At 43.8% G+C, this 288,358-nt stretch overlaps 2 protein-coding genes across 2 annotated transcripts; one reads left to right on the forward strand and one right to left on the reverse strand.

Moving 5' to 3' along the window:
* Window positions 1–3,245: 3,245 nt before the first annotated feature.
* Window positions 3,246–155,254, reverse strand: LAMA1 (laminin subunit alpha 1). Its single transcript, XM_032595339.1, has 64 exons — window positions 155,054–155,254; window positions 154,225–154,360; window positions 139,993–140,163; window positions 139,691–139,803; window positions 112,662–112,904; window positions 111,574–111,753; window positions 108,987–109,076; window positions 105,451–105,568; window positions 103,463–103,641; window positions 102,677–102,782; window positions 100,307–100,467; window positions 98,464–98,604; window positions 97,087–97,260; window positions 94,818–94,919; window positions 93,409–93,620; window positions 92,512–92,623; window positions 88,941–89,051; window positions 85,237–85,364; window positions 83,194–83,280; window positions 82,275–82,486; window positions 75,514–75,620; window positions 75,015–75,195; window positions 74,295–74,431; window positions 73,160–73,396; window positions 71,350–71,493; window positions 70,654–70,833; window positions 68,963–69,148; window positions 68,289–68,416; window positions 67,528–67,648; window positions 65,432–65,569; window positions 59,619–59,740; window positions 55,676–55,762; window positions 55,187–55,380; window positions 54,570–54,712; window positions 52,640–52,729; window positions 51,046–51,157; window positions 48,930–49,092; window positions 41,983–42,193; window positions 41,481–41,597; window positions 41,192–41,355; window positions 39,297–39,432; window positions 38,665–38,758; window positions 36,938–37,054; window positions 35,208–35,390; window positions 34,410–34,564; window positions 32,790–32,933; window positions 31,672–31,805; window positions 30,407–30,557; window positions 29,522–29,646; window positions 23,877–24,027; window positions 23,068–23,212; window positions 22,457–22,598; window positions 19,717–19,831; window positions 19,351–19,521; window positions 16,727–16,890; window positions 15,828–16,013; window positions 14,316–14,451; window positions 12,444–12,556; window positions 10,188–10,377; window positions 9,493–9,651; window positions 8,813–8,966; window positions 7,435–7,568; window positions 4,212–4,434; window positions 3,246–3,606 (listed from the first exon to the last, which is right to left on the reverse strand). Exons 1-64 carry the CDS (start codon window positions 155,252–155,254, stop codon window positions 3,446–3,448), a joined length of 9,522 nt encoding a protein of 3,173 aa, XP_032451230.1. The 3' UTR covers window positions 3,246–3,445.
* Window positions 155,255–249,846: 94,592 nt separating this feature from the next.
* On the forward strand, window positions 249,847–251,471 carry LRRC30 (leucine rich repeat containing 30). Its single transcript, XM_030292425.1, has one exon. The coding sequence runs from the start codon at window positions 249,924–249,926 to the stop codon at window positions 250,827–250,829; it is 906 nt and encodes a 301-aa protein (XP_030148285.1). The 5' UTR covers window positions 249,847–249,923; the 3' UTR covers window positions 250,830–251,471.
* Window positions 251,472–288,358: the final 36,887 nt, after the last annotated feature.

The raw sequence follows: 288,358 nt of genomic DNA on the forward strand, positions 1-288,358 counted from the left end.
ATTCTTTCCTTTTATGTAAATGGAGTATTGAAGTCCCCTGCTATTATTGTATTACTGTCAATTTCTCCTTTTATATTTATGTATTTAGGTTTTTCAGTGTTGGGTACATAGATATTTATGTATCCTCTTGTTGGATTGACTCCTTTATCATAATGTATTGCCTTTATCTGTCTCTTATCATAGTTTTTGTTTTAAAGTCCATCTTGTCTGGTGTGAGTGTTGCTTCCCCCCTACCCCCCCTACCCCCATATTCACATGGTATATCTTTTTCCATCCCTTTACTTTCCGTCTGTATTGTCTTTAGGTTTGAAGTGAGTCTCTTTAGGCACCATATAGATGGGTCTTGCTTTTTTATCCATTCTGCTTCTGTATGTCTTTTGATTAGAGCATTTAGTCCATTTAATTTAAAGTAACTATTGTGAGGTATGTACTTACCGCTATTTTGTTAATTGTTTTCAGTGGTCTTTGTAATTCTCTGTCCATTCTACTCTTGCTCTCTCTTCTTGCAATTGAGGACTTTCTGTAGTGTCATATTTGGCTTTATTTCTCTTTATGTGTTACGTTTTGGGGTTTGGGTTGCCATGAGGCTCATGTATAGGGTCCTAAGAATACAGCAGTGTATGTTGAGTTGATGGTTATCTAAGTATGAACACATCCTAAATGAACTTTTTTACTCCCTCTACCTTTTATGTATATGCTGTCATATTTTTACATTTTTATTCATAATTTTCTTCTGTGACCTTTTGTTTTCCACTTAAAGAAGTCCCTTTAACGGTTCTTATAAGACATGTTTAGTGTCAATGAACTCCTTTAACTTTTGACTGGGAAACTATTTCTCTGTCTCTGAATTCTAAATGATAATCTTTCTGGGTAGAGTATTCTTGGTTATAGGCTTCTGTCTTTCAGCTGTTTGAATATGTCATCCCACTCCCTTCTAGCCTACAAAGTGGTTACTGAAAAATCAGCTGGCAGCCCTATAGGGTTTCCCTTGTATATAACAGTTTGCTTTTCTCTTGCTGCTTTGAAATTGTCTGTTTATCTTTAACCTTTGACATTTTAATTTTGTGTTTAGTTGTGTACCTTCTTGTGTTCATTTTGTTTGGAACTCTGTACTTTCAGAACCTGGATATCCGTTACTTCCCCAGGTTGGGGAAGTTTTCAGCTATTATTTATTCAAATAAGTTTTCTGCTCCTTTCTCTCTCTGTCATCTTCTTGGGCCCCTATAATGTAAACGTTTGCTTGATGTTGTCCAAGAGATCCCTTAACCTACCTTCCTTTTTTAAAATACTGTTTTCTTTTTTCCGTTCTGCCAGAGTGCTTTTCATTACCCTGTTTTCCAGACTGCTGATATCTTCTGCATCTACTAATCTATGGACTCCCTAGAGTGTATTTTTTATTTCAGTTATTAATTTCAATTCTGATTCTTTTTTATGTTTGCCGTCTCTTTGTTGAAGTTTTCACTGAGTTCTTCCACTCTTCTCCAGTCTGGTGAGCATCTTTATGAATATTACTTTACACTCTATCATGTGTATTGTTTATCTCCATTTCATTTAGTTCTTTCTCTGAATTTGTGTCTTGTTCTTTCATTGGGAGCATATGCCCCTGTCTTCTCATTTTACTTGACTTTCTGTGTGTGATCCTCTGAAATAGGCGGAGCAGCACTTCTAAACTTGAAGGCGTGGTCTTGTGTATGGTCATCTCCCGTGTAGAATGTGTGTGTCTTTATGGCTTTGGCCGGCTGGCTGGAGCTGTGTCTGGTGCAGGCTGGGGATCACGTGGCACTCTGTGCTAGGGGTGCCTGGTGTGATGGCTGGAGCTGGCATGGGTATGGGCTGGGCTGTCCCAGAGTACTCCATGCACCCTGGAAGGACAGCTGAAGCTGAAGTGGATGTGGGCTGGGGTGTCTCAGGGCTCTCCGTGCAGTGGGCACTCTGGTGGGGCAGCTGTAGCTGAGGCAGGCCAGAGGGACCTGGGGTGCTCCATGTATGGGGCATCTGGGCAGGAGGTCTGTAGCTGATGGTGGGTATTGACTCAGGCAGTTCCAGGGCTCTCTGGCCAGAAGGTATCCTTGAGGACAGGTGAAGTCACAGTGGGTACAAGCACAGGGAGTAACCTAGTGTGGCGATTAGAACTGGCACAGGTCAGGGAATCCTGGGACATTCTGCCCTGGGGCTGCCCTGGTGATGTGGCTGGAACCCCACGGCAGGCAGGGGCTTCGGGTTCCTGGTCACTCTGAATATTGGCCACCTTGGTGGGGTGGCTGGAGCCAAAGCAGCATGAGCGAGGAAGTCCCAGCATCCTCTTCACCAGGGTGCCCTGGCAAGCAGTCTGGAGCCGAAGTGGTATAGGCATGGAGTATTCTGGGGTGCTTTGTGCCTGTGTCACCTTGATGGGATGGCTGGAGCTATAGTGAGCATTGACAAGGGGTGTTCTAGTGTGTGCTGTTTCGGGGCCTCCTTGGTGGAATGGCTGGGATGGTGTGGGCTAGTGGCCCAGCACTCAGGCAGTAGGACAGCTCTGGTGCCTGGACCTTCTTCCCATCCACACTATCAAGGTAGATGGGGAACGTAAACCATGGCACTTGCCAGCCCCTCCAACCTAGAAAGAGTTCCAGCATCTCCCCCACTGTCTGGTGGTTTTAGGGCTGGCTCTTTTGTATTCTATTTGCTCTTTTATACCATGGCTTTTTTTTGTGCTCCAGGGAACCCAGTACTAACGTGGCAGGCCAGCTAAGGCACCAAACCCTGCTCCTGCCTGTGCTATCAAGGTGTTCGGGGGAGTGTAAACCATGGTACTTGCCAGCCCTTCCGACCCAGAGAGAGTTCCAGCAGCTCTCCTGTTTGGTGGACTTACAAGGTAGGATCTCTTAGATACTAGTTGCTCTTTTAAACGACGGCTTTTTTCTGTGCTGTAGAGCAGACGGATCAGCTCATGGTCCCTCAATGCTATCCTTCCCCACTGCAATTCACAGGGCTGGGGGTTCCTTTTGTTACCATGTCCCCATCTCTCTGGCCATTCTTTATATGCTCTGTGCCACAGAAGCCATCCAGCCAGCCCTCAGTTCTTTAGGAGGAACTGCTCTATAAATAGGTATAGATTGTGGAGGAGGTGAATTCACTCCTCACTACATCACTATCTTGGACCAGACTCCATATTTTTATAAAATTCAAAATGTAAAACATGAAAAACTGTCAGGTAATCAACAGAATATTCAGTGTTTACAAAGAAAAAGTGAGCCACTTAATTCAATTTAAACTTTAAACTATTTAATAGAGGTATTTGTTGTACACATGGTTTTAGTTTAATATAAGTACAAAATTTCTCTCTGGAAACACTTAACCTGAGTTGAAAATGAAATCAGAACTGAAGAGAGATTTTAATTCACAAAAACAATTCTCCTCCAAATATAAACAATGATTCCCAACTGGGGAGTTGCTCTGAAATTCAGGGTTCAGACCCAGGACAGGAATGAGGGAAAACTCCTTGTAGATCAAAAGCTCTGCTGAAGTCATAGGATTGCACTTGTGGGCCCTTAATCAGAGTGAGCTTTCTCAAGCACCCCCGGAAGGAGGTCTGGCTGCTCAGGCAGTTTTGCTTTACGTCAGCTGTTAAGAGAGAAGTCTTGCTTAATTTTGTTAAATGACATGACTAGCACAATAGGAGCAAAAGTAATTATCAAGTAGTTTCTTCATCACAATTAGAACACTGTTCTCCCACATATGTTCCTTCTGTGATAAGTCAATGAAAACTTTTAATATATGGTAATTTTAAGGTATAGTTATGACTTAAAAGTCATCAAAGAGATGTTTATTTCGTTATTTGTAAAAATCACTGGGAACATCTGAAATGCAGAATTCAAATCCAGAATCGATGTCAGAGGATAAGATCATGTTTCTTTGTCCTCTAAAATGGTTACCTGCCCTAAAATGACTTCCTACTCTGGGGGGTCATCTAAGATGACTTGCCTCGGTAAAGTCATCTCGCTTACTTTACATTGCATCCGGTGTTCTCAGAGTCTTACCTAACGATGAATTTACTTGTGTAGATTATTTTAACTTTTCCAAGAACTTCTAGGTATTTGAGATAGACTTTCTAAAATGTAAAGGATTTGTCACCCAAACCATGTATTTTTCTCAATCCCTATTCTGTAGCCAGCTAAACTGACAGAGCTGCTTAAAAGTGAATGGGCAAAGCAGACACCCATACGTACCAGGGTAGCCGCCCACATAAATGGGATTGTTGGTGTCTGCTGAGGTGGACTGGGTGTGTGGACTTTCAGCGTGAGCTGCATTCCCATCAACAATCAGAACCAAGCGGTGTTTGCTTTTCTGAGCTTGAAGTGTGTGCCATCTTCCATCGCACAGAGTACTGGTAGCTTTGGGTTTATATGTGGCTGTTATCCGACCAGCACCATTGTTAACATGAAACAAGATCTAAACAAACAAGACACAAATACCTTGGTGAATTTTTCTATGTTTAAGGAACACCATTCATTTATATAATGCTCTTGGAGTAGATAAATCCCCCCATTCTGCTAAAAAGGAGGGCAAGCTATGAAAAACAATGATTTTGAAAAATAACCTCATAAAGGATGCAGGTTTCATCACTCCCGAAACTACAGAAAGGATCAATGACCACCTCCATGGGAAGAAGCCCAAGCCATTGCCCTCAAATCAGTACCTTTTTCAGGCCTGCAGGAGCGGATGGGTTTAGAGGGTCAGTTTGTAGCAGATGGCTAGCACCTATGAAGGACCATTTACCGACTCTCTTGTGACAGACTATAGGTGCCCTACCACAGCAAGTTGTAACACACAAAAAAATCTAAGACTTGCAAAAGTTAGCAGGGAATACTTGTAAGAATACTGTTGTAGAGGTGACTCCATGTATTTCGAGGTCAAGTGTGATAAATTAAAGATGTACACTATAGACCCTCGGGCAACAGCTAAGAAAAGTTTTAAAGGAAAAATAAGCCAATAGTAGAGGTAAAATATACATCAGAAATTACATTTTTGGCAACTGTTACACTTCTAATAATGTTTCTCAGATGTCATATAAAAATACGCACATGATACAGAATTTTTCAAAATTCTTTTGAAGTCCAGATGAGGAAGCCTTTGGCTATAAGCCACAGTGTAGAGGGGCAAGCGGTATGATGTAGAGGCAGCTTTGTTTAGACATGAAGATGAAATAAGGGGGGAGAAGAGGTGAAGGACAAGAGGTGGATCTGATTTTCTTACATCCTCCTCACCCCCATTCTAGGATGTCCTCGTGGCCGGAAACCCAGTGGGGAAGAAGCAGAAGTACTAGAAATAGGCAAATGAGATTGCAAATAAAATTGGGAAAAATCTAGAGCACAGAGCCTTGTTCCTTCCTTGCAGGAGGCAGTAGCTTAAAAAGAGTCAAGCATCTTAGTTTCAGAGCAACACAAGTTGACCACAGTGCAAGAGAAATGGTGAAAAGTGTAGTTAGGTAGAGAGGATTTAAGAGACGCCTTTCATCCCCATGGCCTGGCAACAACTCCCCAGTTCTCCTGTGATCCTCTGGGGGACGCAGGAGGTGACTGAAGAGACAGCAGTGCCCCTGACCGGGATGGGAAGCTTGATCTGCAAGGGATGTTGGCCTAATAATCTCCAGGATAAGTTCCCACAACCTGGTGATGGCTGAAACTCCAGACCACTCGTTACAATTTGCCAGGGACAACTGGCCTAGTGCACAAAAGACAGAGGCTATGCCTAAGGACCAGGAATGCCAAGCCACACCTCAGCTATTGTCAAGAGAGAACTTACAGAAAAGAAAGGACAAGGAAGACTCTCTTCCCTCACATCTTGCTTGCACCTAGAGGCAGTTTTCAAGCAAAAGAGACTAAGGTATCCTAATTGTTAAGTTCATTTTGTTCTGAACATGGGAAAGACTGGCAACTGAAAAGCAAGAGCAGAATAGTTACAGAAAAAAAATATATATATATTTTGAATTAAAAAAATTAGACTGTGGTATATCCATCACATGGAATACTCTGCAATAAAAAAAAAAGAAAAATGAACCATTGATAAACACAACAGCCCAGATCAATGCCAGGAAATGAGGCTGAGTGTACAAAGCCAATCTCAAGAGGACATATACTGTATCATATCATTTATATAATACTCATGAAATAACAGAGAGCTGGAGAACAGATCAGTGGTTGCCCAGGGCTAGGGAGAGAGTTGGTGTGGATATGAAGGGGTGGGTTGAGAGAGCCTTGAGGTACAATTAAGTATCTTGACTATGAGGGTGGATACATAAAGCTAAACAAAATTGTGTAGAGCTACACACACACATGTACATGTATAACTAACTCAACTGAAAAAAACTCTGGATTATGCCAATGTCAATTTCATGGATTTGATGTTGTGTAAGAGTTATGCAGGGACACCTGGGTAGCTCAGTTGGGTAAGCATTCAACCTTGGTTCAGGTCACAATCTCGCAGTTCATGAGTTTGAGCCCTGCATTGGGCTCTCTGCTGACAGCTGAGAGCCTAGAGCCTGCTTCGGATTCTGTGTCTCCCTCTCTCTCTGCCCCTCTATTTCTCTCAAAAATAAGTAAACATTAAAAAAAAATTTTTTTTTAAGAGTTATGCAGAGCGTCTGGGTGACTTCAGTTGGGGAGCTGACTTCGGCTCAGGTCATGATCTCACAGTTCATGGGTTCGACCCCCATGTCGGATTCTGTGCTGACAGCTCAGAGCTTGGGGCCTGCTTCCAGATTGTGTGTCTCCCTCTCTCACTCTCTGCCCTTCCCTCACTTGCAGTCTGCCTCTCTCTCTCAAAAATAAATACGAAAAAAACCTTTTTTAAATTAAAAAAAAAAAGTTATGCAGATGCTAACACGGGGGAACCTCCTTATATATTTTACTATAACTTGCTATCAATCTGTAATTACTTCCAAATAAAATGTTAACAAATATTAGGGAAGGGAGAGCATCAGGTTGGCAATTTTCAGATGCCTCTGGAGAAAAGATTTCTGTTGTAGTAAGATTGCAATTTTGCTTTAAGTTTAATTTCATTTTTGTCATTTTTAATCTTTTTCAGATTAATTAAACCTTTTCTCTTTTCCACTGAAATGATCATTGGAAGTTTGGATCTAGGTATTTCTTGTTTTTTTGTTTTTTAATTTTTTTAATGTTTGTTTATATTTGAGAGAGAAAAGTAGTACACAAGCAGGGGAGGGGCAGAGAGAGATGGAGACAGAATCTGAAGCAGGCTCTGAGCTGTCAGCACAGAGCCCGATGCGGGGCTCGAAGCCAGGAGCCATGAGTTCATGACCTGAGCCAAAGTCAGATGCTTAACTGACTGAACCACCCAGGCACCCCTGGATCTAGGTATTTCTACTGTTTCTCAATTGCTCTGTCTCTGGCACTGGGATAAAGGAGAACCCCATCAAGATCAAGCACTTACCTTGCCATTCACAATCTCTAATCCGATGGCATCTACTTTGGCGCTGCTGATCCCCAGGAGGACACCATTCTCAGAGGTGGTACGAAATTCCAGTGTTATATTTACATCTGATCGGACTTTGTAGCCTTCCTTGACTGAAAAATACAAGGATAACCCCAAGTTAGGGGTGAGCCTGGCCCAGGAGGGTTCAGAGTCGGAGAGGCCGTGGGCTGGCTGGCTGGTTGGCTGGCTGTGCATTTTGGTTCCTAGCTCAGGAGGCCTGGTGCTAGCTCTTTCTCTGGATCCAGCACCATCCTCAGCTTCCTCATCTGTAAGATGAAGTGATGCTATTCAAGACCTACCAGGGCTGAGCCAGACCCGAGCCCAGGCAGGCACATCCTCTCTTCTAGAGAGACATAGGGAAAAAACCGAAAGGGATTTGATCCATATAATCCCTTCATCATCTATCCGGCAATAGTCTACTTTATTTTCCCAATATCTACATGCTGGGTATGGTGTCATTTACTGAGCATATTCATATCCACACTAGGTTTTTTTACTTGAGGATTTAATTAAATGTATATTTTAGTCAAGTGATAGAAAAGCTGAGAAACCAAACTGGGGCTACATAGCAGATGGTTGTTCAGCCCAGGGTTAGAGGAAAATTGGGAGAAGGCCGTGTTACCAGAGCTTCTTGGAAGCACAAGAGTGAAGGAGAGAAGTGTGCTAGCTTTTCCTTTCCTCCCACCCGCCCCTAATCTTCCACCAGGACCTCCCTGGAAGCCAGAGAAATGCGGTTCCCTGTGGTAGAAAGCGGAACAGAGGCCAAGAGGAGCAGGGTTGTGAGTGCAAACAGCAAATCAGATGGAGAGGGAAGGCCAGATACATCATTACAAAGGCTTAGTTCTAGGCCCTGAGGAATTTACATTTGAAGGCATTTTAGACATTTAAATTCCTCTACTTAGGATCAGTATTGTCAACAGTCTCAATGGAGTCAATTTCTTCATCAAATCTGACTTGCATTTGGCTGGCTGGTCTAGATATTTTATGTTGATTTTTGTCAAAGGCCTTTATTAACTTGGGCAGAGAGAATGTGGCTCACATAAATTTAGGGAAAGTACAGACAAAACCAGTACCACATGTCTGCCCTCTGCCTGAAGTTGCCGCTCTCCTGGTGGGAACAAGCCTGCAGCAGGCCATCTGGATAGCATGAGGGGGAGAAGGCTTTTACATTATTAGAAGTTGAGAAATTAGAATAAACTCGAACACTTAACTAAAATGGTCTTGCTGCAGCCTTGTTCAGGGGGTCCTGTCCTATCAGGACATATCACTGGATCCATTTCAGAGTGCAGGCTAAATAAACCCAAAGATTTCTTTTGAGATCATTGATAATACATACCAAGAGCTGCGTATCCACTGCCTTCAAAGAACGTTCCTTCCTGGGCCACTGCATAGCACCTGCTTACTGCAAATGCAGACGCTGGGCTGCTTTTGTCCAGCTGTTTGCCATTCAGTATCACCTCCCCAATGCAGGCGGGGACACTGTGGGTGATCTAAACCAAGTGACATGAGAATAGATGCTCTAAGTAGAACAAGAAGGGCAAGGGTAAAATGTTCCTATGCTCAACAAACACACTAAAATGTTAACTTTTGGTTTTTAAAATCGAATTTCCACAATAGTTTACATAAACATCTAACGGAATGCTACTAGCTAGGAGTATCTTGGCTAGTAATGCAGTAAAGGTGTTTTCCATCATTTTGATTAAGTAGTGTAGAAATCAAGATGCTGAGTTTTCTAATCTGCAAATACAAATCTACTGGACTTTCCTGCATTGTACCAGAGCTAAATGGCTGGGGAAGGGGAAACGTTCATTAACTAACAGGTAGGAAAGGCTGGCTGAGCTTCAAGGGGAAGCCCCAACACAATTTAGGGATGCAGTTTAAAAGGTGTGCATCATGCAGCCAAGCTCCAGTTTCAAACAAGATAATTCAACATAAACTTTTTCTCTTACAAATAAAACCACAAAAGCACAACCACAATAAAGGTAAGACGGGCTCCAAACAGAAAACACAGCTTACGTTTCCAATGTTCCTGGCTCTGTACTCAGAGGGAAGACCTCCTAGGTACAGCTTTCCTTCCACATCCAACATGGTACCATCTCCCACAGCTGTCACCGTGGGGGATTCCTGGCCATCAACTGTCATGAAGCCCTTTCTTTTAAAGTGCTCTGTCTTGACCTAGAGCAAAATGAGAATATCCACAGTTTTAAAGGAATCTGAGAAAACTGTAACAGATGTTTGTTTGCAGCATCTGTTCATTATAGCTGTAATAACCTGAATGAGATCCTAAAGGATGGCTCTGATTTTTACACAGTTGGTGTTGAGGAGACCAAGCCTGGCAGGAGGCTGGAGCAGGCACAGGCAAAGCGCACGTTAGAATGGGAAGAACCCCTGAGGCCTAGTTATAAGAAAGCAAATGCCATGACCTAAGGGTTGGCCCACTCATGCCACAGGTAGGCTTGATTTACTTCTCATCAAGGCGAGAACGCTTCTGGTACCTTTCATTCATTCCACCAATGTTAGCTGCTGAGTGCCTTTCAGGATGCAGAAAAGGTCCCTGCCTACAAGAAGCTTATATCTATAGAGGAGATAGTGGACACAAAGCAAGCTAGAAACCAAAGGGGATCACTTCATGACAGTGAACTGGAATGGATACAAGGGATGGATGGAATAAACCTTAGCGCGAGGGATTCACCAGCTTCCTGAGGGCATACCGTGTGCCACCTGCCATCACTGATCACTGCAGGGTGGGAGACCTTTGTTCTGCCTTTCCCAAGATCAAACATGAAGTGAAGGTGGCCCCCATGCAGCTGGAGCGTGGCATAATCAACTTGGTTCTGATGAGCCATGTAGTAAATCAGACCGCTGGAGGCAAATGTCCGGATACTTAGCTGAACTGAGAGCCTGGAGGAAAACAAGAGCTCAGGCCTCAGAAAGAAACTTTCACATGTAAAAATAACCTCAAAGAGAGAATCTAATAACTGTTTCAACCTGTGTATTTAACATCTCAGCAGAGTCATTCATTATTCTTTCATTCATTCATCCATCTGTTCACCCAACTAATAGTTACCACATACAGATGTCTGCCAGGGACTGTTCTAGATGCTGAGGCTGGAGCACTAAACAAAGAGGAATGTCCTTTCTCCCGCAAAACTAATACTAGAAATCTATCTGAGATAAAATTGGGTCATGAGAGGCCAACTGGTGGTTTTATTAAAGAGGGCAGGCAGCTCTGAAAAGGTGCTGTTTCAGCTGAGCTCTGAATGGCAGGAGCAAGCCCCACAAAGCTCAGCACTTTGTTTGCAGACAGTGCCGAGTATGCTAAAACAATGGGGTGGATTTGGGTGGACAGCCAGGAACCCCCTACCGGGGCTCCATGGGAGACAGCACCACACAGCAGTGGAGGGAAGGCTGCATCTGGGTATCCTCCCACAGAAGAAAGCCCAACACTAAAGCACTCTGGGACAGGGAGTGTTAAATATCAAGGCAATTTGTGGCACAAGTGTTTGCTCCTCTTGTTAACACTGATGAGGAAGAGGGTGATGGCTCTGAGAGAGGTGATGGGCTCCAGAGGCAAGCAAGATGGGGAGCAGGACCCTTCCTCTGTGGTGCAGGGGAAGAGGTACAAGGGTGGGGACAAAGGCAGCAGGGGTGCTCTTTTGGGTAATGGACAGATGAGAGTTCTCTGTTCACTGAGGCAGTCATCAACTGGGGCATGAAGAGAGGCTGTGGGAATGCACAGAGTTTTGAGATAAGAGAAGCTATAAAAATTTTTTTAAAAATGAACATAATAGAGAATAGTATTGGCTACTCATGTAGTCTGGAGGTTCCATCTCAAATCAGTGGCCATGGCTTTCAAGTCAAACCAGGTAAGAAAGAGATACGTACTTCTGCAGACTTGACCACCAATGTGGATTCTGGTACAGATTAGTAAGTATGAATTTTTCCTGGGGCCGTGGTGGAAGTTTACAAAGGAGCACCTGTAATAATGGCACTGTGCCCATCTGTGTTGGGGGTAAACTATTCTAGGGGAGCTGTAGAAGGAGGGTTTGTGAGAAAGCATGACAGGTTCAAGGTCTTGATGCAGTTGAGGAGCTGTTGGAATGGAAGGTAACAGTAGATATGAGGAGGACGGGGTTAATAGGATGCTTCAGGTAGAGATTCTGGTTGGAAGTGGGATGGATATTTACAAAGTAGGCAAGGGTGTGTGTGACTGTGGGGAGAATGTGGCTGAGGAAAAGCCCTCTGACAGGAGCCAGAAGACTTGGAAGGTCCAGTGTGGGGTGGCCGAATTCATGGAAAATGATGGCCCAAGTTATGGAACAAAGACACTGAGGCAAGGTCTGAAGACGGTGCCATAGGGGCAGTGATCACAGGTGGCCGTAACACCAGGTGCAGTCTGAAGGATTCAGAGGAGAGGAGGAATGTGGAATCCCCAGGCCTCATCTGTGGGATGTGAGCTAGCTTTGTCAAGGAAGAGCCCTTGGGGACAAGCAGGTGTGAGGGCAAGAAGGAATGCGCAGATTGGTGTGGGTGTGGCACCAGGGAGTTTGAAAGGCACAGTGAAAGAGTTTGGGTGGACAATTTGATCAGATTAGTAAATGCTTACAACAGAATGGGGTTGAAAGTCCAGAGGATGATAGATCTAGAGGACTTGAGATTCTAGAACAAGATGATTTAGAAAGATTCCCTACCTATGTGCTTTTCTATATTCATACAGAGGCAGCAGCTAGCCTTCATCAAGAAGGGGTAAGGACAAACCACAGAACCCCACTGGACCACATTTTAAGCATCTGGTTTGCACAAAGGCTGCATTCCTGTCTCTGCCTTTTCACCACTGCCATTTGGTTGCATGTTGAATACTCCATAATAACATACAAGAAGCTTCTGAAAAGACTCATTGCTGAAGAATACCTCCTGGATTCATTTATCGGTGAGACATCTAATAAAGACTTTAGAACAACACCCACCTCTTTCTGACAGCCAGCTGATTGAAGGGCAACACAAAATGGCTGCTTTGCATGAGGCCAAACTGGTGAGCGTTGGGGATGTACTCTGGGGCTCTGTCCACAGCACACTGCCCCTGTAAGACACGCAGATGGACTCTCAGCCACACAGAGCCAGGGCCCCCACTAACGTGTCCCAAGTTTTCCATGAAAAAAATATCTCAGAAGCAACTGGATCAGAACACCAATAGCCACAAATACATGTCTGCGCTGATTCTCTGCTTTAAGTAATTTACTTGCTATGTCTTTATCTGAGAAGGCAGTTAGAGCTTCTGTCTTTCACCTCAGTCCCACTCAAGTTTGCTTAAAAGTCCCATGACTATTCATCAGGCCAAAGGGGCAGAGGCCTTGCCGCTGCCCTCCCCTGCCTCCCACCCCAGGCAAGGGCTGGAGGGGATCAGTAGCAGCACATGTACCAGGAGACTGGAAGTGCCCACAAGTGACCAGCAGGGGCTCCGAGCCTGACTTCTCCAATTCCTCCCAGACAGAGCAAGTCCAGCTGAGAGGAGCGAGGCTGAAAGGGGGGCTGCTGGGGAACCTGCAGGTTGCCTGGCCGCACCCTCCACACAGTGGCTCTGAACCATGTGAGGCTTCAGACTCACTTTTCGGCTTGGGGTAGGTGGACGCTACCAGGGGAGCTGTCCTGAGCTCAAAGATTGGTCCTGCTTGGAAGGTACTGCTTTTTGTATGACTGAACCACCATCTAATCAGAGTGCATGCTTTCAACCAAGGAAACAGAGAAATCAGAAAAGGGAAAATGGAAACTAAGAACTGCCATTAAAAATATTTGGCCATGGGGCGCCTGGGTGGCTCAGTCGGTTGAGCGTCCGACCTCGGCTCAAGTCATGATCTCGTGGTTCATGAGTTTGAGCCCCGTGTCAGGCTCTGTGCTGACAGCTCAGAGCCTGAAGCCTGCTTCAGATTCTGTGTTTCCCTCTCTCTCTCTCTCTGCCCCTCCCCTCCTCACACTGTGTCTCTCTCAAAAATAAACATTGAAAACTTTTTTTTGAAAAGTACTTGGTCAAAATTGGCTTTTCCTAGATGAATCAAATCTTTTTTTTTTTTTTTTTAAGCAATAATGGAATGTTCAATGGCTTTTACATAACGACTTATTTTCTGTTTCTGACTCAACCCGAAGTCACGATGAGTCCTTATAGAAACTCTGCTACAAATCTTGCTGTACGGCAGTCAGATGAAGATGGCTGTCAGGGCCTGTGGTCTGTAAATGCTGTGCCGTGTCATCAGAGAACTATTCTCCACCGTGCCCCTGCTCTGCTTTTCATCACAGGGATGAACCTTGTGACCGTTCCTAGAGTTCTTTGAAAAATGGCTTCCTCGGGGCGCCTGGGTGGCTCATTTGGTTAAGCATCAGACTGGTAATTTTGGCTCAGGTGATGATAGCATGGTTCGTGGGATTGAGCCCCATGTCAGGCTCTGTGTTGAGCATGGAGCCTGCTTGGGATTCTCCCTCTCTCTCTTTGCCCCTCCCCCCCCCCAACAGACACATACACACTCTGTCTCCAAAATAAAGAAAAAGTAAAAATGGCTTCCATCTGGGGGTTTGGAGGGTGGGTCAATGGAAAAGGCTGGAGTGTTTCTCCCTCCCTTCCAGCTCCAGGTGGCCTCCCTGACAGCACCTTTCTTCTCTGTGCCCCAGTACTCACCAGGAGACCCTCTCTGCTCAGACTCACTCCCCCTGTTCCTGGTAGCACCACCTTCTCCCGTGGCACTGTTGTTCCATTGTGCTCCTTCAGCTTTCCCAACACCTTTGTAACAAGGTCCCCGCTTTTGTTCTGACTGTACTTGACTGATACAATTAAAGAAAGCCCCTCTTACTAGACTTGGTAAAGGCTGAGGCTCTGGCGGGAGCTCGCTGTCCTCTCCATGAAGAGCCAGCTTCGGCCTTTCTGAAAGCAAGCAGGTGTCCAAATCTACTTGTTCATAACCAACCGCACTCGTGAAATCCAAATGTCTAGATACAAAGTGTTTATAAAATTAATTAAGATACTATGTACAAGCCAACACAGGAGCCAAAGTCATTTATTGAACACTACAGTCTTATGAAAAACCATTAATATATAAGTCTTAGTGAAACCAAATTGACCATCTTCCAGTGACTAGAAGTCTGTAAGTCTTATATATTCCCTCATTTGATTCTTCGACCCACCCCACTCCAGCCCCTCCCCGTGTCGTCCTCCTGGCCATCGCTGAGCATCCCTCAAGATTTGGCTCAAATGCAGCCTTGGCCGGGGTAAGAGAATGAGTCTGTCTCTGGCTCTCACATGACTACACACTGGCCTCAGTTAAACACTGATTTCTTTCTTAGAGATTCACACTTGCCAGGAAGTCCTGACCTACACTTTTCATATTCCCTTCACTCTGCAGCCCTTGCAACATGTCCTGTCTGCGTCTACCCTCTTGGCACCTTCTGAGAACGTGGCTGTGAACAGCACAGAAGCATTTCTGCCCTATGGAATTCTCAGCCTCAGGGCTTTCAGTAGTAAGATGCTGAATCAGTTTATTTATAAACAGAGAACTGGGCAAATAAATCAACTGTACAAATAAGTTGTACAAACCAAGGCTCTGACATGATAATCGTGCTGAAACCCAGTGTAATGTTTTATTCTTCCAAAGTCCAAGGACTCCTCAGAGGTTCTTTTACAGGGGACACTGCGACCATCAGAGATCCAAGCCGTTGTTTAAGGTCTCAAGGCAAATGGGCAGTTCAGGCAGGAGGGAGCTTGCTTGTCCTGGGCAGATTCTGGCTCCGCACCCCCACCTGCAGGTTGTAGCCCCGCTTTTGTGCCACCAGCGTTCTTATGCAGGCAGGAGGCAAGTGAAGAAGAAATAAATACCCATGGGCATGTGGGCATGTGTCTGTTCTCTTACTCAGAATGAGCTCCACAGGGAAAACAGACTTCCCGTTCTTAATTAGGCACTAATTGTTTCAGGAGGAGCCATTAAACCGAAGCTGCAAGAAACCCCACCATAAAGGTTCCTTTAAAGCAGTGAGCTCAAGACAGCAAGAAACTTGCATCACAAAATCTCTATGTTCCCTGAAGTGCATGTCAAAAGTGTATTTGACCTCTGATGTTTGTTGATAGTCTGTGGAACTGATGTTCATTTTTTTTTTTTTTTTTAATATATGATTACCAGATATATCCACTATTCTAATCCAGTAGAAACCATTTGGGAGACCTTTGCAATAGAATAGGGCTCACTTGTTATTCAGAAACTTGTAGGATTTTAGGTAATCTCAAACAGCAAAATTAGATAGCAAGTCAGGGTCAGTACTCAGCTTTAAAAAATTAGGAAGTGCAAAAACATGTTAAGAGCAGTTACACTTACTCCATGTTAAAGATCAGGTTTTTGATACAGCCGTGAAATGATCTTCCCATCTTGAGCACTGATGTCCCCTCACCCTCTGGAACTCCCCCTATGTACAGGCTGGATACATTTATTGTCCTGCTTTCTGCTGATGGGCCCAACTTCATTTCTACAGGATTTGTCTCATCCATTTGGACAGTGATAACACTAAAAGGTCAAAGGAGAAAAGAAAAGCTTTTAAATGTAATGAAACATAACTATTTTAATACATAATTTCACAAGTTCTTACTGAATGACAGAAGTTCCCTGAAGACAAATTTTAACGACACTAAGTGAATAAAAAGGTGAGTCTTAAAAATTAACACTTACAATTGAACATCCTCCCAAAATGAATCACGTTATTAAATACTATTGAGTTCAATTCACTTGGGGAGAGTATTATTCTTTTACTTTACCTGTGATAAAATGTCCAGCATGCTTTTGAAACATTTGGTCTACCGCTTTGAAGGGATATATGTAGGAATGCTGATACAACACTATTTACTATTTTACTATTTGTTTTCTGTTTACTGTGTTCCTACTTACTGTTTGACATTATTATTTAGTATTGATATAATGCTGTCTACTCACACTATGGTACTATCTGCCACAGAATTAATCTGATGTAAAACATTTTATACTGGGCCCCAGAAAAGAGCAGGGTTAAGGTTTTTTAATTGCAAAAATTCCACAAATATCTTATTACCAAGCAGATGAAATTACTTTTGAGGGAGGTTTTCTAGAAGGGCTCCAGAGTTATTCTGGAGCTGTAAAATCTCCGAATTTTCCTGACTTCATCCTAGTCATCCCAATCATTTTACTGCAAAGAGTATCCTAACATGGTTCCTACTGTCGGTCACCAGGGCCTTGTATATGAATACCTCCCAGTCCTCATCAGAGAGATGGAATGCTCTTGCCCGTCACCATATGTGCCCTTGGGAGCACGCAGGACAGCTCTTCTCAGGTTTGCTCCATCCCCAGAGTTAACGTGCACTTCAATGTGGCCTTCAATCAGCATGATGGAAAAGAAGGGCTGGGAAGGTTGCTGAGAGATTTCCAACAGAAAAAATATTGCCACGTGATTTTTAAAATTATTATGAAGACAATATGAGAGTATTAACAAGCAACTTATTAAGAATATCACCATCTAACACAACTGTTTTAAATTTTGTGTATGAGTTTCTAATATCTGTTCATATGATTTACATTCTGCTTTATGCTCTTATCATTAACCCTATCAAAGATTTCCCTTTCTACTTCATACTTTTTATTGCCACCATATGTACTAACAGATACATATACTGTAAATCATTGACCGATTTATTGTTAAAAATTTAGTTTCCAATTTTTCTTACCATACATAGTACTTTTGTTTTTTGCCTGTGAACACTTTTTTTTTTTTTTTTTTTTTTTGGCCTAACATTTCTAAAAGTGGGTTTAAAAGGTGGAAGAGTTTGGAAATTATTAAAGCTTTGAGAATTATTTTGCACATTGAAAATTGGTCCACCAGCAGAACGGGAGTGTGAGTGTTTCACAATGCCCTTGTGAGCATTCTGTTTTGCTGAACAAGCAGCAAACTATGATTTGCAAATGGTCCTATTAAGATTGGTGGAGGCAGGGCACCTGGGTGGCTCAGTCGGTTAAGCATCCAACTTCCACTGAGGTCATGATCTTACAGTTTGTGGGTTCGAGCCCCACATTGGGCTTTATGACTACAGCTCAGAGCCTGGAGCCTGCTTCAGATTCTGTCTCTCTTTCTGCCCCTCCCCCACTCGTGCTCTCTCTCAAAAATAAAGTAACATTAAAAAAAAATTTTAAGACTGGTGGAGGCAAACAGTCTATTGGTTCCTCAAAAAGTTAAACATAGAATTATCATGTGACCTATCAATTCCACTCCTAGGTATATACCCAAAAGAACTGAAAGCAGGTAGTCAGACAAATACTTTGATGTGAATGTTCATAGCAGCATTATTAACAATAGCTAAAAGGTAGAAACAACCCTAAATGTCCATCAGTGAATAAGTTATGTACATATAATGGAATAGCAATTCAGCCATAAAAAGGAAGTACTGACACATCCCACGATGTGGACAAACCTCAAAAACATGCTAAATGGAAGACACAAAAGATCACATGCTCTTTGAGCCCATTGATATAAAATACAGATCATCAGGAAATTCAGAGATACAGAAGGAAGACCGCTGGCCACCAGGGACTGGGCTGCTGAGGGGACAGGAAGGGCCCGCTTGACCGCACAGGCTATTATTTGGGTGATAAAAATGTTTTGGAACTAGATAGAGGAGGTGGCCTCACCGCATTGTGAAAGCACTAAATGCTAACTGTTCACTGTAAAATGGTTACTTTTATGTTCTGTGAATTTCATCTCAACTAGGAAAAAAAGAAAAAGATTGGTGGGGCCCATAAACCACTCTGTCATGGTTAGACCTTCGCCAAGTGGCTCATGAGGCACTAGGAGTCTACACACTGGTGTTCCAGTCCTGGCTCAGACATATATCAGCTGTGTGACCTTCAGCAGGTTAACAAGGTTCTCTGAACCTTTTTCCTCCTCAGCAAAACACAGGATAAGCAGCATTCACCCTGCAGTGTGGCTGTGATCATCACACAGCAATGTCTACAAATAATCTTGCACAAAAGAGGACAGTATGCCGTGACCTCTACTTCATTAAGACCGTAAATTAGCATTCTGTAAAGCCTCTTCAAGTTACGTGATATATGCAAGTTTGAGCAAAAGAAAGGGTAAATCTATGCTCTTAAAATGGAACATAAATATGGAAACCCATCAACTTTTCTCTCTTCTACAGCTGCCCCACTGTGCTGATCACAGGCCACATTTCTCTTTCTGCTGACTTCAATCCTATTTGTAGATAAGGAAAATTGTGCTCCATGGAGCAGCACACTAAAAAACTCTACAGAACTGAAGGATTTACTTTCTTAGCCTTAGAATAAAGAGTAGCCACCATAACATGTGGAAAAAAAGCTCTGAATGAGCTTGAAAAGAATGAGGGGTAGACAGCAAGTATCTGCCTTCTCAGTAGTTAGACAAGAAAAATGACTGTGTACCACAAAGAGGTCACTGATTCATAGGGGAAGACATTCAGCGATAGTAACTGCTACTTATTAAAATGCACACTTATAGGGGCGCCTGGGTGGCGCAGTCGGTTAAGCGTCCGACTTCAGCCAGGTCACGATCTCGCGGTCCGTGAGTTCGAGCCCCGCGTCAGGCTCTGGGCTGATGGCTCAGAGCCTGGAGCCTGTTTCCGATTCTGTGTCTCCCTCTCTCTCTGCCTCTCCCCCGTTCATGCTCTGTCTCTCTCTGTCCCAAAAATAAATAAACGTTGAAAAAAAAAAATTTAAAAAAAAAAAAAAAATGCACACTTATAAACGACTGGCCACACTGCTACGATAATGTTCACGACCAAGTCATTTTCCAACTAGTGCTGCTTGAGCTTGTGGCTGAATAAACAATAGCATTTGAGCTACTCACCCCGTGGGCCTGCCGATGACCCTGCTTCTCCCCATGCCTGCCCAGGGCAGCCAGGATGATGCCACTGCTGTTCTTGGTGGCAAATGTTGCCAACAGTTCCGATTCTGGCAACAAAGACCTGGGTGACAATTCAACGTAGCCACCTTTCAAGAAGCTAACAGTTCGGATAGGCTGGTTAAAAAGGAGGCAAAAAGAACACCATCAGGACTCCTAAGCACTGAATCGCCCATGGTGGGGTTTACCGCTGGTCTCCCCATCATCTCTTTTCCATCCATCGCACTGTGTTAGATTTTACTACCTTATTATGTCGGTAAGTCAGTGGACATTTGCAAAAACTCATTCAAATATTAATAAAAGGCTTCCCACCTCCAGTATACAGCCTTTTCTCACTCCATAGGAATTTCTGAGTAAATCAAAGGTTGATCTGGATATTTCCAGGTTTTTGATACAGCCCACATAGCTTTTGCTGGTGACACCTTTCCTGTAAGGGAAGGGCACAAGAACAACAAGATTTGGATTTTATAACTCCATTTTTGAAAGAAGGAATAAAAATAGACCTACAGGTAAAGAAGATCTGCTTCTATGTGTCATTCTGCAGAAATGTCTAAGTCTCCCACTAAGAAGGATATTGATGGTGAAGACTTTAGGTCTAATGAAGGCTCTCCTTAGGACCAAGGGAAGGGGTTGAATTTAGGGAGTTTGACTAAATGGCTACCTAGACAAAAATGCATCATATTTTAAGGGAAAGTACTGTAGTCACTGCAATTTAAATATACTCATTAAAACAGGCCAATTATAAGAAAGTACACAGTCATAAGGAAACAATAGCACATAGATTGAAATCCAAATCAGTACTATATTTTTCTCTTTTTTTGTTATTTATTTTTAGAGAGTGTGTGTGCACATGCGAGCAGCAGAGAGGGAGCAGGAGAATCCCAAGTAGGCTCCTCACTGTCAGCAGAGAGCCTGATGTGAGGCTTGATCTCACAAACTGTGAGATCATGACCTGAGTCAAAATCAAGAGTTGGATGCTGAACCAACTAAGCCACCCAGGTGCCCCACTACCATATTTTTCTTAATAGAAGTTGCCATACTGCTGGTTGGGGTGAGGTTGTAATATGATCAGTCTCTCATTTCCAAAATATGGAGATGACTGAACATCTCTAAGTTATATTCTGAAGCATCAGCTAGTCACAGGAGAACTCTGAAGTCACATGGTTTCCAGCTAGAGTCACATCTCACTTTCCTTTCCCTCTGTGTTGAGTAGTGAGCTGCAGACCATTAGGCAACTACAAGATTTAGGGCAGATTTTAACTTTTCTGGATATGTTTCTTCCTTTGTAATTGAAGAGGCTGGTCTTGATGGATACCCAGGTCCCTTCTAGCATAAAAGTCTGTTATTTGGAATGTCTTCCTGGAAAGGGGGATCTTTTCTCCATTGTCTGCACAGTGTCCATCTCGGTAGAGTACAGATGAACTGTGGCACAGCTTGTTGCTACAGGAGCACCCACCCTGCTGCCACCATGTGAGGAAACGATATCTGGAATCGGGAATTAGGAGACTGGCTTCCAATCCTGGCTCCATCCTGGCAGAGGGGTAAGACCTGGGACAAGTGAACAACTCCCCCTGAAGTTTAAGTGTAATTCATTTCAAGATGGGGTATGGGGGGAGGGTGACTGTGACTGGTGACTGTGGTGGTAAGCTGTGTCCCTTGGAACTTTCAGAAATTTCTGGCAAAGAAGAGGGGTGAGGAGTGAATCTGGACTGCTCAGCTTAACAGCAACCAGTGTGGACACACTTCCGTGCCACTGATTAGGAGTGCATATAAGAACTCAGCTGTAGTTAGTGCGGTAGTAGTAGGGTAGTAGCTGTGCTACTAACTTCTTTGAAGACCACTGGGCTCGGTGAATCAGTTTGGACATTTGGTAATCCCACTCCCCAGAATCTATCTTGCCTCGACTGCTGGCCTTTGGTATAGGAGGTTTTTGTTTTTAATGGTGTGAAAGAAACTTCAGGCTTCATTTGTCCAGTCCAAAATGACACAACTAAGAACAAAGACCCACAGAGATCTTATGTAAATTATTAAAGTTACAAAGCTAAACATGAATCAGTGTTACAAAAGGATCTCATTGCCTTCTGTGCCACCTTTCTTCCAACTTCCCGATGCTAGTGTTTCAACTTTCACATACGTTATTCATTCTCATCACACAAAGGAGAAATGCAGACAGCATGATTTTTTTTTTTTTTTTTTTTTGCCCTGAAAAAGATTCTACTATTCTGAAATGTTTAGAAGGAACAACTTATGATGGAAAGTGGGGTCTAGGAATACTGTACCATATTAAGTAACAATTAGTAACAATCACTAGATGTTCTAAAGGCAACAAATAGAAAATCATTAATTTTACTGCAGGAGGATTTCTTTACATCCCAATTAGTAGACACACAGTGGTTTGAATCAAGGCAGACGTTAGGGATTAAAATTTGTCCCCCACAAAAGATGATGAAGTCCTAACCCCCAGTACCTGTGAATGTGACCTTATTTGGAAATAAGGTCTTTTTAGATGTAATCAAGTTAAGATGAGGTCATTAGGATAGGTCCTAATCCAATATGACCATTGTCATTATAAAAAGGGAAATTCAGGGGCACCTGGGTGGCTCAGTTGGTTACCTGTCTAGCTCTTGATTTTGGCTCAGGTCATGATCTTGTGATTCATGAGATCGAGCCCCACGCCAGGGTCTGTGCTGACAACATAGAGCCTGCTTCGGATTATCTCTCCCTGTCTCTCTGCTCACATCCAAAAATAAATTTAAAAAGGGAAATTTGGTCACAGAGACACACACAGAGGGAAGACAGTGTAATAAGAAACAAAGAGAAAGCCATCCACAAGCTGAGTAATGCCTGAAACTCCCAGAAGCTAGGAGAGAGGCATGGAACAGATTCTTTCTCACAACCCTCAGACGGAAGCAATTTTGCCGACACCTTGATTTTGGACTTGTAGCCTCCACAGTTGTTTAAGTCCCCTGGCTTGTGGCACCTTATTATGGCAGCCCTGGGAAACCGACACATTTGGCAATTACAGGCATGACAAATGGGCAATGTGATATACCTTACAATTCTTGACCTAGGTAATCCACCCACATAAATTGGATCTTTATCTAGACGATTGAGGTCAGAAGATGCTCCCGGAGTTTCACCTTGCTTCGTTTCTTTATAACTGGTGTTATATGCATCAATAACTGCTAGGAGTCCTAAAATGAGATCAAATAGAAGAGACAAGAAAATGAAAATCACTTTCTGCATTAAAGTAAAACGAAAGTTCATTTATAAAGACATACTCTTTCACATTCTGCACATTTGACCAGGAGTGTTCTTGACTATTAAATCCTCTGTACAAAAGTCAGTGAATACAGAATATACAAAACTAAAATGACAGCAGTATGTGTGTGGCAGAAAAGAGAATGGATTTGATCCTTGATTCCAATTCAGCATTTAATATTAAGTAATGCACCTGGAAACCATAGAAAAATGGAATTATAACGTTTCTCCAGCAAAATGTGAATCCTGGCGTTTAGCATTTCAAAGAAAACAATGGCTTTCTATTAGACTATCATTCAAGAATACCCAAGGAGCCACAAAGTACATAAAGACTGCTGATTTTGGAAGGATTTCTATTTCTATGAGGGTGACCAGTATCTCCTTGCCCTTCTGTGCACTTAACTTGCTTTCGGTTTCTCTGGAAGGCGATTTTATACCAGGTTCCGTTGTTATAGCGTCTGTCTGTAATAAGAGCAAGAGGCCCTGAACCCAGGTCAACTGTAACTCTAACTCTGCCACGCACCAGCTCGATGGATACAAAGTCTTTCTGTGAAGAAGAGAAAAGAGTTACCCAGGGCTATGTCATTCTTACGGATCCCCTTTCCCTCCCAAGGCAAGGATGGCAGAAGTCTTCCAAAGTCAAACTCAGAAAACTGGATCTGGCCTAACAGAGGTCTCTGTTAGGAAACTAAAGTGTCCGGGAAGACTTTCTAGAATACTACACTGATATAAAGGAGAGAAATGCATTGTTGCCCAAATCCAGAACTCAGTAAGAGAAATGGAATCTTTGTATCTTTTTCATTGAGATTACATGGACCAGTCCTAAAAATAAAACTAGAAGATCCAGAAAGATCACACGCATAATAGGAATAGGATAAAAATAACATGAAATTCCTGTCGATGGAATTCAAAGGCCACAGTGATCGCAGTGAATGTGGAGCAAGATATATGAAAGTCAAAATTTAATAACAAATGTTACTGCTCTCTACAATGATTGGAAGGCTGTTTTCTACTTGGTACTCTGTACTGTATTTTCCAAAGGTTCTTTGGTGAATTTATAATACATTTCTTAAAACGGGGAAATAGTATGGCATACATATGTATACATTATATTTGCATATACTCATGAAGCAGTCATTAAACATAAATATCCTCCTAGCAATCTGACTGTATATACACGGTGGAGTCTGCTGTCCCATAAAGCCTCTTACAGTGCCATTTGAAGCAAGGTAGAGAAGAAGCCCGTTGGGTGAAAAGGTACTAAAAAGCATAATTATCTGAGTCACGGTAGCCCGGAGCGTCTTCTCCACAACCGAATAACCACTCCCATCAAAATGGAAGGACGAGTCTTCGTTCTGGGGGCTGCAAAGCAGAGCAGATGAAATACAATCTATTCTCAGGAAGGCAGTTAAGGAGAAGAAATACCTTTACTGAGTTCTCTTCCTCACAAAAACTGGTAGAGCTATTATTTCCGTAATCTGATAAGAAGCATAAATCATATCTTAAAATATGCTTGCCATGAGATTATGCAAAACAAACGCCAGTTGCTTTATATGGAAAGGAAAATGTAGGCAGTGTTGACTGTAGTAAAAAGGAATGTCTTCAAAGGATGGATAACTGCTCTAAATATTTCTACTTATCAAGTAGACTCTTTGTTCCAATGTCCTTTAATGTAACTGTCCTTTCTTAATTCCAAAGCTTTCAGAGTAATTTTTATATTAGCATGTTATCACCCTCTGCTGGTTTTAACTAATACATCAGCTAAACTGGAGTAATGATGGAAAACAAATCTACATCAATGTAGCAGGACCACTGTGCAAAAAAAAAAATCACTGACAAATATATATATATAATAAAATATATAAATATAAATATAAATATAAATATATATATAAATCTGCAGGATGAACTTGAAACAAAGTTATTTAATACAGACCTCAGTACTTCTCACTTGAGTGTTTTCTGGTCTTCCCCACACCTCAAAAGGCTGACTTTATTCACGCTTTAATTACAAAGTAAGTTTATCTGGAACATGTCCTAATAGGTTTCAAAAATGTTTCTGGGCTTCAGAGTGAAACTCGGACTTTGGTGTGTTTGGGGTAGGAATTTGTACTCCTCCCAGTGGAATAAGCAAACTCAGTGCCGTATCTCCAAGCAGGACAAGTAACCAAACGGTGACACTGTTTCTATCCACAGAACAAACATAGCGGTGCTTTGTGAAACCTGAGGTTTCAAACTGATAGCTTCCCACAGTCCAGTTTTTTCTAAAGATTGCTGTCTTTCGACCTCTTTCAGGAAGTGTATATAACTTAAAGGAAATGCACTCTGCGTAAAGAAACTATAGACAGATACCATATGGTTTCACTCTTATGTGGATCCTGAGAAACTTAACAGAAACCCATGGGGGAGGGGAAGGAAAAAAAAAGAGGTTAGAGAGGGCGAGAGCCAAAGCATAAGAGACTCTTAAGAACTGAGAACAAACTGAGGGTTGATGGGGGGTGGGGGTGGGTGGGTGATGGGTATTGAGGAGGACACCTGTTGGGATGAGCACTGGGTGTTGTATGGAAACCAATTTAACAATAAACTCCATATATTGAAAAAAAAAAAAAAAACATCGACTTCGGCTCAGAAAAAAAAAAAAAAGAAACTATGGCTTAATTCTGTTATTTAATTCCTAAAGCTGTGACTTCCTACAAGCATGTTCCATTGCTCTAGCTCTTGGCTGATCAGTTTCATGGGGTTAAGGATGCGGACTCTAGAACCAGATTGCTGGGGTTCAAATCCCAGTCCTTCAATTTACTAGCTGTGCAAACTCGGAAAAGTTACCTAATGTCTCTGCGCTTCATTCTTTTCATCTATAAAATAAGGAAAACAATAGCTCTCAGGAAGGCTGTGCATGATTTAATACATGTCAAGTTCTTTAGACAGTGCTTGGCACTTATATGTTCAGTACATTTAGCTCTGATGATTCTGCTTTGTTCAGAGGTCCCTGAAGGGCTGCCATTATGCCTCTTAAAACCTGAACCTCAAAAATTAAGTACCTTTTCAAAGAGCACACCCAAGAAAATAGTGAAACCAGGTTTCAAACAGAACTCCAGAAATCTGTCTTGTTCCGCTGCACACACCCTCTCCTTCCCCAGAACTCCTGAGTTCTCTGTTCTCAAGAATGTGGACTCTCTACTTCTGGCTTCTCTCCATCAGCAGGGCCTGCCCCAATGAGGCAGCACAAAGAGGGGTGCATTTAAATGAACCAACTTGTGAATGCACGTCTTCGGAGGTTCTTGACCCGGGGTCAGTGACACACTTCTGGGGCTTGTCCCCTTGTGGGTCAGGCTTCCATTCTATAACCATGAGGCCCAGGCGCCTGATCGCAGGTGGGCCACAGGAAGGCAGCTCCAGGCCCCTGCCCAGACAAGAGGCCCGGGGACAAATGAAAGCAGGGTTGGCAAGAAAGAGCACTTTACGGAAAGCTCTGTTCCAGACCCAGCAATTCCAGGTGAGAGTCCTGTAGTCAGGCAGGCCTAGAGAGACACTCTCCCTCCCCAGCCCTCAGCCCTGTGAGCCTTAAAGAATGACTAGGCCTCTGGTCCGAGCTCTCACTCATGACAGGGGTAATACCTACTGTGGTACCATCAGCACTCTGGGCAGCTGTTACGAGAGTGAGTGGGGTAGCACCTGGGCCCAGGCCTAAGATGCTGCTTCACCTGTCACCTCCTCCTGCCACAGCACAGAGTACTTTCTCTGTGTTTTCATATGGCTCTATCTCCTATACACCAGGAGATGTTGGAGGAGATGATGAACTCACGTGACTGACGTTGACCTTGCCAGCACCTAGAAGAGTGCCCTGAACGCAGGCGACTGACCTGTCCCAAAAGTCAGCTACACAGCCTATCACAACATCCACTCATAACTAATACAAGAATAAAGTCCTGTTAATCAAATAAAAAGGGGTTTTTTTTCCATATTTAGGTGAAAACTGTTAGAATCCATGGTTTCTTTTGTAATATCCTTTAAGAATTTAAGAGATTGTTCATAATTATTAACATACATTGATAGCATATAAAGAAGTGTAAATATATTCAAGGAGGAATACAACAAAAAATTCAATTCATTTAGTTGGTAATATAAGTAAAAGGGGCGCCTGGGTGGCCCAGTCGGTTAAGCGGCCGACTTCGGCTCAGGTCATGATCTCGCCATCCGTGAGTTCGAGCCCCGCGTCGGGATCTGTGCTGACAGCTCAGAGCCTGGAGCCTGTTTCAGATTCTGTGTCTCCCTTTCTCTGACCCTCCCCTGTTCATGCTCTGTCTCTCCCTGTCTCAAAAATAAAAATAAAACGTTAAAAAAAATTTTTTAATAAAAAAATAAAAAATAAATTAAAAAAATATAAGTCAAAGTTACAGGTAAATGTTTCTATTGAGAAAATTATCTTTTTAAATCTAAAGGACATCAGTTGACCACACTAATGATTTAAAATGGCAGGTTACACGCAGAGGTGCAAAGCACACTGAATTCTAATCACTGGTCTGCTAAAATTGATTCATTTACTAGAATTAGTTTGTTAATTCTTTGAGCTCAAGTCTTTGTCTAATAGGGTAGGGATGGTTGCCTAAAATGAAGGCAATTCAGTTTACAAATACAGACAGCATCAGCTGTGTCTGTCTCAGCACTTTCCATGGTATGTGTTCTGTGGAACACCAGCAACTCTGGAATGCTGCTTTTTAGAGAGTTTGGGATCAAGTGAGTTTGGGAATGGTGCAACTCCAGCCCATCCCAAGGACAAGGTTACTGCACATTCGCACATTAGGGGCTCTGGATGCCTCACAATCAGGAAATGTACTTAATCATTTAACGCACTGTTTCCCAAACATTTATGGTCAGGACACATCTGACACCCCCACTTTAAAAAAGTATTTATTAATATCCTATCAAACTAATATTCTTTAAAAAAAAACACACACACTCAACATACTTTAGAAGTGGTAGTCAGTATAAGAATAGCCAGTTGATTTGTTCAGTGCCCAGAAAAACATTTAATCAAAACTTTGATTGAGCTAATGAGTCAGTCTGACCCTAAGGTTCAGCTGGGTGGTCAGCCTTCCAGCAAAAAAGCCAGTTCCAGAACATGCGTTGGGAGGGTGGTGGCACCTGCCAGTCCCTCCCGAGTTTGGAGCAACCTTCCTCTTTCCCCGGAGGTCCAGGTTGGGTAGACATGCAGTGGGAGGGCAGATCTCAGAAGAAAATGAGTGGCCACATAGAAAATTGACTTCCTCTCCAACAAAAGAAAAGAGCTAGCAATCATCAGATTCACTCATTGCTACAGTTTAAGGTCAGCGGTTTTAAGATAACCCTGAAAATGGCAGGTGAAATTGGGGATACTGTAACAGCTAAAGCACAGGGGGACATTTTCCATATTAGAAATTTTCCATCTCTGTTAAGACTTTCCTTTCTACAAGTAAGATTAATGATCTGGGGTCAATGTGGGGCCCAGAGGTCCAGGGGCCAGAACATTTTTCAAGTTCGAATCACTATTGCTGGGGAAATGTCCCTGCTAGAGAAAAAGCACGAGGAAAATGTGATGGGGAGTTCTCTGCTCCCAGAGTTCTAGAGCTGGTGCCATTACCTCAGTAGGTAATATCATTTTTTATTATATTTGCCAATTACAGAACCTCTGGTTTTCACATGCTTATTGTCAAGAAAATAACTGAGACATTTATCTAAAAAGCAGTGGATTATCACTGCAGAAAGATCAGAGGGAAACAGTCTCAAATTCATTGAGTATTTTCACATACATCATGCTAGGTGTTCATCACCCCACTTTTGGGAGGTAAGACAAACATGATTACCATTTTCCTTTTCTGAAAGAAGAAATCAAATCTCCACAAAGTAAGTGACTTACTACAAAGTCACCAAGAGGGATTTTGGTAGGAGAGGGAGCCTGAGTAAGTTAGATTCCAAAGCTAATTTTTTTTTTTTTTTTTTTCAGAAGTCTCCAATAACCAAGCTTCTGGTCATGACTTTGAAAGCAAGCTGAGTCAGGGGAAAGTAGCAAAGAAAAGGTTCAAACCACAAAATCCCAAGCTCTGAGCCCTAAGAGAAAACAGATCTGACAGTAACAAAATGAAAACTCGCCCACAAGTTTCCAAATGTAATGGGAGTTGCTTCCAACTGATCTTGTCACAGCTCACTGTTAATTACAGATATCTATCTAGACAGAGCAGCCCATTAGATGACAGAATCCTATCAGATGTTTCATTTCTCTAATGGCAAAGGCAATCTATTGTCTTAATTACTGAAGTGCTAGAAAACAGGTCTTGTACATTTACGAAACTGCAATTACCTTTTTAGAAAGTAATGCAGGGAGTGTTGAGCTCAGTGGGCTTGTTATTAAATGCCTGCTGTTACATTAATACCTGCAAGACGATTTTAGGTAGTTGTTCTCCATTGCCAAATGCATTTAATTTCTAGAATTTTAGAATTTAAGAATAGGAAAGTACTTATCCATAAAATCTGGCAGCACAAAGAAAATTCTTATCCTTGGAGGTATTTTCAAAGTAAAGACACACAGGGATTTACCGAAGACTTTGCTGTGGCTCTCTGAGACAGAAGGTTGTTGGAGAGGATGTCTGATGCTTCTCAATTTTATGATCCATGATGAAAAAGCATATGGCACAGTGAAAACAGTACTTTTTAGAGGTTAAAAATGATACCCAAGCTTCTATTAGGACCTACATCACATCCTTAGCGGTGAGATGTCCGATATCACAGACTCTGTACCACCCATGATGTGCTCGTGAATCCTCTAAGCAGCTGCCAGATGTTAATAACATACTGTGTGTTAGATTATAGGGCATGTTACCTTCCGAAGCAGCCGTGGCACTTGCCCTCCCGTTCAACATAGTTCCACAGGCCGATGGACTGTCCGTTCAAGAAGGCCTCTCCCATGCAGCCTTTAAAATGAGTAACCTTCACAGCAGGAGACTTCTAATATAAACAAGCAAAACAAGCACAGCCCACATGTATCAGAAGGAAAGGAATAAATTCTCTATGTGCACGAAACTCCTTCCTAGGAGCTCAAATCTAACAGATCCAAATTTTGAGAAAGCAACATCCAGAAAAAAGGCCAGGTTGGAATCAATGAATTTCCTTCTGATTATTAAGTAGGATCCTAGAATGAGTGACAACCTGACAGGATCTTAAAGATCACCTCGGTTACCAGGATCCCTGGAGAGAAGCCCCTTTCACAGACGAGGAAACAAAGGCTCAGAGCATGTCAGGTGTGAGGGTCTGGCTGGAAGGAGACCCTTACTCTCATTTCAGAGCACTGAGCCAAGTAAGTCCAGGTGACTGAACTTTATTCGGTAAAGGGATAACAGGTATAATAAAATACATACCATAGGCTCCTGTGCTAAACACTAATTAGCATTATTCTACCACTAGAGTTTAGAATAGCAATAAGGGAAACTACAGAAATTAAGGTGGAATATTGAATTTCCTGTTTGAGTATTGGAAAAGAAATTCAAATAGCAAAATGAACCACTGGCTTCTTTTCCATTTATGCTATTTATCCAGCAGGATCGTTTGCTTTCTAAAACCAGCCCACTCTGCAAATTTACTGTCATTAAGCAAAATGATAGAAACAAAAAATATTCATCTGCCTAAGAGATATTCAATAACTTGAACATTAATTTTATATACAGGTAAAAGCAATCAGTCCTGTACAGATGAACATTCTGAATGTTACCTTGATCTGTCCTCCAAGCCCTCCAACAAACATTAGTGTTGAATTGTTTATATCCAGAACTTTAGCTGTTCCAGGGGATTTACTTGTTTTTGTTGATGGCTTTTGAGTTGCACTCATTTCCTTTACACTCAATGAACCAATGTTTCCAAATCTATAAGGGTCACAAAGAATTGCAAAAAGAATACTTTCAGAATTCAAGCCCCTCCACGTACATACACATCTGTTTATAACATAGCCTCTAGGTGTTTCTCCCCACAGTCCCTCAGCGGCTCCCACTGGTCTCCCTCTCCCAGTCTTGCCCACTTTGCCCCCAGTTTACTCCCAAGCTCTTATGAAGTAGGTAGTAGGTCTTCTTAATCATATACATTTCCTCGTGCTTAAGACAGTTCTAGATAATAAGTTAAATTATATACAATAAAACCTTGGTTTGCAAGCATCATTGTTCCAGAAACATGCTTGTAATCCAAAAGCACTGGTATATCAAAGCAAATTCAAGAACCATCAGCCCAGTTGTGATCATGTCATGTTCAGTGTCACATACTACTCGTATTACAAGATGTCACTCATTTATCAAGTTCAAATTTATTAGAAATGTTTGTTCATCTTGTGGAACACTTGCAGAATAAGTTACTCGCAATGCAAGGTTTTAGTGTATCTGAAACAGTCCACTGCCTTCAGTATTACTCCGTATCTATAAATAACAAAGCAAAAGACAAAAATTTCCAGCCATAACACACCATCAACAATACACTATAATATTATAGAAAAGCAAAATGATACACCTAAAGCTGCTTAAAAGGAGTTACCTCTGGAGAGGGGCTTTACAAGGGAGAGTTTTGCTTTGGGTCTGAATTTTAAGAAACCACATTCTCCACCTGGATCCTTGTGTTCTGTCCTCTATGTGTGCACACCACACCCACCAACCACGTGGCATTTCTACCCTGCTGCCTCCCACCCCTCTCTACAAGGAAGAACACAATTTACTAGGTTGGCTGCCTCAGATTTAGACCAAACGTCCTAAAAGTAACAAAAACTTTTAACTTTTACTTCTTTTGATTGTTGACTTTGGTAACAGTTTACTTCTGTAATAATAATAATAATAATAATAAAAAGTCCTTATTTCTGTAATGTAAACCAACTATATTTGACTGCAGTCTGACTTCCCAGAAGTTTCAAAGACAATTACATAAGGTGACAAACACATTACAAACTTATAAGGTACAGTTTTAAGAAAAGAGATGCTTGGAGAGCACTTTCTCCACTACCTGGTTACATAGATACTGTGCCATTTGTTGTCGTCAGCTCGGAAGTCTGGAAATTCCAACCGTGTAGACCCGGAGCCCATATCCCAGAGAAAGGCCACCTTCCCTCGCCGCATCTCCACTGCCAGGAAATCAGACTGGGGTGCGGGCATGAGTTGGGATGAGTTTATGTGCCAGACTGTTTGCATGAGTCCCTACAGCATTTTCTCTACTCTTAAAAACAAACAAACAAAAAACCCTGTCTTTTGTCTTTAAATGTTCCTCTCCCTGGAGCTGGAGCATGACTCAGAGCAAGGGAGACAGTAGCCACTGTTGGACATGAGTGCCCCACCACCCTGGCCCACCAGCATGGCCTTCCACAATGCCTTCCGTAAAGTTCCCCCAAGAAATCTCCCGGGGGGTCACCAGCAGCCTACAAGGAGCATGAGGGAAGGCACTGTACTTATCTGCTCAATCTGAAAAGGCAATACATGAACATGAAACACACAGCAAGATAGAAGCCATGAAATCCCACATCACGGACCTGCATGTGTTCGGCACCTCAGCTCCAAAGAAGATGTTTTAGAATTTGTGCTTGTTAATATTTTCTGCTCTAACACCCCTCCAAAGGTTCTGACCCACACATTCCCACTGGTATAGCCAAAGGTATCCGTGGTCTTCCACAGGGGACTTGCCTTCTGGGAACTACCAGAATGGTGGGTTGAAGAGCTTGGGGGAGGCTGGATAATTCTGATATGCCCCTTAGGGTGCACTCCTCCACTCCTGGTAAACACCACCAAGATCGATTTTACAGACCCAATGCTAGACTCAGTGGCTGAACAGGCTGCAGAAGACATAGGAAATTCTACCCCATAGCTAGCAATTAAGATGGCCGAGGGGAGAGCCTCTCTCCTCAATACCACGGTCCTCCTCGTAGGCATTCAGTTTTGTACTGGGTGTTTTAATCTGATGCCACCAGTTCAGCAAATGCTTATTAGTTTCCTTAGAAGAATTAGTGATTTCACCAAGGCCCTATTTTTTTTTCCATAAAAGAAAAAAAAAAAAAACAACAACCCTGCCGATTCAGAAAATACACATGTTCATAAGAGATTCATTGTTGCTTTCGGCAGGTACACACTCACACTGGTGCTGCTCCCGAGGTAGAAGAGTAGGTTATCGGGTTCACTTGTCTTAACATTTAGTGTTAAGGTGTTATAGTTAGTAGAAGAAATCTGAGGCTGGTAGGCCCGGACACAATCTCTGTCTGCAGACACAGCGACTTTAATCTGTAAAAGGAAAGGGGAAGTGTTCTAATCACTTAGTGACTCACGCTGGCAGCATGCCAAGAGTTCAAAAGTGCTGCTTCCTAACAGACTTTCACTGTTTGGCAGGTTTCCTCTCTTGATGATACGTCACGTTTTGGGTTTCATAAAGTGAGAAATCCGGTGGTGATGAAAATTAGTTTATTTGGTGAACTATTTAACTACTAAAAAATCACTCTTGAAGTTTTAAGAGTATCTTATGTTGGAAAGAGTCTCACTCATGTGAGATTTAATTCCTTAACACAAGGAGCTTCTCCAGATCACCTTGGCATCTTTACACCACGTGGGGAGGATATTTGATAGTCGTCTGACAAATAAATGAAGGGATAATCTATTTATACATTCAGCAAATACTCATAGAGAGATTTTTGTCCTTACTACATATTTAAGTATTTGCATATATTTCTTATCTTAATTTTGAAGATTATGGGTTTGTATTAACCAGAGCATTTGGAAATATCTATCAGGCTTGCATTTATTTGGTAACTTTAATTGAAATAAATAGAAACCAGAGCCCAGGTCAACCTACAGCCCTTTTCCAATCACAAGGCCACCCGAAGGAAGGAGAATTCAAGATTCCAGAACTTTTTCTTAACTAGAAGGGTTCAGGCAGAAGAGCATGAGACCACAGGTCACATTTATCCTCTATAAATCCCCAGTAGTGTGACAACTGCATATTTTGTTGAAAGTATTATTATTTCCCTGAAATGCCTCTCCTTTAGAGCACAACCAGTGCCATGTGCTATGGATGCCTGTAAAACATTTTCTCACGTTCGTACTTTTCCAGCTATCAAGTGTTTTTTGCATTTAGTGACCTGGATTTGTGTGTGTTTAGAGTGTTTTGTTGGACTCCTGGAGGATGAGGCTCATAGTGTGCAAACGTTCTGAAAAGTACTCGGATTATTAACACCAGGTTGGTTAAATGATGGCAATAATACCATACTCAGCCACTGAAACTTAGATGTAAACACTTTGACCACGTTACCAGCTGGCTAATAGTTATAAATTGATACATCTAGGCTACAATTATAAATCTCCATACAGACATGAGATCTCTTTGCTAACAACATTTTGAAACATGTTGAATAAAGAAAAAAAAAACACAGAAAATGAGACTAATTAAGTAGTATATTTAAATATACTGTCTGGGGCAGGAAAGAAGGTATTTTTGAGACACAGCATAGGCACATACATGAAAGTCATAAGTTGACACTGAAAAAATATATGTATGTATTTAGGTAAATATACTTAACATAAAGTTTTAAATATACTGCAGACAAGGCTGTGAGAAATCTGAGATATAAGAGCTGAGTCAGTGGAAGTCCAGGGGACCAGTGTGACAGTCACCTCCTCCCCAGGAGTTCCCCGAGTCCTGGAGTTATCAAGAGCTCCAGCTATGGGATGGCCACATCCCCAAGAGCCACAGAAGCCCACACTCACAGAAGCTGCTTGTTTCCGGGCCTGGCTGATCAGCAGTTTGATTTCTGATAGGTTTCTGCTCAGGTTCTCTTCTAATATCTTCAAAGGCTTCAACCGATCAAATAAAAGGCTGGCTTGTGTTTCTGCATCTTTAACTCTTCTTCCAGCTAGCAGAGCTAACAAGTTCAAGGTGGCAAAGAGGTTGGTGGTAGGGCAGAAACCAGAGAAATTAGTTCTTCATTACCAGTGCACTGGATCAAATAGAATATTCTAGTAATCAAATCCTTGAAATTTTGCTAACTACAGTTGACCTTTGAACAACGCAGGGGTTGAGGCACTCAAACCCTATGCTGTTGCAAATCTGTAAAACTTTTGACTCCCCCAAAACTTAACTAGGAATAGCCTACAGTTGACTGGAAGCCTTACCGATAACACAGATAATCAAATAGCACGTTTTATATGTTACCTATATTTTATACTGTATTCTTACAGTAAAGTAAGAATAAATAAAGTAAGCTGAAGAAAATGTTATTATGAAAATCATAAGGAAAATATATTTTCAGTACCTATATTTATCAAGTCTGTATAGTGGACCCACACAGTTGAAATCTGTTGTTCAAAGGTCAACTGTATATGAAAAATGCACCAGCAACAGGCACTACCCAAGGCCCTTCTCTTTCTTTATAAATGCAAATCTAGATATCAGTGCATTTTTATTCTTTAAGAATTCTGTTTGTGAACAAGACACCATTGTGCACCTGGCCAGTTCGAAATCTCACGATGCTGACTCTCCTAATGGGAAGGGAGACTGTAACGTACTGGTCATTGAAGAGTCCTGCAGAAGTTTGTTTGTTTCTTGTAAGGCGGCATTAACCCTGGACAAGCCAGTTGATGTATTCAACAGCTCCTTGCTCAATCCCACAACCTTCTTTAGGGTGCTTGCAGCGCTCCGATTTGCAGATGAGGCCAGCTCTTTGATTTTGGCTCCTTTGTCTCTGACACCTGAAATAAATGTATATGCAAGCATGCACTTCAGTGATTAAACGTGGAGAAAACCATAAACCACAATAAATGTAACTTTACATGGAAACCTGTTACAGTGTTTCTTACTGGCTGCTGAACACAAAATGGGGCTTCCGGTTTTCAAAGGCAGTATTAAGGCTGCATATCACAATGCCTTACTGCTCCCTTTGAGGGACAAATGAAATAATCTTGGTAACAATCCTCTGTACTGAAATTTTAGTACATAGAGAGATCATGACAACACCTGCTAATTGCCATGTGCTCAGCATCGTCTATGTTTAATAAGCTACACTTCTTTCTTTGGTCTCCCTTCTATCCCTCCCTTCTCATATTCTTTAAACACTTTCTTCGGATCCTTCTGTGTGTGGATAAGAAGGTTAGGGAGTTTAAACTTGTAGGTGAGATGGGCGTGTGGCAGGCTAGAGGAAGTGATATCTGCCCACAGTGTCAACTGGCTAGGAGACATAACAGCACAGTAAAGACTAAATGGTCACAATCAGTAAGGCGGAATTTAGTTATTCTAGAAAATCTGGGTGATGCATTTTTTTTTAAAAAAGGCACTAGTATTCATTTTTAAAGTATTCAGTCACAAATGGGACAAATACTAACACTAGAAGAAGGCCAATAAAGAGTAGACAGGTTTCTTTTGACTCTTGTGGCAACTTTTCTGCAAGTCTGAAATTATTTCCAAATAAAAAGATATTTTTAAGTGTTTAATCGACATACATCATGCATCCTTGAAGGAAAGGAGGGAGGGAGGGAGGGAAGGGGAGGAAGGAAGGAAGAACTGTCCAGATCAGAAAATTCTCCAATGACTTAAGGTTATAAGTCAGTCCAAAGCGCCCCAAGCCCAGGTCCCCACAGTAATCCTCGTGTTTACAAGGTGAACCAGCAGAAAGAACTCTAGAGTTGTTAAGGCATCTTGTAAGACTTCTTAAGAAAAAAAGAGAAGGTTGAAGGAATGGAAGTAATGCATTGCAGCAGGATTCATTTGTAGTACACTTTTAAAAAGTTATCCTATTTCAAATTTTAATGAATAGTGCATTTCCAAACCATCAATATTAAAGTGATTTATGAGCTTATTTTAGAATGCTTTATTGCCTCATGAAGGAAGATTACCAAGCAAGAGTTCTTTAATTGCCCACATTTATAATGAATCTAGCATTTTCCCTTAAAGCAGGAACATTCCCCTTCTTGCTGACTTCTCTGAATGACCCTTTCACTTAAGGGATGTGTCAAGCTCATTTTAAAAGTCAGCAATTCGTATGCTAACATAAAGTCTCCCAAGGCTTTTGTTTTTCAGAGTGTAATTCTAGCATTTCAATGCAAGCGTTCTGGAATTATTTCAAAAATAGTCCTCTTCCTTTCCAAATCATACTCCTCTGCAAGTAAAAACTCTATCAATCTTGGTCTCCTCTTGAGCGAGGGCTCTTAATCAGACTCATGGCAGGACTTCCTCATGCTCAGGTGTAATGGTTTTGAAATGAGAAAACATTAATTAAATCAAGAACCCCCTTTCCACTTACCTTCAGGGAATGCTCTAAGGATGGAGAGTGATTCATTGGTCCGCCTAGTAATTGTATGAGCATTCTCTTGAAATCTGTTTGCTGTATTTTTCAATTTACTCAGTTCCAATGTGATACCTATTTAAAGGGAAAAAAGTGTCCTTTTTGGGGGGTTGGCTACTCAAAGGTGCCTAGGCAACAGTTTCATTTATCACTCTGATCTGTATACAGAATCAACAGCTTTCTACAGAGACCCCCAACATTGAAATTTTTCCCAAAAGACTTAGCATCACTCATTAGAGAAATTAAGGGTGTTTTTTGCTTGCTTGATCATTTTTTCTATTTTGCTTGTTGCCCTTCTTCCTAATATTTCTTCTTAAATTGCATGTCCAATTAAATTAGAGCTCAAGGTGAAGACTTGTGTTTAAATCACTCAATCTTGATCACTCACTGACTTCCCGTCCACACCTAAATCTTGTCCACGTCTCTCCTCTGGGTTATAAAACCTCAGACATAGTCCTGCCCTGGAATCTTCCCCAGTTGCTCCCCACCATTCTTCCCTGGGGGAATGACCCTCCCCTTCCTGCACTCTGTCGCCATCCAACACGTAGGAGACTCAGCCTCCTTCAAGTCTGATCAAAGCTGTGGGATCAAAGCTTTTACTTCTAATATTTCTGTTCATAATACACAATCACATCTTGATTCTGGACACAGCGTTAAAAAATGAATTACGGATAAAATCCTTGATGAACACGATGGTTCTGCTTAAGATTTTAATTGCCAGAAAATTCATTATTTGGTGGCGTGTGAAATACCTTTGGCTGTGTAAATGGAAACCACAGCCCATCAACATTGATGCTAGAGTTTGTGTTTAATGTGCTTTATGATCCAGCATTAGGAACTTTCTCTACCGTGAGATGACAACATAAATTTTAAATAGCGTCACTCACAGAGGAACAAAAATATGTGCACGTCCATGCCCCTGGCTGATACAGCTATGGGAGCCAGTACTGGGCATGGCAGTGGTCTGAGTACATGAGCTTTGTTTACAGCCCACCATTTACTCCTACAGGAAAAGACTTGGTGTTTTTGATATCTTAGAAGATACTCAGGTGAAAAGTGTATGTCATAAAACTCCTCTGTTTCTCTTACGCAGCAGATTCCTGCTGCCATTTTGTGTTGTGCTTACTGGATAGCTCTTGATACATGCCAAATAACTGTTTACTGAGACCCTCAGGAAAAACTAACGACATGGGTATTTTTTATAAAATTATGATTTAATTCAGTAATGACTTGAGAAGCGTCTAACGTTACATTAGCTCTGCCTGGAAAAAGTGCCAAAAGAAGCATATACCACACAGGGTACGACTCTTCATGAACCTGCAAAACAGTGTGAGGTGAAGAGAGGAGGCCCCGAAGCCAAAGAGAACTTGACAGACGCTGTGAAACGGTGACAGCTCATGAGCTAAAGCCACGAGTGGAGGATTTAGTTACCAAAGAAGGCTTAACAAGCCTACGGAAGGTCAGAGGTGCCCGCACGTTAAGAGACAGCACTAAAATAAAAGTTTAAAAATAAATCAAACTTAAATTATAATATGACGTTCCTACATCAGAAAATGGGCATGTCACGGTGACAAAGAAGCGTTCACTTTCAAATTCTTCCAGGAGTGGAGAATGTTCCAGCAGTATGCTCAGAAAAGTGTTTGTATTCACTCTGCTTAGCAATACAGTCCAAGCTAGAAACTGACCTTGATGCTTTCTGCTCAGGCTGTTGCCTTCTTTTAGAAATCTGGAACTGCGCTGGAGAGCCACTTTCCCATTGGGAGCAAGGGATTCTGAGAACTGGAAAACAGGACAGAGTAAACACGGCGGGGGGTGGGAGGGTGCGTGTAGGTGCACTCCCACTGGAGACGGGAGAGCAACTCTATCCGAATAGCCTCCCGTCTAGTTCCAGACATGGGAGTCCACTAGGCAACATGTAGGGACAATTTAAATTGTCCTAATTTATGGCTGAGGAGAAAGAACACAAATCATTTTTAAATATATAAACACAAAAACCACCATTAGATGAATATTCCTCCACAGGTAAGAAACGTTGTCTCAAGTATGTATCAAGAAGCATTATCCTCTTGTTATAAGAAACTGTGAGATTTTCCTCATCTCCACATCACTAGTCCCTGGTCTTTGTAAAGAAGTATTTACGATCTTAAGAAATTAAAACTTACATCACATGATGACAGAGCCAAACAGATCCCTCCAGACAAGAATGCTGACAAGCACGAATTTAAGCTACTAGGTCTTTGCTCAGCACCTTCTGGAACAATCTCCCATAGTGCCTAGAAAAGGAAGGCATCTAGTGCAGCCCCGGGGCAGCTCTCACCAGACTCGCCGTTGTCACGATCTTGAGAGCATCTTTTGCCACTTTCTCTGATTCTTCAATCATGCTCCGAATGTTGGAATGGACGTGGGTTGCACTGGTGGCATTCAGGGACACATGTCTAACACTGCCAAGGCCACTACGTAATCGACAAATGTACAGATGTTAGTATAAACTAAGTGGAACTTGCCCACTATTCCTAAAGGTTTCCTAGTTTCTTACGCTTAGAAAAGTATCAACAAGGAATTAACAACGTAAGGATTCTCCTCCAACTCCACATGCGATCTTTGAAAGAAGTAGCTACATTGTCATGAGTACACTCAGAAGCACTGTTTAATGAACACCCAAAGAAGAGACCATTACTGTTGCCCAGCTTTTTCAGCATCAGTTTCCACCAGCTGCCCTCAACATTGTTTCTGTTCAAGCCCCCTGCATGTGTCTGGGGCACCATGCCCTGTTTGCCTTGGTTGTAATCTCTCCAGCTCTGCACTTGTTAATTTTCAAAAAGCTTCCCTAAGCATATATAAGGATGCTGAATCTTGTTCCTCAAAAGGTACACACTGATTTAATGAAATTCACTAGAGGTTGGAGGAGGATCAGATAATATTTCAATCATCTGAACTCCACTCTTACAAGTGGGCAAACCACTTATGAACTTGCCAACTGGTAATGGTGCAATCTCATCCAGGTCACTCTATCTTGAGAATGAAATCTGACAATTGACGTATCTTTGCCTGCTGAGTAACTCACTTCATTTTCTTCCCAAGGTTATCAAGTTGAGGGATGCCCAGACCAGACGCTAGCAGTTACTACTTGATTGGCAAAATTTGGTGATTGATAAACAGAAGGTAATAATGTTATTGAACTTTATTTACCATAACAAATTGCTTTTATAATTCGTGCTAGGGAATAAAGGTTTTGTTCTAGTTATGTATGTAGTCAGAGAGTATTTTTTTTTCTTTTGGGAAATAATGAAAGCTGATGAAAAGAGAAGCTGAGTATCGAATTCCGCTTTCTATTACAGATTCTTATGGCATGTGTAGGTGGTAATGCTCCATGCGGCACGTAATTCACACAACATTCTAGCTTCTATCATTTTTAATTGCTTTTGTTGTGTGAGCTAATCTTTGATGGCAGCATTCCTCAAATTGGAAAGATATTTATTTTTCTCCTTCCACAAAACACACCCAGCACACAGAAGCACAGATATTCCCAGTGCGGCCAGACATTTCCTACCTACAATTTGTAACAAATTTTAAAGAAATAAATTTACCAATTAACCACAATACTGTGTAAATCATCAATAAGGCTGAACACTAGTTCCTTCATTTGCTGTACTTAGCTAAGCTGGGATACTTAAAAATATGACAGGGGGTTGGTGCCTGAGTGGCTCAGTCAGTTAAGTGTCCAACTTTGGCTCAGGTCATGATCTTGCAGTTTATGAGTTTGAGCCCCATGTCGGACTCTCTGCTGACAGCTCAGAGCCTAGAGCCTGCTTCAGATTCTGTGTCTCCCTCTGTCTCTCTGCTCCTCCCCTGCTCATGCTTTCTCTCTCTCAAAATTAAATAAACATTAAAAAAAATTAGTATCGCCATTCCATCCAACCTGACAAAGCCCCGAGTATTTAGTAGGTACTTAACAAAGCCTTCATGGCTTGATATCATAGCATAACATTTGTATTAATTCCCCTCCAGTTCAGTTTGTATTTTTCCATCTATGCAGAAGGACAACAATGTTACCAGATGTGGGAGGAAATCCTTCTCCCCCTGTGAATAAAACAGCAGTCTTCACTTGTAGACCAAAGAAGAGTGACCCAACACTGTCATCAAAAGAGCCGTTCTTATTGTCTCCTATCAATGGATCACCACCCCTGGGACTCCTGCAAGGTCTGGTCTCACCTGTCCAGAGCACCTGCTAGTCTCTGGAGTTCAGCTGCGTGGTCCTCTGCTCTGTAGACAAGGTCAAGAGCTCTCCTTTGGGACATCTGCATGACCAGATCATCTACATGGCGCCTGATTTTGGCAGTCCATAAAAGTAGCTCATCTCGGTGACGCTCTAACTGCTACGGAGAGAAATTCATATTGTGGCTACTTGTGCATCTATGTGACAGCACACGCTTGAGCATGTGGAGGAGTCGTGTGAAGATGCTTTGGAACCCGTATGTGGCTGTGCTGAGCGGTAACTTACTGCTAGAGCATCTCCTACAGCATCTGCAGGTGCAGTGACAGCGTCTAACAATCTTCTCCCTCTGGCAATCAGCGTGGAGGTCAAGTTTTGCTCTTGCTGAACACGCGCAGTCTTATCCTGTGGCAAAAATCGCCTTTGAGGATGCTTCAAAAGAGCAAGTCAGCTGCCAAATGCCGGTGCCTGACACTGTGTGCTGAAGTTAGTACTTGGGGCTCATTTTTAAAGCTAAAAATGCTATTATTTACATAGGAGAATTTGGATCCCAGCCCTGAGAAGGAAAGAGACTGTCCTTATTACGACTCACATTTAGGGGCGCCTGGGTGGCTCGGTCAGTGCCTACTCCTGATTCAGACTCCGGAAACGATTTCAAGGTTTGTGAGTTCCAGCCCTACAGAACCTGCTTGGGATTCTTTCTCCCCATCCCCCCGCCCCTCCCCTGCTTGCGCGCTTTCTCTCTCAAAATAAATAAACTTAAAAAATTATATATATAAAAAAGACTCACGTTAAATTCTCGCAGGTTGGCGCTGACAATGTGCAGCAGGCGGTCGCTCTCCTGGTTCTTCACCTCTGCTTCCCTCACAAGGTCCCTCGCTGCCTGCAGTTCACTGCTGCGTTTTGAAAGAAGGCTGCTTGCTGCTTCCTTTAATACCTCCAACTCTTTCTGTGGCTTCTGGTAATTGTTCTGAATCTGTGACAATAAATCTTCAGCAGCCCTGATAAATACAGACGATGCGCATAGTGAGTAAATGAACAACGCTCACATCATGAAACGGAGCGGAAGGATCTGCATATCCACACGCCGCGTCTTGGTGAAACCGCAAATGCAATCACATCATAACCTCTTCAAAAAGGAGTAATTTTTCTAAGACCGCTACAGGCAGGGTATGTGTATACTTTATCCTTAACGAACTATCTTCATTTACAAACTTCCTAACATGTGTTAGTGAAAGAACTGAAAGAAATCATCTCTGTGAATCTGGGGGCAGAAAATTGGGCCCACGGTCTGGGGGCGATGGGAGCTTGTAGTCTTGTGTTATTGTATGGCAAGAAACTGAAAAGAGGCTATTCAGCGATTTGCTATGAAGTTACCAACGCACTCAGAGGACATAAAGGTTTTTCTGCAGCGACTTAAAAAATAGACCTTATAAAAACTTCAAATCCAAAGTGCCAGAAAGATCTAATTTGTACCATGGATACTAGAGCACGCTTTAGGAAATCAAAAGATATTCTTTCCTATTCTTTTGTAAATATGCTATCAAATTGCTTGTGTAAGTCAATTTTGAATCCACAGTTACATAGAATAATGAAATTTTGACAGTATAAACTTTGACAGGGATTAAATATATCCCATGAGCTTCCTGCTTCAGTTTGTTAGGAGAACTTCAAAAGAGTTCATGGAAAAATGCCGTGTGAATCACCCTCAGCTTTCACAGATACAAGATTGCTGGCCGAAGACACAGTAGAAAACATTTGCAAAGGCGCACGCTTGAACTCTGACATAAGAGCACCACCAGGAATTACTTGAACATTCTTATGATTTCTCATGATTGTAAGAAGTCACATTATGATACAGGCAACAAGAACTCAAAGTACATGGGAGACACACAAGTAAATCCAATATATCTCTAATTTCTGACCATGGACCAGTCACTTTTTTTTAATATAATTTATTGTCAAGTTAGCTAACATACAGTGTATACAGTGTGCTCTTGGCTTTGGGAGTAGATTCCCATGATTCACTGCTTACATACAACACCCAGTGCTCATCCCAACAAGTACCATCCTCAATGCCCATCACCCACTTCCCCTTCTCCCCTATCTTCACCCCCCCCATCAACCCTCAGTTTGTTCTCTGTATTTAAGAGTCTCTTATAGTTTGCCTCCCTCTCTGAAACTATTTCTTCCCCTTCCCCTCCCCCACGGTCTTAAGTTTCTCAAGTTCCACATATGAGTGAAAACATGATACCTGTCTTTCTCTGCCTGACATATTTCACTTAGCATAATACCATCTACTTCCATCCACATTTTGCAAATGGCAAAATTTTATTCTTTCTCATTTTCAAGTAGTATTCCATTATATATAAACCATATCTTCTTTATCCATTCATTAGTTGATGGACACTTAGGCTCTTTCCATAATTTGGCTGTTGTTGAAAGCGCTGCTATAAACATTGGGGCACAAGTCCTTGATAGATTTTAGATACTAACCCTTTATCCGATATGTCATTTGCAGATATCTTCTCCCATTATGTCAGTTGCCTTTTAGTTTTGCTGACTGTTTCCTTTGCAGTGCAGAAGCTTTTTATCTTGATGAGGTCCCAATGGTATATTTTTGCTTTTAATTCCCTTGCCTTCAGAGATGTGTCAAGTAAGAAGTTGGTGCAGGCGAGGTCAAAGAGGCTGTTGCCTGTTTTCTCCTCTATGGTTTTAATGGTTTCCTGTCTCACATTCAGGTCTTTCATCCATTTTGAGTTTATTTTTGTGAATGGTGTAAGAAAGTGGTCCAGTTTCATTCTTCTGTATGTTGCTGTCCAGCTCTTCCAGCACCATCTGCTAAAGAGACTGTCTTTTCTTCCATTGGATATTCTTTCCTGCTTTGTCAAAGATTAGTTGGCCACACATTTGTGGGTCCAATTCTGGGTTCTCTTTTCTATCCCGTTGGTCTGCATGTCTGTTTTTGTGCCAATACCATGCTGTCTTGATGATTACAGCTTTGTAGTAGAGGCTAAAGTCTGGGATTGTGATGCCTCCTGCTTTGGTCTTCTTCTTCAAAATTACTTTGGCTATTCAGGGTCTTTTGTGGTTCCATACAAATTTTAGGATTGTTTGTTCTAGCTCTGAGAAGAATATCAGTGCAATCTTGATTGGGATTGCATTGAATGTGTAGATTGCTTTGGGTAGTATTGACATTTTAACAATATTTGTTCTTCTAATCCATGAGCATGGAATGTTTTTCCATTTCTTTGTGTCTTCTTCAACTTCTTTCATAAGCTTTCTATAGTTTTCAGCATGTAGATCTTTTACATCTTTGGTTAGGTTTATTCCTGGGTATTTTATGGTTCTTGGTGCAATTGTAAATGGGATCAATTTCTTGATTTCTCTTTCTGTTGCTTCATTTTTGGTGTATAGAAATGCAACAGGTTGCTGTACATTGATGTTGTATCCTGCAACTTTGCTGAATTCATGTATCAGTTCTAGCAGCTTTTTTGTGAATTCTTTTGGGTTTTCCATGTAGAGTATCATGTCATCTGCGAAAAGTGAAAGTCTGACTTCTTCTTTGCTAATTTGGATGCCTTTCATTTCCTTTTGTTGTCTGATTGCTGAGGCTAACTTCCAACACTATGTTAAACAACAGCGGTGAGAGTAGACTGGATCAGTCACTTCTCACCATTAAAGTCTCTACGAAATTTTAAAACAGGTCAACTTTTCATCCGTGAAGCGACTTTACCACCAAAAACTGATCACATGCAGGGATATAGTCATCAGTGACTTGGCAAAGATTGAAAAGAAAACAACAACAAAAAAACTCAACACTCTTCATTTCTTCCTTCAAAATTTCTTCAACTGATACGGTTAAGCCAGTGTTCCTCAAACTATATTCCTCCACAGCACCAACGCCCCATGAGTTGGAAGCAGGTTCCACGAGAAAGAGTGCCATGGTGAAGTAAGTTGGGCTGTATTCTCTCAGCTCCTCCTGGACAGTCTCGATGCACAGAAGCAAGCATACTAAAAGCTTTGAGAAGAGAAGTCCTTGTCTCTCCTTAGTAGACATTGCCTTTCCCAAACTTACGTAGTCACAGGACGCATTTCTTTAATGAAGTATCGTTGGATAGCTCTGGGAACACGAGCATGGAAAACAGCTAGCATATACAGCTACAAAGGATAATTGATAGCATGCAGTAAAGGAGTCAGCTATCCTTAGAAAGGCCTGCTGGCAAATCTGGCCCTTGGCTGGCATCTGCAAACATTCCCACCAATCCCTAACTGATAAGAGTGGCTCACTGCCTCGACCATTTGTGCAAACAATGTGGTTTATGTTGAACACCTACTTTCCTTCTGAGAGTCTGGAATTTGGAATGTGCTTGGTAGAGGGTGCATATGGGACCAGCCCCCCGTTTGAACCTTGGATGCTGAACTTCTCATGGGTAGAAACATCCCATACATGGTGCCACATTTGCATTGCTGGGACAGTATATGCTGTGACCCCCATGGAGGAGAGAGAGCTTAGGAAAAGTTGCGCGGTTTCCTCCAGGCTCTGCTGTATCTTCTCCCCTATGTATCCAGCTGGGCATACTAAATACATCACCTAAGAAATCTTGGCCATGAGTCTGGAGAGTCCTAGAGTCCTAGTGAAACTCTGAATGGTCTTAGGGACCCCAACACAAGCATGATAAGCAACTGGATGGTGTGATAAATATTCTCACCTATGAGAATGCCATACTTCAGCAGTGGGGCACCTGGGTGGCTCAGCTGGTAAAGCATCTGACTCTTGATTTCAGCTCAGTTCATGATCTCATGGTTTGTGAGATTGAGTCCCGCATAGGCTCCATGCTGGCAGTGTGAAGCCTGCTTGGAATTTTCTCTCTCCCTCTCCCTCTGCCCCTCCCTCTCAAAATAAGTAAATAAACATTAAAAAAAAAAAGAATGCCATACTTCAGCATAAATGACCACTTTTCTAAGAGTCATAATGAAAAGTTTATACATAATTCATAAAATAATCTGTGAAATTTGAAATGGCATAAACATTCAGGGATTATCTATGGAAAATAAGAAAGAGAAGGCCAGAGAACACATTTTAAACTCTTAAATGTTTTTGGGTCGCCTGGGTGGCTCAGTCGGTTGAACGTCCGACTTCGGCTCAGGTCATGATCTCACAGTCAGTGAGTTCGGGTCCCGCATCAGGCTCTGTGCTGACAGCTCGGAGCCTGGAGCCTGCTTCGGATTCTGTGTCTCCCTCTCTCTCTGCTCCTCCCCCACTCATGCTCTCTCTCTCTCTCTCTCTCTCTCTCTCTCTCTCTGTCTCTCAGAGATGAATAAATGTTAAAAAAAATAAATAAACTCTTAAATGTTTTTAAATAAAAGGTATCTTTAGTAGCAATGATTTTACTTACGAGTTGAAGAGAGAGATGAGCAATCTTATGAGTAACTTTACTGCAAATAGAAAAAGCGCCACAACAGCAGAAAAAGTGTAGTGAGGGCCCAGCAGGTGAGAGGGCCGGGTGCCCTAAGGGAATAGGGGAGAGGGGCCACCCTGCCTTCTCCCCTTCTTCCCAAATGCTACTTAGAAAATGAACTTCTCCCATTTGGACTACAAGCTCCTAGTGGGGAGGAGGGCTCTGTTCTCCTTTGTGTCCCCAACTCCCAGCACAATGCCTATCCCCTGGGGACTCAATCCATTTGATGAAGGAACAAATGAACGACTGAACTGACTGTGGTAATAGTGGGAGAGACATCCCCACTAATGATTCCCAAGAATCTCCAGGGGATCTTCATCTTTAATAAGCTCCCCCACTGACTCTGATAGGCAGCTGAGGGAAGATGCAATGAGAGGATACATCATGTGTGGATGACAGGAACAGTGGGGCCAATAAGGGAGCCCCAGGAGAGCTGGAATTGAATACATGAAGTTTATGTGTAATCCTAGAGGCAGTGGAGCTAAGGATGGTTGGGAAGCAGCGTTGAGCCTAGAATGGCTGCCTCAAGAATGACAGGTGCTGGTGAGATCTTTTCCCTCCCATGCCATACATTTCAGGCGAAGGGAGAATGCACATGAGAGGTCAGGGTCAGGGAAACATGATTATAACCTAGCACGTCTCTGATCCGAACATTGAAATTCCACCCACCCATCTTTTATGGACTGGGTCTCAAGCGGTTCTTCCGTCCATTGGGTTGGAAGATCATAGGGTTTAGGTGTGTGGTCAGGTTTCATATGATCCTGGAGGTTTAATATTGGGCAAAGTACTTGTAGTCTCTGGACCCATCTCCCCAGCTGGACCCTCCCCAACCTCACAAAGCAGTGGAGATGACTATGTGACAGGATGAGAGAAGTGAAGCCTGCGCCCTCCCCAGCCCAGAGCAGGTGCTCCAAGATGGCAGCCCTCTTCGCCATTTCCTGGGACCTCACCCTCCTCTGATCTCTCCTCACAGCCATTTCGTTACGAGTTCTTGGCCCTAACCAATGTTCCAGTGATTATTTTACTAGTTGTCTCTCCAAATGCCATCTGACAGTAAGTTCCTCCTTTTGTTTTCTACCTAACAAATCAACAATGTCAAGTATCATATTCAATGATTTTTTTTTTCAACGTTTTTTTTTTTTTTTTTTTTTTTTATTTTTGGGACAGAGAGAGACAGAGCATGAACGGGGGAGGGGCAGAGAGAGAGGGAGACACAGAATCGGAAACAGGCTCCAGGCTCTGAGCCATCAGCCCAGAGCCCGACACGGGGCTCGAACTCACGGACCGCGAGATCGTGACCTGGCTGAAGTCGGACGCTTAACCGACTGCGCCACCCAGGCGCCCCTCATATTCAATGATTTTGACATAAGCTCAAAAAAAGACGTATGTGAAGAAAGACGTAAGCTCAACTCTGCAGTGTGTTGCCAGTGGAAGTGTAATGGAATTGTTTTTAAATCTTTTAGAAAATAATTTAGAAACACAAGTCAGGAATCTTCAAAATGCAAATTCTTTGGCTACATGATTTCTCTTCTTAATATCTACCCTAATAAGAGATGATAATGTAAGATGTAGGAAAAGATTTTTGTCTGAGACGTCCATCACATTATTTAAAATAGCAAAATATGTTAAAATAGATTAAATATTGCACTGTAGAGAATGGAGTCTTGATGGCATATGGTGTACCTACTAAGATATTTATCACAACCCGAGAGAGACACAGCTTGTGCTACATTACATCAAGGAATAACTGTGAAAACACTAAGAAAAAAGCCTGAAAGGAAATACAACTCCTAGTGAGCATGTCTAACAATTCTTTGATCTGTCACACCACATTGTGGTTTTTAATGAGAGTTTGAACAACTGGCTAAATCATTCTGACATAACGTCAATCTGTCTGAGAGCTTACAGCATGGTAACAGCCACTGACCATATTTTCTTCCATGGGAATTCACTGCATTATACTTGATCTTCAGTAAATATGGTATCATGAGGTTCTTTTGTTTGTGCTAGGTGGAAATGTTCCAGAGTCACTAAGAAAAACAAAACCTACGACACAAAGACAGATACTGGCATTGATTATACTCCCTCTATTGGGAGTAGCTGGCACCCGTCTCTTCATTTTTTTTTTTTTTGACAATAGTGCCCCTCTCTTATGACATTCCATCCCCAGTGAGAGCATCCTCTCCCTCCCCTGCTCCCACATGCCTCCTTAGCCCTCAGTATTCAAGCTCCTACCTCTAATTGATTGTGTCATGAATGGTATTTAGAAACTTACTTGAGTTCCAGTATGGCTTTCTGTTGCAACTGCACGAAATGCCTTTTTTGTATGACTTCTAGCAAAGATGTAATATTCTTTTGCATATTCTGAAGAGTAGAACTGGGTAGTTGGAAGTCTTCATCCAAGGTCTGATTTAGAGTTGCTGCTTTTTCAATAATCTCTATGGACAACAGTCATCAATCATTCAACAGGCCTCTCAAAGTGGACAGCACTAAAATGGAAAAACTTAGAACCTTCTTCAGTGAGGCCAGCTTTGTTCACCTAAATTGGGTTGAACCTCAGGCCAAGCCAGGCCAGCCCACATATCCCAATTTACTCCAGTTGCCCCTTATTAAAATACTCAAGAACTTGAGATTATTGGTTTATTTAATGTTGGTATTCCCCAGTATCCATAAACTCATGAGGGCAAGGGCTGTGGCCACCATGTTTCCCTCACCATTTCCTGCACCTGGCACCAACATTTGCACATAAAGCTCTCAGTAAATATTTACTGTATGAAGGAACCAATACTCAACACTACTCTTTTAAATTTTTTTTTTTCTTTCCACGTTTTGATTTATTTTTGGGACAGAGAGAGACAGAGCATGAACGGGAGAGGGTCAGAGAGAGAGGGAGACACAGAATCGGAAACAGGCTCCAGGCTCTGAGCCATCAGCCCAGAGCCTGACGCGGGGCTCGAACTCACGGACCGTGAGATCGTGACCTGGCTGAAGTCGGACGCTTAACCGACTGCGCCACCCAGGCGCCCCAACACTACTCTTTTAAATAAACAAATTATTTGTTCTAATAATTTCCTTACCTTTTGCCCTATAAAGTCTAATTTATATTGGATTTAATACTTTTTATATCCTTAAACTACAATCAAACAAGAAAAGCAAGAATATGTTTCTGGTAGTCAGAAAACTGAAAATAGCACTCCTAAAGCCAGATGACACATCCCAGTTGAGCAGGACTAAATTATTCTAATACTGTGGGTATACATTGAAGCCCCAAATCCTATCAGCTCCTGTTCTGGGCAGAGGGGTTGGTGTCGAGAGTTTAGCTCTCCTGCTCCATGGTATTGCTGCCTTGGCATCCATTTTGTTTGGCCAAGCAGACTGCAGTGACCTTGAACTGACAGTAGTCCCTCATGCAAGCCCATACCCCAGATAACAGCCCCAGCAAGGTCAACAAGCAAATGTCAGTTCTTGTTAGGACCTCCCCAGCAGCCCTTGTGACCAAGTTCCCCCTGCTTCCCAGGGCCTTCTCCTTATGGGCCTCTTTGATAAGACCTCCATGGGCCTTACCAATGCCCCTCCCCCCCATTTTGGTTTGGATTGACCAACCTAGCCTTAGCCTGGGACCCCAAAGCACTCCACCAAAAACCTCAATAAAAGAATATGCCCCAGGGCCTGTCTGTCTGTCTGTCTCTCTCTGCCTGCACCCCACCTTTACTCCCCTTGGGTGACCCCTCGAGGCATGATGGGTACTTCCTCCTAGACCTGTGAGTAATAACCTTCTGCATCTCATGTTCTCTTGGGATCTGTTGCGGGGGTTTGGCTCATCATCCGGGCCCTCTGTGTTCCACTTAATAAGTGTTAATTTGGGGCGCCTGGGTGGCGCAGTCGGTTAAGCGTCTGACTTCAGCCAGGTCACGATCTCGCGGTCCGTGAGTTCGAGCCCCGCGTCAGGCTCTGGGCTGATGGCTCGGAGCCTGGAGCCTGTTTCCGATTCTGTCTCCCTCTCTCTCTGCCCCTCCCCCGTTCATGCTCTGTCTCTCTCTGTCCCAAAAATAAATAAACGTTGAAAAAAAAAAAATTTAAAAAAAAAAAATAAGTGTTAATTTGACAAACTCATAATAAATGGGGAGGCACCATACTCACCCAATACTTAGGAACTTACAAGAAATTACGAAGACAATAAAAAAGAAAGCATTCATTTTTCTAAAAGACAAAACTCTGAATGAAAGTCTATGATCTTTCGATTCAGGACTCAGGATCCCCAACTATGGAATATTCCAGGCCTTTGGTTCTGGGCAGGCTAGTACAAGTCACACACATCTATTCATACGCCGAGTAAAGCAAATGGAGACCTTCCTACCAAATAAGCACAGGTGAGACACTGAGCACACTACCTTGGATAGTTCTCTGCAGCTTCTCAGTAAATGTCATGAGGTCTTGGCTCTTGTCAAGGATTCCTTCAGTCGCCCTGGTTACATGTTGGCTACTCGTTAACACTCTAGTGAGCTGACAGAAAGTCAAGGTCTCAGGTTAGTTTGACTTTGAATGACACGCAAGCTTTGCTGTTCCAGTTGTCTCTTTTAGGCAACAAAATATATCCCAGGGTATGGAGTAAAGCTATCCACGGCATCATGGGAGCCCAGGTTAACATTTCAGGGTTGGAAACTAAGTGGTTAGCGAAATAATTTACTACTCAGTCTGTGGGGGAAAAGATGGATTTTTTTTTTTTTTGTTTGAAAGAGCCTAATTGGCTATTAAACCACAAACTCCCAAGCGTGTCTATTGCAAAGACTCTATATTCACTTTAGGATGCAAGTATATAGAGTTTTGAAAGTAAAATCTCACTAATTTGCACTGACCGTGAGAACTCGGTTCAGGAGTTAAGAACACAGTCAGGTGCAAACGGGGTGTTAGGCCATCAGCCTTGTCGGGCTGGAGACCTAGTACTTAACCATCTCCTGGCCTCATCGGTAACATGGAGTAATATTAACCCTTACCTCCTGCGGCCTTATGAGGATACAACGCCATGATGTCTGTGAGGCCGGCAGCCCAAGGGCAGAGACCCAGCTGCCCTCTGCAGGTATTTTTATTAGGAACGTTATAACTTGTAAAGAGAAAGGTTGTTTGTGATGTTCAGGAGTGTGAAGTAACTCAGACTGGTTCTGTAAGTGTTTTCTAGTCAAAATCCAAAGAGAATCTTCTTTAATGGGTAGAGAGAATTATTTTAATCAGCTTATCATTTCCTACCAAATGTTTGCTCACTGAGGTACTTAAAAGCCACATTTAAACCCTTAAACTCTTCCCAAATCATCCTTAATTCTAAATTAACAGGCCAACCTAATACTTTAGGGTACATGATTGTGTGTGTGAATACTGACAGGGACTAGATACAAACATGCACGAGATGATAGATACACTATCGTACACATATCTATATACATATGTCCACATGCATATGCACACACACACACACACACACACGAAATCCAAAAGTGAAAATTATAAATTTGACAGTAGGCCTCCCCCACCATCTGCAAATGAGATTTTTTTTGGGGGGGGGGGGTTCACTAAAAACCATTCATCTGGAATGGGCTGAACAAACACATCATTCCTGCTGACATCAAAACAGGCTCACTTGACATTCAAGCTGCACGAGTCAGAAGCACGCAGCCCAAAGCCTGAGGGTTGCACAGACACCACACACCCACCCGCCTCTCGGTTCACCGGAAGGAATGACAAGGCCGATGGCACAGAGACTTGGCCAAGTCCTCACTCGGCAGATGTGACAGGAGAAATTAAGTCAGGAGTCTCTTCCCGCTAAAGCACAGAAACTGGCAGAGGGTTAAAACCAATTTGATGACAAGGTACCTGGAGCACAGCTCCCGGGAGAAAGAGCCTGCCCTGATTTAATAGAACCTTCCAGACCAGCCCGATGCAATAGCTTTCAAGGGCTGGGTGGGAAGCGGGTCTTCTGTGTGAAGCACTTACCTCCCTTAGCAGGTGGTCTGTTTGTTTTGCAACATCTTCAAGCTGATCTTCTACCAGGTCCCTACGTGTATTTTCTTTTAATAAAGCTTCCTAAAAAGGACAAAATAAACAAATTGCTGGTTCTTAGTCCAGAGGGTCTACAGTGAGTGGAAAAGAAATTTAAACATTGCTTTCTTTTTTTCTATTTTTTTTTTTTTTGGAGAATATTTTCACCTTTCAAAAACATTTTTTTTTTCTATTTCAGGAGAAATAATGTGAAAAAACATCTCTGAGAGTTCCCTAACCTTTCTTTATGGCCATTATGTCTATAGAGAGAAGACGAGCAGATGGGTGAAGCAGCCAGATTCACAAACACACGCCTAGGCTTTTATCTAAAAACACAGCATTCAGGAATGACAATCCTTTTCATTACCACATGACACAATAAATTGACTATCTCAAACTCTAACGTGTAGGTTTTAAGCAAAATTAAGAACTGCACTTTTTCCAATTAGAATTAAAAATGCTACTGGGGGGGCGCCTGGGTGGCGCAGTCGGTTAGGCGTCCGACTTCAGCCAGGTCACGATCTCGCGGTCTGTGAGTTCGAGCCCCGCGTCGGGCTCTGGGCTGATGGCTCAGAGCCTGGAGCCTGTTTCCGATTCTGTGTCTCCTTCTCTCTCTGCCCCTCCCCCGTTCATGCTCTGTCTCTCTCTGTCCCAAAAATAGATAAACGTTGAAAAAAAAAAAAATGCTACTGGGGCGCCTGGGTGGCTCAGTCGGTTGAGCATCCGACTTCGGCTCAGGTCATGATCTCACGGTCCGTGAGTTCGAGCCCCGCGTCGGGCTCTGTGCTGACAGCTCAGAGCCTGGAGCCTGTTTCGGATTCTTCCTCTCTCTCTGACCCTCCCCCGTTCATGCTCTGTCTCTCTCTGTCTCAAAAATAAATGTTAGAAGAAAATTTAGAATTAAAAATGCTACAGTAGCAAGCTGTCCACTAAGCCAATTTCTTAATTTCCCATTCCTTTTTTTGACCCAGGTCCTGTCTGACTAATCATAAAACTATGATTTACTCCCAGAGATGTTTAGATACCTTCTGGGGAAGAGAAACTTTTGTGCCCCACAAACCCAGTTAAGAATAATACATTTACAATCGGGCTCTATGCTGACGGCTCGGAGCCTGGAGCCTGCTTCGCATTCTGTGTCTCTGCCCCTCCCCCACTCACACTCTGTCTCTCTCAAAAATAAAAATAAAAACATTAAAAAATTAAAAAAAAAGAATAATACATTTACAGAAAACAGTTGATCATCAGCATATTCCAGCATTAAAGAAGATACGTCTAGGTTTATTTCCTATATTTGTATCAGGACAGCTGCTTTCAAATATCCAAAGGTCTGTCATAAAGAGGAGCAAGGGGACTTGTCTTCTCCCAAAAGGCAGAAGGACCATGGGGGAGGAATTTTTATGGAGGCATTTATGGAACAAGTCAAACAATTTATTATTTATTTATTTATTTATTTATTTTTAATTAAAAACATTTTTTTAATGTTTATTTTTGCGAGAGACACAGAGTACGAGCAGGGGAACGGCAGAGAGAGAGGGAGACACAGAGTCCGAAGCAGACTCCAGGCTCTGAGTTGTTAGCACAGAGCCTGATGTGGGGCTCAAACTTTTGGACCGCGAGATCATGACCTGAGCCCAAGTAGGACACTTAACCGAGTGAGCCACCCAGGCGTCCCACAAGTCAAACAATTCACAGTGGTCCCACAGGGGAACAGGTTAGCGTGTGGATGATGAAGTCCCTGATCACACTGTAGGAAGCCTAGATGCCAGGAGCGAGACTCCCACACTGATGAGGCAGACAGACAGAAGGACAGAATACTGACCCCACCGACTCTCCCATCTCTCAGTGACATAGGTTTTCTACCCATCTCCGTATTCCCAGTACCTACCCGGAGATATTTCGTTGTATTTTCCAGGTTTGACAAAATTCCAGATGGGACAGGGATAATGCCAGTGAGGTTCACAGAAAGGATGGCGTCCCCAATATTATCTAAGTCATTTAGCAGCACACCCACACATTCATCATCACAAGCTAGAAGAAAAAGAAAGTTGAAGTTGATGCACAGCCGTCTGCACGTTTTCTCATGGATCTGCACGAGCCATTCTGCAGTAATGACATCCATGGGCAGAGGACATTCTCCCTTCCGCCTGTGTGATGGGAGGGAAGCAAGAAGTGCTGAGCCCCTATTCTCAGGCGATGCCTTTAAGCCTCAAATCAGATCGGTGACTCCCCTGGGGTCACACAGAAAGGAACAACTGATGCCCAGCGTGGATCCCAGGCCGGGCGCATGTTTCCTTCTACTGCTCCAAACTTCAGAGTGCGTTTGCTTGTCTTTGACTTGGACCGATGGCAATGAATGCCAAATGTATTTCCTTTCGGAGTCCATCTGTCATTTCCTCAGATAGCTCGCAGACACGCCTACTTTATCCTTGCAGGTGCCATAACAGGGAAACATTGGAGAGAGAGAGAAAAATCTTTAAAGGTTTAGAGGAAGAAAATACCCACAAACACAATCGCTTTCCAGCAGAATGTGCCTCGGTTCACATTCCTCGCATCGGAGCCCTGTGGCGCCTGGCCTGCAGACACACTGCCCGGACCTGCGGTCACAGTCACCGTGGACAGAGCCACTGGGGCTGCAGTCACACCGCTGGCAAGTGCCACCCAGCGCTCGAGGGTTCCCGTGATAGCCTGAGGAGCACCTGCAGAGAAGTACAGACAGTAGTTTCAACAGCAACAAGTTGGTATATTACACCAACTCTTGTTCAAGGATAGCGGTCATTTCTGCCAAATAAAATACAAAGAATGTGGGCCCATTTGCCTCATTCTACGTTTTACGTAGATGCTGTTTTGGAATAGTAATAAGGTCCCGTATCAGTCACGCCCATCCAAACTGATAACACCTCCCCAATGCCGTTAGTAAATACGCCCTGTACGCATCAACGGGGCAGACGCGCCTAGCGATTTCCGCATGGTAATCAGCCCCCGCCCCAGTACCTTTCGCAGTACTGTCCTTCGTAGCCCAGAATGCAGGCATCACAGCGGAAATCGTGATCACCTTCCAAGACACAAGTGGGACTAAAACTAGAAGAAAAAACATAGTTTTTTGAATTCTTAGATCCACGGCTTCAAATCTGCCTATGGCACTTATTCATAAGTCTTAGGATACTCCATATTGCTCTGAAAGTTAAGTGATTACACCAGACAGACAACCTTTTTAGGGCTTAAAATCTACTGGGGGCAAAAAGAAGGGAAACAAACATGTGACCAACACTATCGCATGCATCTGTCACGTCCAAAAGATATTCCTCGCACACCCAGCCAGTGACAATCGTGTGGGCGCAGAGGCCAAGAATTGACAGATTACAACGAATCTGTACGATCACACACATTACAGCAAATTAGTCACCGAACAAGAAAGCTTTCCAGGTGAAAAGGGTCTTGTTCTGAGGTTGAAGGGCATTATCACCTGGATTATTAGATGGAAAGGGGACTGGAGAGAGCTGTGCAAGACCCTGAGCAAGCACGGGAAGATGCAGCCTGACAGGTGCCCCGTGACGGTAATTGACTGGAAAGGCAGCAAGGAGGAAAAGCAGGGCAAGGTCTGCACATGGGGGAGGGCGCCATCTGAAAATAAATGAACCCGAAGTAGGGAGCCATGTGATGGGCCATTAGAAGCAAAATGACAGAGCCATTCAAAATTTAATAATCCTCTCAGATCTTCTCAGGGATTTCAGCTTTTGGCTCCTTCCTTTCCACAACCCCTGCCTCCACATTTTCAATTATCCATGCCCCTTGCGCCACCTACAGGCTAAGATGGGTACTTGCAACCCACTGGAAAAAAACCTCTGGGGCAGCCTATGTTTTTGACCTGTGGGAGTTTCCGGAATGAGTGACAGGGTTCAGGGTCAGCCCCATTTCAGTTCAGACTTGTTTTTCCTCCTTAAAGACTAAAGGAACAGACTCAATGGAAACAAGATATAAGCAAAGTAAAGCATGTATGTGAGGGTCTCTCAGATGCAGAGCTCACAGAGATGTTCACACCCTGTCTCTTACTACTGTGCACCTTGGGGGTGGTTAGGACCTTTTTAGATTGAAGAAGTAAAATATTCAAAAGTACGCAAATGTGCAAACTAGAAGGAGCTAGTTTGGATATGGAAAGAGCTATCCATATGTATATGGATACACACGTAGATATGAATTTTTTCCAAAATACCATATTATACATTGTTACATAGATTTTTTAAATATTTTTTTAATGTTTATTTGTTTTTGAGAGAGACAGAGAGACAGAGCATGAGCAGGGGAGGGGCAGAGAAACAGGGAGACACAGAATCTGAAGCAGACTCCAGGCTCTGAACTGTCACCCCAGAGTCCCATATGGGGCTCAAACTCACAAACCGTGGGATCATGACCTGAGCCGAAGTCAGATGCTTAACCGACTGAGCCACCCAGGCGCCCCCAGTTACATAGTTTAATTGCTCGTTTTTCCAACTCAGTACCTACAGATATACCTTATTCTTTTCTCAGTGTTTGTACACTATTTCACTGTAGGTGTGTGCCACGATATATAAAAATCAGGTCCCTGTAAGTAGATATTTCAGTTTCCCCTGTGATTGCTTGTGAGTATAAGCAATGCCAAAATATATCCATCTTTGCACACATATGCAAATATTTCTACAGCTCTGATTACAGAAGTAGAATTAATGAGTTAAAATTTATATACATTTTAACCCAAAAAGTTTAATAGTAATAACTATATGCATGGTAGTTTAGAAGAGAGGCTAACAGCACCTCTCATTTGTTACCGTCAAGCCTCACTTACTTGGGGACAATAAAAGAAGATGCAAGCAACGATTAAAAAAGAAAACTTCATTTTAGCCTACCAAAAGTTGGTATTCAATCTATACATGTTCAATGCCTTGTCAAACATTCTAAGCAATGATGAAATGTTATTTATGAATTACAATTTCATATAAACCAAAGAGGTCTCATAGATATTCCAATTTCCACATAAAACCTCTGGTTCTTTTTTGTGTTCAGATAATTCCAATATGAGCATCACGAGTTCAGGCAGAAGCTAGCCTCAGTCTCATTACTAAGGAGCATTTCTGCATTTCATCATTTCACCAGCATATACAGATTCTAACTGCCCCCCCCCTACATTAAACAGGAATGGAATTCTTCATATCGACATTCATAAAATTAATAACAATTCATCTCCAGGTACGCTGGATACAGAGGTTGGAGGCTATAATTATTCTTCAGAAAATAAAACCTGTGGCACAAAAACAGACACTCAGATCAATGGAACAGAATAAAAAACCCAGAAATGGACCCACAAACATATGGCCAACTAATCTTTGACAAAGCAGGGAAGAATATCCAATGGAATAAAGACAGTTTCTTCAGTAAATGGTTCTGGGGAAACTGGACAGCGACATGCAGAAGAATGAACCTGGACCACTTTCTTCCACCATACACAAAAATAAACTCAAAATGGATAAGAGACCTAAATGTAAGACAGGAAGCCATGAAAATCCTCAAGGAGAAAGCAGGCAAAAACCTCTTTGATCTTGGCCGCAGCAACTTCTTACTCAACAGGTCTCCAGAGGCAAGGGAAACAAAAGCAAAAATGAGCTATTGGGACCTCATCAAAATAAAAAGCTCTGCACAGTGAAGGAAACAATCGGCAAAACTAAAAGGCAACCGACAGAATGGGAGAAGATATTTGCAAACGACATATCAGATAAAGGGTCAGTATCCAAAATCTATAAAGAACTTATCAAACTCAACACCCAAAAAACAAATAATCCAGTGAAGAAATGAGCAAAAGACATGAATAGACACTTCTCCAAAGAAGACATCCCGATGGCCAACCGACACATGAAAAAATGCTCCACTTCACTCATCATCAGGGAAATACAAATCAAAACCACAATGAGATACCACCTCACCCTTGTCAGAATGGCTAACATTAACAACTCAGGCAACAACAGATGTTGGTGAGGATGTGGAGAAAGAGGATCTCTTTTGCACTGCTGGTGGGAATGCAAACTGGTGCAGCCACTCTGGAAAACAATATGGAGGTTCCTCAAAAACTAAAATTAGAACTACCCTACGACCCAGCAATTGCACTACTAGGCATTTATCCACGGGATACAGGTGTGCTGTTTCAAAGGGGCACATGCACCCCCATGTTTATGGCAGCACTATCAACAATAGCCAAAGTATGGAAAGAGCCCAAATGTCCATCAACGGATGAATGGATAAAGAAGATGTGGTAAAAAAAAATACACACACACACACACACACACACACACACACACACAATGGAGTATTACTCGGCAATCAAAAAGAATGAAATCTTGCCATTTGCAACTACGTGGATGGAACCACAGGGTATTATGCTAAGTGAAATTAGTCAGAGAAAGACAAACATCATGTCTTCACTCATATGAGGACTTTAAGACACAGAACAGATGAACATAAGGGAGGAGAAGCAGAAAAATATAAAAACAGGGAGGGGGACAAAACAGAAGAGACTCTTAAATATGGAGAACAAACTGAGTGTTACTGGAGGGGTTGTGGGGGGGGGGCTAAATGGGCAAGGGGCATTAAGGAATCTACTCCTGAAATCATTGTTGCACTAGATGCTAGCTAACTTGGATGTAAGTTAAAAAAAAGTAAATTGAAAAACAAATAAATAAAATAAACAATAAAACCTGAAAGTATTTTCTTTCGTGGGTTCCATTTTAACACCCCGATACCAACACAGATACTTTGCTTTTGGAAAGATTCTCTTCAAATGCTGTAATAATGAACACTTTCTCTTAAAATCAGCCTTTCTCAACACACAGAGAGTATTAGTTAAAAGCCTGGAAACCAAGGCTGAGAATGGAAGCAGCCCCAGATTCCGGGCACAGTTGCGCGGGCTCACCTGGCAGGGTGGCTGCGAGGACAGGCGCACACAGAGCAGTCGCTGGCTGAGCCAGTCACCTTCCCGAAGTACCCAGGAGCACACAAGTCACAGTGGTCACCAGTGGTGCTATGGCTGCAGTTCTGGAGCCCCGCGTTTCAAAAGGAGAGGAAAATCATGGGGTAATTGTTAGAAATCATCCTTACCTGGTAACACCTAAGTAAGCCACTGTCAGGTATTATTATTATTATTATTATTATTATTATTATTATTGAGAGGAAGAGCATTTTTCATCACATATTTTTTTAATATTTATTTTTATTTATTTTGAGAGAGACAGACAGACAGTGAGGAAGAGGGGGGCAGAAAGAGAGGGAGAGAGCAGGTTCCACCATGTCAGCACAGAGCCCAACCCCACAAACCGTGAGATCTAATCTGAGTTGAAATCAAGAGTCAGATGCTTAACCGACTGAGCCACCCAGGTGCCCCTCTTCATAGGTTTTAAATCCTGGAAATACTGCCAGCTCTGGCCTGTATTCGTCATAATGAATATAGCCTAGGAATTATTAATACATCCTTCTTATAGAAAATACACACACATACAATATGTATGCACACACATGGCTTCTAGAAGCTACCAACTTTCAGGTCCTTAAAATGTGGATCTAGGGGCACCTGGGTGGCTCAGTCGGTTGAGCGTCCAGCTTCGGCTCAGGTCATGATCTCGCAGTCTGTGAGTTCGAGCCCCGCGTCGGGCTCTGTGCTCACAGCTCACAGCCTGGAGCCTGCTTCCGATTCTGTGTCCCCCGCCCCCCTTCTCTGCCCCCGCCCCCACTCATGCTCTGTCTCTCTGTCTCAGAAATAAACATTAAAAAAAAATTTTTTTTTAAAACATGGATCTAAAATATATACTAACTCAAAAAAAAAACCATCTGAAGCACACTGGTTTTACACATAGTTGGGGTTCATTGATCACAGGTGAGGGGCTGAAAGAACAGAAGTAAAGAGATGATTTAGGAAACAGGGAAGAAACTGCTGAGCTTTAATTTTTTTTTTTTTAATGTTTATTTATTTTTGAGACCGAGAGAGATAGAGCATGAACAGGGGAGGGTCAGAGAGAGAGGGAGACACAGAATCTGAAAGAGGCTCCGGGCTCCGAGCTATCAGCACAGAGCCCAATGCGGGGCTCGAACCCATGGACCGCGAGATCATGACCCGGGCTGAAGTCGGACGCTCAACCGACTGAGCCACCCAGGCGCCCCAACATTTCTTTAATGTTCATTTATTTCTGAGAGACAGACAGAAACAGAGCATGAGTGAGGGAGGGGCAGAGAGAGAGGGAGACACGGAATCGGAAGCAGGTCACAGGCTCTGAGCTGGCAACACAAAGCCCAATGCGGGGCTCAAACTCACGAACTGCAAGATCATGACCTGAGCTGAAGTCAGACACTTAGCCAACTGAGCCACCAGGTGCCCCGAAACTGCTGAGCTTTAGAGCGCCACCAGGAGATTCTCGCAACAAGCAATTCATTTCTAGTTAAATTTTATGTCACCATTTCGATGACACGACTTATGATCCTGCCATTAAAATAGTTTTTGAAGCTACAAGAGAAAATAATTGTTGACATCCATTTGCAAGGTGAAATCTGCTTTGGCCAGTTCGATCACTGTCCGCCCAGGCCCTGGGCACTGGCTTCCGTGTGGGGTGTAGGGACAGAAAGACAAGATGCGGAACACTGGCAAACAGAAGCAGACTTTCTTCTTGGCAGCCAGAGAGGATATACAAGGACACCTTTTTAGACCTTTGAAACGCTATTTTTGAAATCCTTTTGATTAAAAAATATGCCAGTATTTTCTGTTTTAAAATTACATTCCTATTTCACCTGGTGAAAGTAGATTTTACTGGGATCCCCCAGGCCCCTAAAAGCACTATCTCTTTAGGAGGAAAATTTGCAACCTCGCTCTTAAAAAGAACATGTGTTAAGTACTTGTTTTAATGATACACAATATAAATCTGATGAACAATAAATAGATGATGAACAAGTATGGACCCGATTTTCTGGTTTTCATTGCTGACACCAACTCCAGCATTTAAAAACTCCCCAAATCCACAACAGATCGTGAGCTTCCTGGTTTCCAAGATCCTAGAGAACTGAAGACAAGCTGCCCCCGAGAGTGGCTGGGAAGTGAGAACCTGTTCACGTCAACCGGTCTGGAGGATGAGTCACGTGCTTTGGAAACTGCACAGACAAGGCTGGTCAGTTTTTCAACGGTAAAAGCGTTAAGGGTTATCTCCTGGAAGGGAGTCCCCAAGGAAAGGAATTCCCAGGATAGCTTGGTGTTCCTCAGTCTCCCCACCCCTTTCCAGGTCACATGTCTGACCAATGATTTTTAGGATACTATCGAAGTCCCAGTGACATGAAGAGGGGGGACACTATATGCTGAGCGACTAAATCAGATCCAAAATGGTCTGCATGCCCACCTACGTAATAATCCACAGGAAGTGCTTAAAAGAGATTTTGTCAACTAGAAGTGCACTGTTGCACTAAACCACAAAAGAGACCTCACAAGCTGAAGACTGAAGAGGAAAGATAAGGTCCCAAGTTCAAAGAGCAAGGACTTGGTGTTAAACATGTGGACAGAGTGTAAGCATCTTAAGTCAGCTCAGCAGAGGCAGCAGTGGCCAGACCGGCAAAACCCACGGGCTGCCTTCATGGGACACCTAAAGTCGGAGAGAGAGACGCCCCACCCATACCTGGAGAAAAGGTGCTGGGCTGTGGGCATGATACTTTAACCTCAGGATGGGGAATGGACTCAACCATTCCATAGATACATCAGGCATATAAACTAAGGATATTTGACCAGGAGGACTGGAGATTCAGGGCCTTTGATATGTGAAAGAGGAAGGTAATGTTTTACAAGTTATGTCTTAAAACATTGCCATCTTTCATGAACAGATTTGAGCTACTGGTTTGTCTCAATGGCTCCAAAGATTAAAAGTGCACCAAACGGGTAGACAAGCCAGGGCACTAAATTCCAGGAATAATCAGGGCTGCCCAAAGATGAGCTGAGCTCCCCATTGCTGGAGGTGGGTAAACATACGTTAAACAACTGCGTGGTGTGAATAGTGTAGTTCAGACCTAAGTCATCTTGGAGCATACGTATCCACTGTTGTGGACTGCAAAATTTAACGAACAAATCCAGGTGTGAGCTTTTATGGGTTCCAGGTAACATCTGGCAAACGTTTCCTCCCAGAGCGGGGAACTGTCCAAAAGCTATCTGTCTTTATTGATACTGGTGACACTCTTCACCACAATCTTTCCTGGATTGGGTTAAGCAGGCTGTATTCTTCCTTGGGTACAAATCAACCGGTCATTTGCTCAACTTTATTCTGGTGAAGTTGGGCCAGGAAAGGCAGGGTAATAATTTAACGCCCTAAGAGTGCCTAATCTTGTTAAAATAGTTAGCTGTACCAAGGAAAGATACAGTATGAAAGAACTGATCAACTTTTAAAAAAAAAAAACTTTTTTTAATGTTTACTTATTTTTGAGAGAGAGACAGAGGGAGTGGGGGAGGGGCAGAGAGAGAGAGAGGGAGACACGGACCCTGAAGCAGGCTCCGGGCTCCGAGCTGTCAGCACAGAGCCCCACGTGGGGCTCGAACTCACGAACCACGTGTCCATGAGACCTTTGTCCCCATGACTGGCCAAGGGACCTTCCCCGCTAATTGCGTCTCGATTTAAGTTGCCTGAAATCAATCCTCCTTAAATCCTTAAATGAGATTGTCTCATTTTCTTGATTAGGACCTTACTTTTGCCTGGAGCATGAGCTGATTAAAGTGAATAAATTTTTTTTAATAGTGTTGCAGCTATTTGCATCTTCATTAAGTCCATTTTACCTGGTAAAACTGGAACAATTCTTTAATTCCACATATATAATGAAGTCAGCAAAGGTTAATAGATACCTTTTTAATTGAGGAAAACCCTGCTGCGCCTCAGCATCGAAATTCACCTGCACACTGCGACAATTCAGCAGCGTCCCTAGTGCAAATGACCTTTACAGGCCACATACGAAAAAATGCTTCCAAACAGAAGACAGGTCTAGAGGGCTGCAGGTCGGCTGGGAGCCCCCTGTCCTAATTTCCCTGTCCTGTTCCTTGTGATTAAGCCACACCTGGGACCTTGACGGCTTCAGGTATGTCTTTCTCGGGGGGCAGCTCATTTCCTGTCAATGAGTTATTTTACCCGAGGTAAGTTAGTCTTGGCGCAATTTATACGAGTAACCCCTGTTTCTCCAAGAATTATTATTTTAAAAATGAGATTTCCAGAGTGGGGGAAGAATATCAGGTTATTCTATGCTATCAATAAGGCCTTGTCAGCTTAAGCGAAATCACAGACACAAGAGTTTGTCCTCAGCAAGGCCTCAAGACTTCCATCTGGCCCATGTGTTCCTTTTCAGTGACCAGAATTCTCCTTAGGTTTCCGGGACCGATCTTGGTCTAGGCTGTTAAAAAGAGAACCACGGGCCCAAAATGGCACCACTTAGGCCAAGACGCCACACTGGACCTAATACCTAGCCTGATTGCAGTTTCAGTCTCCCCCAGAAATGTATTTAACCAGTCAGTCGGGAATTTTCTCATCAGCACCAGTGAGGTACCCTGTCATGTAGGCCCTTCTCTATCCCCAAAAAGGAAGAGGAGGTGACCCACCTAATCAGACTCCCTGCCCTCCCCCCAGTGGAAAGTGACCTTGCCTCTGGAGCAATCCTTTCTTTTTGATAATAACTTCCTTGCCCCACCCTCCCTCCTAAAAAATTTCTATTTTGTATAACTCCTTGGAGCTCCCCTCTACTCAACAGATGGGATTGCCCCCCCAATTCACGAATCCCTCAGTAAAGCCAGTTAGATCCTCAACTTCTGAATTTTGAATTTTGTGTGTTTTAAAAACAAGGGAAAGGTGTCTCAGAACCAAACGCATACGAAGACATCCAAGAAATTAAGTATTATTAGTTTTTTTTTAAATTGATCTTTGAGAGAGAGAGAGACAGAGCACGAGCAGGGGAGGGGCAGAGAGAGAGGGAGACACAGAATCCGAAACAGGCTCCAGGCTCTGAGCTGTCAGCACAGAGCCTGACGTGGGGCTGGAACCCACAAACTGCAGAATCATGACCTGAGCTGAAGTCAGATGCTTAACCAACTTAGCCACCCAGGCGCCCCGAAAATAAGTTTTTTTAAAAAAAAAAATGCGAGGAGAGAAATAAATTTGCGATATTGGCATTAACTTATTTTATTTTTCAACGTTTTTTTTTTTTTTATTTTATTTTTGGGACAGAGAGAGACAGAGCATGAACGGGGGAGGGGCAGAGAGAGAAGGAGACACAGAATCGGAAACAGGTTCCAGGCTCTGAGCCATCAGCCCAGAGCCCGACGCGGGGCTCGAACTCACAGACTGCGAGATCGTGACCTGGCTGAAGTCGGACGCTTAACCGACTGCGCCACCCAGGCGCCCCGGCATTAACTTATTTTAAAACCTCCAGGTGACCCTCCCAGTTCTAGGACACAAAGGTCTCGTCTACTTTCACCATAACCACCAGTACTGCAAGTACATGTAACTAATTCCCCAGTTGGTAGCCACACACAAATTCACAGAACTAAAACTTACACAAGACTTCGCACTGACAGCATCAGACCTCTTAGCTAATAAGCCTTTTGGAAGGAAATTTACGTGTAGTTTACACTAAATATAAGCTCCCTCTAAACCAAGATCTTTATAGGACTCTGGACCAGAAATTCAAAGACTTGGTGCCTCCTCTAATCACCCACACAAACACACGTACCAAGCACTTCCCAGTTTCGGGGTCACAGGCATCGCTGTGGTTGTTGCAATTGCAGGGCACACAAGGAGCGAGCAGAGGGCGGGGTCCTCGGCCACCACCTTGCGGCAGCTCCCCTCTGTGGTAACCAGGTGCGCAGTCCTGAGCGGATGCAAAAGGAAATGAACATGATTACACAATGGGTGAAGGACTTCTAGCGACTCTGACACCAATTCCACTTCTGAGCCCCAGCTCTGATCAGTACATTCTGTGGCCAGTTCTTTGTGTGGGATTGTTGTTCCCCCACACCAAGCAACGTTTGGACACCAGCTGGGTGTCTGACAATTTAATTCTCACACTACCTACCTGGAGATAGCATCAGATCTCACAGGCTAAGGGCTCAGTTCTGGAAGTCTGCCCCTCCCCCCCCCCCCCCCCCCACTACAGACGCCAATCACAAATCCAGGCTGTCACCTGTGTTCCTGACAACCAGCTATAGATTGGAGGCTCCAACAACTCCCTCCTGGAGTTTAATTAATTTGCCAGAGTGGAGCTCAGAACTAGATCACTGGTTTATTATAAAAGAATGTAACTCAGAAATAACCAGATGGGAGAGATGCAGAGGGCATGATACGGGGAAGGGGCTTGGAGCTGCCATGCCCTCTCCTGGCTCACCAAGCGTTCACAAACTAGGAAGCTCTCTGAACTCTATCCTTTTTTTTTTTTTTTTAATGTTTATTTATTTTTGAGAGAGAGAGTGAGCAAAAGACAGGGTATGAGCTGGGGAGAGGCAGAGAGAGATGGAGAGAGAATCCGCAGCAGCTCCAGGCTCTGGGCTGTCAGTACAGAGTCCGACGTGAGGCTCAAATCCACGAACCATGAGATCATGACCTGAGCCAAAGTCAGACGCTTAACGGACTGAGCCACCCAGCGCCTCTATCCTTCTGGGTTTTTATGGAGTCTTCCTTACATAGGCACGATTGAGAAAATCACTGGCCCCTGGAAACTGATTCAACCTCTAGTCCCTCCCCTCTCCCCTGAGGTCTGGGGGTAAGACTGTAAGTCCTCCAACCACATGGCGGGTTCTTCTGGTGACCAGCCTCCATCCTTACATGATCTAGGAGCTTTCCAAAAGTCACCTCATTAACATAACAAAAGACACATTTACAGATCTCATCACTTAGGAAATTCCAAGCATTTAAGAACTCTGTGCTAGGAATAGGGGATAAAGACCAAATACATCTTTCTTCTGATAAATTACAGTATCACAACTTGACTAAACATTTCTCCAAAGATGATACAATGGCTAATAAGCACCTGCAAAGACGCTCAACCTCACCCATCATTAGGGAACTGCAAATCAAAACCACACTGAGATACTACCTCACACCCACCAGGAGAACTACCATCAAAAAACCAGAAAATAATCAGAGTTGTCAAGGACGCGGAAAAAGTGGAACGCTTGCACACTGTGAGTGGGAATATAAAATGACGCAGTGCTGTGGAAAACAGTATGGCAGCTCCTCAAAAAAGTTAAAAACAGAATTACCACGTGACCGAGCAATTCTACTTTTGGGTATAAACCCCAAAGAACTGAAATCAGGGTCTTGGAGAGATACATGTAGCCATATTCACGGCAGCATCATTCACAACAGGCAAAACGGTCAACGCAGTAGCCATCAGGCTAGCCAGTCATAAATGAGAAATACTGCAGGATTCCATTTAAATCAAGGACCTAGTGCGGTCAAATTCAGAGACAGAAAGGTGATTGCCGGGCTGTGGGCAGGGAGACTGGGGAGTTCCCGTATGATGGGTACAGAGTTTTAGGTCTGCAAGTTGAAGAATCCTGGAGGTTGGTTGTACAGCGTGAATGCACTTAACACTACTGAACAATACCCTTAAAAATGTTTAAGACAGTAAAATTTGTGTATGCGTATTTAACCATAATTAAGTTTTTTTAAAGAGAAAAATTATACAATACATACAAATTCTGATCATCACTTGGAGTTGTAACAAGCAGATTTCCACTCAGAACCAGGTAGTGGGTTTTAAGCACCGTCTCCCTAACTGACAGAAGGACCCAGCCGTGTGCCCGACGACAGAAGGACCCAGCTGTGTACCTGACAGGAGAACCCAGCCGTGCCAGGAGGACAGACACACTTCTCTAAACGGGATGCCGCCTTCTGTCCCGGCCGCAACTTGTCCGCCTTTTTGCCAACCTCCATGGAAATATTTGAGATTCTGTGAAACCATGAAGTGTGAGAGGGGACATTAATATTTAAAAAGACGCTTTCTAGAGACCTAGCACATTACCTAATGAATTTGCTCATGTATTAAATCAGAGCTTTCCTGCCGGTTTGGGAGTAGCTCCTACACGATTATAAAGGGAATGTGTAAAAGCTCATCATTACTGTCATTACACGGTGAAGGTCCCCAGCCAACATTTTACACCTTACAAACAAGGTTCCAGAAAGCACACCCAGAACTGGAAGGAGTAGTTTGGCCATAACTGAGCAGCTTTCTTTATGGGATAAGCACTAACTGAGCAGGTGACAGCATTCTTGATGTTATTACAAAGAAATGTCACCTCAGTTCAAGGGCAGAACAGAAGATGACAGAACTGTTTTGTTTTCTTTATATTTCATCCTCAGCTAAGATTTCACCATTATGTACTCGCATTTTATATCCACATTAATTGGAGGATGGATAATCTAGGTCATTTCCCACACATTTCAGAACATTAATATTTAACAAAGTTTTGGTGAGGAACACAAATATATCTAGACTAATAAATATAGGAAGTAATAAGGGTGAATCAAATCTCTTCAGTTTGGTTTCAAATTAAAACTATCTGTTTTTCATTCTAGAAGATTCCAAGTACCTGCTTTGCTGTAATCCCTGACCATAAGATGCTTTGATGAGGATGTACTCAATGTTGCTAAGAACAGACATAAAATCGGAGCGTGTGACAGGTTTTTCAGAAACAGAGTTAAAATATCTCCAAAAATTCTGTGGGGGAGAAACACAATTCAATTACATTCAGGTTACAAATCCTCAGGGGCTTGTGAACTTAGTAATTCTCTGGTCAGTTTCTCCGGAAGTGAGCCCCGTCCCGCGCAGGAGAGCGAACATAACGGAGGCAGCTCTGCGGTCACCTCCCAGGCGGCAGGGATGCCAGCCTCGTTTGTCGGCAGACAGGTGTCACCTATGGCAGGTGAATAGTGAACCGTCCACAGACCTCCACCAGGCAAGTGGACACGCACCTGCCAGGTCCAGGCAAGTCCAGAGACTTCACGCCATTACATCCACTCAGATGGAGACATGGGTATCACAATGGAGGATTTAGGGTGCAATCTGCACCAAGGTAACACAAACCTAGTATACAGTTCTTGAGAACATGAAACTTGGATTGTTTTCACAAATCTTACCAAACCCGCTGGGATTTTAATCTCCAGGTCTTCTTGCTTGCTCTCGTATTGGCAGCTTGTCATTCCACTGCCCCCAGAGCTAAATTCACACCCTTAAGGGACATGTGTGAAAAGGGGACACCGTCACCTCTTTCATCCCCACTTCTTGGTCTTGTCGCACGCCATTCTCCGGGGCTGGCACATCCACGTAGATGACTTGCTTTCTGGTCCGGCCTCCTTTGATGAGCACTTGGGGTTCAAGGTTGAAGGTGCCCATGCCATTGGAAGAATAGAAGGCTACGCTGTACTTCAGTCTGCCACCGTAGGCCAGGAGCTGTGGGACAGGAAATGGCTTACACCTCTTATGCGCGCTGGTTTAAAGCTTTCACCACAAGCCTGCTGCCACTTGAAAGAAATCACACATCACATGGGTGGGATAGGTTGTCTGGAATTTCCTTCCTTTTAATTCTACCTAATTATGGATTATTACGTTGACTCAGGCTATAGTTTTTTTGTTGTTGTTGTTTTGTTTCTTAAGTTTACTTATTTTGAGAGAGAGCAAGCAACAAGCAGGGGAGGAACAGAGAGAGAGGGAGAGAGGGAGAATCTCCCAAGCAGGCCCCGCACTGTCAATGCAGAGCCCGACTCGGGGCTCCAACCCACAAACTGTGACATCACGACCTGAACCAGAATCAATAGTAGGACGCTTAACCGACTGGGTCACCCAGGTGCCCTAGTTTTTTTTGTTTTGTTTTTTGTTTTTTTAAAGTTAGAGATGTTTTATAGGTTCCTTTTTTTGTTTGTTTTAACTGAGGCATGTTTGGAATGTAAAAAGCTGTACACATTTAAGTTGTACAACTCCATGAGTCTGGGGATGAGTATACACCTGTGAAGCCACCACCATCATCAAGGCCACCACAGACAGGTCCAACACCTTCCAGAATTTCCTCTTGATGGCACCCATGGAGGGCAGCACCAAAGTAACAAATCTGTGTGGTAATGATCCTGATTATTTTCAAATTCCTTTGAATTAAAAATAACCTACAGCTATAGGAACACTGGATACATATTTGCCAATTTTAAAGATCTGGGTGATTTCACTCACACACTCAAATTGATTTAAACAAAAATGCGGGGCGCCTGGGTGGCGCAGTTGGTTAAGCGTCCGACTTCAGCCAGGTCACGATCTCGCAGTCCGTGAGTTCGAGCCCCGCGTCAGGCTCTGGGCTGATGGCTCAGAGCCTGGAGCCTGTTTCCGATTCTGTGTCTCCCTCTCTCTCTGCCCCTCCCCCGTTCATGCTCTGTCTCTCTCTCTGTCCCAAAAATAAATAAACGTTGAAAAAAAAAATTTTTTTAAACAAAAATGCAAGTGAGGCCTTCAATACTCTGTTATAGTAGGTTTTTACAGCCCATCCCCCTCCCCAACCAACGACTGGCGATTTCTTAAGAGGAAACACAGCATCTAGGTTTGCACTGAGCTTACATTAAGAACAATGAAAAATATTTGTGAAATCAGAGAGAGAGAGAGAGAGAGAGGGAGACACAGAATTGGAAGCAGGCTCCAGGCTCTGAGCTGTCAGCACAGAGCCCAATGCAGGGCTTGAACCCACAAACCGCGAGATCATGACCTGAGCTGAAGTCAGATGCTTAACCGACTGAGCCGCCGAGGCGCCCCATGGGGGGATTTTGCTAAGTGTTAAACTTCTCCAGCCCCACTTAGAAGAGTGAACTAATAACCCCCTCGGTTACTAGTAGGCTAACACAGTCCATTGTGATTTCGGACGAGACCCGAGTCTCCCAGGAAATGAGAACCAGTCCTAGGCTGGGCGTGGGCCTCACCTGGTCTCCCTGGAACCGCTCTGGCAGTCTCCAGTAGAACGGCTCCGTGTGAATATGCTGCCTGACAGTCACGGCGTCCAGGAGGACATCAGGAGCCTGGTAATACACCCCCTGGGTCGTGCCCCTGAGGTTGCTCTGAGAAACCACACGCAGGAGCGGCTGACCCGAGCCCAGCGTTATCTGGTCATGGAAGGAAAGGAAAATACACCTCAGGACACGAATTCACACCTCCCCTTTGATTTGTCAGATTCTACTATCGTTTCACAGACGAGATAGCTTCATTATTAAAACAGGAGTAACACAGATGTTTCCTTCAAACTCAAACCTCTGGGTTAAGGTGAAAACTGCACGTGTTTTACACTATTGTGTTTTGGGCCAAGCTACTGCTACGCTGGGGCAGGATTCAATCCTATGAAGGAGGCTGTGGTGCGTTGCAGTCTTATCTTCTCGCCAAGTAAAGCTTTTGACAGATTAGCTAAGGAGCGACACGGGGTGCCTTCCCGTCCTCGCTTCATTTCTTTCCTCGGACGGCAGAAAACAGAGCTCCGATTCACAGCGAACCCGGGTCAGCTTCCTGGAATTTCTGATGCCATCAGAGCAAAGTTTAAAGTACTTGACTGTCTCCCCCACCATCACCCAACTTCCACGGTGGGGAGGGTGTTGAAAACAGCACGCTTTACCGCGCGCACCACTCACCGGGGTCCTCACATAACCCTCGAGCTCTGAGCAGACTTGTGACAGCCCGAAGCAGAAGCAGGGGGTGCACCCCAGAGGGTCGTCGGCGCGGAGAGCATAGGTGCCGGCTCGACACTCGCTGCACTGCAGGCCAAACACATTTTCCTAAAGGAGAAAAAGCAACAGACTCGTCTGTTGTTACCTAAAAAGAAGGTGTGATTTTGGAACAGAAATGAGAGCAGACAGCAAACTCATTCGGGAGCAGCACACGTCTCGGAAATAGCCGTTTCCTTGGGCAAAGCAAGCTCCCTGACCTCAAGGAACACCCGCCCTCTGACGCCATCAGTGATTCCCAAACGCAGCTAACCATCAGCATCACCTTGGAGGCCTTGGCAATATATAGATTGCCTGATGAGCCTTTCCTAGAGCAGCCAGGGAGGCCTCCCCGAGGCCCCAGGTGACTCTGATGGCCCGTCAGGTGGAGAACACAGACCAGGTGATCACTGAGGCAGGCCCTTCCCGTCCTGTTCAGGTGAAAGTTGCCGTCACCTGTGTGGTAAGCCAAAGGCATAGTCACTGGTGTTTCCATTGCTCCCGGGCCGTAGTATCTGCATGGGTGCTCCCTTCCTCACCCCTAGTCACTAGTCAGCCCACTACCCTCTCTCTCACCAGCCCCTGAAAAGGATCAGAGGAGGTAGCCAGTCACCTCCTAATCACAAGCACAAGGGGGAACCCAGTGGAAACACACAGAGTTAAACATGATGTTGAAATCTTACCTGCTGGGAAAACAACACGCACAAATTGCCTTCAGTCTGGCCAGCACATACCAAAGAATAATTATCAGCTATAAAATCACATCTTCTTGAAGCCCTGGGTTACCCGTTTTGCCTGAATATTCAAGACGCACTGGCTACTCAGCCAACCAGAACACGAAAGAAAACTCCGCGTCTTTCAGTTCAGTTCCATCATCTGACACTTGCAATAACCAGTAAAAATTCCACTTTAGAGAAGTGTTCTAGAAGAGCCTACACCGAATTGCAACTCAAACCTAGAAGGCAGTGAGAACCATGCCAAGTGTCTAAAACCTAGCTGCTGATGTAAATACAGTAAAACCTTGGATTGCGACTAACCTGCTCGGTGAATGTTCTGCAAGACGAGCAAACATTTCTAACAAACTTTAGCTTGATAAATTAGTGTCTCTCAATAGGAGTAGAACCTACTCCTAGTAGTGATGCCGAATGTCACGTGATCCCAACTGAGCCAATGTTTCTTCTCTCTCTCTCTCTCTCTCTCTCTCTGTCTCTCACTGCTGGATTGTGAGTGATCATCCATGCAGTACCACATTTCTGTGAAATCCTCCAAAGGAGGCAAAAGCAAGTGTCACTGGATAGGTTCCTTGTGAAAGTTGCCCAAAAAGAAAAAAATCCCATTGAGCCAATAGGCAGCAGTGATCCCACTGCTGATAAAGTCGTCCTACACAATAACCCTCCTTTCTCTTGTCTCCCTCACACCAGCCACAAGGGTTTTCAAAGGCAAGTGCAGGTTAGTTTGTTTACTTTTCTTGATATTTTGTATTTTCTTTATTATTTTGTATTGTACTACAGTATTGTGATCATTTTTATATGAATATTTTTTGGGTTGTGGAACGAATCACCTGAGCTTCCATTATTTCCTATGGGAAATTCGCTTTGATGTACAAGTGCTTTGGATTACAAGCATGTTTCTGGAACAAATTATGCTCACAAACCAAGGTTCTACTGTAGTCAAAAGCCCAAAAGTCCTAGTGATGCACGTGAGAGGGGAAAGACAGTGGAACGCCGAGGGCCGTTACCTTGCAAGAGCAGATACCGGTTTCCTCTGCACAGCTGCAAAGACTCTGTTCCTCATCACAGGTGTCTGCCGAGGTCCCTCTTGGGTCACAGTCACAGGGCACGCAGTCTGGAAAGTCTCTGTACCCCAGGGAGCACTGGTGGCAGCTCGGTCCACCGAACGCTGGCTTACATTGGCAACGGCCAGTGAGCACATCGCACTGATGACTGGCTGACCCAACAGCACTGCAATTGCAGGCCTGGAAAAACAAACTAACTAAATAAAAAGGTACCTTTTACATTTTCATAATGTACAGACATGGGGATTACAGAAGAACACTGAGTGTGGGGAAGTGGTCGGGATGAGTGGGCCTCTCCCAATATGGCTCCATGGATTCACTCTGCCAAGAGCCAACGGGAGGAGGTGACTGCCATGCTGGACGGCTGTGCCCCGTTCAGCACATGCGCACTGGGCCCAACCTGTGACCTGAAAGTCAACATCATCTTACAGGTCAAAGTCAAGTCTGTTTTCAAAACACAACCTCTATCTAAGCTTCACTGAGGAAAGCTACATAGAAAACAGAACCAAGGAAGACTGGATACAACCCTCCAACAAAGTGACTTATGTCCTTCTCCTGGAAGATAGTGTACGTGCAGAATACATTTAAAGGGCACTAAAATAAAGTTTTCCAGCCATTAATTCCACAGCCGGTTCTCGAAGAAAATGTAGAATGATGTACTTTAAAGGTGCTGCTTCAGGTGATGCCTGAACCCGTACTGAGTTTTATTTATTTATTTCTTTTTTAGTTTTGTTTTTTTTTAACGTTTATTTATTTTTGAGACAGAGAGAGACAGAGCATGAACGGGGGAGGGGCAGAGAGAGGGAGACACAGAATCCGAAACAGGCTCCAGGCTCTGAGCGGTCGGCACAGAGCCCGACGCGGGGCTCGAACTCACGGACCGCGAGATCATGACCTGAGCCGAAGTCGGACGCTTAACCGACTGAGCCACCCAGGCGCCCCACCCGTACTGAGTTTTAAATGCAAACCACAGAGCCGTTCACCGGGTTGAGGTCAAGCGAATGGATGACAGAGAAGGAATGTAATTTGCTCCAGCAAAGCGCTTCTCGGTTAAGAAAATGCCGATGGCAGTGCGCACCTGGCATCCGAGCTCTGGGTCGCGGCCCCAGTATCCGTCCTCACATTTGTCACAGGATGCGCCCCGAGTATAAGGAGGGCAGATGCACTGCCCCGATTCCGGGTGACAAGTGTGCTGCGTGTGGGCGCAGTCACAGGCTGCAACGAAGACAGACAGTGTTGTAACACATCAGGACCACCGCGCGACGGAAGGCGTCTGAGTTGATGCCACAGGTCATCTCCCTTTTATTAATTCTCCAAACCATTCTAGACCATTCTTCTAGTTCCTAACGGAGACCTCGTGGTTCCCAAGACCCATCCGTGTCTCCCGGGAGGTGGCTGTTCCTCCTTGTCAGGAGCTGCTGCTGGAAACGGGGTAACCGGGACAGAGAAACAGAAGTAGGCGGGAAGATACAGCCAATACTCACAGGGCATTTATTGTGTTCCAAATGCCTATGCTCAACATTTAAAATAACTCCTGGGTAGAGATTACAATCAGCTTCTCTATTTTACAGATGAAGAAAAGAAAGCTAATCGAAGTTCACATCATTATTAGTAAAGCCTGACCAGAGATTCCGGGCAGATGAAAAACAGGGGCCAGGAAACAGAAAAAAGGTATGAAATCCTACACACTCAAAAGAGAAAAAGTGAAGGAACTTAACAGAATTAGAAGTCAAAGGAGAGCTCCAAGAAAAGTCGGGAAATTACTATAAAGTCTCAGATAATGAATTCCAGAGCTTACGTGTACAGCCGCCGTCCTGGAATGCATAGAAGCCGCGTGCACACCTGTCGCACTTTTCCCCAGCCACACCTGGCACACAGTGACATCGGCCTTCCTCCGTGCAGTCATCCGACAGGGAGCCTGGCGTGCTGCAGTTACAGGGCAAGCACCCAAGCCCTGTGTCCAGCCCATAATAGCCATGCTGTTTCACAGGAGGGACAGAATTGTGGAAGCCACAGATACATTTTAGTTAGCCACTAATACTCACGAGGCTGTTTCCCAAGTCAAACACAGGATGTTTCACAGAATCATAAAGTGCTCACGATGTCATTCCACCCCCTTACAGACTGAACACTTGGCCCACAGGTAAGGACCCACAGCATTCACCAGCCGTGTTTTGGGCATGAGCTCTTTCCGGCAGTCATGAAGTCCATTTCACTGGGAACCAATGTTCAGGTATCGATTACAGACCTCGCTGACACATACTTTAATTGTACGCAATGACCAGCAGGCCTCTTACCGAGCACCGGTCACACTGCTGTCCAGTCACATGCGGTTTGCAGTCACAGACTCCAGTCTCCAGATGGCAGACACCAGAAAGGGAGCCTTTTCCATGGCATTCACAGGCTAACACACACAAGAGACACATTTGTGCCCATTTCTGGGTATAGCTGTAATAAGACCCCTTAATCCCCAAAGGCAAAATTTTAAACATTCATGTTTCAAATCCTAAAGCTAAAATAAATCACTTTCAAATGACTTTTAAAATTTAGTATTTTTCTGAAAAGTAGGCCAAATGGGGTTGGTGGAAGGAACCATCACACAGAAAAACCACTGAAGCTATGACGATAGCAAGTAGCAAACGATCTTAACCAATTTCATGAATTCCTTGAATCTGTAAAAATGAGCCACCGATGTTTATTAACAAATCTTCATAAGAAATATACGACGGAGATTTCAAAATCAACTGAGTCGCCTGCTCTCATTCCAATCATGTAGATATTTAATATTTTAAAGCTCCGTTATAACAATCTAAATAGCTAATATTACATTTCATAGTTTAATGTGACATATTTCCCTGTTCTAAGTCACAAGTTATTTGTAGCTCTAACGTACTTAGCTTCAGGCCAAACACTTCAATTTTATCTATAGTTATAGCTATTGATGTTTTATCTACGGTTATAATATTGATGTTTCAAGCTACCAAGTCCCTCACCTTTTCGGAGTGATGCAATTTAATGGCTCCAAGAAATGTTTAATTGGTATTTATAAACTAGCCGTCAATATGCATGTCCTTGAAAATATTTAATATGTTCACTGACAAAATACCCCAGAAATGCACACGGCTTATGAACGCTTGCACTCAGGGAATGCGCACTGTCATATGGTGTAATGAGGTAAGAAGAGAAAAACTTCACAGGTTATCTCACTTGTGCCACTGCGTGTGGCACAGCAGTGGCAGACAACAGGACACTGCAAGGCTGAGGCTCAGAGGAAAGGCAGCGTAACTGACTGCGGCCAAGGCACTGAGGTGGTGTTCCCCAGCGGAAGTGGATCCATGATGCCCCCTGCAGGAGGCTGGGGAAGTGTTAGGGGCCCCACTCGCCGCTGCCCATTCCCTTGGCTCAGCTGTGAACACTCGACTCACTCTTTGTATTCCACGTGCCTTCTGGGGCCTTGGACTCTGGAGACACCGCCCTTCCCAGGGCTAGTCAATGTCCAGAAAGAATAAATAGCTTGCCAGCCAGAACGCCTTTCGCGTGCAAACGAACCAATCCGGAGCCCACACCCACAAAGGCCTTCTTATTGGGCCTTCCCTTCATTTGGGCTTCACCTCCACCGTCCCCAGGACCTTTCACCCCAGGGCCATGCCTCAGACAACTAGGGATGGCTCCCATGCCCCAGAGCCTGCTGAAATTGTTTAAAGTAGCCAATCCTAAACCCGTTTACTCTGCCTTGCCCTTTCCTTCCTGAGGAAACCACAACAAAGGCTCTAAAAACCACATTTCCCCTCCTGACCTACATGGGTGCTTCCTGAGTGCCCTCCCCACAATGCCTTGGTGTGTCCCCTCCTCCTGGCATCTGCTGGCCTTGCCATACCTAAATAACAAGACACCGTGTGTGCGTGTGTGTGTGTGTGTGTGTGTGTGCGCGTGTGTGTGTGTATATATATATACATATGTATGTACATATGTATATATATATACGTATTTATATATACAGCTTATTTATTTTGAAAGAGAGAGAGCACAAGTGGAGTAGGGGCAGAGAGAGAGAGGGAGAGAGAATTCCAAGTAGGCTCCACACCGTCACTGCAGAGCCCCACATAGGGCTCGAACTCACGAACTGTGGGATCATGACCTGAGTCAAGATCAAGAGTCAGATGCTTAACCAACTGAGCCACCCAGGCGCCCCATAAAACCTGTATTTTAAAACACTCCTCCGCATCTATTTTCAATTGTCGCCCATAGAAAACATCACACACCCATTTACTCACATGCACACACCCATGTGCGTGCGCACACACACCACACGCACGTAAGTCCATCTGAGGTTCCATCTCCTGATCCCACTAATTGTCCCCCGTCTCCCTCCAACTCAATTTTCGCCTGCCTCTTGCCTCCTGGCTGCTAAAACTGCTTCCTCCTAACATCTCCCAGGACCTCCCGGGGCAAATTCAACGAGCACACTATGGGTCTTCATCTGGCTGTATCTTCCCGTGACATAGACTCATCGCCCACTCCCGCTCACCAAGGTTAGGGACACCCTTCGGTTTCCTTCTCGTATCTTGTGTCTCTCCCTCTGGTGCCTGCCCCTCTGTGTCTCAGGGAAAGCCTCCCCTTCCTCTGGGGAAAGGTCAAAGTTCACCGTATGACCACCACCAAATATTGACGATAATAAATTGTATTTACTGTCCTGTCAGTTTGCACCCGTATCACATTACGGTAGCTCTCATTCGACCTGCGTAACAAACTGAGGAGAGACGCGTTATAATTGTCTCTGTTGTCCAGTGTGGAATCTGAAACTTAGAGACATTGTGTAAGTTGCCACAGGTCACACAGCTGTCAGTAGTTGTCCTGCTATGGTAACAATTCTAATAGGAATTATTACCAAAAAGTTTTTTTTACTGTAAATAATACTAATTTAAAATAGTTGCCATTAGGGGCGCCTGGGTGGCTCAGTTGGTTACGCTTCCGACTCTTGACTTCAGCTCAGGTCATGTTCTCACAGTTCGTGGGTTCGAGCCCCACATTGGGCTCTGTGCTGATGGTGCGGAGCCTGCTTGGGATTCTCTCTCTCTCCCTCTCCCTCTCCCCTCCCCTGCTCATGTGTGCACGCTCTCTCTCTCTCAAAATAAATACACTTTAAAGAAAATAAAATACAAAAAAATAAAATAAAATAGGTGCCAATAACCGACTGCTAGGTGCTTTACATATAATTCTCATAAGAAGCCCATGATATCAAAATTATACCCACCTAACATATTTCGTATAAGGTGCCTTGAACAGTAGAGCTTGGTGGGGTTCCAGTGCCCCCGGGCTGTCCTGCAAAACCATTCCAGAAGCACCAATTCTGCTACCACACCAAAGCTGATGCGTCTCTGAGCTCCATTTCCTCCCTGATTCCTGCACACCTGAGTATCCAAATGCCTTCCCAACAACTCCCTAGGAATTCCCATGTCAGTAATACTGAATACTGGGATTCTCATTGGGGTTAACTTAATAAAACAGTAGCATATTAGCAGGTGGGGCCTCTGGGAAGTCCATGAGAGGGATTCTATCATAGCCTGGAAAGATTTCTTTTTTATTATTATTCTTTTTTATTATTTTAGAGAGAGAGAGAGAGAGAGAGAGTGAATATGCAAGCAGGGGAGAGGGGTGGGGGAGGGAGAGACAGAGAGAGAGAGAGAGAAGCAGTTTCCATGCCCAGTGTGGAGCCCAGTGTGGGGCTTGACCTCACAACCCTGGGATCATGACCTGAGCCAAGATCAAGAGTCAGACGCTCAACCAACTGAGCCACCCAGGCACCCGTGGCCTGGACGGATTTCTAGTGAAATATCCAGAAATAGTAAGAATTCATCTCCTCAAAGCTGAGGAACAGGAAAGAGGAAATGAAGCAGGAATAAACCTTGCAAATGCTTGGAAACTAGAAAGAACTGGGACAGTGTCCCTCTATAACCAGTCCAGCCGCCTGGGCCACCATCCTGCCTGTCCTAACCCCTCCCTGCCTCCCAACCTCCAGCGGTCACGGAGCTTCTTCACTTTTACCCCATGACAAAATCTCTGCTGGAAACCCTCATTAATTCTGCCAGCAAGTTTCTTTTCTGGCCTTGTCTGTCTTCTTGTCAACTCCGTCCTCCACAGCGGTTCCAGAGTGACTGTTCAACACAGATCCATTCAGGTGAGCTGGAGTCCGGGGCAGATGGTGCTGTGCGGTCCACACTAGATGCAGTCTGCTTTCCGCCCGTAAGCCGAGGCTCCTGCCCTGGCCCAACCTGCCTTTCACTTTCTAGCACACTCTTTCCGGACTCTGCTCCTCCGGCCTGGACGACACTTTCCCACCACTTGCCAGCCCACCTGGTCACCTCCTACCCATCCTCCTAGACTCACATCAAGTGGCATTTCCTCCAGAGGCAGCCATGGATGGCCCTGGGCCCTTGCGGACCTTTGTGCGCACCCCAGGGATGGTCATTTATCACCCTAGAGACTTGTCTGTCATATCTGCCTGGCGCTACGTGCACGTGTCTCCTGAGCCCTGGGATGTGGCCGATGCAACTGACCAGCGAGATCTCACATTTCCCTTAAATTAAGACCTGGGCCAACACCTCGGACCCAGACCCAGATCCTATATGTTCTGACCCTCCTCCCCACTTTTGTTCATCACCAAGACATATTATCTATGCAAAATACTGAAGCAGTTTTGTCAATGCAGATGCAAATATAAAGGAAAATGATTCTTTCTTTTTGGTCACAATGAAAAACTTTGAAATATGTTTGAATAACTCGGGTATGTAAATTCCCTTTTGCAGCTATGAATTTTATGTTATCTAAATTACAGATCAAGTGTTTCTTAGGAAAAGTTAGCATCCTAATTGAAATAGGCTATAAAATATGCACTGAATTTTGAAGGCTCAGTCTTAAAAAGGAAAGAAAATATCTCATTAATACTTTAAAAAATTTGATTACATGACAAAGTGATACTACTTTTACATGTTGGGTAAAATAAGATGTATTATTAAAATACATTTCATCTGTTTATTTATGTGGTGACAAGAAAAGCACTTCTAAATGTTTATTTATTGGTTTTTGAGAGAGAGAGAGCACACACAAGTGGGGGAAGGGCAGAAACAGAGGTACAGAATGTGAAGCAGGCTCCAGGCTCTAAGCTGTCAGCGCAGAGCTTGACGCGGGGCTCGAACCCATGAACCATGATACCATGACCTGAGCTGAAGTCGGATGCTCAGCCAGCTCAACACTCAAGCCACCGAGGCACCCCGGTGACTAGAAACTTTAAAATTACTTGTGCGGTTTACATTTCTACTGGATGGCATTAATTATAGAAAAATAATAAAAAGTATCATTTTTATTATTAGCATTTATAACAGCTACCATTTATTCCATGTCCAGAACTTTGTTATCTCACTGACGTCTCACATATATGTGTATATACACATATATATGCCTATGTCTATTTTATGTGTAAGGAAATAGTGGTTCAGAGAGGTTAGTAAATTTGTCTATTGTCACCCAGCTGGTTGTGACCAACCCTGAGCTCTAACCCGCATCAGTCAGACTCCAAAGCCTGAGACCCACATCTGTGCTTCACCTCCACACCATTACATGTAGCTCCTTAATAGACCTGGGTCGGGGCGCCTGGGTGGCTCAGTTGGTTAAGCGTCCGACTTCGGCTCAGGTCATGATCTCATGGTTCGTGAGTTCCAGCCCCGCTTCGGGCTCTGTGCTGACCGCTCGGAGCCTGGAGCCTGTTTCAGATTCTGTGTCTCCCTCTCTCTCTCTGACCCTCCCCCGTTCATGCTCTGTCTCTCTCTGTCTCAAAAATAAATAAACGTTAAAAAAAAATAGACCTGGGTCATAATTTTTCCAACTTCTACGACAATACTTAGTGACTGCTTAATAAATGATGAATGAACAAACAATGAATCATCAAGGTTTGCAGTAAAGATGAAAAGAAATGGCATGAGTGGGGCGCCTGGGTGGCGCAGTCGGTTAAGCGTCCGACTTCAGCCAGGTCACGATCTCGCGGTCCGTGAGTTCGAGCCCCGCGTCGGGCTCTGGGCTGATGGCTCAGAGCCTGGAGCCTGTTTCTGATTCTGTGTCTCCCTCTCTCTCTGCCCCTCCCCCGTTCATGCTCTGTCTCTCTCTGTCCCAAAAATAAATAAACATTGAAAAAAAAAATTTTTAAAAAGAAATGGCATGAGTGTAGTGAAAACATTCTGTAAACTTTGAAGCTTTTCACAAATACCAGGTATCATAATTATCCTCCTATGATAACCAATCTAGGTGGCCTTGCTGATCAAGTCGACTGGCCCAAGGCTACAAAGCCTTACCTGCCTGGGAAAATATCTTTTCTGTATCGCTAGCACCCTCTTGTGTCCCCATGTTGTAATAGCATAGTAGGACTGGACATAGGAAATTATCAAAAAAATTTAAAATTGCCATTTTTTCTCTTTCACACCTTCAAGATCTGTGCCTAGAAATCTGAGGGCTGTATTACCAACTTGTATTACAAGTTGGTCATCTCAGGTATACGAAATTCTGCTTTCCTCAATGAATGATTCTAAGTGATCCGTAATGTCGGGAAGGAAGCACAGCCCTGCAGAGCAACGTGAGAGTCAGTAGTCCGGGCACAGACCTCTGAGACTCTAGGGTTGGAGTCTTCCCATTTCCCACCCGGTATCTGGAAATCCCGTCTGACTCAAGAGACCCCTGAGCCTGTCCTCACAAACACGGCAGGCTTTGACACCACTCTGCCTTCGCCACGGTCACTGGGAGCACTTGACCACTGTCAAGTCCCACTTTCTCCCCCAGTGGAAGGGCACTTATTTGCTAGACCATCTGACCTCGTTTATAGGAGCTGATCGAGCTAAGGCAGGGCAAGCAGGGAAGACATAAGTCTTGGGTCTACACTGGCATTAACACAAGCACCAGTTGAGATAAAGTTACCCCATAGGCTGAGCCCTTTGTGACACATGTAAGTAGATGGATGGAGACTTCACATGGCGATTAGTAACGGCTCTGACTTCGCAGCCCACACACTCACCGCGGCAATTTTTAGCAGTCACGGCATCCCCATAGAAGCCGTCCGCACACCTCTCACAGTGGGCACCAGCCGTGTTCCCAATGCATTTCAGGCACTCTCCGGTGACGGAGTCACAGTGACCGGCCTCTAAGGGATCCACATTGCCGCTGCAGTCGCAGGGAACACAGGATTCCCCGGGCACTGTTGGGTTTCCATAGTAACCGTCTGCGCATCTGCAAAAAGGTTGAAGGAGGGATCCAGCTGAATGCAAATACTCTAGACATGACCCCACCATCCAGGGATTCTCTGAATGGTTAATAAGTCAGACAGAACTCTTTTTACATAAGATTTATTGTGGAGTGCAACACTGAGTTCAGGCGTTCAGATCTCCTCAACTTGTTGTGAAGACAGAGAGTGCATCCAAAAATGAGCCATACATCCAAGTGGATGTGCACTCAGCCCTAGGCCAACTGTACCTGGATGCCACGGCCACGGGTATGGTGTGGCTCTCCTGGGGACTTTAGCCATAGCCGGGCGCTGATACTTACACGTGGGAAAAGACAGCGTTGGCTTTCAGGCGCCAGAGGATGGCTGTTAAACTACCCCTCACCTCTGAAACTATCCAGAGTAAAGGGAGATTTCAATGTGTGAACAGTAAACACTGGCTCCTCGCTGTGTCTATTGTCACTGACGAGAACCCATATTAGCTCAAGGAGGCCGAATGCCGTTCTTGAAAATTTCCCAGGGAGTTTTTCACACTAGTTTTTTAATCGGCATACTGGCTTTTCTCTATAATTATGTGAAATAATAATCACACCCCAAAGCTCTAAAATCATACTTAGCTACACATTTAAAAGTAAACACGTATAACTGATATTGAAGTAACAAAAAAAGTCTGATGCAACTTTTTCAAATCAATTGAGTGATGCAGACAGAGTACCTCTCGCACCAAGCTCCCGAGTATCCCGGTGCACACTGGTCACAGACCACTTCGTCCCCATCTTCTAGGTGGCAGGTGGGGCTGAAACTGTCAAAACACTACAGATTAACACAATTTTCCAATGGGTGGGGTAGAATTTCTAAACATTTAAAGTGTTCATCTTTTAGGGGTGCCTGGGTGGCTCAGACGGTTAAGCATCTGACTCTTGCTCTCGGGTCAGGTCATGATCTCATGGTTCATGAGTTCGAGCCCTTCATCGGGCTCTGTGTTGGCAGTGTGGAGCCCGCTTGGGATTCTCTCTCTCTCTCTCTCTCTCTCTCTCTGCGCCTCCTCTGCTTGCTCCCTCTCTCTCTCAAAATAAAATAAACATTAAAATTTTTTCAAAAATAAAAATAAAAATAAAATGCTCATCTTTTACCACTCCTTACAAACTTTCACTAGGTCTTTACTCCAGAACCCCGGTCCCCGACCACGCAGCCCATCTCACTGGGCAATGGCTGCTCACTGTTCCCTGTTCCTGCTTGTCCCTCAGCCCAGAGGGCACTTCTTCCCCTCTCTGGCTGGGTTCATCTTATCCCCCATCCCCAACTCAGCAGCCACCTCCTCCAGGACGCCTTCTCTGATGGCGTCTCCTCCTGGCCAAGCCAAGTTCCCCTCTCTGGGTTCCCTGTCACTGGTCTGCTTGCCTCGGAGCCCTCGCCACACTGGCCAAGAGCGAGCTCGAGCTTGTACATGACGGCCCATCAACATTCTCCAAAGGACCCCCACGGCTGACAAAGGTCCCTTCAACCTCTGTTCCTGGGTTTTGGGGGGACCTGCGAAGGGAGCCATGGGGGCAGCTGAGAGTCTCCGACGATTTCATCCGAGTAGCCCTGCCTGTATCTGTTTTGCACGGTGCAGTTTCAAATAAAAATCCCCATGGGGGAATTCCCTGGGTCATGAAGGAAGAAGGGTCCTAAAGGGAAAACCAGCAAGAGAGAAGCAGGTTTTCAAACCACTGGCCTGCGAATGAGGCCATGTGCACCACTGGCCCCTTCCACCTCCCCTCACGCTTTGTGCAGCAGAACCAACTGTGATTTCACAGATGAGATCCGCTCCTTTGTGCTACCACGCCTTGGCATACTCAGTTCCTCCTGCCCGGAAGGCCCTTCTCTGCGGCCTTCAAATTCCTTCTCATCCTCAAGCCTCAGATCAAAGGCTTTCTCTGAGTCATTCCTGGCAGATTCACACTCTCCGGACAGTGGACATACCTCCACCGAGTCATGACCACAGTGTGGGTTCCATGGGACCAGCAGCCGTGGATGAACACGTTGAACCAACCATGATGCTCAGTAGGCACTTGATAAATATCGGTTGAATCATTACGTGAGTTCAGCCCATTTTCAACGAGCCTCATATTTACCTATTTTGGTCATTATATCAAAAACTCCTTAAGGACAGGAACAAAGTTTTATTTATTTCTGTGTACCTTATATGTCCCAGACCACTGGTAGGTACATACCCTATACATTAAAAGAATTAACGAGCAACGTTAGACCCAGAGGAGCAAACCTGTGCATCTTTCCTTGCCATCACATAACTTTTCCTATTTAATTTAATGCACCAAACTTGTTCTTTTTTGTTTTTTGTTTTTTTTTTAAAGAGAATCCAGGGGCACCTGGGTGGCTCAGTTGGTTAAACGTCCAACTTCAGCTCAGGTCATGATCTCACAGTTCGTGAGTTCAAGCCCTGCGTCGGGCTCTGTGCTGACAGCTCAGAGCCTGGAGCCTGCTTCATATTCTGTGTCTCCCTCTCTCTCTGCCCCTCCTCACTCATGCTCTGTCTCTCGGTCTTAAAAATAAATAAAACATTAAAAAAAATAATAAAATAAAATAAAATAAAATAAAATAGAATCCATTCCTCCACCTTTAATCCTACTTAATTACCACTGGGTTATCACACTCTCGTCACACACAAAGTCTGGCTCTGAAGAAATCAACGCACATCTGAATAGACATTGTGGCCGCACCGGGTGGAGCCCACCAGTGGAGTTGCCGGGCTTACTTGTTGGAGGCTGTGGAGAGGGGGCAGGCACACTGCTGGCAGTCCCTAGGAGTCCCTCGGGAAGGCAGCCCGTAGAAGCCGGGTGCGCACTGCTCACAGTGGTCCCCGGTGGTGTTGTGCTTGCACGCCTAGAACACGTGGAATGAGGAGAAGACTCAGTTCAGGTCTCCTTAAAGGACTCTCTGATTCATCTACAAACAACTTGAAGTCAGAGTGGGAGGGGAAAAAAAACAAAAAAAAGATCAAATGCTCAAACAAGTCACCAAACCCTGTCATATGAGGAGGGGTTGCCTGTGTCCAGGTAAATGAACTAAAAAATGTAATTTGCGCAATCTGTATAAATGAGAAGATTTCACTTCAGCCCATGCTGGAGGAACTGCTACCAGACTTGCCCGCCTGTGGGAAAGAACTAGAAAACTGGAGCAAAACATATCGAACAACTTCTTTCAGACACTGGACCACAGAGGGGTGCGGAAATACCTGAGACAAGGGATGTGATGGGATGAACCCACGACCACATGTCTTTCTGCCCGGAGACACTTGCCAAGCTGGCAGGGAGTTGTGGGGGGCGGGGTGGGCAAGAAGGTGGTTTTGCTGAGTTGAGGAGACGGAGGTCAGAGTATGGGGAGGCTGGAACTGCAAGAATTTGGGCAGAGAACCAGAACTTCACAGAATAAGAGCTCCAGAAATCCCCACGGGAGACCCCTTCAAATAGCTACTGAATACTAAACTTCTTGTGTGTAGAGCGCGTTTCCATGAGGTCAGCTGAAAAATTCAGAACTCACACAGAGCCCCAGGGACACTAGAATTGTAACCGGCCAGTATGGAGAACCTTTGTCAAACACCCAGAGTGCCCAGCAGAGACCCCAGGAGAAAAACTCATTTGCAGAAGGGTTAAGCCTGCCCTAGAATAGAGGTTATTTTAGACCCACCCTAACAAAACTTAAAAAACAAACCTGGAGACAATCAAGCTGCCCTATGGTAATTTACTGCGTGCCAAAACAAACTCTGACATTCTTTAAAGGAAAGCGACAAAATCCAAAAACTTAACAATGCACAATGTTCATCATGCAATCAAAAACTACTGGGTAGGGGCGCCTGGTTGGCTCCGTCGGTTAAGCATCTGACTCTTGATTTCGGCTCAGCTCATGACCCCAGGGTTGTGTGTTCGAGCCCCGCCTCGGGCTCTGCACTGGGCGTCGAAGCTGCTTAGGATTCTCTATCTCCCTCTCTCTCCCTCTGCCCCCTTCCTCTGCTCGCTCTCTCTCTCTCTCTCTCTCTCTAAAAAAAAAAAAACCAAAAAACAAATAAACAAAAAAACCCTACTGGGTATGCTTCCACTAGTCAAATCTGGGAAAATTTGGAATCCATGAGTCCAGAGAGATAATCAGTAGGTAAATAAGTAAACATAAGAAAGGGGTGTGGGGTTCTTGCTTAGAGTGGAGGCTGTGTGCCAACCAGTAAGCATGGGGGGAGTGCTGGAGTTGGAGAGCTACCCTTTTGCAAACATCGTGGTGGTGGGGCCAGAATCATCAGCGACTGCTACATCTAAGAGGAAAATTTGATGATGATTATGTCCACTTGCAAAATAGGTATGATATGATTTTTTGTTCAAAGGGCCAGAATGGGGTTTTCTTTTTCTTTGGGAAAGCCATTATGTAGTTCTGCTAAAAAACCTACTAAGGGTCTGTTTTTTTCTTTTCATTTAAGATTCTTTTTTAATTTGAAAGAGAGAGAGAGTGTGTGAGCAGGGGAGAGGGGCAGAAGGGGGAGAGAGAGAGAGAGAGGGAGAGAGAGAGAGAGAGAGAGAGAAACTTAACAGGCTCCACGCTCAGTGCAGAGCCAGATGCAGGGCTCAACCCCACAACCTTGGGATCATGACCTGAGCCGAAATCAAGAGTTGGATGCTCAACCGACTGAGCCACCCGGGCACCACTACTGCCGGGCCCCAAGTATCTGTTTTAATGTGTCTCAGTCACCATCGCTTTAAGTGACCAGCCCCGTTGGAGGTATTTTGGAGGATGAGAATGTTCATCTCCTTGGGAAGGAAAAACATCTTCTCTTGATTGGAAAAGAAAAATAACTTCACAGTGGAAAAACCCGACTGTCACCACCTTATCGGGCTGTCCCAGGCTAACGTCCCCGGGAAGAAGACCAGACTGCATGCTCCTGACAGTGTGCACCGAGAGGGCATGTCACCTTCGCGTCTTCTTGCCTAAAATGCTTGACACTGGAAAGGAATGGGACACGAGTGGAAAACCTGACGAAATCGGAGTGAAGTCCGCAGCTCCGTGGATGGGATGCTGCCAGCGTGAATTTCTTAGTTTCAATCACTGGACTCTGGTTATGCAAGACCATCAGGGGATGATGTGTGAAGGTTGCACAGGGTCTCTCTACACTGGTTTTGTAAGCCTTTCTGTACATCTAACATGGTTTCCAAAACTTTTTCAATGATAAAAATCATTATCATTTATTATATTTAGAACTTGAAGGCCAGTGGCTACCAGCATCTTCGCTTTAACGGGGGTATATCTATTTTTATATTTTGTCAATATATATTAATAGAAGCCTGTACAAACACCCTTTCAGCTCGCCTGTACCTTAAGTCATCGGTGCCACAACCACGGTCTGCCGACCACCCCTCGCTATTGGCAGAGGCCCTTGGAAGGCTGGCCTCGAGAACGCACGTGGCAAGGCAGAGGCATTTAAAAAAAGCAGCGACCTCATCAAGCTCTGGGAAACGATCCTGAGGCACTGAGTGTGTGTGCAAATCATCATTTTGTGCATTTCCTACAGACACTTGCATTCCCAGAACAAAGAAAGGAACAAAGAACAAAATGAAAGCTTTACTTACAGAATCAAGAAAAACCAGGCTCTAGAGAGAATAAGCAATCCAGGGCATCTCCCTGGGTCTGATAATTAATTTTCCCTAGCCCTAGGACTCAATCAATCTCTTTTGGAAAGAGTATGAAGGTTTCCCTGCGGTGAATCAGACTCAGCTGATTAACATATGTGTTCACTCCATCTACGTGCAGTAAATCCATTAGAACTCAGGAGTATGGCCTGGCTTCCGGGCAAAAGAACCGAAAAGAATTTCTGATTGAAGTTAAAAAACAAGTCTTGCCCTGTATCTGCCCCAAAGTTCATTCTCAAGATTAACTGCATATTTGTCAAGCCATGTTTCAACTCATGTTGCATGAAAGAAGCACTTGTTTGAAGAGTTTATCCAAGCTAACAACTATGAAGCATTATATATTGTACAAATGAGTGTGATTATCAGAAGTTTTATTATCCCTTTTATGATATACTGTGTAATATGTTAAAAAATGCTAGCATTTTCATGTAAAACACCTGATCCTTTTAATTTAATTGGTGGATAATATTTTCTACCTGTATATAGCTTTATAATCTTACAAAGTAAGTTCGTTGTTCTAATAAAAAACCCGCAAAGAAATTATATATCCCTTTTCCGTTTTCACCAAAGTAACCTTTTTTTTTTTTATTTTTCAAAAAAGAGTGTGTGTGGCGGGGGGAAGCAGGAAACATTTTATGACATGAACTTAAGTCTGCAAATTTCCTTTGGAGTCTACAAGGGCAGGGATAATCTCCTGTGAAGGAAGCATTTTGTTCTAAACCACTTCTGCATAGCAGATGGCTTTGGGATGGGTGGGAGGGGGCACTCAAGGTTTTAGGAACAGACTCACAAAGCAAACGCCGTGGATATCGCATTCAGTTGCATGGCCATGGCATTCACAGGGTTGACAAATTCCTCCAAAGAGTATTCCATCCACACGATAATAGCCAGGGAGACAGGACTGCAAAAGAGGGGCGGGTAACACACACCGGTGAAGGCAACCTTGGACATTATCGAAATCAGCATCTTTTTTTATTATTATTTAAAAATTTTTTTAAGTTTATTTATTTATTGAGGGGGAGAGAGAGAGAGAGAAAGAGCGAGCATGAGTGGGGAAGCGGGAGAGAGAGAGGGAGACAGAGAATTCCAAGCAGGCTCCACACTGTCAGTGCAGAGCCCCACACAGGGCTTGGAATCAGGAAACCTCGAGGCTGTGACCTGAGCCAAAATCAAGAGCGGACGCTTAACCAACTGAGCCACCCAGGCGCCCCTCATCTTCTTTTCAATACGTTAGAAACATACACGGCTCCATTTTCTAGAAGTAGAGAAACTTCTCTTTTTCCCCTCAAACTTCTTTTTTTTTTTTTTAATTTTTTTTTAACGTTTATTTTATTTTTGGGACAGAGAGAGACAGAGCATGAATGGGGGAGGGGCAGAGAGAGAGGGAGACACAGAATCCGAAACAGGCTCCAGGCTCCGAGCCATCAGCCCAGAGCCCGACTCGGGGCTCGAGCTCACGGAGCATGAGATCGTGACCTGGCTGAAGTCGGACGCTTAACCGACTGCGCCACCCAGGCGCCCCTCCCCTCAAACTTCTTTATCGAGGCATCATCTACGTGCCATAAAATGCTCCCATTTTAAGGGCACGGTTCAATGAATTTTTTAGTAAACTTCCCAAAGTGTGCAACCGTCACCATAAATCTAGCTCCTTATTTATTTTTTGTTATTATTTATTTATTTTTAATTTTTAAATTTAAAAAAATGTATATATAATTTATTGTCAGGTTAGCCAACATACAGTGTGCAAGTGTGCTCTTGGTTTTGGGGGTAGATTCCCGTGATTCATCACTTACATACGACACCCAGTGCTCATCCAAACAAGTGCCCTCCTCAACGCCCACCACCCACTAACCCCTTATTTCTTTTTAAAGGTAGAAGCACGCACACCCAAACCTGGTGGCTATACAATGGGTCCGCATGTACTTCAGCGGTATCCCACTGCAATATTATTAGAAATCATGTGGGGCGCCTGGGTGGCTCAGTCAGTTGAGAGTCCGACTTCGGCTCAGGTCATGATCTCACAGTCCGTGAGTTTGAGCCCCGCGTCAGGCTCTGTGCTGACCGCTCAGAGCCTGGAGCCTGTTTCCGATTCTGTGTCTCCCTCTCTCTCTGACCCTCCCCCGTTCATGCTCTGTCTCTCTCTGTCTCAAAAATAAATAAACGTTAAAAAAATTTTAAAAAAAAGAAAAGAAAAAAAAAAAGAAATCATGTAACACTCAGCCACTTAACCAGTGTTTCGATCAAGAGGGCATTTTCCTCTCAACTTGATTTTATTTCCTTCTGCTTATAACTCACTAAATATTACCATCAAAGTCTTCAAGCGTAGGTCGGTGTCAAACCGCATCAGTTTAATGGAGCAAGCACGACAGGTGTGCTTTCTGAAGTATCCAGGGCCATCCCCTGCCTGTGAGGAACTGGGGACCGCCCCGGACACAGTCACCCATGTCATAATTCTCATGATGACCCTGAGAAATATTCTGTTGGATAGACATGAAATCTGGAACACAGAACAGTTAGGCACCAGGCCCACTGTGCCAGTGGAGCGAGTAAAGTCGCCACCCAGACCCGTGGCCACAGGGCTGCCCGGGGCCACACCAGACACAAAACATGTTCAGAATGCAGACTGGGGAGTGATGACTTTGGAGGCCGGCATACTCCCGTGGGGCCACGGATGAGGGATGTGGATTTCGTTTTTATTTGTTGTAAAAAGTATTAAAACTGCATTTTCATTATATAAATAATATATACATGCATTCATTCACACTGACCTTGTGAATGTCCTCTAATACCTCCATGCAGCCATACTCCCCTCAAGGGCAATGGGCTAGTCTACAGGTGGGCACCGACTGGGGTGGGGGTCTGTGTGGTCCCTACAGTGCTATCAAGAATTCCATTCCTGGGGCGCCTGGGTGGCGTCTGACTCTTGATCTCAGCTCAGGTCCTGATCTCAAGGTTCGTGAGTTTGAGCCGCACCTTGGGCTCTGTGCGGATGGTGCAGAGCCTGCTTGGGATTTTGTCTCTCCTTCTCTCTGCCCCACCCCAGCTCGTGCTCTCTCTCTCTCTCAAAATAAATAAATAAACTTAAAAAAAAAAAAAAAGAATTGCATTCCCCACCAATAGCTGCCCGATTCCTTACGTCAGCTTTTGATTAAAGAATTCGTTCTTTTGTCTGACAAAAACACTGAAACATTTGTGTTAAGCTTCGTGCACTTGCTTGAGCCATCATCGTAGGCACATCAGTACTTTTCTCTCCAAACCCAGTGGACTTTTGAGTTCTGCAGCAGCAACTGCTCACTGCTGCCCCCTCTTGGTCTAGCTGGGACAGGCTTTTACTTGATCTGCCCGCTTTCCTATTTCCACATCCCACACTCTATAAGGTAGCCTTAAGGTCATTTACCCGTTAAATATTAACTACACAGGCATTAGGACCTACAGACATTTCCTTGGCCTAAGAATAAATGTTTCATATCTAAAAAAAAAAAAAGTTCATTGGATCAAAAAAGAAACAACTCTGCAAAAAATTTAAAATAGCAATAGAAATATTTAATTAAATATTTACATCATGAAGCATGGGCCAGCTTTCTTAACTGCAATGTTTATAATTGATAAACATCCATAAAAATGAATCATAAATACAGTGTTCTCACTTTGTAAAAATGATTGCCAGACAATCACAGCCAATGACAAATGTTCATAATTATAGTCAGTCTTGAACACGGGAGAGGCGGGACCGTGGGGTGGTTAACAGCACAGATGAACTTGAAACCTGATGTGACTACTTCCTAGCTCTTTCCTACAGAAAGAGGTTAGGATAGTGCCAAATACACAGAAAGTTATCAATACTTATGTACAAATCATTTCAAAATATATTTCAAAGGAAAAATTTTTAACCAACAGATTACTTTTAGTGATGATTCAAGTGCATTTTCTCACCCTTCATTGTGGGATGGAGCTCACCTAAGTTAACATAGCTGGGGGCCATAAAAAAGTCTCAAAACGGGCCTGGCTTGTCCAGTGCTTTCTGGATTGCATGCCGATGAGCAAACATTCAGATACAATCAAGTTCAGTCCTCCTTAGAAATGCAAAATATGGCATGCAGTTTTCCAGATGACTAAGGCAAGAGGGTAGACTTAATTCGGAGCATTTCCAGGTGCTCCAGAACCCCCCTCTGCAGGCGGCACCAGATTTCTTTAAACATTGTGTTTGCTAATATTCCTATAGCCTCTAAAAGTCTGAGCCAAACATGGGGTTTCTAAAGTTAAAAACCAAGTGTGGGCCACTGTATTACCTTCAGGGTGCTTTCTTCCCCTTAGGAAAGAACAAAAGGGAGGGGTCAGGAAGGGAATAAGAGAAGCCTTACCTCACAGGAGATCCCTGCATAGCCTTGGGGACATTCGCAGTGCTCCACCTCTGTGGCCAGTGCCAGGTCTATAACGTTAGGGCTGGCTGTGTCCAAAGAGACAGAATCCAACCTACCGATAGATAGGAGTCATCACGTGACTTAGATACCCACCTGCAAATGACATCTAACACCTTGAGGAAGGTGGATTCTTAAAAAAGGCCTGTTCAAGCAAAACGGCGAAGTGACTTTTGTAAGTAAAGATTTTCACACCAATATGATTTCTGCAAGCCATCAGTATTCGCTGGAAAGCCTTTGCAACATTTAGTGGAAAGACATGTGATTGCCCAGACAGCTGTGGGAAGGATCTGATGCTGTCCAGTCTGAGCTGAAGTGCTTCAGAAAAACGAATCTATTCAATAATTCTATCTTGAATACAGAGATTGTCCTTAAATGTATAATTCCGTGTTTGCTTTAGCTGTAGCCAATGTTTATACTTAGCCTGGCATTGCCAGAAATTGCCCTTCTAGAAGCAATAAAAAGACTAAGGATGGGAACATTAGCTTAAATAGACAGTAAAATCTAAGACCATTAACATCGGGAGGGTGAAAACTAGATAGATGCAAGATGGTCCAGCCAATTGTTAACTTGTCAGCAAGTTCTCAGAAAAACACCCTAAATGTTTCTGATCCTGACGTCAAGACTATCTCCTTACTGAGACACACATTTGTCATGGACAACTATTCTTACATCTTCCATAAAATTATAGTACTAAAAATATTTTTACAACAGCTGGTTCCATTAGGTGTGCCCTTAAAATAATCAAGTAAAATATATTATGCTTAAAATGCATAATAACAGATAAACACAAGATTAAAATACCTTCACCAAAACCCTTCCCTCTCTTTCAATACCCACCTGTAAAGAGCCATTTTTGCAGAATTATAGTTGGCTCTGATCAGGAGATGTGTCACATTGGCAAGGACAGTCATCAGTTGGTCACGATCTATCTCCTTTTTGTTATTAAAATCTCGGAAGTTCTCTGGCACAAGTCTGACCACATTTAAATACTCTTCATAGGGCTGTAATGACAGGCCCTCGGCCTGGGTGCTTAAAGTGAGTCCATTTCCCTAACATTCAAAACAAGAGGAAATATATTTGTAATTCAACTTCACAGCCAAAAAGTAAAAGCAAATTTGTATTCAGCAACATGGCTTTTCATTTGTGCTTAGGTTCTGAGGGTAAACATGTAATTGTGTCTATAGCTCTTGGTCCAGAACAATCAGAGGAAAGGTGTTTCAATGTAGCACCCTCAGAGGGAATCAGATTGTAAATCTAAAGACGGGGTCCTTCCCTGGGATCTCAGAAAAGAAATGGCATATATTCACCCACAATTTTCCTCAAAGCAATCAATCTGACACACCTAATCTTTTTTTTGAAACTTTTAAAAAATGTTTTCATTTATATTTGAGAGAGAGAGAGAGAGAGAGAGACAGTGTGTGAGTGGGGGAGGGGCAGAGAGAGATGGAGTCAGAATCCGAAGCTGCCTCCAGACTCTGAGCTGTCAGAACAGAGCCCAACGCGGGGCTCGAACCCACGAGCTGTGAGATCATGACCTGAGCTGACGCTGAACGCTCAACTGACTGAGCCCAGGCGCCCCATGACACCCATAATCTTTAACTGAAGAGCAAAAGTAGAAAAAGTATGTAAAAATACCTCTAGCTTTCATAAATTGCCATTCACAAAAATGCTTTATGTCACACGGTTCCCACACCGAGCAGGCTGGACAGGGAGATTTTAGTCATTAAAGGTGCAGACTAGAATCTGAAGTGGGTTTCTTACCTTTGGGAAAACTACCGGGGAGGCTGAGCTGGGCCTTTTGGTGACGGGGGAGGAGAAGAGTGAGGGGACAGGATTAGGGACAGAGGCTGAGAACAAAAATGGCACCGCATCTCCTGTCCCCACACTGCCAGGTGCTGTCACCGAACCATTCATATGGGGGCCAACGTGGCAGGAGGAGACGGAGTCAAATGGCTGACAAGGCAGTTCCAACATCAAGACAAACACCTGTCTCCCTTTTAAATGTGAAAAGATGTGTCAGCTTCCAGGATCCAGGGAAGAGCCACGCGTGCTCCCCTGAGGCAGTTCCGGAAATGGACCGGGAAACACTCAGTCTGGTCGGTTTCCAGATGAGGCAAAGCACTGCTGAATGGCCACCCGGCCAAGCGCTCCTTGCTACTAGAGGTTCCCTTAGCTACTCGGAGTCACAAAACTGTCACCCAACTAAGCCCTTGAGCTCCACAGCAAAGCAGCGTGAGAGCACCTACCTTGATGATGACATCGGTGTGCGACATGAGGTCGCCATCCACTGTCTCCACTGGAATATCATAGGACACTGTGTACTTCAGGAATCCACCGAAAGCAGTCAGCTGAAACACGTAAGCGAGCGTGAACACCAAGGGCAAATCATCACAGCCCCTCAGCAAGAGAAAGCGGTGGCTAGGATCCATCGGGAAACAACCAGGCGACAAGGTGTCCAAGTGGCCACAGTATGTAAGGAGGTTCACATTAAGCCAGTGAAAAGAAAGCATATTACAAGAATATTTTGATTGATATTACCATAAGGCAGGACATGATTTTTTTAATGTTTATTTTTGAGAGAGAGAGAGAGAGAAAGAGGAGGGAGGGACAGAGAGAGAGGGAGACAGAGGATCTGAAGCTCAACAGCAAAGAGCCTGATGCGGGGCTCGAACTCACGAACCACAAGACCATGACCTGAGCTGTCAGATGCAGAACTGACTGAGCCACCTAGGCGTCTCGATGCAGGATATAATTTAAGTGGACAGAAGAAAGATGTACTCCTTCTTAGAGACCCTAAGATTAAATAGCATAAATAAACTCCTGTGAATCACACAATAGACATGTATTTCACTTAAATCCTCTAGGATTTAGGAGTTAAATCCATGACAATAACCCCAACATTCTGATCTCACTGCCTGATTGTAGGAGAACAATAAGGAACCTGTCTCATCTGCCAGAAGAAAGACAAAAGCTTTATCTTCCTGGTCATAGCCTCTAATGTAAAGTGGAGATTTTCTTTGCGACAGGTATGTTACAACAATATCATGTTCAGAATCTAGTCTTTGCACCACAGAATCGGAGAGGCGATCTTAGCAGAAACAAAGAAATCACTGACTATTGGTAATAAGATCACATAAACAGAGTACATCTTCTAGGATTATAATTTGATGGGAAAAAGGAAATCATTTTCAAAATAAGCACCACTTAAACCTAAATCTAAGTAAAACAAAATCTAAAATTAAAATATAACCAACAAATGAAACAGAAGCTTACCAAGCTAAAAAACCTACACTACGATGAAACATACCATTACTTTATTTTTTTATTTAAATAAGAAAAATTTTTTTTTTTTTTAATTTTTTTTTTTTCAACGTTTATTTATTTTTGGGACAGAGAGAGACAGAGCATGAACGGGGGAGGGGCAGAGAGAGAGGGAGACACAGAATCGGAAACAGGCTCCAGGCTCCGAGCCATCAGCCCAGAGCCTGACGCGGGGCTCGAACTCACGGACCGCGAGATCGTGACCTGGCTGAAGTCGGACGCTTAACCGACTGCGCCACCCAGGCGCCCCAAGAAAAATTTTTTTAATGTTTATTTATTTTTGAGAGACAGAGACGTGGCACAAGTGGGGGAGGGGCAACGAGAGAGGGAGACCCAGAATCCAAAGCAGGCTCCAGGCTCTGAGCTGTCAGCACAGAGCCCGACGCGGGGCTCGAACTCACGAACTGTGAGATCATGACCTGAGCTGAAGTCGGCCGCTCAGCCGACTGAGCCACCCAGGCGCCCCAACATACCATTACTTTAAAACAAACTGAACGCATGGCAAAGGTGAACACGGAGCTCGTGTTACTGAGATGGAGTCCACTGAGTATATTCCCAGGTCATCCGAATCTGGGGAGAAGGCTTTATTGGTGAGGAGGAAGAGGACAACAGCCTTGAGGGCAGACTTAAGTCACAGCAACCAAATTTCTGCCTCACGGAACCACCATTTTGCATTTTCTTCAAATGGAAAGTACTCTATCTGTCGCTGACTGTGGATGTTAGGCGAGAGACAGTCTGTCCTGACGCTGAAACCAGCAGTGCCCCAGCCTCACAGCGCAGCCCTCCCTGCCTGAGTACCTCCTAAGTGCCAGGCTCACTACCGTGCCATGGGGCCAAGGTATGTACAGGGCTAACCAGACAAAGCAGGAATGTGACCGACATTTCACACAGGCCCACGTGATCCAGGAACCCAGAGCAAAGTAGAAAGTCTGTCAGGGGAGGAGGGGACCAGGCTTCTTACAACAGACTGCTTATGACCGATATGGCCGAGTAAAAAGTCCGTCTTTTAATGATGTAATAAAGTCAAGTAAGGATAAGCAAGACCATGTGGGTCAGGCAAGTGTAAGCAAATGCTGTATAATTTTCTGTCAAACCCTCAAGTGACCATAAGACGACTTAAAGTGCCAAGTTATGTTCTTTCTTAACGTGCCTTGAGATCTTTGTCCAAGCTGTTACTTCCGATGATGGCCCTACCTTATTTCCGAGGTAGGCCTCCGGTGCCGACCAGTAATACTTGGAAGTCAGCCTCTGCGTGGCCACCGTGTTGTTGATGCTAATCTGATGACGCCCACCTAGTGCGTCTTGCTGAGATGGGATCTTGCTCGGACTGATCAGGTCGGTGACAAGCCACCCAGACATGTCTTTCACCTTAAAAAAAGATTCAGAATTTAGGAATACAAAATAGAAGTCATCTTAGGTTTCACCCAGAAATCCTCACGGTGAAGAAACAGATCCAGAAAGCTTAGCTAGGGACAGAGCTAACACACTGTGGCCACAGAACCACACGACCCATGACCCTTCTACCTGTCAAAGGGCCGAGAAGACCTGAGAACGAGTCAAACACTCCTCAAATCCAGATCAATTACAGCCAGGTAGGTGAGCAAAACTGTCAAGGCCACGGATATATATCTTAGATTAAAAAAAAAATGGCAAAGACCTTAGTAAATGCATTGAACAAAATGTCTTTTGCTAACTCTGATTTCTTCATCATTGCTTCCTGTTTTTTACCAACAAGCTGAAAAGTATATCAGTATAACCTCCAGATCCTATCCTCCCAATTTGTCACCTACAAAGAGAGGACAAGCCATCGCACCAGCATGGTGGCCACAGGGATTCACCTTCATTCTCAGGTACTGACTGAGATTCCCACTCCCTCCCCTATGTGGTTCCCACTCCTCCTAACCTGCCAGTGATGGAGGGAGGGGAAAGGGAGGTCAAGGAGAGTCAGGGACTAGCAACCCCCAACCCCTCCCTGAATACCAGTCTCCCGAGATGGGCCATGGGGAGGCAAGGTGGTTCCCATGGATGAGCCCTATGCCCTACAGTCCTCCCTAACCCCCAGCCATCACACTGTCCTCCCAAGGCACCACATGGCATCCCCCTAAGACTTCCTACTCCCAGAACAACTGAGGTTACCTTTCCTCATAATCCCTATGTCACTCACTGTTGTTCCTACCCTCACCAGGTTCTCTGAACTAGAAAATTCTGCATGACCCCTTGTCCTGATGTGCTTCCTGGCCCGAGACCAGTGTGGAGCAGATGCGGTGAGATCTGACCCCACAACCTGATACATTTCCCCACAGGAGAAATTTAAACGTGATACATTCTACGATACCATAATATCCTATTGTTTGGATAGGGAAATGTATGTAGGAACAAACACATGACCAGGAAAGAAACTTTTGTGACACTTTAGTAGTAAGCTGCCTCTGATCTATGCCAATGTCATTCCAAACTGCCGAGAGGGGTATTACAGGGAAAGACAGCCTCCATGCTTTAGAACACAGCTCCCAGACAGCTCATTTGAGACGGCTCGCTTCTTAAATCCTGGCTCCGGGAAGGTACCCGCACCTGACTGATGGACCAAGAAAGGCTGTCGCAGACATCAGAAACGCCAAAGCAGAAGCACTCCGAGCAGCCCTCAGGGTTTCTCTCCTTCAAGTTATAGAATCCTGGCTTGCAGAGGTCACAATTTTCCCCTTCAACATTTTCCTGCACGTTAGAGAAAAGATTAGCTTTGAAACCAATGTGTTCTAGGTAGACGGAATTAAGTGACATTAACATGACATTAACAAGAAAGGCATTTGGTGATCCAGAGAAACAGGTAAATAAATAGATGCTCAAAGTAAATGTAAAGCCTCATGACGTCATTAATTCCAGGACACATATTTTGAAATAATCACCATTTAATTTTGTAGTCAAGAATGAGGGTCAGGATCTCAGAGCTTGGTCATTATTTTGAAATGGCTTTTTTCGTATTGTTTTGTTTTAAATCTCCCATTTTTGCTAGTCTTTAAAGAATCTTAAAATCTGAAGAGTGCTATATAATTGTCTTATTGATAAATGCTCAAGACTATTTTCAGTCCCTTATAACATGTGCCTAAGACTCTGATTACATAGGAAGAAGCACATAAGATACAATGGGAAGTCCTACAATTATGGTTATCATGAGGAAATGGATATTAATATCAGATAGCAAAAAAGCTCTACCACCCTGGTAAATTAATGTGTTTTTATCACTGTCTAATTCCTTTTTTTTTAACTTTTTTTTTTAACATTTATTCATTTTTGAGAGACAGAGACAGAGTATGAGTGGAAGAGGGGCAGAGAGAGGGAGACACAGAATCTGAAGCAGGCTCTAGGCTCCGAGCTGTCAGCACACAGCCCAATGTGGGGCTTGAACTCATGAACCGTGAGATCATGACCTGAACTGAAGTCAAACACTTAACTGACCGAGCCACCCAGGAACCCCTCCAATCCCTTTTTTTAAAGTTTATTTATTTATTCTGAGAGACAGAGACAGAGAAAGAGTGAAAGAGTGCACCATGAGCAAGCTCAAGCAGGGGAGGGCAGAGAGAAGGAGAGAGAGAATTCCAAGCAGGCTCCATGCTGTGTCAGGGCAGAGCCCAACTCAGGGCTTGATCTCACAAACCATGAGATCATGACCTGAGCCAAAATCAAGAAATCGGATGCTTAACTGACTGAGTCACCCAGGTACTCCTGTCCAACTCCTTTTTTAAAATATTTATTTATTTATTTTGAGACAGAGAGAGACTGAGTCACCCAGGTACTCCTGTCCAACTCCTTTTTTAAAATATTTTTTATTTTTTGAGACAGAGAGAGGAACAGAGGGAGAATCCCAATCAGACTCTATACTGTCAGCACAGAGCCTGACGTAGGGCTTGAACGCACTAACTGTGAAATCACCTGAGCTGAAACCAAGGGTCAGATGCTTAACTGACTGAGCCACCCAGGCACCCCCCCCCCCGTCCAATTCCTTTTTAAGAGAAATCTACAATAACGTATCTGCCTTTAATTTATGTTCTTATAAATTTAGTATTTACCTGGTTCTCCTCTAAACATTAAGCTGGAAAAGGATGTCATACACGAGGTTAATGGCCCAGGCTTCAGAAATGCAGTATTTGGTTTCATCTTGGAAGTCACAGAAATACCTCTGGACTATGTGGCCATTGCCCAGAAGCCACCAAAAAAAACCCCAAACTGGGCGTGCCCATCTAAGTCCAAGGACATGGATGTGACATAACCTCATGCTTGTCAGGAAGGTGCGGGGAAGGAGAGTTCTATTTAAATCTTGCTGCCTTGCTCCAGAACTGATCTTCTGAGCCTGTGGAATGTGTTCCTTTCTTGCACACCTCAAAGGAAACTCAGGGTCACCTTTAACCCCCACACATACCTTGCAGAGACAGGGCTCTGAGCATGGGTCCTCGTTCACACTGCCAGCCCGGCTACACTCACAGCGGACACAGGCTGGGTAAGCCTTATAACCAAATTGGCAGTGATCACATTTTTCTCCTGCGTAGCCTTCCTTGCATGGACATTGACCTGGCCACTTCCCTGGGAAGAAAAGGATAGTGATGGCCCATCAGGAGGGTAAAAAGTAAAGTAGGGGTTGGCAAACTATTTCTGTAGAGGGCCAGACACGAAATATTCCAAACTTTTTGACCAAAGGGTTGCTGTTGCAATTACCCAACTCTGCCATGACTGTTCCTTTTTTTTTTTTTTAACGTTTATTTATTTTTGAGACAGAGAGAGACAGAGCATGAACGGGGGAGGGGCAGAGAGAGAGGGAGACACAGAATCTGAAACAGGTTCTAGGCTCTGAGCTGTCAGCACAGAGCCTGACGCGGGGCTCAAACTCACGGACCGTGAGATCATGACCTGAGCCAAAGTCGGACGCTTAACCGACCGAGCCACCCAGGCGCCTCTCTGCCATGACTGTTTCAAAGCAGCCATGCATAATACATAAACAGATGGGCATCGCTCTGTTCCAATAAAACTTTATATACAAAAACAGGCGGTGTGCCAGCTACAGCACTTGGACCATAGTTTGTCAACCCATGGTTTAAAAAAAGAAAACAGAGATGAGAAACAGAGGCTAGTGAGAAGGTAAAACGGTGCCATGACTTTGGAAAACAGTTCGGTACGTCTTCAAAATATTAAGCAGGGAGTTACTCTATGACCCAGCAATTCCACTCCTAACCTTTTACCTAAGAAAAATGAAAACATACATCCACAAAGAAGTTACACAGGGATGTTTGTAGCAGCATTATTCCTAATAACCAGAAAGTGGAAACAAATGAAATACTCATCAACTGATGAATGGATATATAAAATGCGGTATATAAATGCAATGGAGTAGTATTCAGAAAAGAAAAGGACCAAAGTACTGATAGATGCTACAACACAGATAAACCTTGAAAACATTATGTTAAGAAGCCAGTTTCAAAAGACCATATATTGTATGGTTCTATTTATATGAAATGTCCAGAATAAGCAAATCTACAGAGAGAAAGTAGATTAGCGGTTGCCTAGGGCTGTGGTGGAGGGTGCGGAGGGAAATGGGGAATGATTACCAACAGGTAACGGCGATGAAAATGGTCTAATATTAGGCTGCCTTGACGGCTGTAATCATGAATATACCAACCGACACTTTAAATGGGTGAATTGTATGCTAGTGAAGTGTATCACAATACAGCGTTTTGTTTTGTTTTGTTTTGTTTTGTTTTGTTTTGTTTTGTTTTGTTTTGTTTTGAAAGCACAAGACAAATGGTAAAGGGCAGTGAGCAGTATCTCTGCTTTAATGCCAGCTTTGAAACTTTCTAGTTGTGTAACCTCAGCCAAGTTTATTAACTGCTTTGAGCTACAGTTTCCTTGCTTATAAAATGTGTTAAATAATTTCTGCTATGGTTGAATGCTTAAATGATACATTTTTTAAAATGAACCCAATCAAGGGTAATTGTCGCTACAATCAACATCACCCTCATTAGCATTAGGTTCCCATCACCAGTCACATGTAGGGATTAATTCAGTTCTGTAAATTACCCTCCACATTTCGGGCCCCACAGTTGGCACATGCTTCCCTGTGGATCGATATCCATTTTAACTGCTAGTGACTGGGAATTGGATAAGGTCACAGAAATCTTTGAAAAATGCAACCTTTTCAGGAGATTCTGGTATTCGCAAGTCCTTTGCCAGTGTTTGAAACAGAAAGAACACTGACATTTGCAAAGTTAGCAGGAGAATTTGTTTGCTCTGCCAGATGATGTATGCAAAAGCCTTGTGAGTGTATTCTAAGGACTAAATAGAGGCATTGCTATTTACTGTGTTCCCATTTGGCTTTAAACTGAGCCTTATTTCTTCTCTCATCAAACGCGCAATTATCTGCTCAAATGTCATTTCATCACCCAGCGTTGCCCCCTTTACACCTCATCCTCCTCCAATCATGATTCCTAATTTTGCTTTACACCCATAGCATTCATCCCTACCTGGAGTTACATTACGCATGTACTTGTTTGTCTACCTGTGAGCAGGAATTTTGATCATCATGTTCAAGTACATATTCCTGGGTTCTAAAAACATCACCTGACACATAGTAAGTGCTTCATAAGTGTTTTGTGAACAGAATAATTGATAGAGGATCATATCATCCAATTGCTATCCAAAGGTAACAGTTCCACCAGGTACAAATCTCACACACACACACACACACACACACACACACACACACAATCAATTCAAGCACAAAAACGAATCAAGTACTTACCTTTGTGTAAGCCGGATTGAGGCTTATCCTTAATACAGACAGAACTGAGGGACCCAAAAGGGTCACAGTCACAGGGACGACAAGGGTTGTCATCATAAGGAGATACCTGAAAGGCAGAGTTTGTCCTGGATTATCTCACTAAAAACAATAGCGATATTAGCAATAATAACAATACCAATGACAAGGGATCGCCTTTTTATTCAAGATGTGACCATCATAATGATTTTGTGTACCCAGGGAGGGTGTGTCTCAGGAAAATAAGGTGAGCTCAAGCCAGAAAGCCCCAAACAGTTTTGCAATGGGACAGGAGCTAGTATCATTAGTGGAGTGTCATCCTTTCCCGTGACCACGGCTACGCGGCTGCCCATGCTCCGCTGTCTCTCTCACAGCCATACAGAAGCATCACCCAGACCAGACCGCCACAGGGAGCCAGGTCGTAGCTGCCTATCAAGTCAACCAGGGAGGCACAGGCAAGATACAGCTGTGATAGTTCTTGGCTGACTCCACATTCACAGTTAGTGTTACAAAACCAAGATCACACAGCCAGTAGCCCCCCCCCCGCCCCGATCCAAGTTAAATAACAAGTGACCATCCTACTCTGAGCAAGAGAACAGGACAGATCGAGTAGGAAGCTGATATCTGAAAAATGCTACTGGCATAAAAAGAATATAAATGAAACATCCCAAAAGGAAGTGAGTTTCCAATACTGAAGACGACACTTGGTGAAGTCTCGCTTCCACCTTGACAAGGCAGCGAAATTCAGCTATGGCGAAGAAACACTCTTACGTCGTGTGGTCTGTAATATCCATCGATACAGGTTTCACAGTTGATTCCCATGGTGTTCTGCAGGCAGCTGATGCACACCCCGCCTCCTCTGAACTGTCCCGCGGTATTCAAGCTTCTCCTCTGATTTGCAACATTTCCATCATAGTAACAGTCTTGGGCTTTATTGTGACAATTACACTCTAGGAGAATTTTAACATCTCAATTCATATATTTATTATGTCTTATATAAAGAAAACCCTTCCCTCCCTAAGTTTCCATGACTGCAAATTAAATTAAAATTCCAGAATAGGTCATTTTAATAGGATATGGGAAATCTTATGGAGGACAATGGAAGTAGCTGTCAACACTATAAACATGCACACCCACTGGACCCCTCACCCTATCTCCCGGGATCGTATCCTGCGGAAGTACTTGGTGCTTACGAATGACATATATAGGGCTAATTGCTGCACCACTATTGGTGTTAACAAAAGACTGGTAACACCCAAACTATTCATGGACAGGTAGCTATTTTAATTATGTTGCATCCATTTAATGGAATTCAGTGTTCCTGTTTTTAAAAACAGCATTGATAGCGAACAATGTGATGGTTCTGAGAGTGGAGGTGGGTGGGGGGGACGGGTGAAATAGGTGAAGGGGATCAAGAGCTCACTCATCATGATGAGCACTGAGTAACGTGTAGAATTGTGAATCACTATATTGTACACCTGAAACTAACATAACACTGTACGTTAATTACAGTAGAATTAAAATAAAATAAAATTTATAAATGAGAACAGCATTTCATATTGCATGTATCGTTAAATAGAAAAGCGATGTGGAGAATGGCACGCATCGCATGTCAGGTTCTGTGTCCACACTAGGTTGGGGGTAGGAATATGTTGATGTAGGGTTTATTTGCATAAAAATTCCAGGAAGAACAAGTTAGGAAATAGTAAAAAGTGGGAAGGATGGGGCTCCTGGGTGGCTCCGTCCGTTAAGTGTCCGACTTCAGCCCAGGTTATGATCTCACAGCTCGTGAGTTCAAGGCCCGCATCAGGCTCTGTGCCGACAGCTCAGAGTGTGTGTGTGTGTGTGTCTCTCTCTCTGCCCCTCCCCTGCTCATGCTCTGTCTGTCTGTCTGTCTCTCTCTCTCATGAATAAATAAACATTAAAAAAAATTTTTTAAGTGGGAAGGATGGAGATGGGGTGGAAGTAATACTTTCCACCACATATTTGTGTATATTGGTAGATGTTGGAACCATGTGAATAAATTGCCTATTTAAAAATTAAACCCAAATTAAGGGCCATCTGGGTGGCTCCATCAGTTAAGAGTCTGACTTCGGCTCAGGTCATGATCTCATGGTTCACGAGTTTGAGTCCCACATCGGGCTTTCTGCTCTCAGCACAGAGCCCACTCTAGATCCTCTGTTCCCTTCTCTCTCTCTGCCCCTCCCCCACTCACACTGTCTCTTCCTCAAAAATAAATAAACATTAAAAAAATTAAACCCAAATTAATAAAGAATAAATTAATATATGGGAAGGGGAACTTTAGATAAAACAGCAAATCCCAAAAGATACACGTAGGCCTTAACACTCAGTTGTATTAAGGTAATATGTAGCTTTGGGAACTATTTGAAGATTTCAGGAAAGGGGTTATGTACTAATTACAAATGTCAGGTCATCATAAAGTTATTAAGCATATTAAGCATATAAGCATAAAGCATATTAAGAAGGAAAACAGGGGCGCCTGGGTGGCTCAGTCGGTTAAGCGTCCGACTTCGGCTCAGGTCATGATCTCACGGTCCGTGAGTTCGAGCCCCGCGTCGGGCTCTGTGCTTACAGCTCAGAGCCTGGAGCCTGTTTCAGATTCTGTGTCTCCCTCTCTCTGACCCTCCCCCGTTCATGCTCTGTCTCTCTCTGTCTCAAAAATAAATAAACGTTGAAAAAAATATATAAAAAAAAAAGAAGGAAAACAACGACATTCTTCCAATCCTCAGTGGACTTACTTTCACACGTGTTACCGGAAGAAATGGTGCCGGGCCGCCACGGCTGCTGGTGGTATCCCGGACAACACCTATTGCAGCTCTCTCCACAGGTGTTATGTTCACACTGACACTGAAGCTTCTAGAAACAGGGAATACAAAACTGCACCTGAAAATCAACCTGTATATTTTTAACTTTATTTTACAAAGAACTTACCACCGTCAAACATGTAGCATGACGGTACACGAGAGGACATGTGGCTAGATCAGAGCATAGCGGCATCTGATTTTTAGAGAAAAATGTACACCCATGGCCTGGTGACAAACAGAAGCGAGGAGGGATACAAAGCTAAAAATAAAATGGGTCCACGAACACAAAGTTTTCAGAGTAAGATGCACTGATGTTAAGGGTTTATAAGTTCCTATTAATAATTATCTTGATCTTCATAGTTTTCATCCTCAAAAGAGGATAATCCTATTCAAGAGTCAGAGAATTACAGAGTGGGGATGGGGAGGGTGTAACAAGTCATTTCATATACGTTGTTGAAGAGAAGACAGGGTGTCAAATTATTCACTTAGTATTATGCTAACATGGGCAAACTTGATTTTCCCTTGAAAAATCACAAAATGGAAGAGGGAGAAATGGGAGGAGGGAAGCCATTCTTTTAAAAAATATAAGCATAATTTATAACTGTAATGGCTTTTTGCTTGACAGTCTTATAGAGAGAAGAGCTTCAAAATTCATAAGGCCACTGAATTGTATACTTGTAAATGGTTAAAATGGTAAATTGTATGTTAAGTATATTTTACCACAAAAAAAAAATTCCTAGCAAATACTTAATTAGAAGTACATCTTCCAAACAAAAGATAAATAAAATAAATAAAAGGCATCCAAATTGGAAAGGAAGAAGTAAAGTTCTCACTATTTGCAGATAACCTGATACCGTATATGGAAAGCCCTAAAAACGCCACCAAAAAAATACTAGAACTGATCAATGAGTTCATTAAAGTCACAGGATACAAAATCAATGTACAGAAATCTGTTGCATTGCTATACACTAATAATGAAGCAGCCAAAAGGGAAATTAAGAAAACAATCCCACTGGGGCACTGGGTGGTTCAGCAGGTTGAATGTCTGACTCTTGATTTCAGCTCAAATCATAATCTCAGGGTTCATGGAATTGAGTCCTACTTTGGGCTCTGCACTGACAGAGTGGAGCCTGCTTGGGATTCTCTCTCCCTCTCTCTCTGCCCCTCCCCCACTCATGTGTTCTCTCTCTCTCTCTCTCTCTCTCTCTAAGTAAATAAACATCAAAAAAAAGAAAATGATCCCATTTACAACTTCACCAAAAACAATAAAATATCTAGGAATAAGCTCAACCAAAGAGGTGAAAGAACTGTCCTCTGAAAACTATAAAATACTGATGAAACAAATTCAAGATGATGCAAAATAATGGAAGGAAATTCCATGCTCATGGATTGGAAGAACAATTAGTATCAAAATGTCTATACTATCCAAAGAAATTTGGGTAGATTTAACACAATCCCTATCAAAATACCAACAGAATTTTTCATAGAATTACAACAAATAATTCTACAATTTGTATGGAACCACACAAGACCTCAAACAGTCAAAGCAGTCTTGAAAATGAAAAACAAAACTGGAGGTTATCACAATTCCAGATTTCAAGTTACATTGTAAAGTGATAGTAATTACAACAGTATGGTACTGATATGAAAAATACACACAGAGATCAATGGAGTAGACTTAAAAACCAAGAAATAAACCCACAGTTATTTGGTAAATTAATTTTTGACAAAGGAGGAATGAATATACAATAAGAAAAAGACAGTATCTTCAACAAATGGTGTTGGGAAAAGCTACATGCAAAAGAATAAAACTGGACCACTTTCTTACACCATACTTATAAACTCAAAATAGATTAAAGACCTAAATGTGAGACCTGGAACCATAAAAATCCTTGAAGAGAGCACAGGCAGTAATTTCTCTGACATGTCTCCTGGGGCAAGGGAAATAAAAGCAAAAATAAACTATTGGGACTAAATCAAAATAAAGTTTCTGCACAGTGAAGGAAACAAACAACAAAACTAAAAGGCAACCTATTGAATGGGAGAAAATATGTACAAATGACATATGCGATAAAGGGTTAGTATCCAAAATATATAAAGACTAATACCACTAACACCCGAAAAACAAATAATCCAATTTAAAAATGGGCAGAAAACATGAACAGACATTTTTCCAAAGAAGAAATCCGGATGGCCAACAGACACATGAAAAGATGCTCCACATCACTCATCATCAGGGAAATGCAAATCAAAACTACAATGAGATATCATCTCACACCTGTCAGAATGGCTAAAATGAATAACACAAGTAACAACAGGCGATGGGGCGCCCGGGTGGCTCAATTGGTTAAGCATCCGACTTCAACTCAGGTCATGATCTCATGGTTCACAAGCTAGAGCCCTGTGTAGGGTTCTGTGCTGATAGCTCAGAGCCTGGAGCCTGCTTCAGATTTTGTGTCTCCCTCTCTCTCTGGCCCTCTGCCCCTTGTGCTCTGTTTCTTTCTCTCTTTCTCTCTCTCAAAAATAAAGAAACATTTTGTAAAAACCCAACAGGTGTTTGTGAGGATGTGGAGAAAAAGGAACCCTCTTGCACTGTTGGTGGGAGTGCAAACTGGTGCAGCCACTGTGGAAAACAGTATGGAGTTTCCTCGAAAAGTTAAAAATAGAACTACCCTATGACCCAGTAATTGCACTACTGGGTATTTAGCCCCCAAAAACAAAAACACTAATTCAAAAGGACATGTGCACCCCTGTGTTTATAGCAGCATTATTTACAAAAGCCAAACTATGAAATCAGCCCAAGTGTCTATTGATAGATGAATGAATAAAGAAGATATGGTGTATATATACACATTGCATATATATATATATATAATATATATATATGTGTATATTATATATATATATATATAATGGAATATTATTATGTCATAAAAAATGAAATCTTGCTATTTGCAACAACATGGATAGATCTAGAGAGTATAATGCTTAGTGAAAGAAGACAGCCAGAAGAAGACAAATGCCATATGATCTCGCTTATAGGTAGAATTTCAGAAACAGAACAAATAAGCAAAGGGAATAAAAGAGAGAGACAAACCAAGAATCAGACCCTTAATTATAGAGAACGAACTGATGGTTATCAGAGGGGAGGTGGGTGGGGTATAAGAGGATGGGTGAAATAATTGAAAGAGAATAAAGAGTACACTCATCATGATGGGAAAAAAAAAAAACACTGCTTTGTGCTGGACGTAGTAGGAAAACAAACAAACAAAAAAGAAATATATCCTCCAAACAAAGTGAAATAAAGTTGTGCAAAAAAATTAAACCAGTTAAATTATCTGAAAATCTTTTTTGCCGTGTGATTTTACACCTTTGGACATCTGACTTGAATAAAAAATACAGTAAGGCAAATATTATAGCTATAACTTCTATTTGGAAGTTTTACTACACTGTAAAATACTAGAACTCACCTTTGTAGTTTCATCCCATGGGCAGCTACTGGCATGGCCATAACAAATACACATTCCGCCAACAGAAATGTCTTTGATTGAATAGTAATACTAAGGAAAACGAAAGCGACAAACAAAAGTTAAGGCCTCTTCTGTTTCAGTTAAAAGAAAATGTTGGGCTCACCAACAAATAGCTCAGTTGTTATCAGTAACCTAAAAAAATAATTAGATACACATCTTAAATTATATTTCATGTACAAAGAATCCTTGTGTTCAAGTTAAGCAAATAATGCTCAAATGAGTTCATCAACAAAGACCAAAGGCGTCTAAAAGAAATTCTTATACCAAGAAATTCTTATAACTGCACCTCATACCAGGCAGTCATATTCAAAACTCATACCACTGAAAACCCTAAGAAACATTGCTACGTTGAATACAGCACCATATAACTGAATATAGTACTTGACACAAAGCATAATAACTCATGACCAAGTAGGATTTTCCCCCAAAATGCCATGTTAGTTCAACACACAAAAATCAGTAAATTTAAATCACCATCTTAATAAATAAAGGAGAAAAAAATCATTTGATCGTTTCAAATAGATTCACAAAAGCATTTTACAGAATTTAACATCATTCATTAAAAAAACTTGGCAAGCCAGTAGAAGAGAATCTCCTCAACCTAATAAAGGGAATCCAGGAACAACCAAGAGCTTGCAGTGAAAGATTAAGTGGTTTCTTCTTACAATCTGCTCTCACCATTTCCATTCCACATCTTTGGGAGATGCCAGCCAGTTCAATAATGCAAGAAAAAGAACTCAAAAGTGTAAAGAATGTACAGTAAGACCCAACACTCATTATTTGTAGATGATATTATTGTGTACTTAGGAAAAAAATCTAAAACAAACAAACAAAAACTACTAGAAATAATATGTGATTTTAGCAATGTCTTAATATGAAAATTAACAAAAATGGACTGTATTTCTATACACTAGCGATGAACAAATGGAAAATAAAATTCAGAAAGCCATCTATGAAGACTAACATGCAAAAATGTGTAATTCTTAAGAATAAATTGAATAATAGATGTACAAATAAACAAATAATAAAACATTGCCGAGAGGAACTACAGAAGACCTAGATGTGACAGTTATAACATGTTTACGGATCAGACGATCCAAAATTGTCAAAATGTCTTCCAAAATCCTTCCCAAACTCATTTATGAAACCAGTGAAATCCCAATGAAAATCTTAGCAGGATTTCTTTTGACAATAATGAACAAACTGATTCCAAAATTTACAAGGAAACACAGTCAACCTAGGATAGCCAAAAATATTAAAAAAATAATTCACTAGGGCTATTATAGTACCTGACTTCAAGACTTACTTTAAAAAACTATGGAAAGAAAGTTTATTATTAGCCTAAAGACAGACAAATAGATCAATAAGCCAGCATGGAGTGCAGATATAGAAGTAGACAATAGTAAAGTCAAATAATTTTCAACAAGGCACCAAAACAATTTAATGGAGGAAAGTATTTTCAACAAATGGTGCTGGAATAATTGTATGTATAGACGGGGAAACAAAGAGCCTTGACCTTTACCTCACACCAAACACAGACATTCATTTGAAATGACAATAGATGTAAAAGTTAAAACTATAAAGCTACTAGACAGAACACAGGGTAATATCTTGGCAAACCCGGAATAAAAAACTTTTTCAGAAAGGACACAGAAAGCATTAGGTATAACATTAAAAATGGTAAATTTGACTTCATCAAAATTAAAACCTCTTAAATGTCATGGGAAAGTGAACAAGCAAGCTCCAGACAGACAAGATATTTGCAGTGTAGACATCTGACAAAGGACTGGTATACAAAATATATAAAGGTCTTTTAAAGCTCCCTAATAAGGGGACGAAATGATTCGATCAGATACTAATAAGCACCTGTTCAACATGCGTGGTCAGGGAAATCCAAATTAACATCACAAGGAACTGTCACCATATGCACATCAGAATGGCTGACGTGGAAATGGGGACAACCCACATCTGTGACAGCGTGTCGTGCGACAGAACTCTCACAAGTTGCTGGTCTGCAAAATGGTACAACTTTCCAGAAGGCTTAGCAACTTCTTAATACTAAACACACAGCTACCCTATAACTCAGTAATTCCACTCCTCATTTATCCAAGGGATTTGAAAATGCTTGTCCATACAAACCTTGTACGTTTACTGTAACTTAAAATCTGTACCTCCCCTTGAATATAAATTATAACTCAAATTTTAAAATTTCCTTTTAAGTGGAAACAACAACAACATCTTGCTGAAGACCACATGTGGAGCCAGAGCAGAATGTGAGAAACAAATACAACAACATTCGCTAAATTATGGCATTACGGGATGGGGGGAGGGGGCTTGAGGACACCAGGTCAGAACCATCCCCCAGCTTAGAGGTGGCACGTTAAACAAAGCATATATCATGATCTTCAGTGAAATAAGGAAAAAAACCCCGCCAATTTGCGAGGAAAAGGCCAACCAAAAAGAAAGTCTATTTCTCTTAAACAAAATAAACTTTTCACAAGGGGCAGGAGCCCTGCCATACACTTACTCGTCTTGTAACAATAGGATCGAGGTCTTTAGGGTCTCGGTGGCTGAGGGTCATAAGATCGGCATTGAGGGTTCTGATACGCTGTAAGCGAAGGCGGATATATCGTGCAGAAGTAAACTCCAACAGCTTGGGTGAGAGATCATCAGCACTCGGTCTGCCGTTGATTAGCGATGTATGAATCTAAATATAAAGACATCAAAATAAACAAATGTCAACTTTAACCATGCAAAAATATAGCCCTGATTGTTTACCCTGAAGATGTAATCTTTACTGATACTATCTAAAATCAAACTAACCAACTAGATTCTTGTAGAAATCCAGCATTCGTTAATTACTACCTGTGAACTACCATGCTCACAAAACATCTTCAATGAATTTCACGTTATGAATTCCAGCATCTCAGCGACTGCCGGAAGACTTAACGGAACCCCTTCTCTCAGGGTGGTGAGGGTATTTTAACATGTTTCATTAGGCTATGACTTCTCTGAAACAAAGTCTAAGTGCCAGGAACAGACTGGGAGAGTGAGAGAGTGAGAGTTTCTCTGTTAATCTCTGCTCTTGAAACGAGGCAGGCTTGCTGCCGAGTTCCTGCTGTGAAGAGTGCTCAGGAGGGGTTTCGTAGTTTTATCTCATCAAGCCAGGTGCCACTAAAGAACGGTGTGTTTTTTATTACACTCTGACTCTAATGAAGTGTGTACGGTCTGGGTGTGGTGAGCACTGAGCTGAAATACTTTGTGAGCCATCTCTGACGCTCAACACCACCAAAGAGGAGAACTCCACAAAGAAAACTAGAAACTACATCTTTTAGAGGCATTTCAGTCCTCTCCTTAATATTTCCACAAACGTTCTTGAGCTGGTGTCACGAAAGATGCTCTGACAGTTATTGAGTTACAGCTGAGTGACCAGGGGCTCTCCTGGAAAGGACGAAATCAATACGGTGAAATGTACGGGTTACGACATCAATCATCAGCAGACACCAGTCAATACCTTAAACACAGCTGGAGAGTTAAAGATCTCTGTAACCTGAACTAAGATCTATTTTGAGTGTTCTGGTGAAACACCACATGTCACTGCGGTGGGCACAGTACCTCTCCGTGCTCAAGCGGCACCAGTCTGGAATAGTAGGAGGTGCAGATCACTTCATCATCAGCCCTGTAAGTGGGTGGCCCCCGTCTTGGAGTGATATTGTAACGGGTCAAACACTCCGTGTCACTGACTGCATAGTACTGCCAGGGGCTGAACTTGGTGCCATCCAGAGAACGCTCCAAAATCCAGTTTCCGGGTCGAGGGGCATTAGCAGCTTTGATGATGACGTAGGCAACTTGAAAGACCTGAAACGAAGACACTGAAAAATCTCAAACGAGAATCAGTAGCAATTACAAAAAACAGTTCCCTTGGGGCACCTGGGTGGCGCAGTCGGTTAAGCGTCCGACTTCAGCCAGGTCACGATCTCGCGGTCCGTGAGTTCGAGCCCCGCGTCAGGCTCTGGGCTGATGGCTCGGAGCCTGGAGCCTGTTTCCGATTCTGTGTCTCCCTCTCTCTCTGCCCCTCCCCCATTCATGCTCTGTCTCTCTCTGTCCCAAAAAAAATAAATAAATAAATAAATAAACGTTGAAAAAAAAAAAAAACAGTTCCCTTGAAAGAACTATTAGACAATGATCGCCAACGTCTCATAACGTAATTGCATAGAAGTATTGATCAGAAATATGTCTTGTGAATGTTCTCCTGGTGGCATTGCTTTTCCAAATAAACTCAAAAAGGACTCACAAATAAATTTATATTATTATAATTATTATCAACAGTATTAATATTAAATCAGTGCTTGTGCTCTTGTTTCTAGTGTCTTTCCATCTGGATTCTGGATGATAATAGTGACATTATATTTCATAAATAGTAGCCTAAATATATTTCTTTCTTTATTTATTTTTGAGAGAGAGAGAGAGAGAGCACGCACGCTCACTTGCAAACGGGAGGGGCAGAGAAAAAGAGAGAGAGAGAATCCCAAGCAGGCTTTGTGCTGTCAGCACACAGCCTGATCGGGGCTCCATCCAACAAGAGATCACGACCTGAGCCAAAATCAATAGTTGGATGCTCAACCGACTGAGCCACCAAGGCACCCCTCAAGTGTATTTCTTATAGTAATTTGGAAATAACACATCTGAATATGAGGGGGGGAAAGTCAGTCCACTAAGCGTGTGCCCGTTTGAATGACGTAAATCCAAAGCACGAACAATCCTGAATGCTGACAAGACATGGAACAACAGGGAGTCCCATCAATTGCTGATGGAAATGCAAAATGGTGGCCGCTTTGGAATGCAGTTTGTCAGTTTCTTACAAAACTAAACATATTCTTACCATAGAACCCAGCAACTGCACTCCTTGGTATTTATGTAAGTGAATGGAAAACTTCCACTGGTGAATAAACAAAGGGTGATACATCTCCAGTGATAAAAAGAAATAAGCTCTCACACTACAAAAAGATATGGAGGAACCTTAAATGCATGTTGCTAAGTGGAAGAGCCAATTTGAAAAGGCTACATATGATATAATTCCAAAAATGTGGTGTTTTGGAGAAGGTAAAAATACAGAGGCAGTAAAAAGATGAGTAGTTGTCAGGGGCTAGGGGCAAGGACAGATAACTAGGAGACCAAGAGGATTTTTAGGGCAGCAAAGCTACTCTGTATGCTACTGTAATTGCAGACACATATCATTATACATGTGTTAAAATCCATAGACTGTGCAACACAAGAGTGAAACAATGTAAATTAAGGACTTAGTTAATAACCATATATCCACATCGGCCCATCAGCTAAAATGAATGTTTTACACTAATGCAAGATGTGAATAACAGTGCAGAGGAATGAGGGGGATATGGGACCCTGTACTTTACAGTCTTTTTTCTGTAAGCATAAAAACTGCTCAGAAAGATTAAAAACTATTCATTTAAAAGGAAATAAAATTAGAAAGTGTAGAGGAGGACTAGAGGGAAAAGGGGGATGTTGATGACCACTAGCCGGACGAGGAGACCGGCCAGGTAAATCTTGGGTTTGGAAGGGGCTCTTGTGGCTATGTAGCCCCAAATTCAGCACTAAAAAGGAATCATGTCTCCACCAACCAGCCTCTCTTGGAACACTGCAGTGGCAGGAAATTCATTTGCTCTGAAGATAGTTCTTTTGTTTTATGGAAATTTTCTCTGTTAGGGGATCTTTCCCTGTATCGATTCTCAAGGTGCCTCATAAATTCCATGCCCCAGAGCTTCAGAAAAGATGCTGATTCCATTTCCTGTAACTCTCCTCCAGACAGTCGAACATGCCAATCATATATCACCTCTGGAATCCAAAGTTTTCAGCGTCAACTTTCTATTTACCTGAAGATATTCATCACTTAACAAGACCTCATTGCCTTGTCGTGATGCCCGAAATACAGCCTTACTGTAAAATGCAGTTCCCATGAACTGAATACAAAATTTCGAATGTTTTCTGAATTGGGGAAAACATAGGAAAAATATTATGCCCTTTGTTCTTTAGCAAGCATTCACTCTTCTGTTAGTAAACTTAGATTAGGGTTGCAAGCAACAATACAAAAAAATGCCTTTTTCCGTGTAAACTGCTATTTGCCCCAGATTTCCTGTAACCCAGATAGTTAGAGGTGATTTTTGTAAACCAAAGTGAAATATTTTTTTTTTTTTTTTTTTGTTTTTTTTTTTTTTTTTTTTATTTTTAAAATATATATGTAATATACGCATATAAATGTGTACACACATATAGCATTTATGTGTATATATATTTGTGCGTATGTACATATATATATGTGTATGCTTTGGGAAGGAAGTTATAATTTGCTTATTCTGAGTCTTATTGCCTCTGCGTTTTTTGTTTTTGTTTTTAGCTTCTCCATCTTAGCCCTCACCAATTCCAGGAACACAAGAGCTCCTAATGTTAACCCACCATAAGCCATATAATTTTACATTCACCTACTGACTCATTCTCTGGGAGAGACAATTCTATTTCATTATAGTAACTCTATTCACCTGCAAGAAACATCCTCCAACCAAGCTTAGTCTGCAAGTGATAGAAGTGTGTCTGATATTTTGATGACCCGTATTCATGTGCTATTTCCTTTTAAAATGCAACCACTGTTTCTAAAGCACAGTAGACGTAAAACGATATTCTCAGGTTTCAGTAATGAGGAAAATGAGGAGCTGTGTATCTGCTATTCATGCTTGGAACGGGAACTGAACAGGCTATGTTGACAAATCTAGAACCATTTTTATCAATAAAGACCACCTTTAAACATGAAAATGATGCAAAGACTATTTTGTCCTGGCGTAAACATCTCCAGAAAACTCACCCATGAACACAACTTCATGATTTTTATTTGTGGTGATTGCAAAGAACCCTTTCCCCCAATTTTATAATTCATATATTTCATTATTTATGTAATGCTCCCCTGACTTACTATATTTTAATGTTACTGAAATACCGAACCCTTCTGAGAAGTACCTGCCAATAAATCTTACTGTCTCCTCTAGAACTAGTCCCGAAATACATCCAGAGTTTGTTATATAGCTTGGTGGCAGGCTACTTCCAGCTTCTCAGAGATCCAGCGCTCTCCCGGAGCATCCTGACAGATTTCTGCCTTCATAGGTTCCTCCTGTTTTTCTTTCTTTTTTTTTTTTAAATTTAAACTTTAGTTAGTTAACATACAATACCATATTGGTTTCAAGAGTAGAACTCAATGATTCATCACTTACATACCACACCCACCATAACAATACCCATCACCCATCCTCCTTAATACCCATCACCCAGCCAGCCCATCCCCCACCTTCTTTCCTCCACCAACCCTTGGTTTGTCTATCCTTAAGAGTCTCTTGTGGTTTGGTTCCCTCTCTTCTCTCCCCCCCCCCCCCATCCCCATATATTCATCTGTTTTGTTTCTTAAATTCCACATATGAGTGAAATCATATGGTATTTGTCTTCTACTGGTTTTCAGAGCAACGCCCAAACTAATTGAAGGGAGAATATCTTCCTCTTTACTCATTACCTATCCAGTTGCTTTTGCAAATATTTCCATCATAGGAGTAGAACTCCATGATCATGGAACCTTGATCCTTCACCACTGGTGAATATGTTAAACTAGACTTTAAAAAATGGATGTGCCCAGTGAGACAGTGTGATGGGGCAGCCCCTTTGAGAGGGATAGAAGGAAATGAAATTCACAGACAGCTGAAATGAACTGTATTTACCTTCAGTTTTCCAGTTCCACATTTAAAAATGGAAAGAGCTAATAGGATGACTTCATACATTTTAAGAGCTTTATGTGTGTCATCTCATTTAATTCCAAACAATTCCTTGAATTCCCAATGATTGTTGTTCCCAGTTAATATATTTTTTTCAAAAGTTTATTTATTTTTTTTTTTTTGAGAGAGAGGCAGAGAGAGAAGGAAAGAGAGAGAATCCCAGGTAGGCTCCACACTGTCAGCGTGGAGCCCGACGTGGGGCTCGAACCCACAGACTGCAAGATCGTGACTTGAGCAGAAATCAAAAGTCAGATGCTCAACCAACAGAGCCACCCAGGTGCTCCCCCTTCCATTTTACATATTTAAAAACTGATGAATAGAGACGGTAAGAGACCAACTACTGAGTTGTAGGTTCCAATAAGAAATCAGGCAGATTTCAGGTAGAAATCAGGCTGACTCCAAAGTCAGCCACCACACCTCCTCCAGAGCACTGGTCCCCGAATGATCACACATACCTAAGGTTGCTGAACTTCCTTTTTGTGATACAAAAATGAAAGATTCCTAACATTCACTTGGACAGTGCATTCATATCTAAACAAGTGCCGTGGAAGTTGTTCCAGTTAACTCTGGCATTTCTGTCGTGAGAGTCCTGGATGAGCCACGGGAGGGTATGGAGAATGTGCCAGAACCAAAAATTAATGACAGCTCATGCTTAATGTAGCACTTACTGTGGCCCAGGACAATGCTAAAGGCCTTATCAGAATTATTAATGCTTCATTAGAATCATTAGCTTTTCTAATCCTACCACTAACTTCTTCTTATGAAGTACATGCCGTTATTTCCGCCACTTTACAGATGAGAAAACCGAGGCACCACAGAAAGGTTGTGTAATCTCAAGATCTCACAGGTACTCAAATGTGTAGCACAGGGCTTTGAGCCCATGCAGTCTGTACTCAACCACTATGCCACACTGCCACAGCTGGCAAGGTTCCAGGCTGGGGCAACTGGTGGGTCCTAGCCTAGTGTTTCCATTATTTCAATACCATGTTCTTGTATTTTCATTAAACTCTTTGTCAGCTTTCATACGGAGAGCTTAACCATAAGAAAAGGACACCAAATGGAAGGAGAACCAGAGGGGAGAAACTTCAGGACAATCCTTCAAGGAAGGAAACGTTTAACTCTTATCTTGATCAAGACCTTGGGCTGTGAAGCTAGGCATTGTTCTCACAATCTCTCAATAAATAGTCCTCAAGGTCCCCAAATTGGAGACAAAAAACAACAACAACAACAAAAAAAAACAACCAGCCACAAACCAAGAAAGGGACTGGGAGCTATAAATCTGCAAAAGAGGAGAGGAATGCATGAAGCATTTAAACACAGTCTGTCCTTAAACTGTGTTATTGACTGAATTGTGTCCCCAAAACTCATATGCTGAAGTCCTAATCCCTAGGACTTGCAGAATGTCCCTATATACGCAGACAGGGTCTTTAAAGAGGTAATTAAAGTTAAATGAGGTCATATAAATGAGCCCTGATCTAATATGCCCAGTGACTTTATAAGAAGATTAGGACACAGATGCACACACACCGAAGGGGGACCATGTGGGGACACAGTAAGAAGCCATCTGCAAGCCAACAAGATAAGTCCCAGAAGAAATTAACCCTGCCAACATTTTGACCTTGGACTTCTAGCCTGCAGAACTCTGAGTATATAAATTTCTGGCATTTGTTTGTTTGTTTGTTTTTTACTGTTTATTTATTTTTGAAGAGAGAGACAGAACATGAGCAGGGAAGGGGCAGAGAGAGAGGGAGACACAGAATCCGAAGCAGGCTCCAGGCTCCGAGCTGTCAGCACAGAGCCCGATGCGGGGCTTGAACCCACAAATCATGAGACCCATGACCTGAGCTGAGGTCGGACACTTAACTGACTGAGCCGCCAGCACCCCTAAACTTCTGTTGTTTAAGCCACCACGTCTTTCGTATTTGCTATGACAGGCCTAGCAAATTCATACAAGTTCTAATTCACGAACTGTGCCTTGATAAACAGGACTTAACACATAACATAGAACAAGTGAGGGATTCTATGTTAGTGTATAGAATCTTAAACATTTGCCCTAATGAAATCTGTGATAGTCCTGTGTTTCTTTAGGGTTTTTTTTGTTGTTGCTTTTGGTTTTTTGCATGGTTGACTAAACTGCCTTTTGTCTCCACGTAAGGTTGGCTGAACACAAGCTGATGAAGCAGTTTTCACTAGACTCAGAGCCACTGCGGTCTTGCCAAACCTGCAGCTGATACAGCCATTTCAAAATCCACCTTCATCACGGTTTTCTGCCAAGTGGCCTTTGTTAATGATCACTGGAATGCACATAAACAGCGTCACATAAATAAAGTAGACGTACATCAAACACCACTTTCTACAGAGGAATCCAGACAGGAATTTTCACGTGGGCCGCCATCTTAAACATATTAAATCCACCTCAGGGACAGGCATCTGAAAAATACAGAGAGCCTAATTCTCCAACATTGGAGGTTAATTTCCAGCGTACATGGAGAAGTGAAGTATCTCATCTCCACAGAAAGCTCAACTTCTCTCTGCTGGGCCACGTAATCCACAGGGACCCAGATACCGCGCAGGATCCCCTCTGGAAATTCTCCATACAAGCACTGACCTGCCTCCGCAACGGTCACTACACAGTGAATGGAGGAATGTTTTCTTTCTAATGTGATGGAAAAGAGCTTTTTGCCGACAAAAGAGTTTGGGGTTATGGGTTAAATTATATTTTTTAAAAGTTAAGTGCATTTGATAAGTAATATTGCTCAATTATCCCTCCAAAAAGTAGTGAATTTGTGCTTTGTAAGCTTTATTTCTTGGGACATTATTAGGATACGAAATTCAGAATGACCATTTGAATTAGTATTTACCACTCAGGAATAAAGAGGTTATTATTTACCAGAAGGCTGACTACTACCACAGATATGAACCTCTGCTGGTTTTAGAGTATCCATCACTCACGCATCTAATCAGTTGATAATCATGGGAAGCAGCAGGGGGAGTTTGGGGCTTAGGTTACTTGACACACAGGATACGTGCGATGCACTTTTTAGGTAAACCTCTTACGGGCAATCACCTTACAATGTCATTTCTACCGTATTTTAGTTGGCTGTTTTACTGATCTCTCTTCATTTTAGGACCTGTATACAAAATTAAACAGACAGAAGGAAACAGCGTTGTGAATGAGAAGAGCATTCTGGAATAAAACTAGATTTCTTTTCCTTTAAATTTGGGTGCCGTCATTAGAAATGCAAAATGAAACACATCAAATCGAATCTGCCCTCTGCTTTCTTTTCTTTTTTGCCTTTTCTTTTCACTGGGATGGGGGGGGACTTGGCTACCGGGTAGTGACAAATTTAAATCAAGTAGGTTTCCTTCCTTAACTTTAAGATGCGTGGCTCAGAAAAACGAGGAATGGCCCACTTTTGAACCAAGCCCAGATGCTTCAAGTAGACACCAAGGAAAAGCCAAAATAATAAAGATGGTCACCAACCAATGGAGGGCACCGAGATATGAGCCTGTCTAAAAAGGAAACGGTAACTTATAACCAGCAATCGGAGGATGGGGAAGCGATACTCAAAACATCTGTCAGAAGCAGTTCTGTGTTTCATCAACTAGAAAAGCTACTTTAAAAAGGACAGTCAGTAAGCTGTCCCATGTCACAGTTTCCATTTAAGGACGACTAGCAAGTATTTCAAAGGAAAAGTGTCATACTACTTGAAGAAGTCAAAACTGGAAAGTAAGATGTTAGTTTTCATTCCCTGTGTCAGTGCATTCCTCCACATAATTGTTCCCAGTGCTCAATGTTGCCAAGTGTTCTGGAACGCTTTTGCTAAATTTTGTGGAAGATTAGTCGGAACTACCTCAAAAGCACAACGAGGCATGTCACCCAATGCCCTGCGCGGAGATCTTCACCCTTTTTCCCACTCTGTGTCCTGTGACGGCCCGGCACCCCTACAATGAGACAAACCCGCTTGTGAGATGCACGTACTGGTCACTCTCAGACCTAAGAAATACAAAAGGCACCTTTCCTATCCCCTGACTCCTACCCTCCACCAGTTTTTCACCTATGAATCTCATAGCCTTCAAAATTACATTAGGCTTTTCCCCAAAATGCAGCCTCCCGTTGATTTATGTTGGAGCAGAAGTGGCAATAAATAATTTCCCTTTCTTCCCCTACTCACTGCGAAGTAGGCTCAGAAATCTGTCACAGAGACTGAAGAAAGAAGTCAGCAATATTCCAGAAAAAGGGAAAAAATGGAGGTTGCGGCTTCAATGGGTAGCTGTAGTGGTCTGTGTGGCTCTGCGTCACGGGCGGAGTGGACATGTGCACACCCGCCCCGTGACCTTGCCCTGCGGGTCAGGAACCTGTGTCCTATGAATAACCTGCCCAACAAGAGAAGAATAGGGATGTGGCCCTACCTGGGTCAGCTCTTCAGCCAGCTAGACAAACACCTGCTCCTCTCCAGGGGAGGAGGAGGGAGAGGCAAAGAAGCAGAGATGTCATTCTCAGAGATGCTCCCCATAGGGACACATGAGGACGGGAGCAAGGAGTGCTCCCTAACAACGTTTCGCTGGAGCTTCATTCAATAAACACTGACTGAGTGTCTGCTTTGTGACGGGGACTGTATGGGGCAGGTGCAACCAGTACAGCGGGGAAGGGGAGGACATGGTTAGCGTGGCTGGATGCCCTGATGGACAAGACAGAGGTTGGCCAAGTCCCCAGGAAGACAGAAGGTGTTGAAGGTGTCTGGCTGTGGCAGGGGAGGCCAGCCTAAACTGGAGAAGATGGGGTGGTCGGGGAAGTCTTCTCTGAAAAGAGGGGAGGCCTGAGGAGGAGATGTCGAGGTAAAGCAAGAGAAGGTGCAGAGGGACAAGAAGTGAAGACCCTGCGGGGCCAGAGCACAGAGTGGTGTAGAAATGGCAGGAGGCCAGGCCAGCTTGGGTGTAGACAGAAGGGGGGAGATGGGGAAGGACACCATGTTCAAACTTTTAGACCATTAGAGGACCTTGAACCAGGGGGCTGCGGAGTCAGCAGGGGTGAAAAGATAATGGAACTGGATGTTGGTGCTGGGAAATTGGGAGAGATGGTGACACTGATGTAGTGAAGGCCAAGACCAAAAAGAGAAAAGGTCAAGTGGGTCTTAAGGAGTTTTCTTTTTCTTTCTTTTTTTTTAACGTTTATTTATTTTTGAGAGACAGAGACATGGCACGAGTGGGAGAGGGGCAGAGAGAGACACACACACAGAATCGGAAGCAGGCTCCAGGCTCTGAGCTGTCAGCACAGAGCCCGACACGGGGCTTGAACTCACAAGCTGTGACATCATGATCTGAGCCGAAGTTGGACACTCAGCCGACTGAGCCACCCAGGTGCCCCTCTTTTTTTTTTTTTTTAAGTTTATTTATTTTGAGAAAGAGAGAGCATGAGCGAGGGAGGGGCAGAGAAAGAGTTAGAAAGAATCCCAAGATGGCTCCATGCTGTCTTCACAGAGCTGGATGCAGGGCTAGAACTCACAAACTGAGATCATGACCTGAGCTGAAGCCAAGAGTCAGATACTCAACTGACTGAGCCACCCAGGTGCCCAAAGGGTTTTCTAAAAAGTCAAATATAAGTTTGAAGAAAACACAAAGAGGTCAGGCAGAGCTCTCCAACTCTGGCAGGACCCTCTATCCACCTCTGGAAGATGGAACAGGTCTGTCCCACATGGCCCCACAACCCACACTTTCCCCTTCTTTCCTCAGTCTCAGAAACTTCTGGCTACAAACATTTGGAAATCAACTTCTTTCCACTTCATCTGCTAGAACTCCCAATGGCCTATGTTGCCCTAGTCGTTCTCGCAATGGTTTGCGTGCTTCCTATCCCTTCTCATCACTAATCATGAGAAAACAGTGTCATCACACCCTATGAAAGTAAAAGGGGCTCCTAATCATTAAGCCTCCCAAATCCAACTGGCGATACCATCCAGAAAAGCTGTGTAAATCTGCACTTGACTGACTCCACTAAACATTAACCTATTAGTTACACATTTACAACTCCTAGAAACAATAATTATGTGTTTCTTTCCTTTGGTCACGAAATCTAGCTGAATCGTTTATAGTTTTAGCACTAGAGAAATTAGAAAGCATTTTATTTTTTGTTTTTGCAAGATTTCATTCTTTGGTCTATGTCCTATTTAAAGATTGTCATTTTTCTTTAGATACATCTAACTTCACTGAGCATCTATCACTTGTCAGGCATCAAATGGATGGTTATCACATTTAAATGATCACACTTAAAGCTTTTTTTAAAAAAAATATCTAAATAAGTGTCTCATGCAGGATGGCTTTGTTTACTTAAGAAAAATGTGGTGAAAATGTAAAATGGTGCAGCCATTATGGAAGACAGTATGGAAGACAGTCCTCAAAAAATTAATCATAGAATTACCATATGACCAAGCAATCCCACTTCTGAAAGCAGGGACTCAAAGAGATACCAATATACCAATGTCTATAGTGGCACTACTCACAATACCCAAGAGATGGAAATAACCCAAATATCCATCAATGGATAAATGGGTCAACAAACCTTGGGATGTCCCTATTCAGCCTTAAAAAGGAATGAAATTCTAATACATAACACAACATGGGTGAACGTTGAGGACATTATGCTAAGTGAAATAAACCAGATGCAAAGGATAAATCCTGCATGATTCCACTCATATGGGTCACCTAAAAGTCAAATTCATAGAGACTGGATTATTCACCTAGAGGCAAATAGTGGTGATGATTTCACAACAGTGTGAATGTACTTAATGCCACTGAATGGCATGCTTAAAAAAAAAAATGGTTACGATGGCAAATTTTATGTATATTTTACCACAAGAAAAAAAAAAGGATGGGAAAATAGGGAGAGAAAAGTAAATGGCATGAAGATTCAACTTTTCCTGGAAGATGGAGGTTTCTAAATTGCATGTGAGTAGAACACATTATTTCCAGTCAGGGAACTCTGGAGAAGCCCATGAAGCCACGTGGAGGTCAAGCAAACAGCTCAGAAGGGACATCGGGAATCTCATCTTTCCCATGACCTTGTTTCTGTCATGATGGTACTTCACAAAATATAAAATCCAAGCCCCAAACCACTCAGGTTGGAGAAGGGAAGGAGGCCCTGGCGATGCCTTGACTGAAGACCCACAGTTCAGACAGACTGCTTTCCTCCCTGGAGCTACTTCCTGAACCATGAGCTGACTTCTGGGAAGCCCTGTTTCCTGCCTGGCCCGTAGGTAAATCTGGTATAAAGCAATAAATAACCCTGAATAGTGGCCACCTCAGTGGAGGCCTACTGCCTGGTTACATTACTGGCTTTCTTGTGCTTCTACTGTATGAAGAACAAAGGTAAATATCCTCGGATAACAGGCCATAAAACACTACAGAAAAGAGAAAATTTTAAATCATAAGACGGATGACAATTTTCAGTCACCCTCTACATATGAGGGGGAAAGTTCTTAGAAACTTGTGAATATGTACTACATCCGTCACTTGATTTACTTTTAAAAACTATGATTAAGAGTCCAAAGTTAATCAAAAACTATTATAGAGGGGGGTATATGGGAACTCTTATACTTTTCACTCAATTTTCCTATAAATAGAAAACTTCTCTGCAAAATAAAGTCTAGGGGCGCCTGGGTGGCGCAGTCGGTTAAGCGTCCGACTTCAGCCAGGTCACGATCTCGCGGTCCGTGAGTTCGAGCCCCGCGTCGGGCTCTGGGCTGATGGCTCAGAGCCTGGAGCCTGTTTCCCATTCTGTGTCTCCCTCTCTCTCTGCCCCTCCCCCGTTCATGCTCTGTCTCTCTCTGTCCCAAAAATAAATAAACGTTGAAAAAAAAAAAAAATTAAAAAAAAAAAAATAATAAAGTCTATTACTTTGTCAAAAACAAACTATTAACACATGACTATCGTAGTTATCACTCTAAGAAAGCTTAAACCACCCCAGTTGGCTAATGGGTGGTTTTTAGACTTCACCAAATTTCTCAGGATATCTGGTGTGGACAGCTGTGACTCCCCAGCTAATAATCTGCAGGTTTTAATTTGATCACACAGCTTTTCCAGACTTCATTTCCGTACCTTATGGCGCATAAAGGGCAGGCCAGAGGGAGCCAGTGCCCTCCAAGTATCTGGATACAAATCTCAAAGGGATCCCAGGCCTCAGGAAGTGCACTGGCATAAACAGGCTGCTGTCCGGGTCACTAGGGATTTTCTACCTTTATCGCTCTGGCAACTTTGTCTGTCATCTCACCAAGAATAATGCTCACAGAGCAAGACTTCCAGATTCACTCTCCCCCAGGTAACACATTTCAATTTCTTACCATCTAGAGAATTATAAAACTAGATTTGATGTTTTACACAAGTCAGGCTTAAAATGATAAATCCAGAGCGTGTTCTATTGTCCCACTGCATTATTCACGATGAAGAACGTGAATACGAATCGATACGTTCTTTACTTGTTCCACATTGTAAGTGTAGTGTGAAATAATGCATAGGAAAACACTTTATAAGATGCTCACTATGGCTGGAAGGTACCACTATCAGAGTTTTTGTTACTTTTCTCAAGTGCCATAGTGATTCTTCTGACAAGTGGTACCTCCCCAAACAATGATATTTAGAGTTAATTCAACGTTTTGCTGGTTGATTACAATAGGAGTTGAAAATTCTGTCCTGTCTCTTGCATGGATGTTCAAATATCTAAGAGTGTCACTACCATGTTACAAGGAATTTGATGGCTCCTGTAGAGATGAATAATCATAACATAATTTATACCTGTGAAGATAATAGACAAGGATAAATAAACATTGTTTAAGCATCTGAATTCAGCCCAGTGCCCCCAAATATATGTCCAATACGGTGACATAAATCAATAAGTATATGTGACATCTGAATAAATGCATTAACAAATAATAACAAATAAACAAGCAAATAGTAGATGCTCTGCTATTCGATTAGCAGAGAACAAAAATCTCTGAGCTGCTGAGGGGTTGTGAGACACACACACTCACTGTCAGAGAGCATATAAAATAACAAATATTTCTGAAAAACTAAGGCAGTGAAGATCACATTTGAGGGGCGCCTGGGTGGCTCAGTTGGTTAATATCTGACTTAGGCTCAGGTCATGATCTCACGTTCATGAGTTCGGGCTCACTTCAGGTGAGCTCGAGCCCTGCTTTGGACGAGTTCTGCTTCTCTCTCTCTCCCTCTCTCTCTCTGCCCCTCACTCACTTGCATTCTCTCTCTCTCTCTCAAAAAAAAAGAAAAAAGATCACATTTAAAAGATGTTTAAGCTCTTGGACCCAATAATCCCATTTCTCGGAATCTACACTAAAATATAATCAGACCTTCAGTCATAAAAATATCCAAACATTTGTTGCAGCATGACTTTATAAAATTGGAAATGCCTTATATGTCCAACAATGGGAACAGGTTGAATAAATTATCATGTACCCAGATGGTGACCTATTATTCTGTCATTAAATATTGTTATAGGAATTTCAAAGATGACCATGAAGAAGAAGTGGGTACTGCCTGGCCCTCCCGGAGTAAACAACTAGAAAACTGGATAAAGTATACAAAAGAGTGGTTCTAAAAAATTAGGGAGGCCTGAGTGGCTCAGTCAGTTAAGCACCCAACTTTGTCTCAGGCCATGATCTCACGATTTGTGAGTTCGAGCCCCACATCGGGCTCTGTGCTGACAGCTTAGAGTCTGGAGCCTGCTTTGGATTCTGGGTCTCCCTCTCTCTCTGACCCTTCCCCACTCATGCTCTGTCTCTCTCTGTCTCAAAAACAAACATTAAAAAGTTTTTAAAGAATTGGACAGCAGGAAGCACAGGACAGTGATTCCGGGGAGACGAGGTTATTGCCTGGAGACACTTTCTGGACAGTGGTTTGTCAATGTCTTACAGTCAAATACTGACATATCCTCTGGCTATGCAATTCCAATCCTAGAGAAACAAAAACATAGGTCCAGAAAAAGATGTGTATGAGAATGTTCGTGGCAGCTTTATTTACAGTAGTCAAAAACTAAGGCAACTAGTACATAAATGAGTTCTTCGATCTAAGGCATAATACAGCGATTACAGTCCACAATACTTTATAATAAACTTCAAAGTCACTAAGAGACTACAGCTTAATTGTTCTCAACACGAAAAAGACATGATAGTTACATGACACAATAGAAGTGTTGGCTAACGCTGCTGTAGTAATCATACTGCGATAAGAAATATATCAAACCAAGTTGTGCATCTCAGACTTTTACAGTGTTGTCAATTACATCTCAATAAAAAATAAATAAAATAAAACAGGCGTTGAGAAAAAGAACTGGAATAACCCAAACAACACAACAAGAGGATGGATAAAACAAATGTTGGCATATTCACGAAGTAAAATACTACCCAGAAATTAAAGAACAAGCCACCAATACCAGCACCTGTGGCTGCGTCTCACAGCACGCTAAAACAAGCCAGACAAAATGACACACTGTTTAATTCCATTCGTGTATTGTATAACCGGAAAAGCTAATCTAAAGTGAGAAACTTGGGGCGCCTGGGTGGCTCAGTCGGTTAAGCGTCCGACTTCAGCTCAGGTCACGATCTCGCGGCCGGCGAGTTTGAGCCCCGCGTCGGGCTCTGGGCTGACAGCTCAGAGCCTGGAGCCTGCTTCCGATTCTGTGTCTCCCTCTCTCTCTGCCCCTCCCCCGTTCATGCTCTGTCTCTGTCTCAAAAATAAATAAACGTTAAAAAAAAAATTTTTGTTTTAAATAAATAAATAAAGTGAGAAACTTCCAGAGGAGTTGGTGGTGGGAGGGGGAGGGGCTGGTAGAGCGCAGACTGGGAAGGCACAGGGGGGGTGGTGGGGCCGTGGAAATGGTCTGTATTTCGATAAGGCTGTGGCTTACACATGTGTCTGTAGGTGTCAAAACCCACCCAACTATACCCTTACGATGGGTGCATTTCACAGTGTGTAAACTGTATCTCAATCAACAGGAAAAATGAAAGAAGACACTTATTACAGGACTGAATGTACTATTTTAGCTCCATAAACATGCCTTTCCCTAGCTGCTCTCCTGTGTACCCTTCCTCATTCCCTGCTCCCTTCCTTCACTCCCTTCACTTGGGTTGTCTCCCTGATTCCCTAAGCTTCCCTTCCTTATGTTCTCCAAGCACCCTCAACCCCTATTCCACAGGACCAAAGAGGTCTGCTTACTTGCCCATTTCCCCCACGACCAGAGGCCCTGAAGGCCAGACTCGGCCTTAAGTAACAATCAAAGCAGCAGTGATAACAACCAATATATAAGGAAGCTACTGTTTGTTGCGTACCTTCTCTGCGCTAAGGGTTTTCCCCAAATGCCATCACTGTCTTGTTCATCAAGGAATCCTGAGGCCCTAGCACCCAATAGGCAGAGATCATGAATTATTAAATATATACCGTGTTCTCACCTAGGATGGAATAGATCAAAAGGTAATTCCTAAGGCACCTGGGTGGTTCAGTCGGTCAAGTGTCCGACTTAGGCTCAGGTCATGATCTTATGATTTGTGAGTTCAGGCCCCACGTCAGGCTCTGTGCTGACAGCTCAGAGCCTGGAGCCTGCTTCGGATTCTGTGTCTCCCCCTCTCTCTACCCCTCACCTGATCACACTCTGTCTCTCCCTCAGAAACAGATAAACATTAAAAAAAAAAATCTAAAAAAAAAAGGTAACTCCTGGTAATTAATATCACAAGTGATTTTTTAGAAACTTTTTGCCTTGTATTTTTTTGTATTTAAAAAATTTCCACTTCTATATCAAAATAAAGGATGTTTCTGCACAGGGAAAAGGTCAATTGAGGACATTGAAAACACAAGAGCTATTTTGAGGTATAGCTGAGGTATTCATGAGCTCCTTTGTTTTTTTCTAGTTGTCCCAGCTTTATTTTTAAGGATAAAGATGCTGCAGTTTGAGTAGATCACTAAGTAAAAAGAAAGAAATAAAAACCCAGCAAACGCTAGAATGGATTCCAATGGCACCATATTTTCCAAAGAAGTATTTCTTCAGAAATTAAAACTTATCTTTATAACAGGAAGAAATAATGATTTCAGAACAGACCTCTCTCTTTCCATACATATACAAAAAAAACTGTATTTTGAAGTCAAAATAATTGGGGACAAGAAAAGTATATTGAGACAGGGTCTCAAAACCTGCACTGATTTCCCAGAATCCTCACCAAAGCCCAATCTAAGAAGCCCTGTTGTGTAAAACATACTGTATTAGTGAGGCCAATCCTCTAACTTTCAAAACAAAATAAGGGGCAGGGGATGCTATACGAAATGTGCTAAATGGCAATATGCTTATGCTTGACTGTTCAGCAAACTATTGATAATACATAAATGATAAAGCTCAAAAATAAATCTTGTCAGGGCACCTGGGTGGCTCAGCTGGTTAAGTGTCTCACTCTTGCTTTTGGCTCAGGTCATGATCTCACACATCCCGAGATCGAGCCCCGTGTCCGGCTCTGTGCTGACAGTGAGGCGCCTGCTTGAGATTCTCTCTCCCCCTCGTCCTCTGCCCCTCCCCCACTCATGCTTGCTCGCTCTGCCTCCCTCTCGCAAAATAAACAAACATTAAAAAAATAAATCTTGTCAAGAAACAGAAGTCTGTACAGTCCTTGAAGCCTGGTCTCAGTTAATTTCACTTATTCAGCGCACCTGCCAGGAACATTGAACAATTCAAGGTATAGTATTTGTGTACCCATTTGATCCTATAGCTCTTTAGGACACCAAAAGATAAAGGCATGGCACCTAAGACGAGCTGTGGGAGGCTGGCAGAAGAAGCCCCTCAGAGACAGCCGTTGTCAGAAGTATGAGGCAGTCACAGTTTTACAACAGGCCTCCAACTGTTTCCCCCTCCCCCGTTGACAGGCTGGGGTGGTTCCATGTTTCCTCTACTTGAATCTCCCATGACTGCAATGACTGGGTGGCCCATAGCGCCCAGGGAGGTGCTGCCACGTGACTCTGGAGGCCAGGTCTACGTGGGGACACGACTTCTGGAACTTTCTCTGGAACATTTGTGCTGGAGCCCTGAACTGCCATGTAGGCATTCTGCCTTAAGGCTGCCATGCTATGAGGACGCCCACACCAGCCCACATGGAGAGACCACACAGAGAGGTCTTGAGACCACATGAGGCCCCAGCTGCCCCAGCACCCCCTTCTCAGCTGCCCCAGTACCCTCTCCCCAGCTGCCCAGACCCCTCTTGCTAGCTGCCTCAGCACCTCCTCCCCAGCTGCCCCACCTCCAACCCCCATGCCTGCAACCTTACCCATAGACCCACTCAATCATGCCCTTCCTGAAATACTCACCCATAGAAACTGGGATAAATATAATGAATGCTGCTGTTTGAAGGCATAAAGGTTTGCTGTGATTTCTTACACACTAGATACACAATAGATAACTGGAGAAGTTGTGTATGAAACAATAAAATGAGATAATAAAAATACGAAAACAAAAGAAAGACCTAGCTAAGAGAGTAGCAGTTTCACAGAGAACAGGACGAAAAAGATAAAAATGCCTGAAGGACAAGGATTTTGTGTGGCTTACTTCAGACCACAATGAAGAGCTTAAGATTTCTTCCAATCTATTCTTTTTGCCAAACAAATTCAAGAAAAACTTAACATGTGAAATTGGTTGAGTATAAAGTAACAGAAAATTGAAACAGAATGAATCCTTTTGAATCAATGCAAGTATACGGTTAACAATAATTCCTACCACAGTTTCCAGGAAGGGTCTTTGCATGACCTCTTTTAATGAACAGCCAAGACTCCCCTGCAATGAGAAACTCCAACTTACATGCAATTCTTGTTCTAAAAATCTTTCAAGATTTTCCCCCTGAAGACTGTGAAATCTGCCTGTTCTTTTCTTATTTACCCTGTGAGTGTGCTTAGCAAACACCTTCTATTTGGATATGACACAATAATAAACCTCAATCTAGTTCTGGTCAATTTTTCAGAAATTTTAGGGAAAAAACAACAGACATCCAAATTAATGAGGTTTTATAAAACCCGGCAAACAAGCAGCTATTGTTTAAAGGTTCGTATAAAACAAAGGCCCTTCTGTGATTATGTTCCCACAACAAAGTGCCACTTCCTAATTAAACCTACACAGAAAATAAAAAGCACTGCTTCAAAAGGCAGTTTTATTTTCAGTGCTATAGGAACCATTTCCTTTTTTTACGAAACATATTTTATCTTCTAAACGAACGTTACAAATTTTGACTCACAAATCTGACCACCTCCCAGTGACAGTTTTTTCCCAGGTTTTAAAAATTTTCGAGGGAGAGTACAACACATTGGTTCATTTTCCTGCTTCTTGGCCAAAAAACACATGGCCGCTAGCACCCAAATCTACCAGTGACCGTAGGGAAAGGACCCCCTGAGTGGCAACATGAAGAAAGAGAAACAAGGGAAGGGTTTAGGAAGACCTTGAACTATCCCACATCAGGAGGAAATTCTATGAGATCCAGCCAGTCTCCCCGTAACAGGAAAACAGTGATAGGAGACCAGGAACAAATGAGGTGAGACAGTAGCATAGTGTGGAAGGAACCAGAAGTCCCGATGTCCAATCCCAGCTTCAGCACATACAGCCACTTAACCCTGGGTGAGCCAGTGAACCGCTCTGTGCTGCAATGTGCTTACCTCCAAAGAGACCATCTGTATTCCAGGACTTTTGGGGAGAGCAGATAAAATAATATGGATGAAGAAAAGAATGCTTTGTAGTCTATAACCTATATTTATGTTAGTATGTACACAAATATAGATTCCTATATATATTCATTGTATATAAGTACACAATACATAGATTATATGTATACAATATATACATGCATAGATTTAATATGCCATATATAGATTCTATACCTACTGTATATAATTCTATATTATATATTTTTATAAGTTCTATATGATTCTAAATTCTATATGTTATCGATAAGGCTTCCAGTCAACAGCAGGTCAGTAGTTGACTTATACATGAATTTTCAACTGCACAGGTGGTCAGTACCCCTAACCCCCACACTGTCTAAGGGTCAACTGTGTAAGTCCTACACATACATATCATATATATACATATATATATGTGTATATATATATATATATATATATATATATATATATAAAATACATATATGTTCATATGCAAGGTATATGTATAGATTCCTATACACATACAGGCAATAAATATTCCTTTTTAATGGGATCATCAAAATAAAACTAAACACAAACTTGCAGTATGAACCTTGAAACTGATTTGTATTCACCGTATTACTTCATTAGCATACATATGAGATCACACTCTTTTTTTTAACCCAGTTATTACCCATAACAGAAACAGAAAATAACTAAAATGTCAGGCATGGGGATTCTTATGCAAGTGATGGGTAAACCATGTAGAAGAATATTAATGTACTTTCAAAAATTATTAATAATGAGTTTTAGCTATGTTGGGAAATGCTACAAAGTTAATAAAACATCAGGACACAAACATATATGTCAAAAGTTTCAGCTTTTGACATATATGTCAAAAGTTTCAGGGATCGTATTGCCCATTGATGAAGACAGAGCCCAGGCTCTTGAACCCCAGTGAGTTCTACTCTTGAGCAAGTTACCTGAACTCCCTAAGTCTCAGTTTTGTCATTTGTCAAAAGGAGATCATAGTAAGACCAAACTCATAGTGTGAGTATGAGGATTTGATGATGTAACACCCATAATAAATCTGTTATACATGATAGCATTATTGCAGCATTATTAAATACACAGAAATCCATGCAAAAGCCTAAAAGCAATATGCTGATGTTATTTTGGTTGCTTTGGAGGGAAGGGATTATAAGGTTTTCTGCCTCTTTACACTTACCTGAACCTTCTAATTTTTCTACCATGAGGCCATGTACTTTTCTAACTAGGAAAAAAAAATCGTTTTTGACTTATGAACGTATTTCTCAACATCTGCATAATTGCATCCTTCAGCCTTCTGCTACTAGCTAACTCCAACCAGATTATATCAAGTTCTTGGTTAACCTTTTTTCGGGTGATATCTAAAGATCTTTGGGACTTCAAAGTCACTTGTGGACTACAAATATGACAGGAGGAAAGGAAGCTCACATTTATTTAGTGTGTGGAGTTTGTCAGGTGCTTGACTAGGAACAACATTTCATCCTCAATGCTGTGACCTTCTACTTTGTAAATTATGAAAGCATAGTGCCCAATTACACTTTACACATCTCCATGGCACCACACAATCAAGAAGTAACAATAAATACATATATAAATAAAGGAACTGCCTCCCTTTTCCTCCACCACTGTCCTTCTTAAAGTCACGGTACCAGGGTATCACCCTGTATGGCCTCTAAGCCAAGATCTAAGGACACACCCAGTCTGTCAATGTATCAAAAGGCACTCCATGGTTTGCCCATGAAAATTCCAAATTTTGCATTTTTATTCCAAAGCTGATCTAAAAACTTACTATAAGCATATTCAGGATCTGGCCAACCACGGTGAAACTACTGTTCCAGGGTTCAAGGCCGTGTCTCTGTGTTTACATGGTTGCAATGGCACAAGTGATGACCTACTGAGAAGACAGTCTCTGTGCTGGTTGCAAAGCAACTGCAAATCCACCTTTCTATACTCTGCTTTGGGGGGCTTTGAGTGGAGGCAATAGTAGGAGGCCAGAAGACTGGAAGGCAGCCTCCCCCACGCCTCTAGATGCCAATAACCCAGTCGCCTCCCCTGGTTCCCCTTCAGCCATTAGCATCCCCGAGTTCCCTTGGTACTCTCTTCCCCAGTCCTCTAACACTGTTTAACCTGTTCCTCGTGCTAGATACATCCCTGTAAATAACTGGTGTGGTTTCTGATTTCCTGATTGGATGGACCCAGCTGATACAAAACAGCATGTATTTCACAGTATACCAACTTTCAAAAGTTGTGGTAAAATATACATAACGTAAAAAATGACCATTGTAGCCATTTTAAGTGTGCGGTCCATTGGCACGAAGTACATTCATATTGTTGTGCAGCCATCCCCGCCATCCACCTTGAGAACTTTTTCACCTTCCCAAACTGAAAGTCTGCACCCATGAAACACTGACTCCTCAGTCCCTCCTCCCCTCAGCTCTGGCAGACATCATTCTCCTTTCTCTCTCTCTAGAGAGAGAACCACTCTGGTGCTGCATAGAAGTAGAGTCATGCAGGGTGGCTGGGTGGCTCAGTCGGTTGAGTGTCCGACTTCGGTTCAGGTCATGATCTCGCGGTTTGTGAGTTCGAGCCCCGCATCGGGGTCTGTGCTGACAGCTCAGAGCCTGGAGCCTGCATCCAATTCTGTGTCTCCCTCTCTCTCTGCCCCTCCCCCGCTCATACTCTTTCTCTCTCTCTCTCTCTCTCTTCTCTCAAAAAGACAAAAAAAAGAAATAGAATCATGCAGTATTTGTCCTTCTGTGTTTGGTTTATTTCACTTAGCATGTTTTCAAGGTTCATCCATGTTGCTGCATGTATCGGAATTTGCTTTCTTTTAGCTCACCAAACTCCACACCCGAAAAACAAATAACCCAGTGAAGAAATGGGCAGGAAACATGAATAGACACTTCTCTAAAGAAGACATCCGGATGGCCAACAGGCACATGAAAAGATGCTCAACGTCGCTCCTCATCAGGGAAATACAAATCAAAACCACACTCAGATAACACCTCACGCCAGTCAGAGTGGCCAAAATGAACAAATCAGGAGACTATAGATGCTGGAGAGGATGTGGAGAAACGGGAAGCCTCTTGCACTGTTGGTGGGAATGCAAGTTGGTGCAGCCACTCTGGAAGGCAGTGTGGAGGTTCCTCAGAAAATTAAAAATAGACCTACCCTATGACCCAGCAATAGCGCTGCTAGGAATTTACCCAAGGGATACAGGAGTACTGATGCATAGGGGCACTTGTACCCCAATGTTTCAACAGCACTTTCAACAATAGCCAAATTATGGAAAGAGCCTAAATGTCCATCAACTGATGAATGGATAAAGAAATTGTGATTTATATACACAATGGAGTACTACGTGGCAATGAGAAAGAATGAAATATGGCCCTTTGTAGCAACGTGGATGGAACTGGAGAGTGTGATGCTAAGTGAAATAAGCCATACAGAGAAAGACAGATACCATATGTTTTCACTCTTATGTGGATCCTGAGAAACTTAACAGAAACCCATGGGGGAGGGGAAGGAAAAAAAAAAAAAAGAGGTTAGAGTGGGAGAGAGCCAAAGCATAAGAGACTCTTAAAAACTGAGAACAAACTGAGGGTTGATGGGGGGTGGGAGGCAGGGGAGGGTGGGTGATGGGTAGTGAGGAGGGCCCCTTTTGGGATGAGCACTGGGTGTTGTATGGAAACCAATTTGACAATAAATTTCATATATTGAAAAAATAAATAAATAAATTGTCTCTAAAAAATAATAAATACTGAAGTTAATGCCAAAAAAAAAAAAAAGAATTTGCTTTCTTTTGAAGGCAGAATTATATTCCATTCTATTTACGTACCATACTTGGTTTACTCATTCAGTTATTGACAGACACTGGGGTTACATCCACCTTCTGGCTATTATGAATAATGCTGCTATGAACATGGGTGTGCAAGTATCTCCTTGAATTCCTGCTTTCTGTTCTCTTGGGGATATATCTAGAAGAGAATTGCTGGAGCATGTGCAAAGTCTCTGTGTAACTTTTTGAGGGACCACTACACTGTTTTCCACCACACTGTACCATTTTACATTCCCCCCAGCAATGGACCACGATTTCAGTGTCTCTGCACCCTCACCAACCCTCGTTATTTTCTGTTGTATTTTTGGTAACAGCCGTGTCAGTGGGTGCAAGGTGGTATCTCACCGTGGTTTGGATTTTTGAATGTCCCTATTGATGAAAGATTCTGCCTGGTGTCTAAACTTTGAAAGTAGTGGGTCTCAAACTGGAAATCCTTGGGTTCTTCTACTTGGGTTCCTTCTATCATAAGGAATACATTCAAGTGGAATCAGCAGGGCCTAAAAAAATGCTGACAAGCATTACATTCAAGATACATCAAATGGTGTGCCTGGGTCGCTCAGTTGTTAAGCGTCCGACTTCGGTTCAGGTCATGACCTTGCAGTTGTGGGTTCAAGTCCTGCGTCGGGCTCTGTGCTGACAGCTCAGAGCTTGGATCCTGCTTCGGATTCTGTGTCTCCCTCTCTTTCTGCCCCTCCCCTGCCCATGCTCTGTCTCTGTCTCTGTCTCTCTCTCTCTCTCTCTCTCTCTCTCAAAAATAAATAATAAACATTGAAAAAAATTAAAATTAAAAAAAGATCCATCAAATGCACATGCTAGTTCTCTCACTCAGAATGACTTCTTTAAAATTTTAAGTTGTCACAAAACTGACTCAATTCAGGGGTATAGTGCTGAAGACTAAGCTCCGAAGTCACTTGATAGTGAGCAGGAAGTAGTTTGTTATGTAGACTACTCACATATATGTTAGGATTAACATTTGTTAAAGTGAATCTTAAGCTTTCTTTTTCTTCCTTCCTTCTTTCCTTCTTCCCTCCCTCCTTCCCTCCCTCCTTCCCTCCACTGAGGTCATCATCTGGCTGTTCCTGAGTTCAAGCCCTGCATGGGGCTCTGCACTGACAGCATGAAGTCTGCTTTGGATTCTCTCTCTCTCTCTCTCTCTCTCTCTCTCTCTCTCTCTCTCTCCCTCTCCCTCTCTCTGCCTGACTCCAGCTTGTGCTGTCTCTCTTTCAAAAATAAACATTAAAAAAATAAAATTAAAAATTAAAAACCAGTGGAGAGCAATGCAGATTAGAAGAGATTTAAGAAGTCTAACAATCAAATGTGAGAAGTGGTTTTAATGGATCCTGGTTTGAAAAGGAAAAAGAGCTACAGAAGACATTGTTGGATAAACGGGGAAAGTTCGATACGGATGGTGAAATAGTTATTAGGGAATTGCTCTTAATTTTGTTAGGGCTGCAAATGGCATGGTGTCTCTTCAGGACAAATCTCTTAACTTTTTGAAGCTACAGAAAATATTGTATTGGTACAATATCATCATGACTGCCATTCGCCTGGAAACTGGGAAGCTGAAATCAAGATTGCAGAATGTTTAACAATCTCTGAGGCTCAGGGGTGGGTATGTGCATGCTTACTGTAATATGCTTTCTCCATATTAAAAAATGTTCATAATAAAAAGGCTCAATAAATAAATAAATCTGAGAGAGATTTGCATAATGCACTTTTTAAAAAACTGAGAGCATGACAAAAATTTTACACTGTCTAAAAAAGGTAAAGAGGGGCGCCTGGGTGGCTCAGTCGGTTGAGCGTCCAACTTCAGCTCAGGTCATGGTCTCGCAGTTCGTGAGCTCGAGTGCCGTGTTGGACTCTGTGCTAACAAACAGCTCAGAGCCTGGAGCCTGCTTCAGATTCTCTCTCTCTCTCTCTCTCTCTCTCTCTCTCCACCCCTCCCCTGCTCATGCTCTGCCTCTCTCTGTCTCTCAAAAATAAATAAATGATTTAAAAAACTTTAAATAAAAAATAAATTTAAAAAAAAAGGTAAAGACATTTCTGAGTACCAATTAGTTTAAGTAATCTTAATTTGGAAATTTATCTAAAAAGCACTAGAAATTACCTAGAGGTCTATAACTATGTAAACATGCCTATTTTTGAAATATGCTTTAAAGACCTAAAACTGATGAGCCCCCTTGAATTCCTCAAGCCAACTCAGCTCAACCTAAAGCAAAAGAGATCCCTTCAGAGTGAAATCAAATGTGACACATTGCATGATAAATGACAGTCTAACATGGATCTGAAATCCAAAAGTAAAATGTCCAGCTGTTAGTTTGCCTCTACACTCCATATACTATCACATTTCTGATGGTGAAAACGGCTGTATTTTTCCCCTTGAAGATAGAAAATAAACTGAAAAGGCGATGGGAAAACCAAGATCTCCTGCAGTAGAGGAAGAGATTCAATTTCTCACCATTGAAATAAAAACAGGCCAGGCCAAAATGGGGGTTCTTTTCTCTTTTGCTTTAGGGAGGTTTACAAATATTAAGACATGACATAATAACGCAAGACATACGGCTGAAAACAACTGAAAGTGTTATTTTACTGAAATACTATGAACCTAAACATGGGGGAAAATCTCCTGAGCCTCACCTTTTGCTATTTTATTTACTGTTATTATTAGAAATAATACATTTTCTAATAGGCCCTGATAATTCCACTTGAATGATTCCTTACGGTAGAAGGAACCCAAGTAGAAGAACCCAAGGGTTCCCAGAAGAACTCAGATACATTAGAAATAATACAAAAGTTCCTTGTATGTGAATATACACACCATCACCTTGCCTTCTACTTAAACGCCTACACATTTCAAAAACTATTACTTTTTGGGGGCACCTGAGTGGTCTGGACGTTCGAGTGGTCGACTCTTGATTTCGGCTCAGGCGATGATCTCACAGTCATGAGATTGAGCCCCACACGGGGCTCTGCGCTGACAGCACGGAGCCTGCTTCAGATTCTCTCTCTCCTCTCTCTGCCCCTCCCCTACTCACGCATGGGTACACTCTCTCTCTATCAAAATAAGTAAACAAACATTTTTTTTTTAATTCTTTTTTTTTTTTTTTCAACGTTTATTTATTTTTGGGACAGAGAGAGACAGAGAATGAACGGGGGAGGGGCAGAGAGAGAGGGAGACACAGAATCGGCAACAGGCTCCAGGCTCTGAGCCATCAGCCCAGAGCCTGACGCGGGGCTCGAACTCACGGACCGCAAGATCGTGACCTGGCTGAAGTCGGACGCTTAACCGACTGCGCCACCCAGGCGCCCCAGTAAACAAACATTTAAAAAAACCCAAAACTAATACTTGTTCAGAGAATTATAAATCTTTGTCATTAAATTTTCACAACTCCTATTTCAACCCTGCAGTGCATATTTCAATGATTTGTCTCTTTGAGCTTATAGTTAACATGATATTGATGAGTTCTAATGTAAGAGAAATTAAATGGAAATAAATAAGAATGTCATGCAATGGCTTTTCTGGAGAACTCAAATTCGAGATTTTGACAATAGCCCAAAACACCTGCCATCTCTCTTTCATTCCTTCCTCTCAGATTTCTTTCCTTTTCCTTCCCTTTCCCAGAAACATCGGGACAACCAAGACCCATATCATATTTTTCTCCGTTCTCCTATGTAGTCTTGAAGCAAAGCAAGAAGATACGGGCGTGGCTGGAGCCATTTATACCTTGTCTTTCCCAACTGGTACTGAAGGCTTGCTCACAGAAGTAAGGACAATCCATTACTCTGGGACTCACCGACGGCATGACAGGGCCGGAGCATGGCCAACAGGAGTCACATCATCCCTTTGGTTTCCTAGCCTTATTTTCTACATACAACCCTTATGCAATACCTTTGCACAGTGATAATAGTAAGCCAATAACCTCAAAAGGAACTCTGCGTTTTGTCCCCTCACCCCCAGGGTGTCTGACGACATGTAGCACACAGCTTGATATGGTATCCCAAACAGGTGAGCGTGCCCCGCTCACCCAGATTCCAAGAACACCAAACCACGTGGACACAATTTCACCCATATTCTCGCAGATACCTGGGAATGATAAATGCGACAAGAAATAGACTACTTCTGCGTATCACTTGAATTCACCTGGTGGAAAACAGTCTGACCAGAATGTAAACATGCTGACACAAGCCAGACTTTCTGGAAGGGCATCGGGAGAGCACAACTCAGCAATCCATAGACATCCTTCAGTGCTTCTGGCCCGACCTACCTGTCTTAAGTCCAGAGTGATTGTGACCCAGTGATATTCTCTCCCGTTTTGAATACTGGGGCTTTGCCACCAGTTGTTGGTCCCATCGATTGCATGTGATATTGGGTGGCGTTCTGTGAAAAGAAAAAATATAGGCGTTCCTCTCAGCTCTTTAAAGTTTTTGACTTCCCAATGGCAAGGCTAGTGGACATGAGTGGCAGTGAAGGTGAACACAACGTTCGTGACTCCTAACAGAAGCCTTCAGTCATCATTTCTAGAGGTACCAGTCCCCAAGGGCACTTCCAAATAGGAGCGACACTTGCCTTTGGGGTTGGTGCTGTCTGCGTCGCAGATCCGGCACTGTGCGTTGCGCACGGGTCGACCGGGCACATGCTCCACAAGCTTGCAGGACATCTCGGGCCCCCGCTCCCCACAGGTGGCGTTGGTGCTGATGTGCGCGTTGCTGGCAAGATTGAGAATGGCAGGAAACAGCCCTGAAAGTCAGGATTCACCAAGTCAGCTCAGCCACTTGAAATCGAAAGAATGGGATTACTTCACCTCACTCTGCAGGTGACTCAAAAAGAGATTTTGAAGTCTGTGCGCTGAGGGAAGGAAGCCTTACACCGAGCAGCACATACGGCAGATTCAATTATATGAAATTCTAGGACAGGCAAAATTCATCTATGAGGAAACAATAGGAACAGGCAGTTGCAGGGGGTGGGAATTGATGGGGGGGTGACACGAGGGAGCTTCGGGGGGTAATGTTACATTCTACATCTCGATAAAGGTTTGGATTACACAGACATGCTGTCATGAAAAATCACAGAAGGCACAAGTCTACAGTGTGGGTAGGTTTGAGTATTTCACTGTATGTACACCTTACCCGAAAAACAAAAAAGAATCAAACAAATATTGACGTACGTGCTTAAAAGTTTAAGAGCAGGGGTGCCTGAGTGACTCAGTCGGTTGAGCATCCAACTTTTGGTTTTGGCTCAGATCATGATCTCACGGTTTTGTGAGCTCAAGCCCCCAAGCTGGGCTCTGTGCACTGATCACGTAGAGCCTGCTTGGGATTTTCTCTCTCTCTCTCTCTCTCTCCCTCTCTCTCTCTGCTCCTCCCCCACTCATGCCGTCTCTGTCTCTTTCAAAATAAATAAGTAAAGTTTATTAAAAAAAAGTTTAGGACCAAAGCATACTGATGCCTAAACTCACTTTGAAATGCATCAAAAATGAGCTGGGTTGATGGATAGAGATGGAATACAGGTGGTAGAGAAAGAGTAAAATGTTCATTGTAGGATCTGGGTGGGAGGAGAGGTGTTCATCATACAATTCTTTCCACTTCTCTGATTGAAAATCTTCACAATAAAATGTTGGGAAAATAGGTGTCAAGACAAGTTTCAAATGATCCAATGCATGTATCTGCCAATGAAATTCAAACACCTTTCACTTAAAAGAAGGGCACCCATTCTCTGTCCGCCTTGTTCCCGCTGCCTCTGCCAGAACTTACCTGGTCTTTCCCGTAATCATCTAGGATTTTCCCTGCCTTCTCCTTTTTCTTTACTGCCTATTTTTGTTGGTGAATAAGAGTTTACAACACTATGATCCAGGTTTCAAAATTCTCCTCAGTTCAGTAATAATCTTTGCCTTTGTACACTCCTTTTTGTCTTGAGTGATTTTTATCTTTAAGCAACTGGTCCAAACTATTCAGAAAACAATTTTTGGATGACTGTGGGAGGCAGAATTGCTTTAGGGTCTTTGGAAACTTGGCTGTATCTTGTTAAAAGAAGATAAGAGCAGTGAAGATTCCATAAAGATCGAGAAACAATGGTGTACAGGACACTGAAGAGGCATTCTACCTAAATGATTTTGTGTACTGAGACACAAAACTTCAGTGAGGGGGCAGGGGGGTGTTAGCTAAGGGGGGTTTCTCTAATTTACTCGAGGTTGATCTCAGATCACAGGAGATAATCTTTTCTTTATAAAGAACAAAGAGTCAATGTTTTCTCTGCAATGTTTCTTTTCCAGTAAAATCTGAAAAAGCACAATATAATCTTAGTAATATAGAAGGAGTTCATGTGTTCAATTTTTATTGTTTAGGTAGTGCCTAATGTTTTCAATGAGCTTTTCTAATATAGATATTGTAATCACTGAAATTACAAAATTCAAATGGTGTTTTTGGTAAGAGTTACTGCATTAAAAATAATTACTATGCATCTATTTAAAAAATAGATGCCACAGGGGCATCTGGGTGGCTCAGACAGTTGAGCATCTGGCTTCGGCTCAGGTCATGATCTCGCAGTTCATGAGTTCAAGCCCAGCGTCGGGCTTTATGCTAACAGCTCAGAGCCGGGAGTCTGCTTTGAATTCTATGCCTCCCTCTCTCTCTGCCCTCCCCTGCTTGCTCTCTCTCTCTCTCTCTCACTCTCAAAAATAAATAAATAAACTTAAAGATAAATTAAAAAAAAAAAAGATGCCACATAAAACAGAACTACCTATCAATAGTGTTCTATCCCAGGAGAATGGCCTTGTTCAAGTCAAGAGGCCCTTAGCCTCTCAATAGAAAATAGTTATTGAATGTTTATGTTCCAGATCATTACTCCTAATTGTGAAACACAATGCACACTTATATCCTATACAATATTTAATATGTTATATATTTTTTCACTGTGAACTTAAAGTTGGTTATTTTTATCATATTCCTTTAAAGGGGATTCTTTTTTAATTAAAAAGGCTTTGTGAAGAAACTGATGAATTGTTATGTGTAATTATGCAGTTCCCTAAAGTATTATTCTTATCCACCAATAGTTAGACACTTACATTTTATGTACTGATCTGGTTCCTAAACCAGATTCTTGCGTGTGGTATTTACATGGTAGGAGGAGCTGATATTTATTCTGTTTGGTGCTGAGGTAAATACTCATTTTCTCCATCCTTTAGGAGATTACCATTAGAATTACCATTTTAGTAATCTGGTTTGAATGTATCTTAGGAGGCATTTAAAATACAATATGGCTGGGGCGCCTGGGTGGCTCAGTCGGTTAAGCATCCGACTTCGGCTCAGGTCACCATCTCACAGTCCGTGAGTTCGAGCCCCGCATCGGACTCTGGGCTGATGGCTCAGAGCCTGGAGCCTGCTTCCGATTCTGTGTCTCCTTCTCTCTCTGCCCCTCCCCCATTCATGCTCTGTCTCTCTCTGTCTCAAAAATAAATAAAAAACGTTAAAAAAATTTTTTTTGTAATACAATATGGTTTGGGGTCCCTGGGTGGCTCAGTCAGTTAAGTGTCTGACTCTTGATTGCGGCTCAGGTCGTGATCTCACAGTCATGGGATTGAGCCCCAAGTCGGGCTCCATGCTGAGCACGGAGCCCGCTTCAGATTCTCTCTCCCCCTCTCTCTCTCTGACCCTCTCCCCTGCTTTTGCGCTCTCTAAACAAACAAACAAAGATTAGAAAAAGAATAAAATGCAATATGATTTTAAACACTGGTGTTTTATCCCTAGAGCTAAAACAATATTTTTCTGGCTCTATACCACATGTATGCATTTAGATCTGCAGTACAATCAACTCTATCCATTCCCTTGGCACAGATTAGAAAAAGAAAAAGAAACCAAGGTCATGGGAACTGATTTAGCGATGCGTTTCTCTATCGACAAATACTTCACATGTTGACTTAGCAAGTGCTCCCACTTCTTCACCCCCCCCAAGTGCTCCACATCAAGAGAACTCCCCGCTTCCTGCCCAGGGGCCCCTCCCACTCTGGAGAACCTCGGTGGCCTTGAGTTACAGGGGGCAGCTAGGAGTGGTGAGGGCACATGCTCTCTGTACTCAGAAGTCCCTGCTCCAAGTCACTGATGCAAAGAAGCACAAACCTTGTGAAGGTAAACTGAACAGAATTTGGTTGAATAATATCTCAATCATAGTAATCAGCATCAGGTAGTTCTTTGTACTAGATAGGGTTTAAATTTTTTTCATGTTTATTTATTTGTGAGACAGAAAGAGACAGCTTGAGCAGGGGAGGGGCAGAGAGAGAGAGAGAGAGAGAGAGAGAGAATCTCAAGGAGGCTCTAAGCTTTCAGCACAGAGCCTAATGTGGGGCTCGAACTCATGAAATGGTGAAATCATGGCCTCAGTTGAAGTCAAGTTGGACGCTTAACTGACTGAGCCACCCAGGTGCCCCTGTACTAGATAGGTTTAAAGAATTTCTGTATGTCCTTACCTTGCTGGTATCATACATACACTTTTAATACAAGAAAAATAAATTCCTTCACTAGTATGTTTGAGTAGAAAAACCTTTAAATCGTTTTAGTGCCATAAAAACATCCTGGCTGTCTTTCACTAAAACTAATCTTTCTTCTCAGATAAACTAATGTTTGAAGAAAAAAAAAACAAAAACGATTCACTAAACATTATTCCTTGCATGAATACATTTACTTTCACTTCACAGTTATAAAATAATTACTGTTCCCTATTGCATATGACCACATCTGCTAGAAGAAAAAAAGGAATACACACTAGAAAAAGCATGTGTTAAAAATAATTTTTTTAAGGGGCACCTGGGCAGCTCAGTTGGTTAGGCATCCTGACTCTTGATCTCGGCTCAGGTCTTGATCTCAGGGTTGTGGGTTCAGACCCCGTGTTGGGTTCTATGCTGGGTGCAGAGCCTACTTTAAAAAAATAATAATAATTTTTTTTTTTAAAAACACCTCAGGTTGCTGAATCATTTCAAAGACGACTGAAATACCTCAGTAAAGGGAAACTACCCAAGCTTCAAGTTGGAGGAGGGATAGGAAATCAAAGGGTGAGAAAGGGCCTCGGGATCAAGAATTTAGCAAGAGCAAACGTTTGATTTTATGCATAAAAATCAAAGGCAGAATGAAGGCTACAGTAGGATACGTATGTTACACAGTTTTCCCATTCCCTAGCCATGGACTTAATAAATTAGACTATACATTTTTGTTGAGAGACATTATTTACTTTAGTTAGTGTTCCTGTAATACTAATCTGTATTTTTCTCTCATTCAATGGGACACACAATGGAATCATTTCTCTATGTGTGTATTTAGCCAGTAGCTAATATGAAGCCAAACTCCACTGAGCATGAAATAAATTCCTTCTCATTCACCAGTGTTTTTTTTTGTTTTTTTTTTAATTCCCTTTCCTCACAGCCTGAGTACATATGGCCTTCTTAAATGCACTTTAGGACTTGTCAATCTAATGGAGGTTTCTAGATGTTTTTCTCAGCAGCAAATATTGTTGCTGCCTTAAAACCAGAGTATCTAAAATGCTGACTACCCTGAAGCTAATTGCAACATCTTTTTCATCAATATTTCTCAAATGATTCAGGGTCGGTGGTTGAGGGCCTTAATGCATTTGTGTGTAAGAAAAGCATGAGTTTTTCCAGTGAGATTTGTTCTCTGTTTTGGAAAAAGAAAAAAAAAAACAGTTTTGAGTTCTATATAATGCTAGTATATGATGCTATACTAATCCATACTCAAAACCAATGTGATATCCTGAAAAGAAAATGATCTGCAATTCTTAGTTAAGGAGTCTAGGGCAATAATTTCAGATCCTTTTCTTCCCCAGAATGGAATTAAAAATTATGAAAATCTTATGGGGTTGAATAATCAAAGTGGCTTTTGCTGTCAGGAGTTTTTATTTTGAAAAATAATCAAAGCTATTTATTCGATCATGGAGAAATTTGGAAAAATATGAATGTAAGTTCCTGAATTGAGAAATTTGTGATTTTTTTTTTTTAAATTCAAATCCATTTTGTTCTCCATTTACTCTAACCTCACCCATTTAACCAAGTAAACTTCTATAAATAAATAAATTAGAGAAGGCTAGTATTAGAAATAAACCACTCTGGGGAGCCTGGGTGGTTCAATTGGTTAAGCATCCATGTTCGGTTTAGGTCATGATCTTGTGGTTCATGGGTTTGAGCCTCACATCAGGCTTTGTGCTGACAGCTCCGAGCCTGGAGTCTGCTTCTGATTCTGTGTCTCCCTCTCTCTCTGCCCCTCCCCTGCTCATGTTCCGTCTCTGTCTCTCTCTCAAAAATATATATTAAAAAAAAAATTTTTTTTTAATTAAAAAAAAGAAAGAAACTACTCTGTTTGCCAGCACTCTTTGAATCATGGTAGTTGCCTGGTGGACCAATAAAAACAGCACCTCTAACAACGACAAATGGCATCATTCAGAGAAAAATTCTGGAAGGATCTAACACTATTCCAGGATAATAACATCAATGTATTCTAATAACTTAATATCCAGGTTAATAGTACTAAAGTATTCTAATGACTTGAATTTTAGGGAGATGATGATTTCACTTTTAGTAATGTATCCACATGAATCCAAAAAAGCAGGTGAGGATGTTAGGTTAAGTTCAATAAACTTTCTGTGAGAATCTCTTAGGATCAAAGCACTAAGGCAGGCACCCCCTCTGAGACACCAGGATGCCAGATCTGGGCTGTTCCTAACCCTGGGGCTCTCACAATCAGGAGGGAAAAACAGGCATCTACTCACAGATTCTAGTAAGAATAATATTTAAAATGCAGCAATATTTTAAAACATATTAGAGGAGAGAGTCTAGAACAAGAAATGCAGTTAGGGATAATCCAGGCAGATGGATGAGGGTGTGTACCCAGGCAAAGGCAGGTCTAAAATCCTTTCCCAGCTCCTCTTGTTAGTTTTCAAATCAATTTCAATTTCCTTCCCTTTGCATATTTCATATAACCCTTCATTCCCTACTCACCCTTCAAGCTAAGCTCTGATCTTTCCTGAATCCCAGGCTAATATAGATGTTCTTCTTTTGTCCTGTTCCCATCTGCACTTAGCATTTACACCAGTTCCCATCTCCCTCCCATTTTTCTCCCCTCACTATCCATTCTCTGAAAAATAAAAACAACTCTGATCAATCTGTGGGTTACTTTGGGGTAGAACCATATCCTACTTGCCCTAAGTTTGCCTCTGGCTCATGTGAATGCCCAATAAAGTCTGAATGGAAGAATAAATAAATGAAGGAAGGAATGCTCTCTCACTACTAAGTGCACAGAACTGGGAGACTAAATCTAGACTCTTTTCCTGGTTGCACTTGAACATAAAGACATGCCTTTATGTCTTCAGGCACATCAACCTCTCAGAGCCTCTATTTCTTCAACTATTTTTTTTTTACTTTTTTAAAATGTTTATTCATTTTTAAGAGGCAAAGAGAGACATAGCATGAGTGAGCGGGGGTCAAAAAGAGAGGGAGACACAGAATCTGAAGCAGGCTCCAGGCTCTGAGCTGCCATCAAACAGCCTGACACGGGGCTCGAACCCACGCTCCGTGAGATCATGGCCTGAGCCGAAGTCAGATGCTCAACCAACTAAGCCACCCAGGCGCCCCTTCAACTATTTTTTTTAAGTTTGTTTATTTATTTTTGACAGTAGGAGAGATAGGATGCAGGTGGGGGAGGGGCGGAGAGAAAGGGACACAGAGGATCCCAAGCAGGTTCTGTACTGTCAGCACGGTGTCCAACATGGGGCTCCATCCCATGAACTGTGAGATCATGACCTGAGCCAAACCAAGAGTTGGACGCTCAACTGACTGAGCCACCCAGGCATTCCAATTTCTTCAACTATTAAATGAGTATTTTTATGAGCCCTTTTTTCTAAGTTATTATGATTCTGGAATTTTACCTCAATAGATTATCAGGTAAATTTGTCCATCATTCTCTTTCCCACTATTTGGAAAATGAAGTAAGAAAAGAGTTTCTCCATTCAATGTACAGAAAGGCAAAGAGAAGTAATTTGGTAATTCTTTTATCATTTTGGATAAAATAACCAAAAAGAGGGCCACCTGGATGGCTCAGTAGATTAGGCATCCAACCTGCATTCAGATCATGCTCTCATGGTTCGTGGGTTCCAGCCCCCACATCAGGCTCTGTGCTGACAGCTCAGAGCCTGGAGCCTGCTTCGGATTCTGTATCTCCTTCTCTCTCTGCCTCTCTCCCTGCTCACACTCTGTCTCTGTCTCTCAAAAAATAAATAAATGTTAAAAAAAATTTTTTTAAAGAATTCAAAAGAAATATAAACTGGCTTTCTTTTTCTTTCTCCCTTTCTTTCCTTCTTTCTCTTCTCTTCTCTTCTCTTCTCTTCTCTTCTCTTCTCTTCTCTTCTCTTCTCTTCCTCTCTCTCTCTACTTTCTGCTTTCTTTTGCTCCTTTGGGAGTCACTCCTCAGAGCTTTGGCTCTCAAGAGGAGAAGGAGAGAAACAAATGATGTTTCATACAACCTTGATCATAAGTCAGAGAACTCACAGAGGCTGGCTTTGCTTCTGATCTATGCCTATGACAATAGCACTTTCTTGACTCTTGCCTACTCCCCAGTGTATAAATCTACATCACGTGGAATTTTTCCAAAACAAGTTCTACTTAATATGGCATGTTTAATGTCGAACTGGTACACGTTCAGGCTTAAAATGGAAATGTCCACTCCAATCATGTATTTTCTATCAATTCTATTAGAATGGAAAGTCTATCACAATCACCACTACTTATGAAAGGCAGTGTTTGGGTAAGGAGAAAGAACATGGACTTCTGTATCACAGCACCATGGATGTGAATTATAAGTCTACCAGTTGCCAGCTGTGTGGCCATGACTGAGTGGCTTTACGTCTCAGTGCCCTTATTTGTGCAATGAGAAGAGCAGTGCCTAGGAACTTCTGTGAGCATTGAATGAGATTATGGGTAAAATATAATGTATTAGGAGCTCAATAAAGAGTTGCTCTTATTATTTGCATATTGTAAGTGGATACCACTAATATCAGTTTCCTCAAATATAGTTAGACTTACATGGTTATAATTCATGTATTTGAGTCTCTGTTTCTCTGATTTGATTTTTAGATGAAATAGCAGGCTTGTCTTCCAGGGTCACTGAGTATGAGAAGTATCTGCCTTTAAACAGAAGAGACACATTCAGCCCAGAGTGATGTGCATCCTGAATGACACACGGAGGAAAGAAACCCAGACTCTCCAAGGCAGGGACTCACTGCACAGAAGGCTGAGCAGGACTGCTCACTCTATTCACACTTGACCCCCTTCCCTCCTCCCTTTCTTCCTTGCTTACTGTTCCTTCTGATGTTGCCTTTGCGACACTGTGTGGTCATAAATCCCTGTACGTTAAATGTACATTTGTAAATCACAATCTTCTCTCATTGTCCTAGGAGGTGACAAGGGAAGACGTCTCTGAAGAGGTGACGTTTGCACAGTTACACAAAACGTGAAGAGTTAGCCATGCTAACTCCTAGGGGCAGCGCTATACTTTAATATACTTGGTTTTCTTTGTAGTATGCTTTTTATGCACTTAAAAACATGCTAAGAATAGGCCCGTTGGCTTTGCCAAAGGGACCCGTTGGTACCAAAAGGCCAAGAGGCCAGGATGGGAAAGTGCTCCTACTAAAGTGTTGGGAGTCAGGGGCTGGTGGCATAGGTCACTCTTAGTCTCTTTTCCCCACCTCCTCATCCCCGAATCTAGTCCATCTTTGGACAAAGACAGCCAGGAGGTTTCCTGCCCTTCTGATCCAGGTGGGTCGTGAAGGTGAGTGAGAAGAGCCCCGGCCAAGCCAAGAGTTAATGTCCTGCTCAGGCGAAGTCCCAAGTGACCTGACCAGGTGGGCCTGACATGGCGCCCGCCTCCAGCTCCGGGGCACTGAGTGGAAAAGGAGCCCTTAATGTCATCCAGGCTGCCTGGGCCAGGAGATGAGATGCCCTGAGGAAACCAACCTAAGCTTTCCTGACATCTTTCCTCCCTCCGAGGGAACGAACCCACCCTCATACAGTTATCCCGTGATTTCTCGCATTTGCCATCGGAGCTTATTTTCAGGGACACGTTCTCCGATGCTGAGGACCGTGGGCATATGTGAAAGAGTGGGGGAAAGAGTGAAGAGGGTTTAAGTTGAAATTACTTACAGCAGCACATCCCCAACCCCTAAAATATGTTCAGGAGGCTACTTACCAGTTGTGGCAAAATGCACCTCACCTTAAATGGGTTTTTTTCCAGAAAACAACACAAACACCCCTGCAGGTTATGAATTAGTGTATATGAAAAATAAGCACACGTGAAACTATTTCCCCACTTTTACTTGTGGCTTATCAGCAATTGTCAGAGGCTCCTTAGAACAACTGGTTCCTTCCTCTTCTGTTCCTTTCCCCCGGGAAACCTACAACCATGCTTTCGTAACAGGAACACACCATTGAGAGAAACTCTATTTCAAGTTATTTATCCTAAATTACAAATCATTTTAATCACTAGTAAGTGAACTTGTTTTGTATACGAAATACCGTTATTCTCAGAACTTTGAAATAATATACCATCATGGCTAAAGTTGAAATGTGCAAAAGTCTTGCTTGCTTAGTGTTAAACAGGGCTTTTGCTTCCGATGCGAATTATTCAAAAGTGACCAGTTATCTTATTTTCTCGAAAATCTCACACTTGGGAGCATTTTTAAATGAAGACAACTTGGGGTCCTCCGTAGGCTGGGAGCACTGTCAGCTCAAGACAGAAACAGGGCAAATGGCTCCCCGCCCACAGCTCCTCCTCCTTCAAAAGCAAATACTTGGGTTTTGGACTACACCAATTTAATCATTGATGGCTGTTAGTAAAAGAAAAGCTTTAAGATATTCTAGAGATTCCAAGGCCCTTTCCAGCTCAGTGGGGGAAAAAGAGGGGGAGGAGCGGACAGAAGGAGAATGAAAAAGAAAGACCCTACATAATCAGTGAGGGAAAAGTCAAATCCAAACTCCTGGGAGCTTGGCATTTAACACAGTTGACTTTTTTTTGTCTCACATGGGAAGATGAAGAGACGTTTAATCTCAGAAAAACTAGAGGGGGTGGTGAGCTAAAGGCCTTCTCAGGGTTTTGCTGAGTTCCATTTCCATAGCAATGGACTCAAGGTGTCCTTGACAAAGACAGAGGTTTTCACTGTTAAGATAAATAAGCAGAATGAACCAGCTGGGCACAAACACCCTCTGCAGAAAACAGAACCTTATCGGGATCCACCCACTCCTCCCCCAAAGGCTTGTTTAATGCTTATATTCCATGACATGGTGGTTTTTGATTCAGCCTAATAGTTCAGTTGCAGAGACAAAAACTAGAATTCATTCATCAGGAAGTGTTTTTCTCTTTGGCTGCCAAGGGCAGCAACTTAAATACCTGTGGAAAACATTATTGCATTTAGGCAACACACAAAAGGTCCTCAACGCACACACATATTTTGAAATCTTCCGTCTGGTTCCCACTGCCCTGGAAAGGCACTACCACTCCTCCTCTCCTTCCAGATCCTTACAGGGGTGAACTGACTGAAAGGAAAGTCAAAAAGCAAGTATGTATGGCCTTTAAGTTCAATATTGCCAGCCTGCTGAATTAAAATGCAGTCACATTATACTTTGCTTATTCATGTATAATGTGTGCGAGGTTTATATCATTTAAGTACCTAAAAACATCAATTAATGCAACATTTTCTCACCAGCCAAATGCTTCCAAAACCCATCAACTTTTCTACAAACCCTTCGAGGTCTTAATTATTTCTTTCTCCTTCTTCTGCCTCTGCTGCGCTCTGTGATACAAATTTTCCTTGCGGGGCACCTGGGTGGCGCAGTCGGTTAAGCGTCCGACTTCAGCCAGGTCACGATCTCGCGGTCCGTGAGTTCGAGCCCCGCGTCGGGCTCTGGGCTGATGGCTCAGAGCCTGGAGCCTGTTTCCGGTTCTGTGTCTCCCTCTCTCTCTGCCCCTTCCCCGTTCATGCTCTGTCTCTCTCTGTCCCAAATAAATAAATAAACGTTGAAAAAAAAATTAAAAAAAAAAAAAATTTTCCTTGCTTCTGCTTTAAAACTTTGGCAAGTCTGTTGAGGAATGTGCCCCCAGTCACTTCCAGGATGTGTGATCAGTGCCTTCCCCCCTGGTTTAATGCTCTGCTGAAACCATCCTGAAAGTTTTCAGAATTTAAACAAAGAGCCCCCTATTTTCATTTTGCCCTTACTCTCCATGGGCCCAGCAGTAGCATCAATCGAGGCTTGTCCTCACAAGTGTCCATGTACCTGTGATGAAACTATTTGGCATTCAAAGCCACCACCTGTAACTGAACACCAGTACGATGACCCCAAAGTGGCTGGATCCACCAGATTGCAGCTCTTTTTATTCCAGTACATTCCTACAGGGACATCTCACAAACAAAGAAATCATTTGAGATATCTCCCACCTTGGAGACCAACCAGAGACAAATACATTTAACACCCAGAGTAAACACTCCAATCAAAAGTACACAGACTTTCATGATCTTGGTAGCATTCTCAAGCATTCTCACTGGGATTGATAATCCTGTGTTTTCTCAGGTCCAGTACCATTGTTTGTTTCTGAAATCAGGCTCTTTCAATAGATGAAATCATACCTCTTTCAATAGATGTATATGTTTAAAGTGATCGTTTCTCTCTCTCTCTTTTTTTTTTTTTTTCAAAAAGCTGTTACTAAGTCAAGGATGTGTATAAGAATTTCATTCACTGTCTCTCCTGTTCCTTGCCTCACATTTGTTCTTCACTCACCTTGAACTGGGATTCCGTTCCTTGAAGTCATTAAAAATGCCCTTTTCGAGGGCATCAACTTCCAACTCTGCCTGCAGTTCACCTTCAGTTTACTTGACCTTGCAGGAGCTTCTGCCAAAACTGACCTTCCCCTCTTCCTTAAACCCTATCTTCTTTTGGCCTCCAACCTACTACAGACCCCCATTCCCCCTGTGTCACGGCAATTTGGTCACTCTCTGCGGGTTATCCTAGCGCACCTTAGGAACTGATTTCCTATGGAAAGCCCAAGATGGCCCAGGAGCATTCTCATGGGGAAAAGGGGGAAGCAGTGTACTTTCCCAAAAAGCTACCTTGAAAAAAAGAGAAGCAACCTAAAGTATATTGAACTGAGAGCAGACACTTGGGTTTTCCACATCGTGTTCCCAATGCTTCCTTGTTAACGTTATGAATCCTAATTGAGATATTGATATAAAAAGGCATCACATATATGGGACATGAATACGTGGGGTTGTGGAACGAGTGGAATCTCTGGTGGCCAAAATAAAACCAGCAGAAGTTTAATAGGGATAAATGTAGGACCCTGCACTTTCCCCCCCAAAATCCATCTGCAAGTATGGGATAAGCTTGGCGAAGGTGGAAAAGATATTATGGTTCCTTGTGATAGGTATACACAATATGAAAACAGTACTCTGAAAAAAGTTACCAGATCTAAGGTTGAATTAATAATGCCATGTTATTGAAGACAGAAGAGAGGGCACCTGGGTGACTCAGCTGGTTAAGCATCTGACTTGGTTTCAGGTCATGATCTCACAGTTTGTGGGTTTGAGCTCCGCGTTAGGCTCTGGGCTGATAGTTCAGAGCCTGGAACCTGCTTCAGATTCCGTGTCTTCCTCTCTCTCTGACCCTCCCCTGCTCACGTTCTATCTCTCTGTCTCTCAAAAATAAAAAAACGTTAAAAAAAAAAAAAAAGACAGAAGAGGACCCTTAGCATCCGCAAATGTGATCATTATAATTTAGCTATGCACAAGATATTCGAAAGCCATTCTGCACTGGACTGTGCAAAAGGAGTTGAGAATTACAATAGTACTTCTCCAGCTTTTACATGCATAGATCACCTGGAGATCACCTTAAAAATGCAGACTCCCACTGCAGATCTGAGGTGGGTCTGGGATGCTTCATGGCTGAGCATCTCCGGGGCTGCTGTTCTGGATTCAAGAGATTAAATGATCTCTTGGGTTGTTTCTAGCCTTCATACCACTCTGGGGTTGGCTAATTCAGCCAAGCCTTGGCATAAAGATCAGCAGACTAATTGGTAAGATCATGTTTCCTCCAGCAGTTTTCTGTCACTACTTCAACAGAACCCCAGACTCCCCATCCTGCATTCACGTCTTGGAGACGCTGAGCAGCTATTTCTAGAGGGAATGGGTGCTTCAGTTAAACAATGGCTTTTGGCTTACTGTAAAGAGAAGCAGAATCTTCAAGAGTTCCCCAACTGAAGACACAACAGATGAACAAAAAAGTTCAAATGAGCATCAACCAGTGAAAGCTATTAAAGCAAACCAGTGGCTTGATTTCTCTGCCCTGTTCCATGCGAATAATCTGCCACTGGCCTGCTTCAGTCATATTGCAAACGATATGTTGAAGACACAGTGAAATGCTTACAATATAATGTTAAAATTTTAAAGAAGAGGGGGGCCTGGGTGGCTCAGTCAGTTAAGCGTCTGACTTCGGCTCAGGTCATGATCTCACTGCTCGTGAGTTAGAGCTCCGCATCGGGCTCTGTGCTAACAGCTTGGAGCCTGGAGCCTGCTTCAGATTCTGTGTCTACGTGTCCCTCTGCCCCTCCTCTGCTCAACCTCTGTCTCTCTCTCTCTCTATCAAATATAAATAAACATTAAAAAATTTTTTTTAATTTAAAAGAAGGATATTTACTTGGCATGGTCTAACTCTGATGGAGAGTCACCCTCTAAGCCTGAATCCTGCAGGTTACTGGGCACCCTGACCAGGTGTCTTTTCACAGAGGCCTGTGGGGAGGGCTTTGCACAAGGTGGGGAGGGGTGGGTTGGAGAGGACAGTGTGACATCTCTTCCCTGGCTGCCTTGGAACCTTGCATTTGAGCTTCCGGGAGAAAATGTAGGCCTAGGTGACAGAAGGATCAGGAAGAGTTTTCAAGAGCACCTCCGAAGGCACAGGCAGGGCCATTCAAAGAAGGTGGGGCCAGCTCCCCATTCCGGTGAAGAAAACAGGTGGAGATAGGTAGGGAAGGTCAAGGAGACACAGTTCATCACTACAGCAGTACCCTTTTTTGAAAAAAGTTTATTTAGTTTGAGAGAGAGAGTGTGTGTGTGCATGAGCAGAAAAGGGGCAAAGATAGAGGGAGAGAGAGAATCCCAAGCAGGCTCCACGCTCAGTGCAGAGACTGACATGGGGCTCAATCTCATGAATCACGGGATCATGGCCCGAGATGAAATCAAGAGTCAGATGCTTAACTGACTGAGCCACCCAGGTACCCCATATTAACCCTTTACTTTTTAAGTTCTTCTCTATATTGTATTTTATCATGATATTACAGGCAAGGAAAATTTACTTTATTTCTACATGTTAGTAACGAGGAAATCAGAACCCAGATTCTGGGTTAATAGACTACTACTCTCAAATAAACCACATTGATATATATCTTCTGTAGCACATTTTCTTTTAGAACAAATGAGTAAAAACCAAATGGCCCATCTTTACTCTCCACTGTGGCTTACACAGGTTTCCCATTCTAAGTATCTTGGTTCAAGCTCAAGTTGCAGGGTCCACACAGTTTTCCGTTTCCTCAGCCCTCACCTTCTCGGTCCTTCCCTCCTCTTCCCACACCTTAGCACAGACCTCCCTCTGTGTTTCCTCCACACCTCTGGCTCTCTCTCCAAAGAAGTTGGCAAGTTCAGGGGGCCTCATTTGTGTCAGGAGAATGTTAGCCATTCTTCCAACTTCTGGGACCACGCTCCCAGGCTGCCAATACAGCACTTCTTTAAACGTGGTGTTCATTTCCTCGTGGGGATTGCATTTCCCAGAGTTCCCTTTCACTTGCATATGCTGACAATTAGTCAAACTGAGGATCTAAACTGAAGTTTGACTCACGATGAACATCTACTTAAGTATAAATGGTAACAGGTCTAATATCTGAAATTTACTTTAAGATACTTCAGTATAAAGACTGAGACAGTGTGTGTGTGTGTGTGTGTGTGTGTGTGTGTGTGTGTGTCTTAGGTTAAACTACCCAGATGCAGCTAGTGTTAAAGTTGGTGAGGTTCCTCTGGGGGGTAGTCAGCTTGTACTCCAGTCAGGAAGACTGCTCATATTCCAGAGGTGCCCATCATAGATAGTGTTCTGTTATCTGTTTCCATCAACACCAGCATTTTGCTAATTAACAAGAAGTATATCAGAAATGGACAGAAAACTAGTGGGTTGCTAATGGCATGATAGGTAATAGAAATGGACTCTCAGGGCTCCTGGGTGCCGAGTCAGTTGAGTATCCAACTCTTGAATTCGGTTCCGGTCATGATCCCAGGGGTGTGGAAAACATGCTCCGCGTGGAGCCTGCTTGAGATTCTCTCTCTCTGCCCCTCTCCCTTCTCCCACTTATGCACATGCACGCTCGCTCTCTCTTAAAAAAAAAAAAAAAAAGCAAGCAAGCAAGAAATGGACTCTCACTGGTGGTGAGAGGAATCTATAAAAGTTAAAACATTTTAAGAGAGACTTCTGGCAATGGCACAATAGAGAGGTTGACAAATCCTCCCCCGAAAAAAAAATATGTAATTGGACAAAATGTTTAAAAACAACTGTTTTAGGACTCTGAAATCAACCAAAGACCAACAACAAATTGAGGAGTTGTTCTTTATGAAAAGCTGCCAGGGTTTCAGGTTAAGACCAGCGGGCAAGATCAGCCTTCTGCCCGGGCTGCTGAACCCTTACCCAGCTCTTCACCACCATGGTAGATTACCAGGGCAGTGCAAGCCTGGGCATCAGCAGCTTCACTGCTAGGGACTGACGGCTGACCCCATTTGGAGCAGAGAGTGGAAACACAATGATGTTGTCATAAAAATAGTAAATTCAACAGAAAACATATAAATGAATGGGGATTGTTTGAGGTTTTGCTGGCGTGTGATTGCAGTCCCCGAAATGCAAGCTACATTGAGCTGACCAGCCAAACACCTAACAGGGATGTCCCGGAGACATGAGTGCAAAGGAGGACTTGATCAGCTCTCCATACGTCCCAGATTTTTTTATTCGCAAAGAAGAAAATACTTAAGAAAATAATTTAACAAAAGAAATTTAAGACCAACACACTGCCAACTACAAAACATTTCTGAGAGAAATTAAAGAAGACCTAAATGAACAAAGAGACGGTTCATTTTTTTTAAGTAGACTTCATGCCCAGTTCAGACCCCAATGCAAGACTCAGACTCACAACCCTGATATCAAGACCTGAGCTGAGATCAAGAGTTGGACGCTTAACCAACTGAGCCACCCAGGCACCCCTGAAGAGATGTTTTTTATTCATAGATAGGAAGACTCAATACTATCAGACAGCAATTCTCCCCAAATTCATCTTTAGATTCAATCCACTTCTTATCAAAATCTCAGCTGTCATCTTTTGTAGAAATTGACAAGCTGTGGGGTGCCTGGGTGGCTCAGTCGGTTAAGCATCTAACTTCGGCTCAGGTCATGATCTCGCAGTTCGTGAGTTCGAGCCCCACATCGGGCTCTGTGCTGACAGCTCGGAGCCTGGAGCCTGCTTCAGATTCTGTGTCTCCCTCTCTCTCTCTGCTCCTCCCCCACTCACACTCTGTCCCTCTCTCTCAAAAATAAATAAGCATTTTTAAAACTTTAAAAAAATAAAAAGAAATTGACAAGCTGTTACTAGTGGAAATGCAAAGGACCTGAAACTCTCAAAGCAATTTAGAAAAAGTAAACAAAATTGAATGTCTTACACTACAGATTTCAAAATTTACTATAAAATGAAAGTAATCCAGACAGCATGGTGTTAGCATGGGAAAATACATATGAATCAATGGAACGAAATACAGTCCGGAAATATACACTCATACGTACGGCAAATTGATTTTTGGCAAAATGCCAAGGCAACTTTGTCTTTTCAACAAATGTTTGGGACTGTTGTATATCCATATGCAAAAAACAAATTTAGATACTGTCTCCTCACTGTACATAAAAGTTAACTCAAAATGGATCATAGACCTAAATGTAAGAGCTAAACGTTAAAACTTCTAGAAGAAAATAGAGGAGAAAATCTTTGTGACCTTGGATTGGGCAAAGAATTCTTAAAAATGACACCGAAAGAACAATCCATAAGAGGAAAAAAAAAAGATAAAATGGACCTAAAATAAAATTTTAAAAACTTTGGCGATTCAAAACACACTATTAAGAAAATCTAGGGGCTGGGTTAAATGGGTGATGGGCATTAAGGAGGGCACTCGTTGGAATAAACACTGAGTGTTATATGTAAGTGATGAATCACTGCGTTCTGCTCTCAAAGTCAAGACTACACTGTATGTTAACTAACTTGAAAATTAAAAAAAAAAAATTTTGGGGGCGCCTGGGTGGCGCAGTCGGTTAAGCGTCCGACTTCAGCCAGGTCATGATCTCACGCTCCGTGAGTTCGAGCCCCGCGTCAGGCTCTGGGCTGATGGCTCAGAGCCTGGAGGCTGCTTCCGATTCTGTGTCTCCCTCTCTCTCTCTGCCCCTCCCCCGTTCATGCTCTGTCTCTCTCTGTCCCAAAAAATAAATAAACGTTGAAAAAAAAAATTTTTTTTTAAATAGCTAGGGGCACCTGGTTGACTCAGTAGAGCATGTGATTCTTGATCTCAGTGTTGTAAATTTGAGTCCCATGTTGGGTGTAGAGACGACTTAAAAATAAAATCTTTAAAAAAATAAAGACAATAAAAACCAAAGACAAGTAATAAGCTGAGAAAAAATACTTTCAAATCACATTTCTGATAAAAGACTTGTATCCGGAAAATATGAAGAACTTTTATAACTCAATACTCCAAAAACAGAAAAACCCAATAAAAACTGGGCAAAACGCTGGAACAGGTATTTCACCACAGAAGGTATATGAATAGCTAGGAAGCACATGAAAAATTCTCAATGTCATTAATTATGAGGGAAATGCAAGTGAAAGCACAGGATACCAGTTCACAGCCACAAAAATGTCTCCAATCAGAAAGACAGACGATGTGCAGTGTTGGTAAAGATGTAGGGGAGCTGGAATTCTCATACACCACCGGTAGAAATGTAGAAATGGTGCAGCCACTTTGGAAAATAATCTCAGTCTCTTTAAAAAGTTAACATAGGGGCGCCTGGGTGGCGCAGTCGGTTAAGCGTCCGACTTCAGCCAGGTCACGATCTCGCGGTCTGTGAGTTCGAGCCCCGCATCGGGCTCTGGGCTGATGGCTCAGAGCCTGGAGCCTGTTTCTGATTCTGTGTCTCCCTCTCTCTCTGCCCCTCCCCCGTTCATGCTCTGTCTCTCTCTGTCCCAAAAATAAAATAAACGTTGAAAAAAAAAAATTTAAAATAAAATAAAAAAAAAATAAAAAAAAAAAAAGTTAACATAAACTTCCCATATGACCTATATTCCGCTCTTAGCAATTTCACTCAGGAGACAGGAGGACTTGAATGCTCATGTTTATAGCATTATTCCTAATAGCCCCAAAATAGAAATAATCAAAATTTCCACCAACTGGTGACTGGATTTAAAAAAAAAATGTGGCTATGGGTGGCTCAGTCAGTTGAGCCTGATGGCTCCTGATGGGTGAGCCTAGGTGGCTCAGTCAGTTGAGCGTCCGACTCTTGATTTGGGCTCAGGTCGTGATCCCAGGGTCGTGGGATAGAGCCCTGCGCTGGGCTCCTCGCTAAGCATGGAGACTGCTTAAAATTCTTTCTTCCTCTCTCTCTGCCCCTTCCCCCACTCATGCACATTCTCTCTCTCTCAAAAAACAAATTAACGAAATTAAATTAACGTGGCTATCTGCAAAATGGAACAGTATTCAGCAATAAAGTATAACAAACTCCAGATCCACCCCACAATCTAGATCAACCTAGAAAATACCATTTAAACAAAAGAAGATAGACATAAAAGAATATACACCGTTATGAAATTTCCAGAAAAGGCAAATCAAAAAGTACAGAAAGCAGATGATTGCTTGGGGCCAAGGTGAGGGTGAAGGTGGGGACTGAGTGGAAAGGAGCCTTTTGAAGTCTTGGAAATATTCCACAACAGATTGTGGCAATGACAGTACGACACTCTAAATTTACTTAAAAAAACACTGCACAGTACACATCCGATTGGTAGAATTTTATGGTATGTAACTATACCCCAATAAAACCATTCAAATATGTCGGAGTGGCTCCTCACCTTTGCATGTACAGGGTATAAAATCATGCAGTCTGTAGCCTTCATTCTGAGGATGGTGATGCCACCTGAGGACTGATCCCTAAAATGTCCTGGATCCAGAAAGAGACTTTGGAAGGTTGCATATTGCTTGATGCTGATTCAAGGAAGAAGTCTTAACACGCCAAAGGACAGAAAGCTGTAATTCTATCAGATTCATTGGGTATGGCATTTTTTCTTACCTGACTGCTAATTACGGTATGTTAATAATGTATAATGTGCAAGCTGTGCATCTGACATCATCTAGTGGGTTAGATTGCAGGGAGCAGTGAATTCTCATGTATCTCAGACTTCTCAGTGGGTACCATCATTCACCGAAAAAGAACCTAAGCATCTTGTGTAACAAAATCAGCGTAGGGAAATTGGTAACAGAAACCAAAGTGCTGCAAGTCACCCTCTTCAAAAGAAAACCCAGTGCAGCAGAAATGTAGTGGTGAATCAGTTCTCTTTCTGCTTATGGTGATATTATTCTAAAGCCGTAAGATGAGTTATATTGGCGTTTGAGGCGTTCAGAAACAAAAATCTCTCCCAGATCTGAGCTGAGGAGCACACGCAGCAGGATCCGTCGGGTATTTCTCATGTTCATTTGACTACAAGCACTGGGGGTGCAAAAACCCCGGGTCACCGGTGTATGGAACATTCTAGAAATCTGAATACTTTTTGCCTGTGTGTGTTAATAAATGGCTGCCTTGAGATGCTTAGGAGGTAGTAACTCCAAATCTATAAGTAAGACTTTGTTAAATATAATCAGGGTTTTAAAAATCTGTATTCAATATTCACCATCAGTCATTATTTTAATTATAAGAATGTAATCCATTTTTGCTTTGTACTAAATTAGTAGATAGAAAAAAAAGCCCAGATTAATAATCTTTTCAAGTTATTCAGCACCTTCTAATTACTGGATTCTGTGGCTCTTCTGTCTCCATATTTGGATGCCATCTGTGAACACGAAAAGTATCTGGATTTCTTATTTCAGGTTGTCCCTGATCACGTGTTCTGGTTTAGAATGCGAGCTCAGCTCTTGGTCCCCAAAAATGTTTGTTCACCCTCCCCCCGCTCCATTTCATTACCTGGATTCTTCCGTGCTCCCTATCCTTGAATCCTGCCATCCAGCCTTCCTGAGATGGCACCCTGTCCTTTCCCTGCCACTGATGATCACTCTGCTTGGTGACTTCCCTAATCCCAACTGCCTGTGTGCCCGGATCCCTAAGTAACGCCCACCAGACTCCTTTGCACTCCTGTTGCTTGTCTGCACTGGGACTTCCATTCATTCACCCAACTAGTATTTACAGAATCAACACTAAATGCCAGGCACTGTGCTGGTTATTGGAAATAAGAACAAAATCTCTACCCTCAAGGAGAGACGGACAAGTTAACAAACAGTTACAAAACGATGAGCCCTGCAGGTGTATGAACAAACTGCTATGGCAACAAGCAGGCACAAAGCCTGAATGGGTGGAGCCGGGTAAGTCAGGGAGCCACGGGTGAAAGAAATGCCTTTCCACGTACTAGATAGAACAGTGTGCTCAAGGCTCACAGATGCAAGCCACCATGTCCCATTGTGGGAACCTGAGATATCTCAGAATGGCCAAAATAGGGTTAGCAGTGGGAGAAGAAGCTAAGGAGGGGTCTGAGCACACAGCCCTGGAAGTCCTGCTCACAGAGAGTGAGAAGCCATTCAACAAGAATGGGATGAACATGGCCAACTTCACAGTCCCTAAACACATGGGGACTTAGCTTTCTGGGCTCTTATTGGCTACATCAGATTTCATCTCAGCACCTGCAGCTGGGCTGGTCCCTCCAGCAGAATTTGCCCACCCCTCTCCCCATAAGATGGGCCCAGGTCCAGACTCTGGTTCTGTCAGTCTGGGGTTAGTTAGTACAATACCTCTCCAGGTATCTTTAGCTGGGAGCTGGTCTGCAAGGTCAAGACAGAGGTGTGTGTTTGGTAGGCAGTGTATGTGGTGTATAGGTGGAGGGAGTGAGTTTGGGTGGAGCTAGAAGGGAAATATTAAGCCAAACATTGGAAAAAAAAAACCCAAATTTCTGAAGGGAAGCAGGAAGCAAATGCAAAATGGATCATCAATTAAAGACAAGATCAGAGAAGGACAGGGAAGCAGGTGAGTAAGGACAGCTGGACTTTGTTGTCACTGGACCTGAGAAGGTGCAGATTGGATCTGGGGAGAAGGGGGTGACCCAGATAAACACAGAGAAAAAGGCACCTGTGGCTTGTCCTTCTAAAGGAGTTGGGAGAGAGGGATATGGCACCAGATAGTGCCCATATATGGGATGGATTTACTAAATTTTTGATGGATCCTGTAAAGACTGAAAAATAATCCATCAATCAACTGTTGAGCCCTACAAGACCAGATCTTGTCCCCAGATGGAAGGGAATCTAAATGTCATATTTGATCAGGAAGGATTTAAAAAAAATTTTTTAACATTTATTTATTTAAAGAGAGAAAGAGGCAGTGTGAGCCAAGGGGGCAGAGAAAGAGAGGGAGACACTGAATCTACAGCAGGCTCCAGCCTCTGAGCTGTCAGCACAGAGCCCGACACGGGGCTCGAACTCACAAACCATGAGATCAGGACCTGAGCCGAAGTGGAACGTTTAACCAACTGAGCCACCCAGGTGCCCCCCTATCAGGAAGGATTTTAAAGAAAGAAGGGCCTTTATATGTGACTAAGTCAGCAAACGGAGACTGAAACTGCTCATTTAAACCAGAATTGCAGCAATTACTATACATCAGCTGAGCACTTACTGGTGACACACACTTGTTGAGGGGCTCCTGGGACACAAAGAAGAATCTGCTTCTCTGAACAACTTTAATGACACAGGCTGTGAGTGCAGGGATCCCTCACAACTTTGTGGTGTTTAGTATCATCTCCACTTCCCGGTGCAATGGGAATCACATGAAACACACATGAAGCGAACAAGGATGGTGCTTGGGTATAAGCGCTCAGTATCCACGCACACAAAGCATTAGCCTCCCAGCTATGGCAGGCTCAGTGGGGTCAGTGTCCCTGATCTGCCTCCGTGGATAAGTTACCAAACCTGCATTGCTGTATGATTGCATTTCACTGGCGCGGCTGAGTTTACGACATTCACATAGTGCCTTTCAACCCTGGCTACACAGAGGAATCACCTCTGGAGCATTTTTAAAGTGCAAATGACCGGCCACCACCCCAGACCCCATAAATTATAATCCGTGGGGGCAGGACCTGGGCGTTGATGTTGTTAAATTCTAATGTGCAGCCCGGGGAGAGAACTGTACTAATTGTGCCTCTTCACCTGGAGCACAGAGAAGAGCCAGCCAAACAGGTGAGCTCCGAGTTTCCCACAAAAGGAAGCCTAAGGAAACAGACATCACCTAACAGGGTGTTTGGTGTACAGCTAACGCTGAACATTCTCTGCCTCACGATCTCCCGCCTTTCCCTGCCCCAAGACTCAGCCTGCTCAGGTCATGGTGAACCAACATGACTAAAGGAAACAAAATATAACGGTAACATCTACAAATGAGACCTTAATCCCTCCATTTCTTCTCTGCCCATTATTTCTCCTGGAGAATTTTTTTTTTTTCTCATATGCACTTTTCAATTCTGTGGACTTCAAAAGCAAGTCTACCAACATCATCAAGAAATGCCTGGGATTGCAGCAAGGAAGGCAGCTGAGAACGGGGTCCTCAAGAGACATCGGGGTCCTTTGTACAACGGGGTCCCAGTGTATGTTCCTTGCATGAATGGATAAGTGAATTAGCAAACACAAGGACAAAAATTAGAAATATGGAATAGAAATAGCTATCTCACAAGAAAATATTATTCCCTACCCTAAGAAGGTATTAGCTATTTAAAATGCTAACTCCCTTTAAGAAAAGCTACGGAAGCTTCTAAAGGCATTTCGCATGTTTGTGAATATCTTGAACTCCCCTCCACCCCACACTTCTAAAATGAACAAAAGAATACCCACGAATCCAGGAGTACAGTTGTCAGGAGCTGGGAAAACTACATTTTGTGCAAAAACAGAGATGGTGTTTGGATGGAGGAGGTCAAAAGATACAAACTACCAGCTATAAATAAACAATTCCTGGGGAAGTAACATGCAGCATGGTGACCATAGTTAATAATACCCTGTTGCGTATTTGAAAGTTGCAAAAGGAGTAAATCTTTAAAAAGTTCACAAGAAGAAAAATGTGTAACTACATATGGGAATGGATGTTAACTATACTTATCATGGTGATCACTTTGTGATATATACAAACATCGAATCATTATGTTGTACACTTGAAACTAATATATGTAATATGTCAATTATACCTCATTTGAAAAAGAAAAAAGAAATGCCAAAATTAGAGGTTCAGAATAAAGGGGCTGGAAAGCTAGACAGGGGAATTCTGAGGGTGGGGAAAGAGTGCTAGCCGACCATAGTGCATAGTAACGGGGACAGAAGGTAAGCCAAGTGGCAGAAAGAGTTGTGGAAATAACTTTTCTTTTAAAATTTTTTAACATTTATTCATTTTTGAGAAACACAGAGAGATAGAGCGTGAGTGGGGGAGGGGCTGAGAGATAAGGAGACACAGAATCCGAAGCAGGCTCCGGGCTCTGAGCTGTCAGCACAGAGCCCGACGCGGGGCTCGAACTCACAGACCACGAGATCATAACCTGAGCTGAAGTCGGATGCTTAACAGACTGAGCAACCCAGGCGCCCAGGAAATAACTTATTTATTAGTTATTAGCCAATCTAGGGGCTGGGTAAGGGTTTTATGGTTGTTAAGGCAACCCCACCATCTCTGGAGCATTTGTGGGCAGTGCCACCCCCCACTGCCAATGGTTCAGGTCTGAGCACAAGAACCTCATACCCTCAAGTTATTTGTGTATTACATGAAGTGCAGGGAGCTAAGGTTTTGATCTTTGCAGGAAAAATACCCCTTCTTTTTGACCTTGGCTGACAAAATTCTAGGCAAGCCATCCAAAAGAGGATCAGAAGGCAACTCTGGCTGGGTGGGATCCCTAACTCGTCACACACACACACACACACACACACACACACACACACACAAACACGCAAATCCAGACACAGAACAGTTGATACAGGGCATCGTAACAAGGCAGCAGTAAGCTGCAGGCTGTGCTGGGTGGTCAGGTTGGGTTTTAGGTAAGAAACGGGGGTGCAATTAGGGTAAGGGGGTAATGCAGACCAATCAGACAATTGGAAGTCCATACACTACTTGCAGTAACGGAGGAAGGAGGCGTTTGGGATAGACAAAGTTGTGGATAAGGCTAGGTAGTCCTGACTGAGTCAGACGGGCTATGGAGGGCCATGGCCGTGGCAGGAGTTGGAACTGGATGGGCCAAGGGGGCACACGATGACAGCAAGGCTTCAGCAGCACTGGCCTAACGGCAGTGTTAGAGCACATTAGGAGAAAGCATGTGGGCATCAGACTTATTAGAAGTGGCTGGGAGAGCCCTTGGGTGGCTCACTTGGTTGAGCATCCAACTTCAGCTCAGGTCATGATCTCACCGTTTGTGAGTTCGAGCCCCACATCGGGCTCTCTACCATCAGCACAGAGCCCGCTTCAGATCCTCTGCCCCCCTCTCTCTCTGCACCTCCCCCACTTGTGCTCTCGTATTCTCTCTCTCAAAAATAAATAAACATTTTAAAAAGCGGCTGGGGGGCACCTGGGTGGTTCAGTCAGCTAAGTGTCCGACTCTTGATTTTGGCTCAGGTCATGATCTCACACGAGATCAAAGCCCACACTCTGGGCACTTGGCAGCACACAGCCTGCTTGGGCTTCTCTCTCCCTCTATCTCTGCTCCTTCCCTCCTCTCATTCTCAATCTCTCACTCTCTCAAAATAAGTACATTTTTTTTTTTAAAAAACCTTAAAAATATATTACAAGTGGTTGGTCATAGTTAGTTTAGACAGCTGGTGACTATTTGCAGTCAAACAAGGAGAAACAAATTAAAAAAAAAAAAATCAGGGAATCGTTTAAAGGAAGGAACAAAAATTCAGGGAGACAATCTGGATAAGGGGATACAAAAAAAAAAAAAAAAAAAAAAGAAAAGGTAGACGCAGCCAAGGGAACAGAAAGAAGGTCAGAAACTAGGGGAAATCCTGAGGGAAGTGATTGTAAGTGCTGGGCCTGAGGTAACAAGATAATCGCTGTTAGTCAAATTCTGTCACTACAAAAACGTTGGAAGACATTTAAAAGTGTGTGCTATGTAATAATCAGCATTGTGACGTGAGGAGGTCCCCCCTCCCCCCAAATGTTCTCTTTTAACCAAAAATGATCTGCTAAACTCCAGCATCTTCTTTATTGTTGCGGAGAATTTCCTGAGGTTCTGACAGGAAATTAGGGAACGGTGCAACAAAATGCAGGAAATACTTCAGGGAATGGGGAACGATGGCATTTGCTATAAATACCCATTGATCTAAATTTGACATTCCCACCAGCAATGCAGGAGGTTCTCTGGCACAAGAATTTGAGTCCCACTGCCTGCTAGGCCAAAAGATCAGACTTCAAAGATACTTCAGGAATGAAGAGATTCAAACTTCAAACAGTAGATTCAGAAAAGAAAAAAAATGGAAAAAATAAATAAATAAATAAATAAGGCGCGCACACGTGCCAAAGCCAGGATTTTATGAATTTCCACACCGCAGTTTCTGGATGAACACTCTGAGGTAAATGCTTACCCAGGCAAGAATGTCATCCACTGGGTTGATTTGAATTCTCACTGCCTCCATTGTCTGTCTCCTGCCCCCAAGCAAGACACAAAATCACTGGGAACAAGTTAACCCAAAGAAAGCTCTCCTGACCCAGCCTTGAAAAAAAAAAAAAAACAACAAAGACTCAAGTGGAAGGATTCTGTGCTATTAAATGGTTACTCTGGGCACTGTCACCCTCAGCATAAATTTAATTAAATTTTAGGGAGCTCCTGGGCGGCTCAGACAGTGGAGCTTCTGACTCTTGATTTTGGCTCACGTCATGATCTCACGGTTCGTGGGAGTCCCAAGTCAGGCTCCGAGCTGACAGCACACAGCCTGCTTGGGATTCTGTCTCTCCCTCTCTCTCTTCTCTCGGTCCCTTCCCTGCTTACGTGCATGTGCTCTCTCTTCTCAAAGATAAATAAACTTAAAACAATTAAAATTTTCTGTGTCTGCCATAGGTGTTCCAGTAACAAATCATACTTAGTTGGTGAAATAACACACCATTCTAAACTTCTAATAGAATTATCCTCAAACTTGACTTCTTTACATCATAAATCTCCTACAGTATACTTTTAAAAAGAATTTACTGCTTAAGGAATAGCTTGTCAATGCAATGGTAAGCGATACTTTCAGAATGAGTACAAGGTCATGGAATCGATTGGTGGCCAGCTTTTCAAATTCCAAAAGATCTAGGGAACACGGCTCCAATACCTTTCTGTCAGACCATGTTGGAAGGGACAAGTTGAAGGTGACAAGCGTCAACTGAAGTTCACAAGTATGTACATTCATTAAGTGATGTATTAATTCCCTGCAACAGGTGCACTGAAGTAGGAATGGGGAGCGGCAGTGGAGAGAGGAACACTGTTCATGTTCTGTCAGGAAATAACTGGGTCCTCCCTTATACCATTACAGAAGAAGTAGGTGTCATAAAGTAGCTTGCTTTGAGGAGTTATGTGAAGAAACATCTACAGAAGAATACACAAGAAACCAAAGTAGTGCTTGCCTCAAAAGAAGGTGACAAAAGTCAAGGCTTAATCCCTTTCTATATACCCTTTAGTACTCTTTGGATTTTGTTCCATGGGCATGGATTATCTATACAAAAACTTATTTTAAGTTGATTGATTCGTAAGTAAAGATATTGATTTTAATTTGGCTCAGCAAAGTTGGGGGCTGTTAACTGCGAGGAATGTTGCAAAGCAACGAACATACAGATTATGAATAAAACTGTCCCTGGCCTCAAGAAGCTCAAGTCAGCGGGCGAGACAGGTTGGCGAGACAATTGTTTACACCACCATGATAAGTAGGTAAGTATGACAAGTGCACTGAGCAGAGAGACCCCTGGGAATTCAGGGAAGAGCATCTAAGAAATACTTCCGCGTCCAGGGGACCAGGAAGGTTTTCCAGGTTGTTGGAACCTAAACAGCAGACTTGCCTGACACTTAACAGCCTGTGTGTCAGGAAATACTGGTTGACTATGAGGAGGTACAAGTGTGCCTGAAATAACGGCCCTTAGCTCTGGGACAACAGGCCAGCCGGAGTCCCATCCTCCTTGGTTTACCCCCAGTGTGATGTCCCTGTTATTTTGTGTATACATGAGAAACAGCGAGGGGTGCGGGCACCAGGCCAAGCCCATAAGGTGGCGTTTCTAGAAAAATCACAGAGAAGGCAGTGTGGAGAATGGAGAAGAGGGGAGGAGGGAGGTTTGGTGAGAGAACTATCACAATATTTCATGGGAAAAATAAACAATTCCTGAGCCTAGTCAGTAGTGGGGACAACAAAACAAAACCAAACAAAACATAACGTGGAGACAGATTTTCAGGGGGTAAAATCAACAAGTCTTAATGACCAATGAATGTGGGCAACGAAAGAGGGAGGTAGGCACACACGACAGGCATAACAGTAAGAGCCATTGTCACGGGTTGTATGCCTGTGACACGAGGAGGTGCCCAACGCCACACCAATATTTCCATGTGTTATTGAATCACATGAATCCTATCCACATGAATCACATGAATCCTATCCACAGGAAGACTGACATTCAGAGATGTTAAGATGTTAACCACGGTCATGGCTCATCAGAGGGACAGGTCTGGTACTTAAAGCCCAAGACTATTTGATTCCAAATCCAGACTCCAAATTGTGAAATGATTGTGCATCCCAGAGAATACAGCTAAGAAGAGGGCCTCCCTCATAAGTTCTATGTAATATAGTAACAACGATGCTTGTAGATTACCTACTTTAAGGGCTAACCCTGCACTAAACACTGTTCCAAGCGCTTTTCTTGCATTGTTTCATGTCATCATTAACAGCCTCTCCAGGGAGGCACTATAATTTATTCCCATTTTGCAGATGGTGAAACCAAAGCACAGGACATTAAGTAACTTGTCCAATTCCGCCCAGCTAGTAAGGCCAGAGAATAAAACATCTAAAGCTTAAAGATCTATCTTGTCACTCCCCAAATTTGCTGCAGATGAAAATGAATATCCATGGGACTTTATGAATGAATTATTATAAAATGGTAGTGTTTCGAGGATGATTACCTTGAAATAAGTGGGTATATCAACATTTTATGATACGTGCTTATATAGCAATACAATTCTAAGAGTGGCACAAGACTTCACAAACCAGTACATATGTTCATTTCACCTCTTTGTGACATTTGAATTCTTCATCACGTCATATTAGCTACAGTGGTAGGCTTTATATTCAATGTCTGGAAAAGAGGAAGGGAAAAGGAGTGGGCTGAAGTCCAGGATATATAGAAGATGGGCAGTGATGTTTATTACACACATCCTTGTTCCCAACTGCTAAGACCAATATTTTTTATTGGCCCTTACCTGGGCAATACAGCTCCAGAGAAAAGAAAAATGTGCCTGTGAAATTCCCTAAGTCACACGTATGTTACTGTGAGTACATACATGCTAAATTTGAATGCTATGCCATTTTGATGATCAAGTAAATGTTCTTTTATTCACACAATACATTTTACCCCTATGCTTGGAAATACCTATTTTTACTTTTAAAAAAGAAGGACTTAAAACAGAAAAGCTGATGAGCCAACCCACGAAGCAATTTTAATTCTATATAATTGCTAGCTGTGGACTTAACCTTATTTTAAGAAACACACCACCTTTTATTTTAGACTTAGGAATAACTCACTTTATTTTTTTATTTTTTTTTTTAATTTTTTTTTCAACGTTTTTATTTATTTTTGGGACAGAAAGAGACAGAGCATGAATGGGGGAGGGGCAGAGAAAGAGGGAGACACAGAATCGGAAACAGGCTCCAGGCTCTGAGCCATCAGCCCAGAGCCTGACGCGGGGCTCGAACTCACGGACCGCGAGATCGTGACCTGGCTGAAGTCGGACGCTTAACCGACTGTGCCACCCAGGCGCCCCAGGAATAACTCACTTTAAACAGGTTACATTTCAAGGTAAATGAGCCACTGGGTCCTATACTGTGAGTTGTAAGGTGATCCAGAGAGAGACTGCGGAAATTATAGAGAACTGCTAATAATCTAAGGGCTGTTAGATAATGATCATTTTCAAAAACGCAGGCACCAGATAGCTAGCTCATCAGCGATACAGGTCAGGATTATTTTATTATGACCAAATTATACCATTACACGCATCATTTCTGCTATATATGTAGGGCACAAATTATTATTTTTTAAATGAAAACTCCCTTTAAAATGCCTGTTAAGAAGCACAGTGTTGGTTGATGGGGTGGAGACCAGCAAATGTGGAAGGCGGTGTGATGAAAGATTCAAAGGCTCCCGCTGTGGGTGGCTTCCCACAGCATCTTAAGCAGGAAAGCCCCATGAGGTCCCACTTTCTCCAAACACCATTCATAACCTCTGGAGCCAAGTGCTCGGCTCCTAGGGGCAAGAAAAACATTCGGGGCATCTCCTCCATCTAGAACTTTCAATTTCTGAGAACAATAAAACTGAGCCAAGCTGCACTCTGTGCACTGTGTGGGAAACTGGGACTTGTTCACTTTCAACAACCCCAGAGAAATGAGTTGGGCTTGCGGCGCCCTTTCTTGCGGCTCCTTTCTAGCACACAAAACTATGTAAATTCCCTCTATGTCCCAGCCCAACTCCCGGCAGAGCAGGCGCCTGGCATTCAAAGCTGTGTTGCCAGCTCCGGTCCAGTGCGTTCATCACGAATGCCTGAATGAATGAGATGGACACGTTTCTGTGGAGTTCACAACTCAGCACAATGCCCAAACACACAGTTTTCCCACGAGGGTATTTCGCATTCCGCCTACCTACTTTTGACTCGTACTTTTTTTTTTTTTTTTAATGAAATGTATATTTGTGGGACTGTGCCCATGGTCATATGTTGCACCATTACGATGCATTCAACAAATACTGTGACCGCTTAGCCAAGTAGAAGCGACGCTGGGAAGACTTAACCCTAGGGTCGAGTGGGGGGGGGGGGAATGGAGTGATCCGCAGAAAGGGAAAGAAGGATTCTGTTTCTCTCCCGGCATTGATAGAAGCCTTGAAAATCAGCTTGGGGTTTCCGTTCTCCGCAAACCTTGCCCAGGGAAGCACGGAACCCTGCAGCGAGCGAGCATGCAAAGTCCTCCGGTCGTCGCCGGCTCCCTCACCCCGCGGCCTAAATTCGCGCGGGGAATGAGCTGGTTTGGCCACTTCGGGGCGGGGGGCGGCACATAAAGCGCCCTTTCGGAAGGCGCAAACTGTGGGTCGGACGCCTTCTGCAGGGCCGCGCGGGCGAGTACTCCCAGTCCAGGACAGCTGGCGGGGGGCGCGCTTCTCACTATGGCTTGTCCCCACTAGCCCACCTGGGCCGCGAGTGGCTCCAAGGAGCCCGCCCTTTCCCCGCCGCGGACCAGCGGGCTTTCCACTGCAGGACAATGAGGGCGACTCGGAGGATGCTTTCCCATTCATTGCCCGCGCCCGGCCAGCAGCCTGGGGCTGCGAACTGGGGACCGCTGCAGGGTCCTAACGAGCCCCCACCCCCCCCGTCCCGTACACCCCGCCCCACTCCCGCCATCCCCGCACCGCTAGCTTCAGCGGCGCTCTGGATCGCAGAAAACAGAGCGGGACCTCCCCGGAGCCCGAGGAGTTTCAAGCCCAAGGGTCGGACGAGCGGGCTGCGTCCGTCCCGGGCGGCGTCCCCAGCCCTCTCTGGCTCGGCCAGGGAGACGATTCCCACGGGCCGCGCGGGAGACTCACGCGTGCTATCCCCCCTGGCCGGAGGTGAACGAGGATGAGCGCACCGACCCAACAAGCGGCAAAGCGGCGCGCTTTGTCCCGCAGCCGCCCCCGCCCGCCGGGGGACCGGAGACCAGGTCTCACCTCTCTGCTGGCACCGCGCTGCGACCCAGAGCAGCGAGGCCAGGAGCGCGACCCCCGCGCCACCGCCGCGCATCTCGCAGCCGCCGTTCGGGTGGGCTCCGGGAAGAAAGGCGCGGCCACGCGCGGGGTCTCTCCGCAGAGCGCGAGTCCGCCCTTCCCCGCCGGGCTCTGGCCTCCCGCCCGCCGGCCCCTCGGACACACCCCCCCGACCTCCGCCGCGCCCGCCCCTTCCCGCCCCGGCCCGCGCACACCCCTCCCCCACGGGGCCCCTCGCTCGGCCCCGGCGACCCGCGGGGACCGGCCGCTCCAGCTGGCCGCCCGCCCTGCGCGGTGCCCCGAGCGTCCCGGCTCGGGGGTGTGACCCCCCCTCGGAGCGGGAGAGGTGGGCGGAGAAAGTGTCTGGGAAGGAGGAGAAAAATCTGCTGAAGTGGGTCCGGGCGAGTGGATTCCGAGAAAGTATTTGCCCTGCCGACCCTTCCGGCCCCACGGCGGCTCCGCGCCCAGGCCGGGCCCGGGAGCCGGGAGGACGCGCCGCTGCCGAGACCGGCCTTACCTCGCAGCCCGCGCCCCCCCGGCGCCCCCCGGCCGGCTGCGTGCCTCAGCCTTCGGAAAGCCCCCCCGGAGTGTAACTGACCAGCGCCCCTCTCGCTCGCAAGGTCGCCGGGCCCCGGGCCGCCAGACTCCTTTCCAGGCCGGGACTCGGGGCCTTAGCTGAGGATTTTGTGAAGATTTTTCTGAAAATGAGTTGTAACTTGTTTCCCACTTCGTGTAAGGAAGGCAAGAGGGGTCACTTGGACTTAATTATTAGTTTACCCTTACTTACAGCGGGGGAAAAAGATGTCCCTTTTTTTTTGGTTTTTTTTTTTTTTGGAAGTTAGTCTTAACACGAGAGTTCAACTGCTTTGTTCTTTTTTTTTTTTCTTTTTAACTACATCTGGTCCTTGTTAATTTTTTTTTAATTTCCTCTGATTTTTTTCTATTAAAAGTATTCACAACATTTTGCAGATCTCATTTTCTCACAGTGTAAACCCATGAGATCATAAAAACCCCTTAGTACCTTCCCCCATCCTTCCCCCCCCCCTTTTTTTTTTTTTTGCCTGATAGGGAGATTTTATCTCATTGTGTCAATTAGTTTGACACCCCTAGCAATTCCAGTTTTTCTAAAGACACTTCCTTAAACACTTAATAAATTATTATATTAGCGATTATCTTTTAAAAATCATAGAGGTAAAGAACAAAAAGGTAGAATTGGGCCCTTTAAAAAGGATTTGTTGGGGCGCCTGGGTGGCTCAGTCGGTTGAGCATCCGACTTCGGCTCAGGTCACGATCTCGCGGTCCATGAGTTCGAGCCCCGCGTCGGGCTCTGGGCTGATGGCTCAGAGCCTGGAGCCTACTTCTGATTCTGCGTCTCCCTCTCTCTCTGTCCCTCCCCCGTTCATGCTCTGTCTCTCTCTCTGTCTCAAAAATAAATGTTAAAAAAATAAAAAATTAAAAAATAATAATAAAAAAAATTAAAATAAAAAGGATTTGTTATGGGACACCTGACTGGCCCAGATTAGGTAGGGCAGGAGACTCTTAATCTTGGGGTTGTGAGTTCTGTCCCCATGTTGGGTGTGGAGATTACTTTTAAAAATCTGAGAAAAAAAAAAGGATGCAGTATGGTTGAGTGAGAAAGCGTTCTTCACAGCACCAAATTTAAAATACAGTTGTTTTTAACTATTAGAATATTTAAGTATTAAAGAACTTATCAAATAAATGATTACATAAATTCAGTATCTAAAAACTAATCAAGTACTAAACATGTAAATATTAAAATACAGAATTGAAAGTATTTCTGCACTGAAATAACTTTGGACACACATGCATATATGTCTTTTAAAGTGTCTTACATGCATTTACATGGATTATCTGTTGTGATCTTCCGAATTCTGTAAGATTCTGCAGAGCAGCAGTGGGGCAGAAGGGCCTGCCTTGTGTGAGATGAGGTAATGAGTTCATGGGTTAAGGTCCTAAAGTGAGCAAATGTCCAGTCGATAACTAGACCCCAGGTCTGGTTTCTGGTCCAGAGTTCCTGAGGTCATTGCACGGAGACCATGGAGGATGAGGTCAAAAGCAGCAGGTGGAATCATAAAGGGTCATCTGTCTCCCTATGTCCTGGGTTCCTAGAAATTCCGTTCAGACTCCAGTCAGACCTTATCTTTGAACTGCAGACAGAGAACTCACTTGTGATGTGAGGAAGCAAAGGGTCAACACATTTGGGGGAGAAATAGGAAGCGTCAAAATTTGCAAGTACGCACAATTTGTCATTGCTCAAAATTGAGCAGAAATAATGCAGGGAGAGAAGAGTTTCCAAACTTCCAAGGAATAAGATGAAACAGTAAAAATGTCACAATTCTGAGCGTCTTATAAAAATAAAAAGCAATCGCAGTAACAAATTTTCCCATTCTTTAGCATGGTTGGATAAATTGGCTGTAGCACCATGCAAGTTCAGGGGTGGCCCATTCAAGGTGAAAACGAGATAAGAATTTTTACGTTTTGTGAGAAAGTAGAAACTCAGCTCAAGTAAGCACCCACAGATGCTTGGTTCAAAGTCACCGATAAATAATAAACAGTGACAATAACCTAAATGCTAAGCAATACTTGGTTAAGTAGTTCATAGTAAATCAATGTGATAGGCTATTGTGTAGCTATTTTTAAAATATAAAACTTAACATTTGCAAAAAGCATTGTGATATGTTAAGCGAGAAAAGCAAAATTCTAAACATAACGGGCATTCTGAGTGCCACTGTATAAAATAAGCACTCATGCAAACAAGAATCTAGAAGGCAGCACACAGAAAATACAGTTGTGTTCCTCTCATGAAAGGGTGAAGGGTGGTGTGTGGGTGTTAGAGGTAGTGATAGAGGGCTTTGATCAGGCCCGGAGAAGGCTCACTGTTCCCCCTCACTTATTGAAAGCAACATCTTGGGCAAGTTCCCTCATCTGCAAAGTCGAGATAATGGAAGACAGACATATTATGGTCCTCATCTTTGTAGGACATTCAGCCTGGCAGTTAAGACAGAAAAAAGTAAAAGGATGCCTGGTGGCTCAGTCAGTTAAGCGTCCAACTTTTGAATTTGGCTCAGGTCGTGATCCCAGGGCTGTGGGATGGAGCTCTCTGAGCATGGAACCTGCTTAAGATTTTCTCTCTCTCTCTCTGCCCCTTCCCCCACTTGTTGCTCTCTCTCTCTCTAAAATAAAAAGACAGAAAAAAGTTTTAAAAAAAAGTTATATATAGGGGCGCCTGGGTGGCTCAGTTGGTTGAGCGCCCGGCTTTGGCTCAGGTCATGATGTCACCGTTCGTGAGTTCAAGCCCCGCATCGGGCTTTGTGCTGACAGCTCGGAGCCTGGAGCCTGCTTCAGATTCTGTGTCCCCCTCTCTCTCTGCCCCATCCCTGCTTGTGCTCTGTCTCTCCCTGTCTTTCAAAAATGAATAAACATAAAAAAATTTTTTAAAAGTTACATATACATACACATATATATATATGTATATGCATAATGAAACATCAGACTTCAGAGAGAGAAAATGGGGAACCAAGCATTGACCGGGCAGCCTGGGAAGGTTTTACTGAGGTTTGCCCTAAGAATTGAATGGGCTGATGTATGTAAATCACCAGCGCTCTGCCTGGCCCATGATAAATGCTCAATAAAGATGAATTATTTCAATTTCTTCCAGTACTATTCCATTTTCCAATTAAAAGGCAAAAAAAAAAAAAAAAAGCTCAGTTATGAACACTTTCATAATGAGAGAAGCCACTCAAGGGAGCTTGTTGAAATGCAGATTGTAATGCAGTAGGTCTGAGGTTAGAAGTTTGAGTTTCTGTATTTCTAAAAGCTCCCGGGTGATGCTGATAGGCAGGGCACACTTTGAGCAGTAGAATTGCTGGTTCACTTGTCCTTGATCTTGCCCGCAAAGTGGAATCGATGGAGTTTTTAAATTTTTTTTTAATGTTTATTTATTTTTGAGACAGAGAGAGACAGAGCATGAATGGGGGAGGGTCAGAGAGAGGGAGACACAGAATCTGAAACAGGCTCCAGGCTCCGAGCTGTCAGCACAGAGCCCGACGTAGGGCTCGAACTCACAGACCGCGAGATCATGACCTGAGCTGAAGTCGCCGCTTAACCGACTGAGCCACCCAGGCGCCCCTTGATGGAGTTTTTAAAAGTAGGCTGGTTTATACCCCCAGAGATCGTTTCAGTTGGTACCAGGTGTGGCCTGGATATCGAGATATTTTAAGGCTCTCCAGGTAATCCTAATCTCCTGCAACAGAATTTGAGAAACACTGAGCTAGACTTTACTGACTCCTGCATGGAAGGCAATCCAGGTCCGGCTATTGGCGGCTGGACCCACCAGAGGAGCCAGCCTCACAGGGGTACGGTCACAGGCAAGAGGAGGAAGTCTACCCTAGCAAGTAATTTTCCTGCGTGGTCTGATACCCACATAGCACAGACCTGGCCGCGATACCCAGAGTATGGGGCAGGACTGTTTCTCTGGAGGCTTGCTTTAGTTCTAAAGGACCTGAGGTTCTAGACAGGGACTCGGGCTCAGGAGCATCACCCTAGGATCTAGGAAGTAGGCCTGGAGTACAAAGCCGGGGGCTTGGTTACAACGAAAGAGGCGAGAGGTCAGTTTCTAAAATTGGGTTTTGGTGTTAGAGTCTGATCCAGGACAAAGCTAAGGAAGCTGAGTATAGGCTAAGCTCCTTAAGGGCCCATGGCAAGAAATAAAGTGATTAGGAGACTTAGGCTTAGGCAGCTTGAGAGTTGCAGGACTAGGAGACAAAGTAGGCAAATTAGGAGAAGTACACAGAATAATGGCACCCCAAAGATGTGGTCAGAACCTGGAATATGTTCCATTGCATGACAACGTGGGCCTCACAGATGTGATTAAATAAGGATTTTCCCCCCACAAATATATATATATATATATATATATATATGCACTCAGAGCCCCAAACTGGAACCAAGCTATGCAATGTGTCCATCAGCAGGAGAATAGATTTCAAAATTGTGGTGTAGTTTACAATGGAATATTACTTGGCAATAAAACAGAATGAACCATTGACTCACACAATGTGAGGGAATTCCAAAAACACTGTGTTAAGTGAAAGAAGCCAGACACAAAAGGGTACTGTATAATTCCATTTATGTGAAGTTTAGCAACAGTGAAAACTGGTCAGAAGAAAACAGTGGCTGCTCATGGAGAGCAGGAACACTGACTGGAAGGGGACAGAAGGGAGTCTGGAGTAATGAACATTTTGTGTCCTGAGTGAAGTGTTGGCTGTATGATTATAAACATTTATCAAGATTCTTTCAATTATATAGACTTAGGACCTATGCATTTTTCTGTATAAATAAGGACCTTGAAGTGAGGCGATTTTTCTGGTTTATCTGGGTGGGCCCTTATGAGTAAAATAAGGAGGCAGGAGAGCCTGAGGCATTTGACATGAGAAGGACTCAGGTGGCCGTTGCTGGTTTTGAAGATGGAGGGATGGGGACTGTGAGTCAAGGAATGTGGCAGCTTCAGCTTCTAGATGCTAGAAAGTCAGGGAAATAGATTCTCCCCTACAGTCTCCAGAAAGAACCAGCTCTGAGAACACCTTGATTTCAGCCAATGAAAGGCCATTTTGAACTTCTGACCTCCAGAGCTGTCAGATAATAAATGTGTGTTGTTTAAAGCCAGTGAGTTTGTGGTCATTTGCTACAGCAGCAATAGGGCAATAATACATTAGATAAACACTGTCTCCCAGAAATCAAGTGGAGATGATGTCAGGGAGGGAAATCATAAGTAGCTACAGCTGCCTTCCTACTGTGTCCACACATGACCTTTCCTCTGTGCGTGCACAGAGAGAGAAAGAGAAAGCTCTGTGGTATCTTCTTATAAGGACGCTAATCCTATTGGATCAGGGCCCCACCCTTATGACCTCAGTTAACCTTAATTACTTCCTTGGAGGCCCCATCTCCAAATACACTTGGGCATTAGAGCGTCAACATATGAATTTTGAGGGGACACAAACATTCAGTCGACAACAGACAACAGACTCTGACTAGTTCAGGCCAACAGGATGTGAGCAGACACGAAGTGTGAACTTCCGGCCCGTTCCCATGGAGGAAGACTCCCTTGCCCTGAATGATGGGCCTGTCTGTCCCCTTTTCACCAGCTTCACCTCACGCCTTCCACCGTGCTGCTACAATCCCACAGATGCGAACCACTCGGGGAGGATGGGGAAGCAACAGAACAGAGGATAAATAGAGCCCGCTTGCTGCCTGGACCGTGTTATGGAAGAAGGAAATACAAGATCGTCTAAGTTAAGCCACTGTTTTTTGGAGTCCTTTGTATAGGCAACATAGCCTTACACTAATATATCCTGTAATCTGAAAAACCAGGCTCTCCTCTGCGTGGTTAACAAAAATAAATTATCATGACTTGTGCCAGATTATTTTGAAATTAAAAATAGAAACTGATTAAGATGGCTCAGCTTGACTGATGAACTAGTTACTCCACAAGAGTCAGTTTCAAGATAAAATCAAATAAATACTGCCTCAGAGCTGAATCTTACCCGGGCAAGATTTTCTAACTCATTCTGAATTTCACTTTTGATCATTTTGATTCACGTATTATATCCTCCCTTCAGTATTTCTCACAAAAGTTTTCTCTTTTTTTTTTTTTTTTTTGCCTCAAATATTCTGTCTTCTATCTGCCTGCATGTCAGGGAAATTTTTACTTTTCAAAGTCCTATTGCTACTATTTCTTTGTAAGAGCACGGAACTACCACACGAGTAAAATTATGACTCATGTCAGGAAACTATCATGCCTGGCCCAGAATTGCCTTGTCAAATGAAAACATTTCTCACCATTCAATTCAGGCCTTACCTTGGACAACATTTCTTAGAAATCACTTCTCAAGGAAATTTCTTAGCTTTTCCATTGTACAGGACATCTATGTCCCACATACTTTCTGAGAATTGCCTTCCCATGGCTCTGTGGTTACCACAAGAAGACGCTGTTTGTACCACTTGACCTGACCTTATCCTACCCACCCCCACACGCAGGCCACTACCCAGTGTGGGTTGGCCAAGCATAGTCATTGTCTGAGACCCTGCCTAGGTGGTATACCTGACCCTTGACACCATTTTGGCTTTTCAGCCTTCTTTTTTATCCACATGATGAACTTTCCTCTTTCTTTAACCATTTTTAATTGGGTTTTTCTCACTTGAAACTGAGTCCTAACACACACTTTTTAAAAAATTTTTTAACGTTTATTCATTTTTGAGAGAGAGAGAGAGAGAGAGACAGTGTGAGCAGAAGAGGGGCAGAGAGAGAGGGAGACACAGAATCCGAAGCAGGCTCCAGGCTCTGAGCTGTCAGCACAGAGCCCGACACGGGGCTCGAACCCATGAACCGTGAGATTGTGACCTGAGCTGAAGCCGGAAGGTTAATTGACTGAGCCACCCACGCCCCCCCACACGCTTTTTATATTGACATACCTCCCATTACTGGTCACAGAGAATGTTGGGTAGTATCTGCTTTCTGATGCTGAATTGTTTTCCTAAAGTTATTTATTTACTTTGAGAGAGAGAAAGAGAGCGCACAAGCCAGGGGAGGGGCAGAGAGAGAGAGAGAGGGAGAGAGAGAGAAAGAAAGAGAATCCCAAGCAGGCTCCAGACTGACAGCACAGAGCCTGACGCAGAGCTCAGACTCAGACCATGCCCTGAGCTGGAACCAAGAGTTGACCATTTAACCGACTGAGCCACTCAGGTGCCCTCGCTTAATGGTTTCTTAAAGGACTTAAAAGTATTTTATATTTGCAAATCTAAGTTTCCAGAGCATTACTTAAAAAAAATACATTTAGGGGCGCCTGGGTGGCTCAGTCGGTTAAGCGTTCGACTTCGGCTCAGGTCATGATCTCGCAGTTTGTGAGTTCGAGCCCCGCGTCCGGCTCTGTGCTGACAGCTCAGAGCCTGGAGCCTGTTTCAGATTCTGTGTCTCCCTCTCTCTCTGACCCTCCCCCATTCATGCTGTCTCTCCCTGTCTCAAAAATAAACATTAAAAATTTAAAAAAATACATTTAAGTGGAATTTAACAAGAATTTCACACAAGAACACGTAGTGGTAAAATACTGAAAGAATCCAACTGAAACCAACTACCAGCTCCCACATTTTACTTGACTGGATAATCGTTGGAAAATGATTCAACTTCCCTGTCCTCACTGTCCTCATCTGGAAATGGGAATAAATACAAGACCTATGCCCAAAAGTGAGAATCAAGATTCTTAGCATACATAGCCTGACATCAAGTAAATATCGAGCAATAATTTTCTTTGATTACAGTCATCACCATCATGGGTGGATGAGGAAGCAATATTGTCCAGCTACTATAAGACTGCAAGGTGAGCAGATTTGTCGGCACATGCCTATAAAAGGCAGCTAGACGCACGTGAAGAGATAAACTATCATTCACCTTCTTATTTCTATGCAAGCAGTGCAGCGGACCCTGAGGGGGAAGTCAAGCCAGGAGAGAACATCTTCCTGAAACCCAAGTAGAGATTAAGATAAAATAGTGACCAGTGGCAGCAAAACCCAAAAAGATTTTTCAAAATATTTTGGCAGGGAATCAGGCATGAGGAGACTTGGCAGGTGTGTGTTTTCTTGCATCAAGGAAGAGGAAGACGAATTGGGGAGAGTCTGGAAGACAGCTGTTCGCAAGGATGAGTCAACAGCATTTGTCCCCAGGACCCCCTGCAGAATATCCTTGCCTGCTGGGTATTTGTAACAATAAAACCCTTCAACAGGAAAGTTAGACTTTGAAATCGGGCTTTCAATGGTCGCAGCAAACAAATTTATAGCTGGACACCAGTTATCTGAAAAGTAAGATATAGATATTTATAAACCTACTTGTCACTGTGTCATTGTCATCCTCCCTGGTTCAGAAGAAGATGCTTATAAACTATCACTTTAATGATGCTTCCTTCTGTTTTTTATTAAGTTCTCCCTCTCTTCACTCTGGATGGAGGTAAACATTCTACACCGATCTGTGTTTTCAGTTTTCCAAGCGCTTCTTTTCTCCATGGTTGCGTTCAGATCCCCATCTGTTGTCATTTTGTGATACCTTCTCCAGACTTTTCATCAAGAAGCCAATTTATAGTTATATAACTTGTAAATCTGGCTATGGTTTAGTGATGGAGACAATATTCATATATTAGGAAGAAGAAATTACTAAGAAATAGGATTTGTTGTAGGAATGGACAGTATTCTTTTATCAAAACATCCTTTCCAGGATATAGTAGTTCATCTTGGAAGGCAACATTGGATACTAGAAAGTCCGAGGTCCTGAGATTGTGTGTAAATAAAGTTGTGTTTTATTTACTTATTTACTTATTCATATTTAAAGTTTTAATTCTATTTATGTTTAGAGAGAGAGAGAGCAAGCATGAGTGGAGAAGGGGCATAGAGAGAAGAGAGAGAATCCCAAGCAGGCTCTGAGCTGTCTGTGGGTAGCCTGATGCGGGGCTAGATCCCAGGAACCATGAGACCATGACCTGAGCCGAAATTGAGATTCAGATGCTTAACCAGCTGAGCCACCCAGGAGCCCCTAAAATTATTAGCTACTTGACCCTTGGACAGATCAATTGCCGTCTCTGAGGCTCAGTGTTCCTCTGCTGTAAAATCTGAAGACGAGCATCTCTGACTAGAAGTGGTAATGACAACAATAACAGTAATAGCTGCTATGTGTTGAGTGTTGAAAGCATGCTGTACATCCATTATCACACCTATTCTACTTAAATCTCCACCTCCCCCTGTCCCAGGACTGCACCATGGCATCTGAAGGAGGCTGGAGAACCATGCTGACCAGTCTTTCCTCAACTCCTGTTCACACTCATTAAAGATGGCCTTTAGAATTGGCTGGCAATCACACGACCTGCTCCAAACTACCCACTTCCCACCGAGCAAACCATCCTTCAGAGCTCAGCTACATCTCCTTCTGCCAATGACGTCCATCCCTCTTCCCACCTGTTAACTTCCTGGTCCTCCTTCAAGACCCAATTCAAACATCTCCTCCCCTAGGTGGCCTTCCGTGATCGTTCCAATACTCATGGACTGCTCACTCCTTTGTGCCACCAACATACTTTGTACTGAAATCTCTGTTGTGACTGTTCCGTTGATTTTATTAACGTTATTTTTCACAATGAAGAAGGAACTCATGGCAAGGAAATTGGAGAGGTATCAGGGGGCAGGGACAATGAGATTCACAGAATCCAAGGGAACATGGAGGGCAAGGCTTCAGACCACACGGGAACCAAGAGTTGCAGGTGCTAGGCAGCAGAACCGTAGCCAAGGTCACCCACCCAAACAGCAGAGCTGAAGCAGACTACAGAGTCCAAAGCCTGGGGAACCAGTAACCGATTGGCTGAGCTTAAATGGTGTGCGCCCAAGGTGGGGGTCAAAGGGACACTGACACCTTCTCCTCCATTTTATGGTAGGAATCGGGAGCGAGGAAGGGGAAAAATGTTTTACACGATAGGAAATCACCCCCTGCCCAAGGAGAGAACCGAGTCCTAAGAAAATGGACAGAAACCGAAACAGCAGATGTCTTCCATAGGCGGTTGGAAGGAGCTTTATGGAAAGAGTGGAGCTTCGACAGTCACTGAAGAAGCGGCCTGACTCAGAAAGGCAGAACAGAAAGTAAACGACTGTGGAGAATAGTCCAAGCAAGGAGACAGCGTCAGGTTGGGTATGTTTGGATGGGTGGGGCCACCGGCAGACCGTAAGGGACACGAGCTGGTGTGTCTCCTCAGATCCCTTCCGTGCTGGACCAACCACGCCCTGACCATGGCTTTTGACCCTCCACTCTGGCCTCTTCTACAATTGCTGGAGTTCTGGCTCCTCCTTACACTTTCTGGCCTGGGCAGAAACCACTGCACTGTGCCAGTTCTGGTACCTAAAATAGCTCCTGAATGGGACAGATGATGAAACCCAGAAGTGGGGGGGGGGGGCAGCTTACACCCCATGGGCGGAATTTTCATGGATGAGAAATAGAAGACAAAGGAGCCAGACAGAAATTCCTCCTGTTTCTCTCTCCCATGCACTACTTGAAGGCCCAGCCTCTCCTCGAAGCTGGCCGAGAGGAGACCAGTGCGTGCACACAACCGCCGAGCCCCTCGAGAGCCCCTTTTGGCTCATCGTGAAACAGAACCGGCACCTAATGCCTCACTCTGTGTTGCCTGCCTCTCCCCTTCCTTCTCTCCACATCCTCCTCTCTTCTGCGGCCACGATTTCACTTTTCAAATAAAGCATCAGCATCTTCTGCTTCGCACAGCATCTATTTGTGGGAGACGGGCTAATAGCGGCCCCTCTTGAATGGAGCAGTTAGCGGGGAGCGGGAACCAGGTTTAGATACTGCAGTGGGACCACAACGCGTAGGAAGAGATTGGAGTGAGGAATCTGTCCTTGAAACACAGGCGATGTAGAAATTTTACAGGTTCTTAAGCAGAGAAGCAGCAAGGCCAAAACCTTAGAAAAATCGATCGGCTGGCAGTTACTAGAAAGAGTGGAATCGAGACATGGAAGGCCGGTGACTAGGATCATAATGGGGGTCGAGGTGGGGAGAACATTGAATAGATGACTGGCACTGGGAACAGAGAAGAAAGAATACAATGAGATTTCAAAGGAGAAACATGACTTAGTAACTAATTGGAAACAGACAATAAAGGAAATTGGGGATTTAAAACTTTCTCTCCTAGAATGAAAAAAAAAATAGGTTAGATGGGAAAGGTGAGCCAACGGGAGAGGAAGTAATGAGTGCCGTAGACTGTTGTAGTTCAGACATGATCAAATCGGTAAGTGGAGACGTGAGAGAAACAGCTGGAAATGCAAGATGGACAGAGAGTTGAGTCTTCTGTGCTTGATCATAGAGTCCCGGACACGAGCGAGCTCACGAGGTGCGACGGCTCAGAGAGAAAACCAGGCGAGGAAAGAGCTCCTGGCAGGTGGGGGAAGCCTTCTGGGAAGAGGAGCTGTGCAATTGATCCGTTGAAAGGACCCCAGGAAGTTATAGAGAGCGACACTCACTTTACTGTGCCAGCTGCTTAATCCTCATCTGCAAGATAAGTAAATAGTATCTCCGTTTTACCAGTAAAATGATAGAGGTTCAGAGAGATTCAGCAACCTGCTCAAAATCGCACAACCAGAAGGTGTGTGGGTTTTTTGCTACATCATAAATCACCCAAACTCAATGACCAGAACGATAATTATTCTTTTCCTCAAGGTGATACTGCGGGCTGGAGGTTTGGGCTGGCTCAGCTCTGTGCTTTTCCTGCTGGCCTCCCCTGGGCTCATTCGTGTGTCCACAGTCAATGTTAGGTTAAGAAAGTACGTGATTTAAGGAGGAGCCATAGCTGGGAGTTACGGAGTTAAAATACAGGAGTCGACCATAGTCAAAGGATGCTATTAGATTTAGTGGATTAGGAATTAGAACGAAGATCAGGGTTAGAACAAAATATTTAAAGCAACAGCGATGGAGAGCAGATCTAAGAGTATGGTAGAGAGCAGTTGGTAATCGTTAGAGCTAACAGCTATCGAGCTTTCGCAATGGGCCAGGTACTGCTCTAAGGGCCTTTGTGCACTATCTCACTTAATCTCTGCAACAACCCTATGAGATAGGTATGGTTCTTAGCTTTATTTTTCAATGAAGAAACAAGCACAAAACACTTAAGTAGCTTGACCAAGATAAATCCAGGTAGGCGGACCAGGAGTTTGAAATTTGGGACAAAGGCCAGACTTAGTGATCTCAGCCTTGGCGTGGAGGCCTTACAATAATGAGTTCCAGGATACGACCCTGCTGGATGCTGACTAATATAGAGAAAAAAGTTCTAAAGACAAGGAAGGCAGGCACTACAGGTCTAAGATGCGGCAGGTCATAAGCGTAGATGTTGAAGTCAATGAGAATAATGGTGGATAATAAGGCATAAAATAAAAGAATGCAAACCAAGTTCTGAAAGCTCCAGTGAAATACAGGATGTGAAAAGGTTGTACAATACTGAAACAGAAAAATAAAACACAGACACAGGAGAGGACATAGCATCAAGACATGCTAGGTTATACCACAGGAACAAACAACTTCCAAACCTCAGAAGCTTAAATCAACAAAGATATCTTTCTTGATCATTATAAGTTAGCAGTGGGCTCCATTCACTTTTGTGACTCAGGGGTCCAAGCTGATGCAGTGACGGAGGCTCATTTCAACACATGCTTCCATACTCACTGAGACAGCAACAGAAGTAAATCACACACTGGCTCTTAAACTTTCCACCGACATTCCACTGGCTAAGGCAAGTCATCTGGTCGTACCTACTTCAGGGAGATCCCATTGTGTGCCTATCAGGGGGGAGGAGAACCAGAAATACTGGGACAAACAGTGCTAATGACAACCACAGAAATTCTAAGACATGGTGGGAAGACACATATGAACGAGAACACAGGTATAGGGATCCCAGCTGAGCGTGTAAATGAAATGGAAAACAAGAGAGACAGAGGTGGGTGGTAAGGCCAGGTTAGGGTCTAAAGCACAGCTAGGACTGCTCCCCAGAAGGTCATTGTGCAGATGAAGGATGCTGTAAACAGGGAAGCTTATTGGAAGAGACCCTCCCCACCCCCAATCCAGGAAACTCAATTCTGTGTTAGGATGGAGAAGCTCTTTTCCTTCTGCTCCAGACTTTCTCCAAGTCTGTCCTGGGACAAAGCACGACCAATTCAAGGAGTGGAATGAGAATTTCAGTGGGCATGTGCTCTGGGCAAGGGCTCTGACCGAGACTGTTTGAGAAACCAAATGTTTCAGCTGTCAACAGCTTTCTAAGTTAGGCTCATCATTACAATTCTTCAGAAAGTTTAGCTTTTACATTTCCCAAGACGAAAATCAAAGTGCCTATGGGTACACAGCTTTTGTTTTCTACTAAATCTGCAGAGGTGGACATTTTAGCATAAATAAAGCCTTAATTTATTGTTGGTGAACTTTAGAACATAATGGACGATATGTTTAGGTACAGGGTTTTAAAAGCCAGTGCTTTTTTCAGAGTCTTCTGTTAACCTTCTTTAGCGCCCAGGGCACAGCTTCACATCTGTAACTCGGGCAGGGCTTTTATGAAGCGAAGGGTTATAGAGATAATGAGCTCAGGTTTGTTTGTTTTTTGATTACCTACATTCCAAAGGTATTTAGGACCTGAAGAATCTAGAAGAATGCACCGATTTTTTTTTTTTTTTTCTAGTTGATTGTCTTACTTGAATATGAGATGTTTCAAGTGAGCTCGTAGCAGACCTGTCAATTTAGGCCTGAATTCTTTCACAACTCTGGGTAATGCATCGTGAATAGCAGCAGGCAAGTTATGCAGGGCAATGTAACTCACCCATAAAAAGTCCTGGTCCTGAAATCTACGTAGAAACAGGGACCAGCCCAGGCCTATTTTAATGAGAACCACCCGTGGAAGGCAGACTTCTTCAATTTCAGCACAGACATTAGAGAAGGAAGCAAAACATATGTAGTGGGGAAAAATAAACACATTTCAAGAGCAGAACAGCATACGTCTTTCCTCTCTGCGAGTTCAGCCAAAAACGTCCTCCCTTCAAAGCCACAAGGACAAGCTAAGCAGCCAAGGATAGAAAACAAAATACCCCATATGAAGGGACGGAAAGAGGAGTTGAAGGAAGGTCACATGCCACATGTGCCGGTCACAATGTCACAGGGCGTTCGTGGGGGGCATCGTCTTCTCTTCCGTAAGTTGCCAGCTCATCGAGCTTGGAGGATTTGCTTCATATGTGTCCTTTAATGGGAGAGCTATTTTTCAGGAACATTCTACACGGTTTTGGTGGGCAGGAATGGCTCGATAGGTGATGATTATTCATGAAAGGCTGGATTTTACTTACAAAATGAAGATTATTTATGGCTAATTTAAATAAGGACGTTATGACCCTGAGCAGAGGAAACTGTTGGTTGTAACCCCACCTTTCTTCCTACTAACAAACCCCCATTTTATCCAGGTTTGAGATGGTCTGTGCTCGAGGGAAGGAGGCTTTTTCTCACCCGAATGTGAATCTTGATAAATGCAGTTTGATCAGAGTAATTCCACTCTAATTGCCAGAGATTAGCTTAGATACAGGCTCTTGACTCAGTTTTTTTCTTAGTCAGCATTACTGAAGTTTATATGTGAAATAAAATAAAGCAATTTTAAGTGTGCAATCTGGTAAGACTGACGAATGTAAACAGCCATGTAACCATGGCCACATTCATGACATAAAACATTTCCTCACCCCCCAAAAGTCTCCTGCCGTCTTTTCGTCGTTATTTCCTTCCCCCATTTTCTGGAAACCACTGCTCTGCTTTATTTCACTACGGAATCAGCATCTTCTAAGTTTCCATATAAAATAAATTATACGGCGTGTAGTTTTTATGTTTTTCTTCTTTTGTCTAACGTAACGCACTTGAGACTCCTCCGCACTGTCGTGTGATTCAGCAGCCTGTGCCTTTTTAGCCAAGTGGTTTCCCATTGCACGGCTACAGTGCAACGGATTTATCGACTTGGATGACTTCCGTTGACTCCTACGCATAAGGTTGCTGAACATTCAAGCACAAATCTTTCTGTTATCATTTTCTTAAGTAAATATCTAGGAGTGGGATTTGCTGGATCATAGGATGAACATGTACAAAGTATATATAAGCTTGAAGAAGCTGCAAAAGTGCTTTCCAAAGCAGCATTCCCATCCATATCATGTAAGATTTCCAAGATTTTCCAGTTGCTCTACTTTCTTCACTTACATTTGGTATTTTCATCCTTTAAAAACATTTTTTAAATGTTTATTTATTTATGAAAGAGAGACAGACGCAGAGCAGGAGAGGGGCAGAGAGAGGGAGGCACAGACTCCCAAGCAGGATCCAAGCCCTGAACTGTCAGCACAGAGCCCGATGCAGGGCTTGAACTCACGAACTGTGAGATCATGACCTGAGCCAAAGTTGGATGCTTAACGAACTGAGCCACCCAGGCACCCCCATCTTTTTTTTTTTGTTTAAGTAGTCTTCACGCCCAGCACGGAGCCCAACTCAGGGCTTGAGCTCAAGACCCTGAGATCAACACCTGAGCTGAGATCGAGTCAGACACCTAACCTACTGAGCCTCCCAGATGCCCCTGTCATCCTTCTTAATTTTAGTGGAGTTCTCTCAGTGTAGTTTAATATACATTTGCCAATGATAACAAATGATCAGATATGATGAGCATTTTGTTGTGTTTACTTGCCATTTTCAAAGACGTCTTTTTATCTATTTTTGAGAGAGAGAGAAAGAGACAGAGACAGAGACAGAGACAGAGAGGGAGAGAGAACACAAGTGGGGGAGGGGCAGAGAAGGAGACACAGAACCTGAAGCAGGCTCCAGGCTCTGAGCTGTCAATGCAGAGCCCCACTCAGGCTCGAACCCATGAACTGTGAGATCATGACCTGAGCTGAAGTCAGACACTTAACCAACTGTTGTCTGCATGCTGTTCTCATGATTAGATTGCGGTTATGGGTTTTGGAGAAGATTACAGAAGTAAAGTGCCATTTTCATCCTATCACATTACATGATGACATTTTATAGGCTCATGATTTGTAATTATTTTAAGGTTGCCATTAATCAGCTGGCTGAAGGAGTGTTTGTAAGGTTTCTCCAAGTCAAGTTATTCTCTTTCCCCTTCCCATGTTGTACCCTGTGCAAGTCACTGTGCACGGCCCACACTTAACAGGGTAAGACTAAGTTCCCCCGTCTGTAAAGTAGAATATCAATATGTTCTCCTTTAGGTTATAATCCAGCACTTTATTTACTTATTTTGTTTATTAATTTTTTTCCAGCTTTGGCCATTGAGTCCTCTTTCAGTTGGCTCCTTTGACATATCTGCCATCATGGTGAACTTGGTATTTTGTTCTATTTTGTTCATTGAGCATTTGCTTACTTTTTGGCAGTACAAGGTGCTCTGGGCTCATATCATATATTCCCTGACCCAGACATAAAATTAGCAGTTTCTCCAGGGAGCCCTATTTCCTTTTTATTGGAGAGTGGTATTAGAAACTGAGATACTAACTAGCGTATCTACAGAAATCTATAAATATCTCTATGCCTTACCACTTGTATGGATGTCAGGGTAAGCATGAGTAGTTACCAGTGTCTCCAATTGTAATCCAAAACCACACAGATCATTCTAGCATTCTCCCCTCGATCTCCCCAGATTCACACTCCAACAGTTAGAAACCTACCTACCACCATTTGTCATTTATTTACTTAATTGTTTGACTCCAGTATACATGTGTCAGAATATATATGTGTATCAGCAGTATCGGAACTGTTAATTGCTTCCCCCGTGGGAAATAACGACATCAACTAGAGTTTGAGTGACGTTCCTTTCCCCTTTAGTCTTACAGACTACATTCCTGTCCAAAGTTACTTAGGTCAACACCTTTGTCTCCCACCACCCTCAGTGAGGTTGTTTCCCACCTACATAGTACATTCGATTCTCTTGTCACAGTCTACATTCTTTCTTGGACTCCCCCAATCCACTAAAGAATTATTTTAAATTTTCATACACTAAGGTTCACCCCTTGTGTTATTCAATTCTATAGGTTTCTGCAAATGCAAACTGTCACCTATCCATCATTACTGTTTAACACACAATCGTTTTATCATAATAGTGACTCTTAAAGAACAAGTTTTAACTTTCAACAAAGTTCAAATTGTCGATTTTTTCTCTTACAGGTCGAGCTTTTTGTGTCCTGCCTACAACATCATGCTTAACCCAAGGTCACAAAGTTTTTCCTATGTTTTATTTTAAGTTTCATAGTTTTATTTCCTGTATTACTTCTTATGAAGTAAGAGTTGAGGTATATTTTTAAAAATCTGTATGTTTAATTGTTCTAGCACTGTTTGTTAAAGAGAATATTCTTTCTCCACTGAATTACCTTGGAACCTTTTTAAAAATCAATTGGCCATATATGGATGAGCCTATTTATGGATATTTTATCTTGTTCCATTGGTCTATATCTCTATCCTCATGCAAATCCCACAGTCTTGATTACCATAGCTTTATATTAAGTACTGCAATCAGATCAATATATTTTGTGAATTTATTCTCCATTTTCAAGTTTGTTTTGGCTAGTCTAAGTCCTTTGCTTTTCCACCTACATTTTGTTTTATCTTATTTTATTTTATTATTACTTTTTTAATGTTTATTTATTTTTGAAGGAGAGAGAGACAGAGTGTGAGTGGGGTGGGGGGGGGCGGGAGCAGAGGGAGAGGGAGACACAGAATCTGAAGCTCTGAGCTGTCGGCACAGAGCCCAACGCAGGGCTCAAACCCGCAAACCGTGAGATCACGACCTGAGCTGAAGTCAGACGCCCAGCTGACTGAGCCACCCAGGTGCCCCTACACATACATTTCAGGATGTGTTTGTCAATTACTGCATGCACACAAAGCCTACATGGATTTTATTGAGAAGGTGTGGATCTATAGATAAGTTGTAGGACAATTAACATTCATAAAGTCAAGGCTTCCGATCCATGAAACAGCCTGCAATGTCTTCCAGTTTCAGTGTATAGGCTTTGCACGTCCTGTTTTTTGTTAAATTTATCACCAACTATGTTATGGTTTTTCAATGCTATTGCAGATGGGTTTGTTTGTTTTTTTTTTTTCAATTTAAACTATTTATTGCTAGGAACACAAATGATTTTTATTAACCTTGTATCTTGAGAGCTTCCTAAACTCACTTATTAATACCAATAGCTTTTTGCAGATTCCATAGGATTTTCTACATAAGCAGCCATGTCATCTTAAAAAAAAAAAAAAAAAAAACAGACAGTTTCGCTTCTTTGTTTCTGTCTTAAAGCCTTTAATTTCTTTTTCTTGCCTTGTTGCCCAGGTTAGAAGCTCTAGTACAATGTGGAATAGAAGTGATGAGAGTGGACGTCTTTGCCTTCTTCATAACCAGGGAAAGCAGTGTATCTTTCACCATTGAGAGCGATATAGCTCTCACTAGTAATTAGTAGAAGTAATTTATGATGTTGAGGAGGTTCTTCCTTCTCCTAGAGAGAGAGAGAGAGAGAGAGAGAGCATGCAAGAGAGAGTGAGTGGGGGAGGGACAGAAGGGGAGAGTGAGTGGGGGGGGGGAGAGAGAGAGAGAGAGAGAGAGAGAGAGAGAGAGAGAGAGAGAGAATCTCAAGCAGGTTCCACAGTCAGCACAGAGCCCAATGCAGGACTCGATCCCATGACCCTGGGATCATGACCTGAGCTGAAATCGAGTCTGATGCTCAACTGACTGAGACACCCAGGTGCCCTGAGAGTTTTCACATATAAATGTTGATTATTCTGAAATACTTTTACTGTAACTATTGAGGTAATCATACAGATTTCCTCCTTTTTTTTTTTTTTTTCGTCTTCCACTGTATTAAACTGATCTTGCATTTCTTGGGGAAACCCCATGTCGTGTTAAGGTATCACCTAATGTGTCACATTTTACATATTTCTGGATTTAACTCGCTGAAATTTGCTGAGGAGTTTCGTATCTGCTCTGGAGGGACATCAGTGGGTAGAGTTCTTTTACTGTACAGGAGTTTTATGGTGGTGACATTGGGTTAATACTGGCCTCCTCCTATCTAGAACCCTACCCCACAACCCCTGCAGTGTCTACACCCCAGTCTCAGTCTCCTTAGGTGAGCGAGGCCGGCAGACTCTGTTTCGGCTGCCTTCCTGGGCCGTGTCCTGGAAACTATCTCCATGCAGTAATCTCGGGCATGTGGAGGGCTCACTCCTTTTATTTCCTCCCTTCACGGATCCCAGGTCCGTACTGCCCATTGTTAAATGTCTAAAAATGTCACATCTTTCACATATTTTGACCAGTTTTCTAGTTGTTCGATGTGGGAGGTTAAATCTAGTCTCTCTTACTAGATCAGAGCAGAAAAGGACATCCTGAATTTTGGCTACGGAGACACCAGGAAAACTCTGCTCTAAGTTTCACTCCATTTTCATCAGTCTTAAAAAAGGACAGAAGGAAGGGGTGCCCTCTCTATCGGCCTTTAGACATCACTGTGTGAGAATATGGTACCTAGAATTGTGTAGCCACCCTGTGGCCACAAGGGCTGACGTACTGAGGAAGGTAAATAAAAATAGGCAAAGAATCTGGGTCCTTGATGACACTGCCGGGCTCCTGGCAGCCTGGAGTCAGCTACTTCCAGACTGCTTGTTATGTGAGACCCATTTCTGAAAATTATTTAAACAAATTTTAGTTGTACTTTCTGTTACACCCAGCCAAAACCATCCTGACTGACATGTTCTTTTAAATATATGTATCGCCAGATTCTTAAAAAAATTTTTAATGTTTATTTTTGAAAGAGAGAGAGAGTGTGAGCAGGGGAGAGGCAGAGAGAGAGAGAGGGAGACACGGACTCTGAAGCAGGCTCCAGGCTCTGAGCTGTCAGCACAGAGCCTGATGTGGAGCTTGAACCCACAAACTGAGAGATCATGACCTGAGCTGAAGTTGAATGCTCAACCGACTGAGCCACCCAGGCACCCCATGTATTGCCGGATTTTTGCCAGCTTGGTTCCCTTAGGTTGTTAGGTCATTTTGATTTTTTTTTTTTTTTTAAATACTGAATTGAATAAGGATCTATTGAGTGAGACATTGTGCGGAGAATTGCAAGAGATAAATATTACCTGGTCCCCATCTTTGAGGCACTTATATCCTTGTACAGGAAAAACAAGGTAACAAAGTAGTGTCTACACTAAAGAAACAATAGAATACATGTCATAAAAGGAGAAAACAAACAAAGGAAGTGGTTAATAAACCTCCTGAGTGAATAGTTAAATGAATCCAGTTGAATCTTCAGGAATGTCTGCGTGAGTCAAAATGTTAGGTGACATTAATTGACTTGACTTCTAACAAGCCCCTTCTTGTGTTATTTGGCATATTCTATTAAATATTGTGCAGATTTAAATTAAACGAGGGAGCAAAATGAAACAAAAGAGCAAAATCTTCCCAAATAATAAGTTCAGCAATAATAATAATAAATTTCCACTTCAAATATTGGCTTAATAATAGTTTGAAATATCTATATAAGGCAGATATATAAGATTATCTATCATCTATCTATCAATCAATCATATATATATATATAGAGAGAGAGAGAGAGAGAGAGACAGAGACAGAGACAGAGAGGGAGGGGGGGAAGGATCTGGCTCAAATATGTTTCCTACTGTTGCTACTACCCTTTTTTTTTTCTCCAATTGATAGAAAAATCCTAAAGAGATTCTTCACTTTCTGGAAGCAAATACACACATTGTTATTTCAGAAGATATTACTGTTACCCTATTGTTTCCTAAATTAGGTATGGTCAAGAATTTAGGGAATTCCTTTCTTGGAAAAAAATCTGCTTGACGAATATGAAGAAGTTGGACTTTGTTCATCCTGAGAACCTATTCATAACAATGCTGTTTCCTGTCCCATTATGTGTATAACTGGTTGAAACATGTCTATGGATGTGCATTCAATGATGTTGAAAGTGTGACAGAAAAACAACCAGAGTCATAAGTTAAATGGGACTGTCTCTGAACCCCCAAGGGCAAGAAGAAAGTGTAACCAATAGCCATGAAACCCAGAGAGCCTTGGATTTAGACACAAGAAGGCCTGGTGATGGCCAAAAGGGGAGATCTGGACAGTAATGCCACAGGACACACGGAAGTAGATGGTCGTCAAAGATCATCTCTGACGCACAGACAGTTAAATTTCAAGGAGCAGGACAATCTCCCGCCTACATTTTTTTGAGGGGAGAAGACAAAGCGTTGAGAACAATGTACTTCCCGAAGATTCTCTAACTCTCTGATATGATTTATAGTCCAAATACCTAGAAGAGCTGTCTGCCTTTGGAAACAGGAAATAGAAATGAAAATACAGGATTGGTCGTCCGTCACCTCAACTACAATCTTCACACTGCCCTTATCCTTCCTTGGAAAAGTGTTGAAACCAGGCCAACTGGGCCCAGTTCAAGTACATGCTCAGTAATAGCAACAAAAATATCAACTTTGCAATATACAAAGCTCCCCCCACCCCATAAACACTATCTCATTTAAGCCACACAACAAACCCTTCTGGCATCATTGTCCCTATTTGGTAGATGAGAAAACTAAGGCTCAGTGGAATCCCACTGAGCTTATGTTCTTTGGATCATAAGATCATTATATTAGTTTTCTATTGCTGTGTAACTCATTGCCACAAACTTTGCAGCTTAAAACAACACTAAGTCATAGTTCTGTGGGTCAGAAGTCTGGATAAGTTCAACTAGATTCTCTGCTTAGGGTCTCAAATGCTGTAATTTAGGTGCTGGTCAGGCTGGGCTCCTCTTTGGAAACTGTGGGGAAAAATCCACTCCCAGGCTCATTGAGTCATTGGTTGAATTCAGGTCTATGTGGCTTCAGGGCTGAGATCCCTATTTGCATGCTGGACATTGGCTTGGGATCACTCTCAGTGCCATAAGCCACTCTCTCTGGTCCTCACACATGGTCTCTTCCACCTTCAAGCCAGTGACTGTGCACCACGTTCATGCTTCAAAGCCCTCTGACTTCCCCTTCTATGTCCAGCTTGAGGAAACTCTACTGTAAGGACCTGCATGATCAGATTAGGCTCGCCCATGTAATCTCTTTTTGGTGATATAACATATTATTATCACAGGAATAATACTTCATCATAGTTACAGTGTCCATCAGCAGGGGCAAGGGTCATTGAGGATTATACTTAGACCTCTGCCTGCCACAAGGATGGGCATTCTCAGATTGGGAAGAGAAAGGGGAAGAGAGAGGAATTGACCAGTCCTTGAGGACACCTAGGCTTGGGTTGTCTTGCTGATACAATAAGCAGAGAGTTCATGGAGGAGAATTAGCAGAAGAGAAGGTGAAGAAAAAAAAGAGAGAGAGAGAGAGAGAGCAAGGAGCTATCTGGGTCTTCCCTAAAACAGTTTAAAAATTTTTTTCTTTTAATGTTTATTTATTTTTGACACAGAGAGAGAGACAGAGCATGAGTGGGGGAGGGGCAGAGAGAGAGAGGGAGACACAGCATCCGAAGCAGGCTCCAGGCTCTGAGCTGTCAGCACAGAGCCCGACGAGGGGCCTGAACTCACAGACCACGAGATCATGACCTGAGCTGAAGTCAAAAAGCTCAACCAACTGAGCCACCCAGGTGCCCCTTCCCTAAAACAGTTTTAGGAGTTCAACCCCACCATGGGCATAAGGCTTTTTCAGGCCCAGTGCCCCTGCTGACCAACAAATGTGACCTTTAGCTATGGGCTTAGCATTTCCTGTCCTGTGAGGAAAGACATAGACAGAGAGGTGGATGGAGAGGAAAAAATGTTCCTCTTTCCTTAACAGGGGAACCAAAACTTTTGAAACCACATTTCTTCTATAATCATCTTCACCTGGAAATGTATCTTTATGTCCAGGACCCTCTAGAGATGGGCTTGCTATTTGCATTTCTTCAAAAGCTATGGCTTATCTACACTCCCATGAATGGACATGTAGACTGTTTCCAAAATTTGTATCTTAAAAAAAGTCTGGGATAAACATCCCTTAACACATATATTTACAGACTTTTCCAAATACAAGTTACTTAGGGGTAATCTGTATTTGAAACTTAAATGTTTGTAAGATAATACTAGCCAGGAACAAATTTCTCATTATTCTAATACTTCTCATTATATGTCAATACCAAATGCCTACCTGCTTACCAAAATAAAACTAAAAGATAGTAAAATGACTATATTAAATTATAAAATACAGTGGCACCTGGAATCAGGCCCAACTTGAGAAGTTAAGGATGCCATCCTCTATAAGACTGCCCTCCCTCCCCGTGCCAGCCAGTTTCCACAAAGTGGAATCAACCCAAATGTCCACTGATGGATGAATGGATAAACCATATATGGTCTCTACCGATAGTAGAACATTTTTGAGACTTAAAAAGGCAGGAAATTCTGACACATGACACAGCATGTGAAGATATTACGCTAAGTGAGGGAAGCCAGACACAGAAGGACCATTATTACAGGAATCTACTTATATCAGGTACCTTGAGTGGTCAGATTCATAGAGACAGAAAATAGAATGGCGGTTACTAGGGGCTGGAGCGGGGAAGAAAGGGGAAGTATTACCCCTGCTGCTTCTCCTCAGGGCCTTCAACGTTTCACTGTATTCCTCTTGCCCCAGGCTGCCTGTTATTCTCATGCACCCTGAGGCTCACCAGGGCTCTTACTAGCCTCCACACTGATATCTGAACTATGCCACTGTTCCCCTTTCATCTCTCAGTTAGTCAACATGGAAACCAGTTCCTCAAGAAGCTCCCTGAGAAGCCTGAACTTTGCAAACAAGTTCAACTCTTTTCCTTCTTTCCTCAGGGAGGAAGGGCACAGGAACTGTGTCCCCGCTAAGCGTGCTGCCCTATGCTGGGTCAGGAACTGGCTAGACGCAATCAAAAAATCCCACAAAGTTTCCTACTGTTTTGAGTGTGCTTTTTCTTCATTAGGTATTTGGTTCAAGGTGTTGGTGTAAGCATTCACTTTCAGATGAGTTAGGTAAATGCCTGGGACCATGAGCCCTGAGCTGTATGGTAAGAGGATGTCTAGCATTTTAAGAAACTGTCCAACTGTCTTCCATAAGGGTGCCATTTTGCCTTCGCATCAGGAGTCAGAGTTCTTGTTGCTCTTCTGCTTGGTCAACATTTGGTATTGTCAGTTTTTTGGATGTTCGCCATTCCAATAGGCGTGTCATGATATCTTCTTGTCGTTTTAATTTGCATTTCCCTATTGATGAGTGATGTTGAGTATGCTTTCATATGCTGACTTGCTATCTGTGTGTCTCCTTGTGTTTGTGGTCCATTGAGTTACTTGACTCTTGGTTGATATTTTCCTCAGTTTTAGAAAGTTCTCAGATGTTATCTCTTTGAGTATGTCTTCTCTCCTAGTATCTTTCTTCTTCAAGAAGTATACGTATACAAAGGTGCCTAGGTGGCTCAGTTGGTTAAGTGTCGGCTCTTGATTTTGACTCAGGTCATGATCTTGTGGTTGTGAGGTACAGCCCGGTGTTGGGCTCTGCACTGGAAGGGGAGCCTGCTTGGGAATATCTTTCTCTCCCTCTCTCCCTCTCCCTCTGCCCCTCTCCTTCTTGCTCTCTCTCTCTCTGTCTCTCAAAAAAAAAAAAATATATATATATACATACATATATAATTATACATACCTTAAACCATTTGACTGTGTCCTTGTGTTTCTCATGCTCTTTTCTTTTTTTTTTTTTTTTTTTTGAAATTTTTTTTTCAATGTTTTTATTTACTTTTGGGACAGAGAGAGACAGAGCATGAATGGGGGAGGGGCAGAGAGAGAGGGAGACACAGAATCGGAAACAGGCTCCAGGCTCCGAGCCATCAGCCCAGAGCCTGACGCGGGGCTCGAACTCACGGACGGCGAGATCGTGACCTGGCTGAAGTCGGACGCTTAACCGACTGCGCCACCCAGGCGCCCCTCTCATGCTCTTTTCTATTATTTCTATTCTTTTTTCTCATAATGTTTCAATTTAGATATTTTCCACTTACCTTTCTGCAAGGTCACTTCTCCTATGCTTTGCTATGTCCAGTTGCTTATTAATCTCAATGAGTTATTAATTGCAGTTGGTTGGTTTGGTTTTTTTGGGTTTTTTTTTTTTTTTTTTTTTTTTTAGTTCTAAAATGCCCACTTAATTTTTTTTATAAATCTGGATTCTCTGTCGGGGATTTTCAATTTTGGCCACACTTACCTCTGTCTAAAAGAAATGTGTTACTTGGATTAGACTTGGTGCACTTCTGGTTTGGGATGTTAAGATCTATTGCACGTTCCATGCGGGGCGAACCTGTCTCTCCCAAGCCAAGTGAGGCCATGGGAGAGTTTGCTCTGCCTTTCCTGCTCAGCCCTATAGCCTCACATGCCAGCTTCACACTCAGGAAGTGGAAACTCTGCCAATCATTGTGTTCTCCTCCAGGTCTAAATCTGTCGGGCCAACTCCTATGGCCCTAAAAACTGCTTCCTTGCCTTTCCCACAATAAGTCCCTCTGCCTTGACCAATCCTGTGCCCAGTCTTGACAACACACCTGTTAAGTAAACCTCAGCCCACACAGATGGGGTTCTTTGCTCTTTAGAATGTAGTTCCATTCAATTTACCTTTTACATTTACAGCTCTCCAACGTCTGGAAACAGGCTGACTGGGTTGGAATGTGACTCTTCCACTTATGGTCTGTGTGGTCTCTGCAAATCATTTCATCTTTCTGTGCCTGAGGGTCTTCATCTAGAAAATGAATGTAATAGCAGTACCTACTTCACATGGTGGTGGTGGTTAGTGTAGACGAAACATTTAGAGTTGTGCAGAGCTATCTACCTGTTAATCGTGATGGTAATGATGATGAGATAGCCCTCTCCTAGCTTTGAGAGGCCAAGCCAAAAGAATTCTATGAAGATGCCGCCTCACAGCTGGAGCTCTGAAAGTCTCACTGTTGCCCCCAAAAAGTTACAGCATATTCAACTCCCACACAAAACCCTTTTCCTTCAGGCTAGATACCTGGTCCCTAAACCATTCACCTCTTCCATGCTCAGGCACTTCCATGCTCAGGCACTGAGTGGTCCTGGGCTCCTGGGACCCCACTGTTCCTTCTACACCCTGGCCTCCATCAAAGTCCACTCAGCCCATCAGACAATTTTGTTTAAGTCTGAACCCCAGTGACAGGTAAGTTCATGTCTTTTGGCCAGGTGGCTCTGTGGCCACTGTGCGAATACGAGGGTGCAAACATTTTGCCCCAGAGACAGAATGCTGGCCAACCTCAATCTCTAGAAGCTATCCTACAAAATTGAAAATTGGAGGAAAATGGGACCAGGGGAAGGTCCCACTCATCTAAGAGGCTCTGTTACAAAAGAATGTGGTTACTCGGTCTGTGAATTTTGCTGGGGGCATTCAGCATTTCAGCAGCTTGCACAACATCCTGGAAAAGTATAGATACTAGAAACCATCAAAGCAGTCTTCTTCTGAAGGCGCCTACAGCTCTCCAGTGATTAGGGCCACAGGTCTAGGCTTACATGAGTTGATGGATGGACAGCATTCAGCACAACGATGGGTGCATGGTAGGAGCGAGCTCAGTGCTGGTTACTGTTATCTCCATGCTCGCCATCATCATTCCTTATCTGGACGCTGTGGGAAGGCACGCCAGTCTCACCACAGCCTCAGTCCTGCTGCCAAGGTGTCTGGAGTTTCAGGCACCAGTCATGTGTCCCCCAACCTCAGGGAACACACTTTCGGTCCCTAAGTCATGGTAGTCATTAAGAGCAGTTCACATATATTCCATTTCTCCTTCTTCAGGGACTACGGTGGCATTGCAATTCCTTATCTCCTGATGTGGGCAATGAAACAGGGCAGAAATGACCGTGTCACTTCCAGGTGGACGTTGGAAGAGGCCACGCATGAGTCACTATAGCCACTCAGCACTGCTGCGGTGATGACGAGCCTGTGTGTTGAGATGGAGGCTCCATCAGCCAGGACCCTGAGAGATGGCAGTGAGCTGAGCCTCAGCATTGGACATGCAGTGTGAATGGAAACAAACCTTTACTGCATCACGTCCCTAAGATCTGGGGACTGTTGGTCCCTGCAACATAATGAGCCTCGCTTGAATAACATGCCTCCTAACCAGGCTTGAAATAAATACGGTAGCACCCCATACACACGCCTGGGATGGGGGAACGGTGGGAACTGAAACTTACACTCAACCCTCAAGTCTCCACAAAGTGACCCTCTAGGTCATCTCAAGTAGGCATGAGTGATGGTCACATTCTCCTTGAACTTTCTACACACTCTCAAGCCTGTTTACGGTTTGTTGTTCTTTGCATGTCTGTCTACCCTCTCCGACTGTTAGCTCCAAGAAAGGAGCAAGTGTGTATTTTTACCTGACCATCCAATGAGATTTTGATTAACTTCCCTAACACCCTTGTGTCTCTGTTTCCTCATCTATAAACTGGTAACAATAATAGTACTCAGCTCCGACTTGTAGTGAGAATTTGATTAAATTAAGTGAACCAACATATTTATATGGTGGTTATACCACTGTTAGAACAGTGCCTGCCACATAAAATCCACCAAGTGAGTGTTGGCTCTTATTTTCTTTTTCCTGCCAGGGGTACCCTGCTTCTGAAAATTACTCTTGGGAAATTGAGGGGGAAAGCCCTGATTTGTAGTGTTTGCCAATTTTCATGGTGGAAATGCTCCCACAAGGGCTGATTTCAGGCTATCAGCATGACCATCACTAAATGCAGAATCAAGAGGTGTTCAGGGACACCTTGTACCACACAATACAGTAGACACAGTGACTTCGAGTGCATGGATAATACGTTAGGAAATGATAAGCTGTGAGTATTTAGCAGCTTTGTTTTTAGTGGGATTTATCTGATTTTAAGTTTATAGAATTTAATTGTTTAAATGTTTATTTTTCAGAGAGAGAGAGAGAGAGCACATGAGTGGGGAGAGACAGAGAGAGAGGGGGACAGAGGATCCAAAGCAGGCTCTGTGCTGACAGCAGAGAGCCCGATGCAGGACTCGAACCCATGAACCGTGAGATCATGACCTGAGCCGAATTTGGACGCTCAACCGACTGATCCACCCAAGCGCCCCATAACTTAATTTTTAATAAGGTCAAGCTTAACAATTGGTTTGCAAAATTCCAGCTTGAGCCAGCTTGAGCACACTGAATATGTACTGCCTACCCCTCCCATTCCCAAAATAGATAGTTGCAACTCACTGGGCTCAGTTACGCAACTGGACATCAGCCTCTGAATCCTCGCCAACACCGAGCACGAAACAGCTCGCACCCATCTACTGAAGTTGGCAACCTAGCTGACATCTCTCTCTTTTCCATTGTGTAGACTCCCACATTAGAGATACTGCACGCTTTTCTACTGTAAACATTTAGAAAGGATGTTTTATTATGTTATTTTTGAAATTATTTGCCCAGAATTCATTCGTTTAATTTGTAATAAGCTCCCATCCCTCGCAAGTCAACCGCCATATTTACAAGTTCTTACAAAGAAACTATTAAGAAGAACAAGCTTACAATGTTAATGCAGTCAAATATTTATGAATAATAACAACTTCTGAAGTTAACGTGATCAAAGTTTGGTCATCATTTACACACTTATTCATTTCTATTTTAAGACAACTTTTTTTCCTTGTTCAGCAAGTACACTGACTGGAATCGTGAATTATCAGATTTATTTGTGTAAGACTTTGCATTCCCGGAGGTCCCAGCATTGTGCCTAATGGTTGTAAGAGGGAGATAAGTCAAGGACGGAGAGAGCCAGGATCTCCACTCGAGGGATGTGGTGGACACCACGTCAACCAAAGAAGACAAAATGGATGGGAGGAGGAACAGATTTAAGAAGGAACTGCATTTGGTGTGGACATGTTGAGTATTAGGTGCCTGCAGGCCATCTAGGGGGAGATGAATGGTAGGCATCTGGAAATGTGGATTTGCAAGTAAGACAAGAGATCAGGGAGGAGATGTAGATATATGAGTTGTCAACAGAGACTTGACAGTCATGGGGCTTGAGGGGCAAGGACCGAGGTCAGTCCCCGAGGGGGTGCCTGTTGCCGAGGAGGGAAGAAGAGAAATGAGCCTGCCATTGAAATGACAAGGATTACGTCTGGATATCTCAAAATAAAAAGTATTAAAAAATGAGGAAGTTCCTCACCTATCAAGAAAACGGACTTTTGAGTGTTCTAGACAACTGTATACAAGCTTCTCTCCCTCTCAAATTTCTTTAAATACCCATGTGTGAAACAGATTCCCTAAAACATGAGAGTGTGCACAAGTGACTATGAATGTCCCGTACTGCATCGCATGAGAGCAGGGTCGTGCCCATGCTGACCCCCACCGTGTGCCCAGGGCCCAGTACCTGGTAGGTACTCAGTAATATTTGTCAAATGATAAAATGTTGCTGGAGTTAAGATATTGTTTCCTCCTTTCACTCATTCCAAACGTTTTACATTAAGGGCTTTATAGCCATGCTAAAAGCATTGTCTCATTCAAATTTTATCCTAAGCTGGAATAAACTGCATTGAACACATGCAGAATAGAGTTTTTGATATGAAAGAGGACCTGACTCTTGAATAGAGTTTTTGATACGAAAGAGGACCTGATTCTTGGTGTCCCAGACCACCAACACTTTGCTCAGAGGCCACTAGATGGCGCTGCTTATCCACCCAGCAGGAGAAACCAGCTCTCCGTGGAGCTAGATTCCCAACATCACATTCAAACGTGACAAGTGTGAACTCCTGTATGGCAGAGAATCATAGAGCGATTCTGCCATTTAACTTGTCTTTGTAAACACTGTATCAATAACGAAAAAAACCCACTATCTCCAGATCGTGTGTAGCACACTCAGAACATGCCCAACCATCAAACCCCATCCTCACCTTGGGATCTTCTAAGGATTCCAGGAAAACAGTAGGAGCAAAAGGGCTCCTCTTTCCCCCCTAGAACTTCCTTCTCTTCCTTCTTTCCCATGTACTTCCTTCTTCCTCGCAACCCTATAGCTTTAAAGTAGCCAGAACCGCTGACCTCTTACTCCAGGGACCTACACCTTTCATTGGCTGCCTGCCGGACCCCACCTGCTAACACTTGCCCTAACTCTGGAAGTCCTCATCAGACACCTGGAGCTGAAGTTCAGCTCCTTCTCTTTACCACGTGGGAGTGGGGGGAGATCCTATCACTTCAAATCTTCTTTCAGATAAACATTGTTTGGCCAGTTGCCAAATGCAGTGTTTTATTTCAACTAGGCCAGGGATTAAATGGATTTTGAGGAGCTCGTGGAGAACACAGCCACCGATCCTAACAATCCTATCATTTAAGGAGCCAAAAATCTATAGGGGATGATTAACAGAGCTACAAAGGGATCACAACTAGTTAAGGAGGATTACATGTTGAGTGCTGCAGTGGAGCTCTGAAGAAAACAGTGGGGCACAGGTGGTTCATTCTTGCCCATGGCGGAGGGCTGGAGGAGGCCCTACAGAGGAAGTGATCTTGAGCTCGAAATGCAGAGTTCGCTCAGCTGAGGGGGTGGGGAGGCGACCATCACGTGCAGCCCACTGAAACGTTCACAAAGCTTGGGTGTAGAGTGAGCGAGACTGTCCGACCCTAAGACTGGAAGGGACAGCTAAGGATGGACCATGAGGGACAATGAATGTGCCGCTGATGTTTAGACTTGAAACATTAAGCTATGAGGAGCCAACAAAGGTTTTCCAGGTCTGTTATGGGTTGAACTGTGTCTCCCCAAAAAGCTAGGAGATCTTAACCTCAGTGCCTGTGCAGTTGACCTTATTTGGAAGGAAGGTCATTGCAGATGTAATTGGTTATGGTAAGATGAGGACATACTGGGGCAGAGTGGCCCCTATGCCAACAAGCCTCATAAGAGAAGAGACAGGCACATGGGGAATGCCATGGGACAACAGGGGCAGGCACTGGAGTTATGGGACACCCAAGGGACAAGTTATGAGCCAAGGGACACCCAAGATGGTTGACATTCACCAGAGCTGTAAGAGGCAAGGCCTCTTACACATAAACCTCCAACACCTTGACTTTGGACTTCCGGCCTCCACAACTGTGAGACAACACAGTCCAGTTGTTTTTAAGCCCCTCAGTCTGTGATACTTTGTTACGGCTGCTCTAGGAAAGCAATTCAAGGTCCTTTCTCTGCCCCTGCTTGCCTGGCATCCAGCCACCTGAGCCTGGCTTGGAAGGCACACCCTGACCCTCACCTCACCTCACCACACCCACAGCCCTTCCTACCCACGTTTCAAGGACGGACTCAAAGCCTACCTCGTCACTGCCCCCTCCAGAGATCAGCAGCGTCACACGTCCCCAGCTGGGCCTGGTGTACCTGAAGAGCCCACAAGAGCACCTCAAGAGCCACACGGTCCTCATGGGACCACTGCCGCATCGGGGAGGGTGTTGATACTCCACCAGCAGCACCTATCCCTTTCCATCTGCCTAACCTCCCGCACCTGCTGCAGGGCATTACCCGGCCTGCCTCAGGCCTGAGTTCTGGGAAATTCTGATTGGACAAGAGGGACGTACACTTTGAGTCGTGAGGGTCTGGGCCTTCCCAAGGTCTGAAAACGAGACCGTTCTAATCCTTGAAAGTAATAGGGAAGGATTAGGGCATCTTTCAGGCCTTGGTCTCTACAGGTGTAGAAACAGTGGGGGAGAAAAAGAAAGTTCCTTTTTTCTTGTTCCTCACAAGGTCAGGTCCTCCAATAAACCAGGTAAACATACAGAATGTTTTCTCCCTACTGACTTGATTATCTTCGGTTTTTGAAGAGTTGGCATTTTAAATGATCCTAATGACACTGAATCTATCTTCATTATAAACTTTCCTCGTGGGGGCACAGAGTTGTCTATGGAAGAATTTTCTAAATTTCTTAATTAACCTGCAGTGACTTTATTTGGCCAAAGATTGTGCTCTGAAACCATTAGGAGATACTCTCTACGATGCAATCTCAGAATAGTTAAAAACAGCAACAACAACGACAGCAAAACCACCATAAAACAAAACAAAACAAAGAAACCTTTTAACACTAAACCACTCATCAATGAAAGGTCAGAAAGACTAAGAAAATAGGCAACAACTAGATGAAGAATTTGAAGCTGTAAGGTTGCAGAGATTAATGTTGATGTTCTGCACACATCACTTCCAAGGGAATGTTTGAAGATGAATGGTATTTTTTTTTTAGCCTGCTTCAAATCTAATTTCTGATGATGAGGGTTTTACAAGCGAGCTGTAATTCATGAATATGTGGCTTTTTGCTATCTGCTTTACCTTTAAGAGAAAGTGGTTAATCCTTCCTCTAGACAGAGACTGTATCTTGAGTCTGATAGAATTAGCCGAGATGCAATTGGGAGGAAATTCATTATTTCCCCAGCTTCCTTTTTATTTAGTCCCTTCCAACACAGGAGGACTATCCCAGAGATGAAGGGAACTTCAGGCTTTTTGCTCACGTCCCTTGTAAGGCCCAAGTGGGAGCCGACAATTTCTCCACATGGCCATAAACGGCATATCCGGTGGGCAGAATTAAGATACAATGAGTCAAGAGCATCCTATCTTTTGGCTTCAACTTTCCCTTTCCAGAATTTTCTTTGGGTCAAGTGGTACTGGGGAGACTGTGTGCATTTTGGGACCCAACTAAGGCAGAGTTGGGCTGTTCTGGGCTCAGGAGATAGAAGTCTGAGGTATTGGAGGAACCTCTGTGTTAGGCTGGTTTTGTGTCAGGCACTGGCCCTGGGTTGCTGGGACCATAGGTCCTGGGGCTGCCTGAGGCCCACACAGCCTGTCTTGCTGAGCTTGGGGGATGCCCCGGTGCCCTGGCATCATCAGCCCCCACCGCCTACACTCACACACACATACCTTGGGCCTGGGCCTCTCTCCACTGCATGGCTTCTAGGCGCCTCTCCTCCTGGCCCCCATGGGAGGCCTCCTTGCTCTGCACCAAGCCCATGGCAAGCCTCCTGGGCAGACCACCTGGATCCTTGTCTGGAACCTCCGCCATGCTCCTACAATCTGGAGATTACCATGGTTAATGCTTTCCTGTGTATGCTCTTCTGGAACTTGTCCTCAGAAGGTCAGGGGTGGGTGGGGGGTAGGGAGCAACAGTTCTTTGCTTTGCTTTCTGAGCTTCCATGACAGGGGTTATTAGGAGATGTCTTTTTGTTTCTTTCTAGATGTCTCTCTACTAGCCTCCCTTGGAATAAAGTGTGGCTCTCCCCGCTAGCTCATGTAATGAGGGCTGACATTTACTAAGTGCTCACTGGACAATGTATATTAACTCATTTAACCTTCACAGGTATTTTATCAAGTGATTTAATATTATCCCCTTTCTATGGATGAAGAAATCCAGTAGCTCAGCCACCTCCCACCGTCCTCCGGGCTCATAAACCCAGGGGACTTCTCTAAGTCGTGCAGGTTTCCTTTCCGGTTCCGTGCTAAGCAGAGCTGTAGGCATTTGGAAACTCCTCTCTCAAGACAACAGTCTGGCTTTCAAGCCACTAATTTTGCTGGAGAAGGAGACCTGCCCTCTGGAGCCTTTTGTGGGTGGGAAGGGAAAGTGCGTGTAAGTTTTGGGGGGAAATTAAAGCATCAGTTTAATATTTCCCAGGTTCAGAAAGCTTTGGGGGGAAAGGTAAGTCCAAGTTGCATTTGGGGATATTTCGTTTTTTTAAACGATACGATCTTCTGGAGCCCAGGTCAGTTTTGGGGGAATTCTGTCAGTGCAGTACTGTAGACAATCAGATGCTGACTTCTCTGATACTCTGGCTAAGGAGGGGACAGCTCTTGGAAATCATTCAGCTAACATGACATATTGAGATCGGCACTCCACCACTGGCCCCAAACAAGAGGGTGCCTGGGAGGCAGGATCCTGGGACCCTCCCTGACATCTACCTTCTCGGAACAACTGAGAGTGGATAGTGTGTGTGTGTGTGTGTGTTATGGCTGAGTTTTTACCACTAAAGGTTCACCCTTTGGGTCAAAAAGAAAATAAAATGGTAACACAACAGGGGCTGGGGACTTATCAGACCATCTGCAGCCCAAGGCCTGGAGGCCCAGTCAGGTGACTTTGGATTTGGGGAATGCGTGCAGAGTGAATTGCTGCCATACAGGATCCTGGGAGGAGAGGGCAGGAGGGAGTGAGACTGGAAGGGGCCTGGGGTCCCCAAGGTCAGCATGCATGCATATGGGTGCAAGGGACTCCCTCTTTTTCCTGAGGGAAATTAGGGGGTTTTTTTAATGCTTATTTTTTTTTTAATTTTTTTTAATGTTTATTTATTTTTGACAGAGAGAGAGAGAGAGCATGAGTGGGGAGGGGCAGAGAGAGGGAAACACAGAATCTGAAGCAGGCTCCAGGCTCTGAGCTGTCAGCACAGAGCCCGATGCAGGGCTCAAACCCACGGACGGCAAGAAGGTGACCTGAGCCGAAGTTGGATGCTCAACCGACTGAGCCACCCAGGCGCCCCAGTGCTTATTTATTTTTGAGGGGGCGGGGCAGAGAGAGAGGGAGACACAGAATCCAAAGCAGCTCCAGGCTCTGAGCTGTCAGCACAGAGCCTGACACAGGGACTGAACCCATGAACCATGAGATCATGACCTGAACCAAAGTCAGATGCTTAACTGACTGAGCCACCCAGGTACCCCTGGGAATTATCTTTTTAAAGAAAATAGCCCTTTACTGTTACAAAGCATGTATATACACACATATGTATGTTACAAAGCATATATATACACATATATATAGTATGTATATATTAGAAACCTATATATGTATATGTTTATGTTATGTTCTAACATATGATAGAAAGCACATGTAAGCAGAAATTAGGAAATAAAATGCCAAGTTTACACCAATCCAGATTTCTACTGTTAATGTTTTAGGGTGTATCGTTTCTATAGATAGACATTTTTTACCCAAATGAGCTGGTTCTATCCATGTCATTTTGTGACCTGCTTTTTTACACCTCTCCATGGATTTTCACCTCACCCACCACTCTTCTGTATTCCGATTTCCCAGGTAGTACCCCAATGTCCTTCATAAGCAGTTCATCCTGACCCAGCCCCAAAGCGAGCATGCTCAGTGCACCTGGTTCTTACGTTCTAGGTAGAGGCCCTGCCAGGGGTCCTGTAGAGCATCCCCCTAGGATGTGTCTGGGGTCACTCCATGGGGATACTTTGCTCTTCACCCCTGGCATTTCCAGCAACTGAGAGCATGATATAAAGGCTTGGGAAACTCGGGTGCCTGGGTGACTCAGTTGGTTGAGTTCAACTTTGGCTCAGGTCATGATCTCATAGTTAGTGAGTTAGAGCCCCGCATAGGGCTCTGTGCTGACAGCTCAGAGCCTGGAGCCTGCTTCAGATTCTGTGTCCCTCTCTTGCTCTCCTCCTCCCCCGCTCATGCCATCTGTCTCTCTCTCAGGAATAAATAAAACATTAAAAACATTTTGAAATCTGTTGCTAGATTTTAGCACTGAATTGATACATTGTTGGGTCTTCCCTGATGGTCTGTGTATCCGGGCACACCTAAAACAAGGAAGGTCCCGGATCAACCCAGTCCTGCTGAATATGGTGAAAACCCCTCTCCTGTGGGAGATGACTTCCAAGTTCATCACCAGGCAGCCTGTTACAGAGACCAAGGAACAGAAAGGCTCCCCGTGGCTACACCAGTTTTACAGCCAGGACGAAAAGCAGGGAGAAAACAGAGAGGGGTAGGTAGCGCCCCGAGGACAGGTGTGACTTGGGTGGAGAGCCTGCCGCCCCACTCCCGTCCCCCTGCTCCCACCACCCCACCACTCGCCTTTCTGGAGGGCCATTGTGAGGGTCGTGTGGTCCTGGGGCCAGAGCAGAGTTGGGGAGCGAACGCGCACTTGCTGCTGGACAGAGACACAGGGACTGCGTACCGGGCAAAGCTGCGTGGGCAGAGGGTCCGTGGGGACGGGGCTTGCAACGTGGGCACAGTAAACCTCCTGAGCCCCGAGCCTCCTGAGTGCAAGGAGCCTGGAGAACGTGAGTGCCTGCCTGGCCCGGCCGCCTCTCCCGGCAGTGCTTAGCACACACAGGCCTGCACGCTTCATTCACACCCGTGCCTCCTAAGCTGCTTGCTGCCACATTCAGTTTCATGGCTATTTGCTTGTTTCTCTTATTTTCTGTAGCTGAACTGAGTATCTTTAAATCATACAGCAAAGATGCCCTACAACTCCTAGACTGCCCTTCGAGCACATCTCCCCTCCCCACCCCTCCCAGGTTCACATCTTCCCCTCCCCCCACCCATCCCAGGTCCACTTCCCCACCCCCACCCCGATCCACATCTCCTCCTCACCCCTTCCAGGTCCACATCTCTGACCCCACCCCTTCCAGGTCCACACCTCCCCTCCCGCCCCACACACCTCCCAGGTCCACATCTCCTTCCCCCACCTCCCAGGCGCTCATGTTCTCATGGTTCTTATGTTCTAGGTAGAGGGCCTGCCAGGGGTCCTATAGAACATCCCCCCAGGATGTGTCTGGGGTCACTCCATGGGGATACTTTGCTCTTCACCCCTGGCATTTCCGGTAACCGAGAGCATGATACAAAGGCTTAGGAAACTCAAGGGCGCCTGGGTGGCTCAGTTGGTTAGGCGTTCGACTTTGGCTCAAGTCATGATCTCATGGTTTATAGGTTTAAGCCCCGCATAGGGCTCTGTGCTGACAGCTCCCAGGTCCACATCCTCCCCCTCTGGAGCCCACCTGGACCACAGGCCCTCCCACTAGGCCTCCTTTGGTCCTGTCTGCCGAAAGCTCTCTTTCCTTCCTCCTTTTACAGGGAGAGCTCACCGGTACCTCCGGTGGCTCATACCTGCTGCCTTTTAAAGAAGGATAAACTAGTCCAAAGGAAGGCTGCTCATAGGAAAGACAGAGGCTGTCTGAACTCTGCCCTCTTATGAGAGCTCCTCCTCATTCCCCACTCAACGGGGCCACTGGCCTTGCTGGCTGAGTTTAACCCAGGTGGGGAACTGAGCTTGGGAGGAAACTGATGCTACCAATCAATGAGGCTAACAATGTAGAACTGATGAATCTTCTCTCTGCTTCAGGCGATCCTTCCTTAAAATGTCATACTAGAGCACTCCCGGAAGATTATAAAAATCTAGAAGGAAACATTTCTTACCTAGAAGAAACTGTTGAGGGCCAACCCAACAGCCGGTCTCCTCCTTCCTGGTAGCAGGAGGCTGATGTGGCCTAGGCCGAGGAGGGCAGGGAGGGGCCCAGCGCCCCAGGTCTAAGCCGGCCCTGCCGGGCTCCCCGCAGTGGGCGGGGCTGGGCCACCGTTCTGGCAAAGGCCTGCAGTGTGGGCAGGGCCGCGGTGGGCTTGCGTGGAAGTTCAGGGAGTGGCTGTGTTGCCCGGGAAAAGGGACTTGGAGAAGGCAGTCTACCCCACTCCCAGTGCCCACACAGCAACACGCCTCAGACACCACACACGCCATATACGACACATACCACAGACACAACGCACTGCCTATGCGACCCACATATACATAACACATGCCACACACAACGCGTGCGCACATCTACACAAAGCACACAACGCGTATACGCATCTATACACTAGCACAACATAGACCACACAGAGCCTCCATGTGCGTACGTCTAGGTACACACCACACACACACACACACACACACATCGCACATACACAGACGCACATGCAAACTCCCCTTCCTCCCGCTCTTGGATGCTGTCAGGTGAGTCTGTGTCTGCAGGCTTCGCGACCCTGGAGCAACCATGAGGAAGCAGTCAACGAAAGCACAAAGAAGCCGCCCCTGGGTCCGGAACCTATTGATCTTCTGAATTGGACAAATTCTGCACCCCCCTGTCTCCAGACTTCCTATTCTGTAAAAGAATACATCTCTGTTTCCTAAGCAATTTTTTCATCATATATTCTGCTCTTTGCAGCTGAAATCAGCCTAACATATTAGCAGACCAGATTATAAATCTGTAGGACTGTGTCTTACACGTTATTCAATCCTCTACAGCACCTGGTGGATGGTCTTTTACAGATCGGATGCTAAGGGGATGTTGGAGGAGTAGGTAAGTGAGTGAAATGGGGGTCTTGACGCAGGGCAGGGGGAAGAGGGCACATCCTGTGCACCAGGCCCGGGGGGAAATATTCCTAGTGAGTATATAGTCGCTGGCATAAATGCTTTACATTTACTGATTTATTTGATCGTCACAAAAACGGGGTGAGACAGGTGCTATCATTGCCACCCCCATTTGATACAGGGGGAAACTGAGGTGTGGAGAGTGGAAGTGACTTTGCAGAGATCACACAGCAAAGGATGTGGTCGCAGGGCTGGGACCAGGGTGAGGCAAGGGAGGCTTTGCTCACCTTGGAGCAAAATGAAAGGAAACGTCCCAAACGCTTAGGAATCAGGACAGACCGTGGTTAATGCCATATTTTCAAAATAAAAATGAATGTACAAAGTCAGGATGAACAAAATATTAAAATCGTAAATAAAGATGGGGTTCAACCCTGCACTTGTACAACCTGGTCTCACTCTCCTCACCCTGATCTCGGCTCTGAAATAAAACATTATGTGCAGAACGAAGCGGCCCTCCTGGGGACCATAGTTTGTTGATATGATTTTTAAATTAAAAAATTTTTATTTATTTATTTTTTTTTTAATTTTTTTTTTTCCAATGTTTATTTATTTTTGGGACAGAGAGAGACAGCATGAACGGGGGAGGGTCAGGGAGAGAGGGAGACACAGAATCGGAAACAGGCTCCAGGCTCTGAGCCATCAGCCCAGAGCCCGACGCGGGGCTCGAACTCACGGACCGCGAGATCGTGACCTGGCTGAAGTCGGTTGCTTAACCGACCCAGGCGCCCCTAAATTAAAAAATTTTTAAGCTTTTAAATGTTTTTATTTATTTTGGGGAGAGTATGAGTGGGGGAGGGGTGGAGAGAGATGGGGACAGAAGATCTGAAGCCGGCAAGGCACTGACAGCACAGAGACCGATGTGGGGCTCAAACTCATGAACTGCGAGATCATGACCTGAGCCGAAGTCAGATGCTCCACTGACTGAGCCAGGTGCCCCGATATGATTTGTTTCAAATACTGCATGGAGGGGCGCCTGGGTGGCGCAGTCGGTTAAGCGTCCGACTTCAGCCAGGTCACGATCTCGTGGTCCGTGAGTTCGAGCCCCGCATCAGGCTCTGGGCTGATGGCTCAGAGCCTGGAGCCTGTTTCCGATTCTGTGTCTCCCTCTCTCTCTGTTCATGCTCTGTCTCTCTCTGTCCCAAAAATAAATAAACGTTGAAAAAAAAAATTAAAAAAAAAATACTGCATGGAGATACTATCTATCTTCATTGCTGAGTTTTTTGATTACCCCTTAAATTTTGTGCCCAATTTGAGTGCCCCACTCCTCTCACCCCAGTGCTGGCCTCAAGGCCAGGATTTGAACACGAATAGCCTGGCCCTAACCTTGTGTTTTCAAGCACTGGTTTCACCTTTCTCTAAAGGAGTTGTGGGAAAGAGAGTCGGGTCATCCTCGAGGTGGTTCTTACTGTCCCAGAAGGTGGTTCTTACTGTCCCACAAGACTTTGGGAGGTGAGGGACACACACATTCATTTGCCCATGCTAATTGGAAAAAAATACCTCTACACCGCCTACACTATGTTCATTAAAAAACAAAAAACAAAAAACAACTTTTTAAACTAGGCTCATTTTTAAGATGCAGAAACAGATCCAGTGACATGTGGAGTAATTCGCCTCAGTTTACACTGCTGGTAAGTGGATGGATGGGCCAGGGTTTGATCCCAGGATTCTGCTTCCAAAGCAAAGATCTTCCTATGGCCCCTTGGCATTTCTGCATAGATGGTAAGCATATTTAGTATAGTCAACTGAAACTAGACAAATGTAGGCCTGGAACAAAGATTTCAGCCTGAAAAGAAGCCAGAGGTACGTGAGGGGGTAAACTGAGGCACAGGTGGAGGCAGGGTGGGTATGGGAGTGGAGGAGTAAGGGGCTGGCAGAGGAAAAGAGAATGCATTTTTTAAATGCTTATTTATTTTAAGAGAGAGGGCGAGAGCTGGGGCGGGACAGAGAGAGGGAAAGAGGGAGAGAGAGAGAGAGAAAGAGGGAGAGAGAGAGAGAGAGAGAGAGAGAGAGAATCGCAAGCAGACTCCATGCTGTCAGCACAGAGCCCAATGTGGGGCTCGAACTCACTAATCGCGAGATCATGACCCAAGCTGAAACCAAGAGTGGGACACTGACTGAGCCACCCAGGCGCCCCCAGAATGCATTTTCCAGGGCACGCCTGAGGGATGTGGGGAGAGGAGAGGGCAAATTGCAGGGGAGGTCTTGGAAGAAAGCTGTCATTAGCACAGTGCTGTAGAACTGACTGTAAAACGCCATGTCTCAAGAACCACCCTATGAAGTACCCAGAAGAGCTACCGTAGTCGGGAAACTGGAGACTGCATGTTAAAGGACTTGCTTGCCCAAGGTCACGTGCTCTCAGTTGGGATGCCAGGACCTGCCGGGAGCAGGCCCCAGTGCTCTTCCACCTGTGCTGCTCTTCCTATGGCCAGTGCAGGTGACTGCACTGGGGAAGGAGCACGGTTGGAAATAATGTGCCCATCACAAGCTCAGTCGGGGCCTAACATGACAGGCCATTGAGGAAAGAAGGAATAGTGCCGCAGACAGTGATGAATCCCAAATCAGGTGAAGACACCCCCCACCATGTCCTGTGACTTCCTAGAGCAGCTAGAAATCTCTCCTATTTGATCTGTTACTCCCATTTGTGTGCGTATCTGGAATGTCTACAAATGCTGATGTTCTTGGAACGGCTGAGGAGAGACTGAGATAACGTGAATAGCAAGAACTTTCTATCTCGCAGGCACTCGCCCCAAATCCCTTACACCGCAGGCACAGAGCCAGGGCGCATGGGCAGAACCACACGCACGTGCCTGTACCGGAGTGCTCACCATACAGGCAGTCCTCAGATTGAGACACGGAGTCACCCCCACACACGGCAGCACGGCTCGCTGTCAGCATTAATGTGACAGTACTACTCCACTGTCTTCCTCGAGGTAAGTTTACTCTTCCAGAAAACTCTTGCCCAGAAAGTTACAAATTACTTGGTGTTTCCAGAACCTTCCTGAAACACCCATCAGCCTTTTGATAGAAAGCATCACAGATAGTTTACACCCCTAAGACTCTGTCAACCCCTGCTTCAAAATCATTGCCTTGCTGTGCCCCCTAGTCCTACCCGTGGACGTTATTGTTCTTACCTCCTCCTAATCAAGGCCCCTGAAGTTGAAAATCAACCTTAGACCAGACCTCAGAATCTTGATGAAGATTCCTGGCATTGGCCTCCTCCCTGAGTCTCCTCCCTCTGCACAATAAGGGTAAACACAGCTTTGTTTGCTTATCAGCAGATTATTTGGGTGATATTTTCAGGGAGCTGGAATTTGATAACAAAGTAAAGAGAAAAAGAGGTGTAAGAGAAGAGGGACAGCGGGGACGTTCGTTAGGGACAAGTAGGGACATTCCAGGGCTCAGCACCCATGTAGTACATGAGCCTTGCGTGGCGAGCCTTATGGTGATCAGCTACATGGTATTCCGGGGTGAAATTTGCTGCCCTCGTGCCCCCTGTGTCGACAGCTTGCAAACTTGGTTCCCAACCCCCAAGTAGAAGGGAAGGGTACATTTGCTAAAGAATCTTTCATTGCCCTTTGAGGAAAAGCTTCAATGTGTCAGATTCCACAACCCATGTCTTTCCCTTCCCAAGATGGTCCTTTGCCAAGCTCACTGAGCCCTTAGGGCTGCAGCCAGGGTCCCCACCGCCTCTCAGCAAGGGCCACTCCTCACTTACTGGCCACTTGAGCCAGGCCTGGGGCTGCCCCCTGCTGGCCTTGCCTCTGTCCAAGAGGCAAGAGGTCTGACTGTGACCCCCATGTGCTCCCCTGCAGGGGGTACACTCAGCCGGCTTACCTGCCAGGTCCAGATTTCTCCCTCACAGCAGCCACTGTGCACCCAGGGGGTCCTCTGACATGTGAATGACCTTCTGTGCCTTCCATGAGGTCTGGACACGTGTGAGTGACCTCCCAGTCACTTGTCCTTCCATGCCCAACTTTGCTACTTGTTGCATGCAAACTAGACACGTTGGATCAAGGACTCTGAGGTGTTTTCCGCCCAGAATCCTACACGGGCTGTAGCGCGGAAGACCTGCTCTCCATGTCCCTTCGACCTATTCACAGTTCACCTTTGTCCGTAACATCAGCCAAGAGAAGGAAGTCAACTGCTGTAACCGAACAGCACAGGCTGGGGGACTTAGCCAACAGAAATATCTTGTCTCACAGTTCTGGAGGCTGGAAGTTGGAGACCAAGGTGTTAATAGGGTCGGTTTCTTTTGAGGCCTCTCTCCCTGGCTTGTACAGGACTGTCTTCTCCCGGTGTCTTTACATGGTCTTTCCTCTTTGCCAGTCTGTGTCCTGAGAGGGACAGACAGAGCATGAGTGGGGGGGGAGGGGCAGAGAGAAAGGGAGACACAGAATCCGAAGCAGGCTCCAAACTCCAAGCTGTCAGCCCAGAGCCCAACGTGGGGCTTGAACTCACGGACTGGGAAATCATGACCTGAGCTGAGGTCGGACGCTTAACCAACTGAGCCACCCAGGTGCCTCCCCCCTCCTCGCCCTGAACTCTACTTCTTATAAAAACCCCACTCACACTGGATTAGAGCCCACCCACATGACCTCATTTTGCCTTAATTACCTCTTTAAAGGTCCTGTCTCCAAATACAGTCACGGTCCGAGGTACTGGGGGTTAGGACTTCCACATATGAAATTTGGGGCCATGGGGAGGTGAGGGAACACACAATTTAGTTCATCAGGGAGCCCTTCTTCTCCGTTTCCCACGTGCTCCATTCAGTTCTCTGCGCAATTCCCACGGGCCAGAAGCCCCAGTTATGTGCTTCCTTTTCCTTTCTAGGTGGGAGTTTTCTTATTTTCCCTTTCTGATATACCTTCTCCCCTTCTAAAATGGCAAAATGCTACTATGGGACAGTTTCCAAGGGGAAGAAATGAGAAATCCGTTAGTTTAATATTTTCAAAGTATTATCTTCCTTACCTTTATGTGGAGGTTATGAATAAGCCTGGCAAACTGGGAAGGAGGTTGATAAAACTGACTTGCATAAATCCGGGCACCTGAGAGCCCACATGCTCAAGGAAGGGTTGCACAATGGGCTCACCAGCCTTTACACCCCGGGGAAGAAAGACCCCCGTACCATCTGAGAGAGTTTGCTCTCTGACTCTGTAACTATTTGGACCCCAGTAAAAGGCAAAACCATAAGAGAAGAAAGAAGTCTTTTACCCAACTGGAGAGGCTCCCTGGGGCTCTGAGATTCCAGAACAAAGGGAGGACTTCTAAATGGGGCCAAGATTCTGGGGGCAAAATGGGTTTAGCAAGCTAACAAACATTCAGATCTTGGTGATGATAGGATCTCTTTCGTACCCTCAAGCTATGAGGCGTAGGAATATCCAGATTCTTTGAATTTGACCGAGAAAGAAAAAAAAAGTTGAAAAAAAAAGAGGGCCTGGTTAATTGACAACATTTTCATGGCCGTTTGTTCTTCAATAAGCAGTTTTGAGACCACTTAGCAAGTAACTTTTTACCTCCAATCCTTTTCAACTTGAATGAAATGTGTTTCTTGTGTGGAATTTTTATAAGTTTACTTTCTGTATTAGAGGGGTTGTCAGTATTTGATGATGAGCCTGGAGCCAGCTGAACATTCTTTAGAAGTTTTCAAGGTATCTGATTGAGTTTATCAGCTTCTTTTTTCATAGCTTCTTTACCGCCTCTCCGAGTGATTAGAGAGTTCTTTCAAAATTGTGCCAAGCTTGAAGTGATAATGAAACACTGCTAATCAAAAAGTGGTTGTGCAGTCATGGACGATAGGATTGCTGGTTTACCAAGTAATGAAGGACCAACAGCGCCGCCTGGTGGAATAACACGGGTACTAAGTGTTTATGCCAGCTAAGAGGAACTCCATAAAATCAGCACAAATTCAGGGTTAAGCCTCGTTTTATTGCAGATTTTCACAAGTGCAATCAAAAACTGTAAGTGAAAATTCTAATAATCTGTTAAGAAGAAGTTAAAAAGTATATCGATTCCTATTTTTGTAACTCAAAGAATGTATAATATCATGCATTTGTTGAAATAGTCTTGAGCCTGAAAACACAGATAAACGCGACTCTAATGATACCAGAACAAGCCTTCATCTTAGCTTATCAAAACATAATCACAGTGATTTATCAAGAGCAGATATTGCTATTCTGTCGGTAAGACCAAAATATTTTGACTGCATTTTCATGAGAAGTTAATAAATATGGTTAAGTACTGCCACTAATACATTTGGGAAAAATTCTAAACTGCCAAGAAAGGGACACATATTTAATTTTTATTTTTTCAGAATTTTCTCCCAAGTGTGAACAATGCTTAGTAGAGATTGGTGATGTTCATTACTGTCTTTCCTAGTTGCCTCATTCAGCTAAATGGAAAATTATTCTGCATGATTTTAACTTAATGTACAATGAGAGAGAAGAGATTCCCAGAAGATTTTGAAAATTAAATGAAAGAGACCCACAGGCCAAAGTTACACAGACCCACAAATTGCATAGAGAAATCAAATCCATAAGATTTGACAATCTAATGGAAAAGTCTTGACAGAAGAGAAATCTTCTTGAAGAAATCACTTCATTCGGACTCTCCTGGTCATTGAATATGAGCCTGTATTAGTGATATTTGTTCACAGTCTAATTGCATTCACTTAACAGGTTAGAGGCAAGCTATTATCAAATGAGATTTTAAAATGTAAGCCATAAAGGCTTGGTTAACATTTAATATAAACCCATCCCTTTTTTTTTTTTTTTTTTTTTTTTTTTGCATTTAATAAAATGAACAAAGAGGCAATCAAGCTTTGAGCCAGGAAGTGAAACGTTCAAACTTGTTTGTACTTTCGGGCAGAAAGTCCAAATCTGTTGATTCATGATCAGCTACAGAGTTTTTTGATATCAACACCTAGAAAAATGAGTTTCAGGGAAACCAGTTTCCATGAACAGAACCTGATGGGTCAAAAACCAGTATCTCTATGTGTGTGTAATTTCTGGAATGGGATCTAAACTTGAAGTCCTGGTTTTGTCCAGCAGTGGTTATCTGGGTCCATCTATCCCATCCAGGCCTCTTCAAGCACACCTGTCCCAACCACGGAAGTGCCAGGACAGAAGCTGAGCTCACTCCTCCCCGCTCAGGATGTAGGAGATCCTATCTCCCAGTTGCCTGCTTTTAAAACGCTCTGTACCTCCTTAATGACCTTGGTTTTTCGATTCTGGTTTTTCTTCCCTCCCTATGTATATGCTCTCAAACACTTAGCTATGAGGACAAAAAGAAAAAAAAAAGTGTATTTTCCAACAGTGGCATCTTTTCAATCACTGTCAATGAGACTATGTTGACATAATATGACAATTGTTAAGGATAAGGTGAAAAGACCGTAGAGAGTCTGTGATTTTGTGATTCCAACAGTCAGGGAGCAGATACCCTGACCAATTGTTCTACTTACATATGCTAAATATGCTAGGCTATGAAATCGGGAGGGCATATTGATATGCCTACAAGCAGTTAAGGCAAACACACAGGCCAAAAGCAAAGTGAAGCTGGAACCTGAGATAGAAAGTAGACAGGAAGCAGGTTTTAGCCTCAAGGACATTTCCCAAACCTTGTGCCTTGGTCTTTGGTTTTCAAGGCTGGTCCAAGAAGAAAAATCTAACAGGAGACCCCTTTGTATTTTTTTTTTTTTGGTGCCACAAAAGTAGTGTTATATTTTTTAAAAGGAATATGTATAATTACACACATTCACACACACACATATGTGACTTTAGGGAATGACTGATTTGATAATCTCGGACTACACATATATTAAATCTTCTGCAGTTGAACATTGTGATTCTATTAGCTGTCAATTCCACAGAAACAGTCAAATTTGTTTTACAGTGATGAATAACCCTACTCGTTATTATTACTTGTTAATTTTGTTTTTTTATTTTTTAAAATTTACATCCAAATTAGTTAGCAGGAGACCCCCTTGTATTGAGTTGGAACCTCAAACAGTTACCCACTTGGTGTTGGTGTGGCCTAAAGGCACTGACCCCCTACCCCCAGGGCAAGGTCAACGGATCAATTTGAATCCTTGAGCTAGAGAAGGGGAGCAAATCTTCCCGAAAAATGCTCACCACCAGGTGGCCTTATGCAGGTTTGCACCTTGGTGCTCCGGAATTTCTGGAGCCATGATTTGGTTTGCAGTCACCCAGGGTTGTCGGGGGCCTCAGATAACTGGGAAAAGCAGACCAAAGTGACCTCTGAAAGCATTTACCTTCAAGTGACCTCTAAGAATTCCCTCAAAGAAAATTCCAGAAAATATGACGTCAACCTTAAAAATCACAAAACACACAAGGAGTCACGGCTCCACTATCGAGAGCTGGCAAAAACAAAGACGGCGGAACTAGACTCATGAGACGGCAGGTATTGGAATTATCAGATACAGAACGTAACATAAAAATGTTTAATATGGGGGCGCCTGGGTGGCGCAGTCGGTTGAGCGTCCGACTTCAGCCAGGTCACGATCTCGCGGTCTGCGAGTTCGAGCCCCGCGTCAGGCTCTGGGCTGATGGCTCAGAGCCTGGAGCCTGTTTCACATTCTGTGTCTCCCTCTCTCTCTGCCCCTCCCCCGTTCATGCTCTGTCTCTCTCTGTCCCAAAAATAAATAAAAACGTTGGGAAAAAAAATTTAAAAAAAGTGTTTAATATGTTTTAAAGAAAGAAACATGAGAGCTTAAAATAGTAATAAATAAAGCAGTTTTAAAAGTAACTGAATAATTTCTAGACAAGATCTGCATAATAATTGACATGAAAACAGTTGACTGGTTTAGCAGCATTTGTTACCTAAAAGACAATTAGCAAAATGAAAGCTAATTCTGAAGACATTATCCAGAGCGTGGCACCTAAGACCAGCACCTAATGGCAAATCTGACAGGTTAAATAAAGACACAATGGCTAGAGACGAAAGGTCCACTAAGTGAATGTGTCAAAGGTAACATTTGAAGAGGGAATAGCTGTGGATTTCTCAAAGCTGATAAAAAGAAATCTTCAGTTCACAGACTAAATCCAACAATTTCCAAATACAATTACAAGAAAAAGAAAAAGCCGTGCACGTTTCATTGTATCATCGTGAGACAAACAGACCTTTGAAAAACCTAGAGAGAAAACACGAAATAACGACAATTGCATGACAGTTCTTCTGAGATCTGATTTTCCCATGGGCAACAGTGGGAGATTGAGGACACGCTATAGTATTTTTAGTGTGCTTAGAGAAAGTAGATGTCAACGTAGAATTGTATTCTTGGCAAAAACTCTCTTTCAGAAGTGAATGTAAAGAAAAATCATTTTCAGAGCAATACAAACCTTTGTTAAGGACATTTGGAAGGATGGATTTCATGAAAAGGAAAGTGACCCCAAATGTAGATCTGAGATACAATGAAGGGCTGCTGAGAAAAGGTAATGTATGCAAGCCCTGGCTGTCGAAAATGATAGCAATAGATCCTGTAGGATGACACAAAAACAAGGGGAAAATGCACTACCAAAGGAATCATCAAAATTACAGAGTTTCAAATTCCTTGTCTCATTTAAGAAAACCATAAAGATATCCACTGACTCTAAACTTGGTTAAGTTAAATAATATATCAAAATGTCTGGGGTGACTATTATGCCAACCATGTGTCAGAGGCTCCGATGTTTGTATTTTTCAGTCCAGACCTCTGCCCGGCACTCCAGATGCATATATCAGACCGCTTATGTGACATCTCCACTTGCATGTCTATTGGACAACCCAGATTTACCCTCATCTGCAACCCCCGCGAGCCCCCCAGACAAACCCTGTCCTGCTTGTAAGCCTTCCCATGTCGTGATTGCAACGGCATGCTTCCACTTGCTCGATACAAAAACATCTTTTTCAGTTTATCGGGATGACTGAGTGACTCTATCCTAAAACTATTTCCGGACCACCTCGTGTACTTCCTGCTGCTAACATCCTGCTCTGACCCAGCATCGCTTCTCACCTGGATTACTGCCATCGGCCTCTGTCTCCCCACCTCTGCCACTGGCGCTTTAGATTCTGTTTCTCTTATAACATCAGGGTAATCCTTTCAAAATAAGTCAGATCATAACAACTCTCTGCTCAAAAACCTGAAATGGCTTCTCATTTCAACCTAGAGTGAAAGCCAAAGGCTTCGCGACAGTCCTTACAAAAACCCACGTGTGACCTCCTGCCCTGCTCCCCCTGCTCCTTTCTCCCCCCCCCTTTTTAATGTTTATTTATTTTTGAGAGAGAACACAAGCGTGAGAGGGTCAGAGAGAGAGGGAGACACAGAATCTGAAACAGGCTCCAGGCTCTGAGCTGTCAGCACAGAGCCTGACGTGGGTCTCGAACCCACGAGCTGTGAGATCATGACCTGAGCCGAAGATGGACACTCAACCGACTGAGCCAGCCAGGTGCCCCTTGCTCCTCCCTTCTTTTGCTGCTCCAACTTCATCTCCTGTCTGCCCCACTGGCTCCCTATTCTTCCCGGAGTGCCAGGCACACTCCTGCCTTCTACAGTGCACTGGGAGTTTCCTCTGCCTTGAATGCTTCTTTCTCAGACATCTGCAGGACTAATCCCTCACTGTCTTCAATAGTTGCTCATATGTTCCCTTCTCCATGAGACCCACCCTATTTGATATTGCAAATCCGTCCCCATTCCTGCCATCCTGCACTCCTGACCTTATTGCCCTGCTCCATTTTTTTCCCTTTTCCCTAGTATTTATCACTTCTAACATACTATTTGATTATTTATTGTATCTACTGTTTATCGTTTCTCTCTCTCTTTTTGAGGGAAAGAGGAGGGGTCCCCTTGAACTCTAAGTCACTGCCGCTGTAAGTGGCTGTAAGTCACTCTTTTTGAGAGAAGAGAGAGAGAGTGACCGGGGGAGAGACAGAGGGAAAGGGGGACAGAGAATCCCACGTGGGCTTTGTGCCGATGGCAGGGAGCCTGATGCAGGGCTCGAACTCACGAACTGTGAGATGATGACCTGAGCTGATACCGGATGCTGTACTGACTGAGCCACCCACGCACCCCTATTGTTTTTCTCTTGATTTCTCTCTCACATGCCCTGAAATACAAGATTCATAAGGATAGGAACCTTCTCTCCTTCCTTGTGTACCAGTCTACTCAAGCATCTATGACCTGGCAGGTTACCCGGTGGTGTGAGCCCAACTTTGCTCCTGAGGAGACTGCACCCTTGGCAATCACCCCTTCTCAGTTAAAGAGTGCTGCACTCTCTATCCACAGTCCCGATGGCAAGACAGGACTTGAGGATCCCTCGAGTTCCACGCAGTGTCCTTCCTGCCCCACTGGGTAAGAGCAGCTCTGGTTCCACTGGGCAATCAGGTGATTCTTCTGCCTGCCTGTGTGTCCCCCAGGACAAGGAGCCCAAAGGGGACCCCTGCTCTGTCTCTCAGAGCACGTGTTTACACAAGCAACAACATGCGTCATCCACAAGGACACAATTTTGAGCAAAAAAGGGTCACAGCAAAATACATGTAGTATGATTCCAATTTTATGTGTTTAAAAACAGTTTATTATATATATGTACAATGTAATATATATGTAATATATATTTATATATATAAATTTATGTACTATATACAATACATACAATAAAAAGGTATTTGGCAATGTGAACATATATAATAAAATTATGTAGAAAGCATGGGAATTATCAGTCGAAAATGAAAAATCACCGTTCCCTCTAAGTGAAGAGCTAAGACAATGGGACACACGCCAGACTTCAAAGGTCATGGTAATGAGCCATTTCTTAATCTAACACTGTGGGCACATAGTTGGAACTATGTCTATGTTCTTTTCCCTGACATGTCTTTGTGTCTGTTCATTTATTGTTGAATTACCCAGGTGGGAAGTTTTATATGACATAGAAAGTTGTGTAAAATACAATAGTGCCCTCAAGGAACTTGCTGTCTAGTGAGGGAAATGGACATGCCCTTCGCTGATTATAGTACAAAGCAGAGATTGAAAAGGAAATAGGAATGTTGCAAATAATATGGGGCCAGAGAGCTAAATGGAGCACATTAAATGGCCAGAGAAGGTTCGTAAAAGGAGCAGCACTGGAGATGGAGCTTGGAGGAAGAGTTCATGGTGATTCCAGGTGAGTCCTGGTGACGAGACCCCTGCACAGCGCTGGAAGTCATGTGGAATGGGCAGAGGAGAGAGCAGACAGGATTCCAGCTGAAAACACATGGAAGGGATAGACATTTGTCTAGTTCTCAGATTTAGACTGTAACCATTTAGGGTAGGAATTCAAAAATAAAAGCACCAATTGTGAATGGTAATTTATACACATTTTTTTATTTCTTAGCAAGATTCTATGGGAAAGACAACATTGTTCTATACTTACACATCCCACGGAGCAAGTAACCTGCCTTTAGATGCAACTTGAAAGCTGGTGCTCAGGTGAAGGTCTCATACGTGGCTGGTGAGGCCATGGAAGGTTATGCTTTCTGTGTGCTTTCCAACCTTACAGTGCAGAGCTTCGCACCGCAGGAGCAACCCATGTCCTCCAACGGCTATCAGGTGTATTTCAGATAAAAGAAAAAGTCAAAGATATGTGTGGAAGGAAAACATATCCCTAGTAACAACGAGATTGTCACTAGGAATTTGGGAGTGTGTCATTTACAAAGAAAACTCTTTCATGGACTCCTGCTTTTCTTGGGAATTACATGTGCTCTGCGATGCAGTTCTCAGTCCGGAAGCTTCCACGGATCTGCAGTGATTACCCAGCATGATCGGGAAACTGGCCCATAACTCACTCGGGTTGGCTGGAGTGTGAGTGCTTTGCATTTTGTGATCGAGAATCCTTTCAAACGATCACTTGTAGCTTTGGTTTTATTCTAATTCTGGTAACACATTAAAGCGTCATGATTTGGGGGATTTACTGGTTGAATATGGGCCGATAGAAACCGAGTCTCTACTAGGCCAAGTGCAGTGTTTCCCATGAGACTTGGCTACTACACAGAGCAGGTTTTGTGATTCGTCCAATAATCAGAAAACCTGAATTGTAACTTTGGATCTATCGCTGCTTAGGCATGGGCACTCAAACAAAACACCTCGCCTCTCTGAGATCAGAATCGTTTTCTAAATAATGGAAAGAGCACCACTCGGCCTCCCGACTCCACAGGGTCCTTATGAAAAATCAGAAAATCAAAGTGGTATTTGTTTGAAAACTACAAGTTTCCACACACACACAGAAAGATGAATAGTGTTTTTCCTAATAAAGCAATTTAGAAAATGAATTAACTTTTTCAGTTTTATTAATGTAAAGTAATATGAAATAAATGTTCATGTTTCAAAGACAACTTGATAAATTTTGGCATTATATGTATACATACACACACACACCATATACATACACCCCCCAAACTTTCTTCATACCCCTTGGTAATCTTTCTTGTTCCTCTCTGCCACCATAGCACTAGGTTATCAACAGTGTACTTTCTGTCACAATAGATTGTATATTCAGGGATTGTGTATAAACGAGATCATAAAGTATGTACATTTATGTGTGTGTGGCTTCTTTCACTCAGCATCATTATTTTCAGACACTTCTATCTTGTTATGGATCCCTAGTCTGTTACTTTTTATTGCTGAGAATTATTTTTATTGCTATGCATTATTCCATTACATGCAGGTAGTACAATTTGCTTCTCTGTTCACTTATTGGTGGACGTTTGGGTTCCCAGCTTTTGGCTGTTATGAATAAATCTCCCATGAATATTCAAGTATAAATCTCTGTGTAGACATACGTACTCAATTACCTACACACGAGTAGAATACCTAGGAGTAGAATGACTAGATTATGGGGTAAGTGTGTGTTTAAGTTTTTAAGAAACCGCCCAGGTGTTTTGCAAAATGTTTACACCATTTTACAGTTCCACCAACAGTATATGAGAGTTAAAGTTGTTCCTTGTGCATGCCAACACTCAGCATGGTTAGTCTTCTGAAATTCAGCAATTCCAGTAGATGTACAGTGGTATCTTATTGTGGCTTTGATTTCCATTTCCTTGATGACTAACGATGTTGCACATATTTTCATGTGCTCATTTACTATGCACATATCTTTTTGGTGAAATGCCCCAACATTTGCCCATATTTTCCTGGGTTGTTTTCTTATTACTGAATTCTAAGAATCCTTATGTAATCTGAGTACAAGTCCTTTATTGGATATGTGATTTGCAAATATTTTCTCCCAGTTCATAGCTTGTCTTTTTATTCTTTTTTTAAAAAAAAGTTTATGTGTTTATTTTGAAAGAGAGAGAGAGAGTGTGTGTGTGTGTGTGTGTGTGTGTGTGAGCAGGGGAGGGGAAGAAAGAGAGATGAGGAGAGAGAATCCCAAACAGGCTCTGTGCTCTCAGCGCAGAGCCCGGCACAGGGCTTGATCTCATGAACTGTGAGATCATGACCTGAGCCGACAATGGATACTTAACCGACTGAGCCACTCAGTTGCCCCTTTCTATTCTTGTAATAGTGTCTTCCAAAGGGTAGATATTCTTCCTTTTTATGGAGATTATTTTATCAGTTTTTTTTCTTTTAGGAGTTGTGTTTTGGTGTTATCTAAGAAGTCTTTGCCTTACACAAGATCACGGAGATTTTCTCTTATGTTTTCTTCCACAAGTTTTATAGTTTTACATTTTACATTTGAGTCTATGATGCATTTTTATATATGATGTGAGGTTTGGATAGAGATTTTTTTTTCTCTTTTCTTTTCTTCTTCCTCCTCCTCTTCTTGTTCTTCTTTTGTGTTGTTCCAGCATCATTCGTTGAAAAGATTGTCCTTTCGCCATTAAATTGCACCTTCATAAAAAAATCAGTTGGATATATGTGTTTATATTTGAAATATTTCTGGACTCTCTGTCTTTTCGTGTGTCTGGTGGCCATCTGTATATCTTCTTTGGAGAAATGTCTGTTCATGTCTTCTACCCATTTTTTAAAGGAAATAATCAACAAAACTAAAAGACAGCCTACTGAATGGGCGAAGACATTTGCAAATGACATATCCAGTAAAGGGTCAGCATCCAAAATATGTAAAGAAATTGGGGCATCTGGGTGGCTCAGTCAGTTAAGTGTCTGACTCTTGATTTTGTGAGACTGAACTCCACATTGCACACTGTGCTGGGTGTGGAGCCTGCTTAAGATTCTCTTTCCCTCTCCCTTGGCCCCTCCCCTGCTTGTGTGCACTCTCTCTCTCTCTTTCTCAAAAGGAAGATAAAAAAATATAAAGAACTTACACAACTCAACACCAAAACAAAACAAAACAAAACAAAACAAATAAGCAGGTCTCATTTTAAAGTGTTTTTCACCACTGAGGCAATACCTTGTGAATACTCAATATGAGTATTCTATAATAGCTCTATACAAGGTCACGTAAGCTACAAAGTTTTTCCACTCTGGAACACAAACTCTTGCTGGTCCTGTGTGATTTGATAACAGTTGTTCCTGAAAGGGCGGGCCTACGCCGGCCAACTCCATCTTGTTCTGTGTCCTTCACCTAGACCACGCCTCCTCCCCTTGAGTAACCTCCCGCTCACCCGCTCACCCGTTCAAACTTCCTGATCAAAACACGCCCAGCGACCTGCCTAACAGGACTCCAACCCTTCCCCAGCCAATCAGCTGAGGCCACAGCCATTACCTCACCAACTGCCCCTAGACCCCTATAAAACCCTTGTGCTTTTGAAACTGGCTCTCTCTCCCCGGTATCTCACCGCTGTGTCAGTGCAGGTAGGGGATTGAGCTCGAGCTAGCTCGAATAAAAGCTCTTTTGCTTTTGCATCGGACTCGGCTCCCTGGTGGTCTTTGGGGATCACGAATTCTGGGCATAACAGTTCCTGGTCTTGGGTCGATTTATCACGTGCATACACTGGTCAGTCTTCAGTTGCAGACTGGAGGGGGCCATTTCAGAACCCCAGAACTCTCGGTATATAGCTCCCACCTCTCTAGTTTTTTGCTTCGTAAACTCCAGCCCCTTTGGTCTCCCCATACTCCCAGCATCATCTCCCGAACTCAGCAAGACTGCCCAGCTATTCCTGGTTGCCTCTCTCTCCAGCAAATGAGAAAGCAATGGTGTGGGTTACCGTGTTTGTTTCTCTTATCTCAGGACTCGTCATCCTGCCTCAATGTCCGATACCTGAAAACCACTGCTTACATATTTTGTCCCGTTTTTCAGACATCCCATTTTGACTAGAAGTGAAAATCTCAAATGTACTATTGATACTAACTTTGATTTCCACGATTCTGTCTTTCCTGCTTGCCTTTCAGCTTCCATGTTAGGATTTCATGAAGCCAAAGCCTTATTAAACAGGAATCCAGGGCTTGGAGGAAAGAAGGAACAGGGGATTAATAAAGTTAAAGACAAAAATAATGCAATACACCTTCACTGGGCTCCTATCTTTGAGGCACTGTGCCTGGAGGCACGCAGGTATTAGACGTTTGCATAAGCCACAGTCCCCCACAGGGACTTCTAGAAAGACTTCAGGATTTCTCTGTGAAGTGGAGGATACGCCTACCCATTGCTTTTGTTCTTTGCTTCTCCCTCCATTCATGTCCCAAGCCTCCTATAAAAAATATTTCTTCAACCAGACAGCCTGTGTTTGCTGCTTGCACGTTGTGGGTATCTGTGATCTTTTCCTAGTTGCTATGGGTTTCCTAAGGCTGCCTGCTCAACCATTCAGCCTGATTTGAGAAGAAACGATAAAGCCATTAGTTGCATCCACTTAGGGATGATCTTACAAAACCTGACTCTTGTCCTCATCTCAGTTCAATTATGTGTTGTGTTTTCCTGAATTTGCTGATGCTTTATTTATGTTGGGCACGCGGGCAGCTGTGCTGGCCTTGTTAGAGCGGTCTGCGCCCTTGCAGGAGCATTCCGTTCTGCTACATTTGTGTCACACATTTGCTACACAATGAAAAGCTGAAGCGGGGAGGTTCAAGGAAATGTCAGCCTGGGATGGGTGTGAAGCTCCGGCTGTGCTCTTCCATCTTCTGGAGGAAACGTTACTTTAAATTGATTTGTCATTTGCAAAACCACAATCCTAATAAATATTTCATTAGAAGGTACTACCAGCCTTTACAGGACACTGCCAATCTCTGCAGGCTCCAAAGCTGATATGAGTTAATTCTTAGACTTTCGCTCATTTTTTGAACTGCCAGTGGAATCGAATGGCACCTTCTTACTAGAAGTCTAGCCAAAGAAAGGGCTATATATTCCCCATAAGCATAGGCATGATGCCACTCATGCCATCCCGTGTGAAAGGGAAACCCAGGAAGTTGCTTGGAAGGAGTAGAAGAACCTTCTAGAAGGAACCTTGTAGAACTCCTCTTAGAAGGAGTGAGAACCTACTAAGTATATGGACCAAAGATACAGAGAAGAAAATTCCTTCCTTCCCCATCTGTTCCACACTGGGCTACCATTCGGACTCGATCTTTAATTGCATTCCTTTTATTTGTGTACCTTGTCTGTCTCTTCCTTGAGGCTGAACAAGAATATGTGGCATGGTGTGACTGGTGGGGTGCCAGAGCCGTGGCTCGCACACACAGCATTGCTCAAGGGAAACCCACATGGCATCCTCTCATCTGTCTGCACATACCGTCTCCTCCCCTGAGCCAACCCAGACACCCATTTCAGCTCTTCTTCGAGTTCAGGTGCAAAGTGCTCTCTCAGCTATAGAGCTGCCTCAGAGTTGCCTCTCATCCTTCTACCAACCCATATCAGCCTCTCTGCCTTCTCTCCCCTCACTCCGAGAGTTCTTAGAGGGAGTTTCGAATTCCTTTCTCTTCTAATCTGGAAAGGTGGACAGGACTTCAGCACTATACCAGCAACTGCCTTCCAGATTTGCACACCCAAACTTATTACTGTTACTCCCCTAAACTATGAGCTGTCCAGGTAACAGATTCCAACTTCTTTGGAAGGGATTTTGATGGCCATTCTTTGTAACATAGTCTTCCATTTTGCATCTCGCTTCTAACCAGGAAGATTCTCAAAGTAGTATTTTCCAACACATACAGTGATTCCAACAGAATTCTGATGGAATAAATCTCCATCACTTGACATCAGAGTACAAAGTATTGGGGCAGATCACTAAGAGATGGAACCATCAGACAAGGTTACAAAGAGAAGGTAGGAGTGGAGTTGGACCTTGACGCAAGAGTAGACTTAGGGCGAAGATAAAAAGGGAGACCATTACAATCTATTTTCTAACTTCTAAGTTATTCTTAGGTTAACTCTTCCTAAATAAAAGCACGTCAGAAAGAGCAGGATATTCTCATCACATTCTTCACTGAAGTTGGCTATGATGATTTCTTAGTCATTTGGGAAGATGCCGAATCTTCACTCCAGAGGAGATCTGGAACAGAACATGGGAGAGAGGGCATGGAGACATGGGTGTGTGTCCTGTGATGGTGGCCATTGTGGTAAAGGCAGTCATACTAACATGCATGTAACATAGGCAAAAGTGAATTAATATGACCTGGGGTTGTAAGGCATAAGAGTCCCAAGCTGAGATATATATTTCTTTATAAATCAGGTATCAATTTCATGAAATAAAATTCACCAATTGTTAGTGAATTTTGATAAATGTATTTTGTCATGTAACCACCACTATGATCATGATATAAAATATTGCCAGAACCCAAAATTATTCCTTTGTGTCTCCTAACAGTCCATCTTCCTGCACACTCTGGGCCCCAGCAATCACTGATCTGCTTTCTATCACTATGGCCTTGCCTTCTAGATAAATGGAATCACACAGTATGTAGTCTTCTGGGGAGATATGAGTCAGAAAGAAAGGGAAAATTCTTGAAGCAGCAGGCAGAGCTCTCTGCTTTGTATGATCAGGGCAGGCTACAGGCATCACGTTTACAACTGGAGGGTCCAACCTTTGCCAAACACTAGTTCTACACAGGAGGAAATGCACAGAGACCGACAGTGACCTGCCCGTGGTCATAAAGAAGTCTGTGGGGAAAACACAGAGCAAACAACCAAGTCACAATTTCTTTTAGAATTTGACAAAAGTATTCTTTAAAAAAAATATCACATTTATTTTGAGAGAGAGAGAGAGAGAGAACGAGCAGGCAAGGGGCAGAGAGAGAAGGAGATGCAGAATTCAAAGCAGGCTGAGCTATCAGCACAGAGCCTGACGCGGGACCTCAACCTACGGACTGTGAGATTGTGACCTGAGCCAAAGTCGGACAGTTAACCGACTGAGCCACCCACGCGCCCCCAAAATTATTCTTAATTTCACCTTAAAAAAGTAAATGCTCTACACTAAACATGCAAGCCACCTAAGACAAGCTATTTGATTTCTCCGTCTTGGTCTCCTTGTTGGTCAAATAGAAGATAACTGTATTTAAACAAAGAGTTTGTGGGGATTAAAATAGGTAAAAACGGAAAGGTCCCAGCTCAGAGTAAACAAGTAGATGTGAGTTATTCTGTTATTAATCGTTATTACTATTCAAATATTGCAACCATCCCAGATCTTTCCAGTTTCTAGAACATGACATATTCTCTCATTTCAAGTTCGTCTCACATGACTTTGTCAGGAAAGCTCTGTCTCAGGCCCTCACCTGGCTTAATTCCTTAGATCAGCTTTACTGCCAACAGAACCCTCCCTTAACCTTGTCAAACCAAGTTAAATATACCTGTTACTTCTCCTACCGTATGGTAGAGTTACATTATATATGGGAATCAAATCGTATTTGCTTTTGCAAGGCAAAAATTATGTAAGTATAGCCAAATACCACGTACAACTACATACACACCCACACTCACACACATGCTTACACACTCACATACTTGCACTGACTCACTTATACTCAGACATATACACACAAACTTTAATAAGTTACCCTAAATATGTCCAACACGACTGAGTTTTCCTGCAGCATTGGTACGGCGATACAAGAACACAGGAATCAAACACATGAATTCAAAGCATGGGGGCCAGCTAGTTACCAAGCAGTACTCTCCTTTCCCCCGGCACAAGTGTCCTGAAATTTATTCCAGGGCGTTCAAGTCCAGCTGAGGCAAACAGCTCCCACCCCACTCCAACTTAGCACATTAACCAGGCACATGAGGTCATCTGAAATTTGTGTTTAATGGACTTCTCCCACAGGGAATGCCAAGAGATATAAAAAGCCCAGATCATTTTGAATCAGGAGGAAATTGTTTTCTGTTTATTAAATCGTACTGGGATAACCAGATAGCTATTTGGGGGGAAAAAAAAATACCAACTTGGATTCTTACCTCCCACCTAACATAAAATAAATTTCAGTGGAATCCAAAATGTGAAGGTTTCAAAAGTTAAAACTGAAACCCAAATGCACTAATATTTTAGAAGGAAATAAGTGGAAAAATTTTGTGGGAGAAGGAGAAGGAAATCCTACCAACAAAATAGGATCCAGGACATGGAACCCACAAAAGAAAAGACTGCTCTAACATGCTACCGATCTAGAGAGACGTGTCATTTCTCATGAACTCTTGTACCTCTGCCTTGACCTTCTCCTTCCATTTCTTCTATCCCAAGTAGTTTCACACTAAAAGAATATTTGCTTCTTGGGGGTTCTCAAGGCACAAGAGGTCAAAGATGGAGAGCGTCTTAGTAACCTAAGGTCACACAGGTCTCATGGTGCCCCTGATCTTGTAAACAATCAAACAGTACAAATTAGACCACTGTTCAAAGGATTTGTTTTATCAGTTTTATTGAGATATAATTGACATATAGCATGGCATAAGGTTATGGTGTGAGGTGTGTTGATTGGATACGCTTATATATTGAAAAATGATTACCACCGTAGCGTTAACTAAAACCTACATCACATCACCTAATTCCCGTTTCTTTTTTGTGGTAAGAACATTTAAGGTCTACCGCCTTAGCAACTTTTGAGTCTATAATACAGTATTGTTGACTATAATCATCATGCTTTATAATAGATCCCCAGAACTTATTCATCTTACAACTGGAAATTTGTACACTTAGACCACATCTTCCAATTTCCCCCACACCCAGCCCCTGCTGACCAACACTCTAGTCTCTGTTTCTATGAGTTTGGCTTTTTTAGATTTCACTATAAGTGCTATCATACAGGATTTGTCCTTCAGTGTCTGACTTATTTCACTTAACATAATGGCCTCAAGGTCCTTCCATGTGGTTGCAAATGGCACGATTTCCTTCTTGGTCACAGCATATCTTCTTCATCCATTCATCTGTCAATGGACACCTAGGTTGTCTCCATATTTTAGCTATTGCGAATAATGCTTCAATGAACATGGGCGTGCAGATATCTCTTCAAGATCCTGTTCTCGGCTTCTTTGGATAAATACCCAGAAGTGGAATTGCTGGATCCTATGGTAGTTCTATTTTAATTTCTGAGGAACCACCATACTGTTTTCCATAGTAGCTGCACCAGTTTATCTTCCTACCAACAGCGCATGAGGGTTCCCTATTCTGCACGCCCTTGCCAACATTTGTTATCTCTTGTCTTTTTGCTACAAGCCATTCTGACAGGTGTGAGGTGATAGCTCATTGTGGTTTTGATTTGCATTTCCCTGATCGTTGGTGAGGTTTGTTTGAGGACATCTAGCCTCCATTGTTTAATTTATGACCTGTACTCCCGTGAAATTCATCCACTTAACATGCTGAAGTCCACACAGATGCTCTTTTCCTTGGTTAGCGCTGCTTTGCCCTCTTTGCCATCATTCTGATCTCCAGCCTTGTCCCATCAGCCACTATTTATTTATGCTCTTCCTTCCTCGTCTCCATTTCATAAATTTTTTGAAATACTGGCTTTGACTTCTGACCTCTGTTGCATACCCACAAAGCCCTTAACTGTTTCTTTTTAAAAAGCTAGTGAGGAGTATTAAAAATAATATTACCAAATAATGACATAAAATAGAAAACAAATACCAAAAGCAGTCAGGTAAACCAAACCACAAAAACTTTTGATCCAAACCAAAACAGATCATGGCAGGTAATTTCTAAAACACAATAACAACCTTTACTTGACTGCTTGGGTCTTAATGAGACTACAAAGTCGGCAGGGGCGGGGAGGGGGGCAGGGAGAGGAGGGACATTAGGATGGGGATTGGGGGAACTGGAGGGGACCCAACTGAAAATGTGAACATTCCTGTTCAAGGGAAGATCTGTGGGTTTGGGGAGAGTAGCCTAAGAAGGGGCAGGGAGAGGAGAACCTTCCCGGTGGGGGTGGGGTTGGGAAGGGTGTGGTCACTGGAGGAACTAGATGGTGCCCTGGAGAGAGCCAGGGGAGAAGGAGGAGGGGCATGCAAGGTCCAGCCTGGGGAAGGACTTTTGTCTTTATTCTCAGGGCACAGTTGAGGTTTGGCGGCCTGAGTAGCCTTGTGATGAGCGCGTCTGAGCTGCAAATGCACGTTCACATTTCATTCCAGCTGCCACAGCACACTGTGCCCATCACTCCCACACCCCTGCAGCAAAGCGCCAGCATCTTTTCTATATGAAGAAAAGATCATACGCATAGGTGAGCGCACACCCATATGCGCCTGGCCCAGAAAATTACAGGGTGCCAACTTGTTAACATGTCTCAAGAAATTCCATACTTGCCCTGGTACCCAATATTCAGATGAAAATATCCATATTAGAAGCAAGGATTGACACATCCATGTCTGTATCTCCATCTTTTTCCCTTTAGGACTGCAGTTACCTATAGAAAGTCACGGAGTAATGCTTCATCACCGCCACAATGTCCAGTCTAAGAAGATAAGGAGGTCTTTCCACTTAAACTAACCAGGTAATAAATCTCCAACTTGAAGAATGTATCCAATCAAATGATATGAATACAGCTTTATATTCCTAATTCCATTTTATGAATTCCCCAATTATACCGTACAGAGGTCCACTAGACCCTGCTGTGTGCTGAAAAGTGAGGTTGAGAGGGAAGATTCTAGAGCGGACAGTAGAGATGAGCCAGGCGGGTCTTTGATCCTACAACTTTCACAGCGTGGGCCAGAATGGCATCCGATGCTAGATGCCATGGAGTAACCCAGTGCATGGACCACGAGTGTATCCAAGACTCCCGTCTGCTTGGCCCCATGACCAGCTCAGCCCTGCATCTCCTTTGCCTTTTAATCCTCAGGACCAAATTCTGTTAGTTCCATGGGGAAGAGAAATCTTAATTTCTTTGGCTGATAAGCTTAGTTAACGTTTTGAGGGCAGTTAAGCATACGGCAGGCCTTGTACTAAGCATTGTGTGTGTGCTAACTCCCTTAACCGTCACACTGGCTTGACAGGTGGCTTTGCCATCTTCATTTCACACAGGGGGAAGCCAAGGCTGAGAAAGAGTAAATAAGTTGCCTAATGTGCTATCGGACAAAAAAATGGTAGAACCAGGATTAACATTCAGTTTTGTCAAGTGCCCAAGTCATTTCTCTTTACTAATGAATGTATACTAACCTGGTCAAACTAAACCTGGTCAAATCCATCTAAGCATTTGTTAACTGGCTATATAGCAAGGATCAGAATGATGAATTTCTGAAAAAGTGCATTAATTAATGGTAATAATAATAACTTAAATCTGTGTGGCCAAGTATGGTTTATAATGAGTGACCACACCTGTTATCCCACTGAACCATTTCCATAACCTTCTGATGTAGACGGCATATGTCTCTACTTGAGGTTCAGAAGCTGAGCGAGAAGGTGAGTTCCCTGGGCAATCAATGGAAAAGCTGCTTCTGAAAGCCAAGTTTCCCCACTGCGAGTTGAGTTTTTTTAATCCAGCGCGCAATGTCATGAAAATATCCATATTTGACGTACCCAAATGTGTCGACATTTCCTCCAGCGCCTTCTGTGTGCAGTAGGGAGGTCACCAGGCTCCACACTGATACTCAGTGTTCTGCAGGCCACCCAAATTCTCCTCTTCCTCCCTCAGAGCTCATCTTAATTGTATGGAGAGTAGGCAGCTATTCTCTTCATGGGTCGATCTCAGAGGCACAAGGCAGGCCACACTGGTGACCAGAATAATTCTACCTACTGACTAAAGTCTGGAAGTCAATCATTTACAGTCTCAGTCCTGTTATTTTGAGGATTTGATTCTGGCTTAAAATATAACGTCCCCAAGAAAGGTAGTACTTCAACGTGTTTTCAGGAAAGCGCCATGTAGGAGAGCAGGTTGTTGTTGAGCCTGGAGTCAGGACACCGGGATTCAAGTTCAGCCTGTGCTTTGCCGTTGGCAGGGATCTGGGGGCATCCCTCAATGGAGCCAGATCTCTATCCAATTATCTACAGATTCAGAGGCAGTAAACCAGAGACCTGGGATTCCCCGCAGCTTTAGCATGATAGATTTTTCAGCTTTGTTGTATGTCCTTTGTTGACGTTTAGACCTTTCAACTGGTTTGAATTATGAGATTCAAATCAACAGTGGAAGAGTACAGACTCCTGTTGATGACATACTTTAGGGAGTCTTTAGTGTCTACTGGTTAAAAATAATTTGCTTGGCTCTAAAAAGATAGTTGTGAAACTTTCTGGCAGGACTTTACATGGAAGGGCCTGACTATGGCTAGCCCATTTCAAGCGACACTTGTTGAAGTTGCTGAAAACAAAATCTTCCTTGAATACCCTTCCAGAAAAAGGTGATGCTGCGTCAACTCAATCCTGAGAGCTGTCACTCTCCTACAATCATGTTCAAGAGGATCACCTTCCCCAACGCTTCCCAGCTCTTCACCTCAGCAGTCACTAAACCCCATGTTCTTTTCATAGTTTCTTTTTTTTTTTTTTAATTTTCTTTTAATGTTTATTTATTTTTGAAAGAGAGGGAGAGAGACAGAGTGTGAGCTGGGGTGGGGCAGAGAGAAGAGGGAGATACAGAATCCAAAGCAGGCTCCAGGCTCCTAGCTGTCAGCACAGAGCTGGATGTAGGGCTCGAGCCCATGAACCGTGAGATCATGACCTGAGCTGAAGTTGGACACTTAACCGACTGAGTCACCCAGGTGCCCCTCATATTTTCTCCATGTACTTTCTTTATTCTTTCCATTTTTCCCCCCTCTCAGTCCATCTATTTTCCATTCTATTCACTTTTGCTGTCTATTCTACTCTTTGGAAAAATGCCTAGAGCTCAATGTCTTACAGACTTTCGGTAAACAGAAGAGTTTTATTGTGTAATTGGGGCTAATCTAGCTCCTTGATAGATCTGCTGACTCTGTTAAACCTGCAAAATGTCATTCTTGGGATTATGGTGAATCCTGTAATTAGTTAATAAAAATTACTACACTGCAGAAAGTCTATTCAACCTTCCAGCTGCAAAAGCCCTCCCCCATCACCCCATCTTCCTCCTGGCTGTGGCTCAAGGGCAGTGTCCATACCTCGGTGCCTCCCCCATAGCAGATGCCAAAGGGTTCATATGTAGCAGTAATGCTGGATTGAATAAGAGACTGACAGGCACATACTGGTACTTCATGTAAATACACAGAAACAGATTGGAAAGGGAAGAGGAAGGCAAGGTGAAGCAGATTCTCTTTCTTTCTTTCATCGAGTTTTTAATTTGTATTCCAGTTCGTTAACATAGTGTTATATTAGTTTCAGGTGTACAGTATAGTGATTCCACATTCACTTTCTTTGATGCTGACTGCCTGATTTTCCTGATGTGCTTCCTGTTGTCCATTATACCTGCCCCGATTTCATTTAGATAAGCCCCCCTCTGTGTTTTCATATGGGAAGGGAGAAGCCAGACACTGAAAATGAGAGCAGCTGTCATTTATGGGCATGTCCTACGAGCCAGACTCTGAGCTGAGGCTCGCCCAGTCCTTACAGAAATTCTCTAATTTGCAGAGAGAACCCAAGGCCCCCAAAGCAGGACCATTCTGTCATTGGCAAAGCCGTTTCTCTTCTGCTTTTTTGGAAGGGAAGTAATTTTTTTTTGAATTGGGAATCAATTTATAGGTCGGTAATTCTCAATGGTGAGGAAGAAAACACAGGCATTTGTATGTATTTCAAAAGAATCAGGGTTTGGGAAAGAGCATAAAAGAAACAGAAATGTAATTCCCAAGCTACTGCAAGAAAAACACTAGACTCCCCAGACTGGAAAGAAAACGTTTCCAATGATATGTAAAGAACATTCCCCCACTATCATCCCTAGAACCTCCCATTTCCACCCCCCTCCCCCCCCCTTCTGACTAAAAGTCCACTCAACATTTTGAGGACAAACATGGCGGCAGGGTAGGAGGAGTGGGGGATGGGAGGGTAAACGAGAAAGGAGGGGCTCACACAGTGATGGCAAGTCACTGTTAATAGCAAGGTTGTTTCATAGCAGGACATGTGGGAATTTGTCTGGGACCTGAGTGAAGAAATGATGCAAGTTGTTGCCCTGGTGAACAACGTCCTTCACGTGACAATCTAAGGTGCAGCTTCCCTTGCTGTTGGGGCTCCGGCATCTTCCCACGGAGGTGGCGCTCTCTGGGTCTGTTGCTAAACCCTTCCCACCTTCCCAAGATGTTACCTGGAAGCTTTTCTACTTAGCAATACACTTTCCTTACTTAGCAAATTAATCCTTCCAGATTGCAGAGGAGAACTATGGCCCCGGTTCTGAATCTCGTACAACAGCTTCCTTTCCCCTCCCCCACATCCTCCTCCTCCTCCTACTCTGGGCTCTGTGGACTCACTTTTCAAATCTTTTCCCTTTTCAAATGGGCGCTTGTCTTGAAATGCGCTTGGAACAGCACAAGTGTCAGTCAGGTTGGCCCCGGGTCACCTCGTCCCTCACCCTGCACACTGCCTTTCAAGCTTCTCTCTCCGCTCATGCGGACAAAGTAGCTCTTGTGAGATCCTGGATATCATGTACTTGAGTGCAAAATGCACCAGATGAGGCAGCGGGAGCCCCAAGGTTTTGACTCAGCTTTACCTCTACTGACCTGTTTGACCTTGAGGGAGTCACTTTGTGTCTCTAATTCCCAAGCTCCTCGGTTTAGATGGATGGTCCTCAGAGTTCTGCCAGCTCTAGAATCCTCCTCCTCTGGGGTGCCTGGGTGGCTCAGTCGGTTGAGCGTCTGACTGTTGGGTTGGGCTCAGGTCATGATCTCACAGTTCATGAGTTTTTACACAGTTGATTTTTTAAAAGCCGCAATGTGAACACATCACTAGTGCCTCTGAGGCACTCTGGGCAAGGGAGGGAAGTCTAAGCTGTGCCAGCCTCACAGTCAACTCACCTCTACCTGAGAGTTCACCAGTAAGAGAACGCCTCAGGTGAGAACAGAGATATGGCTCTTCTAAGATCACAGGTTCGGGGCGCCTGGGTGGCTCAGTCGGTTGGGCGGCTGACTTCGGCTCAGGTCATGATCTCGCGGTCCGTGAGTTCGAGCCCCGCGTCGGGCTCTGTGCTGACAGCTCAGAGCCTGGAGCCTGTTTCGGATTCTGTGTCTCCCCCTCTCTCTGACCCTCCCCCGTTCATGCTCTGTCTCTCTCTGTCTCCAAAATAAATAAACATTAAAAAAAAAAATTTAAGATCACAGGTTCATGCACATGGAACCAGAAGCCTCTGAAAAAGATGTGGCTCTATATCTGAGGATTTCAAATGCTTACAAAACAGAAAGACATTTGGGAGGCATAGGAACCATCCTAGACTTACTCTTCTTTGCTTCTCGAAGGGCAAATACGTTGACAGGGATGTGAACCTGACCCAAAAGCCAAAAAGCCAAGAAGCAAAACAGAACAAAAACCTGCTCCAATTTGCTGAACAGCAGAACAAATTGAATCCAAATACACACACTTTTATACAGCCACAACCCACGGCAAAGTTTGATTTCTTTCCCTTTCAAAAAAACAAGACAAAACATGTTTTGCTTTCTTTCCCATAATGTTTTCATTAATTTCGTTTTGGAATTTTCAAAAGCTCTCTAGGTATAGTATGCATGATTTTCAGCCAAACTGAGCTGTAATAATAATAATAATAATAATAATAATTTTCTCATTTTCTTGTAACTAAACTTCAATCTGTCTCATGCCCTCATAGCTGCCCAGAAACTGAAAACTCACGCAAACTCATCCATATAAATGCAATTTAAGTCCGTGATTTTGTAGTAATTTTTGGTTTAAACTCAATCAAATTAAAAAAAATGTTTCCTCCCCACCCCTCAGTTGGTTCTGAACTGGCTGTGGGACTTACCACCCACTGGAGAACAAGAAGCTGGAGGCACCATAAGAATGTCCTGAAGGAAAGGGACAGAGCAGCAAGAAAACTGAAAGCAGTTTCATTCCCAGGACGGAAGGCTGCCGTGACTGCTCGTTCTCTCCAGAAGGACATCATACGGGCTCCAGGCCTGGGATAAGAATGTTTTGTCTGGTGCCAGATGTACTCATGACCCAGTATGGAATATACTGCAGGTGCACGGCCTGTCAAGATGCCAAATACTATGTTGTACGTGCTCGCTGTTATCAGGTAATTTGCAAAAATAAAAGAGGCTTGAGCCAGGGGACCGATTCTTCGGCTCCTGGAGAGTCTTAGCCCCCTGGTTTCCAATTCTTTCGTCACCAAACCTTTAGGACTTGTCTCTCTGCAACCACCTAACTGCCTCTCAGGGCAATGAGACAGGCAGCTGGGGAACCCCCTGCCTACTCTTCCAGCATCTGGACTGGCTGGTGATCCCATCAATTCTCAGCACCCCAAGCAAGCCCCACCCTCAGGAACTCGTGGCAGGCTGCACAGGAATTTGCAAAGGCTCCAATCCGTGCAATGTGGGCCTTGATGTGGGGCCAGCCTGGTGAGCATGAGAAAAAGGCCTACGTGCCTGAGTGGAGCTTGCAAGGGGACAAGCACGGGAGACAAGACTATGCTACCACGGGAAACGTGTTAATGTAGACATAGAGTTTACTCTAGAGTTAGATGTGATGTATAACTGCAAAAATTATACAGCATTTGCAATATTTAAGACTTCTTTCTATTCTTTTTAATTATTTTATTTTATTAAAAAATTTTAATGTTTATTTTCGGGAGAGAGATAGAGACAGAATGCAAATGAGGGAGGGGCAGAGAGAGAAGGAGACACAGAATCCAAAGCAGGCTCCAGGCTCGGAGCTGTCAGCACAGATCCTGTCACGGGGCTCGAACTCACGAACCGTGAGATCATGACCTGAGCCGAAGTTGGACGCTCAACTGACTGAGCCACCCAGGGGCCCCCAGAGAGATATTTTTTTAATGGTTTGTTTATTTTTGAGACAGCGAAAAATAAGAGCACGAGTGGGGGAGGGGCAGAGAGAGAGGGAGACACAGAATCTGCAACGGGCTCCAGGCTCTGAGCTGTCAGCACAGAGCCCGATGCCGGGGCTCAAACTCATGAACTGCAAGATCATGACCTGAGCCGAAGTTGAGCCACCCAGGCACCCCTATTCTTTTTAATTATTTTAAAGAGATATTTAGAATCTATTACAATATTAAGTCATTAAATCTTGCAAATACCTAGATGCATGCTCATTCGACCCTTGGGGACTGATAGCCAAGGCCACGTATTTATTTATTTTTTTTTTAAGTATGACACCAGAGCAATGACGTCCTCTTCAAACTTACATTGAGCAGAATCATCATTATACAAGACAGGTCTTTAACTCTCAAGTCAAATAACTCTTTAAAGGTGATTTATTTTGAGAAAAGCGACACTCAGGGGTGCACTTCCCATTTCTTTTCTGTGATACTCAGTCTCCCTACCTTCTCTCTGCCCCACCTGCCGCTGCTCCTCCCACCTGATTGTATCCACGCCTCTATTCCAAAGTGCTGGCAGGTTCTCCTGCTGGAGCCTCCTCTCGCCTGGCCCCACCATGGCCAAACCAGGCTCCTGCCTCCCCTGAACCTTTCTGCACGTTCCCATCCCTCACAGAGCTTCTTCGTCCTTCTGTCTCTTCCCAGCAAAACAGATTTCTGCTACAGCCCTCGTAACCATGCATAGAAATATTGTGTTACACTGAGAGTAGGAATTCAATAGGAACTGAGGGGACTTGGCTTTGATTTTGCTGTTCCCCCAGTGGCTTTCCCTTCTTTGTGTTCCTAGGACCTCACACCCAGCCTGGTACCCAGCAAGCACTTCATTAATGCTTGTCCAATGAATGCAGGGGATGCTGTGGCATGAACACACTTGGGCTTGACCCGGATTACTTTGAGCCAGCCAGAGTGAAGTTTTCAGTTGAGCCAGACCCTTTTTCCTCGCCTGCTTATTCCAGGACAATTTCACTGTCTCGTTCATGGTTTTTTTTTTTTTTTTTTTAATTTTTTAAAGTTTTTTTCTTTAAGTTTATTTATTTACTTATTTACTTGTTTATTTGAGAGAGCAGGGGAGGGGAAGAGAGAGGGAGAGAGAGAGAGAGAGAGAGAGGAGAGAGAGAATCCCAAGCAGGCTCCATGCTGTCAGTGCAGAGCCTGATGCAGGACTCCATCCCACGAACTGTGAGATCATGACCTGGGCCGAAATCAAGAGTCAGACACTGAAGTGACTGAGCCACCCAGGAGCCCCTGTCTCATTCATTTATGAAAGTTATTACAATTGGCAACAGTGCTGACTTGAATTTTCCTTCATGACTAAAAAAGGTATTATTAATTGTCGAAAGGGGCTGATAGGTATATGGGGATTTGTTGTGCTTTTATACAATAACAGATTTTTAAAGTATTATTATTACCCAGTTATAACATGAGTAGAATCAGAGAAAAAGAAAAAAAAACCTTCATCCACATGCCTGACACTGTAACAAATCAGTTTCTACTCTTTCCTGCTTTCTTTCAATGCGCCCCATGTGCTTATGTAATTTGTATACAGTTGCCATCATTTATGTATACGTTTCTAAGCTAAGAGGCATCTTAACTCCCTTTCTTTCAGCTTCTGCTCACTTAAAAGGTGCCTATAAGACAACGATGTCCATGATGGCACTGGCGGTGATGGCTGTCCCTTAATGGAGTTCCAGCCCTGGGTCGTTACTGCTTATGTTCTATGTCTGATCCGAGAACAGACTCAGCAAAGCTGCAAACTTGTCTAGAGTCACAAAACCAGTGGAACAGTAATAATACTTGTCATCATGAATGCTCAGCAGTTACTTTACTCTATGCCCGGCCCCGGCTAAGCAGTTTACCTGCTTTATTCCATTGAATCCTCAAAGCAATGCCACATTATTATTATCCCCTTCCCCCAGAGGAGGAAACTGAAGTTTAGAGAGCCTAAGTCAACAGCCCAGATCACACCACTAGAAAATGGTAGAGCTGGGAATTGATCCTAAGCTCTTGGACTGCAAAGCCCGACTTGTAACCAAGGATTTGAAACTGGATGTGGACTCCCTCAGACTCAGGGCTTCCTCCCCTTAATATTCTACCTTATCATCTTGACAGGGAGGGAGGTTCCTTCCTGCTAACCATTTAAGCAAAATCTGAAGTGAGAACAGTAATAGGTAGTTGGGGGAGGGTATTTTTTTTTAATGTTTATTCATTTATTTTGAGAGAGAGCAAGAAGGCGAATGCACAAGTGGGGGAGGGGCAGAGAGGAGAGACAGAGCCCCAAACAGGCTCTGGACCACCAGCATAGAGCCCAGTGCGAGGCTTGAGCTCATGAACCATGAGATTGTGACCTGAACTGAAATCAAGAGTTGGATGCTTAACTGACTTTGCCACCCAGGCACCCCAGTAGTTTTTTTTTAATGTTTATTTATTTATTTTGAGAGAGAGAGAGAGAGAGAGAGAGAGAGAACACACACACATGCACGAGCAGGGGAGTAGAAGAAAGGGAGAGATAATTCCAAGCTTGGAATAGATCAAGCCTGATGTAGGGCTTGATCTCAGGGAACCGTGAGATCATAACCTGAGTTGAAACCAAGAGTTGGACGCTTAACCGACCGAACCACTCAGGCTCCCTGAGTTGGAGGAGTTTTTAAATAAGATTTTAAGGGAATAATTTGTCAAACACATAAGTTAAATGCACATCACACATATTTTAAAATTCCTATTGGAGAAGCATGTATCTCAGATTGGACTGAATGGTTCACTTGACTGAATGTAGTCTCTCTGCTTCTCATTTTTTTTAGCCATTTTTCAATGTATTAATCTTAAAATGCCACAATAATTTGAAACTTCTTAAAAGGAGACTTGATCTTTAATGAGCTCTGCTACTCTGGTCTGAGGGTATTATATAGCATCTCACTGCTCTTAAATTCATGACCTTGCTTTCTGATACAAACTGAACGTGCAGAATGCTGATTTGGTGTTTGATTACTCCCTCGACTTTTAATCAAAACAGCTTTTTATTTCCTCTTTCCTTCAGTGCCGTTTAAGCATGAAGTGTGCTTTGATGATCAGGCACAAATGAGCAGGAGTATAAAAGCCTTCGCTGTCACTCAGCTTCCGGGAGGACAGACGACGGGAAGACGCTGGGAAGACTCAGCCAGGAGAACGGGGGTTAGCTCGGGGGAGGGGTTTCCTGAGAGGAAACGGTGTGCAATAACAAAATGCATCTCTTTGTGCAAACAGCCTTTTTGAAAACCCAATTTTCGTTTGTTGGGATGGTTTAATGAAATGCAGCTGGCCAGCGAAGGCAGACTCCGTGTTTTCTGAGAGTGGCACAGGGCGTGATTCCTGTGACAGGCTGGAGCTGTTGATGCTCAGGTTGCAGGGTGAAGTGGCCCTGCTGTGAGCTCTCTGTTCCTGCATGGATGATGTTAGCAATGGAATTCTGTAGAACTAGAAGTTGGACACCGGTTGATAACCAAGGCAGGTTTTATTTGCGTTTCTGGTCATGTGGGCCACATAGTAGGAGAGGGGCAGTAACCCTCTCAACATAGAGCGGGTTCAATTCATAAATGAGAAGCCTTAGTGGGGAAGGAGCCACGATTCACTGAATAGGTCAGTGGCCTCCATTGGCCAGTCTCCTGCACTCAAGGGGAGCAAACAACGGCGGATACGATTTACAAGCACAGTTATGGTCCAGGTGAGGAGACTGGCACAGAAGCTGATGATTCCCACAGGGGCAGGTTTCTCAGGCTCACAATTATTGAAATTTGGGGCCAAATAACTCTCTGCTGTGGGTGTCAGCAGCATCCCTGGCCTCTGCCCACGAGACGCCAGTGGCACCCCCACCAACCCCAGGGTTGACAACCGAGCCCATCCCCAGACATGGCCAAGTGTCCTCTGAGGGGCCAAACTGCCCCATGAGAACCGCAGCCATAGGAGGTGGTGAGTACTGTGTGTGACAAGGGACAGTTCAGGACACTCTAGGAAGGGACGAAGGATGTCCAGGCAGCCTTGGAGTTAAGGGGGGACACCATGAAAGCTCCCTCGAGGAGGTGACACTGTGCGTGGTGTGAAGCATGAGTGGTGTCAGCCTGTGAAATAATGGAGCAGCATAACAAAGGAACGGCATCCTGAAACGCAGAGGGTACGCGGGGCAGTTGCTACCTCAGTATTGCCAGCAAGTCAAGTGTGTGTGTTGGGGGTGGATGGTAGGACATGAGACTGTGATGGGGCAAGTGGGTGACTCTGGCCCACAAGAGAGTCTGTGGGCGTGGGTGTGTCATTGGAGGGCCTGTAAGCAGTGGGTTGGTAGGAACTGACTTCTAGAACATTCTGGCCATGATGCCCAGGATGAGTTACGGTGGGCTCTTGAATGCACCAGGTGCTGTGCTGCTCATTTCACTTGCTCCATTCGGTCCTCACAACAGGCCAGGGAAGAGGAAGCACGACTATCCCATTTCTAGACAAGGACGTCAAAGGGCCGGGCCTCCCCACTCAATGCCGTGCATCTTGCGGGAGGGCAGGACCAGGACCTTCCCTGAGCAGGCATGGCGGCCTCCTCTGAAAGATGAAATGGGCCTGGCTTGTCTGACGGATTTTTGTTTGTCACGTGCTGTGATGGAGGTGACATCAGGGCTTCTGGGATCAGCCCATGCACACGGAAGGTGGGGGAAATCCTCCCAGAGACCCGTTAGGCAGACAAATGTCAAAATATAGTCACAGAGAAGCAACGAAAACCAAGCAGGACAACTAAGTGCCTTGTGCATTCTTTTTTTTTCCTCACATCAAACTTCTGTCAGGCCTCAAATGTTTGTTCATTTCAGTGAGCATTTATTGGGCACCTACTGCGTCCTCAGAATTGTTTCAGGGCTCTAGGGGAGACAAGGAACTTGAAACCTGAAGACAAAGGCTTTTGCAACAGAAGCTTTACTTGCAGAGAAAAGCAGCTCAATTTGGATGTGCCTGAGAACCTCCCCTTGAATTTCTTGCTCTCTAGGAAAGCCTATTCTCTGGGAAGAGCTGGTTGCTGAAAAGCTTCGTTATGGGAAGTCTCCAGGAGATGAAAGGGACCAGGCTCGCTCTGTCCTGAAGCTCCCCACACTTGAACCCCTGGAGAAAGTGGTGGAATTGGCCATCTTCCCCCAAGCTCCGTCAGGCCTCCATTCACGGGCTATGCGTGAAGCCACGTACTATGCATCTTGTGTGTATCAAGGCATTTAATTCCCATAGCAACCTTGCAGGTACTAGGACTGTCTCCACTTCACATATGGAGACAGGGAAATACAGATAAGCTAAGTAGTCTGCCCAAGGTCACATGGCCTTCCAGTAATAAACTCAGGATTAAAACCCAAGGAGGTCAGCCACGGCAATCAGGGCTTATGACATTGACCGCAGGGCTGTGCTGCCTCCTGCTGAGCTCGCTATGGGCTGGAAGGTTGGGGCATGTTCTAATCAGAATAATAACAGGCCACTTGACTAAGGAGAAAACTGTGCAGGGGCGAGCTGGATATGCGCATGGGAGAAAGAGAACAGAATGTAGATCAGACAACCCAGGTGTTGATGGTAACTGATACTAACTAGATTTGTGGAGTGTGAGCTAACCCCACCAAAGCACGGCTGTCTCATATTGAACATGGGGTTAACCATATCCACCTCTCTAGTCTTCTAAATATTGATAGACTATGTAACAGTGTCTAAAACAGCTCCTGACACTGTGGGAAATACCCTGGAAATATAAGGTGAGTGAAAGATAGAGGTATTTCTTGGATACAGGTTTGATTGGCCTTGAAAAGAGTGTGAAATTCATGAACAAGAGCATAATAAAAGTCAAGCACAGGGAGAATGTTCAGTAAATGGATCTAGAGGGGTGTGTGTGTGTGTGTGTGTGCGCACGTTGGGGGCAGTATATGTATATAATAGCTGCCATTTATACTGAGGTCTTACCATCCACCATCACTGTCCTGTGGGTCACAGACCATTAATAACCACGAATTAGGGTGTTGTGTTTTCTATGTAGGGTTTCCCCATTACGTGCATGTTGCAGAGGCTTCACCATGGACTGTTTGGAGACACCGCGGTTTAACACAGCCTCTCCGCGGATGTCCGCAAAACCTGGCAACAGGCTGTGCGGGATGCGGAAGTGTCGGGTTCAGGAAGCACTGCTCAAATTTGCTCTGCCTCCCTGTCCTACTTCACAGGCTCTCCTGTACTTTTGCTCGCCTGGGTTGTACTCCTCAATGAATCATTAGCCCCATAGCTTTGGCCTCAAGCACTGCCTCTGAGGATACCTGATGAAGACAGCTGATTTCTCTCTCTCTCTCTCTCTCTCTCTCTCTCTCTCTCTCTCTTTGGTAAAAGAAAATAGATTGAGGTAGATATGCATGGGGAAAAGATCTACATTTACATATGCAAGATGTTAACCGGGATTGTCCACACTTTTTTACATTTTCTATTTTAAAATTTAAATGAGCAAAATGGTTATTTTAATACACTATTTAAACACACACATTACTTTCTTCCAAAATTAATGGACATGATGTGTAGACATAAGCTTAAGAGCCACAGTGAGGATAAAAAGAATGGTTTTCAGTAGATATTCCATTAGCGTGAATTCAGAGGGAGCTTTGGATGCTTTCATAACCTGCTATTTTATATTCTTATCACTTCAATTTTATTTTATTTAAAATTAAAGAAATAATAGGGGCGCCTGGGTGGCTCAGTCTGTTCAGCATCTGACTTCGGCTCAGGTCATGATCTCGAAGTTCGTGAGTTCGAGTTCTGCATCGGGCTCTGTGCTGACAGCTCAGAGCTTGGAGCCTGCTTCAGATTCTGTGTCTCCCTCTCTCTCTGCCCCTCCCTCAATCATGCTCTGTCTCTCTGTCTCTCTCTCAAAAATAAACATTAAAAAAACTTTTTAAATAAAAAAATTAAAGAAATAATAAACGTTGACTTTCATATGTCGGAAGAAGAATCAATAGGAATATACAAAAATGTAGTAAACACATTGGGCATGCTAAACCATTTCAATTATTCTGTAACTTTCTTAGGTGCTAAAGATGATCACATGACTTACAATGATCTGGAATTTCAAAAATCTGTTCGACAAAGAAAGCTTCATTCTGAGATTTATCCCAAGGTGAAATTCATTCGGAGAGTCTTGGAATGTCTCTTTTGGCCAAAGTCGGATATGTGGGCTACATAGGGAGCCCTAAAGCCAACAGCGTGCCCCGTTACTGGTTTTTCTCCAGGGACCATTATTAATGCAAGCAAAATAAAAGCTGCCTTGGATTTTTCATGCTTTCACCAGAAAAGAGGTTATTGTCTTTCACTTCCCTAGGGTGGTCTGCTTTGCAGTGAGAATCCCACTCATATAGTGGGTTGGAGCTCTGGGAAATCCTTCCCCCCTGTCCCACCCCCGCAGTGGTCCATTTCATAGATGAGGACACTGCCCAGAGACAATGACCATCCTAGAGGTGAACCATTCTCTGACTGGATAACCACAGCTAACTAAGTGGGCAGTATCTACATTTCAAAAACTTAGAAGAAACAGCTATTCGCATAGCTCATTCATTTGATATATACAAACCTTGCTAGAGAATGACCGAACTATTTTTGGAAGGGATTAAATCCCTTATGCCAAAGTCTTCTGGAATGACATTTAACTTTGCTTTTCCTGCTTGTGCTGGTGGTAGAGTGATAAGGGTTAACTCTTAACTATGTAGTTATTTCTATGCATGTAGTTCTGCAGTCATCTCTTTACCCATGTTCCCTCCAGCCCTACTTTCTACTAATTTGAAAACAAAAATCCATATCCTGGCCATAGTTATTCCATCTTTCTACAGGGCTAAGCTGAGAGTCTTCTGATAGTTCCAGCCTGGGCTGTGGAGTTGGATTAACTGGGCGTGAATTCTGGTTCTGCCATTGACCAGATACTTGAATTTGGACAAGTGAGTTGATTGTGCATAAGTAAGTTGACCTCTTTCTATCCTCCTGTCCTCTCCTGTAAAATTGCCATGATTTTAACATTCAACCTCCTTGTATACTGCCTAGTTTCATGCCTTTCACATAGTGAATGTTTGATAAACGTTGGCTATTGATACATGCTCAAAAAGTATTTACTGGAAAAAGAACATGTTAAGAGGAAAGAGGGAGAATTACCGCAAAGAAGAAAGCTGTTGATTCTTGCCCCCTATTTGGGGGGCTCTAACATAATTTCTCATGCTTTTGGAAGGAAAGAGGAAAAGAGGATGCATACCTAACTTTTTTTTTTAAATAGCAGAACCCAGTTGTCAGATAAAATTTACATATATAAAGCATATATATGTATGTTCCAAAAACTTAGGGTACAAATTTAGCCACATTGCTTTCCTCCCACTGCCCCAATATTTAGCTAGAACCTTCAAGTACTCCATCAAAAAAAGTCCAAAGTACCCACCTTTGCCCAAGAATCCCAGGGGTTTGTTCGGTCAGTGCCAAGTGGAGGGAGAAATGGCGTTGCATTGTTTCACATCTCCTGCTGTTCCTCCTGCCCAGACGTTGGCCCCTGCGTGGATGGACCCGCAGATTCCCCAGGTGGTGTCCAGCTGGGGCCCAGCTCCAGCTCCTGGCTTAGTGGTCACAGCTCTGAGAACATGGTCATGGGACCAGCATCGCTCTGCAGGACACACAACTGCTGTTGCCGAAGGCTGCCAGCAAAAGCCACACGCTTCCGGCCCAAGCCAGCCTTCGCTACAGACGGCCAGCCCTTTTCTCAGAACCTGGGTCCTCACCCTTGATATCGCTTCTCTCCATAATCACCACCTATTTTTAGGATTTTTCATGTATACAAACGTGTCTGCCTCCTCCTCCACCATTTGCCAGGGCTGCCGTAACTAAGCACAACAGATGGGGTGGCTTAGACAACAGAAGTTTATTTTCTCATCATTCTGGAGGCTACAAGTCTCAGGTCAAGACGTCAGCAGGATTGGTTGCTTTGGAGGCCTTTGTCCTTGGCTTGCAGATGGCTGTCTCTTTCTTGTGTCCTCACATGGCCCTGTCTCCAAATACAGGCACATCTGAGGTACGTGGGGTTAGGACTTCACTATTTGAAATTTGAGAGAACACAGTTCAGCCCACGATGCCAGTAATTAACTATATACTCAGAGGTATAAGTTAACTTTTAATTCAGGAAAGTGTTGAGGGAGGGACGAAGGGAGAGAAAGAGGGGAGAGAGAGAGGGAGATATTGATTGATTCATTGATTCATTGATTCATTAGTTGACTGGCTTGCTCCAGGGAGACTCTCTACCCTGTTCAAGGACAATAGGCACCCTGTCTAACCCCACTAAGACAGCCTCAGTGGCTGTTCAAACATGTAACGTGTGCCCTACTAAACCCAGACGCCCAAAGTGAAACAGATGACTGCAGAGCATCTCTGGTTGAAATGAGCATGGGGGGGTCCTGGGCCCCTTCACTCTCTCCTCCCTGAGTCACCTCTGACAAGCACTGTGCAGAAACCCTTGGCCCGGAGGACTGCAGGTGCCCAGGTTCTTCCCTTTACTTTTTCACAACTGCACAATTCATCAAAGTTTGAAACGAGCGTGCATGATATTATCCAACGATCCTTTGCCTTGGAAACATAACTCCAGCCACTAGCATTCATGAAGCTCACTGTCACTCTGAAGGGGTCCGGACGGGTTCCCGAGACCATGCACACAGTCTGGCACTTGCACGGCCTGCTTTATTTTTCCACTTTGCTTCTTTTTGGGGATGGGCTGCTTTATCGCCGGCTGAGCTTTGATACCCAAGAAAAGCTGTGAGGGAGAAGTTAGATGCAGCCTCCCTGTGACCTCTTTGCACACACCAGGCCAATAAAACTCGGGCCGAATGACAGTGACAGCTGCCTTGTGGCATTCAGAGGGAATCGAGCGGTTCAGTTCCGCAGTCTCAGGGACAAGTATATCATTACAGCCCGGGTGCTCAGAGAGAAGCCACCTAAACCCACCCTCGGGGACAGGCCACGGCGGGGCGTCTCGGGCATCTGCGAGGCCCCACTGAGACCCCTCTGTGGGCTCCCTGCCTGCGACAGCTCGGCTTTTGGCAGCTGGGGGACACAATCCCAGCCTTGGGGCATCAGAGGCCAGGGGGCAAAAAGGAAGGAGATGGGGGCCAAGCCGTCAAGTGCTCGCTGCAAGGACAAGGGCCCCAGGAGGATGGTGTTCCCACGCGGGAGGCAGCAGTTCTCCCCGTGGGACGACACCCTCCTCTCGGGGAAGGACCCCCGGTCTCTGCTGAAGCGGGGCATGCGCCACGTCAGCTTCAGCCTGGTCACCAAGGGAATGACAGACATCCCTGACTTTCTGTGGGGCTTGTCTGAGGTGCAGAAACTCAATCTGTCTCACAACCAGCTCAGGGCTCTCCCGCCCGAGGTGGGGAAGCTGAGTCGCCTGGTGGTCCTGAACTTATGCGGGAACCGCCTGCGGAGCCTGCCTCGAGAAATCGGCCTCCTCAAGAGCCTGAAGGTCCTGTTCGTGAACATGAACTGCCTGACCGAGCTGCCGGCCGAGCTGAGCGCCTGCAGGAGCCTGGAGGTCCTGAGCCTGTCGCACAACTGCCTCTCCCAGCTCCCCGCCAGCTTCGCCGACCTCTCCAGGCTGAGGAAGCTGAACCTCAGCAACAACTATTTTGCTCACATCCCCCTCTGCGTGTTTGCGCTGAAGGAGCTGGATTTCCTGCACGTGGGCTCCAATCGCCTGGAAAACATCGCCGAGAGCATCCAGTGCCTGGTGGGCCTGCAGATCTTCATCGCGGAGAGCAACAACATCCACGCCTTCCCGCGCTCGCTCTGCCTGCTCACCAGCCTGGAGCTGCTGAACCTGAACAACAATGACATCCAGACCCTCCCGGACGAGCTCTACCTGCTGTGGAGGCTGGGGCGGATTGCCTGGAATCCCATGGACAAAGGGCTCCACATCTCGCACAACCCGCTATCCAAGCCTCTGCCGGAGCTGGTGGAGGGGGGCCTGGAGATGCTCTTCAGTTACCTGAAGGACAAAAAGCACAGCTGACTGGGCCCCGGGGGCCCAGCCGGCCGTCAGCGCGCGGACACCTGTCAGCTGGGTACTTCTCCGGGCTCAGCTTTCTCCTCTTACTGCTCACGTTGGTCGAAAGGCATTGCACGGCCGTTCTACGGAGGTGTGTGCTTTGCCCTGTGCATGTGCCTAAGGAGCCCCGTGATGGCGTGTTCATCCCATCCTGAACCTAAGTGGAAACAGGCCTTTGGTTTTCTCCAAGGAGAAACCACTCTGATTCTCCCGAGGAGCAGTGGCACTCAGTCCTTGGAATAGTAGACGGCAGGTCTGATTCAACGGAATTCAGAAGTCAGATATTTGCTAAGTATGTGCTGTGGGCCAAGTGTGGCATGAGACGTTGACACCATTTGGTTTCAACCCTTGAACTGGCGTCCTGCAGCCAGGGAACAGCAGCAAGGCACACTCGTGCGTCAACCTTGATCAAGCGTTACGGGGGACCAAAGAGGCAGCTGGAGCCCCGCTCTCCTGGCAATGACGGGGTCGGGCACAGCTTTCCCCGCGCCTTCTAGGGGGAAACAGCATAAGAAATGTGTCTCTAAAATGACTGTAGAGTAACAATCAAGCTGCTCATGTTCACGTCTGCTGGTGAGTGACAGGAATAGCGCGATGGCTTTCAGATAATAAATACAAAACCAATTTTAACGTACAGTTTTAACCTTCTTTCCCAGTCCCCCGGCAGCCACTGTCGTATCCCTGAGCTTTTGTAGAGATGCCAGCCGATGGTTAACTTATCCAATTCTACTTTCTCTTCTCCTCCCTTATTGGATTTGCCCCCTCAGGGCTGAGCTAATGACTGGGGGGGGGGGGGAGGGGAATGGCCAGACGGCATCAAGGAGGGGGTAAAGCATAGGAAAAGTCACACACACAAGTCATTACCCTCTTCACATTCATAGGAGGGTAATATTGGCCACTTAGCTTTTACATGCGACTTAAAAAAATGAGTTTGGCGACGCATAAAAGCTCTTTGGACAAAAAGCTCTTGTACAAATATTAAGTATGTTTTGCTTCCAATTCTAAGAGTACACAGCTGTTAGTTAAAGACAGACATTAGGATGAACAATTACAGAATTCCTGCCCCAAGGGTCATTGGATCTTACTGCTGTCACAGCACCCCAGAACCCCCTGAGACATTACTGTTTATTCAGAGTTAAAGAAATTCTAATGAAAAGGTGGTAGTGAAGAAAGTATGGTCCCTTCCGATCAGTGGAGAGCCAATGGCTCAAGTTTCGGGCCGATTTGTCTACAGAACATCGCACACAATATCGAGACTTAGGATTTGGGGTTGCTGCCAAGACTTGTCTGACTTCTTAATACCCTTAGTTTAATTTAGTTAAAATTGTACATATTTTTTAAAACTTTTAATTAATTTATTTATTTTGAGAGACACAGAGACAGAGAGGGAAAGCATGCACGAGGAGGGGAGGGGCAGAGAGAGAAGGAGAGACAGAGAATCACAAGCAGGCTCCTTGCTGTCAGCACAGAGCTTGATGCGGGGCCCGAACTCCCAAACCGTGAGATCATGACCTGAGCCAAAACTAAGAGTTGGACACTTGAGCGACTGAGCCACACAGACGCGACAGTTAAGCTTCTGTTTCTTAGCACTTTCTGTAGGCTGGACACTGGGCTGGGAGTTCGAGAGGACTTTTTCTACCAAGGAGCTCAGGGTCTGGTGAAACAGACAGACCCACGTGAGTTTCTACAACATGCAGCAGATTGTGAGCCCTGCTGAACAAATATGAAAGCAAAGGCCACAGTAAGGTTGACATACTGGACGGTGTAGGCTAGACTGAGCGCCGAAGCCTCAGTAACCAAAGAACGGTGACCAGAGGACCTGACTGGGATGAGCCAGGCACACCCTCCGTTCACTGCAGTCATCTCGGCCCAATCCCGTCCCCCACCTGGGAAAGAGTGGCAAAGCGCTGGGGCAGCTGGTAGTACCCTCTCAGGTCCTGAGCTCAGGCAGGTTTAGTGTGGAGCTGCTCAAAGGGAGTCCACAGAATTTATTCATAGGAAAAGTGATTTTCCCAATAGACTCCAAAGTCAATTTTCCCATCCATAAAAAGGGAAGCCAGCTCCCACGGTTATCATCAGATACCGTAGTTCCATTAGCACATTTGTGCATGAGCTCCTCTGCTGAGCCACTGCAAACAGATCTTACCCGTGTCACTGGGAGGCAGCTGAAGAGGTCCTCTCTAAACTCCCCCTCCTGCAGCACCGAGATCTGAGTGTCCCTGCCAGGCACACACAGGCGCACTCCGGTAGCCTCGCCCACGTTAGCTTGCCGAGCCAAGGCTATTTAAAGACTTCAGTGGAATTCTTCCTTGACCTCATGACTCAGTGGGACATTGTGGGGCGAGCCTTCCTCCGCAGGGCAGAGCTGGGCAGATCGCTCACTGAAGCTCTTTGGCTGGAGCACAGACAGCTGTCAGACAAACACCCGCAGGTGCCAGGATCACGGCCGTTGCTGTCGGCTGCACAGGCTCCCACTGAATCCGCACAACCTTGCATTGGGAAGGGAGGCAGGCCGGGACAGCGGCTCCACGCTTTTCCTGCTGAACCATCCTTTTATTTCCTTTCCTCGCTTTTTCGGTCACTTGATCCCACAGTAACTCTACTCCAGGGAAAGAACGGAACCCTATTTTGAAGGTGACCCAAGAGCTGATTACACCTTCTTATAAGAAAAACCTGGTATCGATTTGGTTGCCAGCTGTCATTGGTACCTTTCACAAGCATAGTAGCAAGGAGCTTTGGGGTTTTTGGTTTTTTGTTAACGCTCCGGAGGAGCATGAGGGGAGCATGAGGAAATCATGAAAGTCAGAGTAGTTGCCCAACATGCTTTAGGTATTGATTCTTTGTGAATGCTCCTTTTTATTGATAAAGGGGAGTGCTGAGCAGAAAAACCTGGTGAACGCGCTTAGTTATTCGAAGCACTAACGTGGAGGGAATTTCATACAACCTTCAGTGTCTTTGCTGTCAAATTCTGCAGTTTGCTGACTGACTGTGAAAACTTCTTGCTTATCTTTTGTAGTTCTAATATTGCCACATTCAAATAACTCCCAGGTATTTCTAAGGCTTCGGCAATCAAAGCACTGAGGACGGCTGCACCGGCTGCAAAGTGTATTTAGCCAAAGAATACGCACTAATTGGGTGCTTGATGTGGGGCGCTGGCGGCTCGCATTCCCGATGATATTGTGGTTTTCATGTCACTTGGCTCTCGGTACGGTGCAATCTCATTGGTGTGTTCAGAAACACCTTTTGAAGCTGGTACAGACGACAAGCATACAATTAAGAAAAAATCCTATGTTCACGTGAAAGTAAGACGACTTTGAAAAGACACATCTGTTGGAGGAATAATACTGCTAAATGCAGAAAACAGCTGCATATTCGAAGGAAAAATGAAGCCATTTCTCAGCTTGTTGACTTAATAAATGGTTAATAGAAGAAATGTGCTCCATTCTTGGGCTTTAGTTAATAGACTGCCTTTTCTGTAGTCACCTAAGATAGAGTGACTTTGGAACGGTGCACCTGTATTTCACAATGAAGTCGGGCTGGCCTTGGAAAGGGAAGGAGGGAATGCTGTTATTATTTGCAGGGATACATCAGCATATACCCCTTTCTTGCGGTAATGGATTATTGCCTTTTAAGATTCCATTTCATATGCCTCAAAGCACATACTGAATATGCATTTTGGTAGCTATGCATTAAAAACAGAGGAAATTTAAAGGACTGTGGGCTGGGTCACTGGAAAACACAGGCGGGTATCAGCATCCTGAGATTACCAGGTGCATGAGGCTGGGCTGGGGTGTTTCTCTTCAGTAATATAAACGGGCTAGGGAGACTATGGACTGAGATTCTGTTACAAATGATGAGCAATAGTTCAGAAAATGGTCTCAAAACTTAAAAAAGGCAGAAATTCAACCTACTAGATTTAACTAACATGAAGGTCCTACTCGATTGTTCCATCAGTATCTACTTAAGTATCTATGTGTGCTCTATCTTATTACATCACCAAAGAATTATTTTCAGTACTGTGTAAGATATACTTGAGAAACAACATACCGAGCCTACACGGAATGTGCAACTAAGTAGCAGTACCCAGTAATTGTGATTCAGCCAAGAACACCTAAATACAACGCCTTCATATATTTTAAGAAAACAAAATAAAATTCAGAGAACATGAAAGCTTATTATAAACAATAATGGGAACAATCTTGACCTTGTTGAGAAAAGAACTTTTACAAGTGTTCCTTTTAAGTTACCTGTCAAGTTATGCGTTGAATCCAAAGCATTACTAATTAAAAAAAAAAAAAAAAAAGGACAGCATAGTAATAAAAGGGAAGCAGAGAGGGCTCATAATGAATTTGTAAGAGCTTGGGCGTCATTAGGCAAACATCACTGAAAGCTATTAGCATGAAGCTTGCTATGCAGATTTTTAAAGTAGTGTCAAAGGAATCTACTTGCAAGGAGAGAGCTTATTTTCTGCGGCTTCTGGACTCACTCCTTATTTCAGCACAAGACAGAAAATTAAAAAAATGAACTGGAGTCCATCCCCAAAGTGTCAAAGTATTTCCTGACGTTCTGGAGAGAAACATACACTGTGAAAACCACAAGACTGTTGGCTTCCATCGTACAAGATGGAGCTGCCAACGGCACATTGTATCATTGTCCATGTTCTTTGATCTCTGGAGTGTCCCAGAAGCCAGTGTGCTGGGACATGCCACTTGGGAGAAGCCTGTGTCCCTGTCTCCTGAATGTTACGCCGATCACTCTTTCGCACGCACCCGGGGAGAGGTCCTGAAGGGGGATAGGCAAAACTCTGCACTGAAAGTTGGACGTGTCAATTGCACGGCATTTACTGAGCATCTCTGTGTCCTAAGACTGCGCAGGTGTTGGGGACGTGAGAAAGGAACAAGATCCCCACCCTCCAGGGACTCCCATGTCCAGGGGCTCAGAAGATGAGGCTGAGCTAAATAAACAGCTAAATCCTGGGAGGACCGTTTCCTTAATAGGTGCGTAAGTGAATGCAAAGGCATGTGGGTGAGATTATAGGAGGGGCAGAGGTGTGATGTGATTGATCCAGTGTTTTGTTTTGCTTTTTCTTGATAGAAAATTTGTGAATCTCACAATCCCAGAGAGGTCTGCTTTGTAACCCCTTTGTGGCATATTTTTCTCTACCCGAATCTAAGATGTGGGGCAGCCACACGGCAGGAGAGAGAGCAAATCATGAGAATGGCAGCACCATGTGCCATGGGTTCCAGAGATACTCCCAGGCCTCTCCCTGACTCCATTATGGGCAAAAGTCTTTCCTGAGGGTTCTGGAAGGACCCAGGTGGGCAGTGGTCCTCAACACGGATTACTCGTCAGAAGCCCCCATGGGACTTCAAAAAAGAAAACCTCAATTTTAGAGATTCTGATATAGTTGGCTTAAGTGGGGCCTGAGTTTCTTATTCTTTTTAAAGCTCAGTAGATAATTCTGTCCCTGACTCTATGCTGAGAAATGCTGATATAGGCTCTTACCTACACAGTGTGATGTGGGCCTGTTAAGCCAATCGTGGAGCCTACCCACAGAAAGAGGCCAGTAAGAGGTGAGAGATCTCTGAACCTGGCAGGAAGCCATGCTGGTACACTGTGATGGGATTCATCTGGGCACTTGTTAAACATTTAGAATCCCAGGTCCCTTTGGTATGCCTTCAGATTCAGGGGGTCTAGGGCAGGGCCTGCCGGGTGTGGGTCTGACAAGCACTCTAGGTGATTCCTATCACATGGCAGACTGGAGAAAGCCTGGGCTAGCAGAACGTGCCCCACTGGAAAATGGGAAAAGTTCTGTGATTCCAGACTCAGCTAGGACTTGGGCACTGCTGATTTTCCTGACTGACTCTGCCACCAGACTTTGCACTCTTTGCTGACTCTTATCTTTGCATCCGGGATATAGAAGATACTCGATAATGGTGTATCGCATGAATGAATGAGTGAAAAAGAAAGTGAACCAGGTACACACAGACGATTTGACTTCTCTGGGCCTCAGTTTTCTATAGAGTGAAACAGTTAAATTTATTTTAAAGTGAATCACTTTAAGCTTCCTTCAGTTTTAAAATTCTGATTGTATTTTTTTTTTTTTTTTTTTTGCTTTGTCTTCCCTCATCTAATGCCTCAGTGAATAGATGGCCAAGCTTATTATCATTGTGCAGCACCATAGAAAATACCATTTAATTCTGATTCTAGTTTGCAGACCTCTGAACTGTCTGGATTCCATCTCTAATTTTTATTGGATTGGAGGCTCAGAACAAATAGTTCTGTTTGGCTTTGTCGTTTGGTTGATTTACAATTCCTCCTGTTTTTCTGGAAGACAAAACTATCTGTTTTCCATTAAAAAAAAAAAAAGGTCATCAGATCTGATTCAGTAACATGATTTGGGCACCTAGCTGAAATCTTTCCTCTTTGAAAAAAAAAGCATATGTGTTCCAAAGTGTGAGTTGAACTCCTGTGACAAAATTCATGCTTCTTCCACAGCACTTCTCTGTCCACACGTGTAGATGAGTTGAACTTGAAATTTGGTATACATTTTCAAAAGCAACTTCTGCAAATGAACCCATATAAGGCTGCAAGATAGCTCTCCCCTAGGTTTCTCTGATTCTTGGTAATGGTCCTCTCTCTGCTTCTGCTGCTTTGGTCAAAGCAACAAATTGATAATATCTATATTGTGGAAATTGGAAATTAACAACCGGAATTTATTTTGGACTAACCTTGCTTGTAAGATGGTAAGTTACGATTACGTTTGATAAGAATTCTTAAATAATTTTGTTGCCATATGTACTTAGAGTCTTCAAAGCATAGTTCTGGTATTATTCTCCTGGGCCAACATAGAGAAGACAAGGCTGGGGAATGTTTTCCTTCTGGAAATCACAGAAATACTCTAAACAAAGAATCTAGCCAAGAGGGATACAAGTCTTCATTATGTTTTCTTATTTTATACTTTCTTATTGTCATGATTTAAAATGTCTACTGTAAAAACTAGAAATCTGTTTAATCTCCCAGAAATGTATATAATATGTTTGTTACAGAAAACTTTCATTGTTCATCTGACCATGTAATATGCTGGCTCTAGAAAATTGAGTTTAATCACTTAGTTTGTAAGTGACCTTTCCAGGCTGTTATTATTAATTCACTACTGCAAATAGCATTTTAGTTGACCCTCTCCTGTGGCTGAAAGAGGAAACTACTCTTCTGATTGGTCAGAATGAACAGATGCAGGAGAGCCTGGGTGGCTCAGTCAGTTGAGCGTCTAACTTTGACTCATGTCTCATGAGTTCAAGTCCCACATCAGGCTCTCTGCTGTCAGCATAGAGCCCGCTTCAGATCCTCTGTCCCCCTCTCTCTCTGCCTCTCCCCTGCTTGTGCTCTCTCAAAAATAAATAAACAGTTAAAACAAATAATGAACAGATGCATTTTTTATGCCACATGAGGCCAGGTCCTTCATAGTCATCATCCATTGTGCAAAGACCAAGGATGAATTTGATGAAACCACAAGGCGTATGTGCAGTAAAGTGTTGACTCAGCAGGTGTCGGGTGTTCAAACTCTGCACATTTCAAAGAAAAGCCTGGCCTTTGACCAGGTCCTGGGAAATAACCTCTAAGCCCTTGCAGTTCCCTGTTCTGATGAGTGTCTTTGTGTGTATCTGGGCCACACCAGATAGTCTGTGTTCACAGTATGATTTACGGTGCCGTCCTTGGTGACATGGTGTCAGTGTAACCTCTGGAGCGGCCAGAGACAGAGGAGCTAAGTCAGCCACAGGGGAGCTCCTCGCCTACATGGCAACTCCCACTAAAAATCAAGCAGTCACCAAGGCTCAGGTGAGCTCTCCTGGTTGCAGATACTCTGTCCATGTCACACACCATTGCCAGGAGAATTAAAGCACTGTCAAACAACTCCACTGGAGAGGACAGCAGGGAGCTTGTGCCTGGTCTCTCCTGGACTCTGCCGTATGCTTCCTTATCTTGGTTGATCACAAGTCAAAATCATAACCATGAGTGTGGCAGGTACATCTCTCTGGCAGAGAACTCACTTCTTTGATTGTTCTCCCTTTTTATGGGGAAATCTTGAGCACAATCATCAGACCGCGGTGGTGCCTGCCACAAGCAGGAGTTGTCTAAGAAAGCCAGCCACAGAGCACCAAAAATGCTTGCCCATCATGGATTTTCCACAAGGATGAACCTCACCAGTCCCGGGGAAGGCAGCCTAGCATACCATTCCCTCCTCCAGAAAAAGGTCCCACTAACTCATTGTCCGGGCCAGCCGGAGGGAGCTCCCACATAATTTTTAAACATTCTTGCTCCTCAAACAACTCTTTGTCAAGATATTAGGCGTATCACAATATCCTCGCAAGTGGAATAATGTTACTCTGTTAGGAGGTCATTTGTAGGTCGATCTCAGTTATCCAACATAGAGCTGAGATCCCAGAGTTAATATCAGACATTTTATTCATTTATTCATAGGTGAGAGCTTTAACCATCAGATAATGAATGAGTGCATGCACGTGCACACACACACACACACACATGCTATGTTAGACAATGATAAATGTATGGAGAAAGACAAAGCAGTGAGAAGGGAGGCTGGAGAGGTGTTTGTTAGCACATTGTCAGGCAAGTTGCAGAGAAAATCATGTTGGAACAGAGACTGTAGACAGTAAGGCAGGTGGGTATTTCAGGAGAAAATATCCCAGACAGGAGAGAAAGCATGTGGAAAGGAGAGTGTGCCCAGCGTGTCCATGAATGAAGTGGGGGCCAGGAGAACCCTGAGGTCATACTGCTGGATGGACGGCTCATGGAAGGCTTTAGCCCATTGGAAGATCTTCGGCTTTCGCTCTGAGTGAGGTGGGAAGCCATTGAAGGTTTTAAATGGAGAAACACATACTAACTTAACATTTTAGAGGCGTTACTTTGCTGGATTGAGAATACACCAAGGGGGAAGAGTACAGATTAATTTTAATTTTTTTAAACATGTGTTTATTGCTGAGAGACAGATCATGAGCAGGGGAGGGGCAGAGAGAGAGGGAGTCACAAACTCTAGGGTCAGAACAAACAAAACTCAAAATTCATCTAATCTAAACTTCTTCCTCTGCACATCTTTTTTTTTAAAACATTTCTTCATTTTTGAGAGAGAGAGAGAGAGAGAGAGAGAGAGAGAGAGAGACAGAATGAGCAGGGCAGGGGCAGAGAGAAAGGAGTCAAGGATCCAAGGTGGGTTCTGTGCTGACAGCAGAGAGCCTGATGCAGGGCTGGAACTCATGAACTGTGAAACCATGACCTGAGCTGACGTCAGACACTTAACTGAGCCACCTAGGCGCTCCTCCCCACGCATCTTGTAAGAAACATTTGTACTCAAACACACCCAGGACCTGGGGGCTCACCCATATGTATACAGTCCAGTCCATTGATTTCCTGATATTTTTCTCTTAAATATGATCCTTGCACCTTGTTCTCTATCTCAGTAAATGGCACCTCCATCCACGAGCAACCTGAGACTCATTCTACCCATGTGGCTCTCTTAATCCTCTTATCGAATCTATTACCCAGTGCTGAGAGTCCACCCCCAATCCCTTTGTCCAATATCTGCTACTATCCTTCTGTCCACGCTATCGTCACGCCTCATTCTGATCTCCCTCTTTCCCTCCCTTGGCCCCCTTTTCATCCATCCACCACTCAAGCACTAAGAGGGATAACTGGATCATGGTAGGCCCCTGCTTAGTCTTTTAATATGCATTTTCAATACAATCCAAACTCCTTAATATGATCTACAAGGTCCTGCAAACTTTAGCTCCAACTATTTCTTCAGACTCATTGCCTACCCCTCTATTCTCTCACGAATGGGCACCCATGCTGGCCTTCTTTAGCTCTGGAAAGTGCGAGACACTGCCCTATCTTAGGGCTTTCAAACACACTGTTCCCTCCCTGGGGAATGATCTTGCCTGGTTACTCACCCTTCAGATTTTAGCTCAAATACACTCAGAAAAGCTTTCTCTGCCCCTTTTCTTTATGATTTTTTCTTCATAGCGCTCACCACAATTGAAATTATGTGCATGTGTGCGTGCGATCACATGCACATATCACGTGTATATGTAATTACGTGTATATACGCCCTGATGTATAATGTATATAATATCTGTATATAGTATCTCCCACCTCAGGACAATGGGAAGCATATTTGTCTCGTTTAATTGCTGCGTTACCCCACATACAACTTCCTTCCTGGTCCACAGTAAGCACTTAGTACATTGTACAGAATGTATTCATGTGCAATTATTAGAAATCATTAATTTGGAAATTGTGTCTTAGTTGAAATTTGTTTTATCAACCAAATGGTGTATGTGTATCCCTGATTAGGAAGTGCCTTTTCGTATAAAACAAAGTTATGCTCATTAAAAAATATCATACTTGAGAAGTAAAAAATAAACATATGAAGTGCTCATCACTTATTTAGGTTAACTTTAACATTAGCAGTGCATGCATAATTAAACTCACAGTCACGAGTTAAATAAATAAATGATTAGCTTGGGGACAGAATGGCCACCATCGGCAGTATCATCTCTGTTACTGTTTGTTTGACAGAGGACATTATCCCGTTGCTGCAGTTTAGCTACATATGTTTTTTAGCTGGTGGTACGTGGAATAAATAATAATAAAGATTAAATATGATAATAACACAGCATAAGTTACGTTCATTGAGTACTTACCACAAGTCAGGTCTATTTAATTCTGACAAGATCTCTATCTATTGGTAAGTACTCTTATTACCCCATTTTACAGGATGGAGTCTTGGGAAGCAGAAATTACTTGTCAATCTAGTAATTGAAGGAGCCAGTCATTGACTCCAAGGGTGTCTGGTGCCAGTCACTTTGCTCATAACTATTGTACTATGTTGTGTCTCAGGTACCTTGACCTGATCTCCCATCAGGATGGCATCGGGTTTGTGACAGCAACGGACCCCCTTCCTTTGCACGTAAATATCTCCCCTTAACAGCACACACCAGGGTTCTTAATTCACAACTTTGTAAGGAAAGATTGAAGTGAAGAGAGCTATGCGGTTTACTGAAGGTTAAATTTAGCTTGTAACCTGCTTGTGTATTTAAGAAAGAGATCACTAATATTCGAGCATGTCCATGGTAGTTTTTGGTATTGCTATGAATTTCCCTAATATGGCTGTGCTGAGTCCTCATTTAGGAACTGACCTACATCGAGTAACTACGGAGTGATGTATCTCTCCTGATTAATTCCTACAACAACCCTGTTAGTTGGTTACTTTCCATTAATGAGGGAAGTGGGGCACAGAGTGTGCCCACGGTCACGTGTCAGAAGCGGCAAGCCTGGAGGAAGCTGCCTCTCCTAGTCTAGGCTGTGACTCGGGGTGAATGTTACCATAGGGAAGTGTCAAGATCCACTTGAACAGGAGGCGTCACTTAAGGCCATCAAGGCCATGTCCACCCTTGTGGAGAGAATTGGAAGTCAATGTGAGTCGAAGCCAGAGAAAGTAAGAGAAAGGAGGGTTGGGTGGGAGCAGAGGAAACCAGAGTCAGGCTGGACTTCACAAGCTTCCAGCATGGGTGCCAGGGGTGGGTAAAGGTCTCTAAGGAGCTGGGACAGGCAGGCTGAACCCTGCCCGAGCTCATTCCCCAGCCATCCAGCCAGGAGCCTCTGGGGGCAATCTCCGTGTTGCTTCTGGGAAGCCACCCTCCTTTGACATTCTGTTTCCTCTTTTCTCACCTGCACTGTCCCTGCTGTCACTGTTAGAGAGGCCCCTTCTTGTAACAAAACCAGTGTGCTCCTCCAAGATAGCTGTTAACAGTTGTGCCCTCATGGCCAACCGTTAAATCCTCCAAGGACGGACTTTGCACTTCAGCCGTATGGAGCACATCCCCCCTGTCACATTTCTCCCGGCAATGATCTTTGAGTTCTGGTGGTCGATGTCCAAACTCGTACCACCCAGGAGTCAGGGTGTCTTCCCTGATGTGTGTCTTCCTCCCTAGGCTCCGGCGTGTCCACGGCTCTTGTGACCACATTCCCAGACTTCCTCGGTATTTGCTGGGAAGTGAATTCTCATCTGGGGTGCATGCTGTCATTGTCCAGGCAGCCTGTCTCCTCTCCCCACAAGCATCTTCCATGTGACTCTTTGGGCTGAGGCTGGAAGCTGTCTCCCCAGGCTGAATGCCGACAGGGACAACGCTTCCAGACCTCACTCCAGGCTGGACAGAACGGTTAACTGCATGAAGCCTGCTGCATCCCCGAGCCGCAGAGCTCCAAACACGCCGACCTATCCCGATACAAAGTCTGTCGTTTCCAATTCAAGCATTATGGAAGTATTTTACTGATTGCTTTTTCCAATAAATGGATACAAATATTTTTACACTCTGGTTTCAGTTGTAGCAAGTCTTACAATGTTTGGCTGTGAAAATCGAAGACAGTTTAAGGCATGTTTTAGACATCAACTCAGCCCTTCAATAATGCGTTCGATACCTCTAAAAGTGACAGCAAATCAAGGATGAAATGAAACAGTAAACAGAGCGAAGGCAGATCTCACATATGGTGGCAGCTCTGTCATTTCAAGCCTCAGACGGAACGCTGGATCAAAATGCCGAATGTGATGGATGATGCTTGCACATCCCAGATGGGTTGCTTTGGCTGCTGACATAGAGCATGCTTTTTGCACTATGTGTTCTAAGTCAGAAGAAAAAAATATTAATGTAGGGCCAAGTTTAGTCTCATCCCATGGGGACTTCCGCGGCCCGGGATATTCTCGTGAGAGGTGCAAATCCAGGCATGCTTGTCCGTGCTCTGCCCCTCTCTGGGGGAGAACAACAGAGAACAGGAAAGAGGTCACAGCTCCACCGGGGCGCAGGGGCACGGGGGCGCCTGCCGCAAGCATCTCATGTGCCAGCCCCAACTCCCAGAGGCTGATTCTGCCCCTTCCTGCCTCCTAAGAGCTGCGCTCAGCCATCTCAACCCCAAGGCACTGTCCTCTAGGGCTCGCCTCCATCCTGTTTCCTTAAGGTCTCCATGAGTTAGAGGTTCACTTCTCTGTGCACTGCTGTCTCCCCCGGTTCCATATCTGCCTCTGGCTTCCATTCAGACTCCTCTGAAGTTATTTTGCTCTGCTGGGTGCTTTTTTTTCTTTTTAGTGTTTATTTACTTTTGAGAGAGAGAGAGAGTGTGTGCATGCAAGCAGAGGACGGGCAGAGAGAGAGGGACAGAGGATCTGAAGCAGGCTCTGCCCTGACAGCAGTCAGCCTGTCGTGAGGCTCAAACTCACGAACCCTGAGATCATGACCTGAGCTGAAGTTAGATGCTCAATGACTGAGCCACCCGGGTGCCCCTGCTGGGTGCTTTTGTTGTCGAGGTCCAAGTTAGCCACTGCCTTCTCTGATCCCAGGACTCTCCCGGGGATCCCATTTCCTCTTTTCTGAGATGTCCATAGTTCTGGGATAATATGTCCCCACAGGCTGCACCTTTGAAATGCTGTTCTGGGATTCCTTGTTACGTGGTTGAAGGGGATTAGTGTCACTCACTTCTTATTCTCTTGCTGTGCTTCTAATTTCAAGAGTCATGGGGTAGAACCACCTGTCTTCCACTATATTAATATAGTTAGACAAAGCTAATCCCTCTACTGTACTGGGATATCACCCAGGGGTATCCCAGCCCCTCCAGGACTGACATCACAGCATCGCCTTAGCACAGTTGTAGGTATGAGCCTGTGAGATACACCTGTCAAAAGATGGCACCTAGTTGAGTGGCCAGATCCTTCTATGCCTTGTATTGGTGACAGTAACTCTGTGGCATTGTGAACGCCATATGGCAATGTGTGAATTACCTGGCAGAGCCCCCTACTGCCTAAAATAGTTCTAGCACGTGGTCACCAGGGTCAGTTGCCACAGAGACTGTATTATAGGAGGGACTTTCCAAGTCCGTCAAAAAGCTGGAATTCCTACTGTGAGATGAAGTAAAGCATCTCCTCTTAATTCCTTTTAAACTAAATCAGGGTCAGTAAATTATGGCCTATGCATCACATCTAGCTCACTGCCTACTTGTGTAAATAAAGTTTTATTGGAACACAGCCCCACTCGTTCCTTTGTATATTGTCTCTGGCTGCATTCACCTTACAACAGCAGAGTTGAGTCATTGCAATATAGACCCCTGGACTGTGCCATTGAGGTTTGTTCCTTTGGGAACACTGGACTCCCTCCATGTTGTGAATGCATTCACAGGATGTGATCTTTACTTCAGTAGAATTTGGTTGCTACGGTAGTTGTGAAGAAGATTAATCTGTCCCAAAGAGACAGACATCCATCTATCAACTATCCAGTGGTGGCTTGAGGAAAGAAGCTAATCAACTTCTGAGTTTTCCATTTGCCTGCACTTCTAAGGTTAATAACCACGGTGCTCCAGAACTGGTGCTCTGAATTCTATACAGAACTGAGATGATCTTTTTCTGTCTATTTGGTCCTACAGGTGTATTTTGTTTTATCGTGCTTCCCTTTACTGTGCCGCACAGATATTGCATATTTTTCTTTATAAACTGAAGGTTTGTGGCAACCCCACGTCGAGCAATTCTATCAACACCAGTTTTCCAACAGCCTTTGCTCACTTCATGTCTCTGTGTCACATTTTTGAAATTCGCACAGTATTTCAAAATTGCCATCATTATTATATTTGTTACGGTGCTCTGTGATCAGCGATCTGTGATGTTACTATTGTAATTGTTGTGGGTACCACGAACCACACCTATATAAGAACATGAACTTAAGGGTGCTTGGGTTGTTCAGTCAGTTGATTATCTGACTTCAGCTCAGGTCATGATCTCACGGTCTGTGAGTTCGAGCCCCGTGTTGGGCTCTGTGCTGACAGCTTGGAGCCTAGAGCCTGCTTTGGATTCTGTGTTTCCCTCTCTCTCTCTGCCACTCCCCCGCTCATGCTCTGTCTCTCTCTCTCTCTCTTTCAAAAATAAATAAACATTTAAAAAATAAAAAAAAATAATAAAAAGAACATGAACTTAATAAATGTTATGTGTGTTCTGACTGCTCCACCGACCTGCTGGTTTCTGTTTCCCTCCGTCTCCTCAGGCCTCCCTATTCCCTAAGGCACAACAATATTGAAATTAGTCCAGTTAATAACCCTAAAATGGCCTCTAAGTGTTCAAATAAGAGGAAGAGTCACACGGTCTCTCATTGCAAGTCAAAAGCTAGAAATGCTTGAGCTTAGGTGAGGAAGTCATGTCAAAAACTGAGAATGGCTGAAAGTTGGCCACTTGTGCCAAACAGTTTAGTCAAGTTGTGAAGGCAAAGGAAAAGTTCTGGAAGGAAATTAAAAGTGCTACTCCAGTGAACACATGAGTGATAAGGACGTGAAACAGACTTACTACTGATATGGATAAAGTTTGAGTGGTCTGGATAGAAACTCAAACCAGCGACGACATTCCCTTGAGCCAAAGGCTAATCCGGAGCAGCCCCTGACTCTCTTCAAGTCTGGGAAGGCTGAGAGAGGTGAGGAAACTGCAGAAGAAAAGTTGGAAGCTGCCAGAGGTTGGTTTGTGAGGATTAAGGAAAGAGGCCATTCACGTAACATCAAAGTACACGGGGAAGCAGCCAGTGCCGATGTAGAAGCTGCAGCAAATCATCCAGAAGGTCTGGCTTAGATCATTCATAAAGGTGGCTACACTCAACAACACATTTTCAGTGAGGAAGAAACAATCTTCTATTGAAAGAAGATGCCATCTAGGACTTTCAGAGTTAGACAGGAGAGAGAAGTCAAAGCCTGGCTTCAAAGCTTCAAAGGACAGGCTGAATGTCTTGTTAGTTGCTAATTCAGCTGGTGACTTTAAGTTGAAGTCAGTGCTCATTACCATTCTGGAAATCCTAGGGCCCTTAAGTATTATGCTAAATCTACTCTGCCTGTGCTCTCCAAACAGAACAACAGTGCCTGGATGACAGCACATTTGTTTACAGGATGGTTTACTGAATATTTTAAGCCCACTCTTGAGACCTACTGCTCAGGAAAAAAGATTCCTTTAAAAATGTTACTGTTTATTGACAGTGTACCTGGTCACCCAAGAGCTCTGATGGAGATGTTTGAGATGAATGTTTTCACGCCTGCGAACACAACATCTATTCTGCAGCCCATGCATCATTTTGGCTTTCAAGTCTTGTTATTTAAGAAACACATTCTGGGGGCGCCTGGGTGGCTCGGTCGGTTGAGCGTCCGACTTCGGCTCAGGTCACGATCTCACAGTCCGTGAGTTTGAGCCCCGAGTCAGGCTCTGGGCTGATGGCTCAGAGCCTGGAGCCTGCTTCCGATTCTGTGTCTCCCTCTCTCTCTGCCCCTCCCCCGTTCATGCTCTGTCTCTCTCTGTCTCAAAAATAAATAAACATTTAAAAAAATTTAAAAAAAAAAAGAAACACATTCTGCAAGGCTATAATTGCCATAGACGGATTGCCTCTGATAGATCTGGGCAAAGTCAACTGAAAACATTCTGGAAAGGGTTCACCATTCTAGACGCCATTAAGAAGATTTGTGGTTTATGGAAAGAGGTCAAAATACCAACATTGCCAGGAGTTTGGAAGAAGTTGATTCCAACTCCTATGGATGACCTTGAGGGCTTCAAGTCTTCAGTAGAGGAAGTCACTGCAGATGTGGTAGAAATAGCAAGAGACCTAGCAATAGAAGTGGAGCCTGCAGATGGGACTCACTGCTGTGATCTGGTAGAAATAGCAAGAGACCTAGCAATAGAAGTGGAGCCTGCAGATGGGACTCACTGCTGTGATCTCGTGATAATACTTTAACACATCCATGAGGAGTTGCTTCTGATGGGTGAGCAAGGAAAGTGGTTTCTTGTGATGGAAGCTACTCCTAGTAAAGCTGCTGTGAAGATTGTTGAAATGACAACAAAGGACTTAGAATATTCCACAAACTTAGTTTTTAAAGCAGCAGCGTTTGAGAGGATCGACTCCAATCCTGAAAGAAATCCTACCCTGAGTAAAATGCTATCAAACAGCATTGCATGGTGCAGAGAAATTGCTCATCAGAAAAAGAGCCAATCAGTGTGGCAAGCTTCAGTGCTGTCTTATTTTAAGAAATTGCCACAGCCACGCCTGCCTTCATCAACCACCACCCTGATGAGTCAGCAGCCATCAGCGTGAAGGCAGGACCCTCCACCATCAAAAAGATTGCAACTCGCCGAAAGCCCAGATGATGGTTAGCCTTTCTTAGTAATCAAGTATTTTTTTAATTAAGGTATGTACATTGTTTTTTAGACATAATGTTATTGTACACTTAATAACTACAGTATAGTATAAAATAACTTTAATAGGCACTGGAGAACCTACGAATTCATTTGTCTCACTCTACTACAATACTCCTTTTATTTGCAGTAGCCTGGAACTGAACCCACGATATCTCTGAAGTGGGTTTCTACTTGTCCTGCCATCTACAATTTTCTTCTTTCCTTTCTTGCTTTCTTTCTATTTATTCCCCCCACCCCCGCCTTGTTTCACTTTCCCCGCTACTAGTTGGGAACTCCTGAAATACATTTTTTTCCTAATTAATATTTGTTGAAGTCTAAAGTAAATCTATGTCTCTACTGTCTTATACAAGGTCTTCAAAATAATTCTGATGACCTCTGTCCCTGCTTATTATGCACTGTTACTCACATTTTGTATTTTAGTACCCACGTGCATTTTGCATTTTAATCTCTTTTTAAAATAAATCACGTAAGACATTTAAATTATTTTTAATGCAGCCTATGGTTTAGTTTTGCCACAATATTTAGTTTGTGTTTTTTTTTTTTCATCATTCTATTGTCTAGCTCAGATTTCCCATCTGGGAATCACATTTTTTCTTTAACTAATGTGCATCCTTTCAAATTTCCTTTGGTTAGAGTATGCTAGTCATTATTGGAAAATGCTATTACTTTTTATTCATCTAAAAATATCCTTGGGACAATTGGGTGGATATTTTGGGGGGCATCTGGGTGGCTCAGTAGGTTAATAGTCGGACTCTTGATTTTGGCTCAGGTCATGATCCCAGGGTAATGGGATCAAGCCCTGCATCAGACTCCACACTCAGTTTGGAGTCTGCTTGGGATTTTCTCTCTCTCTCTCTCTCTCTCTCTCTCTCTGCTCCTCTCCCCTGCTTCTACTCTGTCAATCTCTCTCTCTCAAAAAAAATTTTTTTTCAATCTTTGTTTTTTTCCTCATTATTGGACGACATTTTTTGCCAGGTCTATCTCTAGGCTGATCGTCATTTTCTCTTAGCATGGAGTCTTTTTTCCACTGTGTCTTGTCTTCCATTGTTTTGTTTTGTTTTGTTCTGAAAAGTCAGATGTCGGTATAACTGCTGTTTCATTTTTTTTAAGGCAATTCATCTTTTATCTGTGACTGTTTTCATGAAATGCTTTTCTTTGCATCTGTTCTTGGACACTTTCATTATGATGTGTCTTTAGAGTTTTTATTTCCCAGGCTTGGTTGGGATTCACTAGCTTCTTCAATCTGTGAATCGATGTTTTTCCTCAGTTCTAGGTAATTCTCAGCAGTTGTAAGATTGCCTCTCTCTATTCCAGCCACTCTTTCTGAAACTCCAGTTCAGAGTTTGTTAGATTTTTCACACTCTATCATAGTCTTAACCTCGTTTTCCTATTCTTCATCACTTTTTCTCACTAGGTTGAATTCTAGACAATTTCTTCAGATGTATCTCCTACTTAATGAGTTTTTCTTCAGCTGTCTCGATTACTTAAACAACATTTAATGCTTTTTTAATTTCAATTGTTATATTTTTAATTTCTAGATATACTACTTGGTTCTTGGTCCAATCTCCTAGATCTTTCTTTCTAATCTTTTCCTTATTACTATTTTTGATCCTTTTTCTTTCCATGTCACTTAACATATTAAACATACTTATTTAAAAAAAAATTTTTAACATTTATTCATTTTTGAAAGGCAGAGAGAGACAGAGCACGAATGGGGGAGGGGCAGAGAGAGGGGGAGACAGAATCAGAAGCAGGCTCCAGGCTCGGAGCTGTCAGCACAGAGCCCAACGTGGGGCTCGAACTCACAGACCGCGAGATCATGACCTGAGCCGAAGTCGGCCGCTTAACCGACTGAGCCACCCAGGCGCCCCTAAACATACTTATTTCTATAATCTGATCATTTTAATATCTAAGGTCTTATTCCAGTTCTGCTAGCTTTTTGCCAAAGGCAACAGAAATGATCATCATTGTTGTGATTTTTGACTGTGAAGCTTTATCTGAAGGAACTGGAGGAATCCCTTGAAACCTAGGATGAAGGTGGGGAAGAGATTCCTCCAGAAAGGATCTGCATTTGCTTTTGTTGGTTCTTGCTGGCCTTGCCTGCCTGAGATGGCTTTGTGCTAATGAATACAATTGAAGCTTCACTACCCAATTTGGGGCTGCATACCTGCTGGTGGGCATATTTTTCACTACCCTGCCCAAATCTGTAGGACAGGATATTTCTATAGCTATCCCCTGGAGAAAGGATTATGGGTTGACTCCCAGTTCACCCTTATCTTGAGGGTTAGCCATTTGGTTGGATTTGACATGTTTTGCAGGGCAGTGGGCAGACTTCTTTCTCCCTTTGGGCAGACCCCGGGCTTTGCCTCCTTTTCTCTTGCCCTAAAAACTATGGAGATTTAAGCTCAGGTTCATCTAGGTTTGGCAAATGCTTTGGTTTTAAATACCTGCCTCAGTGATTCCCTCCCATCTCTGAACTCCCACTTCCCAGGTCTCTGCGGCACATACAATTTTTTCTTGAGTATGACACCCAGAATTTTTATTTGTTTTACATGGGATCATCACTCAGGTTTGGCCGTGGATACTTGAGACAAAAGCCCGGAATTGAGGCCTTATGGAAATGTCAGCTGACATCTGCAGCTTTCAAGTGACTTCATGAGTGTATGACATACATTGTAAAGACAAATGTTTTTGGTAAGTTTCATCAATTAAGCCTTAATAAGATGTTTATTGTATTTGTTCTGATTATCATAGTTTTAGGTGCTCATTACAGACACTAAATGAGCTGGGAAAGTATCAGTGAGAAACTTAGCATTACCCCCTTCATCTCACCATCTAGAAGTCACCACTGTTCATATTTTGTTAAATCCATTTTTTGAAAAGTTAATTTATTTATTTTTGAGAGAGAGAGAGCATGAGCAGGGGAGAGGCAGAGAGAGAGAGACAGAGACAGAGAGACAGAGACAAAGAAACAGAGAATTCCAAGCAGGCTCCATGCCGTCAGGGTGGAGCCCAGTGTGGTGCCCAAACCCATGAAACCACGAGATCATGACCTGAGCCAAAATCAAGAGTCAGACACTTAACGGACTGAGCCACCCAGGTGCCCCTTAATCTACTTTTATCCAGCTTTTGGTATGCTATGCTGTCTTTAAATAGTTGAGAACACATTGTTTTAAATGCATTTGTTTAACTGGAAGGTGATCATTCTTTTTTGAGATATAAGTCACAGGACACCATTATTTCTCTCCTCGTCTGTTCTGAGGTCATAGTGGATCAGTTAACTGCTTGTAAGATATACTACATTGCTCGGCGTAATCTATCCTGGTGGATCTAATCAAAAGAATCCACTCAGGAAACCATGAGGGAACAGTAATTGAAGAAACAGTGGAGGGAAGGGTGGTAAGGCATCCGGCTTTACCTTGCAGAAGGACTAAGACCATGCAGCAGGGGCAAGGCCATGTTTTACATGCTGTTGCAAGCTGTGTCTGAGCTCCATTTAGCAGAAAGGGTTGTATGATTGCACCTGGGACTGAAAGGATCCTTTGTACTTTACAAATAAAAATGCCTCAAAATAACAATGTGGTCACAATCACAGAAGTTTCACATTAGCTCAGACCTCTGTGGGCCTGTCTCTGAGATACAGATAGAATTGTGTCCACGTCACGCCCCATGCAAAGACCTGAGCAAGCCCATCTTGACTCGCTGTAGTAGATAAGGGCTTTTTTATCCAAGTTACTGAAAAAAGAAGAAAACTCTGAAAAGGACAAACATCCACAATTTATCTGAAATAATTTGATCTATAACCATGCTTTCCTCTTCACTGAAGTCTGGAAAAGGGCCTCCCAGAGTGAACATAGACCCAATTTCTTAATGGGTAGAGGTGTAAGGGGTACAGAAGACAGTGGAATTGGATTCCAACAGAAAAACCCAAGGTTATAGATGTGAGCAAGGCCACGGAAACCCTGAACACCTTCCTTAGACCTCAATGAGCACAAAAGATGGTGTCATTTTGTAATTCCTTCAGCCAGAAGTCTTAGGTGAATATACACAGACTCTGTGGAGCCAAATGAAGGACGACAGTCATTACGCTTTACTGAGGGGGTGTAGGACCTCCTTCCATGACAAAAAAAGCGCAGTCTCTGGTGTCACAAAGATCTGAGTCCAAATGTCAGGCCAGTGGCTTCCTGACTGGGTGAACTCACAAGAGGGATTTAACATCTCATCCGCAACGTAGTGATGGGAAGATCCATCAATGCAGGGTTGCTGGAAGGATTGAAAATGATCTCTCTAATGAACCTGGCACGAGATAAAAGGCAGAGATTTCACCTGGCTGTGTAAGTCCATGAGTTCGGGGACCATTCCTTGATCATTATAGCTTTGAAAGTAGCTAACATGAGTAGGTGTTCTGTAAATAGTCATCAAATGAATGGGCAAAGCATTCAGGTGTAGAACTAATTGATCTTGGTCAAAGGTGTGTTACTGCCTTATCAAGAAGATTTCACTGGGACCAACCTTGTTGATGCTTTCTGACTGGGGTGTCCCGACAGCTGCAAGGATGAAAGTTGTCTGTTTTCTGCGCGCCGCAGCCTCAGACCTCTGGACCTTATGGCCATGCTTATTGCCTGAGACCTGACTCTGTCCGAAGGAGACCAGATGTCTGGTCCATACCAGCTCTGATGTACCCTCCCCTCCCTTTGCCCCTTCCCATTGACTTCTCAACCCGTCCATCTGATCCATCACCTCCCACATACCGCTTGTGGGAAAGAAGAACCAGATGGAAGCAAAAGGGAAGAGACGTATTTGCAGGTATGGCAGAGGAGGACATTGAAAGTTGAGCCCCACTGCGAGAAATGATCAAATAGTTTTACCAGGAGGCAGATTTAATAAATTATAGCAGTGAGTAGCGTGATGTCAGACAAATGAAATATTTAACACGATGTAATAATCCCTCCAGTAATGTTAGAATGTTTGCATTTGTTAATCTAAAGCACTCCCTGATGAGACAGCTGGATGGTGAACATGCTGGAAGACTTCTCTCTAAATCATGGCATCCCCTAGAGTCAGAGGAGGGATGTCCTCTTTTCAGGCCTGCCAGGGTGGTGGGATTTATCCCTTAATGTGGCATACTGTCTTCTAATTAACGAATAATGAGTTGAAGGACACCTAGAAAATTACTCTCCTGCTCTCTCCCCTGTGAACAGAATTTGTACATGCCTCTTGCACACGCCCTTCTCAGGTGGGGAGGCTGGTCAAGGACCTCTGCTTACCTCTCACCCTGTAATTTGGTATCTGCTGTGAATGGAGGAGACATACAATAAGTATTCCCCAGCCTGGTGGTCAGTTTTCTTGTCCATAAAACGGACCTGCTGAGGCTTAGTCAACATTCAGGTTTCTACTTAATGGCATAAAAGAAAAAAAAAAAGAGAAAAAGAAGAAGAAAAAGAAAAAAAGAAGCCTTTATTTAGAATTCTCAGGCTCTAAATGTCCATCAACTGATGAATGGATAAAGAAATTGTGGTTTATATACACAATGGAGTACTACATGGCAATGAGAAAGAACGAAATGTGGCCCTTTGTAGCAACGTGGATGGAACTGGAGAGCGTGATGATAAGTGAAATAAGCCATACAGAGAAAGACAGATACCATATGTTTTCACTCTTTGTGGATTCTGAGAAACTTAACAGAAACCCATGGGGGAGGGGAAGGAAAAAAAAAAAGAGGTTAGAGTGGGAGAGAGCCAAAGCATAAGAGACTCTTAAAAACTGAGAACAGGGGCGCCTGGGTGGCACAGTCGGTTAAGCGTCCGACTTCAGCCAGGTCACGATCTCGCGGTCCGTGAGTTCGAGCCCCGCGTCGGGCTCTGGGCTGATGGCTCAGAGCCTGGAGCCTGTTTCCGATTCTGTGTCTCCCTCTCTCTCTGCCCCTCCCCCGTTCATGCTCTGTCTCTCTCTGTCCCAAAAATAAATAAATGTTGAAAAAAAAAAATTTTTTAAAATAAAAAAAAAAACTGAGAACAAACTGAGGGTTGATGGGGGGTGGGAGGGAGGGGAGGGTGGGTGATGGGTATTGAGGAGGGCACCTTTTGGGATGAGCACTGGGTGTTGTATGGAAACCAATTTGACAATAAATTTCATATATTGAAAAAAAAAAAAAAAAGAATTCCCAGGCTCACATAAAATAGAGTTGTTATTTCAAGACCAAACTGCTTAGATAATCAACTCACGGCACTGTTATTAATTTACGTATTAAGTAGTTGGTATCCATTTCTGGATTACTTTCATTTGTTAATTAAACAGTACCTCTAAGGGAGACAAAGACAATTGAATTGTCACTATGTCCCGGCGGCCCCCTTCGCTGACTGAGAAGTCTTTCCACAACACAATTGCAAACTCACCAAGGGCCAGATTACTGCATGTGACAGGGACAGGTGTTGCTCCAGCCACCTGTCAGTCACTGTAGGATTCCTCTGCCCAGCCCTCCCCACCTCTGCTCTGAGAGCAACACTTACGTCTCCCACTTGCAAAGGAAAACCAGGGATGTGGCTTTTGGCACAAACGATACGTTGATGACTTCTTTTAAGCCTGAGGTGAATTTGGGGGTTATTGGTCAATGCAGTTAGGTCATGAAAATTATCTAATTAGCCAGACCCAGGGAGCATATACCTCCCTGTGTGGTCGTTCAAGAGAGCTGTATCTGTAGTATTTCTGGTTGATAGAAGTAGAGGATGCCAATTTTACAGTTTGGGGCAGTGGCCAAATATCCATCAAAGGCTGGACAATAATCGGCTCTATTATTTGCAAGCAAAGCGGGTTTGGTCACAGCTTCCAGAAGTCAAAGGCTACCAATTTTACTGGCTGCATCCCCGAAATGTTTCTATTTAGACAAAGAGCTGGCAAGGACCATATTCCCTTACTTTGCAGAAGTGGCTAAAACAGCTGTTTTAAGACGTTCTTCTGGAATGGCAGACAATGACAAACTCTCAGCTGCCCTGTGGCTTCTGGGACGCTCAAGGCATGCTGGAATTGGGAAGGCTATAGAGCGAGCACATATATATGTAGTTATTCCCTGGGACACTTGCTTGTTTGTTTGTGTATCTGTTGGTTTATTGCAAGATCCCCGAAGAAGATAAAGAAGGTTTCTTGGTAACAGTGTATCTTAGGAAAATTCTGATAACGTTATGCACAGAATTCTGGAACATTTTTACTTCTGATGCACAATTTATCCCTGATTCAACTACCCAGAACCACTAATGTTCCTTTGGGAGTGAAGGGCAGTGTTTCCCTGTTTATTATGCTACAATTTCTCAAACTCTCCCTTCCTGTATAGCAAGGTGCCCTGCTCCATTTCTGAACCCTCAGCCCTGTGACCTTATTCTCCATCTTTTATTGGTTTCCCCTTTAGATCTCCTCAAGTATTTGATCTCTTCCCAACTGCATCTCAACAATGGAAAACAATTAGGGAATGTTCTAAAAGGAAAAGTGAGAAGTTTGATATATTTCCAAGTAGTGACATACTACTGGTAACAGGGAGAGGAAAAGGTCAATCAATATTCATTTCTGGTTTGAGAAGGATGAAGCTTGATTGTCTGAGAGGATCATGTCTCCCATAGGTACAGGATTCACTGGGTTCTTCTCCCTAACAGCTGGTGTATGGAAGTGAGCCCGAGGGGCAGGGAAGGAATGGGGCATCCCTGGTTTGCTCCAGTAAGCCAATCAGAAAGAACTGTTACCAGATCCAGAATCCTGGGATACCCCCAAAGCTCTTTATTAGCAGAGTCATCCCCAAACGCCAGCAGAGGAATGTTCCCCGAGCTCTTTGGGAACGCAGATCTCCCGAAGGCACATCATATCCCATCATCTCCCAAGCCTCCCTGGTCCCCAAAGGTATTGGGGGAAGTCAAGGATCAGGGCGCTGTTACTGGAGGTCACGTTTGATAGGTTTCCTTCTGTTGGGAGATTTCTGGAACAAGGAGAGAATACGGTCATCATTCCTACCCTTTTGGCTGGCTGGACCCCAACGGAGAGGACACTCAGCAAAGCTGGCACTTCTACTCTGTACGAGGCTGTTAGGTGCTGTAAAGTGTTTCTCCGCCATGCCATCACGATTTGGCTGTGAATAAATGCCAGAGCTAAGAGTTTGCACTTAGGATCTGTTGCTCCCAAAGTCCCTGTCTTTCCAGTAATGGACTGAGCCTGACAGGTCAAGGATCCAGGTCCTGAGGACACAGCACACGGTGAAAGAGATATTGGCCACCATTTGGGGTTTCAAGTCAATTCCTCAGAAGGGTTTATGGCTGACTTGGGGGGGCTGTCTCACGCCCATGGACAGGCCCAAAACCACTTGAGGTGAGGCCCCCCCCACCTTCCACAGGGGCAGGCATGGGGTGGGGGGGCACAGGGAGCCCTGGCCTCAGCCAGGGAAGGAAGCAGCGTTCAGGTAGGAGCTAAAGCCCACGGGACAGGCCACACATGTTATCTTTTTTTAAGTATCCAGAAAGTTCAGGGCGCCTGGGTAGATCAGTCGGTTAAGCGTCCAGCTCTTGATTCCGGCTCAGGTCGAGACCTCGTGGTCCGTGAGATCGAGCCCCGTGTCAGGCTCCACACTGTCAGCTTGGGATTCTCTCTCTCCCCCTCTCTCTCTGCCCCATCTCGTTCACTCGCTCTTGTTCTTGTTCTCTCAAAATAAATAAACATTAAAAAAAAGTATCCAGAAGTTTCAATAAGAACAGGTGGTAAAGCCCGGATTTCCGAGTAGTTGTCACAATTAATTCTCTCACCAGGTGAAATAGTGTGAATGCTTTTTGCTACTTCATTTAATCCCCCTCCTCACCTAATACCCAGAAGGTTTGAATGACCCCCATTATGCAAGGGGACAAAAGGAATCCTGAAGTTGTTGCAGGTAGATGCTAGCCCTAGAACAATGAGTGTTCCAGACAGCCCAGGGCCCCCCAGGGTAGGCCTTTCGGTGGGGTCATGGGGTGGGTGTCAGGGACAGCATTTGATGAGGGTGCTGATAATGACGGGGTGGGGGGATCTTCTCACTAACCAAGTATTCTGCTCACTGAATGTCATCCTGGACTCCCTCGAGGGATCAGGACCAAGAGAAGCAGAGCACGAGGTTCCCCCTGGATTTTCTCTCCAAGGAGGTGCCCCAGCCACAGATAGGCCAGGATGAAATACTCTGTTGTTGTTTTTTTTAAGTTTATTAAGTTTATTTATTTCTTTTGAGAGAGAGAGAGAGAGAGAGAGAGAGAGAAAATGAGAGCAGGCAAGGGGCAGAGAGAGAGAGAATCCCAAGCAGTCTCTGCACTGTCAGTTCAGAGCCCCACGTGGGGCTTGAACCCACCGACAGTGAGATCATCACCTGAGCCGAAACCAAGAGTCAGATGCTGAACGGACGAAGCCACCCAGGAGCCCTCCAGGATGAAATATTCTTATGGGGCAGTGAGCACTTTATGACATCCCTATCATTCATTCCTTTGGTCTGTTTATTGATTAGACACTTAAAACTTTCAATGTTTAGTCTTCTTGGAGCTGGTCAGTGATGCAGAAATTTTTATACTGGGGGAGGGAAATGCAAAGAAGGTTTCTCATTGTAAAAGGTCATCTGATTCCATCCCCCTAAGGTCCCATTAAAATAATGATCAATTGATAAGAAAAGGATATATTCACAACCCCCTCTTGCCAGAATTTGGAAAGACTTTCCACAATCTGTAGCACTAATGTGATTCAGTGGAGAAGGTGGTAGCTGGCCCATCCCAGTGGGGCCCCCAGGAATGAGCCATCCTGCTGCCTGGGACGATGTAGCGTCCCTTTCATCCCTCCCACAGTCGGCCCCTGGTTCAGACACTCTGCATCTGTACCAAACAGTTAAGTGTAATGCCTTGACCCTCTCGATGGTACTTTTTGACACAATCAAAATCTGTCTTCCTCCTCCCCAAAGAAGTACTTCTGTTCTTAGATCGGGTCAGGAAATTCTGGGGCATCTGAGGGAGAAAGCCACATTCTGGAGAGAGAGAGAGAGCACAGATAAGGCGCAGTTTAACCACAAATTAAAGATGACAGAGTCGGGCGATCCCTGTGGTAATGCATCCTGAGGGCTGTTGCTTTTTAGGTTCTCACATTTTACAAAAGGTCAGAACGTCAGGCAGTGAGGATAGGAAACATAGAGTAGATGCAAACCCCATAGACAGTGGAGAAGAATGTGCGTGTCCCCTGCTCTTACAGGGTAAAGAGGGGACAGGGCACGTGGCATGTTCATTCTCCTTCTCTTGTGTTGGTGGGAGCTCTGTGTTCTTGGACAAGGAAACAGGAAAAGGAGAGAATGCCTTTGAAAAAACCTTGCGGACCAAAGGCAGTGAACCTCATGCCAAAATTTCACTGGAAGAAATGTCTTTCTAAACCACTAAAACATTTTAAAGAAAAAATTATCATCCTTCCTAGGATGAAAACCTACGTGGTCTTTTTGAAAGCAGAACAAAATGTCAAAGGGAGAGGAACCAATATGGACCCAAGACAGAATGTAAAGGAAAGGACGATAATGAAAGAAGGAAATATTACTATTACAGAGAACTAAAAATTCAAGGCTGTATTAATCCACTTGGATACAGTCAAGAGCAGAAGTGGCACCTTGGAAACAGGTCAGGAGTGAGGAAGACAAACCTGAGATGTTCTCCCAGAACCAAGAGAAAAGGGAATCATGCATAAAAACTGGGACCAATGCAGACTGGCAGGTAAAAAGGAAGGGCAGTGTGGGGGTCAAGAGCATGAGCCTCAGGGTCACAGACATGCCCTTGGTGCTCAGCCCCAGCGTTTACTGTGTGTGTGGACAGGGACTCATCTTTCATCTGCCAAACAGTGATGACAAGGGCTTCTACTCATAGCGCTGTGCTGGGGATACCACACCAATGTGTGTAAGAAATTAGCATGAAAACGGCACATGTGAGCACTCAGTGTGGTTAAAAGGAGAGAGAGGCAGGGGAGGAAAGTCATGGCTGTTCCCCACAGAAAAGACCAAGTGGGACACATGGAATAATCATCAAAGACATAGTGGGGGGAGTGGAGGATAATTCTACTGAGTCTGAGCTGAAAAGAGGTCCTGAGTGTGAGTTAAAAGAGATCACCAAATGAAGGCATCAATAATATGAGATGTCATTATAACATTTCTGAATTGCTAGGCTTAGGGAACAAAATGCAACAAGCATTCAGGCAAAAAAAATAGGTTACCCATGAAAGTTCAGAAATTAGGATGGCCTCAGACAATCATTAAATACCAGAATCTGATGATGGAAGGTCGGCCATTTTGAAGGTAGGCAATTGCAAACCCAATATATACATCCTGTGGAGTTACTTTTCATATGAAGACAACAGAAAGAGATTTCTGAATATTTAAAGTTTAGGAAATAGGCATTAATGAACTACTGCTTTATTTTATTTATTTTTTTAACGATTATTCATTTTTGAGAGATGGAGAGAGACAGAGCATGGGTGGGGGAAGGGCAGAGAGAGAGGGAGACACAGAATCTGAAGCAGGTTCCAGGCTCTGAGCTGTCAGCACAGAGCCCGATGCGAGGCTCAAAGCCATGGACCATAAGATCATGACCTGAGCTGAAGTTGGACGCTTAACAGACTGAACCGCCCAGGCGCCCCAAAGATCTACTGCTTTAGATGTCCTCTGGCCAACCAAGAAATTAACTACTATATTGTGACATAAAAAAACTAATAATGAACAATGAAATCTGTTAAATAGAGAATAGAATCTATACATTTGTTATAAATGTAGCTTGAAAGCATTCTGGAAATTTCTAATTTAATGTAGAATTATATTTGATAGAAAGGTAATAATTTAATAAGAGTGAACTGGTCTAAAATCCCAGATTTAATTAATAAACTCTGGGATATAGGAAGTGATACTGAATTAAAGCAATGCTAAATACATCATCTTATATGGGATATGGGGTTCAGAAAAGCTGCCATGTCACTGTTTTGCTCTGGAACTTAGGGAAGTACACATAAAGTAATACTTTGATAGCTTAAAAGAAAGCCCTTGTTAGATTTAAAATAGGGTATGACTTCCAGATCTTTGGAAATAATGTAAGCAGGCAAAACCCAGTGTATTAACAAAAAACTGAAAACACAAGACTAAGCAAAAAGCCATACAAAACAGTAAATTTTTAAACATGAGGGAAGATATGCAGAACTTAATCTATAGACACAGTGCAGTTCTAACCTTACTACGTGTGTGCACCTGTGTGGGTGGAGGTCAGGCTAACATTTGTTAGTTTCTAGAAGAACATACATTGTTTTTGCATTTAGAGAAAACCAATAATATAAGAAGAACAAAAACAACAAAAGAAAAAGTGGGCCAAGATGTAGACAGGCACCCAGGACGTGGCCAGGCCAAAGCCTTGGTCACCTGGAGGTGGCCGATGGGTGCAGGGTTTTTGCAAAGGGCTTCGTGAGTGGGCAGGTCTGTTACCACCACCCTCTGCTCCCAGCTTCTCATTTCTTTGTCAGAGAGCTTGGACTCAGGTCTTTGCTCCTGTAGATTTAAATTGTATATAAGATGCTGACTTAACTTCTATTCTTCCAATGATATGTATGCCTTAATAGGTATACGATTTAAATGAATAACTTTCTAACGGTGGGCATCCAGGAAACAGAAAAAAACACTTGCGTGGAGCACCCTGCTTAACCCTCTGAACCCGGGCTCACCTCCCCATTTGGTGCAGCAGGCACTGTGCTTGGGCCCACTAAAGCTTAGGGGCCCGTGGAAATGTTTAAATTGTGACTTCTTTTAAAAGCAGAAGCGAATCTGAATATAATAACAAACATATAATAACGGATCCAGCCAGTATGACCTTTGTCTTTTTACCAGCACAAACGTACAATATTATTTTAAATATTTTTTTATGGAGGAAGAGGCACTTGGAGGCAAAAATGTCCAGGGTTCCTGGAAGTCATAATGCAGGCCTGTCACGAAATCACAGCACCCTGAGTTCACTGCACCCCTGAACTGACAGCTCCCCTCGGCTCATAGATCACTAAACTCATGGCACCCTGAGCTCACGGCACTCAGCTCCTAGCATCTGTGAACCCACAGCACACCTGAAATCACAGCACTCTTGGGCTGACTGCAGCTCTGGAGTCTATACACTTTAATTTGAAAGGCTGCAGTTACTAGAAGGTAAGAAGCACTCGTCCAAAGGATGTGTTCAACAATGTGAGACACACAATTTGGCAGGAAGTGAAGAGTTAGGAAGGTGTATATGGCTTAACATGTTTCATTTTTATAAATACACCATGCAGGGGCGCCTGGGTGGCTCAGTCAGTTGAGCGTCCGACTTCGCTCAGGTCACGATCTCACGGTCCATGAGTTCGAGCCCCGCATCGGGCTCTGTGCTGACAGCTCAGAGCCTGGAGCCTGCTTCAGATTCTGTGTCTCCCTCTCTCTCTGGCCCTCCCCCGTTCATGCTCTGTCTCTCTCTGTCTCAAAAATAAATAAATGTAAAAAAAAAAAAATTAAAAAATAAATAAATAAATAAATAAATACACCATGCATAGCAGTTACGGCACCGACTAAATTAACAAGCGTCATTTTGTATAAGCCAGAAACATCTGGGTTTACTTAAAATGGAAAAAGGAAGCCGGGATTTAAAAAAAAAAAACCCAACATATATATTGACACATATCTGTTTGACCATTAGTCCTGGCTTGGCAAATAATTATTGAACAAGTAGGCTTCTAGTCACCAAGGATTCAGTAGCGAATGAGACCAAGTCTTCCCCTCACGGACCTCACCTCCTCCAGGGACAGAGACAGAGCCGACAAGAAAAGAAATGCCTAACAGTGGTGCGTATATGGGAGTTCATTATGTTATTTTGCTGTATCTCCACTATATATTATTCCGTATAGTATTAACAACTATGAAGAAAAATAAAGCCAGGTTAATGGTGTAGATAGTAATTCAGCGTGGAGGGGTTGCAGAAGGGGGCAATTTTCGACAAGTATTCGGAGAAGACGAGGCCACATCTTTTTTGCTCTTTCTCTCCCACAGTGCTGAGGACCAAGTGGGAAGCACTATAGGCTCTGCAGATAATTTCACCAAGTCCGTGTTATCACTGTCATGAAACTATCTATTAGGACTGACACACTTTGATATTCCTTAATAATTATTTGAGATTTACCTTAAGGTACATTTCTGTCACCCAGAAAGCCTCCAATTATCATGGTAATGGAAATGTTTTATCAGCATAGACGCTAATTTGACTTTATTGGCTTCTATTGCAAATGAGGTAGACGCATACGTGGAAGGGGAATTCTGGTTAACGGTGAGTCAGCCAGTGTCACGCGTAGCAATGCTGGTGTTCGATGTTAGGAAATTGGGTCATAAGAAAATATACTTGACCCTAAAATTTCACTGAACATTGTCCAGTCATGGACGATTCAGAAGCACCTTGTGGCGGGTCTCTGTGAATACGACTGGACTCCAGTCATGTGCCAGGGAGTAGAGCGTCATGATGAATTACACGGTAGACAGCAGAGAGAGGACATGAACGCGTGTAGACCATAGGGGGAATTCTATTGGTGGTAGGACAGGGGATGAATCCCGTTATCTACCAAAGTTGCGAAATCAGTTCCCCGGGAAATAAAAATGAAGCGGTAAAAAGTTGAAAAGAGAAAACACAAGGCCTACTTTCTTACCACGGTATCAAGTTATCCTGGGGGTTATATACATCATTGACTTTGTAAGCAGGATTGTGGCTACCATGGTCCCCTCCTTATGCCTTCCTGAGCCATGGTGCAGAGGGGCTGAGCTGGCAGGAAAACGAAGAGGCAGGGCCCCTTCTGACTGTGGATATCTGAGATCACCCGTCCTGATCACATGATAGTGAGGTGACGCCGCCCCAGTCTTCGGTGTTTCCTTCTGACCCCTTGACTTGATCGCCGTTGCCGATACTTTTTGTTATCTCTAGTTCACCCATGCCAGACGCATCCCCTCACACACATGCGCCCTGCAAAACTGTTTCAGGAAAGAACTTGATTTAAAACGCTTTGCTCTTTGGAGTGACACAGGTGAGTCTGTGTTTTCTTGTTTTCTGGGGTATTTGCATTTCAATCCTCACCTTTCATCTTGTTTAGAAGAGCTACGGTCTCTTGTTAAAAGTTTTTGGAAACTAATTGGGAAAGGTGGTCTTTTTTCCTCAACCTGGGAGGGGGTAACAAATATTCATCACCCATCCCCACTACACACTTTCAAAGCTCTTTCATAGGCACCGCCCACGAAATGGCCTAAGATGGCATCTATAAGCTGTCAACCACTTCCCCTACTTTGGAGGCTCTTGTAAAAACTATTCTGAGATCCCTCCTTGTTTCCAGCATCCTACGGGTCACTGATTCCATGGAACAGGTTCCCGTGACTGTATTCTATCTAATCCACAACCCAAACTATTTATTTGCATGCATGAACTGTTCAGTTTCAATTTCATCTGCCAAAGACCTGGATGCCGGAGAATAGGACCCCCCCCACCCCGCCACCACACACACACCCCAGCATCCCTCTGGACACGTGGTAAGTCCACCTGCTCTTAGCAGGGCCAAAAACTCTTGTGGAAACTATGACTTGGGCAGTCACGCAAATAAGCCTTCACATCACGTTGACATAGAATGTTTTGTCCACAATTGTACAACTTTGGGCATCGGTCGGCTTCAAAATACCCACGACGGCCAGTTCTGACAATGGACAGCAGGTGGCGCTCTCGATTTAGGATTCCAGCTCCTAAGCAAGGCAGAAACAAGGGGAAATTTCAGGTGCGTTTGAAAATTTATTTATATATTTTTTTGTCTGCCAAGCCAGAAATGTACTCCATTTTCTTTAATCAGGTTTATTTGCTTCCTACTGTGTTACTTCAATTGGGTAATAGTCAACCTGACATTTCCCCTGGCTATGTTCTTTCCTAGAACAGAGTATGAGGTTTGAGATTTACCAGTTTGGGAGTTGAGAGTGCAGGTCTGGCATAGACAGAAATGCTGTATGCACGTGGAAAGCTGGTTGTCCCTGCTAATAGCTCCAAGTGGCTTTGTGCAGACACCTCCTTGGCCAGGGACATGCTTACCTTGGGGGTAGAGATTGCTGCTTGTCCCTGTCTGAGGCAAGGGAGCCCAGAGGAGGGAGCTGGGAAAAGAGTTTTCCCAGAAACCTGGTGGGGTTGGGGTGACTGACAGGCAAGAAAGCATCCTGGGAACATTTCCCAGGGGTACCCCCTTGGCTTTCCAGGGAAGCACTTTTGTTCACTCCCACCAAGCATGCATCAGCATAGCCTTTGGTCAATTACAGAACAGCACTTAGGAGCATTGGTTCATTCATTCATTCATTCATTCATTCACTCATTCAGCAAATGCAAGAACTCCTATATTCCAAAAGTGCTATTTGGTCATAGCATCAGCCAGCATCTAGTCAGGAGACAGAAACCACACCAGTTATTTTAAAAGAGAAAATGTAATACAAAAAGTTGTAAACTATGCATAAGGGTGTTAACAAGATAACTAAACAGACAAAGGGAGAAGAGCAGACATCAGAGGTGGCGGCTGCCAGCCCAGTGGCTGCGGTATCCCCCCGAAGGCTCAGAGGCACCCCGTGTTGTGTCTAAGTCTTTGGGGAGAAAATTCTGCTCGGTTGATGCTGGTCTCTGAGCTGATGTGAGGAGGGTGGTTCTGCAAGTGTTATAAGAACCAAAAACTGGATTCAGCCACTGAGACAGAGAGGAATTGCCATTCTGGGAGGAAGTGTTGCTGGGGAACACTCAGAGGAAGGGGGAGCAGACAGGAGCCTCCACTACCTCTTTGCCAGCTCACTGTCTCTCTAGCGCCTCCCACTGGCAGAGCCTGGCGAGAGCAGGGACACTTGCATTCCCAGAACCTGCCCCACTGGGCAGGGTGTAGACACAACAGCTGAGCCACTGGCACACACATAGAACTTCATTCCCCCACCCCACGGACTCACCAGACGTGAGCAGGACGTACCAGGGACCGAGGTATTGGTTCTCTGTCCTGGGGCTCCAGTCCAGTGGGGAGAATGTGGTCAGTTGACTCATTTCTTTTTATTGCTCCAATGTGACATAAAAGTTCACAAAAAAGTAGCATAGCTTATGAACTTTTTTTTGTTTGGAGATTCAAGTAAAATTCCCTCCACCCCGCCCCCACCATTACCTCCTTGTGTTTTTTAGCATGGTTTCACTTTTCATGAAAATTGGATACAAGAGTCAGAAAAGTATGTCAAAATGTCATCACTGGTCTTTTGTTAAACAGAAATGGAAATGTTGAATTGAATTAATGCACTTTTAAAAAAATTTTTTTTCAATGTTTATTCATTTTTGAGAGAGAGAGAGTGAACAGGGGAGGAGCAGAGAGAGAGGGAGACAGAATCCGAAGCAGGCTCCAGGCTCTGAGCTGTCAGCACAGAGCCCGACACGGGGCTCGAACTCACAAGCTGTGACATCATGACCTGAGCTGAAGTCAGATGCTTAACCGACTGAACCACCCAGGCGCCCCTGAATTAATGCACTTTTAAACTAGACGGAGCTACTACATCTTCAAGGGCTTTCATTATGATGGTAACGTCTCTGTTGTCAGGTCTAATAAATTTGACAAACATTGGCATTCCCATTCTTTGTTAGGATGTTGACTTATGCAATATTTTTTTAATCAAGAAAAGTAGAGGAAAAAAAGGAAAAGAAAAGTAGAGGTGGAAGGGACTAGGGAGGTTTGGGTCCAAAGGAGAGAAAATAGAAGTGGGTGGAGAATCATTTTGAAGACTATTTGGTCACTGATGTTCATCTAGGAAATGCATTTATTTAGGACGATAAGCACAAATCAGAACTGTGCGGTGGCTGGAAGTTAGGAAGGCAGGTGGTTGGTGAAGGAAAGATACTAAACTAGAAATACTTAAGGTGGAGGTTGGACTGGGTAATATCTCTGAACAATATGTCTCCTCCTATGTTTTTTCTCAAGTTTCACAGGCCAGAAACTTGGAAACTACATTTCCCCTTCTCCCCTGCAAGAAGTATTCTGCATACGCTTTAAGTTCCACCAGCGAGATGAGCTCACATGATATTTGGAAAGTGGAAGGGTGACAGGAGCCATTTCTTGTCTACCGTTGGAAGTCATGGTTGTGGTGTTGCCAGATATGAGTTATTAGCAGCTTCAGCCCGGACATCTTTTTGGCCTCCTACCTATGGAGGATCCTCTATGACACCAGCAGCAGTTGTCTGTGGGTTCTTTTTTTTACTTAATGTATATTTATTTTTTGAGAGAGAGAGAGAGAGACAGAGTGTGAGTGGGGGAGGGGCAGAGAGAGAGAGGGAGACACAGAATCCGAAGCAGGCTCCAGGCTCAGAACTGTCAGCACAGAGCCTGACGTGGGGCTCAAACCCACAAGCTGTGAGATCATGACCTGAGCCGAAGTCAGCCACCCAGGCGCCCCAAGTTGTCTGTGGGTTCTTGACTCGGGGCCACATCTGAGAGCAATGACTCTGACAGCAAACCCGATAGGTGTGGTGGCCCCGGATTTTCTCTCCCTTGGACTCCACTGGTTTTATAAGCACCAACTTCCCTCTATCTGATCCCTTCCTGCTTGACCTCCTAGAGGGGTCTCTGCTGCCTGAGCAAACACATACTGGTTCAGAGGTTTGGGGGGAGTACCGGCCCATCACTAGGCACATTCTACCATACAGTCATTTTCCCCCAATAAGTTCATCTTATTTCACCATGTTCACCAGCTAGGCAACTTTCAAGAGGCTCAAGAGATTATATTCTCTACATTTCTTCCTAACCAAAATTAGGTTCAGACAAATCTGATAGATTCAGAAACCTCTTGGCCCTGGTACAGAAATAAAATATCCTTCTGGTATCTTTAATACCCAGGGGACGGCTGAGGTGACTGGGAAGAAGAAATAAGTGCCTTTTTCTGCGGGTGTGAGCCAGGCAATCCACGTCAGAGGCAAGGAGAGAGTGTTTTTTGCCTGCAGATGACATTAACTGAGAGTCACTTTTTATGCAGTAGATCTGACTCAAGTCCTTTATGAAATGTGAAATTTAATATTCACCCTTGGAATGAAGATTCATCTCTTTAAAAGCTGTTCACTATCTCACTCGAGGTGTTAGTACTCACATGGGATGGATTGAGATGGTTACATCAATTCTGTCTTCCCAGGGGCTCTTGATCTGTAGGAAGAGAATTTAGTCTCGGAAACTTTAAATTGTTTTGAACAGTACTTGTCGCAAATGTATTTCTTCTCTTTTCTCTATTTCCCACTCTTTATCTTTTAAAAAAGGTTTTAATCTGTCTTAAATATGCATCATTTTATGAGTTTAGAAGAATAACATTATTTTATAAACTGCAGATGGTTGTATGCATGCTTTAGTATCATTTCCCATTCACAATTTCTTGAACAAGTTCTTCCTTTGTAAATACTGAAAAGGAAAAGGGCCCGTGAGCATCATTCACAGTAACAGTCTGGATGGAGGCCACCTAGTCTATCCGGTCACGGCATTTCTGGAGCAAGGACCATACTGAACCATGCAGATCAAATCTTCAAGGCTATGGTCTTTTCATTTGGGTAATATAGTTGGTGTCAGAGCTGAGAGGTACTGACTGATAATACTTAGTGTCTGTTCTTCTTTCTTTCTTTTTGTTTTTGTTTAAGTGTTTTTATTTATCTGGGAGGAGGGGATAGCACAGAGAGAGAGGAGACACAGAATCAGAAACAGGCCCCAGGCTCTGAGCTGTCAGCACAGAACCTAATGCAGGGCTCGAACCCATGAACCATGAGATCACGGCCTGAGCCGAAGTCAGTGCTTAACCAACTGAGCCACTCAGGCAGCTTTCTGCTCTTCTTTTCTTGGGTGTTATCACCAGGTTATCTTATTGGTTGGCCTCGATAATACTGTGAGGTAGTTAGAACAGTTAGTAGCATGCCCCCATTTGACCACATGGGAGATGCACTTTTCCCTGTAGCTGTGAGAGCTCGGTGATTCAGCTTGGTGAAAAGTCAGAGTTAGTGCAGGGTCTGCTCTAGGTTGGGTGACACACTCACTGCTGTGACCAATCACTGGGTGTGGCGCTGGTGCTGTGATTCTCCGGCCAGGCTATCTGGAACCATGATTGGTGGCCCCGCCAGGAACAGGAACCGAAGCAAAGGAGTTTTCCAAAGGAAGGGGC

Source organism: Lynx canadensis, chromosome D3 (assembly GCF_007474595.2).
Source record: "Lynx canadensis isolate LIC74 chromosome D3, mLynCan4.pri.v2, whole genome shotgun sequence".
Taxonomy (NCBI): domain Eukaryota; kingdom Metazoa; phylum Chordata; class Mammalia; order Carnivora; family Felidae; genus Lynx; species Lynx canadensis.

Bases quoted from the DNA above. Each gene is read 5' to 3' on its own strand.
- LRRC30 (XM_030292425.1), top strand. From the start codon at position 249,924: ATGGGGGCCAAGCCGTCAAGTGCTCGCTGCAAGGACAAGGGCCCCAGG.
- LAMA1 (XM_032595339.1), bottom strand. From the start codon at position 155,254: ATGAACACCACGTTTAAAGAAGTGCTGTATTGGCAGCCTGGGAGCGTG. The intron at 100,468-102,676 runs GTAAGTACTTGA...TTTTCTTCCCAG, and splicing joins TCAATCCGGCTTACACAAAG to GGAAGTGGCCAGGTCAATGT. The intron at 30,558-31,671 runs GTAGTGGAGAAA...TGACCCTTATAG, and splicing joins CACAGTATCTATGTAACCAG to ATTTGGAAACATTGGTTCAT.